Source organism: Ranitomeya imitator, chromosome 5 (assembly GCF_032444005.1).
Source record: "Ranitomeya imitator isolate aRanImi1 chromosome 5, aRanImi1.pri, whole genome shotgun sequence".
In the NCBI taxonomy this organism is placed as follows: Eukaryota; Metazoa; Chordata; class Amphibia; order Anura; family Dendrobatidae; genus Ranitomeya; species Ranitomeya imitator.
Genome location: NC_091286.1, coordinates 617,896,562 through 618,184,919, shown reverse-complemented (window position 1 = coordinate 618,184,919; position 288,358 = coordinate 617,896,562). Strand labels below are relative to the sequence as shown.

Sequence of the window (288,358 nt, the reverse complement as noted above, 5' to 3'; positions counted from 1 at the left end):
AAGCCGTAGAGGAGGGCCTCATAAACAATGTTACCATTAGAAAGGAGCGGGTCTTCTATACTTGTAATGCCCATGCACTAAGTGTATGGGCTGGCAAACATTTACCCCTGGGGGGTATACATGAACATACTGTATAACCATTTTTTTGGTACGGGCATCATAAACACTCTTTAAAAAAATTATGTGGGTGTTGCATCACTGACCACGGTAACCCTGGTGATCTGGTGGTGTACAATGAGGATGAGAAGAAGGAGGAGGACAACAGCAAATAGCCAAAATTAGGAAGCATATACCCATGTGTGGGTGTGAAGAGGTGCATGGGAATAGACCTCTCAAAAAAAGACATTGGATTTCAGTTTATGTTACACTGCTATCATTCGGTGGTGTAGAGAAGTCTGGCCCAATCCAGCCCTTGTTCATTTTTATAAGAGTCAGCCTGTCAGCATTTTCAGTTGACAGGTGGATGCGCTTATGAGTTATAATTCCAACAGCGGCACTAAATACACGCTCTGACAAAACCCTAGTGGCAGGGCAGGCCAGGACCTCCAAGGAGCAGAGAGCCAGTTCATGCCACCTGTCCAGCTTGAATACCCAATAATTATAAGGCACAGAGGAATCACGGAGGATGTTGGTAAGGTCAGCAAGGTACTCCCTCAGCATCTTCCAAAACTTTGTACTTCTTGAGAGAGTGCCCCGGGCCTCAGAGCCAGTGCGATGGGAGGATCTGAGAAAACTCTCCCAGAACTTTGCCAGTGTTCCCCTGTCTCTGTTGGATTGGAGTTGTGTCTCTCTCGCCTGTACTCCTTGGTTGTCCAACGAACTGTGACCTCTGCCGCCAGCGTTTTCAGATGAGAATTTTTTTAATAATTCCACAACAAGGGTTTTCTGGTACTGCCCCATTTTTAGTAGACCTGTCTGCCTCTCGAATAAGAGAGAGAAAGTTTCCTTGTAGCATGGGTCTAGAAGTGTCACCAACCAGTATTCACTGTCACACAAAATTTTGAGAATGCGAGGGTCACGGGAAAGGCTGCATAACATACACTCAGCCATGCGTGCCAGACTGAAAACAGGCAAGACTTCCATGTCCACACCAAGAGGACAACAGACCATGCTCTCCTCCTCCTTCTTCTCATCCTCCTCCCTGTCCTCACCCCATCCATGCTGAACAGATGGTATGACAGTTGTGCTTCTAGTACCATCTTCAGCGCATAAAACTAGCTCCTGTTCTTCCTCCTCTTCCTCTTTCTCATTGTCACTCAATCCACATTGGGATGAGATGAACCTGGGCTCTGTGTTATCACCCTGTATGGTTCCTTGATCCATCTCATCGTGCTCTGCCTGCAATGCATCCTCTTTGATTGTGAGCAGAGAGCATTTCAGAACACAGAAAAGTGGGATGGTGATGCTAATTATTGCATCATCATCGCTCGCCATCTTGGTGGAATCCTCAAAGTTTGGGAGCATCGTACATATGTGTGACATCCATGTCCACTCCTGAAGTCTTATGTGTGGAGTCTGAACTGAATACCGACGGCCTTGTTGATGCTAATAGTCAACAACTGCCCTCTTCTGCTCACAAATCCTTTCCAACATCTGCAGTGTAGAATTCCAATGCGTGGAGACATCACACAACAGTCGGTGAGCTGGAAGCTGCAAACGCTGCTGAAGCACAGCAAGGGCGTCAGAAGCTGTAGATGACTTTCTAAAATGGGCATACAGGTGGCATACTTTGACAAGCAGATCTGGCAGCTAAGGGTAGGTTTTGAGAAACCGCTGAACCATGAGGTTAAGCACATGGGCCAGGCATGGTACATTTGTGAGCTTGCCTCGCCTCAGCGCTGCCACCAGGTTCGGCCATTGTCACACACGACTATGCCTGGCTGTAGGTTCAGCGGTGTCCACAACTCTTCAGAATTGTGTGGTTTGTCATGTATTATTATTATTATTTATTTATATAGCACCATTGATTCCATGGTGCTTTACATGAGAAGGGGTTACATACAAGTTACAGATATCACTTACAGTAAACAAACTAACAATGACAGACTGATACAGAGGGGTGAGGACCCTGCCCTTGCGGGCTTACATTCTACAGGATTATGGGGAAGGAGACAGTAGGTTGAGGGTTGCAGGAGCTCCGGTGTTGGTGAGGCGGTAGCTTCGGTAGTGATGAGACGGCAGCCGGGTCAGTGCAGGCTGTAGGCTTTCCTGAAGAGATGGGTTTTCAGGTACCGTCTGAAGGATCCGAATGTGGTTAATAGTCAGACGTGTTGGGGCAAAGAATTCCAGAGGATGGGGGATAATCAGGAGAAGTCTTGGAGGCGGTTGGATGAGGAGCAAATAAGTGTGGAGGAGAGAAGGATGTCTTGGGAGGACCGGAGATCACGTGAGGGAAGATATTGGGAGATTAGTTCAGAGATATATGGAGGAGACAGGTTATGGATGGCTTTGTAGGTCAGTATTAGTAATTTGAACTGGATACGCTGAGGGAATGGGAGCCAGTGAAGAGATTTGCAGAGGGGGGAAGCAGAGGAGTAGTGAGGAGAGAAATGAATTAGTCGGGCAGCAGAGTTAAGAATGGACTGGAGAGGTGCAAGGGTGTTAGCAGGGAAGCCGCAGAAAAGGATGTTGCAGTAGTCAAGGCGGGAGATGATGAGGGTGTGCACAAGCGTTTTAGTAGATTGACGGTGGAGGAAAGGACGGATTCTGGAGATATTTTTAAGCTGGAGGTGACAGGAGGTGGAAAGAGGTTGGATGTGCGGTTTGAAGGACAGAGTCGAAGGTTACTCCGAGGCAGCGGACTTCCGGTACGGGGGAAAGCATGATATCATTGATTGCAATAGATAGGTCAGGTAAGGAAGATCTATGGGATGGAGGAATGATGATGAGTTCAGATTTGTCCTCATTGAGTTTGAGGAAGCGAGAGGAGAAGAAGGAGGATATGGCTGATATGCACTCTGGGATTCTGGACAGCAGAGCGGTGACGTCTGGGCCAGAGAGGTAGATCTGAGTGTCATCAGCATAGAGGTGGTACTGGAATCCATGGGACTTTATGAGTTGTCCCAAGCCAAGTGTATAGATAGAGAAGAGTAGGGGTCCTAGAACAGAGCCTTGGGGGAATCCAACAGAGAGAGGGTGGGATGAGGAGGTAGTGTGGGAGTGGGAGACGCTGAATGTGCGGTTGGAAAGGTATGAGGAGATACAGGATAGGGCGAGGTCTTTGATGCCAAAGGAGGAGAGGATCTGTAGTAAGAGGCAGTGGTCAACCGTGTCGAAAGCAGAGGACAGGTCTAGAAGGAGGAGTACAGAGTATTGTCCATTAGATTTCACGGTAAGTAGGTCGTTAGTGATTTTGGTCAGGGCTGTCTCAGTTGAGTGATGGGGCAGAAACCAGATTGTAGATTGTCAAAGAGCAAGTTAGATGAGAGGTGGGAGGAAAGTTCAGAGTGGACGTGCTGCTCCAGGAGTTTGGAAGCAAATGGGAGATAGCTGAACATAGCAGTTGGATCGAGGGTTGGCTTTTTAAGAATAGGCGTGATTGTGGCATGTTTGAAAGCAGAAGGGAAGGTGCCAGAAGATAGTGACAGGTTGAAGAGGTGGGTTAGGGATGGGATAAGTGTGGTGGTGAGGTTGGGGAGGAGGTGGGATGGGATAGGGTCAAGGGCACAGGTGGTGAGGTGCGATTTGGAGAGGAGACAATTAAGCACCCCTTCAGTGATGTTGCATAGGGAGGTTATGGGGTTTGGGCATTGGTCTGGTATATAAAGGGGTTGTGGTGGTTGAACAATGAAGACTTGCCTTGTCTGGTCGATCTTATTTTTAAAGTGTGTGGCAAGGTCCTCAGCAGAGATGAGGGAGGTTGGAGGGGCAGTGGGGTGTGGAGGAGGGAGTTAAAGATTTTGAATAACTGTTTGGGGTTGTAGGATAGGGAAGATATGAGGGTTGTGAAGTAGACCTGTTTAGCAGAGGTGAGAGAAGATTTAAAAGAGAGTGTTGCCTGTTTGAATGCAGTGAAATCATCTTGCAGGTGTGTTTTCTTCCAACGCCTCTCTACAACCCTGGACACTTGCTGGAGCTTTTTAGTGGTGTTATTGTGCCAAGGTTGCCTATTGATACGTCGCACTCTGTCATGGACAAGAGGGGCAACTGTGTCAATAGCTGATGAAAGAGTGGCATTGTAGAAAACAGTGGCACTGTCTGTGTCGTGGAGTGAGGATATGGATGCTAGTGTCAGGATAGAGTCAGAGAGTGTGTGGGTTTCTAGGTGTGCAAGGTTTCTGCGGGGGTGCGCATTTTGCTGGACATGGATGACCAGTGGGGAGGACAGGGATAAGAAGGTGAGCAGATGGTGGTCGGATAGAGGGAGAGGGGAGGTGGTGAAGTTAGATAGAGAGTACAGACGGGTGAATACCAGGTCTAATGTATGTCCGTCTATGTGGGTGGCTGCGGAGGACCACTGAGTAAGTCCAAAGGATGAGGTAAGGGACAGAAGTTTGGAGGCTGTTGACTGAAGAGTATCGATGGGGATGTTGAAGTCACCCATGATGATGGTGGGAATGTCAACAGAGAGAAAGTCAAGAAGCCAGGTGGAGAATTGGTCAATAAAGGCACTGGCCAGGCCTGGAGGTCGGTATATGATGGCCACTTGGAGGTTGGAGGGAGAGTAGATGCGGACAGAATGGACTTCAAAAGAGTGGAGGATAAGGGAGGGTAGAGGTGGGATTGGGTTAAAGGTGCAGTTAGGAGAAAGGAGAAGACCCACTCCTCCACCATGTTTGTTACCGGGTTGAGGGGTGTGGGTGAAGTGGAGGCCGCGGTAACACAGCGCAGCAGGGGAGGCGGTGTCGGTGGGTTTAGCCATGTTTCTGTGAGGCCAAGGAAAGCAAGATTGCGAGAGAGAAAAAGGTTGTGAATCACGTGAAGCTTATTGCAGATTGGGCAGGCATTCCAGAGTGCTCCAGAGAGAGGGAGCAGGGAGGTGGGCGTCAGGGGTATGGGTTCTATGTTGGAAAGACTGCCTTAGTTCATCTTAGATAGGGAGAGATAGGAGGGGGTAGTAGTGGGAGGTATGGCTGTGGAGGTCCCAGGTTGGTCGATATGTCTAAAGCAGTGAGGAGAAGCAGAGAAAGGGAGAGCAGATGGGAGAAAGCATATTAGCTTCAGTGTAGCTTGTTGCTGCTTGGCTGAGGCAGTGCTGTAGTGCTTCCAGCTTGTGACTGATGTGGTCATTTCAGAGATGGAGGCTGAAGAGGAGAAGGAGGAGGCGCAGGAGCTGTAGACTGTGGAATCAAACCTGATTGACCTAAGACCCACAATCCTAAGCATCGGGAGGATGTGTTCCATCCCAAGGTCCGACTGGGTCCTGGCTTCCACTATGTTAACCAAGTGTGCCGTCAGTGAGGTGTACCATCCATGCCCACAAGTACTTGTCCACGTGTCTGTGGTTAGGTGGACTTTCCCAGTAATTGCATTGTTGAGGGCAGGGCTAATGTTTTGGGACACGTGCTTGTGTAATGTGGGGACGGCACACTGTGAGAAATAGTGGTGGATGGGGATCGAGTACCGAGGGACGTCCGCAGCCATCAGTTTGCGGAAAGCTTCCATCTCTAGGAGCCTAAAAGGCAACATTTCAAGCGCAAGCAGTCAAGAAATGGGTGAAATTAGTAGTGTGGCCTGTGGGGCGTTGGCTGCATATTTGCGCTTGCATTCCAGGTACTGGGATATGGACAACTAAATGCTACGCTGGGACAAGGACGTGGACGTGCTTGCTGATGGTGCTAGTTAAGTGGGTGCAATGACAGGTGCAGGGCAGGAGGCATCTTTGTATGCCCCATGGACAGAGGATTGGCTTGCACGCACAACAGCAGTAAAAGCAGTGGTGTCACCCACAGACACTGTTCCTGGACCCTGGTGTTCAGCCCACAAAGTCGGGTGCTTTGCTGCCATGTGCCTTGATCATGCTGGTGGTGGTCAGGCTGGTAGTTTTTGCTACACCTGTTGATGCTGGCCTGGCAGGTGATGCAAATAGCCTTTTTGAGGTAATCGGCAGAGTCTTTGAAAAAAACCCAGACTAGGGAAGACCTAACAGTTGGACTGGCAACTTCTGTCGTGTTGGTGTTACAGGGAACAGTTGCCCGCCTTCTGTCTGCGGCCACCACACTGCTTCTTCCTGCCTGTTGGGGTGCTTCGCCTCCCTCATCCTGTGTGCAGCTGTCCTCACTATGCATGTCCTTCCTCCAGCTTGGGTCATTTATTATATCATCCACCCACTCGTCCTCCACTTCCACACCCTCGTCCTCCTCCTGACTTTCTGGCAATAGTGTCTCATCATCGTCCACCTCTTGTGACACTTTCCCACCGTCGCCATTATGTGACCGTGGCTGCTCAAATATTTGGGCATCGCTACATGCCTTCTCCTCTTGCCCCGTTTCAAGTAGGCTTGGCGAGAGGCCCAAATCTCTAAATGGAAAAGTTAACAGCTAGTAATTATTTATTTTGTCAACAAACTGGTGTCATATCTAAGACTCAAAATTTAACAGTAGGCCACAAATGGCAGAATTTTCAATGCACCGACGTGATCCGCGTGACGGCCAAACCCCTGTTTAACATAGCTGGCCTGTAGGTAACTATTTTTTTGTCAGCAAACTGGTGTCTTATTTAAGACACTACAACAAAATTTAACAGTAGGCCACAAATTATAGAATTTTCATTGCATTGACATATGAGCCGTGTGATGGTCAAACCCCTGTTTCAAATAGCTGGCTTGTAGGTAACTATTAGTGATGAGCGAGTATACTCCGTACTCGAGATTTCCCGAGCACGCTCGGGTGTCCTCTGAGTATTATTAAGTACTCGGTGATTTAGTTTTCTGTGATGCAGCTGAATGATTTACATCTGTTAGCCAGCTTGATTACATGTGGGGATTCCCTAGCAACCAGGCAACCCCCACATGTACTTATGCTGGCTAACAGATGTAAATCATTCAGCTGCGGCGCAGAAAACTAAAACTCAGAGTACTTACAAATACTCAGAGGAAACCTGAGCGTGCTTGGGATATCTCAAGTACCGAGTATACTTGCTCATCACTAGTAACTATCTTTTTTTTGTCAGGAAACTGGTGTCTAATGCTGGTTTCACATTTGCGGTTGTTTCCGCAGTGTTTCTGTTGCATACGTTCGCATGGGTCTTGATTTCTTATCTTTAACATTGTGGACGCAGGTGCATGCGTTTGCATGCATTCGCCCACGTTTGCTTACGCATGCATATTTTTGCAGTGTGCAGCTGGGCGCAGCTGATACACCATGTTAGAATTTTTTTGGCGTCAAATTTCCGCAGCCATACACATGCGGACGCTTGGGAAGGAGTGCGTCAAAACAACGCACTACAGTCTATGGGAACGCATAGGAACGCAAGTACATGCATTCGCTTGCGTTTGTACAAGGGTCTATATACAGAAATCCCATGAGCCACACCAATTGTGTCAAGGAAATTCTCCTTGAAAAATGTTTTCATAACAAACGCATGCGCGTAAGCAACGGAACGCATGCAAAAACGCATGCAAACATGAGCAAACATTGCATTTGTCACACGTTTTGCCATGCGTTTGCAGTTGCATACGAAACACTGTGGACTCACCCGCAAATGTGAACCTAGCCTTACCTAAGACACAACAAGAAAATTTAATAGTGGGCCACAAATGGCAGAATTTTCAACGCACTGACATGTGATCCGTGTGGCGGCCAAACCCCTGTTTCAAATAGCTGGCCTGTAGGTAACTATTTTTTTTGTCAGCAAACTGGTGCTCTGGATTGCTTTTAAAGAAAATAATCAGGATTAAGATCCCCAAAAAATTACTCCTGGCCCTGATACCTGGGACTACAGTATGTCTATAAATATGTGTAATAGGCAGCAGCAGACAGTACTGGAATGGACACCCTTGCTATATGCAATGAAATCTGCCACATACACTGCCTCCCTGCCTAACACTGGTATCTATATACCCACATACACTGCCTGCCTGCCCAGCACTGATATCTATATACCCACATAAACTGCCTGCCTGCCTAGCACTGATATCTATATACACCTTGATTTATCCCCAGAAAGACTTTTGATTGAGATGGATTTGTGTATTACAGATGGTATACCCACACTAACTAACAACATTCAAAGTCTCTCCCTATCTCAGCATAGAAATAAGAAAAAGGAACAGCACAATTACTTATCTTTGGGTGCAAGGCCCAAAGGCAACCTGTCCAATGATTGCCCCAAATGCACACATATTAAAAAATGAAGGCAGCACTCCATATCCTTGGTGAAAAACGTGCAGGATTTATTCAACCCACATGTCTCGGTGACATTTCGGCTCTGAGAAAGGCTCATTCAGAGCCGAAATGTTGCCCAGACATGTGGGCTGAATAAATCCTGCACGTTTGGAGTGCTGCCTTCATTTTGGAATTTGTGTCCCTATCTCAGCAGCAACTCTCCCTACACTGACTCAGTGACTGAGTTTGCAGCTGACTGTGATGAGCAGGGTGGCATCCGGTCTAATATAGACCTGATGATGCTGTGCGGCCAGCCAATCACTGTAATGCCACAAACAACATGACTGCGGCAAAAAGTGGGTGTCAGACAATCCCTGCATGTTGATTGGCGCTCCAAAGAGCGTCAAACATGTAGAGCGGGAATCCGAACACCCGCCGAGCAAATCTGGAAATACTCTCCAAGTTCTGAGCAACGCGAGCACTGCAATGCTCAGGCGAGCACCAAGTAGTGGCGAGCATGCTCACTCATCACTACTGGCAACCCATCATTGCCCCACCATCAAGTCACAGGCGCTGATGAGAGTGTTTAATCACTTGCTCCTGTCCGCGCATGTTAAATCCGGCTGTCAGTGATTGAGCACAACTCCACCCACGGCTGTAAAAGGCACATGATAGCTGTTTAAATAAGCCTTCATGTGTGGGGTGGAACAAAGGAAGGAACATGGCATAGGACGTAAATATAATTAATACACTGCGTGCAGAATTATTAAGCAAGTTGTATTTTAGAGGATTATTTTTATTATTGATCAACAACTATGTTCTCAATCAACCCAAAAGACTCATAAATATTAAAGCTTAATATTTTTGGAAGTTGGAGTGGTTTTTTTTTAGATTTGGCTATCTTAGGAGGATATCTGTTTGTGCAGGTAACTATTACTGTGCAGAATTATTAGGCAACGTAATAAAAACCAAATATATTCCAATCTCACTTTCATATTTTCACCAGGTAAACCAACATAACTGCACAAAATTTAGAAATAAACATTTCTGACATCCAAAAACAAAACCCCAAAAAATTAGTGACCAATTTAACAACCTTTCTTTATGATGACACTCAGCAGCCTCCATCCATAGATTGTCAGTTGCTTGATCTGTTTACGATCAACATTGCGTGCGGCAGCCACCACAGCCTCCGAGAGGTGGACTGTTTTCCCACTCTGTAGATCTCACAGGTTCTCTATGGGGTTCAGATCAGGTGAACAAGGGGGCCATGTCATTATTTTTTCTTCTTTGAGACCTTTACTGGCCAACCACGCTGTGGAGTAGTTGGAGGCATGTGATGGAGCATTGTCCTGCATGAAAATTATGTTTTTCTTTAACTATACTGACTTCTTCCTGTACCACTGCTTGAAGAAGTTGTCTTTCAGAAACTGGCAGTAGGTCTGGGAGTTGAGCTTCACTCCATCGTTGCCCCACCATCAAGTCACAGGCGCCGATGAGAGCGTTTAATCACATGCTCCTGTCCGTGCATGTTAAATTCGGCTGTCAGAGATTGAGCACCACTCCATCCACGGCTGTTAAAGGAACACGATGGCTGTTTAAATAAGCCGTCATGTGTGGGGTGGAACAATGGCAGGAACATGACATAGGACGTAAATATAAATAATACAGTATGTCATGAAGGGGTTAATAAATCGGTCCCATAAGGTTCCCCTAATCTGGGACATTTATGTCATAGCAGCCGAAAAGACTAAAATGTCTAAGGCCGGCGTCACACACAGCGTAAAACAATACGGTCCGTATATTACGGCCGTAATACACTGAAAAGTCCCGAAAAAAGTGGTCCGTAGCTCCTCCGTAGGCAGGGTGTGTCAGCGTTTTTTGCGCATGGCATCCTCCGTATGTAATCCGTATGGCATCCGTACTGCGTGGTTTTCTCGCAGGCTAGCAAAACCAACATACCGCTATAGAAGTGATCCATGTGTCCCAAAAAGAAAAGAAAATATATATATACTGTCTATATATATATATATATATATATATATATATGTCAGTAGACACATATATTAGAGAGAAAAGCCGGTAATTCAGTGCGGTGTACAGTAAAATCACACTGACAGCTTACAGTAGAATAGGTAGAATAAATGTGTACACATAGAATAGGTATATATATATATATATGTCAGTGAGACACATATATGTATATATATTAATATTTATTCCAGCGCTATACAGCTTGAAAGCCGGTAATTCAATTACCGGCTTTTTCTTTCTCCTTCCTAAAACCCGACATGATTTGAGACATGGTTTACATACGGTAAACCATGTCTTCTCTCCATTTTTTTTGCAGATTCCACACTACTAATGTCAGTAGTGTGTATCTGCAAAATTTGGCCGTTCTAGCTCTTAAAATAAAGGGTTAAATGGCGGAAAAAATTGGCGTGGGCTCCCGCGCAATTTTCTCCGCCAGAGTAGTAAAGCCAGTGACTGAGGGCAGATATTAATAGCCTGGAGAGGGTCCACGGTTATTGGCCCCCCCCTGGCTAAAAATATCTGCCCCCAGCCACCCCAGAAAAGGCACATCTGGAAGATGCGCCTATTCTGGCACTTGGCCACTCTCTTCCCATTCCCGTGTAGCGGTGGGATATGGGGTAATGAAGGGTTAATGCCACCTTGCTATTGTAAGGGGACATTAAGCCTAATTAATAATGGAGAGCTCCCTGGCTTTCTAGGTAATTTCCCACGATCTATGAACAGCCAGCAGAGGGCGCCTCACCGCAAATAAAGCTAAATATAGATCATTGATCTATTTTTAGCCTCATTCCCTGGGGTTTTGCAGTGAGGAGGAGCAGCCTGCATTAGCACAGCTCCTTGCTGCAAAATGTTTTAACCCCTTCAGAAGGATTTACATCGTTGGACGTTACAGATCTGCGGAGGGTAAGTATATTGTTGGTTTATTATGTTTTTTTACTCACAGAACGAGGGTCTTCAGTGACTGGATTGGGCGTTGAATAAAATACTGCAACACCCATTGTTTTTATTTCATTAAAATAATTTTAAATAATGTGTTTGTGTTTTATTTAACCCTTCACTACAATTGGATTAATAATGGATAGGTGTCATAATTGACGCCTCTCCATTATTAATTAGGCTTAGTGTCCCCTTACAATAGCAAGGTGGCATTAACCCTTCATTACCCCATATCCCACCGCTACACGGGAATGGGAAGAGAGTGGCCAAGTGCCAGAATAGGCGCATCTTCCAGATGTGCCTTTTCTGGGGTGGCTGGGGGCAGATATTTTTAGCCAGGGGGGGGCCAATAACCATGGACCCTCTCCAGGCTATTAATATCTGCCCTCAGTCACTGGCTTTACTACTCTGGCGGAGAAAATTGCGCGGGAGCCCACGCCAATTTTTTCCGCCATTTAACCCTTTATTTTAAGAGCTAGAACGGCCAAATTTTGCAGATACACACTACTGACATTAGTAGTGTGGAATCTGCAAAGAAAATGGAGAGAAGACATGGTTTACTGTATGTAAACCATGTCTCAAATCATGTCGGGTTTTAGGAAGGAGAAGGAAAAAGCCGGTAATTGAATTACCGGCTTTCAAGCTGTATAGCGCTGGAATAAATATTAATATATATACATATATGTGTCTCACTGACATATATATATATATATACCTATTCTATGTGTACACATTTATTCTACCTATTCTACTGTAAGCTGTCAGTGTGATTTTACTGTACACCGCACTGAATTACCGGCTTTTCTCTCTAACAGCGCTGCGTATTTCTCGCAAGTCACACTGCTTGTCCGTGTGTAATCCGTATTTTTCACGCTTCCATAGACTTTCATTGGCGTATTTCTTGCGCATTACGGTGACAAACGCAGCATGCTGCGATTTTGTACGGCCGTAGAAAGCCGTATAATACTGATCAGTAAAATACGGCAAATAGGAGCAGGGGCATAGAGAATAATTGTGCCGTATTTTTTGCGAGTTTTACGGACGTAGATTCTGCGCTCTTACGTCTGTAAAACTCGCATGTGTGACGCCGGCCTAATAAACATGGGGGCTAGCAGTGAGGCCAATAGCTATATCCAAAACAAGACAGCAAGAATGCAGCGTCGGCTTTCTCTCTCTCTCTCTAATCTTTTCTATTGGACCTCCAAAAAAAATGTCGAGTATTTGAACGGTTAAAAATTTGATTATAATTCCTTTTGAAAATTACATTAACAAAATTTGTATCCTTAGCAAGAAATTAGATTAACAGTATAAAATAGTAGAAAAAATTATAATTCCTCCCCCAAACAAAACCTTATCTGTGCGAAAAACCTTTTTCCCCAAAACCAAAATGTCTACCTTTCAAGATATTAAACATAAGAAGTGAGAAACTGGGTCACACAAAGCCAACACATTGTTTTTCATGAAAGTCTTTGATCAGACAATTGACAATGCCCGATGATATCATTGACGCAACAACGCTTCCTCAAGAGTAAACATCTCGCCAATATAATCCCGAGTAATCCTTGCGTATGGGTATTTAAATGCTGAATTATCAGTATGTTTTAAATGTTGCTCTCATTATCAGGAAGAAACATGAGAAGGCAGAGAGAGACCTATAGCAGAGAACAAGGAAGATGGGATGGTACAATAATCCACTAATGTTGGCACCAAGAGACGTTGGCATCAGAACAAGTATCCTATTCATAGCCCCCTGAACACGGAGACAATTAAAGATTGCATTTGTAATAATAAAACATAGTATAAAAAGGGATTGTTTCATGACTTGTCATATCTTCGCTGAACAGACTACTTTCTATGTGTTTTTCAAATTAGCAAAATGAAGCACATTAAAATGATTACATGCTGTATGGATTCAGGATTAACCAAGCTTAAAAAATGGGTTGCATCTGCAAAGCTGGAAAAAAAAGTCAAGAAATAAAACTCATTCATGGAGATGTTATTCTTCTAAATGTTCAAGTCATGTACAGCAATGAATAAGTCATTGTACATTAAGGGACATTTTATACCCAACCTATGAAGGAAGCACCTATGTAGGTTGTTAGGTTATTTTATACGGTTCTCAGGACTTCGCCGGGACAGGTTTATGCAGGACCTAGCATCTTCACTTTCAACATTTTTCTCCTCGTCTTCTATTAGCTATAACTTATTTATTGTTTTGATTGATAGAGTTGTATCACAACTTGTTTTATTTGCTGTAAAACTTTAGTTTTTTTTACTATTAACATTTTGGGATCCATACAATTTATTGAACTTTTTCTATCCTATTATTTTGGGAGGCAAATTGACCAAAAAACAGCACTTCAGCCTTTATTTGATAATTTTTCCCCTCTTTGGAGTTCCCGATATGGAACAAATATCCTGATATTTTATTATTTTGTACAGCAGGGCCACCATCAGGGCATTACTGATAATACTGGTGTATGGGGCCCGGTGAGCAGAAGCAAAGAGGGGGACCCAGACTGGGGGAGACACGCTAAGGGAGCACAACCAAGCCACTGTATAATCGGCCTGTCAGACTGCGTGGCATGCTGGGGCCAGGGCTATATACTTTACTTTGCTTTATTAAGCCCTGGGATCAAAGTCACTCACAGCAACAGCTACTTACATTGTATGGCTGCAGCAGAGTCAGACACTGTAAGCCTGCCCACTTCTCTTAACCTGCTGGTGCACGCTGGACCTGTGGGCCACATTATATGCAGTCGTTGAGGACCCAAAAGTGATGAGCTTTGCACTCCCATCCACCTGCACACCGATCCAATCGCCCGTCCAGCTTTTTCCCCATCCAACCTCGCATTCGCCCCTACTGGGTCACCCACCCGCTACTCTTCTTGTCTTCTTGTGCCCCCTACATGCTTGTGCCATGTGATGTTTGATGGCATCTCTGTCTGTTGTCTGCCTGCAAACTACTAAGTACCAATAATTTCAACCCAAGAGACTGCTGCCTGTCTGCCTTCCTGCAATAAGGTACAGTTGCCCTTTTAATCATAGTTCAAAGTTTTGGAAGAATTTACTTTAAAGTTTATGTCACCCCTTATATCATAAAATTATAAATATACATAAATTGCTTTTCTAATAGTCTGACATGTCCAGGAGAGATCCCTGTTCAGCTCTCACCTCATTATCATAACAAGCATTATTACAATGAGAGATAACAGAATCCACCATTCACAATAGGTAGTGTCTCAGCTCACCTCTTCCCCCTTCCTGTACAATGACATCTGCATGTCACTAAACATGAGAACATGTAGAGAAATTCCTCCCAAGTAAATAGATTCCCCTATAATGTCTTGTGATATACTGCATGTGACTCATTTCCTTAAAGAAAAGTTCCATTGGTATAGACAGTATTCTTAGGCTGCGGATTTTTCGTGTTTTTTTTCGCTATGAAAAACGGTATAAAAAACGCATGCATTATGCATCCCATCATTTAGAATGCATTCCGCAATTTTTGTGCACATGATGCGTTTTTTTCCGCGAAAAAAAACGCACCGTGGTAAAAAAACGCAGCATGTTCATTAATTTTGCTGATTTTTTGCGGATTTCCCACTGTATCATTGCATTGGGAAATCTCCGGAAAATCCACAAAAAAACGTGCAAAAACATGAGAAAAACGTGGAAAAAAACCCATGTGGATTTCTTTCAGAAAATGTCTGGTTTTGCTCAGGAAATATCTGCAAGAAATCCTGAACGTGTGCACATAGCCTTACAGGGATGGTGTATTCTGTGCAGCTCTCTGCCAGGCACTTCTGAAATACTGTAACCATCACTAGGCCCAGTCATTATAACACATCCAGGAACTTGTAGAAAATACTAATGAAATATGACAACATAATTAAAGGTGATGTCCCAATTTAGTAAGTTATCACCTACCCACTGGATAAATTGATAACATGTTGATCACTGGAGTCCTACTGCTGGAATCCCAAGAATGTGACCCTGAAGTGCCATCATATTCCGCAGAGCTTAACAGATATTGTTATCACTGGGGCTCACAATCTACATTCCCTATCAATAGCTCCTTGGAGTGTGAGAGGAGACCCACACAAACATGGGGAGAACATACAAACTCCTTGCTGATGTTGTCTTTGATGGGATTTGAATCCAGGACTCCAGTACCGCAAATCAACAGTCCTAACCACTGAGCCACTGTTTTGCCCACATGACTGCAACCACTTTATTCGTTATCTGTAGGACTTCCGAAAAAAGTAGAACATCATAAGCAATGAATGAATTGGCATACATAAAAGTTGGCTACTTTTAGGTGCCACCTGGCCACTGGTGCCAAGAGGTATGGTGCCCTATTTCATTTTAATTATTATTTATATAGCACCATTAATTCCATGGTGCTGTACATGAGAAAGGGGTTATATACAGAGTCATTGATATCGTTTACAGTAAACAAGTTTACAGTGACAGACTGGTACAGAAGGGAGAGGACCCTGTCCTTGCGGACTTACATTCTATGGGATAATGGGGAAGAGACAGAAGGTCGGGGGTACGGCAGCTCTGGTGGTGGTGAGGCGGCAGAATGGTTGTTGTAGGCTTTCCTGAAGAGATGGGTTTTCAGGTTCCGTCTGAAGGATCCGAGGGTGGTGGATAATCGGATGTGTTGAGGCGTGGCATTCCACAGGACGGGGGATATTCGGGAGAGATCTTGGAGGCGATGATTAAGGTACAGTTTACTCGTGGCTTTATTTTTTTGTCGTTTCTCATCATACCTTAAGAGAAAGCCCACTTTAGGTCAATGGTGATTTCAAAACTTTTGGGGTTTACTCTGTATACTGTCATCAGTCTCTATATCCAACTCCCAAACCCTTCACTTTTGGAATTATAGGGGGTCCACTTTTTACAAAATTAGGACTTAGGAGAGGAAAGTCATGTGTGAATATAGCTCTTCCCATCGTAAATGTAGCTGGCATAAACTACAATGCAGAGAGCCACAACTACAGTATATTTGGTCATCTGTAACTCATACACCTCTTTCTGGGCGTCAAAAAGTGGTCAAAGGACACAATTATTCAAAAATGTTTGGGGACGCAGAGATGACTGTGTGTTGTCCCTCTTTTTATGGAAACATCCGTACTCAGGCAAGCATTTCAGTTAACAGATGGTTGGAGACCACACAGAATTGCCTACTGGACCACGTTTCCCCCAGGCCGCAGGTTGTGCACCCGTGTTGTAAACCCTGTAGCTTTATAATTCATGAACTCCCTTTCCCATTTATAGCAAGCACAGACATTTTCCAACTTCATTCCCTCTCGTAAGTATCTGAATAATTTACCAAATGTCGTCCAAATATAGAAAGATAGAAATTGATTCTGTTTATTTTGTATAAATCAACACCAGTCTTAAAAGTTGTCATTCACACACCATATACATGATAAAACGGTACCCAAAATCTCCGGTTGCATAAATATTACAGTAGGACGGCACTTGTGTCCCCCCTGACAGTTTGTGCTTCATTAGCAGTAGCATTCACAAGCCATCTGACAGTTGGCCAGAATACTGAGCTAAACTAGAAGATAATGAGGTTTAGAACGCATCTAAGAGGAGGAAGAGATCTCTAGAGGATCAGTGGATTTACAAAGCAATTTCGAAAATGCTTTAAGATCTGTCAGCTCGTAATGCCTCAGTAGCGCACAAAGTAACTTTTTTCATCTTGTCTGCAAAAAAATAGAGGGTACAGCAAAATAAACAAGGCAAGGAAAAGAGATGTAATCCCAGCTAATTTCAGCAATGGATATTGCACCTTCTTAATAGATGTGCTATTGAGATTGCAAACAGATAGGTTGTACGTAAGATCAGTATTATATACAAAAATATAGAAAAAGAACAGTAGCATCATTATGCTCGGCAGCACCTCCAAGGTCAGTCCTATTTTTTTGGTAGCCACTAACAATAAGAAGCCATTGTGGAATCAGATGTACCGTATATACTCGAGTATAAGCCGAGATTTTCAGCCCAAATTTTTGGGCTGAAAGTCCCCTCTCGGCTTATACTCGAGTCATGATCGGCGGTGGGGTCGGCAGGTGAGGGGGAGAGAGGACTGTCATGTACTCACCTAGTCCCGGCACTCCTGTCGCTGTCCCTGCCTGTCACATGGTCTCTTGGTGCCGCAGCTTTCCTCTGTTCAGCGGTCACGTGGGACCGCTCATTAAAGTAATAAATAAGGACTCCACTCCCATAGGGGTGGAACCGCATATTCATTCCTGTAATGAGCGGTCCCACGTGACTGCTTACTACAGGAAGAAGCTGCGGGCGCCGGAGACCATCTGTCCGGGAGAAGCTGCCAGGGACCACGCCGGAGCAGGTGAGTATTTCATAGTCACCTGTCCGCGTTCCACCGGCCGGGCGCCGCTCCGTCTTCCCGTCCTCTTGCTGTGACTGTTCAGGTCAGAGGGCGCGATGACGTATTACTGTGCGTGCCGCCCTCTGCCTGAACAGTCAGTGCGGAGAGATGGGATGCTGAGGAGCAGCAGGCAGCAAGCAAGGAGAGGTGAATATGTCTTTTTTTTTATTGCAGCAGAAGCATTACTAGTGGCACCGCTATATATGGATCATCTTATGGGGCAATAATGAAATGTATGGAGCAGTCTATATGGCACAGCTATATATAGATCATCTTATGGGGCAATAATGAAATGTATGGCGCAGTCTATATGGCACAGCTATATATAGATCATCTTATGGGGCAATAATGAAATGTATGGCGCAGTCTATATGGCACAGCTATATATAGATCATCTTATGGGGCAATAATGAAATGTTTGGAGCATTCTATATGGCACAGCTTTATATGGAGCATCTATAGGGCAATAATGAATTGTATGGAGCATTCTATATGGCACAGCTTTATATGGAGCATCTATGGGGCAATAATGAAATGTTTGAAGCATTCTATATGGCACAGCTATATATGGAGCATCTATGGGGCAATAATGAATTGTATGGAGCAATCTATATGGCACAGCTTTATATGGAGCATCTATGGGGCAATAATGAAATGTTTGAAGCATTCTATATGGCACAGCTTTATATGGAGCATCTATGGGGCAATAATGAAATGTTTGGAGCATTCTATATGGCACAGTTTTAAATGGAGCATCTTATGGGGCCATAATGAACTGTATGCAGCATTACATTGGGCATATTTTTCTATGGAGCATCTTATGGGCCCATCATCAACTTTATGGAGCATTGCATGGGCCCATCATCAACTTTATGGAGCATTATATGGGCCCATCATCAACTCTATGGAGCATTATATGGGCCCATCATCAACTTTATGGAGCATTATATGGGCCCATCATGAACTTTATTGAGCATTATATTTTTGAAATTTACCAGTAGCTGCTGCATTTTCTACCCTAGGCTTATACTCGAGTCATTAAGCTTTTCCAGTTTTTTGTGGCTAAATTAGGGGGGTCGGCTTATACTCGGGTCAGCTTATACTCGAGTATATGCGGTATGTTTTTCACTGGAATGCTCTGGTGTTTCAGAGAAGATATCCTTCACAGATACGGGAGACAAATTTAGTAATGTAACTAAGCCTTAGCACTGATTGAAAGTCAGCTCAGCATTGAGCCGACTGTCAGTCAATGGGCCAGGGCGTGGCTACAGCCACCGTTCACTGAGTAATGAGCTGTCGTTGAAGAAGCAGCATTGTGCCTCTTTCAGTGCAGCGGCCTCTTTCAGTGCGCACAGCTTTAAAACTCTATTAACCTGCAGATTAACCCCATATATTACGGTTAATAGCATTTTTTTATACAAGAGGTTCCCTTTAAAAAGGTAAGCCTTCACACCGTTAGGTTGCTATTGAAATGAAGATGTATGGATTTTAACTCCATAAAAATCATGTGCCAGACATTTAAAGCACTTGTTTCTGTGTTTTCACCCTGCACCATCATAAATTACCAATATGGGATTAAATCTCTAGCAGATGAAGGTTTGGTGTCCAGCTGTCACATACTGTACAGACAGGACTCTTGCAAGAAGGCAAAAGCGTTTTTTTACTGTAACACCCCAGGTAACCAGTTGTTACAGTGATGTTACCTTCCTTTCGGGGAGGGTGATATCATGCATGCAGGCAAAGAGGATTTTCTTTACCAGGTAAGCACACACATGCAACACATTCTGAATCCAGGCCAGCATGGGGAGCTTAGGACCAGGATTCAGGGGAGCTTCCCCAGCTTTAAGTATCCTGGTCTGGAGGAGTTAGTTAGTTATTCTAGGGAGACCAAGGAGAGCAGTCTGAGACAGACAATGAGACCGAAGGAAGTCTGTGAGGCGGACAGCAGAGTCATGCAGCCAGGACTGAGCTGCGGCTCCTGGGAAGGAAGAGAACTTGAAGGGCTCAGAGGGGAACTGTGACCAGGCACCCACAGAGCCGAAGTGCAGAAACCGGGCACCAGAAGCCCGAGGCTTTAGTGGGACTCTTCACCCCCCCCCCCCCCCGTGGCTATGATCGCTCTGATTGGCTGTTGAAAGTGAAACTGCCAATCAGAGCGATTTGTAATATTTCACCTAAAAAACTGGTGAAATATTACAATCCAGCCATGGCCGATGCTGCAATATCATCGGCCATGGCTGGAAACACTAATATGCCCCCACCCCACCCAACCGATCGCGCCCCCAACCCTCCGATCTGTGGTCCGCTCCCCTCCGTCCTGTGCTCTGCTCCCCCGTCCTCCTGTCCGCTCCCCCGTGCTCCAATCCCACCCCGCGTGCTCCAATCCCACTCCCCTGCACTCCGATCCACCCCCCGCACTCCAATTCCACCCCCCTGCACTGCGATCCACCCCCCCCGCACTCCGATCCACTCCCCTACACTCCGATCCGTCCCCCCGTGTTACGATCCACCCCCCATGCTCCGATCCACCCCCCGTGCTCCGACGCCCCCCCCATGACCTGATCTCCCCCCCTTATACTTACCTAGCCTCCTGGGGTCCGTCCGTCTTCTTTCCTTGGCGCCGCCATCTTCCAAAATGGCGGGCGCATGCGCAGTGCGCCCGCCGAATCTGCCAGCCGGCAGATTCGTTCCTGAGTGAATTTTGATCACTGTGATAAAACCTCACAGTGATCAAAATAAAAAAAAACAGTAAATAAACCCCCCCCCTTTGTCACCCCCATAGGTAGGGACAATAATAAAATAAAGAATTTTTTTTTTCCCCCACTAAGGTTGGAGTTAGAACTAGGGTTAGGGATAGGGTTAGGGGTAGGGGTAGGGTTAGGGATAGGGTTAGGGGTAGGGGTAGGGTTAGGGGTAGGGTTAGGGTTAGGGTTAAGGTTGGGGTTAGGGTTAGGGTTAGGAATGTGCACACGTATTCTGGTCCTCTGCGGATTTTTCCGCAGCGGATTTCATAAATCCGCAGTGCTAAGCCGCTGTGGATTTATCGCGGATTTACAGCGTTTTTCTGCGCATTTCACTGCGGTTTTACAACTGCGATTTTCTATTGGAGCAGTTGTAAAAACGCTGCGGAATCCGCAGAAAGAAGTGACATGCTGCGGAATGTAAACCCCTGCCTTTCCGTGCAGTTTTTCCGCAGCATGTGCACAGCGATTTTTGTTTCCCATAGGTTTACATTGAACTGTAAACTCACGGGAAACTGCTGCGGATCCGCAGCGTTTTCCGCAGTGTGTGCACATACCTTTAGAATTAGGCTATGTGCACACGATGCGGATTTGGCTGCGGATCCGCAGCGGATTGGCCGCTGCGGATCCGCAGCAGAGTTCCATCAGGTTTACAGTACCATGTAAACATATAGAAAACCAAATCCGCTGTGCCCATGGTGCGGAAAATACCACGCGGAAACGCTGCATTGTATTTTCCGCAGCATGTCAATTCTTTGTGCGGATTCCGCAGCATTTTACACCTGTTCCTCAATAGGAATCTGCAGGTGAAATCCGCACAAAAAACACTGTCAATCCGCGGTAAATCCGCAGGTAAAATGCAGTGCCTTTTACCCGCGGATTTTTCAAAAATGGTGCTGAAAAATCTCACACGAATCCGCAACGTGGGCACATAGCCTTAGGGTTAGGGTTGGGTTGGAATTAGGGTTGTGGTTAGGGTTAGGGGTGTGTTGGGGTTAGGGTTGTGGTTAGGGGTGTGTTGGGGTTAGGGTTGTGATTAGGGTTACGGCTACAGTTGGGATAAGGGTTAGGGGTGTGTTGGGGTGTGTTGGAGTTAGAATTGAGGGGTTTCCACTGTTTAGGCACATCAGGGAGTCTCCAAACGCAACATGGCGCCACCATTGATTCCAGCCAATCTTGTATTCAAAAAGTCAAATCGTGCTCCCTCACTTCCGAGCCCCGACGTGCGCCCAAACAGTGGGTTACCCCCACATATGGGGTACCAGCATACTCAGGACTAACTGCGCAACAATTATTGGGGTCCAATTTCTCCTGTTACCCTTGTGAAAATAAAAAATTGCTTGCTAAAACATCATTTTTGAGGAAAGAAAAATGATTTTTTATTTTCACGGCTCTGCGTTGTAAACGTCTGTGAAGCACTTGGGGGTGCAAAGTGCTCACCACATATCTAGTTAAGTTCCTTGGGGGTCTAGTTTACAAAATGGGGTCACTTGTGGGGTGTTTCTACTGTTTAGGCACACCAGGGGCTCTGCAAACGCAACGTGATGTCCGCAGACCATTTCATCAAAGTCTGCATTTCAAGAGTCACTACTTCACTTCTGAGCCCCGACGTGTGCCTAAACAGTGGTTTACCCCCACACATGGGGTATCAGCGTACTCAGGAGAAACTGGACAAAAACTTTTGGGGTCAAATTTCTCCTGTAACCCTTGGGAAAATTAAATTTCTGGGCTAAAAAATTATTTTTGAGGAAAGAAAACGTATTTATTATTTTCACGGCTCTGCATATAAACTTCTGTGAAGCAATTGGGGGTTGAAAGTGCTCACCACATATCTAGATAAGTTCCTTTCGGGGTCTAGTTTCCAAAATGGGGTCACGTGTGGGGGGTTTCTACTGTTCAGCCACATCAGGGGCTCTGCAAACGCAACGTGACGCCCGCAGAGCATTCCATCAAAGTCTGCATTTCAAAACGTCACTACATCAGTTCCGAGCCCCAGCATGTGCCCAAACAGTGGTTTACCACCACATATGGGGTATCAGCGTACTCAGGAGAAACTGGACAACAACTTTTGGGGTCAAATTTCTCCTGTTACCCTTGGGAAAATAAAAAAATTGCGGGCTAAAAAATCATTTTTGAGAAAAGAAAATTTTTTTTTTATTTTCATGGCTCTGCGTTATAAACTTCTGTGAAGCACTTGAGGGTTCAAATTGCTCACCACACATCTAGATTAGTTCCTTTGGGGGTCTAGTTTCCAAAATGGGGTCATTTGTGGGGGATCTCCAATGTTTAGGCACACAGGGGCTCTCCAAACGCGACATGGTGTCCGCTAATGATTGGAACTAATTTTCCATTTAAAAAGCCAAATGGCATGCCTTCCCTTCTGAGCCCTGCCGTGCACCCAAACAGTGGTTTACCCCCACATATGGGGTATCTGCGTACTCAGGACAAACTGGACAACAAAATTTGTGGTCCAATTTCTCCTATTACCGTTGGCAAAATAGGAAATTCCAGGCTAAAAAATCATTTTTGAGGAACGAAAAATTATTTTTTATTTTCATGGCTCTGCGTTATAAACTTCTGTGAAGCACCTGGGGGATTAAAGTGCTCAGTATGCATCTAGATAAGTTCCTTGTGGGGTCTAGTTTCCAAAATGTGGTCACTTGTGGGGGAGCTCCAATGCATAGGCACACAGGGGCTCTCCAAACGCGACATGGTGTCCGCTAGCAATTGGAGCTAATTTTCCATTCAAAAAGTCAAAAGGCGCGCCTTCCCTTCCGAGCCCTGCCGTGTGCCCAAACAGTGGTTTACCCCCACATATGAGGTATCGGCGTACTCGGGAGAAATTGCCCAACAAATTTTATGATCTATTTAATCCTATTGCCCATGTGAAAATGAAAAAATTGAGGCGAAAATAATTTTTTTGTGAAAAAAAAGTACTTTTTCATTTTTACGGATCAATTTGTGAAGCACCTGAGGGTTTAAAGTGCTCACTAGGCATCTAGATAAGTTCCTTGGGGGGTCCAGTTTCCAAAATGGGGTCACTTGTGGGGGAGCTCCAATGTTTAGGCACACAGGGTCTCTCCAAACACGACATGGTGTCCGCTAACGGTGGAGATAATTTTTCATTCAAAAAGTCAAATGGCGCTCCTTCCCTCCCGAGACTTACCATGTGCCCAAACAGTGGTTTACCCCCACATGTGAGGTATCGGTGTAATCAGGAGAAATTGCCCAACAAATGTTAGGATCCAGTTTATCCTGTTGTCCATGTAAAAATGAAAAAATTGGGGCTAAAAGAATTTTTTTGTGAAAAAAAGTACTTTTTCATTTTTACGGATCAATTTGTGAAGCACCTGGGGGTTTAAAGTGCTCACTAGGCATCTAGATAAGTTCCTTGGGCCATCTAGTTTCCAAAATGGGGTCACTTGTGGGGGAGCTCCAATTTTTAGGCACACGGGGGCTCTCCAAATGTGACATGGTGTCCGCTAAAGAATGCAGCCAATTTTTCATTCAAAAAGTCAAATGGCGCTCCTTCCCTTCCAAGCCCTGCCGTGCGCCCAAACAGTGGTTTACCCCCACATATGAGGTATCAGCGTACTCAGGACAAATTGGACAACAACTTTCGTGGTTCAGTTTCTCCTTTTACCATTGGGAAAATAAAATAATTGTTGCTGAAAGATTATTTTTGTGACTAAAAAGTTAAATGTTCATTTTTTCTTTCAATGTTGCTTCTGCTGCTGTGAAGCACCTAAAGGGTTAATAAACTTCTGGAATGTGGTTTTGTGCACCTTGAGGGGTGCATTTTTTAGAATGGTGTCACTTTTGGGTATTTTCAGCCATATAGACCCCTCAAACTGACTTCAAATGTGAGGTGGTCCCTAAAAAAAATGGTTTTGTAAATTTCGTTGTAAAAATGAGAAATCGCTGGTCAAATTTTAACCCTTATAACTTCCTAGCAAAAAAAAATGTTGTTTCCAAAATTGTGCTGATGTAAAGTAGACGTGTGGGAAATGTTATTTATTAACTATTTTGTGTCACATAACTCTCTGGTTTAACAGAATAAAAATTCAAAATGTGAAAATTGCAAAATTTTCAAAATTTTCGCCAAATTTCCGTTTTTATCACAAATAAACACAGAATTTATTGACCTAAATTTACCACTAACATGAAGCCCAATATGTCACGAGAAAACAATCTCAGAATCGCTAGGATCCGTTGAAGCGTTCCTGAGTTATTACCTCATAAAGGGACACTAGTCAGAATTGCAAAAAATGGGCAGGTCTTTAAGGTCAAAATAGGCTGGGTCATGAAGGGGTTAAAATACATATAAAACTAAATCATATTTTTACATGCATGTAACAAAAACCCAAACACATTATTTTATCCACAAGACCGTACTAATCAAGAGAATTCATTCACCTGGTTATTTGTCCTGATTATGAAGCATCAACGGGAAAAAAAAAAAAAAAAAAAATTGCTTTGCATGACAAAAAAGAATTGTGTAACTAACAAAACTATTTATATCTACCCCAAAACAGTGGTACAAAAATAATACTGTTTGTCCTGCATAGAATATAACCTCATACAAGTACATCAGTGAAAAAATAAAAAAAAGTTATGGTTGCTGAAAAGTGGAGAGGCAAAAACAAATAAAATGTGCCGGTCATTAAAAGGGTTACATATTGAGATAGAATCAAAAATGGCCCCATTTTAAGCTCCAAAGAAGGAGTATCCATGAGAGGTTAAGAGAACATTAAACATTAAAAGAACACCAACAGCAAAATATGATTAACTTTGGTAAGTAGAGGACAGGTGGGCAATAATTAAAAGTTGACAGTGACCCCGCCGGCTTTTCCAGAGCGTTAAATGGGGTGAGGCCACTGGAAATACAGAATGGACCTCTGCATTTCTCAATTTTTACCTTCTTTTCAATCCCAATAATGGGATTGTTTCAACCACCTTTGTTACATAATCACGAGGACTGATTGTCCTTTGTAGATGCACTGATTGCTGATTCTACACAATGTTCAAAAAGATGGCAGATGAAAAAAATTGCAAAATGTAATGAAATTAAGTAATCGAGGTCTATGCAAAGAAAAATCATTCAAATTATCCTTACAGGAGAGTTGGATGCCAACTTATATTATATTTTCTGAGAAAAAAAAATATTCTAAAGAAACTTTATCATGCCTGACAAATGTTAATACAAAACCTATGTTAATACAAAACCTATGGCACCAGCATGACCTGGATTTATGCCAGTCTCTGCACCTGCACAGTACCAACCAAGCTCTTCTAAACACTTCTTTGCTAACAGCTTGCTTTTTTTCCACTGAGCACTTAAGGCATAATTTTTCAAATGTTGTTTTGGAGAGTTTATCGGAGCTAATCGTATACACCCCTAGAGAGGAACAGTAAGGCTGGCCCGAAATGAAGCAGGAATGAGATAGTTCAAGCAAAAGATATGGAAAAGATCTAAAGCCACCTGGCTCGCCTGAAGGGTAACGTAAGATTTTGTTGAAAAGGAGCAGAGTGAACATCTGTTTTCTGCTCAAGCCACTCTGACAGTTCCTGCTGTACGGGTAAAGCTTGAGTTATCAATCATGGAGAGATGAGCCAGATTTTTTCCTTCTCTAACTTTCTCCGTGAGTTTTTCATTTTCCTTCTGATCACAGGTTAATGTAGAACGAGGGATATTATTTACCAAAGTCTAATACTTCTTACCATTGCCATGTGGAAGGCAAGGAAATTATGTCAAATGATTATTCATAAATCAAGGTAATGCACTCATCAATAAATTATAAAGATACTATCAATTTACTGCTTTACACAGGCTTGGACTGGCCCACAGGAGAACAGGAAAATCCTCCGGTGGGCCGCCACCCTCATATTTGTGTAGTATTTAGCAGTATAAACTTGAATCACAATGAACAGACAAAGGCATCATCCTATTCATTTAACAATCTACCCAGATCATTGCTATAAAAATGTGTGATCACTGATTGAATAAAATGTCACATTTGCATGTAGCTGAAAAGTGAGGCCTTGGAGTTGGTTACTGGAGGGCCCTCGACACCCCTGTCTGACACTGGGTCTACGGACTGGACAGTTCAGGATATAAACCTAAATAGAAGGAAATACCAAAAGTAAAAAAATGAATAAATGCCTACGAACAAACCAATTGAAAACCCACAAAAACTTAAATTAACCAAGTGATGCAATATAAGGCATCGGGTACCAATAAATGTAAGTAGAAACAGAACCACTGCATAGATAAGGGCATAAAGAAGTCATAAGAAAAGTGCTGCATGCAAAATATATTGTTCATACTTGATCTGATCGAAAATAAATAATAAATAAAGGATTTGTACATCAAATGGAGTCAATTTGTAATGAAAAACTGATCAGACTATGACTCAGTATATTTCACATAACCACATTACATAATGCCCAAAACAGAATATACATAATTTAATCACATAATGTATGGATGACAGTAAAGTAAAGGTGAGTAAACCACATCTGTAAAGAGCACAGTGGATACTATTAAACATATACATGGAGCCAAACGGAAAACACATACATACCAGCACCGATAGGGCAAACCATGTTCCCCTGCACAAACTCCAATTAACAGTTTGGAATTGACAGTTTAATCATTTTACACACCCGTCCCCCATCTTATTTTGTATATTGTAATTATTAATTACATTTTTACATTTCTTCTATTGTTATAGTGTTATGGTTTATAATGTGTTAATAAAATTGAATATATTTTAATTATTTGGATTGTTTTTGCCTAATTATTTTTAACAGGTTTGAACAGGTCAACAAGCTGCCTAAATATCTACACCATCAGGAGAGCGTCACACACAACGTATAAAAATACGGTCCGTTTTTTACGGACGAAATACGCAGAAATGTTCCCTGAACAGTGATCTGTATGTCATCCGTTGACAAGGTGTGGCTGCGTATTCTGAGCATTTAATCCTCCGTATGGCATTCGTATAGCGTTCTTTTCTCGCAAACCTTGCAAAATAGACATTTAACGGTTTTGAGGCCTGAAAATAATTTAAATCATCATCAGCAACCCTATTTATTGGCTTTACAACAGGTGGCAGTCTCCAATCTGGCCACTTTGTTGCTGTGCTTGTGTTGTTGTATTGGTTGTTTGTTGGCAACATGTCAGACATACTTAGGTTCACCCCAACTGGGCATGTTCTATACAACTGGGTTTTGTCACGCCACTTTGGGCAGCTATACCCAGTGATAGTGGACCTGGGGAGGAGGAGATTAATGTGGGTCCATCAGCTTTTGAGGCAATGCCTTAATAAAGGCTATTTCCACCGTCTATGTGGATCTCTGGGGACACATCCTGACAAGTTTTAACAATATTGTCGCATGAGCTTTGCCACATTTGATCTTTTGCTGGAGACAGTGCACCCTGGAATCACCTTCCAGGACACCAGGATGTACAAATGTATATCTGCTGAGGAGCGTCTTCTCCTTACCTTACGGTATCTATTCCTCCTCCTCAATACTCTATGTTGATGATGTGTCTCTAAATGTCTTGTCTAGTTCTGCTTACCAATTTTGGTTCTGTTATTCTTAATATATCTCAAATCTATACTCTTAGTAATAAGAATATGTTCTTTATGTTAAATTCACATAGCCAGTGTTAATTTTTTAAGGTTGTGATAGCCTGGCTTGTTAGTTCCACACAGTGCTCTATATGAATAGTTTAAAACCTTGAACAAGTAGTAATTTTTTTTTTTCCACATTTGTTTTCTTTTATCTTCCTTACAACTGGTTTATCATATGCAGCACTGCATCATGAATTTTTGATTGAGAAGTCTACAATCTCAGGCATAGTCTGGTCTACCTATTCAGCAATCTGGTCCCGACTTCATAAAGTGGTCATGCCTAAGCCCAAGATGGAAGACTGGTTGCAGATTGCCTGGGGATTTGAGGAGCATTGCCAATTTCCCAATTGTATTGGAGCCCTTGATGGGAAGAACATTTGTGTGCGTAAGCCGCCGAACTCAGGGTCCCAATTCTATAATTATGAACAATATTTTTCTGTAGTGTTGTTGGCTCTGGTTGACAATCACTACAGGTTTATAATTGTACAAATTGGGGCATATGGAAGAACTGAAGACTCTAGAGTCTTCAATTCTTCCATTATGGGTCGGCGGTTCCATATTGACCATGCACTTCTGGGTTGGAATTAAATCGGGGCAGGTCATGAGGTGACAGCTTCTACCTCTCCAAGAACGCAAATACCTCATATAGAGTATTGGGGGTGTGCATGCATCAATGAAGATCTGAATTGATCCTCGGACAAGTGGTCTCACCTCATGGGGTAGGGGATGGAGGTACCAGGCCAGACTGCATGAATATGCCTCCTCACCCTCATCCTGGGCAGCCCTGGACAGGTAATTGAGCACCTCTGTGTCAACATGCTCCTGGAATGAGAGGCAGGGATCTCTCGCCTCTGTTGCCCACGGCGCAATATGACTGCAGGCTGGGGGGAGCCCTCAAGATGAACAGTAGGGTTGCTGCTGTTGCCTGGTTCCTCAAGGCTGCCGGGTGCTGGTGCAGCTGCTGGTACAGGTCCTGGTACACGTATTGTTGCAGGTACTGGTGCTGGTGCAGGTGGAGCTTGTGGGATGCAGCTGGAAGGCTCAGAAGGTGGGCCAGCCACCTCTTCACCTCCCCCGACCAGATCAATAATGGCCTCAGAATCCGACCATGTCTCCCTCTCAGTGAGGTTGGAATGAGTTCTGTTATGAAATTTAATTTAAAAAAAAAAAGGTTGGAGATATGACCCAAAACAGCATATGTGTAATGTGGTGTGATGTATGTACTTACGGTCTGAGATCCATAATGGGGGTCAGAAATGCAAGGCCGTCGATATACTTCCATTTTGTCGGTGCTGCATCCCCACTCCTGGCCCGCTGCTGACATTCCCACTTATATTGGTCGTGGATGCGGCACCAGCATTTATAATAATAATAATAATAATTTTATTTATATAGCGCCAACATATTCCGCAGCGCTTTACAAATTATAGAGGGGACTTGTACAGACAATAAACATTACAGCATAACAGAAATACAGTTCAAAATAGATACCAGGAGGAATGAGGGCCCTGCTCGCAAGCTTACAAACTATGGGGAAAAGGGGAGACACGAGAGGTGGATGGTAACAATTGCTTTAGTTATTCGGACCAGCTATAGTGTAAGGCTCAGGTGTTCATGTAAAGCTGCATGAACCAGTTATCTGCCTAAGTATGTAGCAGTACAGACACAGAGGGCTAATACTGCATAAAGTGTATGAGAACATGATGCGAGGAACCTTTTTTTTTTTTTTTTATTATAATTCATAACATCTTCCACTGCAATGTCACACAATAATAATGTACAAGCATATAAACAAAGAAGCGTATATTGAACAAGTAGAAAAAACTTTATTAATAACAAAACAACATATACATGTACAGATACTAAAAAGTAGCCAATGGTGCTTGAAATTTGAGCCAGCGGTTTATGTGGCGCCACCACAGGGCAGGCAAGACTAAAATACCATCTATATAGCTTTAATTGTATAAATCAGCGCTGGACCACATACCCACAACAAATCCAGATATGTAACACGGGAACACTGATAATGCGTCACATTAAGCCCAAACAGTGAAACCATATGGCGTGCCCGTGATTGTCTAACAAAGATCCAAAAAGTGCTGCACTGATAATACTAAAATGAGTATAAGAATACCTAAAATTGCATGTGAGAGTAACTTGCCAATGCCCAGGTGATGGTGCCACATCGCCTGCGCACCTTTCGGCAGCGTGCCTTCATCAGGGGGAGTGGACTAGAAAATGGGAAAAAAATTCCAAGTGCGATGAAATTGCAAAAAAAGTGCAATCCCACACTGGTTTTTTGTTTGGCTTTTTTGCTAGGTTCATTAAATGCTAAAACTGACCTGACGTTTTGATTCTCCAGGTCATTATGAGTTCATAGACACCAAACATGTCTAGGTTATTTTTGATCAAAGTGGTAAAAAAAATTTCAAAACTTTGCTAAAAAAAATTGCGCAATTTTCCGATACCCGTAGCGTCTCCATTTTTTGTGATCTTGGGTCGGGTGAAGGCTTATTTTTTGCGTGCCGAGCTGACATTTTTCATGATACCACAATTGTGCAGATAGGTTATTTTGATTGCCCGTTATTGCATTTTAATGCAATGTCGCGGCAACCAAAAAAATGTAATTTCGTTTTTTTCGCTACGCCGTTTAGCATTTAGGTTAATCCTTTTTTATTGATAGATCAGCCATTCTGAGCACTTTGATTTACTGTGGAATTCCTACGGGTTTTGTGTGGATTCCACCTGCGGTTTGACACCTGCGGATTCCTATTGCGGAGCAGGTGTAAACCGCTGCGGAATCCACAAAAAGAATTGACATGCTGCGGAACATACAATGCAGCATTTCCGTGCGGTGATTTCTGCAATATAGGCACAGCAGATTTGGTTTTCCATAGGTTTACATGGTACTGTAAACCGCTTGGAAAACAGCTGCGAATACGCAGCGTCCAATCCGCTGCTGTTCCGCAGCAAAATCCGCAACGTGTGCACATCGCCTTAAACATATATATATATATATATATATATATATGCTTTTTACTTTTGCCATGCTTTAATAGTCTCCATGGGAGACTAGAAGCTGGTACAGCCTGATCGGTTCTGCTACATAGGAGCAAAGCTCAGATCGCTTCTATGTAGCAGAATTTCAGGCTTGCTATGAGCATGAACCACAGGGTGGCGCTCATAGCAATCTGGCATCCACAACCATAGAGGTCTCAAGGAGGCCTCTGGTTGTTATGCCGACGCATCGCTGACCCCCGCCACGTGACGGGGTCAGCGATGCGGTCATTTCCGGCCCGATAGCCGGAAGCGCTAGTTAAATGCTGCCATCAGCGTTTGACAGCTGCATTTAACTAGTCAATAGCGGCGGGTGGATTGCGATTCCACCTGCCGCATTTGCGGGCACTTGTCAGCTATACAAAACAACTGACATGTCCCAGCTTTGATGCATCAAAAGAGGGGATCTGACCTCAAACGTACTATTCCATCCGAGGTCAGAAAGGGATTAACAACACACTGCACTAACTGACTTATTCTTCATAAAATGTAAAGAGGGTCCAAAAATTATCCCATTTGGGATGATAATAATAATAACGCAGATGCCTGCCTTGCTGGAGTTTATACATATGCAGTGCAAAGTGGAGTCGTGACTAGTGTTGAACGATACCTTCCGATATCAAGAAGTATCGGATTGGATCGGCCGATATCCAAAAAATATCGGATATCGCCGATACCGATACCCGATACCAATGCAAGTCAATGGGACACAAATATTGGAATGTAAATAAGCACTTTCTGTGCTTCCACATCCTGTTCCGGAGGGGGGAAGAGTGTGGGCGGTGCATGGGCGGACACTGTGCGTGTCTGTGTGTGCGGGCAGGGTCTGTGCGGGCCTGCTGGGATCTGTATGGGCGTCTTGGGGGTCTGTGCAGGCTGCCGGGGGTCTGTGTGTGCCTGCCGGGGCTCTGTGCGGCCTGCTGGGGCTCTGCGCGTGTCTGCCGGGACTCTGTGCGGCATGCCGGGGCTCTGTGCGGGCTGCCTGGGCTCTGTGCGGGCTTGCCGGGGCTCTGTGCGTGCTTGCCTGGGCTCTGTGCGAGCTTGCTGGGGCTCTGTGCGGCATGCCGGGGCTCTGTGCGGGCTGCCAGGGCTCTGTGCGGGCTTGCTGGGGCTCTGTGCGGGCTTGCTAGGGCTCTGTGTGGGCTGCCGGGGCTCTGTGTGGGCTTGCCGGCGCTCTGTGTGGGCTGCCGGGGCTCTGTGCGAGCTTGCCGGGGCTCTGTGAAGGCTGCCGGGGCTCTGTGCGGGCTTGCTGGGGCTCTGTGCGGGCTGCCGGGGCTCTGTGCGGCCTGCTTGGGCTCTGTGCAGCCTGCCGGGGCTCTGTGTGTGCTTGCTGGGACTCTCTGCATGCTGCCGAGGCTCTGTGTGGCCTGCCGGGGCTCTGTGCGGCCCGCCGGGGCTCTGTGCGGGCTTGCCGGGGCTCTGTGCGGCATGTCGGGGCTCTGTGCGGGCTGCCAGGGCTCTGTACGGGCTTGCTGGGGCTCTGTGTGGACTTGTTGGGGCTCTGTGCGAGCTGCCGGGGCTCTGTGCAGGCTGCCGGGGCTCTGTGCAGGCTTGCCGGGGCTCTGTGTGGGCTTGTCGGGGCTGTGTGCAGGCTGCCGGGGCTTTAAGCAGGCTTGCCGGGGCTCTGTGCGGGCTTGCCGGGGCTCTGTGCGGGCTGCCGGGGCTCTGTGCATACATCATCCGATGGGACTACAAGTCCCATCGGACGATGCCTGTGACAGTGATTGACACATTAGCCAATGATGGGACAGTAGTAGTCCCATCATCTGGCTAATGTGTTGAATGTAAAAAAAACATACATACTACATACATTACATTCATAAATTACATACCATACAGACATACAGTACATATAACAGAGTACTTACTCACCATTACTTGTCATTTTGATCCCCGAAGCCAGTGTCACCTGTAAAAAATATTAAAATAACAAACAACCAATATACTCCCTGATCCGCAGAAATTCACGAGTGTCCCACGACGATCTCCCGAGGAAAACGGCATCATCAGCTGATGCGACAGCTCTCCAGGGGTTCCAGGAACACAATGACAGGAGAAAGGTATCCTTCCGCACTGTATTCCTCCGCCGCTGTAAAAAAAAATAGTCCCTAGTCTCACTTTTGGCATTGCTGTGTGAGAAATTTTCCCACGCAGCAATTGCCATAAAGTGAGACTTTGTCCTAAGGTAACCTTTCAGTGAGGCACTGCCGGAGCCATTGTCTCCTGTCAGTGTGTCACTGAGGGTCCTATAGAGCAGTGAGACACTCGTTATTAATTGGACTATGGCGGACAGGTAGTATACAGTTTATTATTTAACGTTTTTTGCAGGTGCTGAAATATGGTAAGTATGGTTAAATGAAGAATATTAAAATACTTTTTTCCTAATGTGTGCGTGTTTTATTAACCCTTTATTACTATTGGATTAATAATGGATAGGCGTCTTATTGACACCTCTCCGCTATTAACCCGGCTTAATGTCACCTTACAATAGCAAGGTGACATTAACCCCTTATTACCCCATATCCCACCGCTACACGGGAGTGGGAAGAGAGGGGCTAAGTGACGGAATTGGCACGTAGGCAACTACATGGCCAAAAATGTGTTTTTTCAAAATCTCGTTAAGCACGGCTTGGAGTTTGATGTTAAATACTCGTGCAACCAAATCTCGTCCAAACTCTGGCCTTTGCCATGGTTCTGTTTTCAGTAATTTCTTTCCACTTTGGGTTACAGGTCATCGTAACAAAAAGATCTGGCTTTCCGAATTTTTGGACAATTGTCATGACGTCTTCGTAATTTTGCTGCATAGCTCTTCGGCTTCCAATGAAAGTGGACGGTAAAATTATTGGGGTCCCAGCTTTTAGTCCTTGGTGTAATGCAGCATTATGGATGTGATCCATAACGCCGGCATAACTGTCGACGCGTAATGCCTTTTGATTTTGTTTTATATATATTCGATCCTCTCTGATTTAATTTTGACGTAACTGTCAACGATAAATTGTTGCGTAAACTTCCCAGCATTTAAAAGGGGATTGAACTCGTCACGAATGGCAAGCCTGTATGCATAGTACTGCAACAGGGTTATTTTTTCTTATCGATCTTGAGCCACTGGTATGGATGGTAGATGAATGTCACCAATTCCTTGAAGTTGCACACTTAGTGCAATTGTGAGTTGTCAAATTTATTGTCCATCCACTGTCCCCATTTGGGGATAGAAGTGGATATGTCATTGCATCACACTATCTGTGAAGAAAGTTTTGAACAGTTTGGTTTTGGTTCTGATTTGAACAGTTTGATTTTCTCTTTTGAGGTGAACTCTGATGTTCCTATTAAATGGGGGTTCACCCATTGCATTTTGATAAATTATAGCTACTTCATTGCGCCTTGGTGCATTGTAGCGCCTCTGGTCATTGTTGTAGTCATTTATAATTGACATTGTTATTTTGAGTGGATTGCGATTTTCTAATTCAACAATCCTCTCATCCTCTATTTCAAATTCCCTCATCATTGTGAAGGCTCCTGCGAGTGGGTTAATTGCTTTAATTTTCTCTCCAAGAGATGATAGCAGTGCTGAGAGGCACTTTTTATTTGCTTGACTTCTTGTACTTAATGCTTCTTCACTGTCCAAGATATAAATCTGGGCAAACTTGGAAGTACTGCCCACAGCGGGATGTAATGGGGCAGTTCTGTAGTAAATTTGACCATGAATTTGAAAACAGTATGTACCATGCCCAGGAGGTGGCGCTACTTGTGCTCCCATTGATGCCAAAGCAAGCAAGCTATTTTATTGCCTTATATTAGCCATAAAGTTATTGGAGTGCTGATGCTCTCCTTTCATCAACTTGACTAATTGATCATCCATACGAATGGGACGTAATTGGATGCGCCCTCTCTTGCAGCAGGAAGGGAATATTTTATCCTGCACCATTTCGTCTTTGAAATTTTTACATTGGCAGAACTGACATCGAAATGTTAGTTTGCCAGCATAGTGCTCTTCAATACGTGTCTCATCAATATGATTGAGAAGTCCTCTAGCGGCAAATGTAACTTGCCGTCATCGAGTGGCTCTTGCATTGTGGACACATATTCTATCTTGTTCTCTTTTTTGTGAAATGTGTGTATCACTTTGTGCATTGCGTGTTGCTCGTTGTTGTGCAGCATTAGATGCTCTATGTCAGAGGTGTCAAACTGCATTCCTCAAGGGCCGCAAACAGGTCATGTTTTCAGGATTTCCTTGTACTGCACAGGTGATAATGTAATCACCTACACACAGAATGATTACAGCACCTTGTGCAATGCTAAGGAAATCCTGAAAACATGACCCTGTTTGCAGCCCTTGAGGAATGCAGTTTGACACCTCTGCTCTATGTGATTCAGTTACTTCATTTGTTTCTCTTGCTCTGGCCGCCCTCTTCGATAATTTTGTTCATCTTTTGTTTCATTAAGATGCAGGTTACGCATCCGCATGCGATTCGCTTCTCTACGTGCAGCAGCGCGCTCAATTTGATCCATCTTTGCAATCTTGCCTCACAGTGTTGCCTCACAGGCTAACATTCAAAAAGGCTTATGCCTTAACTCTCCACCAGAGGGAGCTCCTCTCCTTAGGTATCCATGGTTACGCCCAACTGTGGATGACTCATTGTGCACAGACACACGGACAAGTCCAAATTAGATATATTGATTGTCAGTTTTTAAAGAGGAGGCTACAAAGTGCTAATGCAATTATAGGGAAACTACCCTAATACAGCATGATCATAATCAAATAAAGGAGAGGAAACACCGAAAAAGTGGTCTAAGGAGGAACAGAGACAGAAATTTAGAAAAGTAAAAATGTTTTTACTGGACAAACACGGTAAAATGTAGCACTGCAAGCAAAAAAGTGCCGGAATTGTATACAAACAATATTATAGACAGTAGTATAAATATATCAAAGTAGAAAAAAAGAAAAATATCCGAGGGATCACACACAGGTAGTAGTGGATATGCTATAGGTTAGGTAAGCAGCCATGGATATATCTCAGGTTACATCATTGTACATTATCCATCATTGAACCATAAGGGTACAGGTAAGTGGATTAAGGCAGATACTCAATACGGCATATCGGTGTATTAGGACATTGTATATGGAATATAGTAGATGCTACCTGCGGTATACCAGAGCTCCCCTCCATCAATGAGACACTAATACCTGTGAAAAAGTAAGGAGAATATGGTGCAGGGGGAGAGATGCCATTGCCTGAGACTGAGAATGTACCTGCAACAAAAAGGCAAGAGTAAGGTCACAACATTGGTACTCTGTATCAATGGATATACCATATATGAATCAGTCCATGTTTCAGAATACTGTTGGAATAAAAGATAATGGAATGAGGCTCAAGGTATAGGAATGCATATATATATTAGATACAGTACTCAAGCCAATCGTATAGGAGAAACATGGTGAGGTTATGGAGTTGCCAGCTGAGTAAAGGAGTTACCTGGTTGGTCCCAGATGAAAGTGTACACCCCGATGCGCGTTTCAGAGTGGGTCCTTCATCAGATCTACTCTGGACCCCATCTTTGCTGCTGCCAATACGTAACAACCTTGCGGCTAGCGATCTAAATTGCATTTCTCCAGCCCTGGTCTTGGCACACCTCCCTGTCTCTTCCAACCAACCTAGGCCCTGCTGTCTACTCACCACTTCTTGGATCCTGGCTCTCCCATCCACAGTCTGCAAGAACCCCGGCGGTGAAAGCTGCAGTATGTGTTCAGGCCTTAGTGGTTCAAAGAAAAAGGCCAGTTCTGGTCAACATGCTCATGTTACCTCCGCTCACGTGCCACCTTCCTCTGGCTCAGACCTTCCTCTATTCACTCCCTCGGCAGTCTCACCTGATTCTGCCATTAAGCACGTCACACTGTAATGATGACTAATTGAATCCAGAACATTTTGTAAATGCTTTTTTGGAGTGGGCTATGCCACAGAAATGTACTCCATAGCATATAATACTGTAGGGATGAGTAAATGAATACAGAAACATTTTTCACAATTTTTTTGGAGTGTTGTATGCCACAGAAATATTCCCCAGAGCACAGAATACTCTATGGATGAGTAAGTGAATTCAGGAAAAAAAATCAATGTTTTTTGAAATCTTAGATACCACAGAAATGTACCCCAGAGCATGTAATACTCTATGGATGAGTAAGTGAATCCTCCAAAATTTTTCAATGCTTTTTTGAAGAGTTAGATACCACTGAAATGTGTACCAAAGCACGGAATACTCTATGGATGAGTAAGTGAACCCAGAAAAAAATGTAAATGCTTTTTTGGAGTGTTATATGCCACAGAAATGTAACATGGACCATGTAATAGTATATTTATAAGTAAATGAATACAAAAAAAGTCTACTCTTTTTTGGACTGTTATATAACACCGAAATGTACTTCAAACCGCATAATAATATGTTGATGAGTAATTGAATACAGAAAAATGTTTCAATGCTTTTTAGACTTTTATGTAACACCAAAATGTACCATAGACCACATAATAATATATATATGAGTAATTCAATACATAAAAATGTTTCAAGGCTTTTTTGAAGTGATATATAACACAGAAATGTTCCACAGACCACGTAACAGTATATGGATAAGTAATTGAATACGGAAAAATGTTTAATCGCTTTTCTGGACTGTTATGTAACACTGAAATGTACCACAGACCATGTAATAGTATATACATGAGTAATTGAATGCACAAAAATGTTTAAAGGCTTTTTTGGAGTGTTATATAACACAGAAATGTTCCACAGATCATGTAATCGTATATGGATGAGTAGTTGAATGCAGAAAAATGTTTAAACGCTTTTTTGGACTGTTATGTAACACTGAAATGAACCACGAACAACAGAATAATTGAATGAGTAATTGAATACAGAAAACTGATTCAAGGCATTTTTGGACTGTTATATAACACCAAAATGTACCACAGACCACAGAATAGTATATGGATGAGTAACTGAATGCAGACAAATTCTTCAAGGCTTTATTGGATTGTTATATAACACAGAAATGTACAACAAAGTACCTAATACTCTATGGATGACAATATAGTCAACTTTTTTACCCAAAAAATAAAAATGTGGTCAATTACTGCAGCTATATATTTTGCAATGGTCTGCAGAGCCCTAATCCCTACCTATAGACTGTATTCAACCACTCTCCCTGCCCCTGCGACTCTCTCTCTCCCTATGCTAAATGCAGATTGTATCTGATACAAGCAGCAAAGCAGACGATTAGCCATTAGAAAGGCTGTTAGTATGATGATTCAGCTTTAGCACCAGTATCAACACTACAGATTCTGATTCGTAAAACTGTGCACACACGCCTAGACCAACACACTTTCCCTCCTATAGCAACTGTCACAGAGCTGTGCAATGGCATCAGTGTGCCAAACCTGATGGCGCCTGTCCTTTTATAACCCCTGATGATGTCACACAGCCAGCCAATCACAGTGATGCCACTACGTAGATGGCTACGACATTACAGTGATGTGCAGTCAATCTCTACATACTTTCTGGCTGTGTAACAGGTGCCAAATATGTGGGGTGTGGATTCCCACTTGAAATCAAGCACCAGCTAATGCTCATCGAGTAACAAGCAGCTCCGAGCTCCCAGATACTTGAGTAATATCCGAGTATCACCAACCGTGTTTGCTCATTCCTAATTAAAAGGAAAGAGAATAATAATTAGAGGTCATCCAGGACAATTACATTTTTTAACTACGGGCTTAAAATTTAACAGGTAGTTAGTTTCTAACCACCTTCCTGTTGTGCCCGGCACTGATCTCTGCCATCACATTACGGTCACAAAAACGCTCTTGCTTGCGATTCAGTGGCTTCTGCTGACATGACTTTGATGGAGCAGCAGCTTCTTCTCTGCTCTGCCCTGTTGATGGGGCATGACTGCCAATGTCATGCTGATTGATAGCCAAGCTGCGGGGAGCCAGATGTCAATCAGCATGATGTCATGTCCAGTTGACAGAGCAACCTAGAAGAAAAAGAGCTGCCCTGTTAAAGTGGTGTTGGTGACCACTTTGTGCCAGCACTGGGCACAAGTAGCAGGTAGCTGCCTCTGTTAGCAACTACATGCCTTTAGTTTTTAGATTCACAGTAAAAATAAAATAGTCCTGGATATCCCCTTTAATTGCAGTGATTGGAACTATTTTCTGCTTTGGTTGATTTCTGTTGCATGGTGTTGGATTCAAAGTAGGGTACTATAATTGTGTTGGAGTTTGCTGCGCTGAACGATCCTCTGTTACTCTTTTGAGCAAGTGCCAAAAAACTGCACCATTGTCCAAAACATGTACCGAATATTGTTTCCCAAACTGTTTCCCAATTCTGCTGGGCTTTAATGGGAAAGTACAACCAGTGTAGATTTCACCACAAAGCTACATTCACACATTCAGCGTTTGGGCAGTATCTTACATCAGTATTTGCAAGCCAATATCAGGAGTGAGTGAAAAATACAGAAGTGGTGACATGTTTCTGTTATACCTTTCCTCTGATTGTTCCACTCCTTTTTTTGGCTTACAAATAAGGCTGCCATCGCTTAGCAGTATTTGGTCAGTATTTTACATCAGTATTTGTAAGCCAAAACCAGGAGTGGAACAGTTAGAGGAAAAGTATAATAGAAACACGTCACCACTTTTGCATTTATCACCCACTCCTAGTTTTGGCTTACAAATACTGATGTAAAATACTAACCAAATACTGTAAGTGTGAACTTGGCCTAAAAGTCAACCATAGATCCTGATTCAGATCTTTCACTGCACATAACATAAACAAGGGATAGATAATCATGAAGTGTAAACCTACACAGTGATACTAAGTGATTTGTGCCATTTCTCCATCCAATTCTGCTGGATACCCATTGCATAATATTTTATGGAAAATTTTGCACACTCCTTGGTCAGTTAATGTGCACTTGACTCGTGAATGATCAACTTTACATAGTTACATAGTTACATAGTTATTAAGGTTGAAGGAAGACTATAAGACCATCTAGTTCAACCCATAGCCTAAACTAACATGCCCTAACATGTTGATCCAGAGGAAGGCAAAAAAAAAACATGTGGCAAAGAGTAGGGTTGAGCGACCTTGACCTTTTTAGAGTCGAGCCGTGTTTCGCGAAACCCGACTATCTTAGAAGTCGAGTCGAGTGGAATCGGCCGATTATCGCGAAAAGTCGGGTATCGACCGAAACATGAAACCCATTGCAAGTCAATGGGGGAGCATAGTCGGCAGTGAGTGGAGGCCAGGAAAACACCTACACTGCCCATTTTAATGGCAAAAACATCCATTCTTGTTACAGAAGCTTGTCAATCATAATTTACCTTATAATAATTGGAAGGCATTTGAAATTGGGGGTCATTTGGCTAAAGTTGTGGGGGGTAGGGCTGGTTCAAGTAATTAGTGGGCCCAGGAAATCTGGACCACGTCACGGCAGTGGAGCAGGGAGAGGTAAGTATTTCAACTTTGCAAGTGCTGTGATCCTGAGCAAGCAGGGGGGGCCCACTCGTTGGCATTGGCACTGGCACAGGGCCCCTCAAAGTACAGCGGTGTGTTTGCACGGCGGGGGCGCCTCCCACCGGCAGCAACACTTTTGCGTACTATGAGAGGCCCTGTGCCAGTGACGTCACCAACTAGTATTCCTCCCCCCACCTGATGAAGGAACCTGCACTTTCATCTGCACCTTCCTCTTGTCCCCGTGTAAGGTGGTATGGTATGCGGGAAGAGGAACCTGACTTTCAGCAGGGTCACAATCTTGTTGTGTAGCGTGCACGGGGAATGTTGCGTTATGGGTCAATGTACCATCAGACTCATCTATCACTGGCTGGGCAATGGGCAGGATGAGGAGGAAACACAGATATAGACCCAAAGAATAAAGTTGGCTAAATGCAGTTCAAAATTGGTAACACAGGACTAACCAGGGGGCATTGCAGTGGAGGACAACTGGAATGAGAGGCTGACACAGAGAGTAGGCCCAAATCAGTAAGTAGTCGAAATGCAGTTTAAAATTGGCAACCGTAGTAAACAGGCGGCACAGCTTTGTTCAGTGGAGGAGAACAGCAAGGAGTGGCAGTCACCGATAGTAGGCCCCAACCCAACTAGTAGGCCAAATGCAGTCTAACATTAACAACTACTTAACGAGAGCCTGAAAATGGAATTTCAGGACACGAAACCAGGAGAACAGCAAGGAGCGGCAGACACTGTTAGTAGGCCCCAAACCAACTAGTACGCCAAATGCAGTTGTTCCATTTAACCACTATTTAACAAGAGCCTGAAGATAGAAGCTCAGGAAAGGCAACCTGGAGAACACCTTGGAGTGGAAGACACCGTCTCCAAACCCCATACCCAATTTGTAGGCCTAATGCAGTGTAGTTTCCAACAACTACTAAACGAGAGCATTAAGATTGAAGCAATGGGAGGAAACCTGGGGAACACCTTGGAGTGGAACACACCGTCTCTCTACACCCCATACCCAATTTGTAGGCCTAATGCAGTGTAGTTTCCAACAACTACTAAACGAGAGCATTAAGATTGAAGCAATGGAGAGGAAACCTGGGGAACACCTTGGAGTGGAACACACCGTCTCTACACCCCATACCAAATTTGTAGGCCTAATGCAGTGTAGTTTCCAACAACTACTAAATGAGAGCATTAAGATTGAAGCAATGGAGAGGAAACCTGGGGAACACCTTGGAGTGGAACACACCGTCTCTACACCCCATACCAAATTTGTAGGCATAATGCAGTGTAGTTTCCAACAACTACTAAACGAGAGCATTAAGATTGAAGCAATGGAGAGGAAACCTGGGGAACACCTTGGAGTGGAACACACCGTCTCTACACCCCATACCAAATTTGTAGGCATAATGCAGTGTAGTTTCCAACAACTACTAAACGAGAGCATTAAGATTGAAGCAATGGAGAGGAAAACTGGGGAACACCTTGGAGTTGAACACACCGTCTCTACACCCCATACCCAATTTGTAGGCCTAATGCAGTGTAGTTTCCAACAACTACTAAACGAGAGCATTAAGATTGAAGCAATGGAGAGGAAACCTGGGGAACACCTTGGAGTGGAACACACCGTCTCTACACCCCATACCAAATTTGTAGGCCTAACGCAGTGTAGTTTCCAACAACTACTAAACGAGAGCATTAAGATTGAAGCAATGGAGAGAAAACCTGGGGAACACCTTGGAGTGGAACACACCGTCTCTACACCCCATACCCAATTTGTAGGCCTAATGCAGTGTAGTTTCCAACAACTACTAAACGAGAGCATTAAGATTGAAGCAATGGAGAGGAAACCTGGGGAACACCTTGGAGTGGAACACACCGTCTCTACACCCCATACCAAATTTGTAGGCCTAATGCAGTGTAGTTTCCAACAACTACTAAACGAGAGCATTAAGATTGAAGCAATGGAGAGGAAACCTGGGGAACACCTTGGAGTGTAACACACCGTCTCTCTACACCCCATACCCAATTTGTAGGCCTAATGCAGTGTAGTTTCCAACAACTACTAAACGAGAGCATTAAGATTGAAGCAATGGAGAGGAAACCTGGGGAACACCTTGGAGTGGAACACACCGTCTCTCTACACCCCATACCCAATTTGTAGGCCTAATGCAGTGTAGTTTCCAACAACTACTAAACGAGAGCATTAAGATTGAAGCATGGAGAGGAAACCTGGGGAACACCTTGGAGTGGAACACACCGTCTCTCTACACCCCATACCCAATTTGTAGGCCTAATGCAGTGTAGTTTGCCACAACTACTAACCGAGAGTAGGAAGATCAAAGCAATGTGGACGAAACCTGGGGCACACCTTGGGGCGGCAGACACCGTTAGTAGGCCCTACCTAAGTTGTAGCCCCAATGCAGTTTTAAAATTCCTAGAGGCTGAAAACAAGACTATTGACGCTCAGCTTTTTTCAAAGGAACACAGCTGTATTGAGTGGCGCAGACAGACACAGGTAGTAGGCCTTAAACCAAAAATGTGGCTCACTGCAGCTTAAAAAAGGTTACAGGGGTACACAGGCAGCATTGCTCTGGGCAGTGGAGGACAATTTCAATAGTGGACCGCAGACAGACTTTGTACGCCTACTATTAAAAAAAGGATGCTCTATGCAATTAAAAATAGGTTCCAGGGGTACACGGGCAGCAGTGGTCTGGTCAGTGTAGTAGTAGTAGTAGAAAGAACGGGCCGCAGACAGGCTTCGAAGGCCTAACATAAAAAAATATTGGGCTGTAGGCACTTTTAAATAGGTTCCAGGGGTACACGGGCAGCAGTAGACTGGTCAGTGTAGTAGTAGTAGAAAGAACGGGCCGCAGACAGGCTTCGAAGGCCTAACATAAAAAAATATTGGGCTGTAGGCACTTTAACATTGGTTCCAGGGGTACACGGGCAGCAGTAGACTGGTCAGTGTAGTAGTAGTAGAAAGAATGGGCCGCAGACAGGCTTCGAAGGCCTAACATAAAAAAATATTGGGCTGTAGGCACGTTAACATTGGTTCCAGGGGTACACGGGCAGCAGTGGTCTGGTCAGTGTAGGAGTAGTAGAAAGAACAGGCCGCAGACAGGCTTTGAAGGCCTAACATAAAAAAATATTGGGCTGTAGGCACTTTAACATTGGTTCCAGGGGTACACGGGCAGCAGTAGACTGGTCAGTGTAGTAGTAGTAGAAAGAACGGGCCGCAGACAGGCATCGAAGGCCTAACATAAAAAAATATTGGGCTGTAGGCACTTTTAAATAGGTTCCAGGGGTACACAGGCAGCAGTGGTCTGGTCAGTGTAGTAGTAGTAGAAAGAACGGGCCGCAGACAGGCTTCGAAGGCCTAACATAATAAAATTGGACAGGCTGTAGGCACTTTATAATTGGTTCCAGGGGTACACGGGCAGCAGTAGACAGGTCAGTGGAGGCCTAGTGGAAGGAGGGACCGCAGACAGGCTTCGAAGGCCTAACATAATAAATTGGGCTGGCTGTAGGCAATTTAAAATTGGTTACAGGGGTACACGGGCAGCAGTGGTCTGGTCAGTGGAGGCCTAGTGGAAGGAGGGACCGCAGACAGGCTTCGAAGGCCTAACATAATAAAATTGGGCTGGCTGTAGGCAATTTAAAATTGGTTCCAGGGGTACACGGGCAGCAGTGGTCTGGTCAGCGGAGGCCGATTGTAATGAGTGTCTGCCAGTTAGTAGTCCAAAACAATAAATAAATGTGAATGTCTCGCATTAAAACAAAACGAAAACACTAAAGAGTGCAATCATTAGGTACAGGGGTGGGATCCTCTGCGTAGTTTCAGACCTACTAATTTAGCGCAAAGTATTTACTGTGGTAAATAGAGGACACTGCCCCTGACTATGTTAAGTACCATCATACATGTCAACACAATGGTATTGTCAGTGGCAGGAATGGAAGGATGTCAGCGCATAGACTAAACATTGGTGGAAGTGTGAGAGATAACTGTGGAAGTGGTAGAGCAATGTTTGACCTGGGGGTGGGTGAACTCTCTTGTGGCTGGCGGTACAGGCCCAGGGCTCCTCATGTTACAACAGTGTGTCTGACGTTGGGTGCGCACCACCACCGCCAGAGACACTTTATTGTACTATGAGGGACCCAGTGGCAGTGCTGTCGACCAAAAGCGGGCACACCCACCTCTTCAGACAAACAGCACTCTTGCGCCAAGTCGCGATACCAAGGCCCCGTGTGGGGAGTTTGGCCATTTAGGGAGGTGTAAACATGTCGTATGCTGGACAATCAGCTGCAGGAAATTAGACACTAGAAAACTAATTCACAGTAGTCCACAGGCAAGAGCTTTTCATAGGAAAGCTAGGTGTCGGCCGGGCAAGGTGGGGCAAAAGAATTCGAAATCCAGTTGTGGTTCATTTTAATGAATGTTAGATCATCAACATTTTGGGTAGCCAGAAGAGTCCTTTTTTCGGTTAATATTGAACCTGCAGCACTGAATACTCTTTCTGATAGGACACTAGCTGCCGGGCAAGCAAGCTCCTGCAATGCATATTCTGCCAATTCTGGCCAGGTGTCTAATTTGGATGCCCAGTAATCAAATGGGAATGACGGTTGAGGGAGAACATCGATAAGGGATGAAAAATAGTTTGTAACCATACTGGACAAATGTTGTCTCCTGTCACTTTCAATTGATGCAGCAGTACCCGATCGACATCATATAAGGACATGCCTAAACGCAAACGACATCTGCGCAATACACCCTATAGACGAAATTTTGACTACTCAGATGACAACCGTTTAAAGGTAATTAACCTCAGCACTCATTCCTTAACCCAAGTTGATCTTAATGTATTACACAAAGGTCTTTCATTTTGTCCTGACTCTCAATTTGACCCATTCTCTGCAATTAAGGACTTGCACATTTTTGCAAGATCCCTTATGTTTAAAAAGTATTTCCATGATGATGCTACTTACGAATTATTTCCTACAGACTCGGAACAAACGGCACTACAGGCCCTAAACGAATTGGCACAAGAGAATTCCTTACCAGAAGGAGGTAAGATACCATCATGCATTGCACCACGCTCAAAGAAATTTCCCTCCTTTATTACTTGTTCAAACATTGATTTGTTCGTCAAAATTGTTAGTGAAGAATTCAAAAAGATTCCACGCTATATTGCTAATGGGAACCTAAATTTTGAAGAACGTGATAGTCTTAAAAAACTGAGTAGTTTCCCTGGGGTCGTAACAAAACAAGCAGACAAAGGGGGCAATATTGTCATCTGGCCTTCTACTATGTATGAAGCAGAAGTTTTTAGACAGCTAAGAAACAAAACCTGTTATAAAAAATTGACTTTTAATCCACTATCTACATTCACATCAGAGTTAAATTCCATTCTACATAAGGCCAATAGTGAAGGTACTATATCTATGGAACTTCGGCAAGCTCTTGTTGTTAAAGAACCATGTATACCCACACTGTACCTACTTCCAAAAGTACATAAAGACCCTAAGTTACCTCCCGGTAGACCAATTGTCTCCGGCAATCGCAATTATGTAGAAAATGTGAGCAAATTCATTGATTGCAAACTCCAACCTCTTGTGGAATGCTTACCTTCTTTTACACGTGATACAGGGGACTTTTTGAAAAAAATCGATGGCTTACACATCGAAGATGATACGATTCTAGTCACTTGTGACGTTGAATCTCTCTATACCAGTATAAAACACACAGATGGTATACGTGCAACGAAATGGTTCCTTACTACATCTGATTACCCTGCCACTATGAACGATTTCATTGTTGAAATTTTAGAATTCAGTCTGACACACAATTTTTTTATTTTCAAAGAGTCCCTCTACCTACAGCTCCAGGGCACCGCATCATATGCACCCGCGTATGCAAATTTATTCCTGGGGCTGTGGGAGAGGGACCTGTTCATGTCAGATAGTCATCAATATATGTACCGTGTCCTATTTTGGACACGGTACATTGATGACATTTTTTTCATTTGGCAAGGTAACATCGAATCACTGGATTCATTCATTTCTCACCTCAATGACAATAATCAGAACATCCGGTTGACATATCACTATCATAAATCTCAAATTGAATTCTTGGACGTAATGGTAAAACGGGACGGTGATAACATTCTGCAAACCGATATATTTCGGAAAGAGACCTCTACCAACTCATTATTACATGCTTCATCTGCCCATCCTAAATCTTTAATCAAATCGATCCCGGTGGGTCAATTTCTAAGACTCAGACGTCTATGTTCTACGGACAAGGACTTTGAAATTCGGGCACAAGAATTGAAATCTAGATTCTTGGATCGTGGCTACAGCCATCGTAGCATAAAAAGAGCTTATAATAGAGCCAAACATTCATCTATATATATAATTGTCTAAGGGTTTTTCCGTCTGTCTGTCTGTCTTTCTGTCTGTCTGTCTGTCTGTCCTGGAAATCCCAGCTCTCTGATTGGTCGAGGCCGCCAGGCCTCGACCAATCAGAGACCGGCACAGCATCGACGTAGAAATCCCGCGTCTCTGATTGGTTGAGGCTGCCAGGCCTTGACCAATCAGCGACCGGCACAGCGACGATGATGTCATAAAGGACGTAGACATCCCGCGTCTCTGATTGGTCAAGGCCGCCAGGCCTCGACCAATCAGCAACGGGCACAGCGACGATGATGTCATAATGGTTGCCATGGCGACGATGATGTCATGAAGGTCGCCTCGACCAATCAGCGACAGGCACAGTCAGCCGCGAATTCTGGAATCATCATTGTCCATATACTACGGGGACATGCATATTCTAGAATACCCGATGCGTTAGAATCGGGCCACAGTCTAGTCTAGAAATAATCTCCTTTACTCGGTTCCAAAATCATCTAATACTATGAATGTTCGCTTCATTACTGACTACCACTCAGAGAATCAAAAAATGAGACAAGCATTGGAAAAGGCGTGGCCAATTTTACTCGCAGATGAAACACTTTCCAAATACCTTAATGAGCAACCTAATATTACTTTCCGCCGATCTAGAAATATTAGAGATACATTGGTGAGAAGCCACTACGAGAGTAGTTCGAAAACTTTCCTTTCACAGACTAAACCAAGAAAAGGATCTTTCCAATGTGGCCATTGTAAGGCATGCCCCAATATGGAAAAAACTGATACATTCAGCGACTCTTCAGGGGCGAAACAGTACACCATTAAACATTTTATCAACTGTGAAACGAAGGCGGTGATATACTTTGCCACGTGCCCTTGCCCAAAAATTTATGTTGGCCTCACCACTTGCCAATTTATGGTGAGGGTACGAGAACACATTAATGGCATCGTTGCTGCACAAAACAATGAAATTGACCTAGGGACCCTTAAAACTATCCCAAAACACTTCAGGCAGTTCCACAATTGTGACCCATCCGGCCTAAAATTTAGAGGTATTGACAAAATCAATCCATCTATGCGCGGAGGTAATGTTAGTCAGAAACTGGCGCAGATGGAATCCAGATGGATATGGTCACTTAATACTATACAACCCCATGGTTTAAATGAAAACATCAGCTTTGTTCCATTTTTATAATCAAATGTTTATTTATTTATTTATTTGTTTACAATATCCTGTCCACTATGTCATTCTATGCAGAGTTTTATGTGTAATGTAATATATATTTTTTATAGATATGTCATTATTAATAAACTTTAATTTTATGTGTTTTTAAACTGGTTTTAGGTAGCACTTTTGGGTGTATATATTCTACACACCCATTATGATTTTGATTTTTTATCACTTTTCCACCCTTCCCTCTCCCCCTCCCTTTCCCCTTTCCCATTCCTTTTCCCTTTTCCCTCTTTTTACAGGTATGTTCCTATGGGATTTACTATATATTGCTGTATACTTATGGTATTTCTTTATTGTTTCAGCTACGTTGTAATCACCACTTACCTGTAATTCCATTTGGAAAAGGTCCGACATACAGGGTATTTTTTCGTCATCGAAAATTACGGTTACATTAGTCCATCAGCATACCTTCAGCACTACTGGAGAAGACAGTCGGCGATTTCCTCCTCGTGACGAAAAAGAAAAGGAAGAAGATCATATAGACTATCCAATTCATTTATTATTCCATTCATTATTATTTTTTATTTATTATTTTTTATTTTTATTTTTATTTATTAATTTTTATTTTTTTATTTTTATATTTATATTTATTTTTATTTATTTTTTTTAATGTATTTTCATTTATATGTTTATTTATTTATTATCATTTTTTTATTATTTTTTCACCATTATTATTTTTTCACCATTATTTTCTTTTATATCACTTCCCTCACACATTTATATTATATCATTTTATGCGTATACATTTCATTATTATTATCACATATTGTAATCTTCATTTTTATACCTCACTTCATTTACACCTCCACCTACATCATTATTATATATGTTCATCACACACTTTTTTTGTTTCCTTTTTTTGCCATTTATCTAGTTATGATTATATGATAGCTGTAGTCATGATTTTTTCATTTTTTCACTTATATACATACTGTATAATCACTTAGATCCTTGTCTGTTAGTTTTTAGTTTTTTTCTCTTCCTTTTTTCATTTTCTCCATTTACACGCATTTACATTCCTTTATTATGATTATTTCATTTCTCTCTTTTTTTATTATTATTTACTTTTTTCATTATCAGTTCCCCTGTATATAGATTTATACAGCGCCCGTTTAGGTATAATACCTCCAGGACCTTTTGTTCATTTTCCTCCTTTGCTTTTTAGGACCTGTTGGTCACATGTCCCATTTCATCCAATGGCGTTGGGCGGGGTGGTACGCACACTGTTGTTGGTTCCCTGGCGTCATCGTTTTCCGGCTCCATGTCCCTCGGTGCTGCGTCATGTGTATGCGGCATCGGGGCTCACATGGGCTGGCGGCGGTGGTCGCCATGGTGAGTTCCAACGGCGGTGCGCGTCACTACACACACCCGCGCCCTCCGTTCATTGGTGTGCTCCCCCTATTTATACCTCTCCTCTGCTGGATGATGCCACCCCCTGACGAAGGCTGATGCCGAAACGCGCGTCGGGGAGTGGCACATCCAAGAGACGGCAGCACTATAGGTAACATATGTTCCTGGCATAATATCTTTTTTCAACAGCCATTATCCAATATTATGTGGTAACTTCAGTGGCCCATGCTTATGGTTATAAGTATCTTCACATACTATCAATATCTGTGGCCGCACATGCTTAGCACTAGTTGTACCTTATGCCAGCATAGTATTATATATTTCTTATGGCATGTATTAATCACTAATTGCACTTTAAGTCAGTAATAATTGCACATATATAACTCAGTACTCTAGGCCATGTGATTGCACATTTTTGGCACTAGTTGCACCTTATGCCAGCATACTATTGTATATATATTTTTTATGGCATGTATCAAGCACTAGTTGCACTTTAGGTTAGTATAAATTACACATACACAATTCAGTACTCTGGGCCATTTTTCTCTTTTTCAAGGTGCATGGTCATATATGATAAATTGTAATTTTGGTTTTCTTACTTTTTGTGCAATTTTTTGTATACAATAATTTTCAGTGCTGTAGGGCTTCTTATGAACAGATTGTTATATCATGTACTGATGATTACAATGTGATTATATATATTTATTTTTCTGCCCCCGTCTTCTTGGTATTGTGCCTTCTCTTTGGTTTTCCTTCCCCTCTACCATTTGGTATATTTATATTTATATTTATTTCTAATAAATCTATTTAATTTATTTGGACATTTGTTCGGTTTCTTTGTTCTCTTCCTTTGCACTTTCAATTGATGCAGCAGTACCTGTCCTGTCTGCGGTCATAGCAAAATCACTCCACAATCTGGTCAGAAAACCCCTCTGTCCAACGCCACTTCTGATGTGTGCACCCCTAACACTCCTGGTCTGCTGCCCCCTGGAGCTCGTGTGAGAACGATCACGGGCGCTGTGTGCTGGGAATGCCTGAAGCAAACGGTCAACAAGAGTTGATTGTTTGGTTGCTAATATTAGTTCCAAGTTCTCATGTGGCATAATATTTTGCAATTTGCCTTTATAGCGAGGATCAAGGAGGCAGGCCAACCAGTAATCGTCATCGTTCATCATTTTCGTAATGCGTGTGTCCCTTTTGAGGATATGTAAGGCATAATCCGCCATGTGGGCCAAAGTTCCAGTTGTCAAATCTGCGGTTGTGATTGGTTGAGGGGCAGTTTCAGGCAAATCTACGTCACTTGTGTCCCTCAAAAAACCAGAACCCGGCCTTGCCACACAATCAATTTCCAGTGCCCCTGGGAAAGCTTCCTCATTAAAAATATACTCATCCCCATCATCCTCCTCGTCCTCCACCTCCTCTTCGCCCCTGGGAAAGCTTCCTCATTAAAAATATACTCATCCCCATCATCCTCCTCGTCCTCCACCTCCTCTTCGCCCGCTACCTCGTCCTGTACACTGCCCTGACCAGACAATGGCTGACTGTCATCAAGGCTTTCCTCTTCCTCTGGTGCAGACACCTGATCCTTTATGTGCGTCAAACTTTGCATCAGCAGACACATTAGGGGGATGCTCATGCTTATTATGGCGTTGTCTGCACTAACCAGCCGTGTGCATTCCTCAAAACACTGAAGGACTTGACACATGTCTTGTATCTTCGACCACTGCACACCTGACAACTCCATGTCTGCCATCCTACTGCCTGCCCGTGTATGTGTATCCTCCCACAAAAACATAACAGCCCGCCTCTGTTCGCACAGTCTCTGAAGCATGTGCAGTGTTGAGTTCCACCTTGTTGCAACGTCTATGATTAGGCGATGCTGGGTAAGGTTCAAAGACCGCTGATAGGTCTGCATACGGCTGGAGTGTACAGGCGAACGGCGGATATGTGAGCAAAGTCCACGCACTTTGAGGAGCAGGTCGGATAACCCCGGATAACTTTTCAGGAAGCACTGCACCACCAGGTTTAAGGTGTGAGCCAGGCAAGGAATGTGTTTCAGTGTGGAAAGGGAGATGGCAGCCATGAAATTCCTTCCGTTATCACTCACTACCTTGCCTGCCTCAAGATCTACTGTGCCCAGCCACGACTGCGTTTCTTGCTGCAAGAACTCGGACAGAACTTCCGCGGTGTGTCTGTTGTCGCCCAAACACTTCATAGCCAATACAGCCTGCTGACGCTTTCCAGTAGCTGGCCCATAATGGGACAACTGGTGTGCCACAGTGTCAGCTGCCGATGGAGTGGTTGGGCGACTGCGGTCTGTGGAAGAGCTCTCGCTTCTGCAGGAGGACGAGGAGGAGGAGGAGGGGGTGCGAACACCTACAGCCAACTGTTTCCTAGACCGTGGGCTAGGCACAACTGTCCCGAAATTGATGAGCCCTGTGGACCCTGCATCCACCACATTCACCCAGTGTGCCGTGATGGACACGTAACGTCCCTGGCCATGCCTACTGGTCCATGCATCTGTAGTCAGGTGCACCTTTGTACTCACAGATTGCCTGAGTGCATGGACGATGCGCTGTTTAACATGCTGGTGCAGGGCTGGGATGGCTTTTCTGGAAAAAAAGTGTCGACTGGGTAGCTCGTAGCGTGGTTCAGCGTACTCCATCAGGGCTTTGAAAGCTTCGCTTTCAACTAACCGGTAGGGCATCATCTCTAACGAGATTAGTCTAGCTATGTGGGCATTAAAACCCTGTGTACGCGGATGCGAGGATAAGTACTTCCTTTTTCTAACCAGAGTCTCATGTAGGGTGAGCTGGACTGGAGAGCTGGAGATCGTGGAACTAGCGGGTGTGCCGGTGGACATGGCAGACTGAGAGACGGTTGGAGACGGTATTGTTTCCGCCGGTGCCCTAGATGCAATATTTCCTCCTACAAAACTGGTGATTCCCTGACCCTGACTGCTTTTGGCTGGCAAAGAAACCTGCACAGATACTGCCGGTGGTGCGGAAAATGGTGGCCTTACAGTGACGGAAGGGATGTTGCGTTGCTGACTAGCTTCATTGGCCGAGGGTGCTACAACCTTAAGGGATGTTTGGTAGTTAGTCCAGGCTTGAAAATGCATGGTGGTGGTTAAATGTCTATGCATGCAACTTGTATTGAGACTTTTCAGATTCTGACCTCTGCTTAAGCTAGTTGAACATTTTTGACAGATGACTTTGCGCTGATCAATTGGATGTTGTGTAAAAAAAATGCCAGACTGCACTCTTCCTAGCATCGGATCCCTTTTCAGGGATTGCAGACTGAGCTTTAACCGGATGGCCACGCTGTCCTCCAACAGGTTTTGGCTTTGCCACGCGTTTTGGGCCAGATACGGGCCCGGCAGATGGAACCTGTTGCGATGTTGATGCCTGCTGCGGCCCCTCCTCCACCTCCGCTTCAGAACTACTGCCGCCTGCACCCTGTTCCCCCAATGGCTGCCAATCGGGGTCAACAACTGGGTCATCTATTACCTCCTCTTCTAGCTCATGTGCAACTTCGTCTGTATCACCGTGTCGGTCGGTGGTATAGCGTTCGTGACGGGGCAACATAGTCTCATCAGGGTCTGATTGTGGATCAGTACCCTGAGAGGGCAATGTTGTGGTCTGAGTCAAAGGACCAGCATAGTAGTCTGGCTGTGGCTGTGCATCAGTGCACTCCATGTCAGAATCTACTTGTAATGGGCATGGCCTGTTAACTGTTTCACTTTCTAAGCCAGGGACGGTATGTGTAAAGAGCTCCATGGAGTAACCCGTTGTGTCGCCTGCTGCATCCTTCTCTCTTGTTGTTGCTTTTGCTGAAGAGGACAAGGAAGCGACTTGTCCCTGACCGTGAACATCCACAAACGACGCGCTGCTTTTACATTTACCAGTTTCAGAAGAGGAGGCAAAAGAGCTAGAGGCTGAGTCTGCAAGGTAAGCCAAAACTTGCTGTTGCTGCTCCGGCTTTAAAAGCGGTTTTCCTACTCCCAGAAAAGAGAGCGTTCGAGGCCTTGTGTAGCCAGACGACGAACCTGGCTCCACAGCTCCAGACTTAGGTGGAATATTTTTTTTCCCACGACCACCTGATGCTCCACTACCACTACCATCATTACCAGCTGACAATGAACGCCCACGGCCACGACCTCTTGCACCAGACTTCCTCATTGTTTTAAAAACTTAACCAAAGTAACTTTATTTGTTGCTGTCAAACAACTTACACGGTGAGCTATAACTTCAGTATGATTTCGATATTCCTTTACAGGTTGGTGAGACCGCAAGGAAAATCAGGCACAATGTTACACACTCTGTTTTCTGTGGCACCAAATCACAGAGATGCCACACACGCAGGACTGTCACTCACGCACAAATGTCAATATTAATCTCCCATTTTTTTTTTTCAGGGAGACTTTAGAAACAAAATAAAATAAAATGATTTTTTCAGGAAGAATTTAGAAACAAAATAAAATAAAATGATTTTTTCAGGAAGAATTTAGAAACCAAATAAAATAAAATGATTTTTTTCAGGGAGAATTTAGAAACCAAATAAAAAAAAAAATAGGCTTTCTATGGCCCACTGAGTGAGAGATGGCATACACAGGAGTCAGGAGTGGCACACAAGCCCAGAGGCCAATATTTATCTCCCACTGATTGATTTAGTGATTTTTTCAGGTAGAATTTAGAACCCAAATCAAGCAAAAAAATAAATCGGCTTTCTATGGCCCACTATTTGAGAGAGAGAGAGAGAGATGGCACACCCAGGAGTCAAGACTGGCACACAAGCAGAAAGGGCAATATTAATCTCCCAATTATTTTTTTTTTTTTCAGGGAGACTTTAGAAACAAAATAAAATAAAATGATTTTTTCAGGAAGAATTTAGAAACCAAATAAAATAAAATGATTTTTTTCAGGGAGAATTTAGAAACCAAATAAAAAAAAAATAGGCTTTCTATGGCCCACTGAGTGAGAGATGGCACACACAGGAGTCAGGAGTGGCACACAAGCAGAAAGGGCAATATTAATCTCCCACTGATTTTTTTTTTTTTTTCAGGGAGAATTTAGAAACCCAATAAAAATAAAAAATAGGCTTTCTATGGCCCACTATTTGAGAGAGAGAGATGGCACACCCAGGAGTCAGGAGTGGCACACAAGCAGAAAGGGCAATATTAATCTCCCACTGATTTTTTTTTTTATTTTTTCGGGGAGAATTTAGAAACCCAATAAAAAAAAAATAGGCTTTCTATGGCCCACTATTTGAGAGAGAGAGATGGCACACACAGGAGTCAGGAGTGGCACACAAGCCCAGAGGCCAATATTTATCTCCCACTGATTGATTTAGTGATTTTTTCAGGTAGAATTTAGAACCCAAATCAAGCAAAAAAATAAATAGGCTTTCTATGGCCCACTGAGTGAGAGATGGCACACACAGGAGTCAGGAGTGGCACACAAGCCCAGAGGCCAATATTTATCTCCCACTGATTGATTTAGTGATTTTTTCAGGTAGAATTTAGAACCCAAATCAAGCAAAAAAATAAATAGGCTTTCTATGGCCCACTGAGTGAGAGATGGCACACACAGGGATGGCACTCTGGCAGAAATGCCAATCTTAATCTCCCACAAAAAAAAATAAAAATAACAGGGACTGTCCTACAATTACTATCTCCCTGCAGTAATCTCAGCCAGGTATGGCGGGCAGCAATAAGGAGTGGACTGATGCACAAATTAAATAAAAAGTGTGGACAAACAAACAAGATAGCTGTGCAGAAAGGAAGGAACAACAGGATTTGTGCTTTGAAAAAAGCAGTTGGTTTGCACAGCGGCGTACACACAGCAATGCAGCTATCAGGGAGCCTTCTAGGGCAGCCCAATGAGCTACAGCGCTGAGGAAAAAAAAAAAATGTAGCTTCCACTGTCCCTGCACACCGAAGGTGGTGTTGGACAGTGCAAATCGCTACAGCACAAGCGGTTTGGTGGTTAATGGATCCTGCCTAACGCTATCCCTGCTTCTGACGAAGCGGCAGCAACCTCTCCCTAAGCTCAGATCAGCAGCAGTAAGATGGCGGTCGGCGGGAACGCCCCTTTATAGCCCCTGTGACGCCGCAGACAGCAAGCCAATCACTGCAATGCCCTTCTCTAAGATGGTGGGGACCAGGACCTATGTCATCACGCTGCCCACACTCTGCGTTCTCCTTCATTGGCTGAGAAATGGCGCTTTTCGCGTAATTGAATCGCGACTTTGGCGCGAAAGTCGCGTACCGCATGGCCGACCACGCACAGGGGTCGGATCGGGTTTCATGAAACCCGACTTTGCCAAAAGTCGGCGACTTTTGAAAATGAATGACCCGTTTCGCTCAACCCTAGCAAAGAGTAAGCTCCACATTGGGGAAAAAAATTCCTTCCCGACTCCACATACGGCAGTCAGACTAGTTCCCTGGATCAACGCCCTATCAAGGAATCTAGTGTATATACCCTGTAACATTATACTTTTCCAGAAAGGTATCCAGTCCCCTCTTAAATTTAAGTAATGAATCACTCATTGCAACATCATACGGCAGAGAGTTCCATAGTCTCACTGCTCTTACAGTAAAGAATCCGCGTCTGTTATTATGCTTATACCTTTTTTCTTCCAAACGCAGAGGATGCCCCCTTGTCCCGGTTTCAGGTCTATGATTAAAAAGATCATCAGAAAGGTCTTTGTACTGTCCCCTCATATATTTATACATTAACATAAGATCATCCCTTAAGGTACCGTCACACTAGACGATATCGCTAATGTGGCACCCCTAGGGGTATTTGCCACAAAAATAGTTACTGACAGTAAGTACAAATACTAAAATAGCAAGACTGCACTACCACCTCCGGCCAGAAGGGGGAGCTCCAGATCCATTCTGGTCTGAGAGAAGAAATGGCAGTTGGGCTAAGGAGCTGATAGTGAGAGGTCATACAGCTGAATCTCTAACAGCCCTGTGACTGTTACCAGGCCAAAATCACCGGCCTGAGGAGAAGAGGGATAGAGAAAAAGGACATTGTGAGAACCGGGTAGCATTAATCACTACCCAGAACAGGCGCAAAGACGGATACCGGATCCGTGGCTGTATTCATTATATATAATACAGCAACCGGAAAAACGTGAGGTGATATCAGCTTCACTAGGGTCGGATGCAACAACAGACACAGAGTTCAGCGGTACTCCCAGAGGGGGTAAACCGATAAAAGGACTCGGGTTGCCCGTCGAACCAGGACCCGGAGGGGACAGATTGGGCCGGCAGCCAGTTCACATACAGCAGCAGGGCCACACAGAAATTGCGCACAATAAGAGGCGAAGACCCCGGCAGGGTCAAAGTAACTCAGAGTTCCCATACAGACTCCGGTGACAGGACTGGCTGTAAATCCCTTTATGTTAAAGTAAACTGGTTAAACGTTTCAGTGCCTCAGTCTTTCATTTGGACAATAGCCATCTATCCAGGATCGAGATCGTCACCGCTGGGAGAACCTGCTGCTGATCAAGTAAGTGCCTGTCCCCTCATGATACCCCTTACACTGTGCATTGCCTGAGGCCACAGCACCGGGTCAAGCCACCCATGACATCCCCCTCAAGAGACAGACTCCATTGGTCCGGTGCTGGGTATCCCGGTCTCCTGGGCGTCACAATTGGCGTCACGAACAGGATCTAGCCAGCCCGTATACCGGGTATTGTGTGCCGTGATTGGAGCCCAAAACTGTGAAAACTGGGATGAAAAATCTTGAAAATTGACTTTATTAAAGAAAAATCCATTCCCCATTGAAAACTATTGAAAGTGACTTTTCCCCATTGGTTATAATGGAGTAAAGATGGCCGCCATCCCCTGAGGTAATCACTTCATAACCGTTAGGCACGAGACTGTTAATTGAGCTACGCCATCACCTGAGCCCCAGTCTAACTGAAAAACTTCAGAATCCGCCATTACAGAGCGCGGTGGGTGGGAGCAGCAGGGGGCGTGTCATTGTGGGCGGCACCAAGCTGAGCGCTCTGACATCAGAGCAAGGGGAAAATCGATCCTGCTGCACAGCGGAACGAATCTACACTATCCCGACGGAAGCGGAGGACCGGAAGGGTCCGGATTAACTAAGGGGGCACAGTATGTCGCAGCACGGAGACGCCGCAGCACCCGGCGGCGCTAATGCAGCTGAAAGACAGAGTGTCAATAGAGAGTCCGGCAGCGCAGCGGTGCAAGGAGTGGCGCCCATCATGCCGGTGCTGATGCCATATACCCCGGGTGGCCCATGGCTTCCAATGTATGAAGGTAAGCCTAATACCCTTGACGATTTCAGAGAAAAGATACTGGCCCATTTTGACATGTTCCCTGTGGGTGAAGTTCAGCGTGTTAGTCTCCTGATGATTCAGTTAAGTGGCCATGCTAAGCGAGAAGTCACAGCATGGGCAGCTGATCTAAAAGGCACTGTTGAACGCATATTTGCTGGATTAAAAGCTACATTTGAAACCACGGCCAGCAGCAAAGCTAAAATACGATTCTTTAGTTGCAAACAAAAAGCTAATGAGGGCGTGAGAGACTTTGCCTTAAACCTGCAGGAAGCCCTTAAATCACTTACACTGGCTGAACCCATTTTTAACACCGGAGCGGATAAACTGCTAAGAGATCAATTTATTGAGGGACTCTACACCCCTTCTCACCGGGGGCATGTGAGCATGCTTGTTTTTAAGAACCCTGAATTGACATTTGCCCAATTAAAGGAGAGCGCTATATGTCTCCAGCTGGCAGAGGCACCTCGGGATCAGGATCCTGCGCAACCCATGGCAGAGGCACCTCAACAACAGGGAGTGCCAGTGACATCAGCTATGTCTGGGGCCATTGCTAATCCCCTGGGGCCCAGTACTAATGAGGCTCTTCAACAAAAGCTTGACTCTTTAGCTGATGTTGTTGCTTCAATGGCTAAAACCATGCAGGAGATGAGAGGACACAAGATGGAGTTGGCAAACTGTAGAGAGGATGTTCCATGGATGAGACCCCGGAGATACCCGACATGGAGAGGACGACCCCGCGACCGCTACCAACCGGATGGACAGCCCATTTGCCGCCGTTGCCAGCAGCCGGGCCACTTTGCACGAGATTGTGATTTAAACGGGAATCCCCTGGGAATGCGGGCCGCTTCGCAGGAATGAACTTTCAAGGCCCAACACCCTGGCACGACAGGTACATCGGAGGACGACCCATTATCCCTATCGTGCTGGACGGAATTCCCCTCAACGCTTTGCTGGACACAGGTTCCCAGATTTCATCTATACCGTATATCCTTTATAAGAGGTACTGGGCTGATGCAGATATTGATAAAGGGCCCTCTGATGTTGAACTAGATATATGGGCCAGTAATGGTAAGTTGGTACCGAAACTAGGATTCAGGGAGATGACCATAAAGATTGGTAAAGTAGAACTGAAGAAACAGGGTATAATTGTTGTTGATGTTGACCGGCGGAACTGTGAACCAACTGTATTGATAGGAATGAATGTGTTAGAGAACTGCTTTTCCAAAGTCATTTCTGTCTTACAGCAAATTGCTGAAACTGCCCAATCCTGCCAGCAGAGAGTTCTCCGGAGGGAAATAAAAGTATTGATGTTAAGGCAACAGGTAGAAGTTGCAGGTGGAGAAATCGGCAGTGTGAGGGTAAGTGATCCAACGTCTATTGTAATCCCACCAAAAACAGAAATGCTGGTATGGTGTAGAGCAGCCATTGGTACTAAGGGACGAGATTATCAAGCCTTAATAGAACCAGTGTACACCGACAGCAGGCCCACTATACTCACAGCACGAGGGATAGTCGAGGTACACCAGGGACGAGTACCGGTACGACTTTTGAATTGTGGAGAGGAAGAGGTCACTTTGCCAAGGTATGCTACAATGGCAAAGCTATATACTGTTGACAACAATGCCATCACAACCATTGAGCCCTTAGGACCAACCTGTCAGGTGGAAGGCAATGGCTCAGATGGAGAAATGGAGGATTGGTGCCAACAGCTACACGTGGGCATAAATTCAACACCTACCCATCAAAAACAAGGGGTGTATAGGCTAGTGACGGAATATGAACAAGTCTTCAGTAAACACCCATTGGACTTCGGACGGATAGAAGGGGTAGAACACACAATCCCCACAGGTGACCATCCCCCAATAAAAGAAAGATATAGACCCATACCGCCCGCTCACTATCAATGTGCAAAAGATATGCTGAGAGAAATGAAACAGGCCGGGGTAATAAGAGACAGCTGTAGCCCCTGGGCGGCCCCTCTAGTGATTGTCAAAAAAAAAGGACGGAACCATGAGAATGTGCGTAGACTACCGGAAGATTAATAACATCACCCATAAAGACGCCTACCCCTTGCCTAGGATAGAAGAGTCCTTAACTGCTTTGAAATCTGCTAATTATTTTTCCACCTTAGACTTAACAAGCGGGTATTGGCAAGTCCCTGTGGCTGAGAGAGATAAGGAAAAGACGGCATTCACCACACCAATGGGTCTATGTGAATTTAATCGCATGCCGTTCGGACTCTGCAACGCATCCGGTACCTTCCAGCGGCTGATGGAATGCTGCCTCGGACACAAGAACTTCGAGACCGTCCTCCTGTACCTAGATAATGTGATCGTCTACTCAAAGACTTACGAACAACACTTAATAGACCTGGCAGAAGTGTTCGAAGCCTTATCCAGGTATGGCATGAAAGTCAAGCCATCCAAATGTCACCTTCTCAAGCCAAAGGTACAGTACCTGGGACACATCGTGAGTTCGGAGGGAGTAGCACCAGATCCCGAGAAAATAAGCGCCATAAGGGATTGGCCAAGACCTACCAGCGCAAACGAAGTGAGACAATTCCTGGGATTGGTGGGTTACTATCGCAGATTTATAAAAGGATTTACCAAGTTGGCAGCACCCTTGCAAGACACCTTGGTAGGGCAGACGAAGAAACCTTCAAACCGAAACCCTCCTTTTCAGTGGAACGACGAAAGGGAAGACTCCTTTGAACAACTAAAGAAGGCACTAACCGGAGAAGAGGTTCTGGCATACCCAGATTACCATAAACCTTTCATCCTCTACACCGATGCCAGTAATGTGGGACTAGGAGCGGTGCTGTCACAAAAGCAAGAAGGTCGGGAGAAAGTCATCGCCTTTGCAAGTAGAAAGCTCCGGCCTACTGAAAGAAATTCAGAAAATTACAGCTCCTTCAAATTGGAACTACTGGCAGTAGTTTGGGCTGTGACGGAGCGTTTCAAACACTATCTGGCCGCTGCAGAATTTATTGTCTATACTGACAACAATCCGTTGACCCACCTGGACACAGCCAAATTAGGTGCGTTAGAACAGCGATGGATAGCCCGGTTATCTAATTACAACTTCATAATCAAGTATCGAGCAGGTCGCAAGAATGGAAATGCCGATGCCCTATCCCGGATGCCACACTTGAGAGATGTAGAAGAGGAAACGGGGGAGCTTGAAGAAATTGAACTACCAGCCTTCCATCGTCCCAAGGCAAAACATCATCAGTCAAGTACCTATCAGAAACAACAAGAGGTGAATTTTAATCCGTTAGCACACCATAGATGGGCTGACACCCAAGACAGCAATCCGGCTGTGAAGTTGGTGAAGGAACTGTTGACTGAGCAAAGTGCATATCCCTATGAGGATGCCCCAGAAGAGACGCATCAACTCTGGAAAGAGAGAGGCAAAATGTTCCTGTATCAAGGGAAGCTCTGTAGAAGATACACCAATCCGAAAACACATGAATTGGTTTGGCAGATTATTGTGCCTAAACAAGATGTGAAGATGGTCCTCGAAGCTTACCATAATGGTGCTGGTCACTTCGGTTGGAAAAAGTTAGAAGTACTTCTAAGAGAAAGATTTTATTGGGTCGGGATGAGAAAATCAATCGAACAGTGGTGCAGAAATTGTGGCCCGTGTAACCTCAGAAGAAACGATCAAAAGAACCAAAGAGCACCACTGCAGCCCATAGTCACCAAACAACCACTTGAACTTGTAGCCATGGACCACGTGAAGTTGACACCAAGCCGGTCCGGCTATGTCTATGCCTTGACCATCGTGGACCATTATTCACGTTTCTTGGTAGTAGTACCCGTAAAAGATCTGACAGCAAAAACAGCAGCCAAAGCGTTCCAAACGTACTTTTGTAGACCCCATGGATATCCGGAACAGGTTCTCACCGACCAAGGTACAGCCTTTGAATCAGAGATCTTCAGAGAATTCTGTAATATGTATGGTTGCAAAAAGATCCGGACGACGGCCTATCATCCACAAACAAACGGCTTATGCGAGAAGATGAACCATATTGTAATAGACCTACTAAAGACTTTACCTGAGACAGAAAGGAATCAATGGCCAGAGAAATTGCCTGACTTGGTGGATCTGTATAATCATGTCCCGGTGAGCTCCACCAACTGCACCCCAGCTTACCTTATGCGTGCAAGACCCGGCCAATTACCAATCGATCTAGAAATGGGAATTCTGAAACCAGACGCAGAAGTTCAAGACTCCAATTGGGATATCATACGGCAAAAGCAGTATCGCCAAGTGCAAGAGAGTGTGGAAAGAAGCCTTCAGCAAACTAGAGAAAGACAAGAGCGAACTTTCAACCAGAATGCTCTAGCGACCCCATTAAGACCGGGTGACCAAGTGCTCAAGAGAAATCGTCGAACGAATAAACTGGACAATCAGTGGGAAGCCGTACCCTACACAGTTTTACCAACAAGAGTGGATAATCCTAAAATGTGTCTCATTAGCAAAAACGGAGGCTTAACATCTGTACTAGTGTCAAGAGACAATCTTAAATTATGTCCGGAAGCATTGAAAGAGCCAGACGTTGTCCAGCCAGAACCAGAAGTTATTCAACCCATACAGGTTCAACCAGTAAAGGAAAAAGAAGAGGAAGTGTATCACACCTGTATAGGAGACTTTCCCAAAACCCTACTAACATACCATGGTGCAGTAGTGGTTCCCATGGTGGCCTTTTACCCAACACCGAACCCAATACCAGAAGTCCCAAGACAGGAAGAGGCTGACCCCATACTACAGGAGGTTCCAGGCCAGGAAGAACAGATTCCTGGTCAGAGTAATCCCATTCACGGTGGACTTGCCAACTCCATAGTCGTGGAATTATCTTTAGCAGAGCGGGCAGATACTACATCCGCAGAAGACAGTAGTACACCACATGAAGAGACACCGCTATTACGTAGATCACAGCGTAGTACCCAGGGTCAATTACCGGCCAGGTATGCAGATTACCAACTATAAAGCTCATAATGTGAATTGTATATATGTTATGCCGTATATAGTTAAACAGAAAATGTAGTATAGTCATTGCTATCAGTCTGCAACGTTTAAGCCCAGTGCCTACAGAGACTTGTCTGTATGAACTTATTGCATATTCTTGAACTTTTTATCAGCCCGGAGGCACTAAATCAAAGCTCCGGAAAGACTGCTTTTTGAACTTTTCTTTTTGCTCTTTTTGAACTTTCTTTAGACTTTATATTGATAACTCCGTTGGAAAAATGGAACTAAATTCCTGGACACTAAGTACAGTGCCGTTCCTAATACCTTCAAGGATAGAACTGTATTAATGGACGCTATTTGAAGTGACTTTTTACAGAACTCTATTTTTGTTTCCTTGAGTGGTTTTTGTAACTTTTTATTTTTAAGACTCTGTACATATTAATTGTTATTTCAAAATGTTATTGTCCCACAGTCCCGGAGTACTGTTCTTAACTAAGGGGGAATGTGGCACCCCTAGGGGTATTTGCCACAAAAATAGTTACTGACAGTAAGTACAAATACTAAAATAGCAAGACTGCACTACCACCTCTGGCCAGAAGGGGGAGCTCCAGAGACTCCCCTTGATCCATTCTGGTCTGAGAGAAGAAATGGCAGTTGGGCTAAGGAGCTGAAAGTGAGAGGTCATACAGTTGAATCTCTAACAGCCCTGTGACTGTTACCAGGCCAAAATCACCGGCCTGAGGAGAAGAGGGATAGAGAAAAAGGACATTGTGAGAACCGGTGTATCATTAATCACTACCCAGAACAGGCGCAAAGACGGATACCGGATCCGTGGCTGTATTCATTATATATAATGCAGCAACCGGAAAAATGTGAGGTGATATCAGCTTCACTAGGGTCGGATGCAACAACAGACACAGAGTTCAGCGGTACTCCCAGAGGGGGTAAACCGATAAAAGGACTCGGGTTGCCCGTCGAACCAGGACCCGGAGGGGACAGATTGGGCCGGCAGCCAGTTCACATACAGCAGCAGGGCCACACAGAAATTGCGCACAATAAGAGGCGAAGACCCCGGCAGGGTCAAAGTAACTCAGAGTTCCCATACAGACTCCGGTGACAGGACTGGTTGTAAATCCCTTTATGTTAAAGTAAACTGGTTAAACGTTTCAGTGCCTCAGTCTTTCATTTGGACAATAGCCATCTATCCAGGATCGAGATCGTCACCGCTGGGAGAACCTGCTGCTGATCAAGTAAGTGCCTGTCCCCTCATGATACCCCTTACACTGTGCATTGCCTGAGGCCACAGCACCGGGTCAAGCCACCCGTGACATCCCCCTCAAGAGACAGACTCCATTGGTCCGGTGCTGGGTATCCCGGTCTCCTGGGCGTCACACTAGCGATCCGTGACGTTGCAGCGTCCTCGCTAGCGATATCGTCCAGTGTGATAGGCAGCAGCGATCAGGCCCCTGCTGTGATGTCGCTGGTCGGGGAAGAAAGTCCAGAACTTTGTTTCGTCGCTGGATCTCCCGCTGACATCGCTGAATCGGCGTGTGTGACGCCGATTCAGCGATGTCTTCGCTGGTAACCAGGGTAAACATCGGGTTACTAAGTGCTGGGCCGCGCTTAGTAACCCGATGTTTACCCTGGTTACCATCGTTAAAGTAAAAAAAACAACCACTACATACTTACCTACCGCTGTCTGTCCCCGGCGCTCTGCTTCTCTGCTCTGGCTGTGAGCACAGCGGCCGGAAAGCAGAGCGGTGACGTCACCGCTCTGCTTTCCGGCTGCCCGGCGCTCACAGCCAGAGCAGAGAAGCACAGCGCCGGGGACAGACAGCGGTAGGTAAGTATGTAGTGGTTGTTTTTTTTTACTTTAACGATGGTAACCAGGGTAAACATCGGGTTACTAAGCGCAGCCCTGCGCTTAGTAACCCGATGTTTACCCTGGTTACCGGCATCGTTGGTCGCTGGAGAGCTGTCTGTGTGACAGCTCTCCAGCGACCAAACAGCGACGCTGCAGCGATCCGGATCATTGTCGGTATCGCTGCAGCGTCGCTTAGTGTGACGGTACCTTTAGTCTTCGTTTTTCCAAACTAAATTGACCCAAGTGTAATAACCTATCTTGGTATTGCAGACCCCCCCAGTCCTCTAATAACCTTGGTCGCTCTTCTCTGCACCCGCTCTAGTTCAGCTATGTCTTTCTTATACACCGGAGACCAGAACTGTGCACAGTATTCTAAGTGTGGTCGAACCAGTGACTTGTATAGAGGTAAAATTATGTTCTCCTCATGAGCATCTATGCCTCTTTTAATGCATCCCATTATTTTATTTGCCTTTGTAGCAGCTGCCTGACACTGGCCACTGAATATGAGTTTGTCATCCACCCATACACCCAGGTCTTTTTCATTGACGGTTTTGCCCAGAGTATTATAATTAAGCACATAATTATACATCTTATTACTTCTACCCAAGTGCATGACCTTACATTTATCCCCATTAAAGCTCATTTGCCACTTGTCAGCCCAAGCTTCTAGTTTACATAAATCATCCTGTAATATAAAATTGTCCTCCTCTGTATTGATTACCCTGCAGAGTTTAGTGCCATCTGCAAATATTGAAATTCTGCTCTGTATGCCCCCTACAAGGTCATTAATAAATATGTTAAAAAGAAGAGGGCCCAATACTGACCCCTGTGGTACCCCACTGCTAACCGCTACCCAGTCCGAGTGTGCTCCATTAATAACCACCCTTTGTTTCCTATCCCTGAGCCAGTTCTCAACCCACTTGCACATATTTTCCCCTATCCCCTTTAAATTCCATTTCCATGATTTCTGCATCTTGTCTTGTTTTATGCCTATTTTTATCTGATTTAATTTCACCGATACAAAAGAAGAAAAGAAGAAAAATGCAAAACAGGGAAGATTATTTTCACATGCAAATGTTTTTGTTTACCTTACAACTCCAAGACTTGCAGCAAATATTGTTCTGCACTAACATCTGTTTCCCTTTAATTGTATAATATTTTGCAATAGTATATATAATATTCTGTCTTACTTATTTTTAATGTTAAAATGACAAACATTTTCCAGCGCTATTATTCTTCTGTAGGTTAAGGACTCAGCCATATGGTGTAGTTGGAACATACAGCTTTAGGCCAACTTTTAATCGAAGCGAATGTACTTATCTTTTTCGGATCCTGCGTGACATAAGCAAATGCTGCCACCTATTGTAGACATGCCTCATGTAACTTTCTAATAGACGACTGCTGCGAATCTGCTGATGTTTTGTCTTCTACTTAAATAATTTCAATTAATGTCGGTACGTTTTTTGTAAAAGTAAATACTTATACTTACATAAAATATAATATTTTAAAGTTTTTTTTTTAATGTCTGACAGCAGGAAAACTCAATAAATAAGAAAAGGACCAATACGCAACAATTAAAGGAAACTTGTTACTAGGTTATGCTGCCTGAAGTACGGGCATTATGAATGAGAGCCTGGCAGTGCGATTGCAGCCACGTATTCTGTGCGATTTGAGCCAAGTTAGTTCTTTCCCTATGGTCCACAGCCGACTTTTCAAAATATTTTTTCTCTGAGAATTTCACAAGTAAAACACACTTGCCTGCAATCGTGCTGCCAGCCTATGACAGGTTCCCCACCACTCAAATATCTAGTAGCCCCTACTGTTCACTTTGCTCCAGCAAACGACATGACTTACATCCATATAACCAATCACCAATTACCCGATTTATCCAGGACTATTTCTTTTTTTTTTCTACATTCAGGCCATGTGCACACGTTCAGTATTTTTCGTGTTTTTTTCGCGTTTTTTCGCTATAAAAATGTGATAAAAATGCGAAAAAAAACGCTTACATATGCCTCCTATTATTTAAAGTGTATTCCGCATTTCTTGTGCAAATGTTGCTTTTTTTTCCGCGAAAAAAATCGCATTGCGGAAAAAAAAGCAACATGTTCATTAAATTTGAGGAATTGCGGGGATTCCGCACACCTAGGAATGCATTGATCTACTTACTTTCCGCATGGGGCTGTGCACACCATGCGGGAAGTAAGCAGATTATGTACGGTTGGTACCCAGGGTGGAGGAGAGGAGACTCTCCTCCACGGACTGGGCACCATATAATTGGTAAAAAAAAAAGAATTAAAATAAAAAATAGTGATATACTCACCCTCTGATGGCCCCGGAGTCCTCCCGCCTCTCATCGGTGCATGCTGTCGCTTCCGTTCCAATAGATGGTGTGTGTGAAGGACCTGCGATGACTTCGCAGTCTTGTGATTGGTCGCGTGACCGCTCACGTGACCGCGACGTCATCGAAGGTCCTGCACACACACACCATCTATAGGAACGGACGCCGCTGAGGAGATCGGCTGTCTGCAGGTAAGTATAACCATTTTTTTTAATTTTCTTTATTATTTTTCAACATTCTATCTTTTACTATTGATGCTGCACAGGCAGCATCTATAGTAAAAAGTCGGTCACACTTGTCAAACACTATGTTTGACAAGTGTGACCAACCTGTCAGTCAGTTTTCCAAGCGATGTTACAGATCGCTTGGAAAACTTTAGCATTCTGCAAGCTAATTTCGCTTGCAAAATGCTAAAAAAAAACGCGAAAAAAACGGGGAAAAAAACGCAAAAAAAATGCGGATTTCTTGCAGAAAATTTCCACTTTTCTTCAGGAAATTTCTGCAAGAAATCCTGACGTGTGCACATACCCTCAGAGGCAGGCAGTTGCTACAGTACTTACCTGTTGTACTCGGCGCTGGCACAGAGCGGTCACAAACTGCTCCTGCTGGCAATTCAGCAGTTTCTGCACATGTCATGTTGATAGGGCAGCGGCTTCTCTTCCTGCTCTGTTGACTTGGCTTGACTTCAAACGTCATCCTGATTGACAGCCGGCTCCCTGCTGTCTAAGCACCAATAGTTGTCTGTCAATCAGATTGATGTCGGCAGTCACACCCCATCGACAGAGCAGTCCGGAAGAAGAAAAGCTGCTCTGTTGTCGCTGAGCAGGTAAATCTGTGGCAGGAGCGGTCGGTGACCACTCTGTGCCAGCATCAAGTAGAACAGGCAGGTCATTAGCAACTACCTGCCTGTTCGATTTAAGGCCCATAGTAAAATAAAAGGAGTCCCAGATAAACTCTTTAAGCAATCATTGACCTAAGTAATCTTGCGCCATACATGAGACATTATCCTTAATACCAATGATTGACTGCAGGAAGCGTTCGTGTACATGACATCCGCATAGTAAATAAAGACGAGCAGAGGGACGGTGCTGGATCGGTGAGGAATTTAACAGTAAAACTGTAGTTTTGCATATTGGAGAGAGGGCACACGGATGGTTGACATGGCTGCAAATTTCTTAGTAATAAAAAAGAAAGAGTACTACCTTCTTTTTTTCTTGTGATATTTTGAACTCCTAAGAAATGGTGCCAATTATGCCAAAGATCCAGGGCAGTGCACATGTCCTAGATCTTAGGTCAGTGGCCTTGATCTCCAGTTCAGCACCTCTTTGAACTGTATCGGCATCAACATGATGCAATGCAGCCATAGTCTCCCTGCTCCAGCGCTCTCCATCCTGTATTGTTTTTTTCTCAGTGGACATTCAGTTATACATTTATTATAAATTGAATAGGGTGCATATAATATTTAATGTTAATAATAAAAATGTGCTATTATGTCAGACACAATTTAATTAGGCTTTCCCCCAGTATACTCCTATTGCATGCCAATAAGAAACAGTGGGGAAAAAAGGATTTAGTCAGCCATCAATTGTGCAAGTTCTCCCACTTAAAAAGATGAGAGAGGCCTGTAATTGACATTATAGGTAGACCACAACTATAAGAGTCAATATGAAAAAAACAAATCCAGAAAATCACCTTGTCTGATTTGGCAAGATTTATTTTTCAAATTATGGTGGAAAATAAGTATTTGGTCATTAACAAAAGTTCATCTCAATATTTTGTTATATATCCTTTGTTGGCAATGAGAGTGGTCAACATCTTCTGTAAGTCTTCACAAGGTTGGCACACACTGTTGGTGGTATGTTGGCCCATTCCTCCATGCAGATCTCCTCTAGAGCTGTGATGTTTTGTGCCTGTCACTGGGCAACACGGACTTTCAACTCCCTCCAAAGGTTTTCTATGGGGTTGAGATCTGGAGAATGGCTAAGCCACCCAAGGACCTTCATATGATTCTCACGAAGCCAATTCTTCATTGCCCTGGCGGTGTGCTTGGGATCATTATCATGCTGAAAAACCCATCCACGTTTGATCTTCAATGCCCTTGCTGATGGAAGGAAGTTTGCACTCAAAATCTCATGATATCTGGACCCATTCATTCTTTCATGTACACAGATCAGTCGTCTTGGTCCCTTTGCAGAGAAACAGCCCCAAAGCATAACATTGACACCCCCATGCTTCACAGTAGGTACAGTGTTCTTTGGATGCAACTCAGCATTCTGTCTCCTCCAAAGAGTTTTGTTTCAGTTCTACTTTTTTCATCAGACCATAGGACATTCTCCCAATACTCTTATGGATAATCCAATTACTCTCTAGGAAGCTTCAGACGGGCTGGACATGTTCTGCCTTAAGCAGGGGGACATGTCTGGCCCTGCAGGATCTGAGTCCCTGGTGGTGTAGTGTGTTACTGATGGTAGCCTTTGTTACGGTGGTCCCAGCTCTATGCAGGTCATTCACTAGGTCCCCCCATGTGGTTCTGGAATTTGTGCTCACCATTCTTATGATTATCTTGATTATTTTGAGCCCCAGATCGAGGGAGATACAAGTGGTCTTGTATGTCTTCCATTTTCTAATTATTATTGCTCCCACAGCTGATGTAATCATGCCAAGCTGCTTGCCTATTGCAGATTCAGTCTTCCCAGCCTGGTTCAGGGCTACAATTTTGTTTCAGGTGTCCTTTGACAGCTCTTTGGTCTTCACCATAGTGGAGTTTGGAATGTGACTGTTTGAGGTTGTTGAAAGGTGTCTTTTATACTTATAATAAGTTCAAACAGGTGCCATTACTACAGGTATTGAGTGGAGGACAGAGGAGCCTCTTAAAGAAGAAGTTACAGGTCTGTGAGAGCCAGAAATCTTGCATGTTTTTAGGTGACCGAGTACTTATTTTCCACCATAATTTTCAAAATAAATCTTGCCAAATAAGTCAAGGTGATTTCCGGATTTGTTTTCTCATTTTGACTCCCATAGTTGTGGTCTACGTATGATGTCAATTACAGGCCTCTCTCATCTTTTTTAAAGGGCCTCTGTCACCCCTTTCAGCCGTTATAAACTAAAAGAGCCACCTTGTGCAGCAGTAATGCTGCATTCTAACAAAGTGGCTCTTTTAGTTTTTGGTGCAGTTATTGCCGAAATAAAGCGTTTTATAATTTCGCCAAAATACCTTTCTTTAGCCAGGGAGGCAGGTCTTAACCCCCCTGCTGGAAACGCCACACTGCCGTCACTCAAATCTTCAGGGGTGCCAGGCGCCGCCCCCTCCATGCTGTTTTCCCATGAAAACTGACGCCTGCGCTGTTTAGTACTGGCTGGTGCAGGCGCAGTGAGCTCTGGCCGTCTGACCTCACATGCAGTCTTGCAGACAGTGCCTGCACCAGCCAGTACTAAACAGTGCAGGCGCCGGATTTCATGGGAAAACAGCGCGGAGGGAGCGGCGCCCCTGAAGATTTGAGTGATGGCAGTGTGGCGATTCCAGCAGGGGGGTTAAGACCTGCCTCCCTGTCTAAAGACAGATATTTTGGCGAAATTATAAAACGCTTTATTTTGGCAATAACTGCACCAAAAACTAAAAGAGCCACCTTGTTAGAATGCAGCATTACTGGTGCACAAGGTGGCATTTATAGTTTATAATGGCTGGAGGGGGTGACAGAGGCCCTTTAAGTAGGAGAACTTACATAATTGGTAGCTGACTAAATACTTTTTTTCCCCCCACTGTATGCCATAAATGTCTGATTGCCATTAGTCACCCTACCAGGATCCACACTGATCTGGAGAGCATCTTAGTGCTGTTTAAGTGGAAAGCTGTCATAAAAAAATGACCTATTTTTCAACAGAAACCATCATTCTAATTTTTATTTAAAAAAATCAATAGCACATATGAAACTCAGCAACTTTGTAATTTATCTGATAAGATAAATCTATTTCTTTCTCCTCCTGGACTGATCTTTCACTCTCAATTCATGAGTAAATTCTGCAAAATCTGTATTTAGTGAAGACAGATTTTCCCATTACTGAGAAAGAAAATTACATTTGGTGCTTTTAACAACTGAACGTTCAATGACGGATATATCCCGACATTGGACGCCACCCCCTGTTTGGTGCGGGCTCCGGCGATGAGCCCGCACCTTTTACGGCACATGTGCCCATAACAGACGTGGGTGGAATCGCGATCTACCCACGGCTGTTAACATGTTAAACACCGCTTGTCAGAGTTTGAAAGCGGCATTTAACATGCATGCACAGGAAGCGCGTCATTAACCCTGCCCATCGGCACCCGTGTCACATGACCGCGGGTCAACGATGGGTTGGCATGACAACCCAAGGTCTGCAGGCGACCCATGTGGTTGTCATAGCTGGATAGCTATGAGCGCCACCCAGTGGTTGGCGCTCATAGCAAGTGAGCATTTCTGCTACATAGAGCAGAGCTGCAGCCCTGCTCTATGTAGCACAAGCGATCAGCTGCTTCTAGTATCCCATGGAGACTGTTGAAGCAAATAAAAAGTTTAAAAAAAAGTTTTAAAAAATATAAAAAAATATAAAATATATAAATGTTCAAATCATCCCATTTGCCCTATTCAAAATAAAACAATAAAAAAAATCAAATATACGCATATTCGGTATTGTCGCATTCAGAATCGCCCGATCTGTGAATATATAAAAAGGATTAATCTAATCATAGTTACATAGTTATTAAGGTTGAAGGAAGACTATAAGTCCATCTAGTTCAACCCATAGCCTAACCTAACATGCCCTAACATGTTGATCCAGAGGAAGGCAAAAAAAAACCATGTGGCTGTAAGTGGAGTCAGGAAGGAATTTTTTTCCCCAATGTGGAGCTTACTATTTGTTAGCTCCACATTGGGGAAAAAAATTCCTTCCTGACTCCACATACAGCAATCAGACTAGTTCCTAGGATCAACGCCCTATCAAGGAATCTAGTGTATATACCCTGTAACATTATACTTTTCCAGAAATGTATCCAGTCCCCTCTTAAATTTAAGTAATGAATCACTCATTACAACATCATACGGCAGAGAGTTCCATAGTCTCACTGCTCTTAAGCTACTTTCACACTGGCGTCAGAATCTCCCCGTCGCAATGCGTCGGGCAGAGATTCCGACGCTAGTGTTTGACGCACTGCACAATGGGTGCAGCGGATGCATTTCTCCGGCGCATCCGCTTCCCCATTGTGAGGTGCGGGGAGGTGGGGGCGAAGTTCCGGCCGCGCATGCGCGGTCGGAAAAAGCGGTCCATCAGGAGCAAAAAACGTTACATGTAACGTTTTTTGCTCATGGCGGTCCGCCACAACACGGCGCAACCGTCGCACGACGGTTGCGACGTGTGGCAAAGCGTCGCAATGCGTCGCTAATGCTAATCTATGGGGCAAAAACGCATCCTGCGTTTTTTGCCATAAACGACGCATTGCGACGTCTGGCAAAAAACGCCAGTGTGAAAGTAGCCTTACAGTAAAGAATCCGCGTCTGTTATTATGCTTAAACCTTTTTTCCTCCAAACGCAGAGGATGCCCCCTTTTCCCTGTTTCAGGTCTATGATTAAAAAGATCATCAGAAAGGTCTTTGTACTGTCCCCTCATATATTTATACATTAAAATAAGATCACCCCTTAGTCTTCGTTTTTCCAAACTAAATAGCCCCAAGTGTAATAACCTATCTTGGTATTGCAGACCCCCCAGTCCTCTAATAACCTTGGTCGCTCTTCTCTGCACCGGCTCCAGTTCAGCTATGTCTTTCTTATACACCGGAGACCAGAACTGTGCACAGTATTCTAAGTGTGGTCGAACTAGTGACTTGTATAGAGGTAAAATTATGTTCTCCTCATGAGCATCTATGCCTTTATCAGTAAATGTCATAGCAATAAAAAAAATTGAAACTCCAGAATTAAGTTTTTTTGGTCCCTGCAACATTGCAATAACGGGCAATCATAAGATCATATACACACCAAAATAGTATCAATAAAACTGTCAGATCAATGCACAAAAATAAGCCCTTACCCAACACCAGATCCCAAAAAATGGACGCTGTGGGTCTCGGAAAATGGCGACATTTTTTTTTTCTGTTTATAAACTTTGGATTTTTTTCACCCTTTAAATAATAAAGAACCTAGACATGTTTGATGTCTGTGAACTTATAATGACCTGGAGAAACATAATGGCAGGTCAGTTTTAGCATTTACAGAACATGGTGAAAAAAAACAAAAAAACAATTGTGGAAGTGCACTTTTTTTGCAATTTCACCGCATTTGGAATTTATTTCCCATTTTCCAGTACACAATATGTAAAATCAATGGTGTCATTCAAAAGTACAACTCGTCCCACAAATAACAAGGCCTCAGTAAATAAAAACAAGTGGCCATCATTACTTTAAGAAATGAAGGTCAGTCAGTCCGAAAAATTGGGAAAACTTTGAAAGTGTCCCCAAGTGCAGTTGCAAAAACCATCAAGCGCTACAAAGAAACTGGCTCACATGAGGACCGCCCCAGGAAAGGAAGACCAAGAGTCACCTCTGCTTCTGAGGATCAGGTTATCGGAGTCACCAGCCTCAGAAATCGCAGGTTAACAGCAGCTCAGATTAGAGACCAGGTCAATGCCACACAGAGTTCTAGCAGCAGACACATCTCTACAACAACTGTTAAGAGGAGACTTTGTGCAGCAGGCCTTCATGGTAAAATAGCTGCTAGGAAACCACTGCTAAGGACAGGCAACAAGCAGAAGAGACTTGTTTGGGCTACAGAACACAAGGAATGGACATTAAACCAGTGAAAATCTGTGCTTTGGTCTGATGAGTCCAAATTTGAGATCTTTGGTTCCAACCACCGTGTCTTTGTGCGACGCAGAAAAGGTGAACGGATGGACTCTACATGCCTGGTTCCCACCGTGAAGCATGGAAGAGGAGGTGTGATGGTGTGGGGGTGCTTTGCTGGTGACACTGTTGGGGATTTATTCAAAATTGAAGGCATAATGAACCAGCATGGCTACCACAGCATCTTGCAGTGGCATGCTATTGCATCCGGTTTGGCATGCTATTCCATGCGGTTTGCATTTAGTTGGACCATCATTTATTTTTCAACAGGACAATGACCCCAAACACACCTCCAGGCTGTGTAAGGGCTATTTGACCAAGAAGGAGAGTGATGGGGTGCTACGCCAGATGACCTGGCCTCCACAGTCAACAGACCTGAACCCAATCGAGATGGTTTGGGGTGAGCTGGACTGCAAAGTGAAGGCAAAAGGGCCAACAAGTGCTAAGCATCTCTGGGAACTCCTTCAAGATTGTTGGAAAACCATTTCCGGTGACTATTTCTTGAAGCTCATCAAGAGAATGCAAAGAGTGTGCAAAGCAGTCATCAAAGCAAAAGGTGGCTACTTTGAAGAACCTACTGTAGAATATAAGACATAATTTCACTTTTTTCCCACTTTTTTGTTAAGTATATAATTCCACATGTGTTAATTCATAGTTTTGATGCCTTCAGTGTGAATTTACAATTTTCATAGTCATGAAAATACAGAACAATCTTTAAACGAGAAGGTGTGTCCAAACTTTTGGTCTGTACTGTATATATTGATAGATAGATAGATACAGTATATAGTTACTCTTCAAATCAGGTTTTTCATTTTTCTTACTTTTAGGTAACAATGTTTATTTTTGTTTGCATATTACAATCTTTCTTAAAAATAAAAAAATGTAAAAAAACCTTGAAATTCTCACACTGGCCACTATGACTATTTTGTACCCTAACTTCCTGTTGTTTCAGGAAACAACACATGTACATTAACTTCAATGTTCAGACCCAAAACTCCATCTTTTATATTGAATTGTCTAATGACGGTGTGTAAAGGTAATTTTGAAGGGAGGGGAAAGTGCAACATCACCTATTGTGAATGGTGGATCCTATGTTTTCAGCTGTGTATAAAGGTGCTACCTATCACTGTATTCCTGCCTCTGATGATAATGAAACTGCTGAAAACTCAATGGACAGGAAGTATAAATCTAAAATGCCCCAGTGGCTAGTGTGAAAATTGCAAGATTGACCATTTTCATTTTTTTAAAGATTATAATATGGAAAAAAGCATTACTAAATATATTAAAAGATATATGTAGCATAAAAACCTGATAAAACAATTGGTAATTTTCTGATGATAGCTTCCATATACATGAACTTTTAGGTCCCTTAGAAATGAGGGTTAAACTGAAGCAGTTGGGCAGCTTCCGATCAGACGTAGCAGTCGACCGTCTTGCAAATTGAAAGCTGTGGTAGTAAAAACTGATTTGTCTATCACCAGGAGTTGTGAGTGTGCACATTGTAAATTTAATTAAACAGCAGGTGCAAAATCAGGTCATATGGCTTTGATGTGCCCCATGTGACAATGACAAGTAGACAATGATTCTAATACGAGCTCATTTGCATATATTTGCATTGGATTGCAGAGAACACTGTATCTTTCACCTGCTTTTGTAGGATGTTTCTGCTAAGTTTTCTCCCATTTGAGTGTACCGTTGTGGCTGCATCACGACTGATAAACACAATATATTGTTATAAATTATGGAAACCCGCTCCTGTCTGTGGGAAGCAGATTTAAAATATATTATGCATAATGCAATGTCATAGCAAGTTACTGCCTCATATCCACGTCCATTGTGTTATTACATTTAGCATTATCATTATTTTGCAGGATGGAGAATTTGCACTTTATCTGGGTGTAGAGAAGCTTATGGACAGAAGAGGATTACAGTTTAATAAAAGCAGGTCTAATAGTGGGTGATATTTAAAGGGGCTTTCAGTTTTCATGACTTTAACGTAGATGACCTAGGCAATATCCGATCAGTTGTGGTCAGACTCCTGGCGCCTCTACTGATCAGCTGATTGAAGGGATTGCAGCGTGCTGTAAGCGACACAGCTCCATACATTGTGTAGTGGCTGTGAATGGTACTGCAGCTTTCTTCTACGCAAGAGGTCAATGATTGCATAGTATGTTTTACCCCCCTAGAGCCCATTTTGAACTTAAAATTGCAGTCAGATGGCGGTATAGATCGGACCGAGATCGGACTGGCCGACCCAAGTGTGACAGATGGATAGAAATGCATGAAGCTCAGGTCAAGAGAGCCACCTACCAGTTCGTGCAATGTTTTTCGATCTCATTCCTATTTATGTGGACGTCTGACTGCGCCATAAAGAGAATGTCCACTTTCAGGAAAGTGGGCTCCAACCTATGTAAAATACATAAAATATTAAGCTCAGCAGACACTGGATCCAGCACTGGCTTCCCGCCAATGCTCCAGTCCCAGTGTTAACACTACAGAAGTAACGGCAGCATGTCAATAGCACATGTCACCGCACTAGCCAGTCACTGAGCTCAGTACTCATGTGCTGCTGATATGACTTTACCACTATAGTCAAAGCACCAGGACCAGAGCAGCGGTGGGGAGCCGACATTGGACCAATGGAGATTGAGTACCTGCGGAGCTTTAATATTTTATGCCTTTTACACTGTTAGTTGAGATTCTGGTTTGGCTATTATCCTAAGTTATGTGACAAGGCTCGTTAAAGGGTCAACATTGACTGTTAGGATTGCTACTTCCAATAGATGGCACTAGAGTTCTAGTTCTCATCCTCTCTGAAGAGACAATTTGCATATTTCCCAGAGGAGCATTGCGGCTTTAAGTCTCCTCACCTCGACATGCTTACCATGTCACTCTCCACAAGGAGAAACAATACTTCTTGGACACTGTTAGGGGGAAAGTAGAAAACCCTTTTAATGACCAAGAACCATTTTTCAAATCTGTCATGTGCCACTTTACGAGGCAATATCTCTGGAATGCTTCTTGCTGTACTAACGATTCTGAGATTGTACTTTATATTAGCTGTATAATTCATAGCGGTAAAAGTCAACATATTTAGCATTTTTAAAACCAAAAACACATGGGCCACCTGCATAGCGAACAAGACTGTAGGAACCTGTTCACACCACCAAAGAACTTGAAAACACAAAAGCGCACAGAGAGGTCAAAAAATACTCTGTTGTAAAAAAGTCACAGGACTGCTCTATTATGGGTATACCTTGGCGATTGGTGGAGCAGCTTAACATACTTTTTTTGCAAAAAAACGTATTAACTAAATACCCTGTATTTTTTCATTTTTGACTAGCACTTGCTTATTTACTGTGACTTTTTCTATTCACAGATAGCACTGCCTCCCTGTCTCTTTTTATAATAATAAATGCACAGATAGTGCTGGCTCCCTGCCTCTCTCTATAATAATGTATGCATAGTAGAGAGGGTGTTTATTGATTTGTCCATTGGTCGGGTTAATAATCTCCAGCCTCTGGACAGTAGCTGTGGAAGCTTCCTCTTTACCTGCCGGGATCTGAGGCTCTTCTTTTGATCAGCCAACCTGTTGCAACATCTTAGCGGCATGATGCACATGTGATGTGGCGCCAAGCCGGCTAATAAAAAAAAGCTTCAGATATGATGAAGTTCTCTCTACTCCGGTCCAGTGGCCACAGATCACTGACGTCGCTGATGGACCAAGTTGGACAAATCGATTTTCACCAACTCTAATGCATAGATCGTACTGCCTTCCTGTATCTCCCTGTAATTGTGTATGCATAGATTGTGTAATGTATGCATAGATAGTACTGCCTCACTGTCTCTCCCTGCACTTGTTTATGCATAGATAGTTCTGTCTCACCTTCCATATAGTAGTGTATGCATAGATAGTCCTGCCTCCTGCATGCCTCTCTGTAATAGTGTATGCACAGACAGAACTGCCTATCTATCTCTCCCTATAGTAGTCATAGAATCATAGAATGTTAGAGTTGGAAGGGACCTTGAGAGTCATCATGTCCAACCCCCGCTCAATGCAGGATTAACTAAATCATTTCAGACAGGTGTCTGTCCAGCCTCTGAAGACTTCCATTGAAGTAAAACTCACCAGATTTTACTAGTTTCTTATAGTGTATACATAACTACCACTACCTCCCTGCCTCTCCCCATAATAGTGTATGTATATATAGTACTGCCCCCTTTTCTCTCCCTATAATAGTGTATGGATAGATACTACTGTCTCACTATCTCTCCCTGTAATAATGTATGCACAGATAGTACTGCCTCCCTGTCTCTCCCTGTACGGCCGGGGTCACACTAGATAGTTTTACGGACGTATGAGAGGCGCAAAAACAGCGCATTGCACACCGACCAATGATTCTCTATGGGGCAGCTCCTATCTGCCGTATATTTCGCAGCCGTATTTTACGGGCTGAGAATATCGCAGCATGCTGCTTTTGTCAGCGTATTGCACAAAAAATCCGCCAAATGAAAATCTATGGGGGCGAGAAAAATACGGATTACACACAGACCATCAGTGTGACTTGCGAGAAATACGCAGCTGTGTTCTATAGAAAAGCCGGCAATTCAGTGCGGTGTACAGTAAAATCACACTGACAGGTTAGAATAGAATAGCTAAAATAAATGTCAAAATATAGTATAGGCATATATATATGTCATTGAGACACACACATATATGTATATATAGTATATATATTTATAATTCATACAGTGCTAGATAGCAGAAAAGTCGGTAATTCAATTGCCGGCTTTTGCTATCTCCTTATCAAACCCGACAGGATATGAGACATGGTTTACATACAGTAAACCATTTCATATCCCTTATTTTTTACATATTCCTCACTACTAATGTTAGAAGTGTCTGTGTGCAAAATTTGGTTGCTCTAGGTGATAAAATAAAGGGTTAAATCACGGAAAAAATTGGCGTGGGCTCTTGGCCAGATTGGAAAAGCCAGTGACTGAGGGCAGATATTAATTGCCTAGAGAGGGACCATGGTTATTGTCCCCCACCCTGGCTAAAAAAATCTGCCCCCAGAAAAGGCACATCTGTAAGATGCGCCTATTCTGGCACTTGGCCTCTCTCTTCCAACTCCCGAGTAGCTCTGGGATTTGGGGTAATAAAGGGTTAATGTCACCTTGCTATTGTAGCCTGGTTAATAATGGAGAGTTGTCAATAAGACGTCTATCCATTATTAATCCAATAAAGTAGTAAAGGGTTAATAATACACACACACATTATGAATAAAGTATTTTAATGAAATAAATACACACATGGGGTTTTAAAATCTTTATTGTACGCTTAATCCACCTGAAGACCCTCGTTCTGTAAAAAAAAATAACATAAAAAAGCAACAATTTTCCATACCTTTCCGGCGACCAGTCCCACATTGTAAATCCATCTGAAGGGGTTAAATAAATTTACAACCAGGAGCCTGCTAATGCAGCTGTTGCTCCTGGTTGTAAAAACTGGGAAATGAATGGAATGCAGGGGAACGTAGCATCGTAGACTTGCGGTGATGCGCCCCCTGGTGGCATAAACTCTTATGAATTCTAGCATGGGAAAATAATCAGAAAAATTCCCACGCTAAAGTTCATATGAGTTCATGCCAGCAGGGTGTGCAGCACCGCAAGTCTACAATGCTACGTTCCCCTGCATTCCATTCATTCACAGATAGTGCTGCCTCCCTGCCTTTCCCTATAATAGTATTGGTAGGGCTAGCGGAACGCACCAAATAATAAGATAGGTAGAATAAGGTGTGTTCTCAGCCCGGGGTCCACCGTGCAGAGATGGAACCTGCTGCCAAGTAATGGCAGACTATATGGCGGTACAATGTGAATACACACGGGTTAACTTCACCCTGTGTGAAGGAAGCTAACCCTGTTAAGTCACAGGTCCGCGGTACCGCACACAAGAGCACAAGCAAGGAGTCTCCGAGCTCAGTCCTAAGACTTGGGATCTGAGTCTGTGTAGACTACTTGCGGTCAACACCGCAACTGGGGTGTCAGCGTAACCAAAATAATAACAAAGGAATGCACGAGAGTGCGTGCGGTGCCGCACTGGCGGACGCCACTAACCACCCAGGCTAGGGTCAGGAAAGCGCTGTGAAAGCGCACGGTGCCACACTGGTGGACAAAGCAACTAGACACTATATTAGTGTGTAACGTGCTGTTGGATAAGTCAGGCGCTAGATAGCAATCATACACCTTCCGCAAACAGTCATCCAATAGGGAGGGTTATTTAAAGAGCGACTTTCACTCACAACACACACACGTTTACAAATGTACACTAGCGCATGGCCGTGCGGCCCTGCGAGCCTTAAATAGCTGCAGCACGTATAGGACCTTTCAAAGAAGGATCAATGGAATTGCTGCAGTACCTGAGCATGTGACCCTAGATCTCCACTGAGAGATCTTGCCCTGGGCATGCTCAGTGTGCAAAGCAGAACTTAGTCCTAGTACCTACAGGACCTTCCGTGAGAAGGACCAATGGAAGTTGCTGCAGTACCTGAGCATGTGACCCTAGATCTCCACTGAGAGATCTTGCCCTGGGCATGCTCAGTGTGTGCAAAGTAGGACTTAGTCCCAGAAGTGTCTGCTCGCCGCTGCCCAGCACTGGCTTCAATGGCAAAAGCTGGAAAAGCAGCAGCAACCCTATGCACAGAGTGAGACTGAGCAAGACGCTGGGACCGACGTCTCCGCTGAGCAGACTCCACTGTGGCTGGAGAAGAATGGGAGACCGCAGCAGAGATTGTTCGAGATTCCCCCTGTGCAGAGGCGGGAACTCGACACCTAACAAGTATACACATAGATAATACTGCCTAAACGTCTCTTCATCACACAGCACACAATAAAAAATGGTTGCTGGTTACAACATCAAAAGTAGGCATTGCATATTGGTATGTACTACACCTGTTAACTAGCAAATGTTTTTCATTCGCTTTTAGAATACCATGACCAGACTATGCATAAAATTACTAAATTCGAGGCAAATATAAGATTAATCATTAAGCTTTGCATAACATATATATCATTTGTTTTTGCTCATCTAAAATGAAGAATCACTTGGTCATGTTGCCAATAGACTGGACTGAGGCAGCGCTGCTAATAAACAACAGCTGTGGTGGGCAATCTGGCTCTGGCATGGAATTAAATTTAAGGTGTATCTGGCACAACGTCCGGCAAATGTCTTGACCGTCTCTTTCCCACATGTGTGGGATTATGAGAGATATCTGATGGAATATGCTTAAAAAGCTGCTAAACTCACAGTTGCACCTGGTCCGTCTATTACGAAATGGCTTATCATTTTTCTTACTCATTTGACTCTATTTTGCTGACGTAAATTAAAGTCACTTTTTCAACCTACATGTCAGAAAACCGAAAAAAAAAAAAAAATAAAACATCAAAATAAAAAAATAAGAAAAATTATGGAAAAACAGATGTATTTCACTTTCAAATAAACGAGCAGATGGATATTTTGGCAGGAAAGTGGTTTAAACTGACCCTCAGCCATGGGCTTTACAATGACAGTCTGTCACGCTGACTCCCGAGTAATACCCTGTGTAATTCTACCTCTTTCTAACTTAGGAAAACTTTTTTATAATCACCTGAGCACCTAAAGAGAACTTGTCATCTTTGCTGACATGTTCTAGTATTTCTACTCCCCATTAAATAGCATTTCCTGAGCATCTTTTCTTAGAACTCTCCATTGTGTTGTTCCCCTCTTGCTTTATCCTGGAAACAATGCCCATTGTATTTTCCTGTAGGATCTGATACTGTGCTCACTGTATATGGACATACTCTATTGAGGAAGATAACAACGCCTAAATAACAATTCATTCCTGCATTTCCAGAGGAATAACAGAGGAACTGCACAGAACAGAACTCTGATTTATTACCGTATATACTCATGTATAAGCCAAGATTTTCGGCACTTTTTTGTGCTGAAAATGACCCCCTCGGCTTATACACGAGTCATTGTCCAGAAAGCAGGGGAGGGGGAGTGGTGGAGCCACGGCAGGAACCAGCTCACAGAAGACATTATACTCACCCTCCTGGCACCATTGCTGCATCTCCGTCCCTGCATCTCCGTTCCGTCACCGGCAGCTCTTTCTCTTCTGAGCAGTCACGTGGTACCGCTCGTTAAAGTAATGAATATGCACGCGTCTCCACTGGAGCGCATATTCATTACCTTAATGAGTGGTACAATGTGACTGCTCAGCACAGGAGAGCTGCCGCACTGGGACAACGGAGATGCAGCAACAGCGCCAGGAACGTGAGTAGGACGGGGGGAGTGAGTTATGCATAAAACGATGGAATGGGGGGTGAGCCATGCGGGACTGGGGGCGCCATGCATACAACAGGGGGATCCATGCATACAACAGGGGGAGCCACGCATACAAGGATAGGACAGGGGGAGTCACACATACCAGGACAAAACAGGGGAGCCACATACCAGGACAGGATGGGGGAGCCACACATAGCAGGACAAAACGGGGGAGCCACATATCAGGACAGGATGGGGGGAGCCACACATAGCAGGACAGGGCAGGGGAGCCACACATACAAGGACAGGACAGGGGGAGCCACAGATAGCTGGACAGGATGGGGGGAGCCATACATGCCAGGAAAGGATGGGGGAGCCACACATAGCAGGACAGGCTGAGGGAGCCACACATAGCAGGACAGGATGGGGTAGCCACACATGCCAGGTCAAAACGGGGGAGCCACACATAGCAGGAAAGAGACGGGGGAGCCACGCATAGCAGGACAGAGCAGGGGAGCTACACATACAAGGACAGGACTGGGGGAGCCACATACCAGGACAGGGGGAGCCGCACATAGCAGGACAGGATGGGAGAGCCACACATGCCAGGAAAGGATGGGGGAGCCACACATAGTAGGACAGGCTGAGGGAGCCACACATAGCAGGACAGGATGGGGGAGCCACACATGCCAGGACAAAACGGGGGAGCCACACATAGCAGGAAAGAGACGGGGGAGCCACGCATAGCAGGACAGGGATGAGGGGACAATGCATACCCGGTTTATACTAGAGTCAATAAGCTTACGCAATTTTCTGTGGCAAAATTAGGTGCCTCTGCTTATACTTTGGTCGGCTTATACTCGAGTATATACGGTATACTCATGGGGAATTCTTGTTTTTTTAAACCAGACAGATTAATATAGTGGACAGGACCTTTTTACAGAATTGAGGAGATGAATGGTCACAGTGTAGTCAACATTTGATGTCAATAAAACAAAAATAAAAGGGAGCATTTAAAAAAAAAAGAAAAGTGTGCATTGTGATATGACCAGACATAGCTTTGCACATAAGGAATGTCCTTGTATATAAATCTGCCTAAGGGCTTGTGCAGACGACCATACTTTTGGCCCAAGTCCAATCCAACAAAATATCGGATTGGACTCGGACCAATGTTAGTTAATGGGGCCGTTCCCATGTCTGATCTTTTCCTCTGGCCGACTTGGTCCAAGGAAAAAAATCATAGCATGACCGAGATGGACTGACAGAACGGGGAAGGTGGAGAAATGTTTTTTCCATCTTCTCCACATCCGAGAAAATTGGATCCCACCCTGATAAACCTCTGATCAGGGTATGGTTAGCATAATATTGTCATGTGACCTCAGATCAATTTCACGCTTCCATGACTCTCTCAACAGAGGACTCAACCTTACTAGAGGGTCTTCCAAGCTGATCTAACTGCTTCATGTAGTTTATGAAGAAGTTAGTTCAGGTCAAGGAGACTTGGCATTCAAGCTTATGATGCGAGTATAGTAACATAGTAACATAGTTAGTAAGGCCGAAAAAAGACATTTGTCCATCCAGTTCAGCCTATATTCCATCATAATAAATCCCCAGATCTACATCCTTCTACAGAACCTAATAATTGTATGATACAATATTGTTCTGCTCCAGGAAGAAATCCAGGCCTCTCTTGAACCCCTCGACTGAGTTCGCCATCACCACCTCCTCAGGCAAGCAATTCCAGATTCTCACTGCCCTAACAGTAAAGAATCCTCTTCTATGTTGGTTGAAAAACCTTCTCTACTCCAGACGCAAAGAATGCCCCCTTGTGCCCGTCACCTTCCTTGGTATAAACAGATCCTCAGCGAGATATTTGTATTGTCCCCTTATATACTTATACATGGTTATTAGATCGCCCCTCAGTCGTCTTTTTTCTAGACTAAATAATCCTAATTTCGCTAATCTATCTGGGTATTGTAGATCTCCCATCCCCTTTATTAATTTTGTTGCCCTCCATTGTACTCTCTCTAGTTCTATTATATCCTTCCTGAGCACCGGTGCCCAAAACTGGACACAGTACTCCATGTGCGGTCTAACTAGGGATTTGTACAGAGGCAGTATAATGCTCTCATCATGTGTATCCAGACCTCTTTTAATGCACCCCATGATCCTGTTTGCCTTGGCAGCTGCTGCCTGGCACTGGCTGCTCCAGGTAAGTTTATCATTAAAGGGACACTGTCACCTGAATTTGGAGGGAACAATCTTCAGCCATGGAGGCGGGGTTTTGGGGTTTTTGATTCACCCTTTCCTTACCCGCTGGCTGCATGCTGGCTGCAATATTGGATTGAAGTTCATTCTCTGTCCTCCGTAGTACAAGCCTGCACAAGACAATCTTGCCTTGCGCAGGCGTGTACTATGGAGGACAGAGAATGAACTTCAATCCAATATTGCAGCCAGCATGCAGCCAGCGGGTAAGGAAAGGGTGAATCAAACACCCAAAAACCCCGCCTCCATGGCTGAAGATTGTTCCCTCCAAATCCAGGTGACAGTGTCCCTTTAACTAGGATCCCCAAGTCCTTCTCCCTGTCAGATTTACCCAGTGGTTTCCCGTTCAGTGTGTAATGGTGATATTGATTCCTTCTTCCCATGTGTATAACCTTATATTTATCATTGTTAAACCTCATGTGCCACCTTTCAGCCCAAGTTTCCATGTGGGGATTCAATAGCAACCAGGTAACCCTCGCATGTACTCAAGCTGGCTAGCAGCCGTAAATCATGCAGCTGGGTGGAGCACATCCAAATACTCTGAGACCACCCGAGCGTGCTCGGGAAAACACATGCAAGGAGTATACTCGCTCATCACTAATAAGCATCATTTACATTACCATGCATTAAATGTATGCACATGAACACTAGGGGGAGATGCGCATGACAGCCTGTGTCGCACTATAGCATATGGACTCTACACATGGCAAGTTTTATTTTAGGGAGATATCTAATTTTTGTTTGGGCCAGTTGTTTACTTTCAGAAAATATATCGGTATGGGGGTTTGATATTGGTTCTTTAAATGTGTGAATTAGATATTATTTGTACTGTATATGTCAAAAGTGCGAAAATTGCCATGGCTGCCAGATGCCCAAAATGTAAAAAAAAAAAAAAAAAACATAGGCAATGCTCAAACTATACAGCACTTATTAGATAGTGATAAAATGGCTAGCGATGAGTGGGTGTGAATGGGAAATACAGAGGGGAATATACTGTAAGTATTTGATACACTGCAGATTTTGCAAGGTTTCCCACCTACAAAGAATGGAGAGATCTGTAATTTTTATCGTAGGTACATTTCACCTGTGAAAGACAGAATCTTAAAAAAAAAATCCAGAAAATAACATTGTATAATTTTTACATAATTAATTTGAATTTTTTTGCATGAAGTAATACAATCATACATTGTGATTTTCTGTTTTTTTATTTTTATATTCTGTCTCTCACAGGTGAAGTGTACCTACGATAAATATTACAGACCTCTCCATTCTTTGTAGGTGGGAAAACTTGCAAAATCGGCAGTGTATCAAATACTTATCTTCCCCACTGTATGTATGTTTTCCTGCATGGCCGTGGGGAGGAGGGTGTCCCAAGCTCTTCTTGCATAGATGTCATAAGAAATGTATAGCATTAATGGTGGAGAGACATTTATATTGTGTTTGTTTTCTCCCTGGGAAACAGACATTTCCGTGTGGTGCGCACGACCTGAGGCAAATTTCATTATTTGTATTTCATTTGTACAAGGCTCCGCAGTCAAGGTAGACGAGATCTGGAAATTATCTGTATTGCGGGCAATAAGAAAACAGAAATGACTCATAAATCAAGCGGTCATAAAACTAATGAGTAAAACAATGAAAAGAAAACCCAAATCATTGAGTGCAAATGATAAATGTAGTTAATAATACCGCAGCTTAATATATCGTTATCTGTTTCTATAAAACTACTAAATCCTTCCATATTTCCTTCTGTTATGTATAACATGGTGCCTTTACAGCTATAACAGCTCCCACTATTCTGGGAAGGATTTCTACTATATTTTGGAGGATTTTGTGGGAATTTTTGCCCTTCATCCAGAAGAACATTTGTGAGGTCAGATACTGATGTTGGGTCGAGGCCGGGCTCACAATTTCAGTTCTAGTTAATCCCAAAGGTGTTGGATGGGGTTAAGGTCTGGGCTCTGTGCAGTTGATTATCTTTTTCCACCAAACCTACCCAACCATGCCTTTATGGACCTTGTGCACTGGGCACAGTCAAGAGGAACAGAAAATGCCCTTCCCCAAACTGTTCCCACATAGTTGAAAGTTACAATTGTACAAAATGTCCTGGTAGGGTGAGGCATTAAGACTTGCATTGAATGGAACTAAGGGTTCTGGGCTGAACCCTGAAAAACAAGCCCATGGCAGTATCCTTCCTCCAGGTTTCCCCTCTCCAGAGCAACTGCTTTATGTAGTGTTGGCCCAAGAACCATAGAAAGATTTTGGATGGGAATAGAACAGCATGCCCAATGACCCTTGGTGGCAAAGCCTGAAACTACAGGGGAGGGAAAGAGAACAGGGGACAGAAAGAGAAAAATGTTTGCTCAGTTATCATGCTGTGATGGTCTTACGTAGGGGAGGAGGCCTCCAAATCTCCCTGGAACTGGGACCCTAATTATCCTTTTGTTGGGGATATTCATGATGGTAGAGAGGACCGAGTATCACTTTGCTTCTGTTAATCCCTGGTCTGTCCCTGTCCCCCAGAAAACCTACCTAGGAGGGCCACCATAGCTTCCAGTTCAGCCTGACTGCCCGTCAGACCAACAGTCTGCTGCTGAAAGACCCTAGATTGCAGGTCTGTCTCTTCAAGCGATAGGCCCTGCAATTCTTTGGCAAGGACTACAATTGGATTCATACCAAAATACAAAATGTTCTGGCTAGGGTTGAGCGAAACGGGTCGGCCATTTTCAGAAGTCGCCGACTTTTGGCAAAGTCGGGTTTCATGAAACCCGACCCGACCCCTGTGTGGGGTCGGCCATGAGGTCGGCGATCTTCTGAATCTGGTATCGGAATTCCGATCCCGAGTTCTGATATGTTTGTAATATCGGAAATCGGTATCGGAATCCATATAAAATCCTATAAAAGTAAAAGTCGCTCAACCCTAGTTCTGGCCGGTATAATGTCATGCTTGGATGGCCTTAAGTAGGGGAGGGAGGCCTCCAACTCTCCCTGGAACTGGGACCCTAATTATCCTTGTCTCAGGGGTACTCTTGATAGTAGAGAGAGGCCCGAGTCTCACTTTGCTCCTGTCAATCACTGGTCTGTCTCCTCTCCCACCCCATGGAGAATGGGACAGAAGACTAATATGAACAAGACGCGCAAGACAAAACAGGGATAACAGAAACCCTCTATCATGCAACAGCACCATCCAACAATAGGGAAGAGGATAGGGACAGGAAGGAATAAACTAAATGGGAAACAGGGACCAGGAGATAAACACAAATATACAACAGAGCACCTCTAACAACAAATTCTTTCCAAAACACTTAACTTAATCACACCGCACAGGAAGACAAATCTCCAAAAGCAACAACGAACTCTTATTTAGCACAGTATCTCCAAATAACATTGAAGCAGAGCTTTCACTAGCAAGACAGAGTGGGTCTGGCCAGGTTTTATAGGCAGCGTTAACCACCAGATCAGAAGCATCTGAAATGGAGCTGCATGTTTCTGACCAGAATAGATAAGGTCGTTAACCTCTTCAGCACCAAAGGAAACCAGCTTAATATGGGATCCAAACACATAGGCTAAATCGAAAATATGCAATTCACAATACACAGCAATTTTCTATCCCCAGATCTCCCAGGTTGGCGTGACACACTCATGTCATCAGTAATATGAGAGCAGCATGATGTAGGGACAGAGAGCTTGATTCAGGCGATGTGTCACTTACTGTGCTATTTGCTGCAGTTTTGATAAAATCCCTGTTTTCTATTCTGCAGATCTAGCAGTGCTCTAAATGCTGAGCCCTGTATAACCTCTCCCTCTTCCATGAGGGGCACCAGGACGAATCAACCTACCAGCATTAACCCCAGATGCCGTCACCCACATGCTCTCTTTAGAACCAAATCCTTTCCAATATACCAGGTACTGTACAGAGCAGCAAACCATATGGGAATCTATGATTTTGGCTACCTGAAATTCTAAATTGCCATGAATAATAACTGGTAACGACGGTAAGGGTGACGGTTCCACAGGCGCAACAAATATTTGGAGCAAAGACCTGTAAAAAACATCTTGAAAGTCAGTGGAAAAGCAACAGGGTTGATTATAGCGCCCACTTTATAAGGACAAATAAACCTAGTACTTAATTTCCAAAAAGGAACTTTCAGTTAAATATTTTTGGTGGAGAGCTATACTAAATCATTCACCCCCAGGTCCAGACCTGACAATCGTTTCTTATCAGCCATAGGTTTGTATTTGTCCACCATGATCTTTAAATTATTCTGAACACCTTTCCACACAGATGAGAGAGAAGAAGACAATTGTTCCATTAAAGGAACCCCCAAAGACTCATCTTTACTGAAGGTACAGAATTGTGGACTACCGTATGCACCAAAAAATTGTGACTTACCAATGGACTCACTACAATGATTGTTTAACGCAGCCAGTGGTAGAATAGAAGACCAATCCTGCTGGTTATCTGAAACAAAATATCTGAGGAAAGCCTCCAAACTTTGGTTTAGGTGTTCAGTCTGGCAAGTAGTTTGAGGATGGAAGTCCGAAAAAAGGATAGCTGCATCCCTAAGCGAGCACAAAATGCCCTCTAAAATTTAGAAACAAATTGGGTTCCCCGATCTGACAACACATGGGAGACAACCCCATGAAGTTTCACAATCTCAATGATAAACACCTGAGCCAGTGTCTTGGCATTAGGTAGAGAAGGTAAAGCAATAAAGTGCACCATTTTATTAAACCTATCCACCACAACTAAGATAACAGTTTTATCAGAGGACGAAGGAAGATCCATAATGAAATCCATAAATAAATGAGCCCATGGTCGGTCAGTAATGGTCAATCCATTAGAGCCCCAGACCGACAAGTATGCAGGATCTTGAAACGCGCACAGACACAACTTGAAGACACAAAGTCAACTACATCCTTACGCAACCTTGGCCATCAAAAACGAGGACAAAGGAGGTCCAAGGTTGCCTTACAAAATAGAAAAACTTGGCACACACAGGACGTAGATGCGGTGAAATTTAATGAGGTAACAGTACATTTAGTAGACGTTTCTTTCAATTTTTGACCTTCATCAATGTACTAAATAAATAAAAGTAAAAACTATAAAGTAAAAAGTATAATATAAACAAGGTACATACAAAATATAGGTCATATGACAAACTGTAAACAAGGCTTATTTGGCCGCCGAATCAGTATAACGGTACGTATGGATAAATATACAGAAGCCATCCCTGGTCACAATCATTATAGAGCAATCATAGTGGAAAAGCCAGCAACATGGCAGAATAACTTGCAGTGATAGGGATACCAATGATGGTAAATAAGTATAGACAGGCTTGTGCCCGCTGGCATAGTTCGATATATAAGCGCTGGTCTCAGGAATCAGGAGACCGCGCGGCCGGAAGTAGCTAACCAGAAGTGACTCGGAGGGGGGGCGGAGCGTGATAAGGTGGTTCTTGTAAGCGTTCCACTGAGAGGAAAAGTGGGTGGCACTAAGAATATGTTTGCGTTCCAACCCTGAGCATGCGCACAGAAGCCTGGCAGCAATTAGTACTTGGAACAGAAGTGCACTCCGGTGGATCTATTTTGAGTGACGTAAAGAAGGTGGAAAGAGGGTTGTTGTGATCGTGAAGACAGTCGTGGATACACAATCTTAATATAGACGATTCTGCAAGGGAAATGCAAGAGAATTAGTCTTTTTGGCACCCATAATGCAATATAATATAACATACATACATTGTAAATACAGAGTACAAGACTGGGAATAGTATGGCATAATATTAAGGCAAATCTTTCAAGGCAAAAAGGATTGAATATCGTATTCCCTAATTAGGGTCTGGAGTTCGTGAATCCAGTATGCCTCCCTTTTCTGTAGCACATTGATGCGATCACCCCCCCCCCCCCCCCACCGGGGTGGTGCGACAGAATCAATTACCTGGAATTTTAATTGGGCAATAGTGTGTCCCACAGTGATGAAATGGTAAGGGATAGGTAATAATAGATTCTTGCACCTAATGGTTGATTTGTGTTTAGATATGCGGTATCTTATGGGTTGGGTAGTTTCACCTATGTAGCAGAGACCGCATGGACACTTGACCAAATAGATCACAAAAGATGAGTCACATGTGAAATATTCCTTGATGGTATATTGTTTCCCATTTAGGGGATGGTAGAAGCTCTGTCCTTTCTGGACATTATTGCACTGTGTGCACTGTAGGCAAGGGAAGGTACCGAATCTAGGATTCATGAGGAAACGTTGTTTTATTGCCTGACTAGAAGGGCCTATATCCGCCTTGACTAATTTGTCTCGTATATTCCGTGGTCTCCTGAAGCAGGGGAGAAAGGGAGTGTTGAACTGTTTTACATTGGGATGGGCTGTCCCTAAGATGTGCCAATGTCGCCTTACGGTTTTGTGCATTAGGTAAGCCAGGGGGTGGTAGTTATGTACAAATGGAATAAGGTCCTTAGCGCCAGTTTTGGAGTGAGAGCTATCATCAAGCCCTGAAGTGTCTAGGACATGAGAGGGGATATTCCCTCTCCATGAACTTAGAGCGCATTTCTTCTAAGCGTTGCGGTAGTAGGTCCCGTTTAGAAACTATTCTGTTCACCCTTTTGAATTGGGATTTAGGTATAGAGTCCTTCATCCTTGTTGGATGAAAGCTCTGGTAGTGAAGGAGACTATTACGGTCTGTAGGTTTTGTTAACAAGTCAGTAACCAAATCGCCACCATCAGTTTTAAGAACAAGTGTATCCAAGAAAATGACTTGTTCAAGGCTATACGTCATGGTAAAATCAAGACCCAGCCAAGATGATTTCAAAAAGAGGAAAAATGCTTCTAGGGTGTCAAATGGGCCGTTCCAGATACAAAAAATATCATCAATGTACCTCTTTCATGTGACGGCATGTGTGCGGAAGAGGTCTTCCAGCAGTTCAGACAGGATCTAGATCGAGGCAAACTACATGTTCCCCTCAATCTTACCCCCCTTGACCAACAAGCGTTAAACTCACTCCAGGCTGATAAAGATTTGATAATAAAACCAGCTGATAATGTATGTATGTTATATATTGCCTTATGGGTGCCAAAAAGACTAATTCTCTTGCATTTCCCTTGCAGAATCGTCTATATTAAGATTGTGCATCCACGACTGTCTTCAAGATCACAACCACCCTCTTTCCACCTTCTTTACGTCACTCAAAATAGATCCACCGGAGTGCACTTCTGTTCCAAGTACTAATTGCTGCCAGGCTTCTGTGCGCATGCTCAGGGGTGGAACGCAAACATATCCTTAGTGCCACCCACTTTTCCTCTCAGTGGAAAGCTTACAAGAACCACCTTATCACGCTCCGTCCCCCCTCCGAGTCACTTCTGGTTAGCTACTTCCGGCCGCGCAGTCTCCTGATTCCTGAGACCAGCGCTTATATACCACACTATGCCAGCGGGCACAAGCCTGTCTATACTTATTTATCATCATTGGTATCCCTATCACTGCAAGTTATTCTGCCATGTTGCTGGCTTTTCCACTATGATTGCTCTATAATGATTGTGACCAGGGATGGCTTCTGTATATTTATCCATACGTACCGTTATACTGATTCGGCGGCCAAACAAGCCTTGTTTACAGTTTGTCATATGACCTATATTTTGTATATATCTTGTTTATATTATACTTTTTACTTTATATTTTTTACTTTTATTTATTCAGTACATTGATGAAGGTCAAAAATTGACCGAAACGTCTCCTGTATGTACTGTTACCTCATTAAATTTCACCGCATCTACGTCCTGTGTGTGCCAAGTTTTTCTATTTTAATAGCACGGTTTGGGCACCTACTTGAGTACCACTAGCGAGTTGTGCCCACGTTATCTTCCAAGGTTGCCTTACTACCTGAGTGACTAGTCGTGATGGGCTTCAAAATTTTAAGATGCAGATGAACAAGTACAATTTCTCTGAAGGACCAGCACGGGTGTTCTCCTGATTCTTCAACACCTGACCCTCAAGTTCAGAACACAATGCGGAGACAATCACCCCTTCTTGCAAAATAGGGACAGCATTGTCAGTACTCCCACTCCCAGGGAAACTCCGAGATGAAGCATCCGCTTTGATGTTCTTAATCCCAGGATAGTCATACACATGATGAGGAGGCAGTTCATGACCCCTTTCAGAGAACTCTTCCTCAAAATCACACAGGAAAGATGGAATGATTTTACTGGAGATAGTAGCACCTTGGCAATTATTTTTGCAAAAATCACTCCATTTAATAACCTCTCTGACCTGCCAGTCTGTAAACAGATTATGTTTAGTCAACCAGGAAAGACCCAACACAATAGGAGTCGGGAGGTTTTTCAACATGTGGAAAGGAGAAAGGAGCTCCCTGTGAAGAGCCCCTATGCGCAGGTTCACACCATGCACTAGTTGCATAACATTTCCATGACCGAGAGTTGCAGATTGCAAGTATGGGGACAGGCTACACTAGAGTACTACAGGAAAGATCAAGGTGTCGTGCGAACCGAGCATCCACCATATTGGCTCCCACAGCACTATCCAAGAGGATAGATATTTTCTCAGTTTCCATAAAACCAATCACTTCTGCAGAAAGAAAAACTGAGATACCCATGCGGAGGAGGTACATACAACCAGGTTGTTATCCTCCACACACCCTGTGGTAAGAAGTTGTCTGACAGCTTTTTGTGCTTCAGGTAAAGAAAGACAGACTTCAATGAAATGCCCCTTTTGACCACAGAAAAAACACAATCCCATTTTGCGGCAAATCGTAAGAGACTCACACCGAGGGGAAGCACCTCCTAACTCCATCAGTTCTTCAGAGCACACAGAGAGAACCTCAGTTTTAGGGAGCACCATAGTGGCGGAGTCACAACAGGGCTACCCCTGAGGCGTTTATCAATAAGTATGGCCAGAGCCATGGTGGCCTTCAACAATTCAGGAGTCTCATAAAGCGCTAGTGCATCTTTTAGTCTTTCAGACAGGCCCTGACAAAAATTACTCCTAAGAGCATAATTGTTCCACCAGGTGTTAGTGGCCCATCTACAGAACTCTGAGCAGAATTCCTCTGCTGGCTGACCTCCCTGCTGGAGCTTATGCAGCTTAAACTCAGCAAGGGAGACACAGCCTGGACCGTCATAAATGAGGCCTAGAGCCTCAAAAAACCATCAACAGACCGGAGAGTTAGGGAGTCCACCGGAAGTGAAATGACCCAGGATTGAGGATCTCCTTGAAGGAAAGAATTAGCAATCCCAACACATTGCTCCTCACTCCCAGATGAGCATGGATGAAGCTTAAAATACAGCTTGCAGGCTTCACAGAACACTATAAATGTATCCCGTCCCCCAGAAAACATATCTGGGAAGGCCAACATAGGTTTCAGTTCAGCCTGACTGCCCACCAGACCAAAAGTCTGCTGCTGAAAGGCCCTAGATGGCAGGTCTGCCACTTCAAGAGATAGGCTCTGCAATTCTTTCGCAAGGACTACAATGGGATCCATACAAGATGCAAAATGTTTTGGCCAGTGAAAAATGTCATCCTGGGATGGTCTTAGGTAGGGGACGGGGGCCTCAAACTGTTCCTGGAACTGGGACCCCAACTTATTAGTGATGGGTGAATATACTCGTTACTCGAGATTTCCCGAGCACGCTCGGGTGTCCTCCGAGAATTTTTTAGTGCTCGGAGATTTCGTTTTTTTCTCCGCAGTTGGATGATTTACAGCTACTAGCCAGCTTGATTACATGTGGGGATTCCCTATCAACCAGGCAACCCCCACATGTACTTATGCTGGCTAAAAGCTGTAAATCATTCAGCTAAGTCGATGAAAACTAAATCTCCGAGCACTAAAAATACTCGGAGGACACCCGATCGTGCTCGGGAAATCTCGAGTAACGAGTATATTTGCTCATCACTACTAACTATCCCTTTCCCGGGGGTACACATTATGGTAGAGAGGCCCGAGTCTCTGACCTCACAATGCTCCTGTTAATCCCTGGTCTGTCCTCTCCACCACCCCATGGAGCTTGGGATAGAAATGTAATGTGAACAAGACACACAAGAAAAAACAGGGATAACAGAAACCATCTATCAAACAAAAGCACCAACCAACAATAGGGATGAGGAAAGGGACAGAGAGGAATAAACTAATTTGGAAACAGGGACCAGGAGATAAACTCACACATACAAGAGAACACCTCTAACCACAACTTCTCTCCAAGACGAATCTTCAAAAGCTACAATAAACTCCTATTCAGCACATCGTCTCCTAAGAGCAAGGAAGCAGAGCTTTCACTGGCAAGACAGAGAGGGTCTGGCCAGGTTTTATAGGAAAAGTTGACAACCAGATCAGAAGCAGCTGAAATGGAGCTGCATGTTTCTGACCAGCATAGAGAAGGTCATTAACCTCCTCAGCACCAAAGGAAACCAAATTCATTTAGTGTGAGATCCAAATGCACAGGCTAAAAGGAAGATCTGTGATTCACAATATGCAGTGATCTTCTACCCCCAGATCTCCAAGGTTGAGGTGTCATCAGTAATATGAGAGCAGCATGATGTAGGGACAGAGAACTTGATTCAGGCGATGTGTCACTGTGCTATTTGCTGCAGTTTTGATCAAATCCCTGTTTTCTATTCTGCAGATCTAGCAGTGCTCTAAATGCAGAGCCTTGTATAACCCTTCCCAGATAACTGATTTTATGATTCCTGTGTACAATGTATATTGACCGCAAAGTCAAACAGTGGTGGAGGCAGTTTTACACATATTAGCTGGACTTCCTGACACATAACACCTAGTCCTGTAGTGATAACCCCCTGCTGATAAAGCACTGATTGTATTGAAGCTACAGAAAGAAGCCTGATAAGTGATATATCCTTGGAATCAGGGACTCTGCCCCTACATTATTCTGCTCCTGGATTACATAACAAAAATCTGCTGACAAATAAACAATATTAAGTTGTCAGCCAGCCTTACTGTCCATGTACTCAGAATACCACAGGACTGCTGAGCTGATCCGCATGTGTCTTTCCTAGTATATTTGGGATCAGTGACCATAAGCTAAATCCTCCTGGAGCAGAGACACAAGTTACAGATTACTCAAGAAAGAAACTATGCAACAAAGACCATCCTAAAGTAATGAGTTACATATAAAGCTTCTTCTGTGTCCACTGTAAATTGGCGTCTACATTTTCTGGACTATGAGACACAATACATGAAAGCCCTTGTACAGATGCAACAGAAATACAAAGTAATGAATAATGACCTAGAAAAATACTGATCATATCTTATACTTTAGTGTCATCTGCTGGTCAAAATGCATCACTACAACATTAGGACAGTTCACATTATTATCTAGAAAACGTTGGTTGTTCACTTTTTTAACTTTTGTGATTTAATATTCGTTATGTAATGACGTGTAATTTTTTTAATGGGAAAAAATATCTAGGAAACATGTTTTTCTAAAGATTCTGTATATACTGTAAGACTAACAATATTGCAATCACAGAGCACCAAATTTACCAAAATCCCTGTGTGATGCTATCAGATATTCCTTTCTCATAAGTCTATGTGGGATGCATAGATACATGTTCAGGTATGCAAGCAAACTATTAACCTTCCGCTTCCAGGAGTCTATAGCGCCTCTTCGAATGGTCATGCATGTGCACTGCCACACTATTATTTGTGTATGATACCGGCAGAAATAGCCAAGTGTTGTGCTCAGTTATCTCTGACTGAGATTTAGACCTTTTTGTGAAGAGTAAATGAGCATGTGTGACCACCCCTCCATTCATTCCTATGACTGATAGGGGTCTGAGGAATGGGGCGATCAGCTGCGTAGCAACTATCCAGTGTGTAAGTGATAAGTTGTGATTCAGATACAACCTCTTTTATCCCTTCCTGATATAGGAATAGCATCCAATGTTGCGTGTAGTTGTAGGAGCAGGCTCAGGAGATGAGCCTGCACCATATACATGGTGGGTTCTGGCAGTGTTATACAGCCTACTACTGAACGCCCAAGAGATTGTTAATGGGGGTTCTTCAGTGAAAACTAGTTATCACTAGAGATGGGTGGACCCCTGGATGTTCAGGTCCGGTGGGTTTGACTGAACAGTTTCAAAAAGTTTGGGTTCAGGTACCAGACAGTACCCGAACCCGGACCGCATTCACTTGAATGGGGGGCCCGAACATCCAGTGTTTGCCACGCTGTCATGTGCTGTAAAAAGACAGCGTGAACACTCAGCTGTGATCAGAGGTATAAAGTTTACCTCCGGACACTGGTGTTAGCTGATGGGACTACTGATCTCATCATCCGACACATGATGCTGCTAATAACCATCAGATCAGGAGCGTTGGAGTATTCATCAGCAGCTCCTGCGTTGTAAATAAATAATTAAAAAAAGACGCGGGTTCCTCTGTATTTTTGATAACCAGCCAGACAAAACTCAAAGCTGGGGGCTGCAACCCTCAGTTGTCAGCCTCAACAAGGCTGGTTATCAAGAATAGAGGGGTCCTCATGCTGTTTTTTTTAAATTATTTAAATAATTTTAAAAAAACGGCGTGGGGTCCCCCCATTTTTGATAACCAGCCTTGCTAAAGCAGACAGCTGGGGGCTGGTATTCTCAGGCTGGTAAAGGGCCATGGATATTGGCCCCCCAGCCTAAGAATAGCAGCCTGCAGCCGTCCAGAAAAGAGAGTTTTTCTCACAGTGCTAGTGGGGATTTTACCGAAGTGATGGCAGTTCAGCCCGGCAGGGAATGAACCCTCAGTGACCAGAGGTAAACTCCATGACGTCACCACCAGTCACTGATGCTGCGCTTGCAGCCGCTCACTCACCAGCGTTTCTCAGTCTGGATGGTCGCATCTTGGCACCGTTCAGGTTGAAAACTGTTTATCCCCCGAACATGGATTATGGTGTGGGATAGAAAGACAGACAGGTATGGTATATTGTGGTTTTTTTAATTTTACTTTTATTACAGGAGAACAAGGGCTTCAGTGGAAAAAGCGTTAGTGAGCATAACTGTGTTTGTTATTTTTACATAAAAATGTAAAAGTATGTTTTGTTTTATTTATAATAAAGGACTTTATTCTGGTTGTGTCTTTATTTGCCATACAACTATATGGTTAGTAACAGATAGGTGTCTTATAGACGCCTCTTCATTACTAAGCCGTGGGCTTGATGTCACCTGACAATACAAAAGTGACATCAACCCCACAAATATGAACCCCACTTGCCTCCGCTACAGGTCAAGTGGGAATAACCGGTCAAAGCGCCAGAATTGGTGCATCTAATAGATTTGCCTTTTCTTGGCAGCTGTGGGCTGCTATTTTTAGGCTGGGGGGGGCCAATATCCATGGCCCCTTACCAGCATGAGAATGCCAGCCCCCAGCTGTCTGCTTATCAAGGCTGGTTGTCAAACATGGGGGGGACCCCACGCCATTTTTTAAAATTATTTTTTAAAATAATTTTTAAAAAACAGCGTACGGACCCCTCTAGTCTTGTTAACCAGCGTTGCTGAAGCTGACAGCTGAGGGTTGCAGTCCGCAGCTGTGAGTTTTGCCTGGCTGGTTATCAAAAATACAGGGGAACCTGTTGTGAATTCTGCTCTTGGGCTCCCTCCGGTGGTTATGAGTGGTAGTGCTGCTGTCTTTGGATCGCAGCATTTATCAGGTGTGTCCACTTACTGCAATATGGACTGGGCTATTTAGTCTTGCTTGATCCTTTAGTCAGTGCCAGTTGTCCATTGTTTTTGGAGGATTCACATCCCTACCTGGTCTCTCCTGTTTTGCTGTTCTTTTCTAGAAAGATAAGTTCTGGCTTTGTTTTTGCTGTCCACATTCTCTGGGCCTTATATTTCAGTGCATTTTCATGTTTTGTCTTGTCCAGCTTTGTCTGTGTAAGGATTTTTTGCAGCCAAGCTGTATCTCTGGAGATGCAGATATGCCCTCCATGTCTTTAGTCAGATGTGGAGATTTGTATTTTCTGTGGTGGATATTTTCTAGTGTTTTAATACTGACCGCATAGTACTCTGTCCTATTCTTTCTTTTTAGCTAGAAAGGCCTCCTTTGCTAAATTCTGATTTCAGTCTGCGTATGTCATTTCCCTCTCCTCTCACAGTCAATATTTGTGGGGGGCTGTCTATCCTTTGGGGATTTTCTCTGAGGCAAGATAGTTTTCCCATTTCTATCTTTAGGGGAAGTTAGTCCTTAGGCTGTGTCGAGGTGTCTAGGGAGTGTTAGGTACATCCCACGGCTACTTCTAGTTGCGGTGCTAGGTTCAGGGTCTGCGGTCAGTACAGGTACCACCTTCTCCAGAGTACGTCTCATGCTGCTCCTAGGCCACCAGATCATAACAGTACAACTGGCCAACAATGAGTTAAACGCATCTCATAAGAAGGGAAGAAAAGTGCTGAGCCATTTTTTTTCTGTAGTCTGTTTTGTCTTTTCTTCCCTCTTTCCCTCTGGGTGGCTCAGGAGTTTGGCGCTGGCATGGAGGATCAGGGATTGGTTTCTCATGTGGACCAACTTGCTGCTAGAGTACAGAGTATTTCCGATTATATCGTTCAGACTCCGGTTTCAGAGCCTAGAATTCCAACTCCTGATTTGTTTTTTGGGGACAGGTCCAAATTTTTGAGCTTTAAAAATAACTGTAAACTGTTTTTTGCTCTGAAACCCCGTTCTTCTGGTGATCCCATTCAGCAGGTTAAAATTGTGATTTCCCGGCTGCGTGGTGATCCTCAGGATTGGGCATTTTCCCTGGAATCTGGGAATCCTGCTTTGCTTAACGTAGACACCTTTTTTCAGGCACTAGGGTTATTGTATTATGAACCTAATTCAGTGGATCATGCAGAGAAGACCTTGTTGGCCCTGTGCCAGGGTCAAGAAGCGGCAGAATCGTATTGCCAGAAATTTAGAAAATGGTCTGTATTGACTAAATGGAATGAGGATGCCTTGGCGGCAATTTTCAGAAAGGGTCTTTCTGAATCCGTTAAAGATGTTATGGTGGGGTTCCCCACGCCTGCTGGTCTGAGTGAGTCTATGTCTCTGGCCATTCAGATTGATCAGCGCTTGCGCGAGCGCAGAGTTGTGCGCACTGTGGCGTTGTCCTCCGAGCGGAGCCCTGAGCCTATGCAGTGTGATAAGATTTTGTCTAGAGCTGAACGACAAAGATTCAGGCATCAGAATAGGATGTGTTTTTACTGCGGCGATTCTGCTCATGTTATTTCTGATTGCCCTAAGCGTACTAAGAGAATCGCTAGTTCTGTTACCATCAGTACTGTACAACCTAAATTTCTGTTATCTGTGACCTTGATCTGCTCATTATCGTCATTTTCTGTCATGGCATTTGTGGATTCAGGCGCCGCTCTGAGCTTAATGGACTTAGACTTTGCCAGACGTTGTGGTTTCCCCTTGCAGCCTTTGCAGAACCCTATTCCTTTAAGGGACATTGATGCTACACCGTTGGCTAAAAATAAACCTCAGTTTTGGACACAGCTGACCATGTGCATGGCGCCAGCCCATCAGGAAGATTGTCGTTTTCTGGTGTTGCATAATTTGCATTATGCTATTGTGCTGGGTTTTCCATGGTTACAGGTACATAATCCAGTGTTACATTGGAAATCTATGTCTCTGACTAGTTGGGGTTGTCAGGGGGTTCATGGTCACGTTCCTTTGATGTCAATTTCCTCTTCCACCTCTTCTGAAATTCCTGAGTTTTTGTCAGATTTCCAGGATGTATTCGATGAGCCCAAATCCAGTTCCCTTCCACCGCATAGGGACTGTGATTGTGCTATTGACTTGATTCCAGGCTGTAAGTTCCCTAAGGGCCGACTTTTCAACCTGTCTGTGCCAGAACATGCCGCCATGCGGAGCTATATTAAGGAGTCTTTGGAGAAGGGGCATATTCGGCCATCTTCTTCACCATTGGGAGCAGGTTTTTTTTTTGTTGCCAAGAAAGATGGCTCCTTGAGACCCTGTATTGATTATCGCCTCTTGAATAAGATCACGGTCAAATTTCAATACCCTTTGCCTTTGCTTACTGATTTGTTTGCTAGGATTAAGGGGGCTAGTTGGTTTACTAAGATTGACCTTCGAGGGGCATATAATCTTGTTCGTATTAAGCAGGGTGACGAATGGAAAACTGCATTTAATACGCCCGAAGGCCATTTTGAATACCTTGTGATGCCATTCGGACTCTCTAATGCCCCATCTGTGTTCCAGTCTTTCATGCATGATATCTTTCGGAGTTATCTTGATAAATTCATGATTGTATATTTGGATGATATTTTGATTTTTTCCGATGATTGGGAGTCTCATGTGAAACAGGTCAGGATGGTATTTCAGATCCTCCGTGATAATGCTTTATTTGTGAAGGGGTCTAAGTGCCTCTTTGGAGTACAGAAGGTTTCTTTTTTGGGCTTCATTTTTTCTCCCTCATCTATAGAAATGGATCCGGTTAAGGTTCAGGCCATTCATGATTGGATTCAGCCCACATCTGTGAAGAGCCTTCAGAAATTCTTGGGCTTTGCTAATTTTTACCGTCGTTTCATTGCCAACTTCTCTAGTGTGGTTAAACCTCTGACCGATTTTACGAAGAAAGGCGCTGATGTGACGAATTGGTCCTCTGCGGCTGTCTCTGCCTTTCAGGAGCCTAAACGCCGATTTACTTCTGCCCCTGTGTTGCGTCAGCCAGATGTTTCTCTTCCATTTCAGGTTGAGGTTGATGCGTCTGAGATTGGGGCAGGGGCCGTTTTGTCTCAGAGGAATTCTGATGGTTCCTTAATGAAACCGTGTGCCTTCTTTTCTCGGAAGTTTTCGCCTGCGGAATGCAATTATGATGTCGGCAATCGGGAGTTGTTGGCTATGAAGTGGGCATTTGAGGAGTGGCGACATTGGCTTGAGGGGGCCAAGCACCGTATTGTAGTCCTGACCGATCATAAAAATCCGATTCACCTCGAGTCTGAAAAAAACGACTGAACCCTAGACAGGCTCAATGGTCCCTGTTTTTCTCCCGTTTTGATTTTGTGGTCTCGTATCTTCCGGGTTCTAAGAATGTTAAGGCTGATGCCCTCTCTAGGAGTTTTTTGCCTGATTCTCCTGGGGTCCTTGAGCCGGTCGGCATTCTGAAGGAAAGGGTGATTCTTTCTGCCATCTCCCCTGATTTACGACGGGTTCTTCAGGAATTTCAGGCTGATAAACCTGACCGCTGTCCAGTGGGGAAACTGTTTGTTCCTGATAGATGGACTAGTTAAGTGATTTCTGAGGTTCATTGTTCTGTGTTAAGTAAATAAAGCAGCACACTGCAGCGCTAGAACATACACACTTGAAAAACGAAATTTGAACTGCATTACTGCACTAGAAATATGAAAAATGAGAGCGTTTAGCGCATAAAAATGGCCAATTTTATGTGTACCTGGTAGCCCCTTTATGGCATCTCTCTTATACCAGGTCCTACACTTGCCTTACCTTGCTGAGAATAAACGTCTCCATCTGAATGGGTACATGTGAAACCTCTTCCTAGACTTCTCTGTGGAGGGGTATTGGACCTGCTGTAATTAAAACACCTGTGGCTAAGAGGCGGAGTGCACGATCAGAAGGCTAGAGAATACATTTCAAAAACCTGACCGGCACATCCAAACATAGACTCAGTGTGAACAGGTGCTGAACCTAGAGTCGCCAACTCGTATTTAGTTAATTAAATAAGGCAGCACACTGCAGCGCTAGAACATACAAACTTGAAAAATGAAATTTGAACTGCATTACTGCACTAGAAATATGAAAAATGAGAGCGTTTAGCGCATAAAAATGGCCAATTTTATGTGTACCTGGTAGCCCCTTTACGGCATCTCTCTTATACCAGGTCCTACACTTGCCTTACCTCGCTGAGAATAAACGTCTCCATCTGAATGGGTACTGTTGTGAATTCTGTTGTCGGGCTCCCTCCTGTGGTCATGAATGGTACTTCGGCTGGTTCTGTCCATGGACTTCCTCTGGTGGGTGTTTCTGAGTTTCACAGGTGACTAGGTTAATTCGTTAGCTGCTGCTCTATTTAACTCCACTTAGATCTTTGCTCTATGCCACCTGTCAATGTTCCAGTATTGGTCTGTTCATTCCTGGTTCGTTCTTGTGACCTGTCTTCCCATCAGAAGCTAAGTTCCAGCTTGTATTTCTTTGGTTTGCTATTTTTTCTGTCCAGCTTGGTATTTAATTTGTTGTCTTGCTTGCTGGAAGCTCTGGGACGCAGAGGGAGCACCTCCGCACCGTGAGTCGGTGCGGAGGGTCTTTTTGCGCCCTCTGTGTGGTCTTTTTGTAGGTTTTTCTGCTGACCGCAAAGTAACCTTTCCTATCCTCGGTCTGTTCAGTAAGTCGGGCCTCACTTTGCTAAATCTATTTAATCTCTGTGTTTGTATTTTCATCTTTACTCACAGTCATTATATGTGGGGGGCTGCCTTTTCCTTTGGGGAATTTCTCTGAGGCAAGGTAGGCTTTATTTTTCTATCTTCAGGGCTACCTAGTTTCTTAGGCTGTGCAGAGTTGCATAGGGAGCGTTAGGCGCAATCCACTAGCTATTTCTAGTGTGTTTGATAGGTTTAGGGATTGCGGTCAGCAGAGTTCCCACGTCCCAGAGCTCGTCCTTATTATCAGTAACTATCAGGTCATTCCGTGTGCTCTTAACCACCAGGTCCATTATTGTCCTGACCACCAGGTTATAACAGTACAGGTGGCCCAAAGTACTAATGCATCTCAATAGAGGGATAAGAGAAGTTCTGAGACCATTTTTTTTTCTTTGCAGTGTGTTTTGTCTCTATTTTCCCTTTTACCTCTGGGTGGTTCAGGACACTGGTGTAAACATGGACATTCAAGGTCTGTCCTCTTGGATGGATAATCTCACTACAAGGATACAAAACATTCAAGATTTTGTGGTTCAGAATCCGATGTCAGAGCCTAGGATTCCAATTCCTGATTTGTTTTTTGGTGATAGATCTAAGTTCTTGAATTTCAAAAATAATTGTAAATTGTTTCTTGCCTTGAAACCTCGCTCCTCAGGTGACCCTGTTCAACAAGTAAAGATCATTATTTCTTTGTTACGTGGTGACCCTCAAGACTGGGCATTTTCCCTTGCGCCAGGAGATCCGGCATTGCGTGATGTTGATGCGTTTTTCCTGGCGCTTGGATTGCTTTATGACGAACCTAATTCAGTGGATCAGGCAGAGAAAATCTTGCTGGCTCTGTGTCAGGATGAAGCGGAGATATGAGATATATTGTCAGAAGTTTAGAAAGTGGTCTGTGCTCACTCAGTGGAATGAATGTGCCCTGGCAGCAATCTTCAGAAAGGGTCTCTCTGAAGCCCTTAAGGATGTCATGGTGGGGTTTCCCATGCCTGCTGGTCTGAATGAGTCTATGTCCTTGGCCATTCAGATCGATCGACGCTTGCGTGAGCGTAAAGCTGTGCACCATTTGGCGGTACTATCTGAGCATGGGCCTGAGCCTATGCAATGTGATAGGACTTTGACCAGAGCTGAATGGCAAGAACACAGACGTCGGAATAGGCTATGTTTTTACTGTGGTGATTCCACTCATGCTATCTCCGATTGTCCTAAGCGCACTAAGCGGTTCGCTAGGTCTGCCACCATTGGTACGGTACAGTCTAAATTTCTATTGTCTGTTACTCTGATTTGCTCTTTGTCATCCTATTCTGTTATGGCATTTGTGGATTCAGGCGCTGCCCTGAATTTGATGGACTTGGAGTATGCTAGGCGCTGTGGTTTTTTCTTGGAGCCCTTGCAGTATCCTATTCCATTGAGAGGAATTGATGCTACGCCTTTGGCCAAGAATAAGCCTCAGTATTGGACCCAATTGACCATGTGCATGGCTCCTGCACATCAGGAGGATATCCGCTTTCTGGTGTTGCATAATCTGCATGATGTGGTCGATTTGGGGTTGCCATGGCTACAGGTTCATAATCCAGTATTGGACTGGAAATCTATGTCTGTGCCCAGCTGGGGTTGCCAGGGGGTACATGGTGATGTTCCATTTTTGTCTATTTCGTCTTCCACTCCTTCTGAAGTTCCAGAGTTTTTGTCGGATTATCGGGATATATTTGATGAGCCCAAAGCCAGTGCCCTACCTCCTCATAGGGATTGCGATTGTGCTATTAATTTGATTCCTGGTAGTAAGTTTCCTAAAGGTCGATTGTTCAATTTATCTGTGCCAGAACATGCCGCTATGCAGAGTTATATAAAGGAATCCTTGGAGAAAGGCCATATTCGCCCGTCGTCATCACCGTTAGGAGCAGGGTTCTTTTTTGTGGCCAAGAAGGATGGTTCTTTGAGACCTTGTATTGATTACCGCCTTCTTAATAAAATTACAGTCAAATTTCAGTATCCTTTGCCATTGCTGTCTGATTTGTTTGCTCGTATTAAAGGGGCTAGTTGGTTCACCAAGATAGATCTTCGAGGGGCGTATAATCTTGTGCGTATTAAACAAGGCGATGAATGGAAAACATTTAATACGCCCGAGGGCCATTTTGAGTACCTGGTTATGCCATTCGGGCTTTCCAATGCTCCATCAGTATTTCAGTCCTTTATGCATGACATCTTCCGAGAGTACCTGGATAAATTCCTGATTGTGTATTTGGATGATATTTTGGTCTTTTCGGATGATTGGGAGTCTCATGTGAAGGTCAGAATGGTGTTCCAGGTCCTTCATGCGAATTCCTTGTTTGTGAAGGGGTCAAAGTGTCTCTTTGGAGTTCAGAAGGTTTCATTTTTGGGGTTCATTTCTTCCCCTTCTACTATCGAGATGGACCCTGTTAAAGTCCAGGCCATTTACGATTGGACTCAGCCGACATCTGTGAAGAGCCTGCAAAAGTTCCTGGGCTTTGCTAATTTTTATCGGCGCTTCATCGCTAATTTTTCTACTGTTGCTAAACCGTTGACTGATTTGACCAAGAAGGGTGCTGATGTGGTCACTTGGTCTTCTGCGGCTGTAGAGGCTTTTCAGGAGTTGAAGCGTCGTTTTTCTTCTGCCCCTGTGTTGTGCCAGCCAGATGTTTCGCTTCCGTTTCAGGTTGAGGTTGATGCTTCTGAGATTGGAGCAGGGGCTGTTTTGTCGCAAAGAAGTTCTGAGGGCTCGGTGATGAAGCCATGTGCTTTCTTTTCTAGAAAGTTTTCGCCTGCTGAGCGTAACTATGATGTTGGTAATCGTGAATTGTTGGCCATGAAGTGGGCATTCGAGGAGTGGCGTCATTGGCTAGAAGGAGCCAAGCATCGCGTGGTGGTCTTGACAGATCACAAGAATTTGACTTATCTTGAGTCTGCCAAACGATTGAATCCTAGACAGGCTCGTTGGTCGCTGTTTTTCTCCCGTTTTGACATTGTGGTTTCGTACCTTCCGGGCTCTAAAAATGTGAAGGCTGATGCCCTGTCAAGGAGTTTTGTGCCTGACTCTCCGGGTGTTCCTGAGCCGGCGGGTATTCTCAAAGAGGGGGTAATTTTGTCTGCCATCTCCCCTGATTTGCGGCGGGTGCTGCAAAAATTTCAGGCTGATAGACCTGACCGTTGCCCAGCGGAGAAACTGTTTGTCCCTGATAGATGGACTAGTAGAGTTATCTCTGAGATTCATTGTTCAGTGTTGGCTGGGCATCCTGGAATCTTTGGTACAAGAGATTTGGTGGCTAGATCCTTCTGGTGGCCGTCTTTGTCGCGGGATGTGCGTTCTTTTGTGCAGTCCTGTGGGACTTGTGCTCGGGCTAAGCCCTGCTGTTCTCATGCCAGTGGGTTGCTTTTGCCCTTGCCGCACCCGAAGAGGCCCTGGACGCATATTTCTATGGATTTTATTTCGGATCTCCCCGTCTCTCAAAAGATGTCGGTCATTTGGGTGGTTTGTGATTGCTTTTCTAAGATGGTCCATTTGGTACCCTTGTCTAAATTGCTTTCCTCCTCTGATTTGGTGCCATTATTTTTCCAGCATGTGGTTCGTTTAAAGGTATCCCGGAGAACACCGTTTCTGACAGAGGTTCCCAGTTTGTTTCAAGGTTTTGGCGATCCTTTTGTGCTAGGATGGGCATTGATTTGTCTTTTTCCTCGGCTTTCCATCCTCAGACAAATGGCCAAACCGAACGAACTAATCAAACTTTGGAAACATATCTGAGATGCTTTGTTTCTTCTGATCAGGATGATTGGGTGTCCTTTTTGCCGTTGGCTGAGTTCGCCCTTAATATTCGGGCCAGCTCGGCTACTTTGGTTTTGCCGTTCTTCTGCAATTCTGGTTTCCATCCTCGTTTCTCTTCAGGGCAGGTTGAGTCTTCAGACTGTCCTGGTGTAGATACTGTGGTGGATAGGTTGCAGCAGATTTGGACTCATGTTGTGGACAATTTGACATTGTCCCAGGAGAAGGCTCAACGTTTCGCTAACCGCCGGCGCTGTGTGGGTCCCCGACTTCGTGTTGGGGATTTGGTTTGGTTGTCATCTCGTTATGTTCCTATGAAAGTTTCCTCTCCTAAGTTTAAGCCTCGTTTCATTGGTCCGTATAAGATTTCTGAGGTTATCAATCCTGTGTCATTTCGTTTGGCCCTTCCTGCTTCTTTTGCCATCCATAATGTGTTCTATAGGTCGTTATTGCGGAGATACGTGGTGCCTGTGGTTCCATCCGTTGATCCTCCTGCCCCGGTGTTAGTTGAGGGGGAGTTGGAGTATGTGGTGGAGAAGATTTTGGATTCTCGTGTTTCGAGAAGGAAACTCCAGTACCTGGTCAAGTGGAAGGGATATGGTCAGGAAGATAATTCCTGGGTTTTTGCCTCTGATGTTCATGCTGCCGATCTGGTTCATGCCTTTCATTTGGCTCATCCTGGTCGGCCTGGGGGCTCTGGTGAGGGTTCGGTGACCCCTCCTCAAGGGGGGGTACTGTTGTGAATTCTGTTGTCGGGCTCCCTCCTGTGGTCATGAATGGTACTTCGGCTGGTTCTGTCCATGGACTTCCTCTGGTGGGTGTTTCTGAGTTTCACAGGTGACTAGGTTAATTCGTTAGCTGCTGCTCTATTTAACTCCACTTAGATCTTTGCTCCATGCCACCTGTCAATGTTCCAGTATTGGTCTGTTCACTCCTGGTTCGTTCTTGTGACCTATCTTCCCATCAGAAGCTAAGTTCCAGCTTGTATTTCTTTGGTTTGCTATTTTTTCTGTCCAGCTTGCTATTTATTTTGTTGTCTTGCTTGCTGAAAGCTCTGGGACGCAGAGGGAGCACCTCCGCACCGTGAGTCGGTGCGGAGGGTCTTTTTGCGCCCTCTGTGTGGTCTTTTTGTAGGTTTTTGTGCTGACCGCAAAGTAACCTTTCCTATCCTCGGTCTGTTCAGTAAGTCGGGCCTCACTTTGCTAAATCTATTTCATCTCTGTGTTTGTATTTTCATCTTTACTCACAGTCATTATATGTGGGGGGCTGCCTTTTCCTTTGGGGAATTTCTCTGAGGCAAGGTAGGCTTTATTTTTCTATCTTCAGGGCTAGCTAGTTTCTTAGGCTGTGCCGAGTTGCATAGGGAGCGTTAGGCGCAATCCACGGCTATTTCTAGTGTGTTTGATAGGTTTAGGGATTGCGGTCAGCAGAGTTCCCACGTCCCAGAGCTCGTCCTTATTATCAGTAACTATCAGGTCATTCCGTGTGCTCTTAACCACCAGGTCCATTATTGTCCTGACCACCAGGTCATAACAGGGTACATGTGAAACCTCTTCCTAGACTTCTCTGTTCTGTGTTGGCTGGCCATCCTGGAATTTTTGGTACCAGAGATTTGGTTGGTAGGTCCTTTTGGTGGCCTTCTTTGTCGCGGGATGTTCGTTCTTTTGTGAAGTCCTGTGGGACTTGTGCGCGGGCCAAGCCTTGTTGTTCCTGTGCTATTGGGTTGCTTCTGCCTTTGCCGGTCCCTGAGAGGCCTTAGACGCATATTTCTATGGATTTTATTTCAGATCTTCCGGTTTCCCAGAGGATGTCGGTTAATCTGGGTGGTTTGTGATCGGTTTTCTAAGATGGTTCATTTGGTACCTTTGCCTAAATTGCCTTCCTCTTCTGATTTGGTTCCATTGTTTTTTCAGCATGTGGTTCGTTTGCATGGCATTCCGGAGAATATTGTGTCCGATAGAGGTTCCCAGTTTGTTTCTAGGTTTTGGCGGGCCTTTTGTGCTTGCCTGGGCATTGATTTGTCTTTTTCTTCCGCATTTCATCCTCAGATAAATGGCCAAACCGAGCGAACTAATCAGACTTTGGAAACTTATTTGAGATGCTTTGTGTGTGCTGATCAGGATGATTGGGTTGCTTTCTTGCCATTGGCCGAGTTTGCCCTTAACAAATCGGGCTAGTTCTGCTACCTTGGTTTCGCCTTTTTTTTGTAATTTTGGTTTTCATCCTCGTTTTTCTTCAGGGCAGGTTGAGCCTTCTGATTGTCCTGGTGTGGATTCTATGGTTGACAGGCTGCAGCAAATTTGGGCTCATGTGGTGGACAATTTGGTGTTGTCTCAGGAGGAGGCTCAGCATTTTACTAACCGTCGTCGGTGTGTTGGTTCCCGGCTTCGAGTTGGGTATTTGGTCTGGTTGTCTTCCCGTCATGTTCCTATGAAGGTTTCTTCCCCTAAGTTCAAGCCTCGGTTTATTGGTCCTTATAGGATTTCTGAGATTATCAATCCAGTGTCTTTTCGTTTGGCCCTTCCAGCCTCTTTTTCCATCCATAATGTTTTCCATGGATCTTTGTTGTGGAAGTATGTGGTGCCCGTTGTTCCCTCTGTTGATCCTCCAGCCCCGGTGTTGATTGATGGGGAGTTGGAGTATGTGGTTGAGAAGATTTTGGATTCTCATTTTTCGAGGTGGAAGCTTCAGTATCTTGTCAAATGAAAGGGTTATGGCCAGGAGGATAATTCTTGGGTTGTTGCCTCCGATGTTCATGCTGACGATTTGGTTCGTGCCTTTCATTTGGCTCGTCCTGATCGGCCTGGGGGCTCTGGTGAGGGTTCGGTGACCCCTCCTCAAGGGGGGGTACTGTTGTGAATTCTGCTCCCTCCGGTAGTTATGAGTGGTAGTGCTGCTGTCTTTGGATCGTAGCATTTATCAGGTGTGTCCACTTATTGCAATTTGGACTGGGCTATTTAGTCTTGCTTGATCCTTTAGTCAGTGCCAGTTGTCCATTGTTTTTGGAGGATTCACATCCCTACCTGGTCTCTCCTGTTTTGCTGTTCTTTTCTACAAAGATAAGTTCTGGCTTTGTTTTTGCTGTCCACATTCTCTGGGCCTTATATTTCAGTGCATTTTCATGTTTTGTCTTGTCCAGCTTTGTCTGTGTAAAGATTTTTTGCAGCCAAGCTGTATCTCTGGAGATGCAGATATACCCTCCATGTCTTTAGTCAGATGTGGAGATTTGTATTTTCTGTGGTGGATATTTTCTAGTGTTTTAATACTGACCGCATAGTACTCTGTCCTATTCTTTCTTTTTAGCTAGAAAGGCCTCCTTTGCTAAATTCTGATTTCAGTCTGCATATGTCATTTCCCTCTCCTCTCACAGTCAATATTTGTGGGGGGATGTCTATCCTTTGGGGATTTTCTGAGGCAAGATAGTTTTCCCGTTTCTATCTTTAGGGGAAGTTAGTCCTTAGGCTGTGTCGAGGTGTCTAGGGAGTGTTAGGTACATCCCACGGCTACTTCTAGTTGCGGTGCTAGGTTCAGGGTCTGCGGTCAGTACAGGTACCACCTTCTCCAGAGAACGTCTCATGCTGCTCCTAGGCCACCAGATCATAACAGGAACCCACGCTGGGATTTTTATAAACTATTTACAGTGCAGGAGCGGCTGAATGCTCCCATCTCCAACTCCTGCTCTCACTGTTATTAGCAGCAGCAGGTGTCAGATGATGGGATCAGTTGTCCCATCAGCTGACACCAGTGACCAAAAGTAAACTTTATACCTCCGATCACAGCTGATTTCACCGCCGATCAGAATCGGTGTTTGCCGCACTGTGATTCACATGATAGTGCAACAAACACTCAGTGTTCGGGCAGCCAAACCCGAACAGCAACACGAACTTCCTGGAGAAGTCCGTGTTTGGTGTCCGTGCCAGAACAGTAAGTGTTCGGTACGGACACCGAACTTTACTGTTCGGGTTCGCCCATCTCTAGTTATCACCTATCTGTATGATAGGCAATATGTGTGGTGATCTGACCACTTCTCCATTCATTTTCTATGGGGCTTCTGGAAAGAGCTGAACACAGTGCTCAGAATCTCCATAGGATATAAATGGAGCACCGGCGAGCATGTGCCATGGCGCTCCATTCTAACGGGGACCAAAGTTTCCTGTTCTGCCAATTGATGCGGATCCCAGCGGTCAGACCCCCAGCAATCAAAAAGTTATCACCCATCCAGACAACCTCATTAATTTCAATACATACTGCAATACTGAAGTATGACGCTATTCAGTGCAAGCGATCACAACGATCGCAGGTTCAAGTCATCTCCAATGATTGAAAAAATTGGAAAAGGTTAAAAAATAGTTTTAAAGATATTTAAGAAGAAACATAAGTTGTAATCGCTCACCTTTTCCCAAGACAAAATTTAAGAAATTCTGCAACATAAAAAGGTTGGCATCATGTTCGAAAATGACTGATCTTTCAAAATACAGCTACTTAACCTCGGAAATAAATGTAAAAAATGTAAAAATCACCATTTTCACCATTTACCACCGCATTCGTACTGACAATTAGAATCATTTTTATCGTCCAGTGAACTCTGTTTATAAAAAAGTAGTGGAATTTCATTTCTCTATTATATTTAATATAGCTGGAGAAGTGTCCTACTGCCCAAAGCCACCGGCGCATGTGCAAGGGTCAGCGCATGCCGCACAACTGCATCATTATCTCCAGGAAATTGGTTGGAGCAGCTTCACTGGTGGTGAAGAGAGTGAGAGGGTGAGGAGAGAGGGTGATGTGAGAGGGAGAGGAGACAAAGAGAGAGGGTGAGGAGAGAGAGGGTGATGTGAGATGGAGAGGAGACAAAGAGAGAGGGTGAGGAGAGAGAGGGTGATGAGAGAGAAAGGGAGAGGAGACAGAGAGGGTGAGGAGAGAGAGAGGGTGAGGAGAGAGAGGGTGATGAGAGAGAAAGGGAGAGGAGACAGAGAGGGTGAGGAGAGAGGGTGAGGAGAGAACTAAAAAAATAAATAAATATGCACCAATAAAAATGCTTAGCACCTGGGCGTAGAACGTGTTCAGTAGCTAATATACAGCTCTGGCAAAAATTAAGAGACCACCACATCAAAGCCCTGTAATGGGCAGCCCAATCTCCAGACCTGAACCCCATTGAAGACTTCTGGAATGTAATCAGGAGGATGATGGATAGTGCATGAAAACTGTGATTAAAAATCATGGTTATTCCACAAAATATTGATTTCTGAACTCTTCCTGAGTTAAAACATTAGTATTGTTGTTTCTAAACGATTATAAACTTGTTTTCTTTGCATTATTTGAGGTTAGAAAGCAATGGGGTTTTTAAATTTTGACCATTTTTCTTTGTCAGAAAAAAAATACTAAATGTATTGCTTGGAAATTCGGAGACATTGTTGTCAGTAGTTTATAGAATTAAAGAACAAATTACATTTTACTCAAAAATATACCTGTAAAGAGAAAAATCAGACAAACTGAACATTTTGCAGTGGTCTCTTAATTTTTGCCAGAGCTCTATATGTAGTATATCTCCTTTTTGACCCATTTGATTTTTTTCTGTTTTTCAGAACATTTTATGGTAAAATGAATTGTGTCGTCCTGGAAATAATAAAATACAAGCCCTCATACAGCTGTGTTGACACAGAGATGAAACACAGTTATGGCTCTCAGAAGCAAGAGAGGGAAAAAACAGCAAAAAACAAAGATTCCACCGTTGGGAACGTGTCAACCATTGTGTATATTAGGCAATTACACAAGTTTGTGACATAGGTTTCAATTCTTTTTCGAGATCTCTGCTCGCTATCACAGAACAATCACTTTCTCATTCACGGTTATTTTGAGAATTTGAAAAACAAAATATACCAGAAAGTTTTGGAACTTTTTATTTATACGGCGATTAAGCTTAATATACATAAAACCCGAAAGCCCCTTTAAGTCGCTGTCATATCAGTGACAGGTACACTGTGCAGGGCTGTGACCGGAATGTTCCCCTGCTGCACAGTGTCATTGCGGCCGCTGCAGGAAGCAGATGTGTGTAACAAGGTGATGACATATTCGGAATTTTTGCTCTTTATGAATATTCCATGAAATGGATAAAGATAAATAATTCGGCAGGTGCAGCCCAGCTGTGTACGAGTACGAGCACATCACATTTATCTCCCCTGCAATCATGGGAAGCAGAGAAAGGACAAATTATCCGGTACAACATGCAAATCCAGAAACTGACATGACTGCTTGTTCTGGGTAAGGATCTTTCACATGAAGCGAAAACATCAAATTCTCTCCACCATAGTCACAAAGTGAATTGTCCGTCACATTGTGCTCCTCTGCCACAAAGAACGTCTCAGCACCAGCCATAAAAGGAAAAAGGATCTTTCACTTTGTAAAAAGGGTAAAGGGTTTACATCATTAAAAGTTATCATCTTGACAAAGGATAGAGAAGAACGCAGTTTGTGGAGGTCTGACCTCTACTTCCCCGACCAGTCCCGAGAAAAAGAGCTTCAAAATGTCTTGCTGGAATTGAGCTGAAGTACTCCACTGCATCATTAAACTTCGCTGTTGGCTATCTTTGCCAGTCCCATAGAAAAATAATAGAGCAGGGGCACTGTTATGACTGAGCCCTACGTCTCACATGGGGATGACCAAATCAGGGGACAAGTTAAACCTGCACACCACTGGCCCATATACAGACTAGGCAATCTCTAACCTGACACTAATTTGTTCTTGCCCGACCAGAGGTTAGCACCCTAAAATTATGCAATGGTGCCCCCACTCAACGTTGGCTGACTCTGAGTATCCTTAGGCTGCTTTCACACATCAGGTTTTTTCTTTCAGGCACAATCCGGATCCGTTTTTTTCCTATCCCGGATCAGTTTTTTTTCCCATAGAGTTGTATTAGCGCTGAATTGTGCCTGAAGGACATGCATTTCATCCGTTTTGTGCCGGATCCGTCCCTTCAGGTTTTTTTGCCGGACACAAAAAATGTCTCCTGCAATGTTTTTTGTGTCCGGCGAAAAAGCCTGAAGTGACGTTTCCGGCTATAAACGCATGGAACTGATGTGTGAATGAACGTTTCCGGTGACCAAATCCGTTTTTACACATTGAGCAAGCCCAGAAGCTTTGTTTTTGATTCTGGCAAGAATCAATCAATCTCTCTCTCTCTCTCTCCTCCCACCAGGCAGTCAAAAACCATGCGCAATACAGAGAGCCGGATCCAGCTAAAAAACGGATCCGGTGCATCAGTTTTTCACAATTTACACCGGATCCGTTTTTTTAGCAAATTTGCCGGATTTAGCCTGAAACCAAAAACCTGATGTGTGAAAGCAGCCTTAACGGCAACCTCAACCATACCAGAGCGTAACCCAAAGCCACGAGAACACAATCTAGTGCACACAGACAGAGGGTGAGACAAAGGGCTAAAGACATGTCCAGACAGTCATAAATGAAAGATGGGAGGAAAAGGAACCCAAAAAGACCTTTAATGAAAACTCCCAGATCTTGTACGTAAAAAAAATTGGACAAAGCGCTAAGAAGGGGAACCCACAAACAAACCGAAGGAGAGCAAATAGAGAAAACTTCAGCAATATAATCTTTGACTGGGAAGCTGGGACTCCTAAACCAGGGCCGGCTCCAGTTTTTTGAGGGCCCTGGGCGAAAGAGTCTCAGTGGGCCCCCCCTTTAACAAATACCACGATTCATGATGTACAGAGACAGCAGAGAAATATAGGTAAAGTACAATGCCAGATTTCACTTCATACGTGAGTGATAGCTTTTGTAAATTCTACAATACCATACAGCAGAGGGGCTTTATATAAGTCTACCCCTTATATAATTATATAATTTTTGTGACCTACTCCCTCTTCCTCAGTTACAAGTAGGCATTTTATTGTTAGTAGAACTTACTGCAAAGAAAAAACAGCATACATGACAATTTTTTAACGAAAAACTTTTTAACCCCTTAACCCCCAAGGGAGGTTTGCACATTAATGACCGAGCTCATTTTTACAATTCTGCCCACCGTCCCTCTATGAGGTTATAACTCTGGAACGCTTCAACAGACCTGATGATTCTGACATTGTTTTCTCATGACATATTGTACTTCATGATAGTGGTAAAATTTATTTCATATTACCTGCGTTTAATTGTAAAAAAAACAGAAATTTTGCGAAAATTTTGAAAATTTTGCAATTTTACGACTGAATTTTTATGCCCTTAAATCACAGAGATATGTCACACAAAATACTTAATAAGTAACATTTCCCACATGTCTACTTTACATCAGCACAATTTTGGATCCAAATTTTTTTTTGTTAGGAATTAAAAGGGTTCAATGTTGACCAGCAATTTCTCATTTTTACAACACAATTTTTTTTAGGGACCACATCACATTTGAAGTCACTTTGAGGGGTCTATTGATAGAAAATACCCAAGTGTGACACTATTGTAAAAACTGTACCCTCAAGGTGCTCAAAACCACATTCACGAAGTTTATTAACGCTTCAGGTGTTTCAAAGGAATTTTTGCAATGTTTAAAAAAAATTAACATTTAAATTTTTTTCACAAAAAATTTATTTCAGCTCCAATTTGTTTTAATTTACCAAGGGTAACAGGAGAAATTGGACACCAAAAGTTGTTGTACAATTTGTCCTGAGTACGATGATACCCCATATGTGGGGGTAAACCACTGTTTGGGCGCATGGCAGAGCTCGGAAGGGAAGGAGCGCCATTTGACTTTTCAATGTAAAATTGACTGGAATTGCGATAGGACACCATATCAAATTTGGAGAGCCCCTGATGTGCCTAAACATTGAAATCACCCACAAGTGGCACCATTTTGGAAAGTAAACCCCCCAAGGAACTTATCTAGATGTGTGGTAAGCACTTTGACTCACCAAATGCTTCACAGAAGTTTATAATGTAGAGCCGTCAAAATAAAAAATCATATTTTTTCACAAAAATGATTTTTGCCTCGAATATTTTATTTTCCCAAGGGTAACAGAATAAATTGGAAACCAACTTTGTTGGGTAATTTGTCCTGAGTACGCTGATACCCCATATGTAGGGGTAAACCACTGTTTGGGCACATGGCAGAGCTCGGAAAGGAAAGAGCGCCGTTTGACTTTTCAATACAAAATTGACTGGAATTGAGATAGGACACTATGTCGCGTTTGGAGAGCCCCTGATGTGCCTAAACAGTGGAAATCCCCCACAATTGACACCATTTTGGAAAGTAGACCGCCTAAGGAACTTATCTAGATGTGTTGTGAGAACTTTGAACCCCCAAGTGTTTCACCTCAGTTTATAATGCAGAGCCATGAAAATAAAAAAATATATTTTTTTCCACGAAAATGATATTTTAGCCCCAAAATTTTTATTTTCCCAATGGTAACAGGACAAATTGGACCCCAAAAGTTGTTGTCCAATTTGTCCTGAGTACGCTGATACCCAATATGTGGGGGGAACCACTGTTTGGGAGCATGGCAGAGCTCGAAAGGGAAGGAGCGCCGATTGGAATGCAGACTTATATGAATTGGTCTGCAGGAGTCACATTGCATTTGCAGAGCCCCTGATGTACCTAAACAGTAGAAACCCCTCAGAAGTGACACTATATTGGAAACTAGACCCCCCAAGGAACTTATCTAGATGTGTTGTGAGAACTTTGAACCCCCAAGTGTTTCACTACAGTTTATAACGCAGAGCCGTGAAAATAAAAAATATTTTTTTTCCACGAAAATGATATTTTAGCCCCAAAATTTTTATTTTCCCAAGGGTAATAGGACAATTTGGACCCCAATCATTGTTGTCCAATTTATCCTGAGTACGCTGATACCCAATATGTGGGGGGGAACGACTGTTTGGGCACATGGCAGAGCTCGGAAGGGAAGGAGCGCTGTTTGACTTTTCAATGCAAAATTTGGCCAGGACTTCAACGGAGGGTGAGTATATGTTTATTTTTTATTTTAAGTCTGTATACTACATAGCTCTGTGCTGTATACTCCGTCGTTGTGCCATATACTACATGGCTGGGCAATATACTACGTGGCTGGGCAATATACTACGTGGCTGAGCAATATACTACGTGACTGGGCAATATACTATGTGTCTGTGCAATATACTAAGTCGCAGGGCAATATACTACGTGACTGGGCAATATACTACGTGGCTGGGCAATATACTACGTTGCTGGGCAATATACTACGTGGCTTGGCAATATACTACGTGACTGGGTAATATACTACGTGGCTGGGCAATATACTACGTGTCTGTGCAATATACTACGTGTCTGTGCAATATACTACGTGGCTGGGCAATATACTACGTGACTGGGCAATATACTACGTGTCTGTGCAATATACTACGTGTCTGTGCAATATACTACGTTGCTGGGCAATATACTACGTGGCTTGGCAATATACTACGTGACTGGGTAATATACTACGTGTCTGTGCAATATACTACATGTCTGTGCAATATACTACGTGACTGGGCAATATACTACGTGACTGGGCAATATACTACTTGCCTGGGCTATATACTACGTGGCTGGGCAATATACTACGTGGACATGCATATTCTAGAATACCCGATGCGTTAGAATCGGGCCACCATCTAGTATACTACAATATAACTGTATATACAGCTTGTGCCCTCTATATAATACAATATGACTATATATACAGCTTGTGCCCTCTATATACTACAATATGACTGTATACACAGCCTGTGCCCCCTATATACTACAATATGACTGTATATATACAGCATGTGCCCCTATATACTGCAATATGACTATATATACAGCTTGTGCCATCTATATACTACAATATGACTGTATATACAGCCTGTGCCCCCTATATACTACAATATGACTGTATACACAGCCTGTGCCCCCTGTATACTACAATATGACTGTATATATACAGCCTGTGCCCTCTATATACTACAATATGACTGTATATATACAGCCTGTGCCCCTATATACTGCAATATGACTGTATATACAGCTTGTGCCGTCTATATACTACAATATGACTGTATATATACAGCCTGTGCCCCTATATACTGCAATATGACTATATATACAGCCTGTGCCCCTATATACTGCAATATGACTGTATATACAGCTTGTGCCGTCTATATACTACAATATGACTGTATATACAGCCTGTGCCCTCTATATACTGCAATATGACTGTATATACAGCCTGTGCCTCTATATACTGCAATATGACTGTATATACAGCTTGTGCCATCTATATACTACACTATGACTGTATATACAGCCTGTGCCCCCTATATACTACAATATGACTGTATATATACAGCCTGTGCCCCTATATACTGCAATATGACTGTATATACAGCCTGTGCCTCTATATACTGCAATATGACTGTATATACAGCTTGTGCCGTCTATATACTACAATATGACTGTATATATACAGCCTGTGCCCCTATATACTGCAATATGACTATATATACAGCCTGTGCCCCTATATACTACAGTGACTGTATATACAGCCTGTGCCCCTATATACTACAATATGTCTGTATATACAGCTTGTGCTGTCTATATACTACACTATGACTGTATACACAGCCTGCGCCCTATATACTGCAATATGACTGTATATACAGCTTGTGCCGTCTATATACTGCAATATGACTATATATACAGCCTGTGCCCCTATATACTACAGTGACTGTATATACAGCCTGTGCCCCTATATACAGGTCCTTCTCAAAAAATTAGCATATAGTGTTAAATTTCATTATTTACCATAATGTAATGATTACAATTAAACTTTCATATATTATAGATTCATTATCCACCAACTGAAATTTGTCAGGTCTTTTATTGTTTTAATACTGATGATTTTGGCATACAACTCCTGATAACCCAAAAAACCTGTCTCAATAAATTAGCATATTTCACCCATCCAATCAAATAAAAGTGTTTTTTAATAACAAACAAAAAAACCAACAAATAATAATGTTCAGTTATGCACTCAATACTTGGTCGGGAATCCTTTGGCAGAAATGACTGCTTCAATGCGGCGTGGCATGGAGGCAATCAGCCTGTGACACTGCTGAGATGTTATGGAGGCCCAGGATGCTTCAATAGCGGCCTTAAGCTCATCCAGAGTGTTGGGTCTTGCGTCTCTCAACTTTCTCTTCACAATATCCCACAGATTCTCTATGGGGTTCAGGTCAGGAGAGTTGGCAGGCCAATTGAGCACAGTAATACCATGGTCAGTAAACCATTTACCAGTGGTTTTGGCACTGTGAGCAGGTGCCAGGTCGTGCTGAAAAATGAAATCTTCATCTCCATAAAGCATTTCAGCCGATGGAAGCATGAAGTGCTCCAAAATCTCCTGATAGCTAGCTGCATTGACCCTGCCCTTGATGAAACACAGTGGACCAACACCAGCAGCTGACATGGCACCCCACACCATCACTGACTGTGGGTACTTGACACTGGACTTCAGGCATTTTGGCATTTCCTTCTCCCCAGTCTTCCTCCAGACTCTGGCACCTTGATTTCCTAATGACATGCAAAATTTGCTTTCATCAGAAAAAAGTACTTGGGACCACTTAGCAACAGTCCAGTGCTGCTTCTCTGTAGCCCAGGTCAGGCGCCTCTGCCGCTGTTTATGGTTCAAAAGTGGCTTTACCTGGGGAATGCGGCACCTGTAGCCCATTTCCTGCACACGCCTGTGCACGGTGGCTCTGGATGTTTCCACACCAGACTCAGTCCACTGCTTCCTCAGGTTCCCCAAGGTCTGGAATCGGTCCTTCTCCACAATCTTCCTCAGGGTCCGGTCTCCTCTTCTCGTTGTACAGCGTTTTCTGCCACATTGTTTCCTTCCAACAGACTTACCATTGAGGTGCCTTGATACAGCACTCTGGGAACAGCCTATTTGTTGAGAAATTTCTTTCTGGGTCTTACCCTCTTGCTTGAGGGTGTCAATGATGGCCTTCTTGACATCTGTCAGGTCGCTAGTCTTACCCATGATGGGGGTTTTGAGTAATGAACCAGGCAGGGAGTTTATAAAAGCCTCAGGTATCTTTTGCATGTGTCTAGAGTTAATTAGTTGATTCAGAAGATTAGGGTAATAGGTCGTTTAGAGAACCTTTTCTTGATATGCTAATTTATTGAGACAGGTTTTTTGGGTTATCAGGAGTTGTATGCCAAAATCATCAGTATTAAAACAATAAAAGACCTGACAAATTTCAGTTGGTGGATAATGAATCTATAATATATGAAAGTTTAATTGTAATCATTACATTATGGTAAATAATGAAATTTAACACTATATGCTAATTTTTTGAGAAGGACCTGTACATGGACATGTGAACAGCCCCTTAGAATATAATGGGTACATGTTCTATCTGTGACAATCACGTGAAACATGGACGTCTGATTGAGGCCTATTGGTTTACCCTGATAATGGAGTATTGCTTTACATTCAAAAGTTTATAGAGTATTTATGATCGTATTCAGTTTATTTTGTGACGTCCGGTGCCAGATCCTCTTTACGTTTGGATCATGAGGGAAGGGAGAAACAAAACGTGGTTGGGGGAAGACAACAAGCAATGTTAAAAAATATCATTTTACTGAAAGAGCAGTAGATTTTTGAAGAAACAGTGGTAGAGATGATCAAATCAATCAAATCAATTGGTGAGGAATCAACTTAAGAGCCCCTGCAAATCTCCAAAAGAAAAAAAAATGTCCGAGGCGATTTTACATATTGCATAAGCCAGAGAAGGGGCTCACATGGTGTAAGGCACATCCACATAGGCTTCGCCATAATGCCTTGCGGCTATCACATCACACGGTCTAGTGTAACTAATCAGGGGGGTCGATCAAAAGCACTATAAAAGATGTCGGAAGGGAAAGCAGCAGCCATTTTAGGATTGTACAGCTAAAGAGCACATGGTCAGAGTGCAAAGCTCCTTCCATATAGATATAGAAAAAAAAACTATATGTGATTGTGATGTACTACTACAGAGCTGAAACATATTGAAAATGAGAGTGGTAGTCCTGCATATGCAAATACAATTAAAAACATGAACAAAATGGGCACAGCAGAGGAGCGCATATCAGCCCCCGCCCTGATGGTCACCTCATCACTGCGGACACCACAGCTGTGCCGCAAAGGTGCCAAAATTGGCAAGATAGTAAGCACGTGCAATGCTGAATCCATTTACACTTGTATTCGTCACCAGGATGGTTTTGAGGTAGTCTTTTTTCTCCATTAATGACCAACATGACTCCAGAAGAAATTACCTTCATTCTCCAGCTCCTGGAGTTTGCATTGATGCACAATTTCTTTTTTTTCGGTGAGTCCCACCACCTTCAGCTCCAAAAGACAACCATGAGGGCAGCCTTTGCACTGTCCTATGCAAATCTGTTCCTGGGGCTGAGACCTGTTCCTGTCAGATCGCTACTCATCAATGGACCGCGTCCTCTCTAGGTATTCCTGATCTGGAAGGGAAGTCTGACGGAAATGGTTTGGTGTTTTAGGGAACTCAATTATATTAATCTAAACTTATGCCTTACCGATAAGTCTACTTTTATTAGCATGGAGTTTTTAGCTCGGATTTGTGTGTATACAATTTTCACAGTATCCATGTGATGTCATCTTGGTTTCAAATTTTGTACTGAAGACCCAATATTAGTATAGTGTACTAGTTATCTAGTTTTTGAATATATTATATAATGTCCCTTTAAATCTAGCCCTGTCTAATCTTTTTAACCCTTTATTGTTTGAGACACAGATATATTTGGATTCCATATAGGCATATCCTTCTGTTATCACCATCTGCGTTATGGGAACATGAGACTCTATTAATTGATTCCATTATGAGTGTTCAGTACCGGGGTCCTATCAATGTATACTTACCTCCCTCACCGATCCTGTGCACGTGTGTCGCCGCTCTGGACCCGTGGATCTCAGGACATGTATTCCGGAGTGGCGCTCCGGTCACATCATCGGACTCGCGCCGTGTTTGACATGGGTGTTGACTCCAGGTCGCCTCTCTTGACGCGGTCTTGCTATGTGCCCCTCCTGATTGGCTAGGTGATGTGCGCCATTCTGAATTCAGAGAAGGCTATGACCCAAGCACATCCCATTTGCTGACTCTGCTGGGTGCTGGGGTGTGCATAAATAAGTGGACTGATATTGTCCAGGGTATGAGGTTACTGATAGGTGAGGATTAGGATCCACCATACACATGCATATGACTATTCCACCCACATTTTAAACCACTATATGCAATTCATTAAAGATCTGGTGTGTGTATCAAGGCTGATTGGTCCAAGGAAAGTACAAATGCTTGTGTCAGTGTGATATCACCCCCGGAAGAAGGCCATTTGCTGAAACTTTTGGGTTCACTTCAGGTCTCACAACAGGTAGTAACGAGTCCTCTCTTTTGGTATCATTACTTTCAAGTTTGTGCTATGGACCCAAACCTAATGATCCTTGCATAATGTTTTGTGTTTAACATTATTCACTTGGCTTATTACACACGTAGTCAGTTATATACAAATATTCTGCCTATTGATGGGCTTTACTGACAGATATAGACGTGTTTACCTGTGATATGTGATCTTTTGGACTGTAGTGCCATCTTGTGGTTTTCCACCTTTTAACAATTGTGTTTTTTATTATCTTTGTATTATTAAAATTAATAATTTCTACTTTCTCAGTAGTATTGGATATTTTGGTTCTTGTGTACAATTCCCTTGTAAAATTGCATCTCTATTAATCACTTTATCTCTTACCAAACTCTTCAATGTATCCTAAATGTGCAGCCGTGGCCATATTTTTGTCCTGTAAAATGATGTCTCCAGCCTGGGCGAGTTATTGTGCTGATTATCAAATACCAATCCACTACAGTGTACAATATAAAAGGAAAGTCACTCTTATTCTATGTGCACATGTTGCGGATTTGCCTGCAGCTTTTTCCGCACAGAATCTGCATCTCTTGCAAGAAAATGCAGCTAAAATTCCACGTGTTTTTGATGCGTTTTTTCATGCAGATTTGTATGCGTTTTTGAAAACTAAATAAAGATCTATTATTGAAAAAAAAATTGTGATGTAATTTCTTGTCCAACCTCTTCATTGACATACTCCATTGAAGAACCATTGAAGAATAATGTTTACACACACAGAAAGATAGATCTATAGATAGATAATAGATAAATAGAAAGATAGATAGATCTATAGATAGATAGTTATGGCATAGATAGATCTATAGATTGATAGATAGATAGAGGGAGTGAGATAGATAGAAGGAATGAGATACATAGATAGATAGATAGATAGATAGATAGATAGATACAGTTAAGTCCATATATATTTGGACAGAGACATTTTTCTAATTTTGGTTATAGACATTACCAAAATTAATTTTAAACAAAACAATTCAGATGCAGTTGAAGTTCAGATTTTCAGCTTTCATTTGAGGGTATCCACATTAAAATTGGATGAAGGGTTTAGGAGTTTCAGCTCCTTAACATGTGCCGCCCTGTTTTTAAAGGGACCAAAAGTAATTGGACAGATTAAATCATTTTAAATAAAATGTTCATTTCTAGTACTTGGCTGGAAACCCTTTGTTGGCAATGACTGCCTGAAATCTTGAACTCATGGACATCACCAGACGCTGTGTTTACTCCTTTTTGATGCTCTGCCAGGCCTTCACTGCGGTGGTTTTCAGTTGCTGTTTGTTTGTGGGCCTTTCTGTCTGAAGTTTAGTCTTTAACAAGTGAAATGCATGCTCAATTGGGTTGAGATCAGGTGACTGACTTGGCCATTCAAGAATATTCCACTTCTTTGCTTTAATAAACTCCTGGGTTGCTTTGGCTTTATGTTTTGGGTCATTGTCCATCTGTAGTATGAAATGACGACCAATCAGTTTGCTGCATTTGGCTGGATCTGAGCACACAGTATGTGTTATGACCTGGTGGTCAGGACAATAATGGACCTGGTGGTTAAGAGCACACGGAATGACCTGATAGTTACTGATAATAAAGGACGAGCTCTGGGACGTGGGAACTCTGCTGACCGCAATCCCTAATCCTATCACACACACTAGACATAGCCGTGGATTGCTCCTAACGCTCCCTATGCAACTCGGCACAGCCTAAGGAACTAGCTAGCCCTGAAGATAGAAAAATAAAGCCTACCTTGCCTCAGAGAAATTCCCCAAAGGAAAAGGCAGCCCCCCACATATAATGACTGTGAGTAAAGATGAAAATACAAACAGAGAGATGAAATAGATTTAGCAAAGTGAGGCCCGACTTACTGAACAGACTGAGGATAGGAAAGGTTGCTTTGCGGTCAGCACAAAAACCTACAAAAAGACCACGCAGAGGGCGCAAAAAGACCCTCCGCACCGACTCACAGTGCGGAGGCGCTCCCTCTGCGTCCCAGAGCTTCCAGCAAGCAAGACAACAATAAAAATAGCAAGCTGGACAGAAAAATAGCAAACCAAAGAAAATACAAGCAGGAACTTAGCTTCCGCTGGGAAGACAGGTCACAAGAACGATCCAGGAGTGAACTAGACCAATACTGGAACATTGACAGGTGGCATGGAGCAAAGATCTAAGTGGAGTTAAATAGAGCAGCCAGCTAACGAATTAACCTTGTCACCTGTGGAAGGAAACTCAGAAACACCCACCAGAGGAAGTCAATGGACAGAACCAGCCGAAGTACCATTCATGACCACAGGAGGGAGCCCGACAACAGGATTCACAACAGTACCCCCCCCTTGAGGATGGGTCACTGAACCCTCACCAGAGCCCCCAGGCCGACCAGGATGAGCCAAATGAAAGGCACGAACCAGATCGGCAGCATGAACATCAGAGGCAAAAACCCAGGAATTATCTTCCTGACCATAACCCTTCCACTTGACCAGGTACTGGAGTTTCCGTCTTGAAATACGAGAATCCTAAATCTTCTCCACCACATACTCCAACTCCCCCTCAACCAACACCGGGGCAGGAGGATCAACGGATGGAACCACAGGCACCACGTATCTCTGCAATAACGACCTATGGAACACATTATTGGTGGTCAAAAGAAGCAGGAAGGGCCAAACGAAATGACACAGGATTGATAACCTCAGAAATCTTATACGGACCAATGAAACGAGGCTTAAACTTAGGAGAGGAAACCTTCATAGGAACATAACGAGACGACAACCAAACCAAATCCCCAACACGAAGTCGGGGACCCACACAGCGCCGGCGGTTAGCGAAACGTTGAGCCTTCTCCTGGGACAATGTCAAATTGTCCACCACATGAGTCCAAATCTGCTGCAACCTATCCACCACAGTATCTACACCAGGACAGTCCGAAGACTCAACCTGCCCTGAAGAGAAATGAGGATGGAAACCAGAATTGCAGAAAAACGGCGAAACCAAAGTAGCCGAGCTGGCCCGATTATTAAGGGCGAACTCAGCCAACGGCAAAAAGGACACCCAATCATCCTGATCAGCAGAAACAAAGCATCTCAGATATGTTTCCAAAGTTTGATTAGTTCGTTCGGTTTGGCCATTTGTCTGAGGATGGAAAGCCGAGGAAAAAGACAAATCAATGCCCATCCTAGCACAAAAGGATCGCCAAAACCTCGAAACAAACTGGGAATCTCTGTCAGAAACGATGTTCTCCGGGATACCATGTAAATGAACCACATGCTGGAAAAATAATGGCACCAAATCAGAGGAGGAAGGCAATTTAGACAAAGGTACCAAATGGACCATCTTAGAAAAGCGATCACAAACCACCCAAATGACCGACATCTTTTGAGAGACGGGGAGATCCGAAATAAAATCCATAGAAATATGCGTCCAGGGCCTCTTCGGGACCGGCAAGGGCAAAAGCAACCCACTGGCACGAGAACAGCAGGGCTTAGCCCGAGCACAAGTCCCACAGGACTGCACAAAAGAACGCATATCCCGTGACAAAGACGGCCACCAAAAGGATCTAGCCACCAAATCTCTGGTACCAAAGATTCCAGGATGCCCAGCCAACACTGAACAATGAATCTCAGAGATAACTCTACTAGTCCATCTATCAGGGACAAACAGTTTCTCCGCTGGGCAACGGTCAGGTCTATCAGCCTGAAATTTTTGCAGCACCCGCCGCAAATCAGGGGAGATGGCAGACAAAATTACCCCCTCTTTGATAATACCCGCCGGCTCAGGAACACCCGGAGAGTCAGGCACAAAACTCCTTGACAGGGCATCAGCCTTCACATTCTTAGAGCCCGGAAGGTACGAAACCACAAAATCAAAACGGGAGAAAAATAACGACCATCGAGCCTGTCTCGAATTCAACCATTTGGCAGACTCAAGATAAGTCAAATTCTTGTGATCTGTCAAGACCACCACGCGATGCTTGGCTCCTTCAAGCCAATGACGCCACTCCTCGAATGCCCACTTCATGGCCAACAACTCTCGATTACCAATATCATAATTACGCTCAGCAGGCGAAAACTTTCTAGAAAAGAAAGCATATGGCTTCATCACCGAGCCATCAGAACTTCTTTGCGACAAAACAGCCCCTGCTCCAATCTCAGAAGCATCAACCTCAACCTGAAACGGGAGCGAAACATCTGGCTGGCACAACACAGGGGCAGAAGAAAAACGACGCTTCAACTCCTGAAAAGCCTCTACAGCTGCAGAAGACCAATTGACCACATCAGCACCCTTCTTGGTGAAATCAGTCAACGGTTTAGCAACACTAGAGAAATTAGCGATGAAGCGCCGATAAAAATTAGCAAAGCCCAGGAACTTTTGCAGGCTCTTCACAGATGTCGGCTGAGTCCAATCGTAAATGGCCTGGACTTTAACAGGGTCCATCTCGATAGTAGAAGGCGAAAAAATGAACCCCAAAAATGAAACCTTCTGAGCTCCAAAGAGACACTTTGACCCCTTCACCAACAAGGAATTCGCACGAAGGACCTGGAACACCATTCTGACCTGCTTCACATGAGACTCCCAATCATCCGAAAAGACCAAAATATCATCCAAATACACAATCAGGAATTTATCCAGGTACTCTCGTAAGATGTCATGCATAAAGGACTGAAATACTGATGGAGCATTGGAAAGCCCGAATGGCATAACCAGGTACTCAAAATGGCCCTCGAGCGTATTAAATGCTGTTTTCCATTCATGGCCTTGTTTAATACGCACAAGATTATACGCCCCTCGAAGATCTATCTTGGTGAACCAACTAGCCCCTTTAATACGAGCAAACAAATCAGACAGCAACAGCAAAGGATACTGAAATTTGACTGTAATTTTATTAAGAAGGCGGTAATCAATACAAGGTCTCAAAGAACCATCCTTCTTGGCCACAAAAAAGAACCCTGCTCCTAACGGTGATGACGACGGGCGAATATGGCCTTTCTCCAAGGATTCCTTTATATAACTCCGCATAGCGGCGTGTTCTGGCACAGATAAATTGAACAATCGGCCCTTAGGAAACTTACTACCAGGAATCAAATTAATTGCACAATTGCAATCCCTATGAGTAGGTAGGGCACTGGCTTTGGGCTCATCAAATACATCCCGATAATCCGACAAAAACTCTGGAACTTCAGAAGGAGTGGAAGACGAAATAGACAAAAATGGAACATCACCATGTACCCCCTGGCAACCCCAGCTGGACACAGACATAGATTTCCAGTCCAATACTGGATTATGAACCTGTAGCCATGGCAACCCCAAAACAACCACATCATGCAGATTATGCAACACCAGAAAGCGGATATCCTCCTGATGTGCAGGAGCCATGCACATGGTCAATTGGGTCCAGTACTGAGGCTTATTCTTGGCCAAAGGCGTAGCATCAATTCCTCTCAATGGAATGGGATACTGCAAGGGCTCCAAGAAAAAACCACAGCGCCTAACATACTCCAAGTCCATCAAATTCAGGGCAGCGCCTGAATCCACAAATGCCATAACAGAATAGGATGACAAAGAGCAAATCAGAGTAACGGACAATAGAAATTTAGACTGTACCGTACCAATGGTGGCAGACCTAGCGAACCGCGTAGTGCGCTTAGGACAATCGGAGATAACATGAGTGGAATCACCACAGTAAAAACATAGCCCATTCCGACGTCTGTGTTCTTGCCGTTCAGCTCTGGTCAAAGTCCTATCACATTGCATAGGCTTAGGCCCATGCTCAGATAGTACCGCCAAATGGTGCACAGCTTTACGCTCACGCAAGCGTCGATCGATCTGAATGGCCAAACACATAGACTCATTCAGACCAGCAGGCATGGGAAATCCCACCATGACATCCTTAAGGGCTTCAGAGAGACCCTTTCTGAAGATTGCTGCCAGGGCACATTCATTCCACTGAGTGAGCATAGACCACTTTCTAAACTTCTGACAATATATCTCCGCTTCATCCTGACCCTGACACAGAGCCAGCAAGATTTTCTCTGCCTGATCCACTGAATTAGGTTCGTCATAAAGCAATCCAAGCGCCAGGAAAAACGCATCAATATCACGCAATGCCGGATCTCCTGGCGCAAGGGAAAATGCCCAGTCTTGAGGGTCACCACGTAACAAAGAAATAATGATCTTTACTTGTTGAACAGGGTCACCTGAGGAGCGAAGTTTCAAGGCAAGAAACAATTTACAATTATTTTTGAAATTCAAGAACTTAGATCTATCACCAAAAAACAAATCAGGAATTGGAATCCTAGGCTCTGACATCGGATTCTGAACCACAAAATCTTGAATGTTTTGTACCCTTGTAGTGAGATTATCCATCCAAGAGGACAGACCTTGAGTGTCCATGTTTACACCTGTGTCCTGAACCACCCAGAGGTAAAGGGGAAAAGAGAGACAAAACACACTGCAAAGAAAAAAAAATGGTCTCAGAACTTCTCTTATCCCTCTATTGAGATGCATTAGTACTTTGGGCCACCTGTACTGTTATGACCTGGTGGTCAGGACAATAATGGACCTGGTGGTTAAGAGCACACGGAATGACCTGATAGTTACTGATAATAAAGGACGAGCTCTGGGACGTGGGAACTCTGCTGACCGCAATCCCTAATCCTATCACACACACTAGAAATAGCCGTGGATTGCTCCTAACGCTCCCTATGCAACTCTGCACAGCCTAAGGAACTAGCTAGCCCTGAAGATAGAAAAATAAAGCCTACCTTGCCTCAGAGAAATTCCCCAAAGGAAAAGGCAGCCCCCCACATATAATGACTGTGAGTAAAGATGAAAATACAAACACAGAGATGAAATAGATTTAGCAAAGGGAGGCCCGACTTACTGAACAGACCGAGGATAGGAAAGGTTGCTTTGCGGTCAGCACAAAAACCTACAAAAAGACCACGCAGAGGGCGCAAAAAGACCCTCCGCACCGACTCACGGTGCGGAGGCGCTCCCTCTGCGTCCCAGAGCTTCCAGCAAGCAAGACAACAATAAAAATAGCAAGCTGGACAGAAAAATAGCAAACCAAAGAAAATACAAGCAGGAACTTAGCTTCTGCTGGGAAGACAGGTAACAAGAACGATCCAGGAGTGAACTAGACCAATACTGGAACATTGACAGGTGGCATGGAGCAAAGATCTAAGTGGAGTTAAATAGAGCAGCCAGCTAACGAATTAACCTCGTCACCTGTGGAAGGAAACTCAGAAACACCCACCAGAGGAAGTCCATGGACAGAACCAGCCGAAGTACCATTCATGACCACAGGAGGGAGCCCGACAACAGAATTCACAACAAGTATGTCTCTGAATACCTCAGAATTCATTCGGCTGCTTCTGTCCTGTGTCACATCATCAATAAACACTAGTGACCCAGTGCCACTGGCAGCCACGCATGCGCAAGCCATCACACTGCCTCCGCCGTGTTTTACAGATGATGTGGTATGCTTTGGATCATGAGCTGTGCCACGCCTTCGCCATACTTTTCTCTTTCCATCATTCTTAGTCTTGGTTTCTTGATCTTAGTTTCATCTGTCAAAAGAATGTTCTTCCAGAACTGTGCTGGATTTTTTAGATGTTTTTTTAGCAAAGTCCAGTTTAGCCTTTTTATTCTTGATGCTTATGAGTGGCTTGCACCGTGCAGTGAACCCTCTGTATTTACTTTCATGCAGCCTTCTCTTTATGGTAGATTTGGATATTGATATGCCTACCTCCTCAGGGGCGTAGCTAGAGCTTTTGCCGCCCGGGGCTGCTCCCGAGTTTGGCCCCCCCACCTCCCCCCCCCTCAATACACACAAAGGTTACCAAAAATAGGGCAACACACATGATAGGGTCTGCAAAAAAAAAAAAAACAAGTTCTGCTTACCTGACCGCGCTCCTGCTCTCTCCACGCAGCTGAAGCGTGCACTCGCCGGCGACTGACAATGACGTCAGAAGCCGTCGACGTGTGTGCTGCGGCCGACTTCAGCTGCCAGCCTCCAAATGGCTGGTGGCTGTTGTTAACTATTGACGTACGGGCGCGGGCCCGCACGTCAATAGCGTTAAACAGCTGCAGCGCCGGCCGCGGTTTTAGAGGGCCCCGGGCGAAAGAGTCTCAGTGGGCCCCCCCTTTAACACATAGCATGATTCATGATGCAGATACAGCAGAGAAATATAGCATAGCCACATAGCATATAACACAGCCCACGTAGCATATAGCACAGCCACGTAGTGTATAACACAGCCCACGCAGTATATAGCACAGCCCACATAGCGTATAGCACAGCCACGTAGTATATAACACAGCCACGTAGTATATAACACAGCCATGTAGTATATTGCACAGCCCACGTAGCATATTGCCCAGCCACGTAGTATATAACACAGCCATGTAGTATATTGCACAGCCCACGTAGCATATTGCCCAGCCACGTAGTATATTGCCCAGCCACGTAGTATATTGCCCAGCCACGTAGTATATTGCCCAGCCACGTAGTATATTGCCCAGTCACGTAGTATATTGCCCAGCCACGTAGTATATTGCCCAGTGATGGAGTATACAGCACAGAGCCACGTAGTATACAGACTTAAAATAAAAAATAAACATATACTCACCCTCCGATGAATTCTGGCCCTGTATCGCACGAGGCAGCTTCCAGTCCCAGGGTTGGTATGAGCGCAGGACCTGTGATGACGTTGCGGTCACATGACCGTGACGTCATGGCAGGTCCTTCTCACATACCATCCTTGGCACCGGAAGCTGCCGCTTGCATGGAGCGGGGACTGGAGCGTTGCGAGGAGCGGGAAAGGCGATGGAGGGTGAGTATAGCAGGTTTTTTCATTTTTTTATTATTTTTAACATGACATATTTTTACTATTGATGCTGCATAGGCAGCATCAATAGTAAATAGTTGGGGACACACAGGGTTAATAGCAGCGGTAACGGAGTGCGTTACACCGCGGCCCGTTACCGCTGCTATTAACCCTGTGTGAGTGGTGACTGGAGGGGATTATGGAGCGGGCGCTGATTGTGGGGAGTATAGAGCAGGCGCCGGGCACTGACTGCAGCGGAGGGACTAATTGGACTGTGCCCGTCGCTGATTGGTCGCGGCAGCCATGACAGGCAGCTGCCGAGACCAATCAGCGACGACAGACAGAGGCCGCGACCAATGAATATCCGTGAAAGAAAGAAAGACAGAAGGACAGACAGAAAGACGGAAGTGTGACCCTTAGACAATGATGTAATATATATATATATATATATATTTCTCACCTGTGTCTTGCCTCTCTGTTGTTTTCTGTCTCTGTTCTCACATCTTTTCTGTCTCCCGCTCTGATTTTCATATTTCCTTCTGCCTCTTCTTCCTGCTTGTCCGTGGCTCTGCCCCCGACATTTAGCCCCGCCCCTCCATGGCTCTTCACATTGTGAGAGCTGTGACGCTGCTGGAGGGGCAGGATCGGATCTTCTGCTGCTGACTGCAGGTGCGGGGGTGAGTCACAGCGTGTGTGACTGTGTGCCCCTGCTACACTGCAGCCAGCAACTCTGCACGGCCGCGCGCACTGCCAGCGCTCTGCTCCAGTCCTCATAATGCTGGGAGGAAGGAGCAGAGAATGAGTGCGCGCAGCCGTGCTGATAGCCGCCCCCACATTGTGCCGCCCGGGGCGGCCTGCCCCCCCCGCACCCCCCTTCCTACGCCACTGTACCTCCTGGAGAGTGTTGGTCACTTGGTTGGCTGTTGTGAAGGGGTTTCTCTTCACCATGGAGATTATTCTGCGATCATCCACCACTGTTGTCTTCCGTGGGCGCCCAGGCCTTTTTGCATTGATGAGTTCACCAGTGCTTTCTTTCTTTCTCAGGATGTACCAAACTGTAGATTTTGCCACTCCTAATTTTGTAGCAATTTCTCTGATGGTTTTTTCTGTTTTTGCAGCTTAAGGATGGCATGTTTCACCTGCATGGAGAGCTCCTTTAACCGCATATTTACTTCACAGCAAAACCTTCCAAATGCAAGCACCACACCTCAAATCAACTCCAGGCCTTTTATCTGCTTAATTGAGATTGACATAAGAAGGGATTGCCCACACCTGTCCATGAAATAGCCTTGGAGTCAATTATCCATTTACTTTTGGTTCCATTAAAAACAGGGTGGCACATGTTAAGGAGCTGAAACTCATAAACCCTTCATCCAATTTTAATGTGGAAACCCTCAAAAGAAAGCTGAAAGTCTGAACTTCATCTGCATCTGAATGGTTTTGTTTAAAATTCATTGTGTTAGTGTCTGTAACCAAAATTAGAAAAATGTTGTCTCTGTTCAAATATATATGGACTTAACTGTATATCTATGGATAGATATATAGATAGATCTATAGATAGATAGATAATACCAAGCCCAATGTTTAGTAATAAACATAAAATGGTACATAAAGAGTTAAAGACACACACACACAAAATCTGCGTTGGCCGGGGTCACACTAGTGAGAAACTTGCACGAGTCTCGCACCTCAATACCCGGCACTGGGCCCAGAGTGTTCCGCTACATAGAAATACATGCAACCGCACACAGCGTTCCCGAGTGCCGGCGGCAGTGCTGGGTATTGAGGTGTGGGCTCCCATGCAATTTTCTGCGCCAAAGAGGGAAAGCCATCGACTGGGGGTCGATGTTTATAGCCTGGGAATAAGTTAAAACCCATGGATCTTCCTAGCCTATTAATCTCAGCCCGCAGCTGTATATTTAGCCTTTACTGGCTATTAAAATAACAAAGTGGGGTCCCCCTATAATTAATAGCTAGAAAAGGCTATGCAGAGAGCTGCGGGCTAATATTCATATCCTACTAAGGGACCATGGATATTGGCCCCCCCGGCTACAAACACCAGCACACAGCCTCCCCAGAAATGGCGCATCTCTAAGATGCACCAATTCCAGCACTTAGCCTCTCTTCCCATTGCCCTGTAATGGTGGCACAGGGGGTAATAGTTTGGGGGTTCACGCCACCTTTCAATTGAAAGGTGACATCAAGCCAGTTAAGTAATGGAGAGGCGTCAATAAGATACTGTTAGGGGTCGAGTTTCCGCCTCTGCACAGGGGGAATCTCAGGTCGTCTTCGCTGCGGTCTCCCATTCTTCTCCTGCTGCAGTCGAGTCTGCTCAGCGGAGACGTCGGTCCCAGCGTCTCGCTCAGTCTGACTCTGTGCAAATGGTTACTGCTGCCTTTCCAGCTTCTGCCATTGTAGCCAGTACTGGGCAGCAGCGAGCAGACGTTTTTGGGACTAAGTCCTGCTTTTCCCCTTCTGAGCATGCCCAGGTTAAAGGGACACTGTCACCTGAATTTGGAGGGAACAATCTTCAGCCATGGAGGCGGGGTTTTGGGGTGTTTGATTCACCCTTTCCTTATCCGCTGACTGCATGCTGGCTGCAATATTGGATTGAAGTTCATTCTCTGTCCTCCATAGTACACGCCTGCGCAAGGCAAGATTGCTCGTTGGAGATCAAGGGTCACATGCTAGATACTGCAGCTAATCCCATTGGTCCTCTAGGAAGGTACTTAAGTTGCTCAACTTCTGTGGCAGCCTCCCATTGGTACTTCTGGGAAGTGTTATGATAAGGTAATTCAGTACCACAATGGACATAGAGGTCAGAGCACATACAGTGACCTGACAATAACCCAAAAACATAGAACGAGCTCTGAGACGTGGGAACTCTGCTGACCACAATCCCTAATCCTCTCCAACCACACTAGAGGCAGCCGTGGATTGCGCCTAACGCTCCCTATGCAACTCGGCACAGCCTGAGAAACTAGCTAGCCTGAAGATAGAAAATAAGCCTACCTTGCCTCAGAGAAATACCCCAAAGGAAAAGGCAGCCCCCACATATAATGACTGTGAGTTAAGATGAAAAGACAAACGTAGAGATGAAATAGATTTAGCAAAGTGAGGCCCGACTTTCTGAACAGAGCGAGGATAGGAAAGGTAACTTTGCGGTCAACACAAAACCCTACAAAAAACCACGCAAAGGGGGCAAAAAGACCCTCCGTACCGAACTAACGGCACGGAGGTACACCCTCTGCGTCCCAGAGCTTCCAGCAAGCAGGAAAAAAGAAAAAAACAAGCTGGACAGAAAAAACAGCAAACAAAATAGCAAAGCAGAACTTAGCTATGCAGAGCAGCAGGCCACAGGAACGATCCAGGAGGAAACAGGTCCAATACTAGAACATTGACTGGAGGCCAGGATCAAAGCACTAGGTGGAGTTAAATAGAGCAGCACCTAACGACTTCACCACATCACCTGAGGAAGGAAACTCAGAAGCCGCAGTACCACTTTCCTCCACCAACGGAAGCTCACAGAGAGAATCAGCCAAAGTACCACTTGTGACCACAGGAGGGAGCTCTGCCACAGAATTCACAACAGTACCCCCCCCTTGAGGAGGGGTCACCGAACCCTCACCAGAGCCCCCAGGACGACCAGGATGAGCCATATGAAAGGCACGAACAAGATCGGGAGCATGGACATCAGAGGCAAAGACCCAGGAATTATATTCCTGAGCATAACCCTTCCACTTAACCAGATACTGGAGTTTCCGTCTTGAAACACGAGCATCCAAAATCTTCTCCACAATATACTCCAACTCCCCCTCCACCAAAACCGGGGCAGGAGGATCAACGGATGGAACCATAGGTGCCACGTATCTCCGCAACAATGACCTATGGAATACGTTATGTATGGAAAAAGAATCTGGAAGGGTCAGACGAAAAGACACAGGATTAAGAACCTCAGAAATCCTATACGGACCAATGAAACGAGGTTTAAACTTAGGAGAGGAAACCTTCATAGGAATATGACGAGAAGATAACCAAACCAAATCCCCAACACGAAGTCGGGGACCCACACAGCGTCTGCGATCAGAGAAACGTTGAGCCTTCTCCTGGGACAAGGTCAAATTGTCCACTACATGAGTCCAAATCTGCTGCAACCTGTCCACCACAGTATCCACACCAGGACAGTCCGAAGACTCAACCTGCCCTGAAGAGAAACGAGGATGGAACCCAGAGTTGCAGAAAAACGGCGAAACCAAGGTAGCCGAGCTGGCCCGATTATTAAGGGCGAACTCAGCCAAAGGCAAAAAGGACACCCAGTCATCCTGATCAGCAGAAACAAAGCATCTCAGATATGTTTCCAAGGTCTGATTGGTTCGTTCGGTCTGGCCATTAGTCTGAGGATGGAAAGCCGAGGAAAAAGACAAGTCAATGCCCATCCTACCACAAAAGGCTCGCCAAAACCTCGAAACAAACTGGGAACCTCTGTCAGAAATGATATTCTCTGGAATGCCATGTAAACGAACCACATGCTGGAAGAACAATTGCACCAAATCAGAGGAGGAAGGTAATTTAGACAAGGGTACCAAATGGACCATCTTAGAGAAGCGATCACAGACCACCCAAATGACTGAAATCTTTTGAGAGATGGGAAGATCCGAAATAAAATCCATAGAGATATGTGTCCAAGGCCTCTTCGGGACCGGCAAGGGCAAAAGCAACCCACTGGCACGAGAACAGCAGGGCTTAGCCCGAGCACAAATCCCACAGGACTGCACAAAAGAACGCACATCCCACGACAGAGATGGCCACCAAAAGGATCTAGCCACTAACTCTCTGGTACCAAAGATTCCAGGATGACCAGCCAACACCGAACAATGAACCTCAGAGATAACTTTATTCGTCCACCTATCAGGGACAAACAGTTTCTCCGCTGGGCAACGATCAGGTTTATTAGCCTGAAATTTTTGCAGCACCCGCCGCAAATCAGGGGAGATGGCAGACACAATTACTCCCTCTTTGAGGATACCCGCCGGCTCAGATAAACCCAGAGAGTCGGGCACAAAACTCCTAGACAGAGCATCCGCCTTCACATTTTTAGAGCCCGGAAGGTACGAAATCACAAAGTCAAAACGGGCAAAAAACAGCGACGAACGAGCCTGTCTCGGATTCAACCGCTTGGCAGACTCGAGATAAGTCAAGTTCTTATGATCAGTCAAGACCACCACGCGATGCTCCTTCAAGCCAATGACGCCACTCCTCGAATGCCCACTTCATGGCCAGCAACTCTCGATTGCCCACATCATAATTTCGCTCAGCAGGCGAAAACTTCCTGGAAAAGGCGGCGCATGGTTTCATCACAGAGCAATCAAACTTCTCTGAGACAAAACAGCCCCTGCTCCAATCTCAGAAGCATCAACCTCGACCTGGAATGGAAGCGAAACATCTGGTTGACACAACACAGGGGCAGAAGAAAAACGACGCTTCAACTCTTGAAAAGCTTCCACAGCAGCAGAAGACCAATTGACCACATCAGCACCCTTCTTGGTCAAATCGGTCAATGGTTTAGCAATACTAGAAAAATTGCAGATGAAGCGACGGTAAAAATTAGCAAAGCCCAGGAACTTTTGCAGACTTTTCAGAGATGTCGGCTGAGTCCAATCATGGATGGCTTGGACCTTAACAGGGTCCATCTCGATAGTAGAAGGGGAAAAGATGAACCCCAAAAATGAAACCTTCTGAACACCAAAGATACACTTTGATCCCTTCACAAACAAAGAATTAGCACGCAGGACCTGAAACACCATTCTGACCTGCTTCACATGAGACTCCCAATCATCCGAGAAGATCAAAATGTCATCCAAGTACACAATCAGGAATTTATCCAGGTACTCTCGGAAGATGTCATGCATAAAGGACTGAAACACTGATGGAGCATTGGCAAGTCCGAATGGCATTACTAGATACTCAAAATGGCCCTCGGGTGTATTAAATGCAGTTTTCCATTCATCGCCTCGCTTAATACGCACAAGATTATACGCCCCACGAAGATCTATCTTGGTGAACCAACTAGCCCCCTTAATCCGAGCAAACAAATCAGATAACAACGGCAAGGGGTACTGAAATTTAACCGTGATCTTATTTAGAAGGCGGTAATCTATACAAGGTCTCAGCGAACCATCCTTCTTGGCTACAAAAAAGAACCCTGCTCCTAATGGCGATGATGACAGGCGAATATGCCCCTTCTCCAAGGACTCCTTCACATAACTCTGCATAGCGGCGTGCTCAGGCACAGATAAATTAAACAGTCGACCTTTTGGGAATTTACTACCAGGAATCAAATCGATAGCACAATCACAATCCCTATGCGGAGGTAGGGTATCGGACTTGGGCTCATCAAATACATCCCGGTAATCAGACAAGAACTCTGGAACCTCAGAAGGGGTGGATGACGAAATAGTCAGAAATGGGACATCACCATGTACCCCCTGACAACCCCAGCTGGACACAGACATGGATTTCCAATCTAATACTGGATTATATGCTTGTAGCCATGGCAACCCCAACACGACCACATCATGCAGATTATGCAATACCAGAAAGCGAATAACCTCCTGATGTGCAGGAGCCATGCACATGGTCAGCTGGGTCCAGTACTGAGGCTTATTCTTGGCCAAAGGCGTAGCATCAATTTCTCTCAATGGAATAGGACACTGCAAGGGCTCCAAGAAAAACCCACAACGCCTAGCATACTCCAAGTCCATCAAATTCAGGGCAGCGCCTGAATCCACAAATGCCATGACAGAATACGATGACAATGAGCAGATCAAGGTAACGGACAGAAGAAATTTTGACTGTACCGTACCAATGGTGGCAGACCTAGCGAACCGCTTAGTGCGCTTAGGACAATCAGAGATAGCATGAGTGGAATCACCACAGTAGAAACACAGCCCATTCAGACGTCTGTGTTCTTGCCGTTCAACTCTGGTCAAAGTCCTATCGCACTGCATAGGCTCAGGTTTAAGCTCAGGTAATACCGCCAAATGGTGCACAGATTTACACTCACGCAAGCGTCGACCGATCTGAATGGCCAAAGACAGACTCATTCAGACCAGCAGGCATAGGAAATCCCACCATGACATCCTTAAGGGCTTCAGAGAGACCCTTTCTGAAAATAGCTGCGAGCGCACCTTCATTCCATTGAGTGAGTACGGACCACTTTCTAAATTTCTGACAATATACCCCTATCTCATCCTGACCCTGACACCGAGCCAGCAAATTTTTCTCTGCCTGATCAACTGAATTAGGTTCATCGTACAGCAATCCGAGAGCCAGGAAAAACGCATCGATATTACTTAATGCAGGATCTCCTGATGCAAGAGAAAATGCCCAGTCCTGAGGGTCGCCACGTAAAAAAGAAATAATGATCCTAACTTGTTGAACTGGGTCACCAGAGGAGCAAGGTTTTAAAGCTAGAAATAGTTTACAATTATTTTTGAAACTCAGAAATTTAGTTCTATCTCCAAAAAACAAATCAGGAATAGGAATTCTCGGTTCTAACATAGAATTCTGAACCACAAAGTCTTGAATATTTTGTACTCTTGCCGTGAGCTGATCCACACATGAAGACAGACCTTTAATGTCCATCGCTACACCTGTGTCCTGAACCACCCAAATGTCTAGGGGAAAAAAAAGGCAAAACACAGTGCAGAGAAAAAAAAATGGTCTCAGAACTTCTTTTTTCCCTCTATTGAGAATCATTAGTACTTTGGGCCTCCAGTACTGTTATGATAAGGTAATTCAGTACCACAATGGACATAGAGGTCAGAGCACATACAGTGACCTGACAATAACCCAAAAACATAGAACGAGCTCTGAGACGTGGAAACTCTGCTGACCGCAATCCCTAATCCTCTCCAACCACACTAGAGGCAGCCGTGGATTGCGCCTAACGCTCCCTATGCAACTCGGCACAGCCTGAGAAACAAGCTAGCCTGAAGATAGAAAATAAGCCTACCTTGCCTCAGAGAAATACCCCAAAGGAAAAGGCAGCCCCCACATATAATGACTGTGAGTTAAGATGAAAAGACAAACGTAGAGATGAAATAGATTTAGCAAAGCGAGGCCCGACTTTCTGAACACAGCGAGGATAGGAAAGGTAACTTTGCGGTCAAAACAAAACCCTACAAAAAACCACGCAAAGGGGGCAAAAAGACCCTCCGTACCGAACTAACGGCACGGAGGTACACCCTCTGCGTCCCAGAGCTTCCAGCAAGCAGGAAAAAAGAAATAGACAAGCTGGACAGAAAAAACAGCAAACAAAATAGCAAAGCAGAACTTAGCTATGCAGAGCAGCAGGCCACAGGAACGATCCAGGAGGAAACAGGTCCAATACTAGAACATTGACTGGAGGCCAGGATCAAAGCACTAGATGGAGTTAAATAGAGCAGCACCTAACGACTTCACCACATCACCTGAGGAAGCAAACTCAGAAGCCGCAGTACCACTTTCCTCCACCAACGGAAGCTCACAGAGAGAATCAGCCGAAGTACCACTTGTGACCACAGGAGGGAGCTCTGCCACAGAATTCACAACAGGGAAGGTCCTGTACTTGCTGCAGCTATAAAAGGTTCACATGACCGCACGGCCATGCGCTAGTATCAATCCAAGTTATGTGCTTTGCGCCAGTGTGGTTATGTGTGATTGTATTGAGGGACCTGGCTGAAATAAGCCCCTAGACTACCGGCCGCTCCGGTAAGGATATTGTGTTTTTGTATTCAGGGACCCGGCTGAAATAAGCCCCTAGAATACCGGCACCTCCGGTGAGGAGATTGTGTGCTTGCATGACCACTGACTGCTATCAGTTGGGCAGTTAGCTTGTGCTCCTGTGAGTCTAACATGGCGCAGTGCTTTCCTTTCACGGCTACTCTGTGAAGTAACAGAGCTAGCCTGTACCGCCAAATAGTGCCACCATTCACTAGCAGCAGGTTCCTCCTGCATGGTGGACCCTGGGCTGCGAACGCACCAATAATAATAAACATCTATATTTACTCGGTGCGTTTTGCTAGCCCTAACAGTATACTAGCGCCAGGGTCTGGCTAGTAAATGGCGGACGATCTTCGTCTACAGCGGTACTTCCAGCAGCTGGAGGGTAGGTTGGCGGCTCTAGAAAGCACAACCTCAGCTGTGGATGTTACCGCAGTCGCTGTTCAGGCTGCAGCCAGTTTGTCCTCTGCCACCCCTGCTCCGACTTTATCCCGTCTCCCGCTTCCAGACAAGTTTGCTGGTGACAGTAAGCTATGTAGGGGATTCGTGAGTCAGTGCTCCATATATCTAGAGCTCCTGGCTGCACGTTTTCTTACGGAACAGGCGAAAGTGAGATTTATTTTATCCCTTTTGTCAGGCAGGACGCTGGAGTGGGCAACGCCACTGTGGGAGCGTAATGATCGTGTGGTGCAGAGTGCTCCTCTCTTCCTAGACACTCTGAAACAGGTCTTTTTAGGAACTCGTGTCACCCACGATACCGGGCACCAATTGTTGGCAATTACACAGGGTTCGTCCATGGTCAGCCAGTTCGCCGTCCAATTCCGGACTCTGGTCTGAGCTGGAGTGGCCGGATAAAGTCCTTATTCCAGTGTTCTGGAAAGGACTGGCAGACCATGTGAAGGACATCTTGGCCACCAGGGAGATTCCTGCCACACTGGAGGAGCTCATTTCAAAATCTACCCGCGTCGACCTCTGTTTTAACTAGCGGAGGTTAGAGCAGACCCAGTGTAGGCAGAGCTCCCACTTTCGCCAGACCTCTAGAATCTTCCGTTCAGGCGTCCAACTCCCATGAGGCCATGGAGGTTTCTCGAGCGGGACCAAAGTATCGGATCGCTCAAGTACCCGTGGTTTGTAAAAATTGCCAACAGCTAGGACATGAACAATAAATGTCCACGGCGGTCGGGAAAACGATCGCGTTTAGTAACCATTGGAGGTTCACTAGACACAGCGGCATTTTCCTCCAAGCTGTCCTTTAAAGGGACAATCACGTTAGGCTCATCCACTCTAACAGTCGAGCTTTATGTGCACTCTGGAGCAGAGGGGAATTTCATGTCCTCTGCTTTTGCTCTGCGCCATGCAATAACGCTGGTGATGCTCGCCAAACCGGTGACTGTTAGAGTACTGAATGGGTCGACACTTCCCTCACAAATCACACACCAGACTGTCCCTTTCACGTTATCCATGTCTCCTTCCCACCAGGAGATTATTTCACTTCTTGTCCTTCATGAGGGAATGGACGAGATTCTGCTGGGAATATCCTGGCTCCATTTCCACTCCCCACATATTGAGTGGACCTCTGGGAGGATATTGGGTTGGAGTGAATCATGTAAGGGCAGATGTGTCAGGGAGTGCGTTCAGGTTTCCACTACCGAGATACCCACAGATCTTTCTTCCCTTCCCAAGTGCTATTGGTCCTATGCAGACGTGTTCTCCAAAAAGGCTGCGGAGACCCTTCCGCCTCACCGCCCCTATGACTATTGATCTCATGCCTGGAGCAGAACCTCCTCGGGGATGGGTTTATCCCCTCTCTCTCCCTGAAACGGAGGCTATGTCCCAATACATCCAGGAGAATTTGGCAAGAGGGTTCATTAGGAAGTCAGTGTCACCTGCAGGGGCTGAGTTCTTCGTGCAGAAGAAAAGTGGAGAACTACGTCCATGCAAAAAATACAGGGGTCTTAACGCCATCACCGTTAAGAATAAGTACCCGTTTACCCTGATTTCTGAGCTCTTTGATAGGCTACGGGGAGCAAGGGTATTTACCAAATTAGATCTGCGGGGTGCTTATAACCTGATTCGCATCTGTGAGGGGGACGAATGGAAGACAGCTTTTACTACCAGGGATGGGCACTATGAGTATCTGGTGATGCCCTTCGGGCTCTGTAATGCCCCAGCCGTTTTCCAAGACTTTGTTAACGATATCATCCGGGATATGCTCTCTACCTCAGTCGTAGTCTATCTGGATAATATTCTCATCTTCTCTCCAGATATTGACTCCCACCGGAGAGATGTTTGCAGAGTCTTTGACCTCTTATGGGCAAATTCCCTCTATGCAAAGTGGAAAAGTGTATGTTTGAGCAGGAGTCTTTAGCTTTCTTGGGCTATATCAGCTCCGCCCAGGGATTGGCTATGGATCCTGACAAACTACAGGCTGTGATGGATTGGCAAGAACCCCATTCTCTTAAAGTGGTGCAGCGTTTTATGGGGTTTATTAATTACTATCACCAGTTCATTCCCCACTTCTCAACTTTGGTAGCTCCCTTGGTAGCCCTCACCAAGAAGGGAGCAAATCCCAAATTGTGGTCTGAGGTCTCCAAGGCTTTATCTTCTATTAAGTCTCATTTTGCTAGCGCTCCCATCCTACATCGTCCCAATGTTGATAAGCCGTTTATAATGGAGGTGGATGCCTCATCCGTTCATGCTGGAGCAGTCCTCTTCCAAAAGGATGCTCAAGGTCGGAAGCATCCTTGCTGCTTCTTCTCCAAGACCTTCACACCAGCGGAGAGGAATTATTCCATCGGGGACAGGGAGTTACTAGGAATGAAGTTGGCATTCTCGGAGTGGAGACATCTTTTGGAGGGGGCTCACTTTCCCTTCCAAGTCTTCACGGACCACAAAAATTTGGTTTATTTACAAACAGCCCAGCGGCTAAATTCTCGTCAGGCCAGATGGTCCTTGTTCTTCTCCCGGTTCCACTTCACCATCTATTATCTCGCTGGGGAGAACATTCGTGCTGACGCCCTCTCTTGCTCCGTTGTGTCTTCTGAGGAGGAGGAAGGGGATCCTCAGCTTATTGTCCCTTCTGAGAGCCTGAGAACCGTAGCTCCGATTTCGCTAGTCAGTGCCTCCGGTCAAGACTTTTGTACCTATGAACTTGCGACCGGAGATTCTCTCTTGGGCTCATTCGTCCAAGGTGGGTGGACATTTTGGGACAAAGAGGACATCTGAGCTGCTGGCGAGGACGTAGTGGTGGCCGCATATGGTCCGTGACGTCGGAGATTATATTTGGGCGTGTCTTCTGCGCCAAAATAAGTCTCCTTGACAACAGCCAGCTGGGTTACTTTATCCCTTGCCGGTGGCAGACAGGCCCTGGGAGATGGTTGGGATGGACTTTGTGGTGGGCTTGCCCAAGTCTCGTGGCTGTACCATCATTTAGGTTATCACCGATCATTTTTCTAAAATGGTGCACTTGGTGCCGCTTCCCCTGCTACCTTCTGCACGGGCCTTGGTAGCGTTTTTTATAAAACACATCTTCCGCCTACACGGTATGCCGGACAAAATCGTCAGTGATCGGGGTCCCCAGTTTGCATCTCGGTTCTGGAGAGAGCTTTGTCGTCTTCTCAGCATTGAGTTGAATCTCTCTTCTGCATATCATCGCGAGATGAATGGGTTGGTAGAGAGGGCCAACCAGACCTTGGTCACATATCTGTGACATTTTGTCTCAGCCAGGCAGGATGACTGCGCATCCTTGCTATCGTGGGCAGAGTTTGCACTGAACAACGCCGTAGCCGACTCCACTTGACAGACCCCATTGCTCCTTAACTATGGTCAGCATCCACGGGTACCTGTGCCTATGCCCGTGTCTTCCACTGACTTCAGGGTGGCAGACTGGGCTGTGGAGGCAAGGAACATTTGGGACCGCACTCAGGATGCCATTCGGGCCTCCAAGGAGAGAATGAGGTCCTCCGCCGATGCACATTGGCACCCTGCTCCAACCTTTGCTCCTGGCGACTTAGTGTGGCTCTCCGCCAGTAACATCAGGCTGCGAGTTGAGTCCACTAAGTTGGCACCTTGCTACTTGGGCCCATTTAAGGTCCTCAAACAGGTTAACCCTGTGGTCTACCATTTAGCCCTTCTGCCACGCCTGAGTATCACCGACACCTTTCATGTGTCTCTCTTGAAACCCATATACATGTCCCGGTTTTCCGAGACATCTGCCGGGACATCGGGTTTGTCTACGGACGATTACGAGGTTAAAGCTATTTTGCAGTGCAAGGTGGTAAGTGGCAAAAAATATTATTTGGTGGGTTGGAAGGGCTAACCCCTTTCTGACATGTGGCGTACTATCCCATCGAGGTGGGGTGGGCCCTATGACCACCGACGGGATAGTACGTCATACGCGATCGGCCGCGCTAACGGGGGAGCGCGGCCGATCGCGGCCGGGTGTCAGCTGCCTATCGCAGCTGACATCCAGCACTATGTGCCAGGAGCGGTCACGGACCGCCCCCGGTACATTAACCCCAGGCACACCGCGATCAAACATGATCGCGGTGTGCCGGCGGTATAGGGAAGCATCGCGCAGGGAGGGGGCTCTCTGCGGGCTTCCCTGAGACCCCCGCAGCAACGCGATGTGATCGCGTTGCTCCGAGGGTCTCCTACCTCCTTCCTCGCTGCAGGCCCAGATCCAAAATGGCCACGGCATCCGGGTCTTGCAGGGAGGGAGGTGGCTTACCAAGTGCCTGCTCTGAGCAGGCCCTTGGTAAGCCTGCAGCGCTGTAAGCCAGATCGCTGATCTGACAGAGTGCTGTGCAAACTGTCAGATCAGCGATCTGTGATATCCCCCCCGGGACAAAGTAGAAAAAAAAATTTCCACATGTGTAAAAAAAAATAATAAACAAAAATTCCTAAATAAAGAAAAAAAATATTATTCCCATGAATACATTTCTTTATCTAAATAAAAAAAAACAATAAAAGTACACATATTTAGTATCGCCGCGTCCGTAACGACCCAACCTATAAAACTGCCCCACTAGTTAACCCCTTCAGTAAACACCGTAAGAAAAAAAAAAAAAAAGAAGTAAAAAAACAACGCATTATTATCATACCGCCGAACAAAAAGTGGAATAACGTGATCAAAAAGACAGATATAAATAACCATGGTGCCGCTGAAAATGTCATCTTGTCCCGCAAAAAACGAGCCGCCATACAGAATCATCAGCAAAAAAATTAAAAAGTTATAGTCCTGAGAATAAAGCGATGCCAAAATAATTATTTTTTCTATAAAATAGTTTTTATCGTATAAAAGCGCCAAAACATAAAAAAATGATATAAATGAGGTATCGCTGTAATCGTACTGACCCGAAGAATAAAACTGCTTTATCAATTTTATCAAACGCGGAACGGTATAAACGCCTCCCCCAAAAGAAATTTATGAATAGCTGGTTTATGATCATTCTGCTTCACAAAAATCGGAATAAAAAGCGATCAAAAAATGTCACGTGCCCGAAAATGTTACCAATAAAAACGTCAACTCGTCCCGCCAAAAACAAGACCTCACATGACTCTGTAGACTCAAATATGGAAAAATTATAGCTCTCAAAATGTGGTAACGCAAAAAATATTTTTTGCAATAAAAAGCGTCTTTCAGTGTGTGACAGCATCCAATCATAAAAATCCGCTAAATAACCCGCTATAAAAGTAAATCAAACCCCCCTTCAACACCCCCTTAGTTAGGGAAAAAAAAGAATTTATTTCCATTTTCCCATTAGGGTTAGGGCTAGGGTTGGGGCTAGGGTTAAGGCTACAGTTAGGGTTGGGGCTAAAGTTAGGGTTTGGATTACATTTACGGTTGGGAATAGGGTTGGGATTAGGGGTGTGTCTGGGTTAGAGGTGTGGTTAGGGTTACCGTTGGGATTAGGGTTAGGGGTGTGTTTGGGTTAGGGGTTCAGTTATAATTGGGGGGGTTTCCACTGTTTAGGCACATCAGGGGCCCTCCAAACGCGACATGGCATCCGATCTCAATTCCAGCCAATTCTGCGTTGAAAAAGTAAAACATTGCTCCTTCCCTTCCGAGCTCTCCCGTGTGCCCAAACAGGGGTTTACCCCAACATATGGGGTATCAGCATACTCAGGACAAATTAATTAGACAACAACTTTTGGGGTCCAATTTCTCCTGTTACCCTTGGGAAAATACAAAACTGGGGGCTAAAAAATAATTTTTGTGGGAAAAAAAGATTTTTTATTTTCACAGCTCTGCATTATAAACTGTAGTGAAACACTTGGGGGTTCAAAGTTCTCACAACACATCAGATAAGTTCCTTGGGGGGTTTGGTTTCCAATATAGGGTCACTTGTGGGGGGTTTCTAATGTTTAGGGACATTAGGGGCTCTGCAAACGCAATGTGACGCCTGCAGACCATTCCATCTAAGTCTGCATTCCAAATGGCGCTCCATCACTTCCGTGCCCTCCCATGCACCCAAAGGGTGGTTCCCCCCCCCACTACATATGGGGTGTCAGCGTACTCAGGACAAATTGGACAACTTTTGGGGTCCAATTTCTCCTGTTACCCTTGGGAAAATACAAAACTGCGGGCTAAAAAATAATTTTTTGGGGAAAAAAAATTTTTTTTATTTGCACGGTTCTGCGTTATAAACTGTAGTGAAACACTTGGGGGTTCGAAGCACTCACAACACATCTAGATGAGTTCCTTAGGGGGTCTACTTTCCAAAATGGTGTCACTTGTGGGGGGTTTCTACTGTTTAGGTACATTAGGGGCTTTGTAAACGCAATGTGACGCCTTCAGACCATTCCATCTAAGTCTGCATTCCAAATGGCGCTCCTTCCCTTCCGAGCCCTCCCATGTGCCCAAACGGTGGTGCCCCCCCACATATGGGGTATCGGTGTACTCAGGACAAATTGGACAACAACTTTTGGGGTCCAATTTCTCCTGTTACCCTCGGGAAAATACAAAACTGGGGGCTAAAAAATAATTTTTGTGGGAAAAATTTTTTGTTTTATTTTTACGGCTCTGCATTATAAACTTCTTTGAAGCCCTTGGTGGGTCAAAGTGCTCACCACACCTCTAGATAAGTTCGTTGGGGGGTCTACTTTCCAAAATGGTGTCACTTGTGGGGGGTTTCAATGTTTAGGCACATCAGTAGCTCTCCAAATGCAACATGGCGTCCCATCTCAATTCCTGTCAATTTAGCATTGCAAAGTCAAACGGCGCTCCTTCCCTTCCGAGCTCTCCCATGCGCCCAAACAGTGGTTTACCCCCACATGTTGGGTATCAGCGTACCCAGGACAAATTGTACAACAATTTTTGGGGTCCAATTTCTTCTCTTACCCTTGGGAAAATAAAAAATTGGGGGCGAAAAGATAATTTTTGTGAAAAATATGATTTTTTATTTTTACGGTTCTGCATTATAAACTTCTGCGAAGCACTTGGGTCAAAGTGCTCACCACACCTCTAGATAAGTTCCTTAGGGGGTCTACTTTCCAAAATGGTGTCACTTGTGGGGGGGTTTCAATGTTTAGGCACATCAGTGGCTCTCCAAACGCAACATGGCGTCCCATCTCAATTCCTGTCACTTTTGCATTGAAAAGTCAAATGGCGTTCCTTCGCTTCCGAGCTCTGTCATGCGCCCAAACAGTGGTTTACCCCCACATATGGGGTATCGGCGTACTCAGGACAAATTGTACAACAACTTTTGGGGTCCATTTTCTCCTGTTACCCTTGGTAAAATAAAACAAATTGGAGCTGAAGTAAATTGTTTGTGAAAAAAATGTTAAATGTTCATTTTTATTTAAACATTCCAAAAATTCCTGTGAAACACCTGAAGGGTTAATAAACTTCTTGAATGTGGTTTTGAGCACCTTGAGGGGTGCAGTTTTTAGAATGGTGTCACACTTGGGTATTTTCTATCATATAGACCCCTCAAAATGACTTCAAATGAGATGTGGTCCCTAAAAAAAAAAGGGGTTACGGTCCTGAGGACAGGTCCTGGGAGCCTGCTGAGAACATTCAGGCTTTGCAGCTCATTGCTGCCTTCGAGCATAGCGAGGTCCAGGGGGGAGGGCCCTAGGGGGGGGTAATGTTAGGGGTCGAGTTCCCGCCTCTGCACGGGGGAATCTTGGGCCATCTCCACTGCAGTCTCCCATTCTTCTCCTGCCGCAGTGGAGTCTGCTCAGCGGAGACGCCGGTCCCAGCGTCTCACTCAGTCTGATACTGTGCAAAGGGTTACGGCTGCCTTTCCAGCTTCTGCCATTGTAGCCAGTACTGGGCAGCGGCTAGCAGACGTTTTTGGGACTAAGTCCTGCTTTTCCCCTTCTGAGCATGCCCAGGGTAAGATCTCTTGTTGGAGATCAAGGGTCACATGCTTAGATACTGCAGCTAATCCCATTGGTCCTCTAGGAAGGTCCTCAACTTCTGTGGCAGCCTCCCATTGGTCCTTCTGGGAAGGTCCTGTACTTGCTGCAGCTATAAAAGGTTTGCATGACCGCACGGCCATTCGCTAGTATCAATCCAAGTTATGTGCTTTGCGCCAGTGTGGTTATGTGTGATTGTATTCAAGGACCCGGCTGAAATAAGCCCCTAGAATACCGGCACCTCCGGTGAGGAGATTGTATGCTATCAGTTCGGCAGTTAGCTTGTGCTCCTGTGAGTCTAACAGGGCGCAGTGCTTTCCTTTCACAGCTACTCTGTGAAGTAACAGAACTAGCCTATACCGCCAAATAGTGCCACGATTCACTAGCAGCAGGTTCCTCCTGCATGGTGGACCCCAGGCTGCGAACACACCAATAATAATAAACATCTATATTTACTCGCTGCGTTCCGCTAGCCCTAACAGATACCTATCCATTATTAATCCTATAGTTGTGAAAAAGATAAATAAACACACAGCCAGAAAAAAAATATTTTAATGAAATAAAACACAACACAGTTTTGCCATCTTTATTGTTCTGCCAATCCATGCGACGCCCTCGATCTCCTGCAAAAAAGGAAAAATAAAAAACCTATAATATACCCATACCTGTCCAAAGTTCAGTCAGTCCCACGCCGTAATCCATATCTAGGGGATATACAGTTTACAACCCGGAGCGCTGCTAATACGAACGGCCCGGCTGTAAACTACTGAGGAATGGACTTTAGTCTACCTTCAACCTTAAAAACTCTTATTACTTAAAAAGTCACTTCCTACCAATTTCTTCTTTAAGAATCCAAGTGCATGTTGGGATACTCAAACGGGACATCATCAGCGGGGCAGATACTACGGTCACTGCTGCAGCCTCTATCTCCACCCTGAAATGAAGCATCATCAGTGATGTCAGTTTCAAGGGCTGGGCTAGTCCCTGCTCTACTGAGCATGCATTGGTTGTCAATTCTGATGTATGCTCAGTAGGATCTTGTCAATGTATTGTAAGGAGAGATCGCGCCGGGCAGAGTTTAGCCCCACCCCCAAAGTGGTATCTGTTTCTGGGGTGATGCTGGTTTCTGATCTGCGTGTTCTTTTCTTATAGTGCACACTGACAGTGCACTCTCTTGCCAGCTCATTTCTAATTAGAGCCGACGAAGGAGTACACTGTCACTGTGCATTATACAGAATATTGCACCGTGAGAAGATCCTAATGAGCATACGTTGATGAATAGATACTGTGCGTTATACTTTATATAGAGATATTACCTGCATTGTAATCCTATTGTTTATTGGCTAGTATGAAGCCTAGTGGGCAGCGTGAAAATTGCAAGATTTTTTATTTTGCTTTAAAAAAATATATCATATGTAAAATTCTAGAATATGTTGTTAAAAGTATATTATAAAATTGTTTGAAAATAAAAAATCAAATAAAAAAAAAAATCACAAAAAAATGTAACATTACACCTGATGTAAACATTGCATCATTTTTGATGACACATTCACAGGAAATGGGATGATGCCAGAAGTCTTTCTTCCTACTGAAATAAACATGCACACCTGGCTAAGTAAAACATTTATTGCTCTGGTAGGGAAGCAAAAAAAGTTGTTGGCCACATAAGCGTCTGGTCAACATCTAATGTATGGTCTTCTTAAATTGTTCATTTCTGATCAGTGATTTGATATATTACCACTTGTGTATAGGATGTAGGTCTATATCATAGCAGTAGTAAACTGCTAAGAAGATTTGAAGGAAGAACTTCAAAAGTGTGAAGAACTGTGGCTTATACTCAACTTGTCACATGGCTCCTTCAGCTCTTCAAACCTGTTGGAGGACATAAAGTTGCCTAAAATCTGAAAAAAAGGTCTGCTTTTTTTTTAGCTCCACAGTTTTCCATGGGCTGTGTCTGGTATTGAAGCTCGTTAGAGTTGAACAAAAAGATTAGCAGGACTCATATCCAGTGGGCACATTGGTAGTCCGTGGTTACCAGTCCAGAGTTCTCTAACCCTCTTTCGACTAGTTGGCATACTAGTTGAAAAACAAAGCAAAAAGAAAAAAACACTACTCACCGCTTCCATCCTGCACTGATCCATCTCAGATGCTCAGTTGGTCCACCATTCATGTAACCACGCCAGCCATTCAGTGGCCACAGTTCTTTTTCAAAAGTTTTATTAGAATTTTAACTTTGAACCGGGAAGGGTAGATTAGGGATGGACGGGAGGGAGAGGATGGGATATGGAGGTGGGGAAAATAAACCCCTATAGCAATAGGGGAAAACAGGTATCGTACAATAGATTAGTATAAACATATTAGATATATAGATATCGCGGGCGGAGCCGTGGGCGGGGTCATCTCCCCTCTCCTGCTTCTCGGCCTCGCCAGCTCAGGCGAGGCCGCGGCTTTGGGCCTACCAACGTCGGTAGCTCCGATTCTTGTGGGGATACCTGTAGGTCCCGCAGATTTCGGTGCGGGAGTCGCTGTGGACGGGGGGTTGTGCAGGGGTCCTCCTGTGGCTGAAAATGGTCTGGGACTTTATAGCACCGATGAGTGCAGCCTCTTGTCTTCTCGTGCACGCCATGGCTTGCTAGGGACTGGGAGCAGACCTGTGTCACAGGAGCTCCTGCTAAATCCCTAATTATTAGCGGCAATTTTCAGACATTTTGGGAAGAAACTGAACAAAACTTTATTTAAAGTGTTCAAGGCCAGGACACAATATGAGGAAAATGACTTTGAAGAAGACACAAGCAGCACAGGGACATGTGGACCCCAGCCGTGGCCTTGCTGCCGGCAGTGGCCACAGTTCTCACATGAAGAACTGATGGTATCATTGATATGAGGTGCTACACACATGACCACTGCAGCCACTGATTGGCTGCAGGGGTCACATGCTGGCTGGCCTGAGGAGAACCAACAGAGCATCAACGCTGCCGATTGAAGAGGTATTTTTGGCAGACTTTCTTTTGCATGTGTTATAGCAGGAACACGGCAGGTATCTGTAGTTTTGTCCTAACACACCAAATAAGTCTAAAAAGTATGCTAATTTAATCTGAATCCACAATTCTGGTTAAAGACTATAGAAATGCTCATGCTTCCAAATAGACTTTTTTTATTAGGACTTTTAGATTTGTAATTATTTAATCAGAAAACTGACTATTGTTTAAATCAGGTTTTTATTAAATGTATTTTTACATTTAATGCAAAACCTGATCTAACAAATGGGTCATTTTCTTATAACACATTCACTTTGAGTCATTCGTACAGAAATTCGTAAAGTTCACCAACATTTTTTCACAATTGATTATCCGCATTTTTTTTAATCTCATATTTGGTAGCATTAATGGGGGCAGGATGAAGATTCCTAGAAACAAAAACAGAAATACAGTAATCTCTATGGTTCAACGCCGGATTCATAAATCCCTGTGTTAACATCCGAGTACAGATCACAAAGTTTGGATTAATCGCGGGTCTCTTGACCCCATAGTTGACAGCCCATATATGCCTATGAGACTGCTGAGTTTGGGTAAGGAGGCTCAGGGACCGTGCAGCGTGCAGTTACATATAGGTGTGTTAATGTAGTTTAAAGGGAATTTGTCCGCATGTTTTTGCGATGTCATCTGAGAGCAGCATGATTTACGGGCTGAGACCCTGATTAGAGCGATGTGTTACTTACTGGTCAGTCATTTTGATACAGTCACAGTTTTCTCTGCTAAAGATCTAGCAGTGCTCAGAATGCTGAGCTCTGTTTAACCCCGCCCACATCACTGATTGGCAGATTTCTATGCATTTTGACAGAAAGCTGATAATCAGTGGTGGGGGCGGGGTTACATGGAGAAGTTGACTAGCAGGCATGAGACACCTAGTCCTTTAGTGATAATCTCCTGCAGATAAAGCACTGATTTTATTGTAACAAAAAAAAAAACGCCCAGTAAGTGACACATTGCTGGAATCAAGGTCTCAGACCCTCATCGTGCTGCTCTCAGATTACATAGCAAAAACCTTCTAACAGATTCCCCTTGAGGTAAAACACGATTACAAGCACCTAGATGCCACACATTCTCTGTGATCTGTCAGAAAATACAGAAGTACCTTCTAAAGAAAAACTCAGCACATGTTCTCCTTCCCACCCATGAATCCCATAGCAAACATAGAAATATGTAAAAAAAAAATAAGGCTTATCGGGTAATCCATCATCTGTGATTTGTCGACAATATGTTCCACTTATGCAGGTGAAAAGGTTCAAGGTATCATGAAATCGGCAGCTGCCTGCAAGCTTTTTGTAGATTTTAATCTGGCCGGTCCTGAAAAGTCACATTAGCTGACCAGCAGTGATTTAACAGACTAAGTACACTGTTCATTATTGGGTTCCTCCCATCACACAAATTCATGGCCTATTACTAGGAGCAGCCATTCGTGATGAGTGAGTATACTCGTTGTTCGGGTTTTTCTGAGCACGCTCGGGTGATCTCCGAGTATTTGTTAGTGTTCGGAGATTTAGTTTTCATCACCTCAGCTGCATGATTTACAGCTACTAGCCAGCCTGAGTACATGTGGGGGTTGCCTGGTTGCTAGGGAATCCCCACATGTAATTAAACTGTCTAACAGTCGGAAATTATCCAGCTGCTGAGATGAAAACTAAATCTCCGAGCAGTCATAAATACTCGGAGACCACCCGAGCAATGAGTATACTCGATCATCACTAGAAGCCATCACTTTCTCATCAATGAATGCTTATAATGAATGGTTCTCTACCGAGTAATCAATAAGGTGAGGAGACTATATTGACTCCATTTCCTGAATCATTGGTGGTCCGAGAGGTTGAACTATCACTGTTCAAAATAGAGAGGAGCAACAGGATTTGAACTACCCTGGTTTGGCAACTAGTTTGGTCTTTCATGGCAGCCAGATTGGGACAGTGTTCACTTCTGTGCCAGAAACCATTAAGTACATCTTCATTTCTGGAGAAATAACATCCTCCCCTTCTTCAGCTCATGAAGGATCATGTGCAGCTTTAGAGATTCTCTCATAACTTGAATGTTCTCACCTTTCTTCTTTCCAACTTTCTGTATACAACCAACCTGGTCCCCCTGCTTTGTATAGAGACGAGTGAATCTGCTGAACTTTGATGTTCCTGATCGTCCTCTGAGGCATCTCTAAACCCCAGCCAGAGCAAATTAACACGGATTAAAAAATTGTTTAAAAAAAATTCTATACACCTCTCTGTGACCCCACCTATGCAACCATGTCCACATTCTGCTCCACACACCTCTGTGTGACCCCACCTATGCAACCATGTCCACATTGTGCTCCACACACCTCTCTGTGACCCCACCTATGCAACCATGTCCACATTCTGCTCCACACACCTCTCTGTGACCCCACCTATGCAACCATGTCCACATTCTGCTCCACACACCTCTCTGTGACCCCACCTATGCAACCATGTCCACATTCTGCTCCACACACCTCTGTGACCCCACCTATGCAACCATGTCCACATTCTGCTCCACACACCTCTCTGTGACCCCACCTATGCAACCATGTCCACATTCTGCTCCACACACCTCTCTGTGACCCCACCTATCCAACCATGTCCACATTCTGCTCCACACACCTCTCTGTGACCCCACCTATGCAACCATGTCCTCATTCTGCTCCAGTCTTCACTCATCTTTTCCTGCAGCGTCATGGCACCTTCGGTTCCTTCGAACGGACTATGCTTTGAAACGTCAAGATGTCAGGATGACTCGCATCATGATGTTACAGGGTGGCGTCATGGTATTTGGAGGCAAAGCGTATAATTTTTCAGGGCTATTCGGCATGGAGGGGCCAAAAGTGCAGTGGTAGAATAGAAAGGTGCTGCAAAGCTACACATGGCCAAAATAAGATGGGTAGAATTTTTGTTTATTCTTCCCAGACACTTTAGAATCCAGAAAAATAGTGGCTGGATTTGCACAAAGCAAACTGCATAAAATTTTGATTCACCTGAATGAACAGATTTTAGGAAATTCTAAATTAAGCGGATTTAGTTAGAATCTCTTGCTCTCTATAACAGTGAAAGTATGTGCTCACTGAGTTTTATAGATGCTTCAGGAAAACTCTGGCAGAGCTTTTGGGTCATCATTGGTGTCTTTTAGTTCATTTTCTCAGCGGCCTGGCCGACAGCGTTTTTTCCTTTGTTTGAATTGTGTATATAAACTACTCAGCAGCTTCCAAGCAGAAGAATGGACCAGTCACTTTTTCTAAGCCTGAAGGGGTTAAAAAAGCCCAAAAAGCCTAAATATGCGCACGACGAGTCGTTTTGACATTGCAGTGCATATTGCAAGCCAAATCTTCTTGATGAAAACGTTGTATGGACATTAACTTTGAAGGTGAGTAGAAAACCGAGAGCTGGCAGTGCCAGGAGCAGTGCTCTTACGGATCTGAGTCCGATTTTGTAGACTAGCTAGATGAAGAACATGCAGCATTTCTAATGAAGACTATGCAGAAAGTTGCTTAATTTTGCAAGCAAATGATCACAAAAAATCCAATGCAAATATATCCATAACCTTTAATCTGCTGGAACGTTCCTACTGATAATTCATATTTGCCTTTAAGGGGGTTGTCCCATAAACAAGGTGCATTTAACATTAGTTCCACAACTGAATATGTATACAAAAATATTCCTGTGCTGAGATTATTTTATAAATGTGCCTTTGCTATGTACTGTTTTATATGCTGTGGCTGACCATGAAGAGCTGCTCCAGTTCATAGTCAGCCCAAACCACTGGCTCCTGCACAGGGGTAAAAAGCCTAAGTCACTTATGATAAGTGAGGTTACAGACACACAACAGTGGCTCACTGATGCTGCTCCTGTGATAAAACAGGCAGGGAAATGTGTTACATAACAAATAAAGTGTTCCTGCCATGTCTCCAGCTCCCTGAGTCGATCACAAATTAAGCCAGAGACATATGGGCTCAGCAACCACAAGAGATCCTGTGTCACTGACTTGATTTATGATACGCTCAGAGGGTTCACTCCTGTGATAAAATAGGCAGGGAAATGTGCTTCTCTACACAGAATCAGCTGCTGTGACTTATACTTATCCCTCTAGTTAGGAGCTGTGGTATATGCCGACCATAAACTGGAGCAGCTGTGCATGGTCAGACACGGCCATTACACAGCACATCGTATGGACACATTGATAAGATTATCTCAGCACAGGAACATTTCTTTTAGCACATCCAATTGTGGAACTTATTATTATTTCAAGAGCTATAAATAAAAATGCACTTTGTGCAGTGATAACCCCTTTAAGCCTTTCATACACATTAAAAACATATCTCTCCCGAGACCTCCATAAACATAAGTGCTTGGCTCGGCCAAATGCTCCTATGTTCCCTATGAAAAAGCCTCTGCCAGCCTGATTTGGCAGTGTCTTATCTAATGGAAAATTAAAGGACGCTGAAGGATATACGACATGTTGGATCCTTCTCTTCCCTGATATCATCTAGCAAGGTTTGAGGTTCCTTGCATTTTAGACTGTCAGACGATTCTGCTGGTGTTGGAGGGTTCAGCCTACTTAAGTGTTAATTTGTATAGGGTTTTTTCGATGAAGCAAAGGTTATCATGACTCACAATGATTCATCTTGATAACTCATCACAGATGTTATCTAACTTCAGAGGATTAAGAAGGCACCTTAACATTGCACAAATCATTGACCAATGTCAAGTTAGGTGTCAAATGACCCTCTTTAATGCCAACATAAAATAATAGTGTGGTATTATTTGAGTCAAGGTAACCCGTGCTAAATTTGTAGATCGCATTGCAGGTAGGCATGAGGCTAATAATCTGTAAGGAGGGAAAACAAGCTTGATGAGGACCACGGCTATAGAAGTGCGCTCTCACATGAGACAAGCCACAATGGCATGTATAAAAAAAAACAGCAAAATCTATGTAAATTGGATTTAAATTTTTTACTTTTTTCTCCATTTTTTTCTACCTTTTAAGCTTTTCTCACTTTGGTAAATCCAGACAGCAAGAAACATGAAGCTTGGTGCATTGTATACTCTGCGATATAAAACAAGGAATAATTCTACAGCAATGCATAGCTTCAGAACAATGCACAGCTTCAGAACAATGCACAGCTTCAGAACAATGCACAGCTTCAGAACAATGCACAGCTTCAGAACAATGCACAGCTTCAGAACAATGCACAGCTTCAGAACAATGCACAGCTTCAGAACAATGCACTTTAAGAAATATACAGCATTTCACAAGAAAACGAAAAGATACAAATGAAGGTAAAAATCAGGAATGACATAGAAGACATTAAGCTTAAAAACAGTTTAAAACTGGACCGACGGGACCAGAACGGACGTCGGACCCAACAATTGTTATGTGGTGAATAATATTATCTATACATTGTGCGACTTATCCTCCTCAGTCACTACGATCCTGGAGTGAAGTCAGGAGCGGCGAGGACACGAGATCTCACTATAATGGCACAGTTTACTGTATGTCCCGGGAAGCTGGTTCAGCCAAGGCTAAAACGTGTCCCAAGAGTGATGCAGCCTTCAGCAGTTCTGCCTGGGACGCTGGGGAAATCCACAACACTCTCCTCAGCATTAAGTTGGCAGCGGGTCATCATCTCCTTTACTGCATTTACATTTGCAGCACAAAACAAACGGTGTGGCCAGTAAGAGGAAGGGGGAGGCTACTAAAAGTAGGAGGCCGAATCCTGCAAATATTCCAACCACCTGTGGAGGAAAGATGAAGATTAAAATAATATTAAAGGATAATCTGTGACATATAGATGTGTTCTAATATCTATCTATATCAAATGTATCTTCCCCCTTCATCTATTCATCTTTCTACCATCTATCTCTATAAATCTATGTATTTATAATTAATGTGTCTTATCCATTATCTCTAGATCAAGTCTATCAATTTTATCTATAAATATTACTGTATCCTCTTCATTTCAAATATAGACTGATTAGATAGATAGATAGATAGATAGATAGATAGATAGATAGATAGATAGATAGATAGATAGATAGATAGATAGATAGATATGGGATAGATAGATAAATACAGTGCCTTGCAGAAGTATTCGGCCCCCTGGAACTTTTCAACCTTTTCCCACATATCATGCTTCAAACATAAAGATGCCAAATGTAACTTTTTGGTGAAGAATCAACAACAAGTGGAACACATTTGTGAAGTTGAATGAAATTTATTGGTTATTTTGCACTATTTTGCAATATTATTCGGCCCCTTTAACTTAATACTTTGTTGCGCCACCTTTTCCTGTGATTACAGCTGCAAGTCTCTTGAGGTATGTCTCTATCAGTTTTGTACATCGAGAGACTGATATTCTTGTCCATTCTTCCTCGGCAAACAACTCGAGCTCAGTGAGGTTTGATGGAGATCGTTTGTGAACAGCAGTTTTCAGCTCTTTCCACAGATTCTCGATTGGATTGAGGTCGGGACTCTGACTTGGCCATTCTCTCACCTGGATACGTTTATTTGTGAACCACTCCATTGTAGATTTTGCTTTATGTTTGGGATCATTGTCTTGTTGGAGGACAAATCTCAGTCCCAGTCTCAGGTCTTTTGTAGACTCCAACAGGTTTTCTTCAAGAATGGTCCTGTATAGCAAAGAGCCAGATTTATGGAGATCAAGAAGCAACTCAGGGATAGGAACATTATTTACTCGATGATCTACCCGGCCCGACTCCGAGTTGTTCATAAAGGTTCTTCTGTGTTTTTCACGGATCCAGCGGAAGTGGCTGAATGGCTACGATCTCATGGGGTGTCTTGTGCAAAGGAATCCTGAATACACCTAATTCAGTAAAATTCTTTTGATCTTTTAATACAGAGCTCTCTCTGGAGATGTCCAGATTACCAACCATACCGGACGCTGATTCCAGCGAGGGTATCCCCTTATTTCTTTGATAATGGGAGCACAGGACGTTGCTCCTATATTGTTTGGTTCTTGTTCTATGTTTTCTTTCCTATTGGTTCTATTTGTTATTTACGTAGAAACTGCCGCCGACAACATTCTTATTCTCTGGGTACTTTCCTTAACCTTTGCCTGAATGATAACGCGTATCATATTTGGATGAGTGGACATGGGATCTGAGATAGTGTGTTTGACGTGGAATGTACGAGGTATAAAATCTCCTCGAAAGAAAATTAAGGTTTTTTCGCAGATCAGACGTCATCACCCCCATATAGTAGCCTTGACGGAGACACACCTGACCAGAGATACGGCCCGATGTGTGCAGAAACCATGGGTGCAATGGCATATCCACGCTTTCCATACTAGCTACTTGAGAGGTGTTTCGTTATTAATACACAGAGATGTTAGGGGGAAGCTAGAGAGGCACTGGCAATACGTATAAGATCCTCCCCTGATATTAAGGGCATAGATATAGCAGGTCGGGTGGACACCATCGGCCTATACGCCAACGATATGGTGATGTTTATGGATGAGGCAGAGGAAACTTTACCACGAGTTATTGCCACTATAGATGTTTTTAGTACATACTCCGGCTTGTATATAAATTGGGACAAATCTGCTCTGTTGCCTCTCTCTTGTGTCCCAATGCCAGATCTTGAAACCTTATCCTTGTTACCTGTCGTATCCAATCTTAAATACTTGGGTATTTATATGTCCCGAAGCAGTAATGCTGATCTACAGCTTAATGTCTACCCATTGTTAGAATTAGTCAAATCCAAATTTGCATCTTGGAGCAAGCTCCCATTATCTGTTGCAGGCCGTATTAACCTAATAAGGGTATGTTCACACGTTCCTGATTTCCATCCTTTTTTTTTTCAGGACTGTTTTTTAAAAAACTGCAGCTCTTGGCAGAAAACGCAGGTCCTTTTTTTTGGTCCTTCTTTTTGTCCTTTTTTGATGCGTTTTTTGATTTTTTTTGATCCTTTTTTTTATGCAGTTTTCTATGCAGAGTCTGTGTGTTTTCTAGGAAGTTTTTTTAGGGTTAAAATGGCTGAAAATACCCTAACCCTACCCCTAACCCTAACCCTACCCCTACCCCTATTCTAACCTTAGTGGAAAAAAAAAAAATTCTTAATTTTTTTTATTGTCCCTACCTATGGGGGTGACAAAGGGGGGGGGGTGTCATTTACTATTTTTTTTATTTTGATCACTGAGATAGATTATATCTCAGTGATCAAAATGCACTTTGGAACGAATCTGCCGGCCTGCAGATTCGGCGGGCGCACTGCGCATGCGCCCGCCATTTTGCAAGATGGCGGCGCCCAGGGAGAAGACGGCCGGACGGACACCGGGACGCCGGGTAAGTATAAGGGGGGGAGATTAGGGCACGGGGGGGGGGGGGCATCGGAGCACTGGGGGGGGCATCGAAGCACGGGGCGGTGGGATTGGAGCACGGGGGGGCGGGATCGGAGCACGGGGGGGGCAGCCACACTCCGCCCACGCACTTCCGCCCGCTTCCTCGCACTTCCTGCTGCAGCGGTTCTGCACCATAAACCGCAGTAAAACCCGCAGATATTTTTTTCATCTGCGGGTTTTACTGCGGGTTTGACCTCACAATGGAGGTCAATGGGTGCAGAACCGCTGCGGCTCCGAAAAAAGAAGTGACATGGTACTTCTTTTTTCCCGCAGCTATTCAGCGCGGCTTTTTTTTTTATTTTCCGCATTGTGGGCACAGCAGTTCCTGTTTTCCATAGGGTACAATGTAATGTACCCTGCATGGAAAACAGCTGCGGACCCGCAGCGGGAAAATCGCGGCAATTCCGCATGAAAAAAGGATCGTGTGAACATGGCCTAAAAATGATTTTACTTCCTAAATTTAGTTATCACCGCCAACATAGCGCAGTGCCAGTGCCTAAGTCCCTCTTTGCCAATTTAAATTCCCTAATCACTTCTTTTATATGGGGGAAATCTAGACCCAAACTCAGATTGTCTGTTTTGCAGAGACCTAAACAGGGAGGTGGAGCGGCATTGACGGATTTTTTTCTATATTACCTGGCCGGACAGGCTAAAGCATTGGGTACATGGATGCCTGGTAGTTGCCTCCCCAACTCTGAACACCATCTGCTTCACTCTGCTCGAGTGGAGTGTCCATTGAGTTTTTTAGAATCAGAAAGAACTAACACACCTCACTCACTGCCCATGCTCCGACTGGCACGATTGGTTTGGAGACAAATAAAGAGGGTTGTTGGATTTACGGATATTATAGCGGAAATGCCCCTATGGAAAAATAATTACTTTCCGGCGCTGCTGGATCACCCATCCACTGATTTTTGGGTGCTACATGGTGTTAACTCGGTGGGGGATTTATATGACCAGGGGACCTTTGTGTCCTTTGAACAGTTGCAGACTAGGTATGATATCCCAAGATCCCAATTTTTTCATTTCTTACAATTAAGATCAGCCTTCCAGTCATTTATGAGGGGGGTGGACACAGGTCGCACGATTTCGTCTCTGCCTCTGATAGGAATCCTCAAATCCCAGGGACCCCAGGGCCTTATTTCCTCATTATATACCTATATACTATCAGTGGGGACTGGATCTGCTATAAGTCTCATCAGGGGGAAATGGGAGAGACTCATTTCTGAGGTACAGGAAGAAGAATGGGAGGAAATTTTAGAGTCCCCACTTGGGGTATCCCCCTCAGTTAACAACAGAATGACTCAACTATATATAATATATCAGTCATATTTGACCACCACACGACTTTTTAAAATGTGTCGACTCCACTCATCGGAGTGTCTGCGCTGCCATTCATCAGATGCGGATTTTATCCACATGATGTGGAGTTGCCCTATTATCCTTCAATATTGGAAAGAGGTGACAACATTACTTTCGTCCATGGTAATACCTCCTGTTCCCCTTGAGCCATTAATTTGTTTATTTGGGGTATGGGATGAAGAAACTTGGGGACACCATATTGGGATCTTTTTACGGGAATCACTTTTTATGGCAAGGAAGGTAATAGCAATGCGATGGATGGGGAGTTCATGCCCCTCCCTGAGAGCCTGGGTGGAGTTGGTAAATTCGGTCATTCCATATGAAAGCACGTTATATCAAAATAGAGGATGTCCAAGTAAGTTTGAGAAAATTTGGAGCGGATGTAACTCCTCCCACCTTACTTTATAAATTTAATTCATAGTTAATTACTCTAAGGCAGGGTATTAAATTCCCATAGACGTTATGCAGAGATAAATGCGAGTTTAGTATTAGGCTACTTTCACACTAGCGTTTTCTGCAATCCGTCACAATGCATCGTTTTGCAGGAAAAACGCATCCTGCAAAAGTGCTTGCAGGATGCGTTTTTTTCCCCATAGACTTGTATTGACGATGCATTTGTGACGGATTGCCACACGTCGCATCCGTCGTGCGACGGATGCGTCGTGCTTCTGCGGACCGTCGTGAGCAAAAAACGCTACATGTAACTTTTTTGCTCCTGACGGACCGCTTTTTCCGACCGCGCATGCGCGGCCGGAACTCCGCCCCCACCTCCCCGCACCTTACAATGGGGCAGCGGATGCGCCGGAGAAATGCATCCGCTGCCTCCATTGTGCATTGCGACGGGGAGATTCCGACGCTAGTGTGAAAGTAGCCTTAAGCGGCAGAAAAGCAGTTAATAGGATATAGTTGTAGTTGTGGTTCAATGACTGTAAATTCTCATGACTCCATGTTGTGTTTGTTTGGTTTGAATGGAGTAAATGATATGCTAAGCACAGTTGTAATACTCAGTTATGCATACAATGTACATATTCCATATTGAATGTATCACCAATGAATACAAATATGTATGTTGTATACTTTTACTTTGTGGTTAATAAACGAATTTAAAAAAAAAAAAAGAAAAAAGAATGGTCCTGTATTTGGCTCCATCCATCTTCCCATCAATTTTAACCATCTTCCCTGTCCCTGCTGAAGAAAAGCAGGCCCAAACCATAATGCTGCCACCATGTTTGACAGTGGGGCTGGTGTGCTCAGGGTGAGGAGCTGTGTTGCTTTTACACCAAACATATGGTTTGGCATTGTTGCCAAAAAGTTTGATTTTGGTTTCATCTGACCAGAGCACCTTCTTCCACATGTTTGGTGTGTCTCCCAGGTGGCTTGTTGCAAACGTTAAACAACACTTTTTATGGATATCTTTGAGAAATGGCTTTCTTCTTGCCACTCTTCCATTAAGGCCAGATTTGTGCAATGTACGACTGATTGTTGTCCTATGGACAGACTGTCCCACCTCAGCTGTAGATCTCTGCAGTTCATCCAGAGTGATCATGGGCCTCTTGGCTGCATCTCTGATCAGTCTTCTCATTGTTTGAGATGAAAGTTTAGAGGGACGGCCGGGTCTTGGTAGATTTCCAGTGGTATGATACTCCTTCCATTTCAATATGATCGCTTGCACAGTGCTCCTTGGGGTGTTAAAGCTTCGGAAATGATTTTGTATCCGAATCCGGCTTTAAACTTCTCCACAACAGTATCACGGACCTGCCTGTTGTGTTCCTTGGTCTTCATGATGCTCTCTGTGCTTCAAACAGAATCCTGAGACTATCACAGAGCAGGTGCACTTATACGGAGACTTGATTACACACAGGTGGATTATATTTATCATCATTAGGCATTTAGGACAACAATGGATCATTCAGAGATCCACAATGAACTTCTGGAGTGAGTTTGCTGCACTGAAAGTAAAGGGGCCGAATAATATTGCACGCCCCACTTTTCAGTTTTTGAATTTCCACAAAAATTTAAAATAAACAATAAATTTCGTTCAAGTTCACAAATGTGTTCCACTTGTTGATTCTTCACCAAAAATTTACATTTGGTATCTTTATGTTTGAAGCATGATATGTGGGAATAGGTTGAAAATTTCCAGGGAGCCGAATACTTTCGCAAGGCACTGTAGATAGATAGATAGATAGATAGATAGATGTGAGATAGATAGATAGATAGATAGATAGATAGATAGATAGATAGATAGATAGATAGATAGATAGATAGAAGGTATATGGTATAACCCGAGACCCCTAATTTTGCCACAAAAAAAACTGGGAAAAATTAATGACTAGGATGGAAAATGCAGCAACTACTGGTAAATGTCAAAAATAAAAATAGATACCAATGAAAGTAAAATTCATTGAGACATCAGTAGGTTGTGTTTTTGAATATCCATATTGAATCAGGAGCCCCATATAATGCTCCATACAGTTCATGATGGGCTCCATAAGATGCTCCATACAAAATACGCCCCATATAATGCTCCATAAAATTTATGATGGGCCCCATAAGATGCTCCATATTAAAATATGCCCCATATAATGCTGCACAAATGCTGATCATGGCCCCATAAGATGCTCCATACAGATATTTGCCCCATATGCTGTTGCTGCGATTAAAAAAATAAAATAAAATCACATACTCACCTCTCGTCCCTCAGGCCCCCGGCACTTGCTATAGTCACCTTCTCCGTTCCACTGCTGGGCGCCGCTGTGTCCTCTGCACTGAAGTTCAGGCAGAGGGCGGCGCACTCACTAATCGCGTCATCACGCCCTCTGACCTGAGCGTCACTGCAGAGGAGCGGTGATGGGACGTGGACAGGTGAATATCGAGCAATGCCCCTGTTATACTCAGCTGGTCCCGGCGCAGCCCCTGTACATCGCTGGTTCTCCTTTCTCAAGGCTTGTGAGCTGAAATGTCGCTGTGCTATGTGGGTCTGATTAACGTCCCCTTTTTTCACTTTGGAATCTATGGAGTACTGCCTTCTCTTTATTATTTTTTGTCTAGATTTGGGCAAATGTTGGATGCATTGCTGAGGAGGCCTGACCATTTTTTCACTATCTATCTATCTACAGTGCCTTGCAAAAGTATTCGACTCCCTGGAACTTTTCAACCTTTTCCCACATATCATGCTTCACACATAAAGATACCAAATGTAAATTTTTGGTGAAGAATCAACAACAAGTGGAACACAATTGTGAAGTTGAACGAAATTGAAAGTTAGATAGATATGATAGATAGATAGATAGATAGATAGATAGATAGATAGATAGATAGATAGATAGATAGATAGATAGATAGATAGACAGAAAGATAGATAGATAGATAGATAGATAGATAGATAGATGATAGATACAGGTGGTTCTCACAAAATTAGAATATCATCAAAAGTTAATTTATTTCAGTCCTTCAATACAAAAAGTGAAACTCATATATTATATAGAGTTATTACAGACAGAGTGATGTATTTCAAGTGTTTATTTCTGTTAATGTTGATTATTATGGCTTACAGCCAATGAAAACCCAAAAGTCATTATCTCAGTAATTTAGAGTACTTTATAACAGCAGCTTGAAAAATGATTTTAAAATCTGAAATGTTGGCCTATTGAAATGTATGTTCAGTAAATGCACTCAATAATTGGTCGGAGCTCCTTTTACATCAATTACTGCATTAAAGCGGCGTGGCATGGAGGCGATCAGCCTGTGGCATTGCTGAGGTGTTATGGAAGCCCAGGTTGCTTTGATACCAGCCTTCAGCTCGTCTGCATTGTTGGGTCTGGTGTCTCATCTTCCTCTTGACAATATCCCATAGATCCTCTCTGTGATTAGGGTCAGGCGAGTTTGCTGCCAATCAAGCACATTAATACTGTTGTTTGTAAACCAGATATTGGTACTTTTGGCAGTGTGAACAGGTGCCAAGTCCTGCTAGAGAATTAAATTTCCATCTCCAAAAAGCTTGTCAGCAGAGGGAAGCATGAAGTGCTCTAAAATTTCCAGATAGACGGATGAGCTGACTTTGGTCTTGATAAAACACAGTGGACCTACACCAGCAGATGACATGGCTCCCCAAACCATCACTGATTGTGGAAACTTCACACTAGACCTCCAGCAGCTTGGATTGTGGTCTCTCCACTCTTCCTCCAGACTCTGAGACGTTGGTTTCCAAATTAAATGCAAAATTTGCTTTCATCAGGAAACAACACCTTGGACCACTGAGGAACAGTCCATTTGTTTTTCTTCTTGGTCCAGGTAAGAGGCTTCTGGTGTTGTCTGTTGGTCATGAATGGCCGGACACATGGAATGCGATACTTGTAGTCCATGTTCTGGATATGCCTGTGTGTGGTGGCTCTTGAAGCAATGACTCCAGCAGCAGTCCACTCCTTGTGAATCTCCCCCAAATTTTTGAATGACCTTTTCTTCACAATCCTTTCAAGGCAGCGGTTATCCCAGTTGCTTGTGCACCTTTTTCTACCACACTTTTTCCATCCACTCAACTTTCCATTAATATGATTGGATATAGCACTCTGTGAACAGCCGGCTTCTTTAAAATGACCTTTTGTGGCTTATTCTCCTTGTGGAGTGTGTCAGTGACTGCCTTCTGGACACCTGTCAAGTCAGGAGCCTTCCCCATGATTGTGGAGCTACTGAAGCAGAATAAGGGACCTTTTTAAACGCTTGGGAAGACTTTGCAGGTGTTTTTGTTAATTATTCTTATTCTAATTTACTGAGAGAACGACTTTTGGGTTTTCATTGGCTGTAAGCCATAATCATCAACATTAACAGAAATAAACACTTGAAATATATCATTCTGTTTGTAATGACTCTATATAATATATGGGTTTCACTTTTTGTATTGAAGAATTGAAATAAATTAACTTTTTGATGATATTCTAATTTTGCGAGAAGCACCTGTAGATAGATAGATAGATATGGGGCTTATATAGACAATAAAGACATTACAGAATAACACACAAATCAGATAGTAAAATCATTACAATCTATGAGGAAATAGGAGGTGGATGGTAACAAGTGCTTGTATCCATCCGGCCACCAATGTAATAAATAGGATATTCACATATCGCTGCATGAACCGGTCACCAGCCATGATCTGTACAGTACAGATACAAAGAGCTATTAAGTGCATTGAGGGGTGTAAACAGATGCTATGAGTGATCAGATTTGGATGAAAATTTTGGAAGGGCAGAACTGGAAGAAAATAATTTTTTATTTTTAAAGAAAAAAATATTAAAAAATGCAGCACATGGCTATGCTATGATCAAGAGCACAGTACGCGCTCGAAACGCGTAAGAGTGTCTTCCCTTTGTTGAATTTAACATTTTTTCTTTGAAGTGCATTCCAGTGAATTGGCGCAGCATGTGAGAAGTCTTGGATACGGGAGTGCGAGGTTCACATTATTGAGAACGTTAATCGTGGTCATTAGCAAAACAGAGGGCACGGGTAGGGACGAGGAGTAGGGGGGGTGCTGAACCGTGGAGCGCTTTGTGCGTGAAAGTAATACGTTTATATTAGACTCTGTAGCAGATGGGCAACCAGTGCAAAGACTGGCACAGGGTGGAGGCATCTGTGCAACGTCTGGAAAGGAATATGATCCTGGCTGCTGCATTCAGGATGGATTGGAGAGGAGTTTAGGATGACCGATTAATGGAGAGTTGCAATAGTCCAGATGAGAATGAATAAGAGCGACAGTCCAACAGGAACAGTATATAGGGAGAAGAGGATGGGGCTAGGAAAGAACCCGGAGGAACCCCGACAGTAAGAGGAAGAGCAGAGGAAGATATTAGAGATAGCTATTAGATAGATATAGAACAGATTCCACACATAGATTCTATCTATCGATCTTAATATTTATTTTATGTCTGTATTTTAAAATAAATGTATCTTTAGGGCCTGTTCACATGCTGCAGATTTGTCACTTCTTTTTCCTGCAGAGATTTGCAATAAAACCTGAAGTTTTTCCTGACGCCAGAGAAGTGAACGAGAATCCTGACGTCTCATGCACATATAGCTTATTTTTTTCTTGCAGATTGGATGCAGTAAAACACTCCTATTTTAGGCTGCCTTTTTCCTTCCAAGAGATTCAGTAATGGTGCAGAACTTTCAGCACGAAATACTTAAAGGGGTATTCCCATCTTCAAATTCTTATTCCAATATATAGTAGGTGTAATAATAATAATATAAGCAAATACCTTCAATTAGAAATGTAGGACGGTTCTTCTGATTTGCTTTGTTACTTTACTTCCCCTATGTGCAGGGCATTGCAGTAGCTTAGGAATTCACGGTCACAACCACTAACAGCTAACTAACTGCCAGTATATGAGTGGCCATAAAAATGGAAAGTTAAGCTACTACAATGCCCTGGGGTAAGCAACATAGAAAGCAAATCAGTAGAACTATACTACCTCTCTAATTGGAGGTACTTGCTAAGATATCACTACACTTCCATATTACTTATTGGGATAGGATCTTGGAGATGGGAATACCCCTTTAACGTGGGCACATACCCTAAGTTTTATACTACTTTATTAAAGTAATTCATTCTAATAGTCGGTAAGTGCATTAGGAATAATCAATGCTAGCCTAACATGAAATATTAATCATTTAATATTTATTTTAATTATACATTCATCAATATTTCATGCATCGGTCAACAGTACAATCTTCAATTATCAGCAGTATTATTGACCAGAACTACTGCCTTTTGAACACCAGGGGGCAGAAGTTACCTAGAAAATCACAGACATCCAACCATGATATCTAGAAGTAGAAGGTTAAGGTTTTCATTCTGGTCTGACATTCTAATTTTTGTTTTACCTTTTATATATTTCTAGAACACAAAGCTTTAACCCCTTAATGACCTGAAAAATAAAATAATAGTGTCCAGCGATAGGTGAAAATGCAGTCGGGTTCTAGGTGTATACAATAGACGACACCCTGTTATATGTGTTAGGGTCACCATTGTGGCCATTTATCCCAACAGATGTGGCTGTCAAGAGTGACAGTGGCATCTAGGTGGTTAACAGAGGAAGGGTGCACTTTCCTTTATGGTGCACTAAGACTTCTCCCCTCAGCCTGGATTTTGGCATCCAGGACACCTCATGATTACAGGAAAGTACCCCAGCTGTCTTCCTACTGCTGACACATAAGGATCGTATAGAGACGTCCCTCTTCTAATCCCTAACTGACAGTCTGAAAGTTGGGCACTTCTTGAACCGTGCAGAATGTCCCATGTAGGAGGCTATGTGGGTGCTCATACTGTATATAGAGAGGCTATGTGGGTGCTCATGCTGTATGTAGGAGGCTATGTGCTGTATAGAAGAGGCTATGTGGGGTACATGCTGTAAATATCAGGCTATGTGGGTGCTCATACTGTATATAGAGAGGCTATGTGGGTGCTCATGCTGTATGTAGGAGGCTATGTGCTGTATAGAAGAGGCTATGTGGGGTACATGCTGTAAATAACAGGCTATGTGGGTGCTCATACTGTATATAGAGAGGCTATGTGGGTGCTCATGCTGTATGTAGGAGGCTATGTGCTGTATAGAAGAGGCTATGTGGGGTACATGCTGTAAATAACAGGCTATGTGGGTGCTCATGCTGTATATAGAGAGGCTATGTGGGCGCTCATACTGTATATGGAGAGTCTGTGTGGGGCTCATGCTGTATGTAGGAGGCTATGTGGGGCTCATGCTGTATATAGGAGGCTATGTGGGGGCTCATACTGTATGTAGGATGCTATGTGGGCGCTCATACTGTATGTAGGAGGCTATGTGGGCGCTCATACTGTATGTAGGAGGCTATGAGGGGGATCATACTGTATACAGGGGGTAAAGTGCTGTATATAAGAGGCTATGTGGGGCACATGCTGTATATAGAGAGGCTATGTGGGTGCTCATACTGTATGTAGGAGGCTATGTGGGCGCTCATACTGTATGTAGGAGGCTATGAGGGGCTCATACTGTATGTAGGAGGCTATGTGGGGCTCATGCTGTATGTAGGAGGCTATGTGGGGCTCATGCTGTATGTAGGAGGCTATGAGGGGCTCATACTGTATGTAGGAGGCTATGTGGGGCTCATGCTGTATGTAGGAGGCTATGTGGGGCTCATGCTGTATATAGAGAGGCTATGTGGGGTTCATGCTGTATATGGAGAGTCTGTGTGGGACTCATGCTGTATATAGAGAGGCTATGTGGGGCTCATGCTGTATATAGAGAGGCTATGTGGGTGCTCATACTGTATGTAGGAGGCTATGTGGGGCTCATGCTGTATATAGGAGGCTATGTGGGGCTCATGATGTATATGGAGAGTCTGTGTGGGGCTCATGCTGTATATAGAGAGGCTATGTGGGTGCTCATACTGTATGTAGGAGGCTATGTGGGGCTCATGCTGTATATAGGAGGCTATGTGGGGCTCATGATGTATATGGAGAGTCTGTGTGGGGCTCATGCTGTATATAGAGAGCCTATGTGGGGCTCATGCTGTATATAGAGAGGCTATGTGGGTGCTCATCTATATATATAATTGTCTAAGGGTTTTTGCGTCTGTCTGTCTGTCCTGGAAATCCCGGCTCTCTGATTGGTCGAGGCCGCCAGGCCTCGACCAATCAGAGACCGGCACAGCATCGACGTAGAAATCCCGCGTCTCTGATTGGTCGAGGCCGCCAGGCCTCGACCAATCAGCAACGGGCACAGCGACGATGATGTCATAAAGGACATAGATATCCCGCGTTTGATTGGTCGAGGCCGCCAGGCCTCGACCAATCAGCAACGGGCACAGTATCGACGTAGATGTCATAATGGTTGCCATGGCGACGATGATGTCCTAAAGGTTGCCTCGACCAATCAGCGACGGGCACAGTCTGCCGCGAATTCTGGAATCATCATTGTCCATATACTACGGGGACATGCATATTCTAGAATACCCGATGCGTTAGAATCAGCCACAATCTAGTACTGTATATAGAGGCTATGTGGGTGCTCATACTGTATGTAGGAGGCTATGTGGGGCTCATGCTGTATATAGGAGGCTATTTGGGGCACATGCTGTATATAGAGAGGCTATGTGGGTGCTCATACTGTATGTAGGAGGCTATGTGGGCGCTCATACTGTATGTAGGAGGCTATGAGGGGCTCATACTGTATACAGGGGGTAATGTGCTGTATATAAGAGGCTATGTGGAGACTCATACTGTATATAGGAGGCTATGTGGAGACTCATACTGTATAACGGAGGCTATGTGGAGACTCATACTGTATATAGGAGGCTATGTGGGTGCTCATACTGTATATAGGAGGCTATGTGGGTGCTCATACTGTATATAGGAGGCTATGTGGGTGCTCATACTGTATATAGGAGGCTATGTGGGGCTCATACTGTATATAGGAGGCTATGTGGAGACTCATACTGTATATAGGAGGCTATGTGGAGACTCATACTGTATATAGGAGGCTATGTGGAGACTCATACTGTATATAGGAGGCTATGTGGGGCTCATACTGTATACAGGGGGTAATGTGGATGTAGGGGGTCTGGATATAGGCTCATACAGAATACAGGTAAGTGTCAGCAAACAATTCTGCTCAATATTAAGTGATACAATTAATATTAACATAATTATAATTAATATGTGAATATTATTAGTGAGTGGAATTAATTTTAGCCTATTGGTTCGGCCCTTCACAACATTCATGGTCTTTCATGTGGCCCCTTGGGAAAAATGAATTGCTCACCCCTGCTCTAGCAGCACATAAGGTCCCTGAAACATCATTGTCGATAACCCAGTTTTCTGGACTTATTTGCTCCTTTTTAGTGTCTTTGGTAATTGTTTGGTATGGCACATCTCACTCCAGTACCTGCCCGGTGCAAATGTTTCTGGCGGAGCTTTAAGTCACAAAAAAGACGGTCAAAGAGAATAAATGAAGAACATTTCATTTTGTGCCAATTTCATGAACGGCGACCGTCACGTTGAAGAATTTGGCGCAAAAAATTTCAGAAAATAGAAGACAAAAAAAAAAAAAGAGAAAAGAGACTTAAAAAAAAAAAGCAGAAATGATGAATCTGGGCCAAAGGCTCACAACTGTGTCATATGGAACGACAGGAGACCACATGTGCGCAGTACTGGATCCGGGCACAAGGCCTTGCCATGTGCAGGAGGCTCTATTGCGCTGTCTGCCGTGCACAATGCAGTATATCAATAGCTCCCTGCTGACAAGAGCACGTGTAATATGTTACCAGACGTCACAACAGCCATTTAATAGATCAGCTATAACGTTTCCACCTACCTGTGTCCTGTGCCATATGACTGATGCCCTGGAGTGACCTAACTTGTTTCGACACGGTCCCTTATCATAATGTATAAGTAGGAAATCGTCCTGGTGATATAGAAATGTACGTCAGATAACATTGACAAGACCAATGGAAATTATGGCAATGAATCCATTAAAATCAGGTGGAATATGGAGGATACGGGACCTGACTTTGATTTTGCGCGCAGCCTCAGATGTCAATCAGTGAGCCTCATCTAAAATACTGGAGAGCCTAGAGAGTGCTGGGATTTTTTCCATGCGGACATTAGATCCTTGTATTAAAAAAAATAAAAAACGTGATCTGAACAGTTCCAGAGAATGTCATTGATCTGTGTGCCGTTCATGTTTCGCCAATTTTTTCCACAGAGAGCTCCCAGTTAGTTTAGGCACAGATTTTGTGGTGGTTTGTGGTATCCACATTAGTCACAATGAAAGATAGTAATCCACTAGTGGGCCGATAGTAGTGTAATGCCCCACTCCAGGGTTTTAGTTTTACTTCAGCGCTGAAGTAGTAGCAGTAATCTAAGTATGATATTTATCAGCCTCCGACTTCAGCTCTTCCCAGGGCTGCTCCGGTTCGGTGCCGCCATCTTGTGACCACAACTTCTGACTGAACATAAATCTGAGGTAACGGTCACGAGCGCTCAGTGTAAAGGCACCGTCACACTAAGCGACGCTGCAGCGATACCGACAACGATCCGGATCGCTGCAGCGTCGCTGTTTGGTCGCTGGAGAGCTGTCACACAGACAGCTCTCCAGCGACCAACGATGCCGGTAACCAGGGTAAACATCGGGTTACTAAGCGCAGGGCCGCGCTTAGTAACCCGATGTTTACCCTGGTTACCATCCTAAAAGTAAAAAAAACAAACACTACATACTTACCTTCTGCTGTCTGTCCCCGGCGCTGTGCTTCTCTGTACTGGCTGTGAGCACAGCGGCCGGAAAGCAGAGCGGTGACGTCACCGCTCTGCTTTCCGGCCGCTGTGCTCACAGTGAGTGCAGGAAAGCACAGCGCCGGAGGACAGACAGCGGAAGGTAAGTATGTAGTGTTTGTTTTTTTTACTTTTACGCTGGTAACCAGGGTAAACATCGGGTTACTAAGCGCGGCCCTGCGCTTAGTTACCCGATGTTTACCATGGTTACCAGCATAGACATCGCTGAATCGGCGTCACACACGCCGATTCAGCGATGTCAGCAGGGAGTCCAGCGACGAAATAAAGTGCTGGACTTTCTGCAACGACCAACGACATCACAGCAGGATCCTGATCGCTGCTGCCTGTCAAACTGAACGATATCACTAGCCAGGACGCTGCAACGTCACGGATCGCTAGCGATATCGTTTAGTGTGACGGTACCTTAAGTCTATGGGAGCCTCGTTCTGGCCTTGTACTCGCCCTCATAGGTTTACATTGAGTTGTGACCTCTGGTTCGCCCAGTAAACACTGGAGAGATCCGGCACGTCACAACCTGCAGAAGATCGACCAGAGCGGCGCCGAGAACAGCAGAAGTATTAGTAGTAAGTATGAGAGTAGGGGCAGGGAACTTATGTTAGTGACACCAATCTAGCGCTGCAGGACGTTAAGAAGGACCATTTATGGCACCATTAAATGAAAAGCATGCCCTGCTCCTATACCAGAGTAGCAATATATGCAATTTGCCTCTTCAGAGAGGAAGAGGACTTGAGCGCCACCTGTTGGAAGCAGTAATCCTACAAGTCACTATCGACCCTTTAACGAGCCTTGAAACATGACTCAGGATAAAAGCCAAATCAGAATCTCAATTTGTAGAAACAGTGTTTTGGGGTATTGCTCCTTGTCAGTGCAAACCATGAGATCTGATTTGGCTAGGTAAGAGCCGCTGGACTGAGGTCTAAGGGGTAACGTTTCTCCTTGAGAAGATCGACATACGGGCTCTGGCATGCCACGGTACGGACGCTTATTCGCCTTACATTCTTCTTATGGGAAATTTAATATGCAAATTGCCTCTTCACAGAGGAAGAGGACTTGAACTCTATGGCGCCACCTGTTGGAAGCAGCGATCCTACAAGTCACTATCGACCCTTTAACAGGCCTTGAAATATGACTTAGGATAAAAGCGAAATCGGAATCTCAATTTGCAGACACGGTGTTTCGTGGTATTGCCCCTCATCAGTGCAAAGTATGAGAACCGATTTGGCTAGGTGAGAGGCTCTGGACTGAGGTCTAAGGGGTATTGTTTCTCCTTTCGGAAAGTGGCATACCGGATCTGGCATGCCAAGGTACAGAGGCTTAATCGCTGTGCAATGCTCCTCTGGGAAATTTAATATGCAAATTGCCTCTTCAATATGATATCTGAGTGAGGCAAGATGTTGACCTACATAAGTTTATGTGATCAGAATATGGGAGAAAACGCGGACATACAGCAATTTTGTGAATATGCACTGCCCCAGAGATTAACATTCGTTAATGTTTCGTCGGAACGCACTTGGACCAACAATTCGGAAGTCTGCACAAGCCCCAAAATTAAGCTACGGTATGCATTTAGGAATTATGGAAGAACCTGTTTTGAAAACACAAAAATCTTGAACTCACATCAAGTGACTCTAGGCAGTACCAGCAGAAAGCGTGCTTGCAGTTTTTACACATCATTTGCGCGCAGCCTTCATCTCTTTCTATGTAGACCTTACACTTAGGGCACCGCTTGATCGGAATGTGGTCTTCTACCATTTTTAATGCTGAGCTGAAAAGACAAGAAAAGTCTGAATTGTAATTTCTATTTTGTATACTTTTCTGTATTTCTTTGTGTATAAGAATATCTTGGGATCTCACAAATATAACATCAGACACCTCATAAGAATATGCCCAAAATGATACACCCAATAAACCGGCAATGGAAGGGCAGGTCTACATATGATCTAATATCAACCACAGATCTCCATTAAAATCTCCCGGAAAATGTTATTGCGGATTCTCCACAAATGTTACCCAACTCATTGAAAGGGGCGACATCGGCACTGAAAAATCCATGACGTAGACTTACATGAAAACTGTGCCATGGATCAATTTCCACAGATTTACATTCGGAATCATCACTTCCCTTACCTACTTATCAGCAACACAACATTGGAGGGCGTAGCAAGAAGATGCCCTACAGAGAGAAACTATGTGTTGTCCTCAAAATTAACCACCCAGGGGCCGTCTCGACAGAGGATCTGCTTTGAAGTCTATAATATGTAATAAAAGTATTTGGAGAAATCCAATATGTAGCATTACAGATCTGTGAACCGACACAGAGGAGCGTTCCCTTACAGAGGTAGACACAGATCTCGTAAAGCCAACCCTAATCCCAGAAGGCTCAGGAAGATCAGAGTAGGTATAGGCAAGACAAATAGCTTCATTTATCCTCCGGCTTTCATGCCTTGGTTAGAACAAGAAAAATACGCCAAAAGTTGAGATGAGCGGATCAAGCAAAATTTTAGTTTTCTCAGGAAATTCAATTTGCTAAGAAGTTATTTTCTGCAAATGTAATGTCTCTCCCCAGAGCATAAGCATCACAATATGTAAAATATATAAAAAAATGCTCATACCTTACTGCTCACCTCACCGGCCCTCCACTTCTTACCATCATCTGTCTGATCCTCACTGCATCTTCAGATTCATTCAAAGATCAAAGCGTCAGGACAAGCTCCATAATGTCACACACCTATGGAACCCTCCCAGGTCTAATCCAAGCTAGAAGACCGGGCCCAGCCTGAGACCCCGGGGAATTTAACGCGAGTGGTGGTGATCAAAAGCCACAACAAGGACCATGTAGGTGATGGTGAGGAACGGAAGGGCCAAAGAAGTGTGCAGCAAGGTGAGTATAAGGATTTTTTTTTTACATTTTGATGGCCTTTCACAATTCAGAAAAACAACAGCTGACGGTCGCCACTTTGCTGAATCTGTGTCAAAGCTACCGTATATACATTTATATTTGGACAGAGACAACACTTTTCTAATTTTGGTTATAGACATTACCACAATGAATTTTAAACAAAACAATTCAGATGCAGTTGAATTTCAGACATTCAGCTTTCATTTGAGGGTATCCACATTAAAATTGGATGAAGGGTTTAGGAGTTTCAGCTCCTTAACATGTGCCACCCTGTTTTTAAAGGGACCAAAAGTAATTGGACAATTGACTCCAAGGCTATTTCATGGACAGGTGTTGGCAATCCCTTCTTATGTCATTCTCAATTAAGCAGATAAAACGCCTGGAGTTGATTTGAGGTGTGGAGCTTGCATTTGGAAGGTTTTGCTGTGAAGTAAACATGCGGTCAAAGGAGCTCTCCATGCAGGTGAAGCAAGCCATCCTTAAGCTGCGAAAACAGAAAAAACCCATTCGAGAAATTGCTACAATATTAGGAGTGGCAAATGCTACATCTTGGTAGATCCTGAGAAAGAAAGCACTGGTGAATTCATCAATGCAAAAAGACATGGGCGCCCACGGAAGACAACAGTGGTGGATGATCGCAGAATAATCTCCATGGTGAAGAGAAACCCCTTCACAACAGCCAACCAAGTGATCAACACTCTCCAGGAGGTCGGCGTATCAATATCCAACTCTACCATAAAGAGAAGACTGCATGAAAGTGAATACAGAGGGTTCACTGCACGGTGCAAGCCACTCATAGGCATCAAGAATAACAAGGCTAAAAAACATCTAAAAAAGCCAGCACAGTTCTGGAAGAATATTCTTTGGACCAGAGGCATAGCTAGGGTTTTGGCTCAGGGGGGGCGAAGCTTCTGAGTGGGCCCTTAACCAGGTAACCTTGATTACAACTCGGTGATGTGCCCTAATAGTGGAGGAGAACCTCAGCAGATGACCGCGCTGTTACTGAAGATAATCTCTATATTACCACCAACATGGATATTACCGCCATATGGTCAGTGGTAGATACCAGTCCTACAGAACATAGATCACAGCACAGTTACAGATAATGACTTACCGCTGACGTTGTTTGCGATGGACTCGTCACTTTTCCCGTCTTTTCCATCTGGCTCAGACCGACATGACAACTTCTTCCAGCAACGACTCGGCTGCAGAGAATCCAACAAAGACACATTTCACTTCTCATATTCCAGCCCCATCACCATATATTCCCAACCTGCACAAACTCCTCATCCTGCTGATACCCCAATGCGAGCCGCTGCTGCCGTATGTGTCCCTATTACTGCCCCTGATACCCCAATACTGAGCCGCTGCTGCCGTATGTGTCTCTATTACTGCACCTGATACCCTAATACTGAGCCGCTGCTGCCGTATGTGTCCCTATTACTGCACCTGATACCCTAATACTGAGCCACTGCTGCCGTATGTGTCCCTATTACTGCACCTGATACCCCAATACTGAGCCGCTGCTGCCGTATGTGTCCCTATTACTGCACCTGATACCCCAATACTGAGCCACTGCTGCCGTATGTGTCCTTATTACTGCACCTGATACCCCAATACTGAGCTGCTGCTGCCCTATGTGTCCCTATTACTGCACCTGATACCCCCAATACTGAGCCGCTGCTGACGTATGTGTTCCTATTACTGCACCTGATACCCTAATACTGAGCCACTGCTGCCGTATGTGTCCCTATTACTGCACCTGATACCCCAATACTGAGCCGCTGCTGCCGTATGTGTCCCTATTACTGCACCTGATACCCCAATACTGAGCCACTGCTGCCATATGTGTCCTTATTACTGCACCTGATACCCCAATACTGAGCTGCTGCTGCCCTATGTGTCCCTATTACTGCACCTGATACCCCCAATACTGAGCCGCTGCTGACGTATGTGTTCCTATTACTGCACCTGATACCCCAATACTGAGCCACTGCTGCCGTATGTGTCCCTATTACTGCACCTGATACCCCAATACTGAGCCGCTGCTGCAGTATGTGTCCCTATTACTGCCCCTGATACCCCAATACTGAGCCACTGCTGCCGTATGTGTCCCTATTACTGCCCCTGATACCCCAATACTGAGCCGCTGCTGCCATATGTGTCCCTATTACTGCACCTGATATCCCAATACTGAGCCGCTGCTGCCGTATGTGACCCTATTACTGCACCTGATACCTCAATACTGAGCCGCTGCTGCCGAATGTGTCCCTATTACTGCAACTGATACCTCAATACTGAGCCGCTGCTGCTGTATGTGTCCCTATTACTGCACCTGATACCCCAATACTGAGCCGCTGCTGCCGTATGTGTCCCTATTACTGCACCTGATACCCCAATACTGAGCCGCTGCTGCCGTATGTGTCCCTATTACTGCACCTGATATCCCAATAATGAGCCGCTGCTGCCCTATGTGTCCCTATTACTGCACCTGATACCCCAATACTCAGCCACTGCTGCCGTATGTGTCCCTATTACTGCACCTGATACCCCAATACTGAGTCGCTGCTGCCGTATGTGTCCCTATTACTGCACCTGATATCCCAATAATGAGCCGCTGCTGCCCTATGTGTCCCTATTACTGCACCTGATACCTCAATACTGAGCCTCTGCGCTGTATGTGTCCCTATTACTGCACCTGATATCCCAATAATGAGCCGCTGCTGCCCTATGTGTCCCTATTACTGCACCTGATACCTCAATACTGAGCCTCTGCGCTGTATGTGTCCCTATTAGGCTACGTTCACATTTGCGTTGTTGGGCGCAGTGTCGGCGACGCATACCGACACATGCGTCATGCGCCCCTATCTATAGCATGGGGGACGCATGGACATGCGCCGGTATGCGTTGCACTGCGTTTTACGACACATGCATCATATAGACGCACAAGACAGGGCGCAGAGGACGCTAGGATCTTATGAAAATGCATGCGTCGCAAAACGCTGCGTTGTGTACATGCGTTGTTGGTTGCGTTGCGTTGCCGACGCTGCGCCCAACAACGCAAATGTGAACGTTACCTTACTGCACCCGATATTCCAACACTGAGCCACTGCTGCCGCATGTGTCCCTATTACTGCTCCTGATACCCCAATACTGAGCCGCTGCTGCCGTATGTGTCCCTACTACTGCACCTGATACCCCAATACTGAGCCACTGCTGCCGTATGTGTCCCTATTACTGCCCCTGATACCCCAATACTGAGCCGCTGCTGCCGTATGTGTCCCTACTACTGCCCCTGATACCCCAATACTGAGCCGCTGCTGCCGTATGTGTCCCTACTACTGCCCCTGATACCCCAATACTGAGCCGCTGATGCCGTATGTGTCGCTATTACTGCACCTGCTGTGTGATTCTCTGTGCCCTCTAAATTCTAAGGCACCCCTCTATAATATAGCAAAGCCAGGTGCAAGTGCCCTAGAAAACATTGCGCATATTTTGCCCCCTAGAAAGTAATGTTGTCCTGTGTGCCCCTTTGATAGTAACCTGAGTTCCTCTATAACAATAAGAGCCCACTTTACATTTAATAATATCCCGAGTCTGCCCCCTCTACAGCTCCCCTATACACAGCATGATGCTCTCTTATACACAGTATACTGACCACTTAGTAGCCTCCAAACTGATGGCTCCAACACTGTAATCTCCACAGCCAGATAGCCTCCATATAGTATAATGCACCAGATCGTCCTCAATATAGTATAATGCACTCCTCATAGGCCTACTCTATATTGTATAATGCACCCCCCATAGGCAGACTCTATAGCACAAGGCAGCACCCATAGGCAGACTCTGTAGTATAAGGCAGCACCCCATAGGCAGACCCTGTGGTATAAGGTAGCACCCGCAGGCAGATCCTGTAGTATAAAGCAGCACCCTTATAGGCACACCCTGCAGTATAAGACAGCACCCCTATAGGCAGACCCTCTACTATAGGGCAGCACCCCTATAGGCAGACCCTGTACTATAAGGCAGCACCCCCCTAGGTAGACCCTGTAGTATTAGGCAGACCCCTCCCATAGGCAGACCCTGTAGGATTAGGCAGACCCCCCCCATAGGCAGACCCTGTAGTATTAGGCAGACCCCCCATAGGCAGACCCTGTAGTATTAGGCAGTCCCCCCCATAGGCAGACCCTGAAGTAATAGGCAGACCCTGTAGTAATAGGCAGACCCCCCATAGGCAGACCCTGTAGTATTAGGCAGACCCCCCACAGGCAGACCCTGTAGTATTAGGCAGTCCCCCCCATAGGCAGACCCTGTAGTAATAGGCAGACCCCCCATAGGCAGACCCTGGAGTATTAGGCAGACCCCTCCTCACAGGCAGACCCTGTAGTATTAGGCAGACCCCCCTATAGGCAGACTCTGTAGTATAAGGCAGCACCCCTTAAAAAAATACTTACCTCTCTTCTTCCTGGTTCCTGCGCTGCTCTGAGCTCCCGCTCATCTCGGCGCCGGGCAGTGACTCATCGTGTCCCCTATCAGCGTCGCCGACGTCAGACGCTGACAGAGGGATGATGGGGGATGGAGCGCTGCGCAGCGCTCCTTCCCTCATCATTGCAGTCACCTGTATCCTCTAAATGCCGGTACAGCTGAGCCTGCGATGACAGGTGGGGAACTGACTGCTGGCACCGGGCTCCCCGCCTGCTCAGGGACCCCATAGCGACAGAGCAGGGAGATAGATTCTCCCTGCTCTGCCGCAGAAGGTAACTGTATCGGCGCGCTGCACGTGCGATACAGTTACAGTGGCGTAGCTCCAGGTGGGCCCCCTCTGAGCACCGAGCCCGGGGCGCTCACACCCTCTGCTCCCCCTCTCCGGTAGCTACGCTACTGCTTTGGACAGATGAAACCAAGATCAACCTCTACCAGAATGAAGGAAAGAGAAAAGTATGGCGAAGGCGTGGTACAGCTCATGATCCAAAGCATACCACATCATCAGTAAAACACGGCGGAGGCAGTGTGATGGCTTGGGCATGCATGGCTGCCAGTGGCACTGGGTCACTAGTGTTTATTGATGATGTGACACAGGGCAGAAGCAGCTGAATGAATTCTGAGCTATTCAGAGCCGCCATACTGTGTGCTCAGATCCAGCCAGATGCAGCCAAACTGATTGGTCGTCGTTTCATACTACAGATGGACAATGACCCAAAACATAAACCCAAAGCAACCCAGGAGTTTATTAAAGCAAAGAAGTGGAATATTCTTGAATGGCCAAGTCAGTCACCTGATCTCAACCCAATTGAGCAGCATTTCACTTGATAAAGACTAAACTTCAGACAGAAAGGCCACAAACAAACAGCAACTGAAAACCACCGCAGTGAAGGCCTGGCAGAGCATCAAAAAGGAGGAAACACAGCGTCTGGTGATGTCCATGAGTTCAAGACTTCAGGCAGTCATTGCCAACAAAGGGTTTTTAACCAAGCACTAGAAATGAACATTTTTATTTAAAATTATTTAATCTGTCCAATTACTTTTGGTCCCTTTTTTAAAAACAGGGTGGCACATGTTAAGGAGCTGAAACTCCTAAACCCTTCATCCAATTTTAATGTGGATGCCCTCAAATGAAAGCTGAAAGTCTGAACTTCAACTGCATCTGAATTGTTTTGTTTAAAATTCATTGTGGTAATGTCTATAACCAAAATTAGAAAAATGTTGTCTCTGTCCAAATATATAAGGACTTAACTGTACTTGTGTATAAGCCAACCAGAGTATAAACCGAGGCACCTAATTTTACCTAGAAAAACTGAGAAAGCTTATTGACTCGAGTATAAGCCGGGAATGCATTCTCCCCTAATCCCTATTCTGGTATGCATGGTTCCTCATCCCCATCCTTATCTCAATGGCTACTTATTCCCATCCTTGTATGCATGGCTCCTTATTTGCATCCTTGCAGCCATGCATGGCTCTTTATTCCCATCCTTGTCTGCATGGCTCCTTATTCCCATCCTTGTATGCATGTCTCCTTATTCCCATCCTTGTATGCATGGCTCCTTATTCCCATCCTTGTATGCATGGCTCCCCATCCCCATCCTTGTATGTATGGCCCCCATGAGAAAAGCATAAGAAAAAAAAACCATCTTACTTACCTTACCCGCGCGTCCTCGCAGCATCTCGTTCCAGCAGCTCCTGCAGGTGGGCGATCACGTGTCACTGCTCATAAAGATAATGAATATTCACCTCTACACTCCCAAAGGCTTGGAGTGTAATTGATATGACACATGATCGCACGGCCACAGGATCTGCTGGAAGCCGGAAAGAGATACTGCGAGGGAGTGCAGGAAAGGTAAGTAGGATATTTTTTTTTTTAATATTGGAATCCGGCGGCTGCGAATGTAACTGTGCGTACTGTTGTGAATTCTGTGGCTGAGTTCACTTCTGTGGTCACAAGTGGTATTGCAGTCTCTGGGCTTCCTCCCTCAGGTGTTTTGGTGAGCTCGTTGGCTGCCTTGCTATTTAGCTCCACCTGAGTCTGTCTTCCTTGCTCCTTGTCAATGTTCCAGTGTTGGATCTGAGCTACTGCATCTTTCCTTGGGCCTGCTGCTCTGCTAGATAAGTGCTTCTAGTTTGTTTTCTGTTTTTTCTGTCCAGCTTGCTATTAACTTTTGCTGGAAGCTCTGAGAAGCAAAGGGGTGCACCGCCGTGCTGTTAGTTCGGCACGGTGGGTCTTTTTGCCCCTTTGCGTGGTTTTCGTTTTAGGGTTTTTTGTAGACTGCATAGTTCTCTTTGCTATCCTCGCTCTGTCTAGAATATCGGGCCTCACTTTGCTGAATCTATTTCATTCCTACGTTTGTCTTTTCATCTTGCTAACAGTCATTATATGTGGGGGGCTGCCTATTCCTTTGGGGTATTTCTCTGAGGTAAGTCAGGCTTGTATTTCTATCTGCAGGCTAGTCAGCTCCTCAGGCAGTGTCGAGTTGCATAGGTAGTGATAGGCGCAATCCACTGCTGCTTATAGTTGTGTGAGGATAGATCAGGTACTGCAGTCTACAGAGATTCCACGTCTCAGAGCTCGTCCTATTGTTTTTGGTTATTGCCAGATCTCTGTATGTGCGCTGATTACTGCACGCTGTGTTGCCTGATTGCCAGCCATAACAGCGTACTATAAGAGAAATTAATATTCATTGCCAGCGCAGTGAATATTAATTTCTCTTTAGCAGCGGGCACAGGCTTTAGCCGCAGCCGCCAGCTCCTGCCGCCTGTGACCCGCTGCTCGCCCGCTCCCCCGTCTTCTGGGACAATGAATTGTGTATAAGCCGAGGGGGGGCATTTTCAGCACAAAAAAATGTGCTGTAAAACTCAGCTTACACACAAGTATATACGGTAATTAGAAAAAAATCTGCAATTCGGCAGATGTGGATTTTTTGTAAAATCCCAGTAGAATTAATTTGCACTCGCTTATATTCACTCATCTCTAACCAAAAGGTTTAACTTTTTATGAAAAGGTTGTAGTAAGATATATGCACAGACACAGAGCTAAGACCAGGAGATCACAGGATGGTGATCCAGTCAAGGCTGAAGAACAGGAAGAACAACAGACTCACTAATGTTTGGGAATAAAGCGGCTTCAGGCCTGAAAGATGGTAAATATCTCAAAGTGACTTTATCAGGCACAAAAGCTAAAAAAGGCTTCATGGAACAAAATCTTTGGCAGAGGTGACAGCAAGGAGAAAATCAGTTTTTGAAGAGGAGTAGGAGAGTACTCCTTTAAGGGAATCTGTTACCAAGTTTTTCCTACCCATTTTAAGTGCAGCATAATGTAGGGGCAGAGACCCTGATTCCAGTGATATATCACTTACTGGGCTGCTTGCTGTAGTTTTGATAAAATCTGTTTTCTCTGCTGCAGATTTAACAGTTCCCTATATGCTGACTTCTGTATCACCCCTCCCATACCACTGATTGGCTGCTTTCTGTGTATACTGTGCACAGGCAGAAATCTGCTAATGAGTGGGGAGGACGAGGTTATACAGAGCTCATGAATAGGGAGGACTACAAGGCAGCAGGTTTACTAGTCCTCTAGTGATAATCTCCTTCTGATAAAACAAGGATTTTATCAAAACTACACAAATCAACTCAGTAACTAATACATCACTGGAATCAGGGTCTTTGGATTTACATTATGATGCTCTTAGAATAGGAAGTAAAAACCTGGTGACAGATTCTTCTTAATTAGCTCAGGTGTACTAAGGAAGGGGTGGGGTGGGGTGGGATTTTCACAGATTGTTCCAGCTAACACTTTTAATGCTTGTGCTGACATCACGCATAGGTGGTACCTTGACTCTCCTGGGAGAAAGGTAATGGGCATATTTTCTTGACAGCCTTGTCCTGGGTGCCAATTGGACTTGCAGGAGGAGCAGAACTCTATGTCACACGATGTGCACTGGACCAGCTGAGCATTCTGCGGACCTTTCTCCTGTAGTTTACATACTGCTTGGCAGGAGGAGGATGGACACCAAGTCCTACAAGGATCCAGAAGAACTTCTGAAGAAAAGAAATAAAAAGAAAAAGTATCAGGAAGGTATCCAGGTCATTTAACCCCTTAGTGACCGGGCCAAATTTTACAATTCTGAATAGTGTCACTTTATGTTTTAATAATTCTGGAACGCTTCAACGTATCCCACCGATTCTGAGAATGTTTTTGGTTCACATATTGTACTTCATGATAGTGCCAACATTTCGTTGATATGACTTGCATTTATTTGTGAAAAAAATGTTCGCTGAAGTCTCAAAGCTTTAAACATGGCTTTATAACCTTTTCCAGACAGATAGATCTCAATTACTTTGCTTCTCATTTGTTCCAGAACTTCTTTGGATTGCCGCATGATGTCTAGCTTGTGAGGATATTTTAGCCTACTTTACTTTGTCAGGCAGGTCCTATTTACCGTATATACTCGAGTATAAGCCAAGATTTTCAGCCCATTTTTTGGGGGCTGAAAGTGCCCCTCTCGGCTTATACTCTAGTCGTCCCAGGGGGTCGGCGGTGGGGGGGGGGGGGGAGCGGCAGCTGTCACATACTCACCTGCTCCTTGAGCGGTCCCTGCATCTCCAATGGTCTCTGGGCGCCGGCAGCTCTTCCTGTGTTCAGTGGTCACGTGGTACCGCTCATTAAAGTAATGAATATGGATGCATATTCATTACTTTAATGAGCGGTACGTGACCGCTGAACATAGGAAGATGCTGCCTGCTCCCGGAGACCATCTGACAGTGAGAAGCTGCCAGGGACTGCGCCGGGAGCAGGTGAGTATAACGGGGAGGGTGAGCATTGCACGATATTCACCTGACCCCGTTCCACAGGCGGGCGCCGGTCCGTCTTCCGCGACCTCTGGCTGTGATTGTTCAGGTCAGAGTGCGCGATGACGTAGCGGTGGAACTGGGAAGATGAACATTGCAAATGCCGGTGGCCTGAACGACGAGAGGTGAGTATGTGATTTTTTCATTTTAATCGCAGCAACAGCATATGGGGTATAATCTATGGAGCATTTTATGGGGCATAATCTATGGAGCATTTTATGGGGCATAATCAATGGAGGATTTTATGGGGCATAATCTATTGAGCATCTTATGGGGCATAATCTATGGAGTATCTTGTGGGGCATAATCTATGGAGCATCTTATGGGGCATAATCTATGGAGCATTTTATGGGGCATAATCTATGGAGCATCTTATGGGGCATAATCTATGAAGTATGTTATGGGGCATAATCTATGGAGCATCTTATGGGGCATAATCTATGGAGCATCTTATGGGGCATAATCTATGGAGCATCTTATGGGGCCCATCATGAATAATGGAGCATTATATGGGGCTGATTCAATACGGATATTCAAAAACACAACCTACTGATGTCTCAATTAATTTTACTTTTATTGGCATCTATTTTTATTTTTGAAATTTACCGGTAGCTGCTGCATTTTCCACCCTAGGCTTATACTCGAGTCATTACATTTTCCCAGTTTTTTGTGGCAAAATTAGGGGTCTCAGCTTATACTCGAGTATATATGGTAAGTGACTTATTGATTGAGCATAGTTGTGGCAGTAATCAGCTTCCCAAAGATGTGATAAACCACAGGTAATTTATGTTTCAAGAAAGGGGGAATCACTTTTTCACACGGGACCGTATAGGTTTGGATTTCTTTTTCACTTAATAATAAGGACCTTAATTTAAAAACTGCATTTTGTAGTTACCTGTGTTATCTTTGTCTAATATTTAAATTTATTTGGTGATCTGAAACGTTTAAGTGTCATCAAGATGCAGAAGAATAGGAAATCAGGAAGGGGCAAACACTTTTTCACACAACTGTATATACTGTACATTGCACAGAGCTATTTAATATATTTGTTTGATTTTGAAGGTTCTCCTTTATATGTAGTAGGACCACTTCTTTGTTGGCCAAGACCACTTTTATGCACTACAATTCTGGTTAACATTTGTGTATCTTAAGCTATGCCCTTTCCATTAATAACGCAACCCGTCTGCCAAGTCAAGCTAAAGGGTTTGCCTGTCCTTATACTATTGATAACCTATCCCAAGGCTCTGTCCTTATCATCCGATCAATGCGGGTTGTGGATGTTGGATAGGTCATCAATAAAATTTGTGGCACATTTGAGATAGTAAATCAGACTTGAGGGGGAACACAACATTTTTATTTTTTTTTTGTTGCAAATTTTCATGGACTCGGTCAATAAAAGACCGCAGCATGTGCAGACCCAAGTAGGAACACTACCAATCCATAACATGGGCATCACCATTATCATTCGGAGTAATAAAACCCTCTGTCTACTGCTCATGGACATCACTTAGGCCGGCGTCACACTAGCGAGTTTTACAGACGTAAGAGCGCATAAAATACGTCCGTAAAACACGCCTAACAAACGTCCCAATTATTCTCTATGCCCCTGCTCCTATCTGCCGTATTTTACTGATCAGTATTATACGGCTTTCTACGGCCGTAGAAAATCGCAGCATGCTGCGTTTGTCACCGTATTGCGCAAAAAGAACGCCAATGAAAGTCTATGGAAGCCAGAAAAATACGGATTACACACGGACCAGCAGTGTGACTTGCGAGAAATACGCAGCGGTGTTAGAGAGAAAAGCCGGCAATTCAGTGCGGTGTACAGTAAAATCACACTGACAGCTTACAGAAGAATAGGTAGAATAAATGTGTACACATAGAAAAGGTATATATATATATCTATATATATGTCAGTGAGACACATATATACCACAATAGCTGTAGCTTTGGAATCTGCTGCCCCACTTACACATACCAAAGCTCGCAAAATCAACAGACAGCCCTGGCACACCAGCCTGACCAAAGAACTTAGGCGAGCTTCCAGAGCTGCTGAGCGCAGATGGAAAAGATCCCACTCTAACGAGCACTTCATCGCATTCAAACAGTCCCTCACTACTTTCAAGACCACACTTGCCACAGCTAAACAAACCTACTTCTCATCTCTCATATCCTCCCTCTCTCACAACCCTAAACAGTTATTCAACACCTTCAATTCTCTCCTCCGTCCCCCAGCACCTCCTCCCTCCCCACTTATCTCTGCTGAAGACTTTGCCTCATTTTTCAAGCAGAAGATTGATAGCATTAGAGACAGTTTTGGTCAACAACCCCCAGAGCTCTTCCTCCCGATTTCACAGCCCTCCACCTCCAAAACCAACTTCTCCACCATTACAGAAGATCAACTCTCCACTCTACTCTCAAGATCACATCTCACCACCTGTGCACTTGACCCACTCCCATCCCACCTCATCCCAAACCTCACCACAATCTTCATCCCAACCCTAACCCATCTCTTCAACTTATCTCTAACAACTGGTGTTTTCCCCTCAAGCTTTAAACATGCCTCCATCACACCTATCCTCAAAAAGCCCTCTCTTGACCCATCCTCTGTATCTAGCTATCGCCCTATATCACTTCTCCCCTATGCCTCCAAACTACTGGAACAACACGTTTACCTTGAACTGTCCTCCCATCTCTCTTCCTGCTCCCTCTTTGACCGCCTACAATCTGGCTTCCGGTCACACCATTCCACCGAAACTGCCCTAACTAAAGTCACCAATGACCTCTTAACCGCCAAGAGCAAGCGACACTACTCTGTCCTCCTCCTCCTCGACCTGTTGGCTGCCTTTGACACAGTGGACCATTCCCTATTATTACAAACCCTCTCATCCCTTGGCATCGCAGACTTGGCCCTATCCTGGATCTCATCATACCTAACAGACCGGACATTCAGCGTCTCCCACTCACACACCACCTCCTCACCTCGCCCTCTATCTGTCGGAGTCCCACAAGGTTCAGTCCTTGGGCCCTTGCTCTTCTCCATTTACACCTTTGGCCTGGGACAGCTCATAGAATCTCATGGCTTTCAGTATCACCTCTATGCTGACGACACACAGATCTACATCTCTGGACCAGATATCACCTCCCTTCTAACCAGAATCCCTCAATGTCTGTCCACTATTTCATCCTTCTTCTCCGCTAGATTTTTGAAACTTAACATGGACAAAACAGAATTCATCATCTTTCCCCCATCTCACGCGACCCCCCCAACGAACCTATCAATTACAGTAAATGGCTGCCCACTCTCCCCAGTCCCACAAGCTCGCTGCCTCGGGGTAATCCTTGACGCTGATCTCTCCTTCAAACCACATATCCAAGCCCTTTCCACTTCCTGCCGACTGCAACTCAAAAATATTTCACGAATCCGTTCATTCCTCAACCATGAATCTGCAAAAACCCTAGTCCATGCCCTCATCATCTCTCGCCTTGACTACTGCAACCTCCTGCTCTGTGGCCTCCCCGCTAACACTCTCGCACCCCTCCAATCTATTCTAAACTCTGCTGCCCGACTAATCCACCTGTCCCCCCGCTATTCCCCGGCCTCTCCCCTCTGTCAATCCCTTCACTGGCTCCCCATTGCCCAGAGACTCCACTACAAAACCCTAACCATGACGTACAAAGCCATCCACAACCTGTCTCCTCCATACATCTGTGACCTCGTCTCCCGGTACTTACCTACCCGCAACCTCCGATCCTCACAAGATCTCCTACTCTACTCCCCTCTTATCTCCTCTTCCCACAATCGTATACAAGATTTCTCTCGCGTATCACCCCTACTCTGGAACCCTCTACCACAACACATCAGACTCTCGCCTACCATCGAAACCTTCAAAAAGAACCTGAAGACCCACCTCTTCAGACAAGCCTACAACCTGCAGCTACCACCGATCGACCAAACCGCTGCATGACCATCTCTACCCTCACCTACTGTATTCTCACCCATCCCTTGTAGATTGTGAGCCCTCGCGGGCAGGGTCCTCATTCCTCCTGTACCAGTTATGACTTGTATTGTTTAAGATTATTGTACTTGTTTTCATTATGTATACCCCTCCTCACATGTAAAGCGCCATGGAATAAATGGCGCTATAACAATAAATAATAATAATAATAATAATATATGTATATATATTATTACTTCATACAGCGCTAGATAGCTTTAAAGCCAGTAATTCAATTACCGGCTTTTGCTATCTCCTTCCTAAAACCCGACATGATATGAGACATGGTTTACATACAGTAAACCATCTCATATCCCCTTTTTTTTTGCATATTCCACACTACTAATGTTAGTAGTGTGTATATGCAAAATTTGGCCGTTCTAGCTATTAAATTAAAGGGTTAAATGGCGGAAAAAATGTCTCCGCCAGAGTAGTAAAGCCAGTGACAGGGGGCAGATATTAATAGCCTGGAGAGGGTCCATGGTTATTGGCCCCCCCTGGCTAAAAACATCTGCCCCCAGCCACCCCAGAAAAGGCACATCTGTAAGATGCGCCTATTCTGGCACTTGGCCACTCTCTTCCCATTCCCGTGTAGCGGTGGGATATGGGGTAATGAAGGGTTAATGCCACCTTGCTATTGTAAGGTGACATTAAACCAAATTAATAATGGAGAGGCATCAATTATGACACCTATCCATTATTAATCCAATAGTAGTAAAGGGTTAAAAAAAAAAAACACATTATTACAAAGTATTTTAATGAAATAAAAACAAAGGTTGTTGTAATATTTTATTCTACGCTCAATCCATCTGAAGACCCTCGCTCTGTAACAAAGAAAAAATAATAAACCAACAATATACATACCTTCCGAAGATCTGTAATGTCCCACGATGTAAATCCATCTGAAGGGGTTAAAATATTTTACAGCCAGGAGCTCTGCTAACGCAGCGGTGCTCTTGGCTGCAAAACCCCAGGGAATGAAGGTAAAGTAGGTCAATGACCTATATTTACCTTCATTCGCGGTGAGGCGCCCTCTGCTGGTTGTTCCTCGAGCGTGGGAACTTTCCTAGAAAGCTCCCAGGCTCGAGATCATATGAGGACAACCAGCAGAGGGCGCCTCACCGCGAATGAAGGTAAATATAGGTCATTGACCTACTTCACCTTCATTCCCCGGGGTTTTGCAGCCACGAGCACCGCTGCATTAGCAGAGCTCCTGGCTGTAAAATATTTTAACCCCTTCAGATGGATTTACATCGTGGGACGTTACAGATCTTCGGAAGGTATGTATATTGTTGGTTTATTATTTTTTCTTTGTTACAGAGCGAGGGTCTTCAGATGGATTGAGCGTAGAATAAAATATTACAACAACCTTTGTTTTTATTTCATTAAAATACTTTGTAATAAAGTGTTTGTTTTTTTTAACCCTTTACTACTATTGGATTAATAATGGATAGGTGTCATAATTGACGCCTCTCCATTATTAATCTGGCTTAATATCACCTTACAATAGCAAGGTGGCATTAACCCTTCATTACCCCATATCCCACCGCTACACGGGAATGGGAAGAGAGTGGCCAAGTGCCAGAATAGGCGCATCTTCCAGATGTGCCTTTTCTGGGGTGGCTGGGGGCAGATGTTTTTAGCCAGGGGGGGCCAATAACCGTGGACCCTCTCCAGGCTATTAATATCTGCCCTCAGTCACTGGCTTTACTACTCTGGCGGAGAAAATTGCGCGGGAGCCCACGCCAATTTTTTCCGCCATTTAACCCTTTAATTTAATAGCTAGAACGGCCAAATTTTGCACATACACACTACTAACATTAGTAGTGTGGAATATGCAAAAAAAAAGGGGATATGAGATGGTTTACTGTATGTAAACCATGTCTTATATCATGTCGGGTTTAGGAAGGAGATAGCAAAAGTCGGTAATTGAATTACCGGCTTTAAAGCTATCTCGTGCTGTATGAAATATTAATATATATGCATATATGTGTCTACGTGTGTATATGTGAGAAAATCTCGCAGTACGGATGCCATACGGATTACATACGGAGGATGCCATGTGCAAAATACGCTGACACACCCTGCCTACGGAGGAGCTACGGACCACTATTTTGGGGACTTTTCAGCGTATTACGGCCGTAATATACAGACCGTATTGTCTTACGCCGAGTGTGACGCCGGCCTTATAGTGAGTAGAGGATTTTGCTGAATATTTCTCACGTAAATGAATTAACCTTCGAAATAATATTATTTAGATCAAGATTATATCGTGTGCACTGAAAAGTTTTGCTACTAAAATCAATTACTATTTTTTCAACACGAAGATGAAAGGAGAGGCGAGCGTAATCTAAGACCTGGCTGGTAATTAGGGAGATAGCTTTAGATGCTTTTGATTTCCTAATGTTTGATCTGATTCTGGCTGGAAAGACTATAATAGAAAACCTTCTGCGAGGGAACAAAGCTTCAATTCATGGCCTCCATGATTTAGCAATTATTATGCAATTGTTCTGGTATCAAGGCACAGATTTTCAGATAACGAGGTACCTATTCAAGTCCAGAAATGACCTGCCATTCTCATCATTGTGGTCAAGACAAGAAGGTAACCAAAACTCGCTCCAGTTTTCCTCTATGTTGTGGCCATTAGCAATGAACCCAGTAGCTAAAAGTCTACGGACAACTTTGCAGATATTTTTTTAAATGCTCATTTGCAAAGTTCAGCAAGATTGTCTTCACTAGTCCTCATTAACACAACGTGGCCATTTTCCTTTTTTTTGTTTTCTTATTTTCCTCCCTTTATTCCAACTTTATTCTTGAAATACAAGGGCTTGTTTTTTTTGTGAGAAAAGTTGAAATTTGAATAACATCATTCAGGCTATGTGCACACGTTCAGGTTTTTTCGCGTTTTTTCGTGGTAAAAACGCCATAAAAACTCATTAAAAACGCATACATTATGCATCCTATCATTTAGAATGCATTCTGCATGTTTTGTGCACATGATGCGTTTTTTCCGCGTAAAAAACGCGTCGCGGTAAAAAAAAGCAGAATGTTCATTAATTTTTGCGGATTTTCTGTGTTTTTCCCGCTATTCTATGCATTTGGGAAAAAAACGCAAAAAAAAAAAAAACACCTCAAAAACGCATGAAAAAACGTGAAAAAAACGCATGCGGATTTCTGGCAGATGTCCGGTTTTTGTCAGGAATATTTCTGCAAGAAATCCTGACGTGTGCACATACCCTCATTCTTTCTACCACATCGTGAACTGGAAAACAGAAAAAAAAAATACAAGTGTGTTAACATTGCAAATACGGTAAGTGCAATTTCACAATTGTTTTTAAGGTTTTTTTTATTTACCATGTTCATTATATGGTAAAATTGACTAAGTAATAGGATTCCCCAGGTCAGTATGTGTATGCAGATACCAAACATGTATAGATTTTTTATTATTTAAGTGGTGAAAAAAAAATCTGAAATTTATAAGAAAAAAGATATTGCGTTTGCCGCCATTTTCCAAGATCTGGGCCTGGGTGATGGCTTATTTTTTGTGCCCAGAACTGACATTTTTAAAGATATCATTTTGGGCTAGATATGATGTTTTTATTGACTCTTATTGCATTTTATTGCAATGTTGCGGCGGCCAAAAAAAAACGTAATTCATTTTTATTTTTATTACACCGTTTACCGATCAGATCAATTTATTCTATATTTTTATAGTATGGGAAAGCGATACCAAATATGTGTATTATTTATTTATTGTTTCATTTTTATAGAGCAAAAGGGGGGTGATTTGAACATTTGCATTTTTTTTTACTTTTTTCATATACTTATACTATTTTGTCTTTACTATTGACTGCGTTTAATGGTCCCCTTAGGGGACTTGAAGCTGCGATCGTCTGATGCGTGAGCACTGCTTTGTAAAGAGAAAACCACAATCTCGTATGAACACCAGCCATGGGCCGGCTTTCACAGGAGAATAACAATGACGGTTTTTAGAAGAAGAGCGCCCCTGTTAGTGCATGTTAAATGCTGTAGAGATTGACAGCGGGATTCAACAGATTAACAGCCGCGCGCGGAGCTCCACTCCACCTGCTGCTGTTAGAGGCACATGATGACTGATTAAATCAACCGTCATGTGCAGGCTCGTGTTCCGAGCCAGCATCAATGGCAGGGAGATGATATATAGTGCATGTTCAAAGGGCTTGTCTGGGCTTTCTGTATAATTTGTGTGTGTACTTAGGATGCAGAATTATGACAGTTTTTAATATACGCCCTGACAGTATTCTGCATGGTGTCCTAGATACAGACAGAGTCATGTGAGCAGCTGTCTCATGAATCTAGCGGAGCTGCTCACTCACCTACTAGAGATTTCCGTCTAGCAGAGACTGGTCATAACCGCCTCCAGTCTCTGCCAGATCCTTCTCCGCCTGCTCCGGCCTCCTGTGCAGCTCTATCACCACTGTGGATGTGATGTGGGGACATGTGAAGCTCTATCACCACTGTGGATGTGATGTGAGGACATGTGAAGCTCTATCACCACTGTGGATGTGATGTGGAGACATGTGAAGCTCTATCACCACTGTGGATGTGATGTGGAGACATGTGAAGCTCTATCACTACTGTGAATGTGATGTGAGGACATGTGAAGCTCTATCACTACTGTGGATGTGATGTGGGGACATGTGACGCTCTATCACCACTGTGGATGTGATGTGGGGACATGTGAAGCTCTATCACCACTGTGGATGAGATGTGGAGACATGTGTTGCTCTATCACTACTGTGGATGAGATGTGGAGACATGTGACGCTCTATCACTACTGTGGATGTGATGTGGAGACATGTGAAGCTCTATCACCACTGTGGATGTGATGTGAGAACATGTGAAGCTCTATCACTACTGTGGATGTGATGTGGGGACATGTGAAGCTCTATCACCACTGTGGATGTGATGTGGAGACATGTGAAGCTCTATCACCACTGTGGATGTGATGTGGGGACATGTGAAGCTCTATCACCACTATGGATGTGATGTGGGGACATGTGAAGCTCTATCACCACTGTGGATGTGATGTGGAGACATGTGAAGCTCTATCACTACTGTGGATGTGATGTGGGGACATGTGAAGCTCTATCACCACTGTGGATGTGATGTGGAGACATGTGAAGCTCTATCACCACTGTGGATGTGATGTGAGAACATGTGAAGCTCTATCACTACTGTGGATGTGATGTGGGGACATGTGAAGCTCTATCACCACTGTGGATGTGATGTGGAGACATGTGAAGCTCTATCACCACTGTGGATGTGATGTGGGGACATGTGAAGCTCTATCACCACTGTGGATGTGATGTGGAGACATGTGAAGCTCTATCACCACTGTGGATGTGATGTGGAGACATGTGAAGCTCTATCACTACTGTGGATGTGATGTGGGGACATGTGAAGCTCTATCACCACTGTGGATGTGATGTGGAGACATGTGAAGCTCTATCACCACTGTGGATGTGATGTGGGGGACATGTGACGCTCTATCACCACTGTGGATGTGATGTAGAGACATGTGAGGCTCTATCACCACTGTGGATGTGATGTGGAGACATGTGACGCTCTATCACCACTGTGGATGTGATGTGAGGACATGTGAAGCTCTATCACCACTGTGGATGTGATGTGGAGACATGTGACGCTCTATATCACCACTGTGGATGTGATGTAGGGACGTGTGAAGCTCTATCACCACTGTGGATGTGATGTGGAGACATGTGAAGCTCTATCACCACTGTGGATGTGATGTAGGGACATGTGACGCTCTATCACCACTGTGGATGTGATGTGGAGACATGTGAAGTTCTATCACCACTGTGGATGTGATGTGAGGACATGTGAAGCTCTATCACCACTGTGGATGTGATGTGAGGACATGTGAAGCTCTATCACCACTGTGGATGTGATGTAGGGACATGTGACGCTCTATCACCACTGTGGATGTGATGTGGAGACATGTGAAGTTCTATCACCACTGTGGATGTGATGTGAGGACATGTGAAGTTCTATCACCACTGTGGATGTGATGTGAGGACATGTGAAGCTCTATCACCACTGTGGATGTGATGTGAGGACATGTGAAGCTCTATCACCACTGTGGATGTGATGTAGGGACATGTGACGCTCTATCACCACTGTGGATGTGATGTGGAGACATGTGAAGTTCTATCACCACTGTGGATGTGATGTGAGGACATGTGAGGATCTATCACCACTGTGGATGTGATGTGAGGACATGTGAAGCTCTATCAATACTGTGGATGTGATGTGAGGACATGTGAAGCTCTATCACCACTGGATGTGATGTGAGGACATGTGAAGCTCTATCACCACTGTGGATGTGATGTGGAGACATGTGAAGCTCTATCACCACTGTGGATGTGATGTGGGAACATGTGAAGATCTATCACTACTGTGGATGTGATGTGGGGACATGTGAAGCTCTATCATCACTGTGGATGTGATGTGGGAACATGTGATGCTCTATCACCACTGTGGATGAGATGTGGGGACATGTGAAGCTCTATCACCACTGTGGATGTGATGTGGAGACATGTGAAGCTCTATCACCACTGTGGATGTGATCTGGAGACATGTGACGCTCTATCACCACTGTGGATGTGATGTGGGGACATGTGAAGCTCTATCACCACTGTGGATGTGATGTGGAGACATGTGACGCTCTATCACCACTGTGGATGTGATGTGGGAACATGTGAAGCTCTATCACCACTGTGGATGTGATGTGGAGACATGTGACGCTCTATCACCACTGTGGATGTGATGTAGGGACGTGTGAAGCTCTATCACCACTGTGGATGTGATGTGGAGACATGTGAAGCTCTATCACCACTGTGGATGTGATGTAGGGACATGTGACGCTCTATCACCACTGTGGATGTGATGTGGAGACATGTGAAGCTCTATCACCACTGTGGATGTGATGTGGGGACATGTGACGCTCTATCACCACTGTGGATGTGATGTGGGGACATGTGACGCTCTATCACCACTGTAGATGTGATGTGGAGACATGTGAAGCTCTATCACCACTGTGGATGTGATGTAGGGAAATGTGACGCTCTATCACCACTGTGGATGTGATGTGGGAACATGTGAAGCTCTATCACCACTGTGGATGTGATGTAGGGACATGTGACGCTCTATCACCACTGTAGATGTGATGTAGGGACATGTGACGCTCTATCACCACTGTAGATGTGATGTGGAGACATGTGAAGCTCTATCACCACTGCGGATGTGATGTAGGGACATGTGACGCTCTATCACCACTGCAGATGTGATGTGGAGACATGTGAAGCTCTATCACCACTGTGTATGTGATGTGCGGACATGTGAAGCTCTATAACCACTGTGGATGTGATGTAGGGACATGTGAGGCTCTATCACCGCTGTGGATGTGATGTAGGGACATGTGACGCTCTATCACCACTGTGGATGTGATGTGGAGACATGTGAAGCTCTATCACCACTGTGGATGTGATGTGGGGACATGTGACGCTCTATCACCACTGTGGATGTGATGTAGGGACATGTGACGCTCTATCACCACTGTGGATGTGATGTGGGGACATGTGACGCTCTATCACCACTGTGGATGTGATGTGGGGACATGTGACGCTCTATCACCACTGTAGATGTGATGTGGGAACATGTGAAGCTCTATCACCACTGTGGATGTGATGTGGAGACATGTGAAGCTCTATCACCACTGTGGATGTGATGTGGAGGCATGTGAAGTTCTATCACCACTGTGGATGTGATGTGGGGACATGTGACGCTCTATCACCACTGTAGATGTGATGTAGGGACATGTGACGCTCTATCACCACTGTGGATGTGATGTGGAGACATGTGAAGCTCTATCACCACTGTGGATGTGATGTGGGGACATGTGACGCTCTATCACCACTGTGGATGTGATGTGGAGACATGTGAAGTTCTATCACCACTGTGGATGTGATGTATGGACGTGTGAAGTTCTATCACCACTGTGGATGTGATGTAGGGACATGTGACGCTCTATCACCACTGTAGATGTGATGTGGGGACATGTGAAGCTCTATCACCACTGTGGATGTGATGTGGAGACATGTGAAGCTCTATCACCACTGTGGATGTGATGTGGAGACATGTGAAGCTCTATCACCGCTGTGGATGTGATGTAGGGACATGTGACGCTCTATCACCACTGTGGATGTGATGTGGGGACATGTGACGCTCTATCACCACTGTAGATGTGATGTGGGAACATGTGAAGCTCTATCACCACTGTGGATGTGATGTGGAGACATGTGAAGCTCTATCACCACTGTGGATGTGATGTGGAGGCATGTGAAGTTCTATCACCACTGTGGATGTGATGTGGGGACATGTGACGCTCTATCACCACTGTAGATGTGATGTAGGGACATGTGACGCTCTATCACCACTGTGGATGTGATGTGGAGACATGTGAAGCTCTATCACCACTGTGGATGTGATGTGGGGACATGTGACGCTCTATCACCACTGTGGATGTGATGTGGAGACATGTGAAGTTCTATCACCACTGTGGATGTGATGTATGGACGTGTGAAGTTCTATCACCACTGTGGATGTGATGTAGGGACATGTGACGCTCTATCACCACTGTAGATGTGATGTGGGGACATGTGAAGCTCTATCACCACTGTGGATGTGATGTGGAGACATGTGAAGCTCTATCACCACTGTGGATGTGATGTGGAGACATGTGAAGCTCTATCACCACTGTGGATGTGATGTGAGGACATGTGAAGTTCTATCACCGCTGTGGATGTGATGTAGGGACATGTAACTCTCTATCACCACTGTGGATGTGATGTGAGGACATGTGACGTTCTATCACCACTGTGGATGTGATGTAGGGACATGTGACGCTCTATCACCACTGTGGATGTGATGTGGGAACATGTGAAGCTCTATCACCACTGTGGATGTGATGTGGAGACATGTGAAGCTCTATCACCACTGTGGATGTGATGTGGGGACATGTGACGCTCTATCACCACTGTGGATGTGATGTGAGGACATGTGAAGCTCTATCACCGCTGTGGATGTGATGTAGGGACATGTGACGCTCTATCACCACTGTGGATGTGATGTGGGGACATGTGACGCTCTATCACCACTGTGGATGTGATGTGAGGACATGTGAAGCTCTATCACCACTGTGGATGTGATGTAGGGACATGTGAGGCTCTATCACCACTGTGGATGTGATGTGAGGACATGTGAAGCTCTATCACCACTGTGGATGTGATGTGAGGACATGTGACGCTCTATCACCACTGTGGATGTGATGTGGGGACATGTGACGCTCTATCACCAGTGTGGATGTGATGTGGAGACATGTGAGGCTCTATCACCACTGTGGATGTGATGTAGGGACATGTGACGCTCTATCACCACTGTAGATGTGATGTGGAGACATGTGAAGCTCTATCACCACTGTGGATGTGATGTGGAGACATGTGACGCTCTATCACCACTGTGCATGTGATGTAGGGACATGTGACGCTCTATCACCACTGTGGATGTGATGTGAGGACATGTGAAGCTCTATCACCACTGTGGATGTGATGTGGAGACATGTGACGCTCTATCACCACTGTGGATGTGATGTGGGGACATGTGACGCTCTATCACCACTGTGGATGTGATGTGAGGACATGTGAAGCTCTATCACCACTGTGGATGTGATGTGGGGACATGTGACGCTCTATCACCACTGTGGATGTGATGTGGAGACATGTGACGCTCTATCACCACTGTGGATGTGATCTGGAGACATGTGAAGCTCTATCACCACTGTGGATGTGATGTGGAGACATGTGAAGCTCTATCACCACTGTGGATGTGATGTGGGGACATGTGACTCTCTATCACCACTGTGGATGTGATGTAGGGACATGTGACGCTCTATCACCACTGTGGATGTGATGTGGGGACATGTGACGCTCTATCACCACTGTAGATGTGATGTAGGGACATGTGACGCTCTATCACCACTGTGGATGTGATGTGGAGACATGTGAAGCTCTATCACCACTGTGGATGTGATGTGGGGACATGTGACGCTCTATCACCACTGTGGATGTGATGTAGGGACATGTGACGCTCTATCACCACTGTAGATGTGATGTGGGGACATGTGAAGCTCTATCACCACTGTGGATGTGATGTGGAGACATGTGAAGTTCTATCACCGCTGTGGATGTGATGTAGGGACATGTGACGCTCTATCACCACTGTGGATGTGATGTGGAGACATGTGAAGCTCTATCACCACTGTGGATGTGATGTGAGGACATGTGAAGCTCTATCACCACTGTGGATGTGATGTGAGGACATGTGAAGCTCTATCACCACTGTGGATGTGATGTAGGGACATGTGACTCTCTATCACCACTGTGGATGTGATGTGGAGACGTGTGAAGTTCTATCACCACTGTGGATGTGATGTGGGGACATGTGACGCTCTATCACCACTGTGGATGTGATGTGGAGACATGTGAAGTTCTATCACCGCTGTGGATGTGATGTAGGGACATGTGACGCTCTATCACCACTGTGGATGTGATGTAGGGACATGTGACTCTCTATCACCACTGTGGATGTGATGTGAGGACATGTGAAGTTCTATCACCACTGTGGATGTGATGTGGGGACATGTGACGCTCTATCACCACTGTGGATGTGATGTCGAGACATGTGAAGTTCTATCACCGCTGTGGATGTGATGTAGGGACATGTGAAGCTCTATCACCACTGTGGATGTGATGTAGGGACATGTAACTCTCTATCACCACTGTGGATGTGATGTGAGGACAAGTGACGTTCTATCACCACTGTGGATGTGATGTAGGGACATGTGACGCTCTATCACCACTGTAGATGTGATGTGGAGACATGTGAAGCTCTATCACCACTGTGGATGTGATGTAGGGACATGTGACGCTCTATCACCACTGTGGATGTGATGTGGGAACATGTGAAGCTCTATCACCACTGTGGATGTGATGTGGAGACATGTGAAGCTCTATCACCACTGTGGATGTGATGTGGGGACATGTGACGCTCTATCACCGCTGTGGATGTGATGTGAGGACATGTGAAGCTCTATCACCGCTGTGGATGTGATGTAGGGACATGTGACGCTCTATCACCACTGTGGATGTGATGTGGGGACATGTGACGCTCTATCACCACTGTGGATGTGATGTGAGGACATGTGAAGCTCTATCACCACTGTGGATGTGATGTAGGGACATGTGAGGCTCTATCACCACTGTGGATGTGATGTGAGGACATGTGAAGCTCTATCACCACTGTGGATGTGATGTGAGGACATGTGACGCTCTATCACCACTGTGGATGTGATGTGGGGACATGTGACGCTCTATCACCAGTGTGGATGTGATGTGGAGACATGTGAGGCTCTATCACCACTGTGGATGTGATGTAGGGACATGTGACGCTCTATCACCACTGTAGATGTGATGTGGAGACATGTGAAGCTCTATCACCACTGTGGATGTGATGTGGAGACATGTGACGCTCTATCACCACTGTGCATGTGATGTAGGGACATGTGACGCTCTATCACCACTGTGGATGTGATGTGGGGACATGTGAAGCTCTATCACCACTGTGGATGTGATGTTAGGACATGTGAAGCTCTATCACCACTGTGGATGTGATGTGGAGACATGTGACGCTCTATCACCACTGTGGATGTGATGTGGGGACATGTGACGCTCTATCACCACTGTGGATGTGATGTGAGGACATGTGAAGCTCTATCACCACTGTGGATGTGATGTGGGGACATGTGACGCTCTATCACCACTGTGGATGTGATGTGGAGACATGTGACGCTCTATCACCACTGTGGATGTGATGTGGGGACATGTGACGCTCTATCACCACTGTGGATGTGATCTGGAGACATGTGACGCTCTATCACCACTGTAGATGTGATGTGGGGACATGTGACGCTCTATCACCACTGTGTATGTGATGTGGAGACATGTGAAGCTCTATCACCACTGTGGATGTGATGTGGAGACATGTGAAGCTCTATCACCACTGTGGATGTGATGTGGAGATATGTGACTCTCTATCACCACTGTGGATGTGATGTGGGGACATGTGACGCTCTATCACCACTGTGGATGTGATGTAGGGACATGTGACGCTCTATCACCACTGTAGATGTGATGTGGGGACATGTGACGCTCTATCACCACTGTGGATGTGATGTAGGGACATGTGACGCTCTATCACCACTGTGGATGTGATGTGGAGACATGTGAAGCTCTATCACCACTGTGGATGTGATGTAGGGACATGTGACGCTCTATCACCACTGTGGATGTGATGTGGGAACATGTGAAGCTCTATCACCACTGTGGATGTGATGTGGAGACATGTGAAGCTCTATCACCACTGTGGATGTGATGTGGGGACATGTGACGCTCTATCACCACTGTGGATGTGATGTGAGGACATGTGAAGCTCTATCACCGCTGTGGATGTGATGTAGGGACATGTGACGCTCTATCACCACTGTGGATGTGATGTAGGGACATGTGACGCTCTATCACCACTGTGGATGTGATGTGGAGACATGTGAATCTCTATCACCACTGTGGATGTGATGTGAGGACATGTGAAGCTCTATCACCACTGTGGATGTGATGTGGGGACATGTGACGCTCTATCACCAGTGTGGATGTGATGTGGAGACATGTGAGGCTCTATCACCACTGTGGATGTGATGTAGGGACATGTGACGCTCTATCACCACTGTAGATGTGATGTGGAGACATGTGAAGCTCTATCACCACTGTGCATGTGATGTAGGGACATGTGACGCTCTATCACCACTGTGGATGTGATGTGGGGACATGTGAAGCTCTATCACCACTGTGGATGTGATGTGAGGACATGTGAAGCTCTATCACCACTGTGGATGTGATGTGGGGACATGTGACGCTCTATCACCACTGTGGATGTGATGTGAGGACATGTGAAGCTCTATCACCACTGTGGATGTGATGTGGAGACATGTGAGGCTCTATCACCACTGTGGATGTGATGTGAGGACATGTGAGGCACTATCACCACTGTGGATGTGATGTGGGGACATGTGACGCTCTATCACCACTGTGGATGTGATGTGGGGACATGTGAAGCTCTATCACCACTGTGGATGTGATGTGGAGACATGTGAAGCTCTATCACCGCTGTGGATGTGATGTAGGGACATGTGACGCTCTATCACCACTGTGGATGTGATGTGGGGACATGTGAAGCTCTATCACCACTGTGGATGTGATGTGGGGACATGTGTGCTCTATCACCACTGTGGATGTGATGTGGGGACATGTGACGCTCTATCACCACTGTGGATGTGATGTGGAGACATGTGACGCTCTATCACCCCTGTGGATGTGATGTGGAGACATGTGAAGCTCTATCACCACTGTGGATGTGATGTGGAGACATGTGACGCTCTATCACCCCTGTGGATGTGATGTGGAGACATGTGAAGCTCTATCACCACTGTGGATGTGATGTAGGGACATGTGACGCTCTATCACCACTGTGGATGTGATGTGGGGACATGTGAAGCTCTATCACCACTGTGGATGTGATGTGGAGACATGTGAAGTTCTATCACCGCTGTGGATGTGATGTAGGGACATGTGAAGTTCTATCACCACTGTGGATGTGATGTGGGGACATGTGACGCTCTATCACCACTGTGGATGTGATGTGGAGACATGTGAGGCTCTATCACCACTGTGGATGTGATGTGGAGACATGTGACTCTCTATCACCACTGTGGATGTGATGTGAGGACATGTGAAGTTCTATCACCACTGTGGATGTGATGTGAGGACATGTGACGCTCTATCACCACTGTGGATGTGATGTGGGGACATGTGAAGCTCTATCACCACTGTGGATGTGATGTAGGGACATGTGACGCTCTATCACCACTGTAGATGTGATGTGGAGACATGTGAAGCTCTATCACCACTGTGGATGTGATGTAGGGACATGTGATGCTCTATCACCACTGTGGATGTGGTGTGGGGATATGTGACACTGTCATTACTGTGGATGTGATGTGGGAACATGTGAAGCTCTATCACCACTGTGGATGTGATGTGGGGACATGTGAGGCTCTATCACCACTGTGGATGTGATGTAGGGACATGTGACGCTCTATCACCACTGTGGATGTGATGTGGAGACATGTGAGGCTCTATCACCACTGTGGATGTGATGTAGGGACATGTGACGCTCTATCACCACTGTGGATGTGATGTGGAGACATGTGAGGCTCTATCACCACTGTGGATGTGATGTAGGGACATGTGACGCTCTATCACCACTGTGGATGTGATGTGGAGACATGTGAGGCTCTATCACCACTGTGGATGTGATGTGGAGAGATGTGAAGCTCTATCACCACTGTGGATGTGATGTGGAGACATGTGAAGCTCTATCACCACTGTGGATGTGATGTGGGGACATGTGAAGCTCTATCACCACTGTGGATGTGATGTGGGGACATGTGAAGCTCTATCACCACTGTGGATGTGATGTGGAGACATGTGACGCTCTATCACCACTGTAGATGTGATGTGGAGACATGTGAAGCTCTATCACCACTGTGGATGTGATGTGGAGACATGTGATTATCTATCACCACTGTGGATGTGATGTATGGACATGTGAGGCTCTATCACCACTGTGGATGTGATGTGAGGACATGTGAAGCTCTATCACCACTGTGGATGTGATGTGGGGACATGTGACGCTCTATCACCACTGTGGATGTGATGTGAGGACATGTGAAGCTCTATCACCACTGTGGATGTGATGTGGAGACATGTGAAGTTCTATCACCGCTGTGGATGTGATGTGGAGACATGTGAAGCTCTATCACCACTGTGGATGTGATGTGGAGACATGTGAAGCTCTATCACCACTGTGGATGTGATGTGGGGACATGTGAAGCTCTATCACCACTGTGGATGTGATGTGGGGACATGTGAAGCTCTATCACCACTGTAGATGTGATGTGGAGACATGTGAAGCTCTATCACCACTGTGGATGTGATGTGGAGACATGATTATCTATCACCACTGTGGATGTGATGTATGGACATGTGAGGCTCTATCACCACTGTGGATGTGATGTGAGGACATGTGAAGCTCTATCACCACTGTGGATGTGATGTGGGGACATGTGACGCGCTATCACCACTGTGGATGTGATGTAGGGACATGTGACGCCCTATCACCACTGTGGATGTGATGTAGGGACATGTGACGCCCTATCACCACTGTGGATGTGATGTGGAGAGATGTGAAGCTCTATCACCACTGTGGATGTGATGTGGAGACGTGTGAAGCTCTATCATCACTGTGGATGTGATGTGGAGACATGTGAATCTCTATCACCACTGTGGATGTGATGTGGAGACATGTGACGCTCTATCACCACTGTAGATGTGATGTGGAGACATGTGAAGCTCTATCACCACTGTGGATATGATGTATGGACATGTGAGGCTCTATCACCACTGTGGATGTGATGTGGAGACATGTGAAGCTCTATCACCACTGTGGATGTGATGTAGGGACATGTGACGCCCTATCACCACTGTGGATGTGATGTAGGGACATGTGACGCTCTATCACCACTGTGGATGTGATGTGGGGACATGTGAAGTTCTATCACCACTGTGGATGTGATGTGGGGACGTGTGAAGCTCTATCATCACTGTGGATGTGATGTGGAGACATGTGAATCTCTATCACCACTGTGGATGTGATGTGGAGACATGTGAGGCTCTATCACCACTGTGGATGTGATGTATGGACATGTGAAGCTCTATCACCACTGTGGATGTGATGTGGGGACATGTGAGGCTCTATCACCACTGTGGATGTGATGTAGGGACGTGTGAAGCTCTATCACCACTGTGGATGTGATGTGGAGACATGTGAGGCTCTATCACCACTGTGGATGTGATGTGAGGACATGTGAAGCTCTATCACCACTGTGGATGTGATGTGGGAACATGTGAAGCTCTATCACCACTGTGGATGTGATGTGGAGACATGTGAGGCTCTATCACCACTGTGGATGTGATGTGAGGACATGTGAAGCTCTATCACCACTGTGGATGTGATGTGGGAACATGTGAAGCTCTATCACCACTGTGGATGTGATGTGGAGACATGTGAGGCTCTATCACCACTGTGGATGTGATGTGAGGACATGTGACGCTCTATCACCACTGTGGATGTGATGTGAGGACATGTGACTCTCTATCACCACTGTGGATGTGATGTGGGAACATGTGAAGCTCTATCACCACTATGGATGTGATGTGGAGACATGTGAAGCTCTATCACCACTGTGGATGTGATGTGAGGACATGTGAAGCTCTATCACCACTGTGGATGTGATGTGAGGACATGTGAAGCTCTATCACCACTGTGGATGTGATGTGAGGACATGTGAAGCTCTATCACCACTGTGGATGTGATGTGAGGACATGTGAAGCTCTATCACCACTGTGGATGTGATGTGAGGACATGTGAAGCTCTATCACCACTGTGGATGTGATGTGGGGACATGTGAAGCTCTATCACCACTGTGGATGTGATGTGAGGACATGTGAAGCTCTATCACCACTGTGGATGTGATGTGGGGACATGTGACGCTCTATCATCACTGTGGATGTGATGTGGAGACATGTGAAGCTCTATCACCACTGTGGATGTGATGTAGGGACATGTGAAGTTCTATCACCACTGTGGATGTGATGTGGGGACATGTGACGCTCTATCACCACTGTGGATGTGATGTGGAGACATGTGAGGCTCTATCACCACTGTGGATGTGATGTGGAGACATGTGACTCTCTATCACCACTGTGGATGTGATGTGAGGACATGTGAAGTTCTATCACCACTGTGGATGTGATGTGAGGACATGTGACGCTCTATCACCACTGTGGATGTGATGTGGGGACATGTGAATCTCTATCACCACTGTGGATGTGATGTAGGGACATGTGACGCTCTATCACCACTGTAGATGTGATGTGGAGACATGTGAAGCTCTATCACCACTGTGGATGTGATGTAGGGACATGTGACGCTCTATCACCACTGTAGATGTGATGTGGAGACATGTGAAGCTCTATCACCACTGTGGATGTGATGTAGGGACATGTGATGCTCTATCACCACTGTGGATGTGGTGTGGGGATATGTGACACTGTCATTACTGTGGATGTGATGTGGGAACATGTGAAGCTCTATCACCACTGTGGATGTGATGTGGAGAGATGTGAAGCTCTATCACCACTGTGGATGTGATGTGGAGACATGTGAGGCTCTATCACCACTGTGGATGTGATGTAGGGACATGTGACGCTCTATCACCACTGTGGATGTGATGTGGAGACATGTGAGGCTCTATCACCACTGTGGATGTGATGTGGAGAGATGTGAAGCTCTATCACCACTGTGGATGTGATGTGGAGACATGTGAAGCTCTATCACCACTGTGGATGTGATGTGGGGACATGTGAAGCTCTATCACCACTATGGATGTGATGTGGAGACATGTGACGCTCTATCACCACTGTAGATGTGATGTGGAGACATGTGAAGCTCTATCACCACTGTGGATGTGATGTGGAGACATGTGATTATCTATCACCACTGTGGATGTGATGTAGGGACATGTGAGGCACTATCACCACTGTGGATGTGATGTGAGGACATGTGAGGCTCTATCACCACTGTGGATGTGATGTGAGGACATGTGAAGCTCTATCACCACTGTGGATGTGATGTGGGGACATGTGACGCTCTATCACCACTGTGGATGTGATGTGAGGACATGTGAAGTTCTATCACCGCTGTGGATGTGATGTGGAGACATGAGAAGCTCTATCACCACTGTGGATGTGATGTGGAGACATGTGAAGCTCTATCACCACTGTGGATGTGATGTGGGGACATGTGAAGCTCTATCACCACTGTGGATGTGATGTGGGGACATGTGAAGCTCTATCACCACTGTAGATGTGATGTGGAGACATGTGAAGCTCTATCACCACTGTGGATGTGATGTGGAGACATGATTATCTATCACCACTGTGGATGTGATGTATGGACATGTGAGGCTCTATCACCACTGTGGATGTGATGTGAGGACATGTGAAGCTCTATCACCACTGTGGATGTGATGTGGGGACATGTGACGCGCTATCACCACTGTGGATGTGATGTAGGGACATGTGACGCCCTATCACCACTGTGGATGTGATGTAGGGACATGTGACGCCCTATCACCACTGTGGATGTGATGTGGGGACATGTGAAGCTCTATCACCACTGTGGATGTGATGTGGAGACGTGTGAAGCTCTATCATCACTGTGGATGTGATGTGGAGACATGTGAATCTCTATCACCACTGTGGATGTGATGTATGGACATGTGAGGCTCTATCACCACTGTGGATGTGATGTGGAGACATGTGAAGCTCTATCACCACTGTGGATATGATGTATGGACATGTGAGGCTCTATCACCACTGTGGATGTGATGTGGAGACATGTGAAGCTCTATCACCACTGTGGATGTGATGTGGGGACATGTGAAGTTCTATCACCACTGTGGATGTGATGTGGGGACGTGTGAAGCTCTATCATCACTGTGGATGTGATGTGGAGACATGTGAATCTCTATCACCACTGTGGATGTGATGTGGAGACATGTGAGGCTCTATCACCACTGTGGATGTGATGTATGGACATGTGAAGCTCTATCACCACTGTGGATGTGATGTGGGGACATGTGAGGCTCTATCACCACTGTGGATGTGATGTAGGGACGTGTGAAGCTCTATCACCACTGTGGATGTGATGTGGAGACATGTGAGGCTCTATCACCACTGTGGATGTGATGTGAGGACATGTGAAGCTCTATCACCACTGTGGATGTGATGTGGGAACATGTGAAGCTCTATCACCACTGTGGATGTGATGTGGAGACATGTGAGGCTCTATCACCACTGTGGATGTGATGTGAGGACATGTGAAGCTCTATCACCACTGTGGATGTGATGTGGGAACATGTGAAGCTCTATCACCACTGTGGATGTGATGTGGAGACATGTGAGGCTCTATCACCACTGTGGATGTGATGTGAGGACATGTGACGCTCTATCACCACTGTGGATGTGATGTGAGGACATGTGACTCTATCACCACTGTGGATGTGATGTGGGAACATGTGAAGCTCTATCACCACTATGGATGTGATGTGGAGACATGTGAAGCTCTATCACCACTGTGGATGTGATGTGAGGACATGTGAAGCTCTATCACTACTGTGGATGTGATGTGAGGACATGTGAAGCTCTATCACCACTGTGGATGTGATGTGGAGACATGTGAAGCTCTATCACCACTGTGGATGTGATGTGGGGACATGTGAAGCTCTATCACCACTGTGGATGTGATGTGGAGACATGTGAAGCTCTATCACCACTGTGGATGAGATGTGGGGACATGTGAAGCTCTATCACCACTGTGGATGTGATGTGGGGACATGTGAAGCTCTATCACCACTGTGGATGTGATGTGGGGACATGTGAAGCTCTATCACCACTGTGGATGTGATGTGAGGACATGTGAAGCTCTATCACCACTGTGGATGTGATGTGGGGACATGTGAAGCTCTATCACCACTGTGGATGTGATGTGAGGACATGTGAAGCTCTATCACCACTGTGGATGTGATGTGAGGACATGTGAAGCTCTATCACCACTGTGGATGTGATGTGGGGACATGTGAAGCTCTATCACCACTGTGGATGTGATGTGAGGACATGTGAGGCTCTATCACCACTGTGGATGTGATGTGGAGACATGTGACTCTCTATCACCACTGTGGATGTGATGTGAGGACATGTGAAGTTCTATCACCACTGTGGATGTGATGTGAGGACATGTGACGCTCTATCACCACTGTGGATGTGATGTGGGGACATGTGAAGCTCTATCACCACTGTGGATGTGATGTAGGGACATGTGACGCTCTATCACCACTGTAGATGTGATGTGGAGACATGTGAAGCTCTATCACCACTGTGGATGTGATGTAGGGACATGTGACGCTCTATCACCACTGTAGATGTGATGTGGAGACATGTGAAGCTCTATCACCACTGTGGATGTGATGTAGGGACATGTGATGCTCTATCACCACTGTGGATGTGGTGTGGGGATATGTGACACTGTCATTACTGTGGATGTGATGTGGGAACATGTGAAGCTCTATCACCACTGTGGATGTGATGTGGGGACATGTGAGGCTCTATCACCACTGTGGATGTGATGTAGGGACATGTGACGCTCTATCACCACTGTGGATGTGATGTGGAGACATGTGAGGCTCTATCACCACTGTGGATGTGATGTAGGGACATATGACGCTCTATCACCACTGTGGATGTGATGTGGAGACATGTGAGGCTCTATCACCACTGTGGATGTGATGTAGGGACACGTGACGCTCTATCACCACTGTGGATGTGATGTGGAGACATGTGAAGCTCTATCACCACTGTGGATGTGATGTGGGGACATGTGAAGCTCTATCACCACTGTGGATGTGATGTGGGGACATGTGAAGCTCTATCACCACTGTGGATGTGATGTGGAGACATGTGAAGTTCTATCACCGCTGTGGATGTGATGTGGAGACATGTGACGCTCTATCACCACTGTAGATGTGATGTGGAGACATGTGAAGCTCTATCACCACTGTGGATGTGATGTGGAGACATGTGATTATCTATCACCACTGTGGATGTGATGTATGGACATGTGAGGCTCTATCACCACTGTGGATGTGATGTGAGGACATGTGAAGCTCTATCACCACTGTGGATGTGATGTGAGGACATGTGAGGCTCTATCACCACTGTGGATGTGATGTGGAGACATGTGAAGCTCTATCACCACTGTGGATGTGATGTGGAGACATGTGAAGTTCTATCACCGCTGTGGATGTGATGTGGAGACATGTGAAGCTCTATCACCACTGTGGATGTGATGTGGAGACATGTGAAGCTCTATCACCACTGTGGATGTGATGTGGGGACATGTGAAGCTCTATCACCACTGTGGATGTGATGTGGGGACATGTGAAGCTCTATCACCACTGTAGATGTGATGTGGAGACATGTGAAGCTCTATCACCACTGTGGATGTGATGTGGAGACATGATTATCTATCACCACTGTGGATGTGATGTATGGACATGTGAGGCTCTATCACCACTGTAGATGTGATGTGGAGACATGTGAAGCTCTATCACCACTGTGGATGTGATGTGGAGACATGATTATCTATCACCACTGTGGATGTGATGTATGGACATGTGAGGCTCTATCACCACTGTGGATGTGATGTGAGGACATGTGAAGCTCTATCACCACTGTGGATGTGATGTAGGGACATGTGACGCCCTATCACCACTGTGGATGTGATGTAGGGACATGTGACGCCCTATCACCACTGTGGATGTGATGTGGGGACATGTGAAGCTCTATCACCACTGTGGATGTGATGTGGAGACGTGTGAAGCTCTATCATCACTGTGGATGTGATGTGGAGACATGTGAATCTCTATCACCACTGTGGATGTGATGTGGAGACATGTGACGCTCTATCACCACTGTAGATGTGATGTGGAGACATGTGAAGCTCTATCACCACTGTGGATATGATGTATGGACATGTGAGGCTCTATCACCACTGTGGATGTGATGTGGGGACATGTGAAGTTCTATCACCACTGTGGATGTGATGTGGGGACGTGTGAAGCTCTATCATCACTGTGGATGTGATGTGGAGACATGTGAATCTCTATCACCACTGTGGATGTGATGTGGAGACATGTGAGGCTCTATCACCACTGTGGATGTGATGTATGGACATGTGAAGCTCTATCACCACTGTGGATGTGATGTGGGGACGTGTGAGGCTCTATCACCACTGTGGATGTGATGTAGGGACGTGTGAAGCTCTATCACCACTGTGGATGTGATGTGGAGACATGTGAGGCTCTATCACCACTGTGGATGTGATGTGAGGACATGTGAAGCTCTATCACCACTGTGGATGTGATGTGGGAACATGTGAAGCTCTATCACCACTGTGGATGTGATGTGGAGACATGTGAGGCTCTATCACCACTGTGGATGTGATGTGAGGACATGTGAAGCTCTATCACCACTGTGGATGTGATGTGGGAACATGTGAAGCTCTATCACCACTGTGGATGTGATGTGAGGACATGTGAAGCTCTATCACTACTGTGGATGTGATGTGAGGACATGTGAAGCTCTATCACCACTGTGGATGTGATGTGGAGACATGTGAAGCTCTATCACCACTGTGGATGTGATGTGGGGACATGTGAAGCTCTATCACCACTGTGGATGTGATGTGGAGACATGTGAAGCTCTATCACCACTGTGGATGTGATGTAGGGACATGTGATGCTCTATCACCACTGTGGATGTGGTGTGGGGATATGTGACACTGTCATTACTGTGGATGTGATGTGGGAACATGTGAAGCTCTATCACCACTGTGGATGTGATGTGGGGACATGTGAGGCTCTATCACCACTGTGGATGTGATGTAGGGACATGTGACGCTCTATCACCACTGTGGATGTGATGTGGAGACATGTGAGGCTCTATCACCACTGTGGATGTGATGTAGGGACATGTGACGCTCTATCACCACTGTGGATGTGATGTGGAGACATGTGAGGCTCTATCACCACTGTGGATGTGATGTGGAGACATGTGAATCTCTATCACCACTGTGGATGTGATGTGGAGACATGTGAAGCTCTATCACCACTGTGGATGTGATGTGGGGACATGTGAAGCTCTATCACCACTGTGGATGTGATGTGGGGACATGTGAAGCTCTATCACCACTGTGGATGTGATGTGGAGACATGTGACGCTCTATCACCACTGTAGATGTGATGTGGAGACATGTGAAGCTCTATCACCACTGTGGATGTGATGTGGAGACATGTGATTATCTATCACCACTGTGGATGTGATGTATGGACATGTGAAGCTCTATCACCACTGTGGATGTGATGTGGGGACATGTGAAGCTCTATCACCACTGTGGATGTGATGTGAGGACATGTGAAGCTCTATCACCACTGTGGATGTGATGTGGGGACATGTGACGCGCTATCACCACTGTGGATGTGATGTAGGGACATGTGACGCCCTATCACCACTGTGGATGTGATGTAGGGACATGTGACGCCCTATCACCACTGTGGATGTGATGTGGGGACATGTGAAGCTCTATCACCACTGTGGATGTGATGTGGAGACGTGTGAAGCTCTATCATCACTGTGGATGTGATGTGGAGACATGTGAATCTCTATCACCACTGTGGATGTGATGTGGAGACATGTGACGCTCTATCACCACTGTGGATGTGATGTAGGGACATGTGACGCCCTATCACCACTGTGGATGTGATGTATGGACATGTGAAGCTCTATCACCACTGTGGATGTGATGTATGGACATGTGAGGCTCTATCACCACTGTGGATGTGATGTGGAGACATGTGAAGCTCTATCACCACTGTGGATGTGATGTGGGGACATGTGAAGTTCTATCACCACTGTGGATGTGATGTGGGGACGTGTGAAGCTCTATCATCACTGTGGATGTGATGTGGAGACATGTGAATCTCTATCACCACTGTGGATGTGATGAGGAGACATGTGAGGCTCTATCACCACTGTGGATGTGATGTGGAGACATGTGACGCTCTATCACCACTGTGGATGTGATGTATGGACATGTGAAGCTCTATCACCACTGTGGATGTGATGTGGGGACATGTGAGGCTCTATCACCACTGTGGATGTGATGTAGGGACGTGTGAAGCTCTATCACCACTGTGGATGTGATGTGGAGACATGTGAGGCTCTATCACCACTGTGGATGTGATGTGAGGACATGTGAAGCTCTATCACCACTGTGGATGTGATGTGGGAACATGTGAAGCTCTATCACCACTGTGGATGTGATGTGGAGACATGTGAGGCTCTATCACCACTGTGGATGTGATGTGAGGACATGTGAAGCTCTATCACCACTGTGGATGTGATGTGGGAACATGTGAAGCTCTATCACCACTGTGGATGTGATGTGGAGACATGTGAGGCTCTATCACCACTGTGGATGTGATGTGAGGACATGTGAAGCTCTATCACCACTGTGGATGTGATGTGAGGACGTGTGAAGCTCTATCACCACTGTGGATGTGATGTAGGGACGTGTGAAGCTCTATCACCACTGTGGATGTGATGTGGCGACGTGTGAAGCTCTATCACCACTGTGGATGTGATGTGGAGACATGTGACGCTCTATCACGCCTGTGGATGTGATGTAGGGACATGTGACGCTCTATCACCACTGTGGATGAGATGTGGAGACATGTGAGGCTCTATCACCACTGTGGATGTGATGTGGGGACATGTGACGCTCTATCACCACTGTGGATGTGATGTGGGGAAATGTGAAGCTCTATCACCACTGTGGATGTGATGTGGAGACATGTGAAGTTCTATCACTGCTGTGGATGTGATATAGGGACATGTGACGCTCTATCACCACTGTGGATGTGATGTGAGGACATGTGAAGCTCTATCACCACTGTGGATGTGATGTGAGGACATGTGAAGCTCTATCACCACTGTGGATGTGATGTGGAGACGTGTGAAGCTCTATCACCATAGTGGATGTGATGTGGAGACATGTGAGGCTCTATCACCACTGTGGATGTGATGTGAGGACATGTGAAGCTCTATCACCACTGTGGATGTGATGTAGGGACATGTGACGCCCTATCACCACTGTGGATGTGATGTAGGGACATGTGACGCCCTATCACCACTGTGGATGTGATGTGGGGACATGTGAAGCTCTATCACCACTGTGGATGTGATGTGGAGACGTGTGAAGCTCTATCATCACTGTGGATGTGATGTGGAGACATGTGAATCTCTATCACCACTGTGGATGTGATGTGGAGACATGTGACGCTCTATCACCACTGTAGATGTGATGTGGAGACATGTGAAGCTCTATCACCACTGTGGATATGATGTATGGACATGTGAGGCTCTATCACCACTGTGGATGTGATGTGGAGACATGTGAAGCTCTATCACCACTGTGGATGTGATGTGGGGACATGTGAAGTTCTATCACCACTGTGGATGTGATGTGGGGACGTGTGAAGCTCTATCATCACTGTGGATGTGATGTGGAGACATGTGAATCTCTATCACCACTGTGGATGTGATGTGGAGACATGTGAGGCTCTATCACCACTGTGGATGTGATGTATGGACATGTGAAGCTCTATCACCACTGTGGATGTGATGTGGGGACATGTGAGGCTCTATCACCACTGTGGATGTGATGTAGGGACGTGTGAAGCTCTATCACCACTGTGGATGTGATGTGGAGACATGTGAGGCTCTATCACCACTGTGGATGTGATGTGAGGACATGTGAAGCTCTATCACCACTGTGGATGTGATGTGGGAACATGTGAAGCTCTATCACCACTGTGGATGTGATGTGGAGACATGTGAGGCTCTATCACCACTGTGGATGTGATGTGAGGACATGTGAAGCTCTATCACCACTGTGGATGTGATGTGGGAACATGTGAAGCTCTATCACCACTGTGGATGTGATGTGGAGACATGTGAGGCTCTATCACCACTGTGGATGTGATGTGAGGACATGTGACGCTCTATCACCACTGTGGATGTGATGTGAGGACATGTGACTCTCTATCACCACTGTGGATGTGATGTGGGAACATGTGAAGCTCTATCACCACTATGGATGTGATGTGGAGACATGTGAAGCTCTATCACCACTGTGGATGTGATGTGAGGACATGTGAAGCTCTATCACTACTGTGGATGTGATGTGAGGACATGTGAAGCTCTATCACCACTGTGGATGTGATGTGGAGACATGTGAAGCTCTATCACCACTGTGGATGTGATGTGGGGACATGTGATGCTCTATCACCACTGTGGATGTGATGTGGAGACATGTGAAGCTCTATCACCACTGTGGATGAGATGTGGGGACATGTGAAGCTCTATCACCACTGTGGATGTGATGTGGGGACATGTGAAGCTCTATCACCACTGTGGATGTGATGTGAGGACATGTGAAGCTCTATCACCACTGTGGATGTGATGTGGGGACATGTGAAGCTCTATCACCACTGTGGATGTGATGTGGGGACATGTGAAGCTCTATCACCACTGTGGATGTGATGTGAGGACATGTGAAGCTCTATCACCACTGTGGATGTGATGTGGGGACATGTGAAGCTCTATCACCACTGTGGATGTGATGTGAGGACATGTGAAGCTCTATCACCACTGTGGATGTGATGTGAGGACATGTGAAGCTCTATCACCACTGTGGATGTGTTGTGGGGACATGTGAAGCTCTATCACCACTGTGGATGTGATGTGAGGACATGTGAAGCTCTATCACCACTGTGGATGTGATGTGGGGACATGTGACGCTCTATCATCACTGTGGATGTGATGTGGAGACATGTGAAGCTCTATCACCACTGTGGATGTGATGTAGGGACATGTGAAGTTCTATCACCACTGTGGATGTGATGTGGGGACATGTGACGCTCTATCACCACTGTGGATGTGATGTGGAGACATGTGAGGCTCTATCACCACTGTGGATGTGATGTGAGGACATGTGAAGTTCTATCACCACTGTGGATGTGATGTGAGGACATGTGACGCTCTATCACCACTGTGGATGTGATGTGGGGACATGTGAAGCTCTATCACCACTGTGGATGTGATGTAGGGACATGTGACGCTCTATCACCACTGTAGATGTGATGTGGAGACATGTGAAGCTCTATCACCACTGTGGATGTGATGTAGGGACATGTGATGCTCTATCACCACTGTGGATGTGGTGTGGGGATATGTGACACTGTCATTACTGTGGATGTGATGTGGGAACATGTGAAGCTCTATCACCACTGTGGATGTGATGTGGGGACATGTGAGGCTCTATCACCACTGTGGATGTGATGTAGGGACATGTGACGCTCTATCACCACTGTGGATGTGATGTGGAGACATGTGAGGCTCTATCACCACTGTGGATGTGATGTAGGGACATGTGACGCTCTATCACCACTGTGGATGTGATGTGGAGACATGTGAGGCTCTATCACCACTGTGGATGTGATGTGGAGACATGTGAAGCTCTATCACCACTGTGGATGTGATGTGGGGACATGTGAAGCTCTATCACCACTGTGGATGTGATGTGGGGACATGTGAAGCTCTATCACCACTGTGGATGTGATGTGGAGACATGTGACGCTCTATCACCACTGTAGATGTGATGTGGAGACATGTGAAGCTCTATCACCACTGTGGATGTGATGTGGAGACATGTGATTATCTATCACCACTGTGGATGTGATGTATGGACATGTGACGCTCTATCACCACTGTGGATGTGATGTGAGGACATGTGAAGCTCTATCACCACTGTGGATGTGATGTGGGGACATGTGACGCGCTATCACCACTGTGGATGTGATGTAGGGACATGTGACGCCCTATCACCACTGTGGATGTGATGTAGGGACATGTGACGCCCTATCACCACTGTGGATGTGATGTGGGGACATGTGAAGCTCTATCACCACTGTGGATGTGATGTGGAGACGTGTGAAGCTCTATCACCACTGTGGATGTGATGTGGAGACATGTGAATCTCTATCACCACTGTGGATGTGATGTGGAGACATGTGACGCTCTATCACCACTGTGGATGTGATGTAGGGACATGTGACGCCCTATCACCACTGTGGATGTGATGTATGGACATGTGAAGCTCTATCACCACTGTGGATGTGATGTATGGACATGTGAGGCTCTATCACCACTGTGGATGTGATGTGGAGACATGTGAAGCTCTATCACCACTGTGGATGTGATGTGGGGACATGTGAAGTTCTATCACCACTGTGGATGTGATGTGGGGACGTGTGAAGCTCTATCATCACTGTGGATGTGATGTGGAGACATGTGAATCTCTATCACCACTGTGGATGTGATGAGGAGACATGTGAGGCTCTATCACCACTGTGGATGTGATGTGGAGACATGTGACGCTCTATCACCACTGTGGATGTGATGTATGGACATGTGAAGCTCTATCACCACTGTGGATGTGATGTGGGGACATGTGAGGCTCTATCACCACTGTGGATGTGATGTAGGGACGTGTGAAGCTCTATCACCACTGTGGATGTGATGTGGAGACATGTGAGGCTCTATCACCACTGTGGATGTGATGTGAGGACATGTGAAGCTCTATCACCACTGTGGATGTGATGTGGGAACATGTGAAGCTCTATCACCACTGTGGATGTGATGTGGAGACATGTGAGGCTCTATCACCACTGTGGATGTGATGTGAGGACATGTGAAGCTCTATCACCACTGTGGATGTGATGTGGGAACATGTGAAGCTCTATCACCACTGTGGATGTGATGTGGAGACATGTGAGGCTCTATCACCACTGTGGATGTGATGTGAGGACATGTGAAGCTCTATCACCACTGTGGATGTGATGTGAGGACGTGTGAAGCTCTATCACCACTGTGGATGTGATGTAGGGACGTGTGAAGCTCTATCACCACTGTGGATGTGATGTGGCGACATGTGAAGCTCTATCACCACTGTGGATGTGATGTGAGGATATGTGAAGCTCTAACATCACTGTGGATGTGATGTGGAGACATGTGAAGCTCTATCACCACTGTGGATGTGATGTGAGGACATGTGATGCTCTATCACCACTGTGGATGTGATGTGGGAACATGTGAGGCTCTATCACCACTGTGGATGTGATGTGAGGACATGTGAAGCTCTATCACCACTGTGGATGTGATGTAGGGACGTGTGAAGCTCTATCACCACTGTGGATGTGATGTGAGGACATGTGATGCTCTATCACCACTGTGGATGTGATGTGGGAACATGTGAGGCTCTATCACCACTGTGGATGTGATGTGAGGACATGTGAAGCTCTATCACCACTGTGGATGTGGTGTGGGAACATGTGAAGCTCTATCACCACTGTGGATGTGATGTGGAGACATGTGAGGCTCTATCACCACTGTGGATGTGATGTGGAGACATGTGAGGCTCTATCACCACTGTGGATGTGATGTGGAGACATGTGAAGCTCTATCACCACTGTAGATGTGATGTGGAGACATGTGAAGCTCTATCACCACTGTGGATGTGATGTGAGGACATGTGAAGCTCTATCACCACTGTGGATGTGATGTAGGGACATGTGAGGCTCTATCACCACTGTAGATGTGATGTGGAGACATGTGAAGCTCTATCACCACTGTGGATGTGATGTGGAGACATGATTATCTATCACCACTGTGGATGTGATGTATGGACATGTGAGGCTCTATCACCACTGTGGATGTGATGTGAGGACATGTGAAGCTCTATCACCACTGTGGATGTGATGTAGGGACATGTGACGCCCTATCACCACTGTGGATGTGATGTAGGGACATGTGACGCCCTATCACCACTGTGGATGTGATGTGGGGACATGTGAAGCTCTATCACCACTGTGGATGTGATGTGGAGACGTGTGAAGCTCTATCATCACTGTGGATGTGATGTGGAGACATGTGAATCTCTATCACCACTGTGGATGTGATGTGGAGACATGTGACGCTCTATCACCACTGTAGATGTGATGTGGAGACATGTGAAGCTCTATCACCACTGTGGATATGATGTATGGACATGTGAGGCTCTATCACCACTGTGGATGTGATGTGGAGACATGTGAAGCTCTATCACCACTGTGGATGTGATGTGGGGACATGTGAAGTTCTATCACCACTGTGGATGTGATGTGGGGACGTGTGAAGCTCTATCATCACTGTGGATGTGATGTGGAGACATGTGAATCTCTATCACCACTGTGGATGTGATGTGGAGACATGTGAGGCTCTATCACCACTGTGGATGTGATGTATGGACATGTGAAGCTCTATCACCACTGTGGATGTGATGTGGGGACATGTGAGGCTCTATCACCACTGTGGATGTGATGTAGGGACGTGTGAAGCTCTATCACCACTGTGGATGTGATGTGGAGACATGTGAGGCTCTATCACCACTGTGGATGTGATGTGAGGACATGTGAAGCTCTATCACCACTGTGGATGTGATGTGGGAACATGTGAAGCTCTATCACCACTGTGGATGTGATGTGGAGACATGTGAGGCTCTATCACCACTGTGGATGTGATGTGAGGACATGTGAAGCTCTATCACCACTGTGGATGTGATGTGGGAACATGTGAAGCTCTATCACCACTGTGGATGTGATGTGGAGACATGTGAGGCTCTATCACCACTGTGGATGTGATGTGAGGACATGTGACGCTCTATCACCACTGTGGATGTGATGTGAGGACATGTGACTCTCTATCACCACTGTGGATGTGATGTGGGAACATGTGAAGCTCTATCACCACTATGGATGTGATGTGGAGACATGTGAAGCTCTATCACCACTGTGGATGTGATGTGGGGACATGTGAAGCTCTATCACCACTGTGGATGTGATGTGGGGACATGTGAAGCTCTATCACCACTGTGGATGTGATGTGGAGACATGTGACGCTCTATCACCACTGTAGATGTGATGTGGAGACATGTGAAGCTCTATCACCACTGTGGATGTGATGTGGAGACATGTGATTATCTATCACCACTGTGGATGTGATGTATGGACATGTGAAGCTCTATCACCACTGTGGATGTGATGTGGGGACATGTGAAGCTCTATCACCACTGTGGATGTGATGTGAGGACATGTGAAGCTCTATCACCACTGTGGATGTGATGTGGGGACATGTGACGCGCTATCACCACTGTGGATGTGATGTAGGGACATGTGACGCCCTATCACCACTGTGGATGTGATGTAGGGACATGTGACGCCCTATCACCACTGTGGATGTGATGTGGGGACATGTGAAGCTCTATCACCACTGTGGATGTGATGTGGAGACGTGTGAAGCTCTATCATCACTGTGGATGTGATGTGGAGACATGTGAATCTCTATCACCACTGTGGATGTGATGTGGAGACATGTGACGCTCTATCACCACTGTGGATGTGATGTAGGGACATGTGACGCCCTATCACCACTGTGGATGTGATGTATGGACATGTGAAGCTCTATCACCACTGTGGATGTGATGTATGGACATGTGAAGCTCTATCACCACTGTGGATGTGATGTGGAGACATGTGAAGCTCTATCACCACTGTGGATGTGATGTGGGGACATGTGAAGTTCTATCACCACTGTGGATGTGATGTGGGGACGTGTGAAGCTCTATCATCACTGTGGATGTGATGTGGAGACATGTGAATCTCTATCACCACTGTGGATGTGATGAGGAGACATGTGAGGCTCTATCACCACTGTGGATGTGATGTGGAGACATGTGACGCTCTATCACCACTGTGGATGTGATGTATGGACATGTGAAGCTCTATCACCACTGTGGATGTGATGTGGGGACATGTGAGGCTCTATCACCACTGTGGATGTGATGTAGGGACGTGTGAAGCTCTATCACCACTGTGGATGTGATGTGGAGACATGTGAGGCTCTATCACCACTGTGGATGTGATGTGAGGACATGTGAAGCTCTATAACCACTGTGGATGTGATGTGGGAACATGTGAAGCTCTATCACCACTGTGGATGTGATGTGGAGACATGTGAGGCTCTATCACCACTGTGGATGTGATGTGAGGACATGTGAAGCTCTATCACCACTGTGGATGTGATGTGGGAACATGTGAAGCTCTATCACCACTGTGGATGTGATGTGGAGACATGTGAGGCTCTATCACCACTGTGGATGTGATGTGAGGACATGTGAAGCTCTATCACCACTGTGGATGTGATGTGGGAACATGTGAAGCTCTATCACCACTGTGGATGTGATGTGGAGACATGTGAGGCTCTATCACCACTGTGGATGTGATGTGGAGACATGTGAAGTTCTATCACTGCTGTGGATGTGATATAGGGACATGTGACGCTCTATCACCACTGTGGATGTGATGTGAGGACATGTGAAGCTCTATCACCACTGTGGATGTGATGTGAGGACATGTGAAGCTCTATCACCACTGTGGATGTGATGTGGAGACGTGTGAAGCTCTATCACCATAGTGGATGTGATGTGGAGACATGTGAATCTCTATCACCACTGTGGATGTGATGTGGAGACATGTGAAGCTCTATCACCACTGTGGATGTGATGTATGGACATGTGAAGCTCTATCATCACTGTGGATGTGATGTGGGGACATGTGAAGTTCTATCACCACTGTGGATGTGATGTGAGGACATATGACGTCCTATCACCACTGTGGATGTGATGTGGAGACATGTGAGGCTCTATCACCACTGTGGATGTGATGTGGGGACATGTGAAGCTCTATCATCACTGTGGATGTGATGTGGAGACGTGTGAAGCTCTATCACCACTGTGGATGTGATGTGGAGACATGTGAATCTCTATCACCACTGTGGATGTGATGTGGAGACATGTGAGGCTCTATCACCACTGTGGATGTGATGTGGAGACATGTGAGGCTCTATCACCACTGTGGATATGATGTGAGGACATGTGAAGCTCTATCACCACTGTGGATGTGATGTGGAGACATGTGAATCTCTATCACCACTGTGGATGTGATGTGGAGACATGTGAGGCTCTATCACCACTGTGGATGTGATGTGGAGACATGTGAAGCTCTATCACCACTGTAGATGTGATGTGGAGACATGTGAAGCTCTATCACCACTGTGGACGTGATGTAGGGACATGTGACGCTCTATCACCACTGTGGATGTGATGTGGAGACATGTGAAGCTCTATCACCACTGTGGATGTGATGTGGAGACATGTGAAGCTCTATCACCACTGTGGATGTGATGTGAGGACATGTGACGCTCCATCACCACTGTGGATGTGATGTGGGGACATGTGAAGCTCTATCACCACTGTGGATGTGATGTGGAGACATGTGACGTTCTATCACCACTGTGGATGTGATGTGGAGACATGTGAAGCTCTATCACCACTGTGGATGTGATGTGGAGACATGTGACGCTCTATCATCACTGTGGATGTGATGTGGAGACGTGTGAAGCTCTATCACCACTGTGGATGTGATGTGGAGACATGTGAATCTCTATCACCACTGTGGATGTGATGTGGAGACATGTGAGGCTCTATCACCACTGTGGATGTGATGTGGAGACATGTGAATCTCTATCACCACTGTGGATGTGATGTGGAGACATGTGAGGCTCTATCACCACTGTGGATGTGATGTAGGGACATGTGACGCTCTATCACCACTGTGGATGAGATGTGGAGACATGTGAGGCTCTATCACCACTGTGGATGTGATGTGGGGAAATGTGAAGTTCTATCACCACTGTGGATGTGATGTGGAGACATGTGAGGCTCTATCACCACTGTGGATGTGATGTGGAGACATGTGACGCTCTATCACCGCTGTGGATGTGATGTAGGGACATGTGACGCTCTATCACCACTGTGGATGAGATGTGGAGACATGTGAGGCTCTATCACCACTGTGGATGTGATGTGGGGAAATGTGAAGTTCTATCACCACTGTGGATGTGATGTGGGGACATGTGAGGCTCTATCACCACTGTGGATGTGATGTGGAGACGTGTGAAGCTCTATCACCACTGTGGATGTGATGTGGAGACATGTGAATCTCTATCACCACTGTGGATGTGATGTGGAGACATGTGAGGCTCTATCACCACTGTGGATGTGATGTGAGGACATGTGAAGCTCTATCACCACTGTGGATGTGATGTGGAGACATGTGAGGCTCTATCACCACTGTGGATGTGATGTGAGGACATGTGAAGCTCTATCACCACTGTGGATGTGATGTGGAGACATGTGAGGCTCTATCACCACTGTGGATGTGATGTGGAGACATGTGAATCTCTATCACCACTGTGGATGTGATGTGGAGACATGTGAGGCTCTATCACCACTGTGGATGTGATGTATGGACAGATGAATCTCCATCACCACTGTAGATGTGATGTGGAGACATGTGAGGCTCTATCACCACTGTGGATGTGATGTGAGGACATGTGAAGCTCTACCACCACTGTGGATGTGATGTATGGACATGTGAATCTCTATCACCACTGTAGATGTGATGTGGAGACATGTGAGGCTCTATCACCACTGTAGATGTGATGTGGAGACATGTGAATCTCTATCACCACTGTGGATGTGATGTGGAGACATGTGAGGCTCTATCACCACTGTGGATGTGATGTATGGACAGATGAATCTCCATTACCACTGTGGAAGTGATGTGGAGACATGTGAGGCTCTATCACCACTGTGGATGTGATGTGGAGACATGTGAGGCTCTATCACCACTGTGGATGTGATGTGGAGACATGTGAGGCTCTATCACCACTGTGGATGTGATGTGAGGACATGTGTGCTCTATCACCACTGTGGATGTGATGTGGAGACATGTGAAGCTCTATCACCACTGTGGATGTGATGTGAGGACATGTGAAGCTCTATCACCACTGTGGATGTGATGTGGAGACATGTGAAGCTCTATCACCACTGTGGATGTGATGTGGGGACATGTGACGCGCTATCACCACTGTGGATGTGATGTGAGGACATGTGAAGCTCTATCACCACTGTGGATGTGATGTAGGGACATGTGAGGCTCTATCACCACTGTGGATGTGATGTGAGGACATGTGAAGCTCTATCACCACTGTGGATGTGATTTGGGGACATGTGACGCGCTATCACCACTGTGGATGTGATGTGAGGACATGTGAAGCTCTATCACCACTATGGATGTGATGTGGGGACATGTGAAGCTCTATCACCACTGTGGATGTGATGTGGGGACATGTGACGCTCTATCACCACTGTGGATGTGATGGGGGACATGTAACGCTCTATCACCACTGTGGATGTGATGTAGGGACATGTGAGGCTCTATCACCACTATGGATGTGATGTGGGGACATGTGAAGCTCTATCACCACTATGGATGTGATGTGGGGACATGTGACGCTCTATCACCACTGTGGATGTGATGGGGGACATGTAACGCTCTATCACCACTGTGGATGTGATGTGGGGACATGTGAAGATCTATCACCACTGTGGATGTGATGTGGGGACATGTGAAGCTCTATCACCACTGTGGATGTGATGTGGAGACATGTGACGCTCTATCACCACAGTGGATGTGATGTGAGGACATGTGACGCTCTATCACCATTGTGGATGTGATGTGAGGACATGTGAAGTTCTATCACCACTGTGGATGTGATGTGGAGACATGTGACGCTCTATCACCACAGTGGATGTGATGTGAGGACATGTGACGCTCTATCACCACTGTGGATGTGATGTGGAGACATGTGAGGCTCTATCACCACTGTGGATGTGATGTGGAGACATGTGACGCTCTATCACCACTGTGGATGTGATGTGAGGACATGTGAAGTTCTATCACCACTGTGGATGTGATGTAGGGACATGTGACTCTCTATCACCACTGTGGATGTGATGTGGAGACATGTGAGGCTCTATCACCACTGTGGATGTGATGTGGAGACATGTGACGCTCTATCACCACTGTGGATGTGATGTAGGGACATGTGACTCTCTATCACCACTGTGGATGTGATGTGGAGACATGTGAGGCTCTATCACCACTGTGGATGTGATGTGGAGACATGTGAAGTTCTATCACCACTGTGGATGTGATGTAGGGACATGTGACTCTCTATCACCACTGTGGATGTGATGTGGAGACATGTGAAGCTCTATCACCACTGTGGATGTGATGTGAGGACATGTGAAGTTCTATCACCACTGTGGATGTGATGTGAGGACATGTGAGGCTCTATCACCACTGTGGATGTGATGTGGAGACATGTGAAGCTCTATCACCACTGTGGATGTGATGTGGAGACATGTGAAGCTCTATCACCACTGTGGATGTGATGTGAGGACATGTGAAGCTCTATCACCACAGTGGATGTGATGTGGGGACATGTGAAGCTCTATCACCACTGTGGATGTGATGTGGGGACATGTGAAGCTCTATCACCACTGTGGATGTGATGTAGGGACATGTGACGCTCTATCACCACTGTGGATGTGATGTGGAGACATGTGACGCTCTATCACCACTGTGGATGTGATGTGAGGACATGTGAAGCTCTATCACCACTGTGGATGTGATGTGGAGACATGTGACGCTCTATCACCACTGTGGATGTGATGTGAGGACATGTGAAGTTCTATCACCACTGTGGATGTGATGTAGGGACATGTGACTCTCTATCACCACTGTGGATGTGATGTGGAGACATGTGACGCTCTATCACCACTGTGGATGTGATGTGGGGACATGTGAAGCTCTATCACCACTGTGGATGTGATGTAGGGACATGTGAAGCTCTATCACCACTGTGGATGTGATGTAGGGACATGTGACGCTCTATCACCACTGTGGATGTGATGTGAGGACATGTGAAGCTCTATCACCACTGTGGATGTGATGTGGGGACATGTGAGGCTCTATCACCACTGTGGATGTGATGTGGAGACATGTGAAGCTCTATCACCACTGTGGATGTGATGTAGGGACATGTGAAGCTCTATCACCACTGTGGATGTGATGTAGGGACATGTGACGCTCTATCACCACTGTGGATGTGATGTGAGGACATGTGAAGCTCTATCACCACTGTGGATGTGATGTGGGGACATGTGAAGCTCTATCACCACTGTGGATGTGATGTGGGGACATGTGACGCTCTATCACCACTGTGGATGTGATGTGAGGACATGTGAAGTTCTATCACCACTGTGGATGTGATGTAGGGACATGTGACGCTCTATCACCACTGTGGATGTGATGTGAGGACATGTGAAGCTCTATCACCACTGTGGATGTGATGTGGAGACATGTGAAGCTCTATCACCACTATGGATGTGATGTGGAGACATGTGACGCTCTATCACCACTGTGGATGTGATGTGGAGACATGTGAAGCTCTATCACCACTATGGATGTGATGTGGAGACATGTGTGCTCTATCACCACTGTGGATGTGATGTGGAGACATGTGAAGCTCTATCACCACTGTGGATGTGATGTGAGGAAATGTGAAGCTCTATCACCACTGGATATAATGTGAAGACACGTGAAGCTCTATCACCACTGTGGATGTGATGTGAGGACACGAGAAGCTCTATCACCACTGTGGATGTGATGTGGAGACATGTGAAGCTCTATCACCACTGTGGATGTGATGTGGAGACATGTGAGGCTCTATCACCACTATGGATGTGATGTGGAGACATGTGAAGCTCTATCACCGCTGTGGATGTGATGTGAGGACATGTGAAGCTCTATCACCACTGTGGATGTGATGTGGAGGCATGTGAGGCTCTATCACCACTATGGATGTGATGTGGAGACATGTGAAGCTCTATCACCGCTGTGGATGTGATGTAGGGACATGTGAAGTTCTATCACCACTGTGGATGTGATGTGGGGACATGTGAAGTTCTATCACCACTGTGGATGTGATGTGAGGACATGTGAAGCTCTATCACCACTGTGGATGTGATGTGGAGACATGTGAAGCTCTATCACCACTGTGGATGTAATGTGAAGACACGTGAAGGTCTGTCACCACTGTGGATGTGATGTGGGGACATGTGAAGCTCTATCACCACTGTGGATGTGATGTGGAGGCATGTGAAGCTCTATCACCACTGTGGATGTGATGTGAGGACATGTGAAGCTCTATCACCACTGTGGATGTGATGTGGAGACATGTGAAGCTCTATCACCACTGTGGATGTGATGTGGAGGCATGTGAGGCTCTATCACCACTATGGATGTGATGTGGAGACATGTGAAGCTCTATCACCGCTGTGGATGTGATGTGGAGACATGTGAAGCTCTATCACCACTGTGGATGTGTTGTGGAGGCATGTGAGGCTCTATCACCACTATGGATGTGATGTGGAGACATGTGAAGCTCTATCACCGCTGTGGATGTGATGTAGGGACATGTGAAGTTCTATCACCACTGTGGATGTGATGTGGGGACATGTGAAGTTCTATCACCACTGTGGATGTGATGTGAGGACATGTGAAGCTCTATCACCACTGTGGATGTGATGTGGAGACATGTGAAGCTCTATCACCACTGTGGATGTAATGTGAAGACACGTGAAGGTCTGTCACCACTGTGGATGTGATGTGGGGACATGTGAAGCTCTATCACCACTGTGGATGTGATGTGAGGACATGTGAAGGTCTGTCACCACTGTGGATGTGATGTGGAGACATGTGAAGCTCTATCACCACTGTGGATGTGATGTGGAGACATGTGAAGCTCTATCACCACTATGGATGTGATGTGGAGACATGTGACGCTCTATCACCACTGTGGATGTGATGTGAGGACATGTGAAGCTCTATCACCACTGTGGATGTGATGTAGGGACGTGTGAAGCTCTATCACCACTGTGGATGTGATGTGGAGACATGTGAAGCTCTATCACCACTGTGGATGTGATGTGAGGACACGTGAAGCTCTATCACCACTGGATATAATGTGAAGACACGTGAAGCTCTATCACCACTGTGGATGTGATGTGAGGACACGTGAAGCTCTGTCACCACTGTGGATGTGATGTGAGGACATGTGAAGCTCTATCACCACTGTGGATGTGATGTGGAGACATGTGAAGCTCTATCACCACTGTGGATGTGATGTGGAGACATGTGAAGCTCTATCACCACTGTGGATGTGATGTGGAGACATGTGAGGCTCTATCACCACTGTGGATGTGATGTGAGGACATGTGAAGCTCTATCACCACTGTGGATGTGATGTGGAGACATGTGAAGTTCTATCACCACTGTGGATGTGATGTGGAGACATGTGAAGCTCTATCACCACTGTGGATGTGATGTGGGGACATGTGAGGCTCTATCACCACTGTGGATGTGATGTGAGGACATGTGAAGCTCTATCACCACTGTGGATGTGATGTGGGGACATGTGAGGCTCTATCACCACTGTGGATGTGATGTGGAGACATGTGAGGCTCTATCACCACTGTGGATGTGATGTGGAGACATGTGAGGCTCTATCACCACTGTGGATGTGATGTGAGGACATGTGAAGCTCTATCACCACTGTGGATGTGATGTGGAGACATGTGAAGTTCTATCACCACTGTGGATGTGATGTAGGGACGTGTGAAGCTCTATCTCCGCTGTGGATGTGATGTGAGGACATGTGAAGCTCTATCACCGCTGTGGATGTGATATGGGGACATGTGAAGCTCTATCACCGCTGTGGATGTGATGTAGGGACGTGTGACGCTCTATAACCACTGTGGATGTGATGTGGGAACATGTGAAGCTCTATCACCACTGTCGATGTGATGTGGGGACATGTGAAGCTCTATCACCACTGTGGATGTGATGTGGAGACATGTGAGGCTCTATCACCACTGTGGATGTGATGTGGAGACATGTGAAGCTCTATCACCACTGTGGATGTGATGTGGGGACATGTGACGCTCTGTCACCACTGTGGATGTGATGTGAGGACATGTGACGCTCTATCACCACTGTGGATGTGATGTGGAGGCATGTGAAGCTCTATCACCACTGTGGATGTGATGTAGGGACGTGTGACGCTCTATAACCACTGTGGATGTGATGTGGAGGCATGTGAAGCTCTATCACCACTGTGGATGTGATGTCAGGACATGTGAAGCTCTATCACCACTGTGGATGTAATGTGAGGACATGTGACGCTCTATCACCACTGTGGATGTGATGTGGAGACATGTGAGGCTCTATCACCACTGTGGATGTGATGTATGGACATGTGAAGCTCTATCACCACTGTGGATGTGATGTGGGGACATGTGAGGCTCTATCACCACTGTGGATGTGATGTAGGGACGTGTGAAGCTCTATCACCACTGTGGATGTGATGTGGAGACATGTGAGGCTCTATCACCACTGTGGATGTGATGTGAGGACATGTGAAGCTCTATCACCACTGTGGATGTGATGTGGGAACATGTGAAGCTCTATCACCACTGTGGATGTGATGTGGAGACATGTGAGGCTCTATCACCACTGTGGATGTGATGTGAGGACATGTGAAGCTCTATCACCACTGTGGATGTGATGTGGGAACATGTGAAGCTCTATCACCACTGTGGATGTGATGTGGAGACATGTGAGGCTCTATCACCACTGTGGATGTGATGTGAGGACATGTGACGCTCTATCACCACTGTGGATGTGATGTGGAGACATGTGAAGCTCTATCACCACTGTGGATGTGATGTGGGGACATGTGAAGCTCTATCACCACTGTGGATGTGATGTGGAGACATGTGAAGCTCTATCACCACTGTGGATGTGATGTAGGGACATGTGATGCTCTATCACCACTGTGGATGTGGTGTGGGGATATGTGACACTGTCATTACTGTGGATGTGATGTGGGAACATGTGAAGCTCTATCACCACTGTGGATGTGATGTGGGGACATGTGAGGCTCTATCACCACTGTGGATGTGATGTAGGGACATGTGACGCTCTATCACCACTGTGGATGTGATGTGGAGACATGTGAAGCTCTATCACCACTGTGGATGTGATGTAGGGACATGTGAGGCTCTATCACCACTGTGGATGTGATGTAGGGACATGTGACGCTCTATCACCACTGTGGATGTGATGTGGAGACATGTGAAGCTCTATCACCACTGTAGATGTGATGTAGGGACATGTGAGGCTCTATCACCACTGTGGATGTGATGTAGGGACATGTGACGCTCTATCACCACTGTGGATGTGATGTGGAGACATGTGAGGCTCTATCACCACTGTGGATGTGATGTGGAGACATGTGAATCTCTATCACCACTGTGGATGTGATGTGGAGACATGTGAAGCTCTATCACCACTGTGGATGTGATGTGGGGACATGTGAAGCTCTATCACCACTGTGGATGTGATGTGGGGACATGTGAAGCTCTATCACCACTGTGGATGTGATGTGGAGACATGTGACGCTCTATCACCACTGTAGATGTGATGTGGAGACATGTGAAGCTCTATCACCACTGTGGATGTGATGTGGAGACATGTGATTATCTATCACCACTGTGGATGTGATGTATGGACATGTGAAGCTCTATCACCACTGTGGATGTGATGTGGGGACATGTGAAGCTCTATCACCACTGTGGATGTGATGTGAGGACATGTGAAGCTCTATCACCACTGTGGATGTGATGTGGGGACATGTGACGCGCTATCACCACTGTGGATGTGATGTAGGGACATGTGACGCCCTATCACCACTGTGGATGTGATGTAGGGACATGTGACGCCCTATCACCACTGTGGATGTGATGTGGGGACATGTGAAGCTCTATCACCACTGTGGATGTGATGTGGAGACGTGTGAAGCTCTATCATCACTGTGGATGTGATGTGGAGACATGTGAATCTCTATCACCACTGTGGATGTGATGTGGAGACATGTGACGCTCTATCACCACTGTGGATGTGATGTAGGGACATGTGACGCCCTATCACCACTGTGGATGTGATGTATGGACATGTGAAGCTCTATCACCACTGTGGATGTGATGTATGGACATGTGAAGCTCTATCACCACTGTGGATGTGATGTGGGGACATGTGAAGTTCTATCACCACTGTGGATGTGATGTGGGGACGTGTGAAGCTCTATCATCACTGTGGATGTGATGTGGAGACATGTGAATCTCTATCACCACTGTGGATGTGATGAGGAGACATGTGAGGCTCTATCACCACTGTGGATGTGATGTGGAGACATGTGACGCTCTATCACCACTGTGGATGTGATGTGGGGACATGTGAGGCTCTATCACCACTGTGGATGTGATGTAGGGACGTGTGAAGCTCTATCACCACTGTGGATGTGATGTGGAGACATGTGAGGCTCTATCACCACTGTGGATGTGATGTGAGGACATGTGAAGCTCTATCACCACTGTGGATGTGATGTGGGAACATGTGAAGCTCTATCACCACTGTGGATGTGATGTGGAGACATGTGAGGCTCTATCACCACTGTGGATGTGATGTGAGGACATGTGAAGCTCTATCACCACTGTGGATGTGATGTGGGAACATGTGAAGCTCTATCACCACTGTGGATGTGATGTGGAGACATGTGAGGCTCTATCACCACTGTGGATGTGATGTGAGGACATGTGAAGCTCTATCACCACTGTGGATGTGATGTGGGAACATGTGAAGCTCTATCACCACTGTGGATGTGATGTGGAGACATGTGAGGCTCTATCACCACTGTGGATGTGATGTGGAGACATGTGAAGTTCTATCACTGCTGTGGATGTGATATAGGGACATGTGACGCTCTATCACCACTGTGGATGTGATGTGAGGACATGTGAAGCTCTATCACCACTGTGGATGTGATGTGAGGACATGTGAAGCTCTATCACCACTGTGGATGTGATGTGGAGACGTGTGAAGCTCTATCACCATAGTGGATGTGATGTGGAGACATGTGAGGCTCTATCACCACTGTGGATGTGATGTATGGACATGTGAAGCTCTATCATCACTGTGGATGTGATGTGGGGACATGTGAAGTTCTATCACCACTGTGGATGTGATGTGAGGACATATGACGTCCTATCACCACTGTGGATGTGATGTGGAGACATGTGAGGCTCTATCACCACTGTGGATGTGATGTGGGGACATGTGAAGCTCTATCATCACTGTGGATGTGATGTGGAGACGTGTGAAGCTCTATCACCACTGTGGATGTGATGTGGAGACATGTGAATCTCTATCACCACTGTGGATGTGATGTGGAGACATGTGAGGCTCTATCACCACTGTGGATGTGATGTGGAGACATGTGAAGCTCTATCACCACTGTAGATGTGATGTGGAGACATGTGAAGCTCTATCACCACTGTGGACGTGATGTAGGGACATGTGACGCTCTATCACCACTGTGGATGTGATGTGGAGACATGTGAAGCTCTATCACCACTGTGGATGTGATGTGGAGACATGTGAAGCTCTATCACCACTGTGGATGTGATGTGAGGACATGTGACGCTCCATCACCACTGTGGATGTGATGTGGGGACATGTGAAGCTCTATCACCACTGTGGATGTGATGTGGAGACATGTGACGTTCTATCACCACTGTGGATGTGATGTGGAGACATGTGAAGCTCTATCACCACTGTGGATGTGATGTGGAGACATGTGACGCTCTATCATCACTGTGGATGTGATGTGGAGACGTGTGAAGCTCTATCACCACTGTGGATGTGATGTGGAGACATGTGAATCTCTATCACCACTGTGGATGTGATGTGGAGACATGTGAGGCTCTATCACCACTGTGGATGTGATGTGGAGACATGTGAATCTCTATCACCACTGTGGATGTGATGTGGAGACATGTGAGGCTCTATCACCACTGTGGATGTGATGTGGAGACATGTGAAGCTCTATCACCACTGTGGATGTGATGTAGGGACATGTGACGCTCTATCACCACTGTGGATGTGATGTGGAGACATGTGAAGCTCTATCACCACTGTGGATGTGATGTGGAGACATGTGAAGCTCTATCACCACTGTGGATGTGATGTGAGGACATGTGACGCTCCATCACCACTGTGGATGTGATGTGGGGACATGTGAAGCTCTATCACCACTGTGGATGTGATGTGGAGACATGTGACGCTCTATCACCACTGTGGATGTGATGTGGAGACATGTGACGCTCTATCACCGCTGTGGATGTGATGTAGGGACATGTGACGCTCTATCACCACTGTGGATGAGATGTGGAGACATGTGAGGCTCTATCACCACTGTGGATGTGATGTGGGGAAATGTGAAGTTCTATCACCACTGTGGATGTGATGTGGAGACATGTGACGCTCTATCACCGCTGTGGATGTGATGTAGGGACATGTGACGCTCTATCACCACTGTGGATGAGATGTGGAGACATGTGAGGCTCTATCACCACTGTGGATGTGATGTGGGGAAATGTGAAGTTCTATCACCACTGTGGATGTGATGTGGAGACATGTGAGGCTCTATCACCACTGTGGATGTGATGTGGAGACGTGTGAAGCTCTATCACCACTGTGGATGTGATGTGGAGACATGTGAATCTCTATCACCACTGTGGATGTGATGTGGAGACATGTGAGGCTCTATCACCACTGTGGATGTGATGTGAGGACATGTGAAGCTCTATCACCACTGTGGATGTGATGTGGAGACATGTGAGGCTCTATCACCACTGTGGATGTGATGTGAGGACATGTGAAGCTCTATCACCACTGTGGATGTGATGTGGAGACATGTGAGGCTCTATCACCACTGTGGATGTGATGTGGAGACATGTGAATCTCTATCACCACTGTGGATGTGATGTGGAGACATGTGAGGCTCTATCACCACTGTGGATGTGATGTATGGACAGATGAATCTCCATCACCACTGTAGATGTGATGTGGAGACATGTGAGGCTCTATCACCACTGTGGATGTGATGTGAGGACATGTGAAGCTCTACCACCACTGTGGATGTGATGTATGGACATGTGAATCTCTATCACCACTGTAGATGTGATGTGGAGACATGTGAGGCTCTATCACCACTGTAGATGTGATGTGGAGACATGTGAATCTCTATCACCACTGTGGATGTGATGTGGAGACATGTGAGGCTCTATCACCACTGTGGATGTGATGTATGGACAGATGAATCTCCATTACCACTGTGGAAGTGATGTGGAGACATGTGAGGCTCTATCACCACTGTGGATGTGATGTGGAGACATGTGAGGCTCTATCACCACTGTGGATGTGATGTGGAGACATGTGAGGCTCTATCACCACTGTGGATGTGATGTGAGGACATGTGTGCTCTATCACCACTGTGGATGTGATGTGGAGACATGTGAAGCTCTATCACCACTGTGGATGTGATGTGAGGACATGTGAAGCTCTATCACCACTGTGGATGTGATGTGGAGACATGTGAAGCTCTATCACCACTGTGGATGTGATGTGGGGACATGTGACGCGCTATCACCACTGTGGATGTGATGTGAGGACATGTGAAGCTCTATCACCACTGTGGATGTGATGTAGGGACATGTGAGGCTCTATCACCACTGTGGATGTGATGTGAGGACATGTGAAGCTCTATCACCACTGTGGATGTGATTTGGGGACATGTGACGCGCTATCACCACTGTGGATGTGATGTGAGGACATGTGAAGCTCTATCACCACTATGGATGTGATGTGGGGACATGTGAAGCTCTATCACCACTGTGGATGTGATGTGGGGACATGTGACGCTCTATCACCACTGTGGATGTGATGGGGGACATGTAACGCTCTATCACCACTGTGGATGTGATGTAGGGACATGTGAGGCTCTATCACCACTATGGATGTGATGTGGGGACATGTGAAGCTCTATCACCACTATGGATGTGATGTGGGGACATGTGACGCTCTATCACCACTGTGGATGTGATGGGGGACATGTAACGCTCTATCACCACTGTGGATGTGATGTGGGGACATGTGAAGTTCTATCACCACTGTGGATGTGATGTGGGGACATGTGAAGCTCTATCACCACTGTGGATGTGATGTAGGGACATGTGACGCTCTATCACCATTGTGGATGTGATGTGAGGACATGTGAAGTTCTATCACCACTGTGGATGTGATGTGGAGACATGTGACGCTCTATCACCACAGTGGATGTGATGTGAGGACATGTGACGCTCTATCACCACTGTGGATGTGATGTGGAGACATGTGAGGCTCTATCACCACTGTGGATGTGATGTGGAGACATGTGACGCTCTATCACCACTGTGGATGTGATGTGAGGACATGTGAAGTTCTATCACCACTGTGGATGTGATGTAGGGACATGTGACTCTCTATCACCACTGTGGATGTGATGTGGAGACATGTGAGGCTCCATCACCACTGTGGATGTGATGTGGAGACATGTGACGCTCTATCACCACTGTGGATGTGATGTAGGGACATGTGACTCTCTATCACCACTGTGGATGTGATGTGGAGACATGTGAGACTCTATCACCACTGTGGATGTGATGTGGAGACATGTGAAGCTCTATCACCACTGTGGATGTGATGTGAGGACATGTGAAGTTCTATCACCACTGTGGATGTGATGTGAGGACATGTGAGGCTCTATCACCACTGTGGATGTGATGTGGAGACATGTGAAGTTCTATCACCACTGTGGATGTGATGTGGAGACATGTGACGCTCTATCACCACTGTGGATGTGATGTGAGGACATGTGAAGTTCTATCACCACTGTGGATGTGATGTAGGGACATGTGACTCTCTATCACCACTGTGGATGTGATGTGGAGACATGTGAAGCTCTATCACCACTGTGGATGTGATGTAGGGACATGTGACTCTCTATCACCACTGTGGATGTGATGTGGAGACATGTGAGGCTCTATCACCACTGTGGATGTGATGTGGAGACATGTGACGCTCTATCACCACTGTGGATGTGATGTGGGGACATGTGAAGCTCTATCACCACTGTGGATGTGATGTGGAGACATGTGAAGCTCTATCACCACTGTGGATGTGATGTGAGGACATGTGAAGCTCTATCACCACAGTGGATGTGATGTGGGGACATGTGAAGCTCTATCACCACTGTGGATGTGATGTGGGGACATGTGAAGCTCTATCACCACTGTGGATGTGATGTGGAGACATGTGACGCTCTATCACCACTGTGGATGTGATGTGAGGACATGTGAAGCTCTATCACCACTGTGGATGTGATGTAGGGACATGTGAAGCTCTATCACCACTGTGGATGTGATGTAGGGACATGTGACTCTCTATCACCACTGTGGATGTGATGTGGAGACATGTGACGCTCTATCACCACTGTGGATGTGATGTGGGGACATGTGAAGCTCTATCACCACTGTGGATGTGATGTAGGGACATGTGAAGCTCTATCACCACTGTGGATGTGATGTAGGGACATGTGACGCTCTATCACCACTGTGGATGTGATGTGAGGACATGTGAAGCTCTATCACCACTGTGGATGTGATGTGGGGACATGTGAGGCTCTATCACCACTGTGGATGTGATGTGGAGACATGTGAAGCTCTATCACCACTGTGGATGTGATGTAGGGACATGTGAAGCTCTATCACCACTGTGGATGTGATGTAGGGACATGTGACGCTCTATCACCACTGTGGATGTGATGTGAGGACATGTGAAGCTCTATCACCACTGTGGATGTGATGTGGGGACATGTGAAGCTCTATCACCACTGTGGATGTGATGTGAGGACATGTGAAGTTCTATCACCACTGTGGATGTGATGTAGGGACATGTGACGCTCTATCACCACTGTGGATGTGATGTGAGGACATGTGAAGCTCTATCACCACTGTGGATGTGATGTGGAGACATGTGAAGCTCTATCACCACTATGGATGTGATGTGGAGACATGTGACGCTCTATCACCACTGTGGATGTGATGTGGAGACATGTGAAGCTCTATCACCACTATGGATGTGATGTGGAGACATGTGTGCTCTATCACCACTGTGGATGTGATGTGGAGACATGTGAAGCTCTATCACCACTGTGGATGTGATGTGAGGAAATGTGAAGCTCTATCACCACTGGATATAATGTGAAGACACGTGAAGCTCTATCACCACTGTGGATGTGATGTGAGGACACGAGAAGCTCTATCACCGCTGTGGATGTGATGTGGAGACATGTGAAGTTCTATCACCACTGTGGATGTGATGTGGAGACATGTGAAGCTCTATCACCACTGTGGATGTGATGTGGAGACATGTGAGGCTCTATCCCCACTATGGATGTGATGTGGAGACATGTGAAGCTCTATCACCGCTGTGGATGTGATGTGAGGACATGTGAAGCTCTATCACCACTGTGGATGTGATGTGGAGGCATGTGAAGCTCTATCACCACTGTGGATGTGATGTGAGGACATGTGAAGCTCTATCACCACTGTGGATGTGATGTGGAGACATGTGAAGCTCTATCACCACTGTGGATGTGATGTGGAGGCATGTGAGGCTCTATCACCACTATGGATGTGATGTGGAGACATGTGAAGCTCTATCACCGCTGTGGATGTGATGTGAGGACATGTGAAGCTCTATCACCACTGTGGATGTGATGTGGAGGCATGTGAGGCTCTATCACCACTATGGATGTGATGTGGAGACATGTGAAGCTCTATCACCGCTGTGGATGTGATGTAGGGACATGTGAAGTTCTATCACCACTGTGGATGTGATGTGGGGACATGTGAAGTTCTATCACCACTGTGGATGTGATGTGGAGACATGTGAAGCTCTATCACCACTGTGGATGTAATGTGAAGACACGTGAAGGTCTGTCACCACTGTGGATGTGATGTGGGGACATGTGAAGCTCTATCACCACTGTGGATGTGATGTGAGGACATGTGAAGGTCTGTCACCACTGTGGATGTGATGTGGAGACATGTGAAGCTCTATCACCACTGTGGATGTGATGTGGAGACATGTGAAGCTCTATCACCACTATGGATGTGATGTGGAGACATGTGACGCTCTATCACCACTGTGGATGTGATGTGGAGACATGTGAAGCTCTATCACCACTGTGGATGTGATGTGAGGACACGTGAAGCTCTGTCACCACTGTGGATGTGATGTGAGGACATGTGAAGCTCTATCACCACTGTGGATGTGATGTGGAGACATGTGAAGCTCTATCACCACTGTGGATGTGATGTGGAGACATGTGAAGCTCTATCACCACTGTGGATGTGATGTGGAGACATGTGAGGCTCTATCACCACTGTGGATGTGATGTGAGGACATGTGAAGCTCTATCACCACTGTGGATGTGATGTGGGGACATGTGAAGCTCTATCACCACTGTGGATGTGATGTGGGGACATGTGAGGCTCTATCACCACTGTGGATGTGATGTGAGGACATGTGAAGCTCTATCACCACTGTGGATGTGATGTGGAGACATGTGAAGTTCTATCTCCGCTGTGGATGTGATGTGAGGACATGTGAAGCTCTATCACCACTGTGGATGTGATATGGGGACATGTGAAGCTCTATCACCGCTGTGGATGTGATGTAGGGACGTGTGACGCTCTATAACCACTGTGGATGTGATGTGGGAACATGTGAAGCTCTATCACCACTGTCGATGTGATGTGGGGACATGTGAAGCTCTATCACCACTGTGGATGTGATGTGAGGACATGTGAAGCTCTATCACCACTGTGGATGTGATGTGGAGACATGTGAAGCTCTATCACCACTGTGGATGTGATGTGGAGGCATGTGAGGCTCTATCACCACTATGGATGTGATGTGGAGACATGTGAAGCTCTATCACCGCTGTGGATGTGATGTGAGGACATGTGAAGCTCTATCACCACTGTGGATGTGATGTGGAGGCATGTGAGGCTCTATCACCACTATGGATGTGATGTGGAGACATGTGAAGCTCTATCACCGCTGTGGATGTGATGTAGGGACATGTGAAGTTCTATCACCACTGTGGATGTGATGTGGGGACATGTGAAGTTCTATCACCACTGTGGATGTGATGTGGAGACATGTGAAGCTCTATCACCACTGTGGATGTAATGTGAAGACACGTGAAGGTCTGTCACCACTGTGGATGTGATGTGGGGACATGTGAAGCTCTATCACCACTGTGGATGTGATGTGAGGACATGTGAAGGTCTGTCACCACTGTGGATGTGATGTGGAGACATGTGAAGCTCTATCACCACTGTGGATGTGATGTGGAGACATGTGAAGCTCTATCACCACTATGGATGTGATGTGGAGACATGTGACGCTCTATCACCACTGTGGATGTGATGTGGAGACATGTGAAGCTCTATCACCACTGTGGATGTGATGTGAGGACACGTGAAGCTCTGTCACCACTGTGGATGTGATGTGAGGACATGTGAAGCTCTATCACCACTGTGGATGTGATGTGGAGACATGTGAAGCTCTATCACCACTGTGGATGTGATGTGGAGACATGTGAAGCTCTATCACCACTGTGGATGTGATGTGGAGACATGTGAGGCTCTATCACCACTGTGGATGTGATGTGAGGACATGTGAAGCTCTATCACCACTGTGGATGTGATGTGGGGACATGTGAAGCTCTATCACCACTGTGGATGTGATGTGGGGACATGTGAGGCTCTATCACCACTGTGGATGTGATGTGAGGACATGTGAAGCTCTATCACCACTGTGGATGTGATGTGGAGACATGTGAAGTTCTATCTCCGCTGTGGATGTGATGTGAGGACATGTGAAGCTCTATCACCACTGTGGATGTGATATGGGGACATGTGAAGCTCTATCACCGCTGTGGATGTGATGTAGGGACGTGTGACGCTCTATAACCACTGTGGATGTGATGTGGGAACATGTGAAGCTCTATCACCACTGTCGATGTGATGTGGGGACATGTGAAGCTCTATCACCACTGTGGATGTGATGTGGAGACATGTGACGCTCTATCACCACTGTGGATGTAATGTGAAGACACGTGAAGCTCTATCACCACTGTGGATGTGATGTGGAGACATGTGACGCTCTATCACCACTGTGGATGTGATGTGGGGACATGTGACGCTCTATCACCACTGTGGATGTGATGTGGAGACATGTGACGCTCTATCACCACAGTGGATGTGATGTGGGGACATGTGAAGCTCTATCACCACTGTGGATGTGATGTGGGGACATGTGAAGCTCTATCACCACTGTGGATGTGATGTGGAGACGTGACGCTCTATCACCACTGTGGATGTGATGTGGAGACATGTGACGCTCTATCACCACAGTGGATGTGATGTGGGGACATGTGAAGCTCTATCACCACTGTGGATGTGATGTGGACACGTGAAGCTCTATCACCACTGTGGATGTGATGTGGAGACATGTGACGCTCTATCACCACTGTGGATGTGATGTGGAGACATGTGACGCTCTATCACCACAGTGGATGTGATGTGGGGACATGTGAAGCTCTATCACCACTGTGGATGTGATGTGGACACGTGAAGCTCTATCACCACTGTGGATGTGATGTGGGGACATGTGACGCTCTATCACCACTGTGGATGTGATGTGGAGACATGTGACGCTCTATCACCACAGTGGATGTGATGTGGGGACATGTGAAGCTCTATCACCACTGTGGATGTGATGTGGGGACATGTGAAGCTCTATCACCACTGTGGATGTGATGTGGAGACGTGACGCTCTATCACCACTGTGGATGTGATGTGGAGACATGTGAAGCTCTATCACCACTGTGGATGTGATGTGGGGACATGTGAAGCTCTATCACCACTGTGGATGTGATGTGGACACGTGAAGCTCTATCACCACTGTGGATGTGATGTGGAGACATGTGACGCTCTATCACCACTGTGGATGTGATGTGGGGACATGTGACGCTCTATCACCACTGTGGATGTGATGTGGAGACATGTGACGCTCTATCACCACAGTGGATGTGATGTGGGGACATGTGAAGCTCTATCACCACTGTGGATGTGATGTGGGGACATGTGAAGCTCTATCACCACTGTGGATGTGATGTGGAGACGTGACGCTCTATCACCACTGTGGATGTGATGTGGGGACATGTGAAGCTCTATCACCACTGTGGATGTGATGTGGAGACGTGACGCTCTATCACCACTGTGGATGTGATCTGGAGACATGTGAAGCTCTATCACCACTGTGGATGTGATGTGGAGACATGTGACGCTCTATCACCACTGTGGAAGTAAAATTCAGGAGGAATGAACGGCAGAAACAAAAAAAAATTATAGGAATGTTGTATATCAAAATACAGCACACATCAGCTAAAAAAAAAATGAGATTTTGTGGTCGGACAACCTCTTTAAGTCATACTGGCAGAATTGTCCATCAGTCTAATATAAATAGAGACTTCCAGACTCTCCCTCTAACATTATCTGTGCAAATGAAGAAGATCCTGCTCCTCTGGCTCCCTGCACCCTTCTCAGCTCTCTCAGTGCTAGAGATAGAAGCATGGACGGGCAGGGGTGGTATACAGAGCTCCATAGCCTGAAGAAGGGAGAAAGCATTTCATGGGGGGCAAATCCAACCATCTGCAGTAAAGGAGGGAAGCACAATTTTGAGGAAAATGCAGGACAGAAGTTGTGATGATTTATTAGCAAGTGAGAATCTAAGTGCCCTGGTGACACAGAGCTCACATCCAGCCTGTACTACTGGGAGGGGCAATCCCACAGGAAAACAAACATTCTCAAACTTGGCCCAGGCTGCAAACTGCAAATGTATTGTTCACCATTGCGTATCACTTTAATTATACAGTGGGGCAAAAAAGTATTTAGTCAGTCAGCAGTAGTGCAAGTTCCACCACTTAAAAAGATGAGGCGTCTGTAATTTACATCATAGGTAGACCTCAGCTATGGGAGACAAACTGAGAAAAAAAAATCCAGAAAATCACATTGTCTGTTTTTTTAACATTTTATTTGCATATTATGGTGGAAAATAAGTATTTGGTCAGAAACAAAATTTCATCTCAATACTTTGTAATATATCCTTTGTTGGCAATGACAGAGGTCAAACGTTTTCTGTAAGTCTTCACAAGGTTGCCACACACTGTTGTTGGTATGTTGGCCCATTCCTCCATGCAGATCTCCTCTAGAGCAGTGATGTTTTTGGCTTTTTGCTTGGCAACACGGACTTTCAACTCCCTCCAAAGGTTTTCTATAGGGTTGAGATCTGGAGACTGGCTAGGCCACTCCAGGACCTTGAAATGCTTCTTACGAAGCCACTCCTTCGTTGCCCTGGCGGTGTGCTTTGGACCATTGTCATGTTGAAAGACCCAGCCACGTTTCATCTTCAATTCCCTTGCTGATGGAAGGAGGTTTGCACTCAAAATCTCACGATACATGGCCCCATTCATTCTTTCATGTACCCGGATCAGTCGTCCTGGCCCCTTTGCAGAGAAACAGCCCCAAAGCATGATGTTTCCACCACCATGCTTTACAGTAGGTATGGTGTTTGATGGATGCAACTCAGTATTCTTTTTCCTCCAAACACGACAAGTTGTGTTTCTACCAAACAGTTCCAGTTTGGTTTCATCAGACCATAGGACATTCTCCCAAAACTCCTCTGGATCATCCAAATGCTCTCTAGCAAACTTCAGACGGGCCCGGATATGTACTGGCTTAAGCAGTGGGACACGTCTGGCACTGCAGGATCTGAGTCCATGGTGGTGTAGTGTGTTACTTATGGTAGGCCTTGTTACATTGGTCCCAGCTCTCTGCAGTTCATTCACTAGGTCCCCCCGCGTGGTTCTGGGATTTTTGCTCACCGTTCTTGTGATCATTCTGACCCCACGGGGTGGGATTTTGCGTGGAGCCCCAGATCGAGGGAGATTATCAGTGGTCTTGTATGTCTTCCATTTTCTAATTATTGCTCCCACTGTTGATTTTTTCACTCCAAGCTGGTTGGCTATTGCAGATTCAGTCTTCCCAGCCTGGTGCAGGGCTACAATTTTGTTTCTGGTGTCCTTTGACAGCTCTTTGGTCTTCACCATAGTGGAGTTTGGAGTCAGACTGTTTGAGGGTGTGCACAGGTGTCTTTTTATACTGATAACAAGTTTAAACAGGTGCCATTACTACAGGTAATGAGCGGAGGAAAGAGGAGACTCTTAAAGAAGAAGTTACAGGTCTGTGAGAGCCTGAAATCTTGATTGTTTGTTTCTGACCAAATACTTATTTTCCACCATAATATGCAAATAAATTGTTAAAAAAAAACAGACAATGTGATTTTCTGGATTTTTTTTTCTCAGTTTGTCTCCCATAGTTGAGGTCTACCTATGATGTAAATTACAGACGCCTCTCATCTTTTTAAGTGGTGGAACTTGCACTATTGCTGACTGACTAAATACTTTTTTGCCTCACTGTATATAATAAAAGTTACATTTTAATTTTGCTATATGAAACTGCAAATCAAAGTAGGAGAAAGAATTACAGACCGAAAATTCGTACAATTTGATTAGAGATGGCAGCAGGGACGGGATGGGGGTTGTACACAGAACTCCACAGCGTCTCAAGGAGTGAAAATATAACCGGCTGTAGTAAAGGTGTCAAGCACACGGAGAGGAAATTGCAGGACAAAAACTGTGATGATATATTAGCTAGTGAAAATTCCAGCGCCCTGGAGACACAGGCCAGCCTGTATTACTGGGAGGGGCACTCCCATAACAGAAAAATCTAACACATGGATCAGGCTGCAAACTGCAAATCAGTAAAGAAGTAAAGATTGCAGACTGAGACTCAGCAGCATTTTATTAACTAAAGGTATACAATAACGATATCAAAATGTTTTTTTTTCCTATGTCAAAAGGTGTCTATAGTTTTTAATGCGACGCTACCAATAATTCTTGGAGATGTGGTCAGTAACAGACAATTCATGAATAAAGCAAAGTCTCCAAGTTCCTACAAAACAACAACCCTAAGTTGGGTTTGGGAGTTGTAGTTTTCCAACAGGTAAAGAGCCAAGACTAGAGACCAAAGGAGCAAACCATTGACTGTAGTAAGTGTCTCTCCGAATCATCTGCCCCCGCTGTACCTGAGGTATGGACACTTACTCGCTCAACCAAAACCTATGGATCTATAGAAACAATTGTTCGGACTGGCCAAAAAAAGCCTTTAGAGTTAAAAATCAGGTACCTCTTTCGAACTGTAATTTCTTGTATCTTTGCATTATTTCCACTGCAACCATGCATTCAATCTGTGAAAAAAATAAGATAGATTATATTAAGTAGAGGATGCCATACACCTAAGATTGCCGTCAGCCGGAGAGCTATCCTTCCCGACTCTACCCCATATAAACATGCATGCACGCGCAACGGGGAGACGGGATTGAGTCTTCGATAGACCTCTCTGCTCTGCCAGCAGCTTCATTCCTTTGAGAATAATGGATAGGACATATTGAAATCCAACATGCCCGATCCTTCTTTCTGCTATTGGGGAGAACATACAAACTCCTTGCACATGTTGTCCTTGGTGGGATTTGAACCCAGGACCCCAGTGCTGCAAGGATACAGTGCTAACCACTGCGCCACCGTGCCGCCCATCATTCTTCATATAAGGAGAATAAATTGGATAAAACTCACATCCGAGAATAAACGCCTGCTATTACTGACTGACGGAGATGACAGATCATTTTTAATGCAATTAGGCAAGAACCTGAGTAACTGCATTACTAAATCATCACTTTTGTCTCACTCTCTTATATCAGTAAAATTGCAAAATGCTTCTACAAACAAGTACATTTGCAATATGCCTCTTATTAAAAATGATTTCCGTTCTCGAGAATGAGGGATTTTTCATTGTATTATGCACTGCTCATTGACTAAGGTACCGGCCACCGCTGCAGTCCATCAGAGGCGACTAGTCTCTCAGCAGAGGCTTTTTTTTCCGGGACTGCTCTCTGTAGGCAAGTTATGGATAGATGTATGGAGGGGCCGTGTCATGCTAACATGGTGGTAGACAGTGCACTGAGCTCTGGGCCACGCCGGCAGAGCAACAGACAACCTATAATTTTGATTAAACAGTGCTGTATGGACACTTAAGGCAAGGGTTAATATAGTAAAGGTATGCTTTTTATGGGGTGGCTAATCCACTTACATAACTGTGCACCCAGTTAAAGAGAATCTGTCAGCAGGTTTGCGCTACCTAATCTGAGAGCAGCATAATGTAAAGTCAGAGTCCCTGATTCCAGCAATATGTCACTTACTGGGCTCTGTGCTTTAGTTGCGATAAAATCAGTGTTTAATTAGCAGGAGATCATCACTAGCAAACTAGTAAACCTGCTGTCATGTAGTCCTTTATATTTTCAGTAACCCCGCCTCCACCACTGATTGGCTGCTTTCTGTGTACACTGTGCAAAGGAAAAAGCTGCCAATCACTGATGAGGGCGGGGTTAGACACAGCCCAGCTAGTAGATCTGCAGCAGATAAAACAGGGATTTTATCAAAAGTGCGACTAGCAGCTCAGTAAGTGACACATTGTTGGAATCAGGAGCTCTGCCCCTACATTATGCTGTATTCAAATGTGGCAGCAAAAACCTGGTGACAGATTCCCTTTAAATCTGTGTTTAGGTGGAGACGGATGACCTCTGATGCATGTGACTCCCAGCTGTAGTCGCAATATATATAACAAGCAGGTGAGATGCTCTGTATAGAGTCGTTACAAAGTGCAATGCCGGAGCCTGGATCTCATATCATGGCATCAGAATTATGTCTGGAAATTCTGGCAGGTTTAATGACCGGAACTAGTGGCGTCGTAGGAATCAGAAGATCTGCGGTGGGGCTGGGACTTGCCGCCATAGTGCTAAGCTTGTATTAAGTGCCTACTTAGTGACTTTTATTGCCCATTTCAGTCTACCAGAATTGATTCCATCAACAAATATGAAGTGCGGAAAGTTGTGGCGACCACTTGCCTCGTTCTCTTGTAAATGGCCTCTCTTCGGACAACCGGCATCAGGGCAGCTGATAGCAGTTTCCAAACCTTCCTTGATCAGAAGTTCGACGTATTGTTTCAAACACTGTTATAAGAAAGAAAAGGAAAAATCTTCTTCATCTCATTACGTGCTGTGATATTAGTACATGCAGGAAATATTAATTCTAGGAAACGTCTTAAAGAGACATAACGTATTAATCAGGAGTGACTTGGACGTTGCTGCTTCAACCACCGATACCAGGACTTGAGCAAATATCCAACACCCCGATGTACAAGTTACTCTCAGGTCAGAAGAGGTGACGTGAATGAGAAATATATGACAAACAGTGTTGCAGCGAAAAGTCGTTTTAACCCCTTCTTATTTTTTAATCGCTGTATATACTGTAAAATATATACAAATTATGTTTATGATGCTAAGGCTGCATTCACACCGCCGTATTTTTTGTACATCATGTAAGGCAGTGACTGGTGTTACATGTGAGGGTCACTGTATGTTCCCCCCAGGATGCGCACGGTGGCGTATTGAGACCATGAGAGGGTGTTGCAGTCACAGGCGTAGCTGTGGTTGCAATGCAGACTAAAGTGAGTATAGGTCTTGGACATGCTGGTTGTCCAAGGCAGATTTAGGGAAAACCTGCTCTGGGCTTTGGTGTTTTCAAACAGACTGCAGATGGTATTGGTGCAGTCCGTTTCATTCCTGGCCGGGTTTTCCATGTGGCTGTAGGCCACAGGTTGCTAGTTGGGTATGTCAGGGTCAGAGTCGGTGTCAGTCTGGTGTTTGGAGAAGTACAGAGCAGTCGGCTCTGCAGAGCTCCGCCTGTGTGAGGCAACACAGGCCATTGGAGCCAAACAGCCAGGGGAGCTGAAACGCCTGGCACCCACAGTGTACATAGCAGTGCAGTTGCCCACGGCAACTGGTCTCAGAAGGTGGACTGGCGTGTTTGGTGACTCTAAACTGGAGGATATGGTTCTTGGCTGCGATCCGGAGGATATCGTGTACTGTGTAATGCTGTGAGAAGAACATTAACACGGCGGTGCAGTCGCCCACGGCAAAAGGTCAGAGGTGGACTGGCGTTTTTAGTGACTGTAATCCAGATGATATGTGCCTGGCTGCGATCCGGAGGTGGACTGTCTTGTTCCCGGCTGCGATCCGGAGGATATTGTGTGCTGTGTGTTTTGAATTGAACATTAAAGAGATGTTTTGCTTTGAACTTTGCTGGGTCACTGCCTCATCACTGCATATGGTGCTACCGCTGCACTACAATAGAAAAAAAGGACTTCACTAGGACCAAGTGTCATTCAATCGAGCTGTTCAGATTGCGGTGTATTTTTAACACCGAGAGAATGTAAAAAATTAGGCCAGGAAGGATTCTATAAGAATCTGGACGTTGATGCTTACAGCCACCAAAACTTCTATATGTTGCCAATCAACCCCACAAGACGTCCAGTACAATATCTAAGGCAAAATCTTGAAATAATACAAGTATATAATCCTTAGATAGAATCTATATAGTTACCTACGAATAAATAATACCAAGGGGGTCAAGCTCACCTCGATGCGCATTACACAGCGCATCCCACCTAACTAATCCAATACCAGACTTTGTCCATGAAAGTTTAAGCATTGTCATAATGTATTCATCCAAAACAAAAAAGCATGGACCGCACCTCCAAAAAAATCATACATTGATCTAATGCCGCTGGGCAAAAATATATAAAACTGAACGTGAGTTTCTTAGTTTAACATTCTGATCATGAACCTCATATTCAGTTATATATTTTTGCCCAGCGGCATTAGATCAATGTATGATTTTTGGAGGTGCGGTCCATGCTCTCTTTTTTTAGCGTATTGTCATAATGTATGACTGTAAGAAAGTGCCTTGTGATTACTTTGTACGCCAAGAAAAACTTGGCCGAATAACAGGAGGTTTATCCTGGCACCGAGAAGTGGCAGATTCCTGGAGATTAGTACCACAGCTCATTTATATAGCGCTTGTGCTTCTTGCAAGTCGGAGTCCTGCTTCAAATCTCATGTAGGAGTTTTTATAGCAAAGAAAATACTGAATTACCGGTAAGTAATTTCCATATTATTAACCCAAGACAACACATTTAGACTCTACCCAGTCAGATAAATTACAAATATGCCCCCTTCACACATCCGGATATTACCGATGCTGGAAAAACCTCTACCGCTGCCAACCGTGTCCACGTGTGATATACAGTGGGGAACATAAGTATTTGGTACACTGACGATTTTGCAACTTTTCCCACCTACAATGGATGGAGAGGTCTGTAATTTTTATCACAGATACACTTCAACTGTGAGACAGAATCTAAAAGTAAAAATATTAAAAAAATCACATTGTATGATTTTTAAATAATTAAATAGCATTTTATTGCATGAAATTGCAGGCAGTCCCCATGGGGCCAATATCCACAGCCCCGTTCCAGCCTATTAATATCAGCCCCCAGATTTCTGTTTAGCCTTTCCTGGTTAGTAAATATAGGGGGGACCCCACATCATTTTTTATTGTGGAGGGGTTCCCACCTATAATAACCAGTAAAGGTTAAGCACACAGCCAAGTGCTGAGAAGCAGAGGGCATAAAAGTCACCAACACTCTGCTGACTCCTTAAATGCAGAGTCCAATCTTACTCGGGTATTAACATCAGCAAAAACGCTGCGCCCCCCGCTGGGAGCTTCATAGTCAAGCAGCTGCATGCAGCCTTACATCACCAAACACAATGTCAATGGTCGGATGGAGTGGTGTAAAGCTGATGCCACAAAGCAAGGGTCATAAAGACACAGTTGGGCGAGCTTGATGTGGAAAAACATGACAAGCCGCACCGAGCCCCAATTTCAACCCTATCTAACACTTTTGGATGAAACAGAATGGAGGTTGTCAGCCCGACCTCTCCCCCAACATCATGTCTGCTTCTCAAATACTCCAGCATGAATGGGTAAAAATTCCCACAACCATTCATCCCAAAATCTTGTGTAAATAACGTCTTCCCAGAAGAACGGAAGCTGTTATAGCTCTAAAGGGGCCAACTTTGTTTTAAAGGGACAGACACTTGAAAGAAGGGAGACCTGCTGCTAGTTTTTTTACTTCCCCGGAATATCAGTTACATCTGCAGAAAATGAGAGTGAATCGAAAGCTGATAGCCAATGCCAGTGGAGATGAGTAAAGGCTGTCATCTTATTCATCTTACTCCCTTATATAGCACCATTATTTCCACAGAGTTTAACAGACATCATCATCACTGTCCCCGACTCGGCTCACGATCTATACTCCCTATCAGTATGTCTTTGGAGTGTGGGAGGAAACCGGAGAACCCGGAGGAAACCCACGCAAACACGGGGAGAACATACAAACTCCTTGCAGATGTTGTCCTTGGTGGGATTTGAACCCAGGGCCCCAGTGCTAATTACTGAAGGGGAATTTAGCAAGGGAGAAGGGGATGCCTGAGTAGTGGGAAACCCCTTTAATGTCTATGTATATACAGTGGGAGGTCATAAAAGCTCCTGGAAGAGCAATATGGAGGGATCCTAATACACTATGTGGAACAAAGTATGATTTTCTACAGGAGCTGCAAGACTCCCCCTCACCAGGTCCACCCAAGATTCCTGAAGGAGATCCACACCAGCAACATCTCTGACTCCCCCACCCCCACTAGTAAGAGCTGAGAATGAGACAAGCTTTGTGTATGGGACAATTAGCCCTGGGAATCGGCCTGTTTACCCTGGTTATCAGGCTGGCCGGCATGCCAAGCAGGGTAAGAGATTGGTGCCAGGGAGAAGTGTTGACATGGTGTCCATGGTTGCCAGGGAAGTACAGAGAACTTCTTAATATGCAGTCAGCGAGCGCTGCGGAGTCTGTTCCTTCGCTGATGCAGCTGGAAATTTCGTCTCTGTCCACACAAGCTGCACGTCCTCAGTGAATTACTGTAATTAACTGTAATTAAGAAGTGAATTCTATTCAGTCCGGTTACCACACAGGGGAGATATGTCTCCCGGGGTCCCGCAGATTTCAGCATCATCTGCCCCATGGAATATAGGCTCCCCGTACTTCTATTATAAATGTGTGCAGCTGTCCGGCTCCGAAAAGAAAACAACATCAGGGATTCTCTGTGAGGAAAACAAAAAATAGAAGCAAAAACAACTGGGGCCTATACAAAAAGAGATTATTTCGGGATATAATTGCCACGATAAGTGAGCGGACATCTGCCAGATGATGTCCATTGATTCAGACTCTCTTCACGAAGGAATCCATTTTTTTGCAGTCAGAATTTCACTACCATGTCCGTCATATAATACTACAAATATAGCAGCTGCTCCTGGGCCCTCGAGCCTGAGGGGAGGCCCAAAAGCTTCTGACAGCATCTATGATCTGCATCCACAGCAAACTGGAACATAATGATAATTACAGTCAAAATAACCTGTATAAGTTTCTTCTGCTTCATAAAAAAAACACGGATGCCTTAAATTTTTTTTACGGAAATTACAGAAACGTACTCTATTTTAACGGACTGTCCTGAAATTTCTATACAGTTGGCAACAGGGCTGTGGAGTCGGAGTCAGTGTCCATGTTGGTGGAGTCGGAGTCGGTGGCTTGGTTTACTGACTCCACAGCTCTGGTTGGCAACCCATGACGAAGATCATGTGGCCGACAAACCAAAAGCTATATGTTTACATTTTTTTCCCTGAAAACTTTTAAATGTACCTACTAAGAGAAATGGGTTCTTCAAAGGGTTTGTTCCCTACTTTGCTTCATTTAAAAATGGTCCAATGGTGGTTTTAACATAAAAAAAACCCAACTATTCACCTATTGGACGCTCCTCCGTCCGGCTGACTGTATCCCCTGTTGGTCTCCCCTGCCTCCTTTTTTTTTCTAGCAAGGACATTAGGTTACCGCTGCAGGTAATCAGTGGCTACCAGTTACGTTCCTTCTGAGTTAGAAGAAACATTCTCCTACATCTTTCTTCTTGCTCAAACGAAACGTGTGTGCTGCAGTCAATCACTAGCTGTTGACTGGCCACAGTGGTGACCTGGAGCCCCTGCCAGAAGAAGAGGCCAGGATACCATTAGGAGACATCAATAGCAGTACAGAGGATTGGCGGTGTGTGTGTGTATGAAAGGAATATGTGTTGCTTTATGTTATTATCACCATGCACCCTTTTTTCAAATTAGGCAATATTAGAGGACGAGTCCTTTTCATGAGTTCACACCGTGTCCGCGCCAGACATATACCGTAAATTAAATTAATCCATAGGCTCCTATTGACCAGACTGAACTCAAAGTACGGTAGGTTTTGGTCTAGAAGGATTATGTGGGAGTGCAACATTATACGTTCTAAAAAGCCCATACCTAGAACTCCTGATCTCATAGGTGATGGCCAGGTCTTTGCGTTCCTTTAGCAATAAAGCCCCCCATACTCCTCAGCTCGATGACAGATGAACGATGGTTTGCCCATTATTCGGCTGGCAGCTATCTCACCCCACTCTCGTACAGAGGAGTGCTCGTTCAGCAGATAAGAGAACTGCCACTAGACATTAGTGATGAGCGAGTGTACTCGGCACTCGGGTTTTCCCGAGCATGCTCGGGTGTTCTCCGAGTATTTCGGCATGCTCGGAGATTATGTTTGAGTCGTCGCAGCTGCATGATTTGCAGCTGCTAGACAGCCTGAATACATGTGGGGATTTCCTAACAAACAGGAAACTCTTACATGTGTTCAGGCTGTCTAGCAGCCGTAAATCATGCAGCTGCGGTGACACAAACTAAATTTACGAGCATGCCAAAATACTCGGAGAACACCCGAGCATGCTTGGAAAATCCGAGTACCGAGTACACTTGCTCATCACTAGCGAAGACTTATCTCTCGGGGAACAAAATAATCAGAAGTCCGAAATCAGGCGTGCCGGATCCTTATCTTCCCCAACAATCATCTGTCTGGGCAGCCTACACACATTAGATAGTTGGCCGAAAGCATTGATATTGGCGGGTGTAAGTCAGGTATATACGGACACCCCCAATGGCCGGGATACTGCTATTTGCTTAGAGCTCTACAAGCCCTAATCATTCACAGACTTCTATGACTGCAGGACGTGACTTCATATAACACTGAAGTATTTACAGAAGTGAAGGAAAATTGATGATCTCCGGCAAAGGTGTCTCGGCACTTGACTCTAAGGACCACATCTGTCAATGTAATCTGAGCTATATAACACAGTGGGATTCTCTGCACTCTCATCCTTCATATGTTTCCTGTACAGATCGTGAGCAATTGTGGTTTTTACAAGATCTCAGCGCTAGTTTTCATGAAGACAATATATAGTAGCTATGAAGTTTTATTCCAAGGTTCAGAACGTTGCTTCCTTGTTAACAGACCAGCCATGATTAGTCACAATATGGCCATTATACAATGCACAGATCGGTTTCCTCTCATTATATTTTTGGGAAAGCCCAGCTTTGTACGTTTTATACATTTCCTACAAGTGCACACAAGTAAATTCTGCAATTAATTTAAAGGGAACCTGTCACCAGGTTTGGCCGATACAAGTCAAGGCCATCGCCTTTCAGGGCTGATATACAGTATTATATAATGTATATCTGCCCCCAACCGACCTGGAAGAGAAGAAAAATAACTTTTATTATACTCACCTGTGGGGCGGTCCGGTCCAAGGGGTGTCGCTCTTCTTGGTCTGGCGCCTCGCATCTTCTTGCGATGCCGTCCTCCTTGCTTCATGTGGATGACGCGTCCCTGCATCATCCACACAGGCTGCCCGGCATCGGCGCTCCTGTGTAGGCATACTCATCTGCCCTGTTGAGGGCAGAGCAAAATACTGCAGTGCGCACTCATCTGCCCTGTTGAGGGCAGAGCAAAATACTGCAGTGCGCAGGCACCGGGAAAGGTCAGAGAGGCCCAGCGCCTGCGTACTGCAGTACTTTGCTCTGCCCTCAGCAGGGCATATAAGTACACCTGTACAGGGGCGCAATGTCGGGGAGACTGTGTGGATGATGCAGGGACGCAACCAGGGACAAAACAAGAAGGAGGACGGCACTGCAAAAAGATGGGAGGCAGCGGACCAAGAAGAGTGACACCTCTCGGACCGGACCGCTCCACAGGTGAGTACAATATAAGTTATTTTTCTTCTCTTCCAGGTCAGGTTGGGGGCAGATATACAGCATTAAAGAATGCGGTTTATCAGCCCTGAAAGGCGGTGGCCGTAAGTCGTATCGGCCAAACATGGCGACAGGTTCACTTTATTTATTCACAATTTGTATGGTGAGCTGTAGACACAACAATAAAATATGCTTTAGGCTGTCGGTACCGGACAAGAGTTTGTCTATGCCCCTTACTGATAACATTGCCATTACTTCTCGGCCTTTTGGCTAAGATCAAGTAAGTGTAATATCTTTCAAAAAGTGAACTCCGGTCCAGCAGTCCTGGTACATTGTTACGTTGTGCACACTGGATTTGGTGCGATGTTTATTATGTCGGGTGGCTTGTATAGTCATCAGGTGGAGAGCATGCCCCCCCCAAAGAACTAAGCCACTAGATTCAAGAACAGTATGAAAGCACAAGGTGCGAAGTGCCCAAGGAGTGGTGACCTTGGTTGCCCCAATTGACTGGGATTGGGAACCCCATTTGAATTTTGGAACAGTGCACTTCAAATGTTCTCACTTTTTTGAGCACTAACCCTTTTTAAGGATGGGGAATTTATAAAATTCCTAGTCAAAGGTCCAACCAGTATTACACTGGAAAGCCCTTTATTATTTATTTTGATTGTTTCACTGTGTCTCACCATTTTCACGGTGGGTTTGTGCACTTGGATTTGTTGCAGTTCCCTTATGGGTTCCCTTCTGATAGGTCCGGTAGGTGTGTAGGTTGAGAGTGTGTGAGCATCAGGGTCCACTCCCCCACGAACCCTAGTTCTCCTGTCTCAGGAGGAGAGATGACAGTCATTGGCGCATAGTTTTATCTTGGTTGGGAGCCAAGGCAGATGCTGGGAACGAGATTGGGTCTCCGCTGGCTTCAGCTAGGGAAGGATACTTGTTCCTGACCCTCATTGTGGCCTTCTTTCTTGGAGGAACGCCGATCGGTCTTTGGGGGCCCTTCTTCTGTCGGAGAGGGTTACAACTGACCACATCCCAGTGCACTTTTTTGTGGCACCTTTTAGTCACTTTTTCGTGTACAATGAACTATCTTGGGTTTTCCAAAAAAAAAATTTCTGTACGTTTCTGAGTTGCCTCAGGAATTGCCTCCCAAACACTAAAATACAAACGTAATATTGTAACTGTCATCCTACTAAAAAATACTGGCTAAAATTCCATGCCTGATTTTACCATTCACCGGAAGGGGAGAATTCTGTCCGAAAAACTGACCACAGTAGGGAAATAACAAATTTTTAATGTGGATTATTGGTGAGGGAAAAAAATGGCCACGTGAAAAGCCCCATAGAATATTATGCACCATATAATAATTGCTGTCCAAGTAAAAACAGATAACACAGATGTGTGAATATGGCCTTAACATTGTTGTGCCACCAATCCTTATACAGAATGAAGATTGACGACATTTCACCATTTCATCCAGAGAGACATCACATTACCAGACAGTGATATTAGATCAACGTGTGCACAACCTAGGAAGGTGCACGGGTAGGTTCCCAAACCGTTATGACAAGTAAATACAAACCCCGACACTCAACTTTGTGATGAGAAGAAATGGGTAATTTATTGTATCCCAAGAAAAAACGTTTCGGTCACACAAAAAGGACCTTCGTCGGTAACCTGTATTGGGATAGAAGTTGGGTACTTGTTGTCAGGAAAAAATCTGATGAAAAAAAGCATGTTTTCTTGTTGTTCTTGAGGTTTTGCTGCGGTTTTGGCATGCTACATTTATGTCTTGTGCATGCTGATAAAGTTAAAAGTCCTGTTCTATAGAATCAGATTTTGGCACAAGAAACGCAGCAAAACCTGACACCTGTGTTTTTTCCCCACCCATTCATTTCAATGGGTGAAAAACGCTGAAAAAACTCTGAAACAAGTGACGTGCTCCATTATGCAAAAAAACAGGCAAAGCACAAAATCCTGATGACAAAAAATACACGCTGTGTGCGGGAGATTTCTGAAATCTCATGGACTTTGCTGAAAATTTGTATAAAAAAATGCATTAAAAAAAAAAAAAAGCTGCAAAAACGTCCAGTGTGAACTTAACCTAAGAGGACTTGCAATCATTGTCCTCTTCTGTTCACCATGGTTACCTTCAAGGAAACACATGCTGTCCTCATTGATTTACAGGCAAAGACATTGCTGCATGCAAAACTGCCCTTAAATTAACTATTTATCTGATCAACAAGAACTTCAAAGAGAGAGGATCAATTGCTGTGAAGACGTCTTCAGAGCCCCCTAGAAAGGAAAGTCTGCTAAAGAGGACTGAGCTTCGGGATCAGGTCAACACCAGCTCAGAGCTTGCTCCAGAATAACAGCAGGCGACTGTCAGCACACAAGCACCACTGTCAGCACACCAGCACCACTGTCAGCACACCAGCACGACTGTCAGCACACCAGCACCACTGTCAGCACACCAGCACCACTGTCAGCACACCAGCACCACTGTCAGCACACCAGCACCACTGTCAGCACACCAGCACGACTGTCAGCACACCAGCACGACTGTTAGCACACCAGCACGACTGTCAGCACACTGTGAGGCCTGATTTCTAGAAGTCCAGCAAAGAAGCCACCTGTCTCAAAAAAAAAAACATTGAGGGAACCCGTCAGCAGGATTGTGCACAGTAACCTCCAGACAGGTTGGCGCCGTTATACAGATTACAATGATACTGGTGATGAAATCTGTCTTGTGGTTATTGTTTAACCCCTTTACCCCCAAGGGTGGTTTGCACGTTAATGACCGGGCCAATTTTTACAATTCTGACCACTGTCCCTTTATGAGGTTATAACTCTGGAACGCTTCAACGGATCCTGATGATTCTGATTGTTTTCTCATGACATATTGTACTTCATGATAGCGGTAAAATTTCTTTGATATTACCTGCGTTTATTTGTGAAAAAAACGGAAATTTGGCGAAAATTTCACAATTTTACAACTTTGAATTTTTATGCCCTTAAATCACAGAGATATGTCACACAAAATACTTAATAAGTAACATTTCCCACATGTCTACTTTACATCAGCACAATTTTGGAAACAACATTTTTTTTTTTGTCAGGGAGTTATAAGGGTTAAAATTTGACCAGCAATTTCTCATTTTTACAACACCATTTTTGTTTTTAGGGACCACATCACATTTGAAGTCTTTTTGAGGGGTCTATATGATAGAAAATAACCAAGTGTGACACCATTCTAAAAACTGCACCCCTCAAGGTGCTCAAAACCACATTCAAGAAGTTTATTAACCCTTCAGGTGTTTCATAGGAATTTTTGGAATGTTTAACAAAAAAAATGAACATTTAACTTTTCTTCACAAAAAATTTACTTCAGCTCCAATTTGTTTTATTTTACCAAGGGTAACAGGAGAAAATGGACCCCAAAAGTTGTTGTGCAATTTGTCCTGAGTACGACGATACCCCATATGTGGGGGTAAACCACAGTTTGGGCGCATGGCAGAGCTTGGAAGAGGAGTTCCGTTTGACTTTTTCAATGCAGAATTGGCTGGAATTGAGATCGGACGCCATGTTGCATTTGGAGAGCCCCTGATGTGCCTAAACAGTGGAAACCTCCCAATTCTAACTGAAACCCTAATCCAAACACACCCCTACCCCTAATCCCAACACTAACCACACCCCTAACCTGAACACGCCCCTAACCCTAATCCTAACCACACCCCTAACCCGAACACGCCCCTAACCCTAATCCTAACCATATCCCTAACCCCAACACACCCCTAACTCTAATCCCAACCCTAACCACACCCCTAACTCCAACACACGCTTAACCCTAATCCCAACTATAACCCTAACCACACCCCTAACCCTGACACACCCCTAACCTTAATCCCAACCGTAAATGTAATCCAAACTCTATCCCTAACTTTAGCCCCATCCCTAACTTTAGCCCCAACCCTAACCCTAACTTTAGCCCCAACCCTAACCCTAATGGGAAAATGGAAATAAATACATTTTTTTAATTTTATTATTTTTCCCTAATTAAGGGGGTGACGAAGGGAGGCTTGATTTATTTAGCAGATTTTTTATGATTAGCAGCTGTCACACACTAAAAGACTCTTTTTATTGCACAAAATTGTTTTCGTGCCTCCACATTTTGAGAGTTATAATTTTTCCATATTTTGGTCCACAGAGTTATGTGAGGTCTAATTTTTTGCGGGACGAGTTAACGTTTTTATTGGCCTCATTTTCAAGCACGTGACATTTTTTGATCGCTTTTTATTCCGATTTTTGTGAGGCAGAATTACCAAAAACCAGCAATTCATGAATTTCTTTTGGGGGAGGCGTTTATACCGTTCCGCGTTTGGTAAAATTGATAAAGCAGTTTTATTCTTCGGGTCAGTACGATTACAGCGATACCTCATTTATATAATTTTTTCATGTTTTGAGGCTTTTATACGATAAAAACTATTTTATATAAAAAAATAATTATTTTTGCATCGCTTTATTCTGAGGACTATAACTTTTTTATTTTTTTGCTGATGACGCTTTATTGCGGCTCGTTTTTTGCGGGACAAGATGATGTTTTCGGCAGTACCATTTTTTTTTTATATCCCTCTTTTTGATGGCGTGTTATTTCACATTTTATTAGGAGTTGTTTTTTGCCTCTTTTTTTTATTTATTTTTTACAGTGTTCACTGAAGGGGTTAACTAGTGGGAAAGTTTTATAGGTCGGGTCGTTACGGAGGCGGCGATACTAAATATGTGCACTTTTATTGTTTTTTTTTATTTAAAGAAATGTATTTATTGGAACAATATATACATATTTTTTCTTTATTTAGGATTTTTTTTATTTTTTTTTACACATGTTAATATTTTTTTTACTTGTTTACTTTGTCCGGGGGGGGACATGACTATATAGTGTCAGTGCAGTGCACTGTGTCAGGTCAGCCAGCGATCTTCCAGGTACTGCAGGAGGCTTCCCGGCGCCTGCTCTCAGCAGGTGCTTGCAAGCCGCCTCCCTGCATGCAGGACCCGGAAGGAGCTCTGCGACCATTTTGGATCCGGGGCCTGCAGGGAGGAGGACAGAGGAGGCAATCGCATTGCGTTGCTCCGAGGGTCTCAGGGAAGCACGCAGGGAGCCCCCTCCCTGCACGATGCTTCCCTATGCCGCCGGAACGCTGCGATCATGTTTGATCGCAGTTTTCCGGGGGTTAAAGTGACAGGAGCGGTCCGTGACTGCTCCTGGCACATAGCTGACACCCGGCCCCGATCGGCCGCTCTCTTCCCGTGAGCGCGGCTGATCGGTGATGACGTACTATCCCGTCGGTGGTCATACGGACCCATACCACCTCGACGGGATAGTACGTCATATGTCAGAAAGGGGTTAATCCTTATTTTCAGTGTTGTGTTAATGATATGCCCGTGCTCTGGGGCGGCCTATGGGGGGTCTTCATGTGGTGCTCTGATTAGGTATTCATCTGTATATCTCCTGACAAGTCACCTGGCCCCTAGTTTGCATAATGAATATCTGTACATACGTTTAAAAAAAAAAAAAAACTTCTGCAGCCGTGTCCCTGCTCTGCAGCATAATTGCATGTTTAGTGTGCCAAGAATACATTTTATTCACGTTATTCAGCTAGAAAAAAAAATCAATTTGAAAATGGCGCCCGCCCGCGCCTGCACAGTAGCTATCGGTGTCTGTCTGGGATCTGGTAGCTGCTACTGCGCATGCGCCGGCAGCACCATCTTACTGAAGAAGAAAAAAAAATTCCTCCACCAAGATGGCGCAGCCCAAGCCTGCGCAGTGGCAGCTCTTGGCGATCTATGAGCTGCTACTGCACAGGAGCGAGCGGCGCCATCTTGGAGGAGGAATTTTTTTTCTTCTCCAGTAAGATAGCTGCTACTGCGCACGTGCCGGCGGCGCTATCAGATCACAGCTATAGACACTGATAGCAGCTACTGCGCAGGCGCCATTTTCAAGTTTCAAGGACCATCTCCTAAAGAGGACTCAGCTTCAGGATCAGCTCAATACCAGCGCCGAGCTTCCTCAGGAGTGACAGACGGCACATGTCAGCACATCTGAATGCACAATGAGGTGAAGGCATTTGGAGGCTGGCCTGGTGTCAAGAAGAGCAGCAAAGAAGTCACTTTTCTCAAAGAAAACCGTCAAGGATGGACGAACACACTCCATGAAGATAAGAGACTGACCTGCATAGGAATTGGGTCAAGTTATTTTCTCTGATGAAGCCTCCTTCAGAATGTGAAGGGGGCTTCATCACATAAAAATAACTTGACCCCAATCCTCTACAGTCCAATCCTTGTACTAAGTTATTTTTTGTGATTAAGTCCCGTTCAGGCTGTTTGGGACAATCTGGATGAATGATTGTCCAGAGAAGTAAAGGTGGACTCTACCATGAGTCAACAATAAAGCCTCCTGAGACCAGTCATGTGTGGGGTTGCTTTCAGTAATGGAGTGGGGCTCATTCCAAATTTTGCCTATGTACACGGCCATGAGTAAAGAATTGTATCTATTCATCCTCCAAAAGCAATTTCTCCAGATGATCCAGGAGCAATTTGGCAATGAACAACCCCTATTTCCAGCATGATGGAGACTTTGTCACAAGGCAAAAGTTATAACGAAGGGGATCTGTGAACAAAACAATGACGTTTTGGATATATGGCCAGGAAAATCTACAGATCTCAATCCCACCGAGAACCTGTGGTCAAGCCCCAAAAAAGTGGTTGGACAAACAAAAACATTAAATGTGATAAACTCAGAGCACCGACGATGAGGCAAGAATGTGCAGTCATCAGTCAGGATTTGGCCCAGATGCTGATATCCATCTGCCAAGACGAAGGGCAGAAGTCATGAAAAAAAGTCTCAACACTGCAAATATTGAGCGTTTCTATAAGAAAAGTTTAAGAACTCTTACAAATGATTGTACTTCAGGAACCATAGAAACATCTGAGCAAAAGAACTAAAAACACGGAAACAACAAACTCTGAAAACCAACATTTGTATCAGTCTCAAAACTTTTGGCCTTGACCATATTAGAAATATATATTATTTATTATTTTAGGTGCAGAGTTTAAAGTGCAAAAATCATGGAAAACCACTTTAAGGCCTGGATGTTATTCTATGTGTTGGGCTGTATAGAAATGTAATATTTACATAAGCCATTGTTACTATAAGGGCAGGTACGTTCCCCTTCTCATAGAGAAATAATGCAAGGAAATCTATGCATACCAGCGTGCAGAAAATGCATTGGCATTGTGATATTGTGGTCATTTGTTCCACTGGATACTCTCCAAGGCACAGTTTGCAGGAAACCAGTGGGTCTAAAGCCAAATCCCACGTAGGCCGGTATCTTGCTGTAGTCATGGCAGGTTAATCTAAGAGCGAAAACAATAAAAAAAAACAATGTAAATAGTTAAAGAACATTCATAGAAATAACACACATCTATATGTATGGGCCGCAGTGTGGACACTACTGCTGCAGGCCCGGCATCCCTGGGACATCCCTGAGCCGCCGCTAGACTTTTGTGACTTATCGCTTATCTCCGGGGAGAACAAAATGACAGGTCCTTGGAAATTGGACGTGCCGGACTCTTCACATCCTCGACAGAGTCGACAGGCCCCCAAAAAGAATAGACTGTTGGCTTATCACACCAATATCTGCGGGTTCAGCCAATGCTAGTGCTTTGTATGCAGGGCCTTTACACACAAAATATGTCATGATAAAGAAGGTTTGACTTTTTAAAGGGGATATCCGGGACTTTAAAAAAGGCATGTAGTTGCTACTTTTCTGTTGTACCCGGCATCGGTCATTGAGCGCTCCTGCCTGAGATTCAGCTGCTCCCTGTCAACAGAGCTGCAGTTTCGCTTTCGTTTGACAGGGCAGGACTACTGCTATCATGGTGATAGACCGCCAGCTTCCCCCAATTAGGCAGCAGGGTGATGGCTGTCAATCAGCATGATATGAGTAGACCTGACCTGTCAACAGTAAGAGAAACTGCTGCTCTGGTGACAGGTAGCAGCTGAATCTCTGGCAAGAGCGGTCAATGACCGAAAACTGGTACAACAGACAGGTAGTTGCCTCTGTCAGCAACTACATGCTTTTTTCTTTTTTTAAGTCCTATATATTATCTATATAATATGTATCTATACTGTATAAAAACTGAGTTACTTGGCAAATACATTGCATGAGCAGATCTGAATTCAGAATTCTGCAAGATTAAGAGGACTACAATTTCATAGCATTCCCTTCTGGCTCAGTGTTTGCATAGAGCTCCTCTGCATTTCGAGAAGTGTAGTTTTTACATCATGCATGGTGTATCTTGTAGAATTAGGCTAGAAAAATGGTCTGACTCCCACATAAACATGATCATCCAGTAGAGATGAGCCTATGGATTCGGAGGACCCTTGTCCAGCAACCAGGCCAGTTTACCATGGCCATTGGACGGGAGCCATGCAAACCACTTCCAATCGCTCGACATCAACCTTGTGCGAAGTCATGGTTGTGATGTGATGCATCTGTGACGCAGCGTCAGGCCGGCGCAAGAGAAAAAGAAAAGGAGCCAAAGATGGCAATAGGTAAAAGGAAGTTCACAGGGCTCTCGCCCAGCGGCCACCGAATACTGACCTGTCCACTGGACCAAGGTCTTGCAAATGTATTAGCTTGTCTCTATTGTTCAGGGTTCATCTGATTTTGAAGGACATTCAGTAAGTAATGGGACAAAGTCACTGGTAAAGTGAAGGAGGGGAGATATGTGTCACTATGCTTAATGGCGTCAGTGATGGTAAAACCCAGAGTTTTATCCTCCAGCACACTAAGTGCCGTGAGGGGTTAAGCTAATTTATATAATAGTCTGGCTTTTATGTTGACATCCACACAGCAGGTGGGAGGATGTCCACCTTATCTCCACCCCAAGGTGTGGTCTGGGGCTTAAATAGCTGGGCTCCAGAGGCAGTCTTGGTTCAGCAGGACTGGAGAGAGGATCTCCAGTGGTTTGTGTCCTGAGGAGGAGAGACTGAACCTGTGGTGCTGCGGAGCAGGCAGCTCCCCGCAAATGTATGGACTGTGTAGAGCATTTTTGCTTTCTTTGTTGTTTTCCTGTTTTTGCCCCATATAAAAAAAACAACCGAAGAGTTAAAAAGACAGTGTTCCTGTTTTCTACCGCTGCGAATCGCTAAATGAGTTGAACTGCCACAGTAGGTGACACTTCAATTAAACTAGAAAGGATCGGAGGGGTTGCAATCCAACACATTGTATTCCTCTATTCAGTGTGATTATCTAACAATTAAAGGGGTCTTCCTGGTTTCCAGTTTTGAAAAATACATGTGAATTGGCTGCAGTTTGTTTAAAAAAAAAATGTACTCACCCTCCCCTGGTCCAATGCTGAGTCTTGGACACTGGGAGCAGCGATAGTTATTGTCTTCAGTGCTGGTGTTACATAGACGGCGCTGCAGGCAATAACAGTTCTCAGCAGCTCTGCCCGAATTGATGACACAAGCTGCTGAACGCTCTGATTGGCTACTGACGTGACTTCGGTGCTGCAGACAATAACTCAGTTCTAGACCTGGGAAGGGCGAGTAAAGCTCTGTTCATTCTTTTGAAGCCGAGAATAAGATCTTTCTAAAACTAGAAGACTCTTTCAATTTTGTCATTCAGCCCCGATGATAATCTACAGAACTGACCGATTGTGGCGCGGTTACATATGACGCCGGTTTTGTTAAGAATGTTGGCCTTCGGGATGTTCCAGTTATACAAGAAGGTTTTCCGGGCCATTCAATGGTCACAGATACATCATTGTCTATAGAGGTAGAGTACGGCATCACTGATACGCAGCACAATACTCGATTTTCGGAGTCAATGACGATCGCCGTCCTTTATTGATTGCATTGCTTTCTCGGTTTTGACGCACTTGTCCTTCTTATTTGAGAAGGCTTTTCTTTTATAAGGCCCAGATGTGATATATAAGACAGAGGAGTACAGTTGACTCACATTATCTATCTGCAATGATGAGCAGAAAAACGTGTGCTGAATACTAAGCAGCCGTTGAGTAACATGGAGCATCGTGGAGGGTGGGCAGCTGTTTCCCCCCCAACTGCTTATGCGATTGATTTATAACCAGCTCTTGAGATAGACTATCGATTGGGGGAAGTCTGGGCCCAGAACTTCTGAAAATCATCAGAACAAACTGTTTATAGGGTCTTAGCAACTCACTCGTAAGGGCCGAGATGCCTAGGACTGAAGCACCGCCATGTTCAGCTAAAGGGAATCCATCAGCAGCTTATTGCTATGAAATCTGAGAGCATCATGATGTAGGCAAAGAGACCCTGATTCCAGCGATGTGTCACTTACAAGGCTCCGTGTTGTTGTTCTAATAACATCAGTGTTTTATTAGCAGGAGATCATCACTATAGGACTAGTTGTCTCGTGCCTCCAAGTCAACTGCTCGTGTAACCCCGCCCCCACCACTGATTGGCAGCTTTTTGTACAGAATACACAGAAAGCTGCCAATCGGTGGTGTGGGTGGGGTTATACAGGGCTCATCATTCTGAGCTCTGCTAGAACTGCAGCAGAGAAGACTGTGCTTGTATCAAAATGACAGCATGCAGCCCAGCGAGCGGCTCATCACTGGAATCAGGGTCTCAGCCTCTACAGCACGCTGCTCTCAGATTACATAGTAAAAACCTGATGACAGATTCCCTTTAATATCAGATATCCCCTTTAAGAGCTCACAGTGTGACAGTAATAACAATTTTTTTCTGAATTCACCTATAAATTCATGCACTGGCACACTACTACCAGTAATGTTTGCCTCTGTTATACAGGAGATGTCATCACTGACTCCCTGTGAAATAAATGGAGAGCAGAGAGTACCGGAGAGTCCTGGGAAGGATCCTAAAAATCAAAGTATAAAAAGCATCAGAGCCCAGTAATCTTCCTGATGCTAATGACATTATGCTGGGACGACTCCCCAACAGAGAAGAGAGGAGCATAGCGCTCACCACCGGCACCCGATGTGTCTGCACTGTCAGGGAGAGCACTAGAGAAGAAGCTGCACAGGACAAATACTGATTCTGTAGAGGCAGGTACTAAAATACTCTTGTAGATATTATTTATCACTAACAGGACATTGTAATTCATTAACCCCTTAAGGACCAGAGGTATTTCCGTTTTTTGCGTTTCCATTTTTTGTTCCCCTTCTTTCTGCTCCCCTTCTTCCCAGAGCCGTAACTTTATGTTTCTGTCAATATGGCCATGTGGGGGCTTGTTTTTTTTGCGGGACGAGTTTTATTTTGGAAGGACACCATTGAATTTACCACTCCTGGAAAACAGGAATAAAATTCAAAGTGCAGTGAAACTGCAAAAAAAAAAAGCGCAATTCCACCATTGTGTTTTTTTTACCATGTTCACCAAATGCTATAACTGACCGGCCATTATGATTCTCCGGGTCATTGTTAGTTCATACACCAAACACGTACAGGTTCTTTTTAGGCTATGTGCACACGTTCAAGATTTCTTGCAGAAATTTCCTGAGAAAAATCTGAAATTTTCTGCAAGAAATCTGCAAGAAATCTGCATGCGTTTTTTGCGCGTTTTTACTGCGTTTTCACCGCGTTTTTGGTGCGGTTTTTTTTTTGCGGATTTTTCCGGACATTTCCCAATGCATTATATTGTGGGAAATCCACAAAAAATCTGCAAAATTAATAAACATGCTGCGTTTTTTACCGCGATGCGTTTTTTTCGAGGAAAAAAAACGCATCATGTGCACAAAAATTGCGGAATTCATTCTAAATGATGGGATGCTTAATGTAGGCTGTTTTTTGCGGTTTTATGGGGTTTTTATAGTGAAGAAACGTGAAAAAAACACAAAAAAAAAAATCAGCAACGTGTGCACACAGCCTTAAAGTGGTGTGTTTTAAAAAAAAAAGTAAAGTTTGTAGAAAAAAAAAGTCGCCATTTTCCGAGACCTGTAGCATCTCCATTTTTCGGGCTTTGGGGTTGGGTGAGAGGGGATTTTTTGCGTGCCGAGCTGGCGTTTTTATTGATACCATTTCGGTGCAGATACGAGCTTTTGATCGCCTGTTATTGTATTTTATTGCAATGTTGCAGCGATAAAAAAAAAAACAAAACGTAATTCTTGTGTTATGATTATCGTTACGCCATTTACCAATTTTTATATACTAATCGGGCGATTCTGAACGTGGCGATACCAAATATGTGTATTTTTTATTTTTTTTAATTGTTTTATTTTAAATGTTGCATATGGTGGGTGATGTTAACTTTCATAAACAAAAATGTTATATATATATATTTTTTTTAAGACTTTTTTTTTTACTTGCTTCAATATTCTCCATGGGAGACTGGAAGCTGCGGCTCTGTGTAGCAAAAATGCTCACTTGCTATGAGCGGCGCTCATAGTGATCCGGCAATGGTAACCACAAGCCACAGGGGTCTCCTGCAGACCCCGGGATGTCATGCCAACCCATCGGAGACCCCTAATTTATTCCCATCAGCATGGCAAGAAAAAAAATGTATTTTTGCCCTGCACATGTAGGATATACTAAAACGCTACAATCACCTAATGGTTACGGCATAACATAGAAGCTACGTTCCCTGCTGGTAGATACCTCTCTTTTCTGCCAGAATGTCAGTATTTACTACAATTCTGGAACGTTATTCCTAAGCCACAAAAGTATGTGACCCCCGTGGAATAAGTTAGGGTAAATATTATATGCAAATAGCCAGAGTAGCATTACATGGCCTTTAAGTCTCCTTACTAGTGATGAGCGAATGTGCTCAGACAATGTCTTATCCGAGTATCTGGTAGCGCTTGTATATTATGTTCGAGTTCCTGCGGCTGCATGACTTGCAGCTGCTAGACAGCCTGAACACATGTGGGGATTGAGTAACAAACAGGCAACCCCTGCATGTGTTCAGGCTGTCTTAGGCCAGTCTCACACGTCCAGGTAATTCCGGTAGCGGAGAAAACGGTACCGGAGTTATCCGTGTCTGTGTGCTCACGTAGGCCATCCGTGTGGTATCCGTGTGATGTCCGTGAGTACGTTTTTAGGATCCGTGTGCTGTACGTGTGCTGTACGTGTGTCTGTGTATTGCAACAATTTTTACAATTTTAACCCTATGACAGGAAAAACGCACACGGACAGCACACGGATGGCACACGGACAGCATCCGTGTGCGGTACGTGTTTACACAGAACCATTGACTTTAATGGGTCCGTGAGATCCGTGCGCTCCCACGAACACTGACATGTCTCCGTGTTTTCCAAACGGACACACGGTCCGTGAAAACACGCTGACATGTGCAGAGACACATTTATTTTAATGTGTCTACGTGAGTCAGTGTCTCTGGTACGTGAGGAAACTGTCACCTCACGTACCGGAGCCACTGATGTGTGAAACCGGCCTAACAGCCGGAAATCATGCAGCCGCAAGGACTCGAACATAGCACACGAGCACGCCCAGATACTCGGATAAGACGTTATTCGAGCACATTCGCTCATCACTACTTCCTACACCACAAGAAGAAACCTAACACCTTAAATTTTGTAGAAATCTATTATTAAATATTATAGGAATAACAATGAAAAATATTCTAGGAATGAAAACTAAAACCCGCTGCTCACCAGTAAGTAATACAGCATTTATGGCCACAATCCAGAGAACCGCGACGGAACAGTTCATCAAAAATGCATTTCTCTTATCTCATTTCAGCAGAGTAGAAATTGTCATCTACTTAAACTGTACTACATGAAATATTACTGAGTCTTCCAAGAGAATTAATTACACAGTTTACGACAGACGTCTCCAGACAGCACTGATAGATATAGAAAATACCTAAATACCCGTCTCTGCTGTACAGTTCCCTGACAAGAAATGATCAAACGCTGTGAAGGTAACACACTGTATAATCCCATCATTTATTCATTGAGTTATATCCAGAAAATTAGTGTGTTAAGCAAGTTTTTATTGGTTCTTTCGGGGGTGAGGATAGACCTGATCGGACAAGAAGTTGGAGGCCTTAAAGCCAACTCAACCGGAAGATCCAGACAAGAACGGGCAACTTGATGACGCTCGATATGGTGGTCAAGAACGTTCAACCTGGTTCTCATCCACAATACTGACTCACACGGTAAAATTGTGGTAAAAGCCCCCATAAATTGGCCGACCTCTCCTTATTCCCGACATTCCTCACATACACAGGAACGCGGTTGTGTTCTCTGTGAAAGAACCGCTGTCAGACTTCTCTGGCAATGGCGGATCTCCTGGGAGAACAAAAGGATCGGTCCTCATTTGCTCTCCGATAACTTCCTGATCCTTATTTTTCAGAACTTTTCTGCCAGCGGATAGTAGGGAGGCCCCAAAACACATTAGTCAGCTGATTGCACCTCTGCTCTGTTGCCAGTAGGATAACACATTGCTATGTCTCGCCCCCTTGGGTAATGTGTGGGACATCAGACAGCCACAAGCGATGAGGGAACAGATCAGCAGAAGATGGAATCTGTCAGTACAGAATGACCATCCAAACCAAGTACAGGCAATAGGGGCACCTTTGGTGTGGCCAAACCGTTCAGTGCACCTTCCCACTTATTTATTTTCCATCTATCTCTGGGAGGGAAGGTGCACTGAACGTTTTGGCCACACCAAGGGTGCTCAAGGTGCCTGTGCTTACTTTGAACAGCCATTTTGTGCTGACTGACTCCATTTAACCTTCAGGTTCGTTGCAAGACATCTACAAGACCTACTGTAAGAACGCAGACTGGTTGTCAGCGCTTTTGACCCGAGTGTAACAGCTGCATAGAAGCACATGATATCACGATTGGGTCAGCATAGCCGACGGCCAGTCCGAGCACTGCGATGCGATCCTCGGCCGAGTTATAAGGCCGTCCGACTGCGCCCTTATTCTGCAGCATTTTCTAAACGATCCTAAAACAAACAGCGATGAAAACCACATTTCTACCAATATTTCATTTATTTTTTCAGCCTAGGGCCTGATTTATCATTTCATTTCCACCAGTTTTTCATGTAAATACTTCTCAATTAGCGACTTTTTGATTTGTCACAAATTCATCACAAGATTGGAGCCCATTTTCAAGTTCTCCTTTGTGCTGTAATTAGTTTTCTGATTTTTATGTCAACGTGGTTTTTCCAGATGTTTTAGAAATATTTATGAAATGCGACTTTTTAAGTAATTTTATGTACACATATTATTTTGGTATCTTTTATGTTTTTCTACATTTTGCGAACGTGTGCTTTTCCCATTAAGCCTGTTTGCCTATGATGCACTTTTGGTAAATTGGTGAATTTTTGACACTACGCCTTTTTCGCTGCGTCGAACATACAGCGTCTTAGGGTATGTGCACACGTTGCGTTTTTTTTGCATTTTTTTCGCGTTTTTTCGCTATAAAAACGCATAAACGCATACATATGCATCCTATCATTTAGAATGCATTCTGCAATATTTGTGCATATGATGCGTTTTTTTTCGCGAAAAAAACGCATCGCGGTAAAAAAAAGCAGCATGTTCATTATTTTTGCAGATTTTTCACGTTTTTACCACTATTTAATGCATTGGGGAAAAAATACACGAAAAAAAACGTGCAAAACACGCAGAAAAAACGCATGAGGATTTCTGGCAGAAATGTCCGTTTTTTTGTCAGGAAATTTCTGCAAGAAGTCTTGACATGTGCACATAGCCTTACGGTTACAGCAAAGTGGATGAGATTGATAGAAAGCTCCTGCCCACCATAATCCGTACATGAATGTATCAATAAAGTTTTGTCACCGCCAAACACCAGGAAGTATCAAAAACAAAGCAGCTTTATACAAAACATGACACACAAAGAGACAAAAAAACGCAGTGTCAAAAACACGATAAAAACGCAAGTAACCTAATATACCTAATAGCAGCAGAAAAAGTACAATATCAAAAACTCACCGCCAAATACTCATTATGAGAACGTAGCCTAAAAGATTGCAAAACCAGGCAAAGACAAAAAGGAAAAAAAAAAAGATAATTTTCGTCTTTGTGGAAATATCTTGAATCGCGTACGCCCTTTTGATGAATTTGGTGCAAAAAAAAGAGTTGCATAAAACAAAGGTCAAAAAAGAAAAGTGACTTAAAAAAAAACCCTGAAATGATGAATCGGGATCTTAGTTTTTCTTTAATCATCATGACCCCACCATGTGCATCCTGAAGGTCCATATAAGATAGTATGGCAGAGATAAGTCTAGTTGGAAGGCGAATTTACTATTCCTTTGAATGCCGCTATATGAAATATGAAATTCAGCGAACCATAAATTGTCCTGTGTCATCAAGAAAATGACTAATTGTCCATGCAGCCTGTATCTCCCCGGCTTCTGTCATTATCTCCTGTGTGGAGGTGATTATCTGCTGCCATAGTCTATGGACCTTATCGTTAAGGATCTCCAGGTCTCAGCTCATCCTTTCCCTTCCACATTCAGACTACAAAGAATGTAGGTTTGCAATCTACTCATAGATCCTGTATAACACCAGTGAATATCTCTATTCTCTTCCAATACCATCCTTATGTGGTCAATAACTATCTACATTCATATTCAACAAGTGTTCAATCTACCTCCACGAGTCTGATCGATACGGTATATACAATTCCCGACAGGAGAATGTCACCGCTAGCTCATTATCAGAATTACTTATTATGATGGCGTATCATTGTGTACCAGGTAGACGATCAGAGGCAGCGACACAAGGCTGCTCCATCTAATTGGTGGCTGCCAACGAGCACCGCTACTAATATGAAAATGATCAGTTTCAAGAGATTTACCACTAAAGGCAACCATACACGCAAAGCTAACGTCGGCCAAACCAGCCAATATTGGCGGGATGGGCTGGCAGTACTGTGTATGGGGGCTTCCTGACTCGTCCACAGCAGATGTCGGAGTAGATATGGGTTTAGTGTGTTCGATGGGAGATAAGTGATAAGCCAATGACATAGAGAAGACAGGAGAGCTCGACTGAGTCAAGATCTCCAGTGTATGATGGAACAATTATTTGGCCAAAAGCCATCTATTCTGTATGGTATGCCTAAAGATCCCCATACACATTAGATTAAAGTCTGCCAAACATGCCAATGTTGGTGACATCGGCTGACAATCTAATGCATATGGAAGCTTCCCGACTCTGTCCAACAGAGTTTAGTCGCCTATACCTTTTGTTTATCAGCAGATAGGCCGATGCCAGACATCTGCCTTTCTCTGTTCTGTAAACTGACAACACATGAACAATTGGATGAACTGAACAAAACGTTCATGTGTAAGGAGAAGTCAGGAGAGAAAGCTGTAGGCCAAAAAAAAGTTCGTCTGACAGCCATTGTATGTGTATGACCAGTTTAAAATTGTGAGAGCTCATTCTCTTATTTCATAAAAGAGTTGACCCCACTCGAGCGGTGCCAGCGTTGAGGGTGAGTATAAGGCCGGGGTCACACTTGCGAGTTCAAGGCGGGAAACTCACGTGAGTCTCTCGCATCAAGTCCCGGCAGTGCTGCCGCCCCTCGGGACCGGATTGTGCGGCTGCATGTATTGCTATGCAGCCGCACGCTCTGGTCCGAGTGCCAGCGACAGTGCCAGAACTTGATGCGCGAGTTTCTCACATTGAACTGTCTGCGTTATACTCACCCTCGATGCTGGCACCGTTCGAGTGGGGTCAACACTTGCATTCCAGGGGTTCATGTGAGATTGGGCACAGTGCTCACGTGACCAAACAATCAGCGCTGGAGTCACTATCCCCGCCATTGGACGTATTGCACATCCATAGGAAGCCAGGGCTGCGGCTGCTCTCTCACTTCCTATTGATGTTGAAGATCTCCTTCTTTACTCCCCTCTTATCTTCTCTTCCCACAATCGCATACAAGATTTCTCTCGCGCATCATCCCTCCTCTGGAACTCTCTACCACAACACATCAGACTCGCCTACCATCGAAACCTTCAAAAAGAACTTGAAGACCCACCTCTTCCGGCAAGCCTACAACCTGCAGTAACCACCGATCAACCAAACCGCTGCATGACCAGCTCTACCCTCGCCTACAGTATCCTCATCCATACCTTGTAGACTGTGAGCCTTCACGGGCAGGGTCCTCTCTCCTCCTGTACCAGTTATGACTTGTATTGTTCAAGATTATTGTACTTGTTTTTATTATGTATACCCCTCCTCACATGTAAAGCGCCATGGAATAAATGGCGCTATAATAATAAAAATAATAATAATGTTCGATTTGTCGGAAAGAGGAGACAGTGACGCCAGCGCTGATTGAACAGGGGGCTCGAATCGTGTAACAACTTCATGTGAGCCCCGGGAATGCGAGTGCCAACACTACCGGAATGACAACGGCACAGAAGTGAGAAGAGGTGTTTTTATTTTAACAGGGTCAAATATGAGGGGTGAAAAGGGGGTTGTCCAAGTAATGGACAACTCCTTTAAAGAGGACCTTCACCAATTAGTGGTGCTCCAGTGAGTTTGGAACAGTTTTGGTTTTTTTTTAGTTTCAAAGTTGCCCCCCTTTCTCAATAATAAAAAAAGAAAAAAAAATCCCTTCCACCAACTGGGCATTTGTCTTTTCCCCTCTTATGCTAGCCAATCAAAACACACCTGACCCACAGAGAAGTTCTGTCGCACAGAGCCATTTGGTCGGAGGGGTTACTTGTTTCTCTATTACCACGGGGCATAACTTTGAAATGGAGGGGCACAGACCAAAAAAAAACAAGGGCCAGTGAAAGGTCCTCTATAGTCTGGCCATAAACATCTGATTATTGAGTATGTGGGCTTCCGGAGTCTCATCTACAGAAGATGCCCAGAAGAGAGGATTAGACATGCTTGATTTCAACCCCTGACCCTTTCGTTACCAGAGAAAATTAGATGTGTCTGCAGCAGTTCACCACCCTCTCTCCATTCTGAACAAATTAAATTTTCGGTTGATCTAAGAGTTAAAAGGAAACTATCAGAAAATTACCTATTGTTTAAATCAGGTTTTTGTGTAACATGTATTTTTTTGTTTGTGCTTCCTTATCGCAATCTGTATTAAAAAAAAATATATATATAGAAATCTTGCAATTTTCAAAATTGGTCACCAGATCTTTCTTAGAGTCTAACTTCCTGTTGTTTCAGAATATAACACATACACGTTTGTGAACAGACCCCGACCCTCTATTGTGTATTGACCATTTTATTGACCAATTCTGCACCTGGCTTCTACACTTCCTCTGCTGATATTCCTACCATCATCATGGATGACTTCAATATCCCAAATGACACGTGCCAGTCTGCAGCCTCCAAACTGCTGTTGCTTGCCTCATCTTTTGGTCTTACTTAGCGGTCCTCCGAAACCACCGACAGGGATGGACATAAATCTAGTGTATCTTCACCCACCTCTGCTCCTTATCTAACTTCCCCCCTCCCCCTTTCTGGTATCTTCCCCTTACTTTCAAACATACCATGATAACACCTATCCTGAATAAACCATACCTCGACCTGAAATCCGCATGCCGCTACCGCCCCATGTCATTGCTTCTGTTCGACTCCAAACTCCTGGAACAGTATTTCCATGCTGAACCTTCTGTTCTGGGACCCCCTACTCTTCTCAATCTATACCTTTGGCCTGGGACAATTCATAAAGTCCTATGACTTCCTTTACCACCTATACGCTAATGACACTCAGATCTACCTCTCTGGCCCAGATGTCACCTCTCTGCTGTCCAGAATCTCAGTATCTATCGATCACATCCTCCTTCTTCTGATCATGCTTCCTAAAGCTCAATGTGGACAAAACTGAACTCATCATCTTTCCTCCATCTCATGTAACCTCCCCACCTGATCTATCTATCAAAATAAATAATATCACACTTTCACCTGTACCGAATGTCCTCGGAGTAACCCTCAACACTGCCCTGTTCTTCAAACCACACATCCAAGCTATCGCCACCTCCTGACGTTCCCAACTCAAAAATATTTCCAGAATCCATCCTTTCCTCAAACCTGAATTTACTCAAATGTTGGTGCATGCCCTCATCATCTGCAGCTTCAACTGGCACTGCAATATCCTTATCTGTGGTCTCCAAGCTAACACTCTCGTACCTCTCCATCCTTGACTCTGCTATCTGACCAATCCACCTTTCTTCTCAATACTCTATTGCCTATCCCCTCTGCAAACTCTTTCATTGGCTCCTAATTCCCCAATGTACCCTGTTCAATCTACTAACATTGACCTATAAAGCCGTCCATAATCTTTCAGAAGGAACTTGAAAACACATCTCTTCAAGAACGTTTGCAGCCTGCACTGACCCTGCTGCCTCCTCACCGCCACCGGGACAGCTACAAACCCCCAACCTACCTCACCACCACCAGGACAGCTACAAACCCCCAACCTACCTCACCACCACCGGGACAGCTACAAACCCCCAACCTACCTCGCCACCACCAGGACAGCTACAAACCCCCAACCTACCTCACCACCACCAGGACAGCTACAAACCCCCAACCTACCTCACCACCACCGGGACAGCTACAAACCCCCAACCTACCTCACCACCACCAGGACAGCTACAAACCCCCAACTTACCTCACCACCACCAGGACAGCTACAAACCCCCAACCTACCTCACCACCACCGGGACAGCTACAAACCCCCAACCTACCACACCACCACCAGGACAGCTACAAACCCCCAACCTACCACACCACCACCGGGACAGCTACAAACTCCCAACCTACCTGCAAGACCTGTTTTGGTTTCACAGGAAAACATTAGAATCAAGTGACAAAAAAAATCATTCTAATATCGTCTCCTAATGGTCCTCACCGAAAAGTACAGGCTAATTAACATATAGTGTACCCTACTCAACTTTTAAATGGCAACAAGAAAAAACAGTTTTGGGAAATCACAGGATGGATAGCTATATTACGGAGGCAAAGATAGAAAAAAAATAACAAAATCTTCAAAACATCTCAATTTATTAAGACTCGAGTACAAGCACCATTAATCAATATCTGGACGTGTGAGACTGCCCTAATATTGACCTCAGTGTGAATAAGGGCAGACGAAAGGTTGGGCCCAGTCCTTTCGTCTGCCCTTATTCAAACTGAGGTCAACATTGACACATGGTGAGGTTTTAATATTAGACAGTGTAGGACTGTCCCGATCAGAGTTACCTTGACGCGGTGGGTGGCTTTTTTGCTATTTTTGGATCAAAAAACAGTATTACTAAAAACTCTGTGTTATTTAAATGCACTTTTGCTTTTTTACTTAGTTACATTAGGGTTTTCGTTTACTGTTTTCTCATATTGGGGGAACATGTCTGCTCTCCTATTAGCCAAAAGGAATAAATATGGTGTCCATTGGTTAACAGTAGGACTCTGTCGGCCTCTCTCCGTGCTGATTCACTGGCTTTTGTGACATGTTGGCATGACACGCGACTCACGGTAATCTTGTAAAAAACTTGCCATGGTTTGGATCCTACTTGGGCACCTTTCACTGGAGTGCCGTAACTACCATTTTTGACACGGCTCATGGTAGCGCTCACCCTTACTTCTCCGGACAATCATTCTTCCAGATGTCCCGAAACGTCTGAAGTGGGCTCAATCCCAGAAAATTACTTTGACCCGGGTAAAGTTATTTTCACAGATGAAGTTCTAAGGGGGCTTTTGGGGACATCTGGAAGACTGATTGTCCGGAGAAGTAAGGGTGGAGGCTACCATGAGTAAGGAGTCATGTCACCAGAAAAGCATCCTGAGACCGATCATGTGTGTCGGTTCTTCATCCATGGAAGAGGCTCATTTAACCCCTTTCTGACCTCGGACGGGATAGTACGTCCGAGGTCAGATCCCCTGCTTTGATGCGGGCTCTGGCGGTGAGCCCACATCAAAGCCAGGACATGTCTGCTCCTATGTAGCAGAGCCGATCGAGTTGTGGCAGCTTCTATTGAAGCATGGCAAAAGTTAAAAAATATATATTTTAAAAAATATGAAGAAAAAAAAAAAAAAAGTTTAAATCACCCCCCTTTCACCCCATTCAAAATAAAACAATAAAAAAAAAAATCAAATACACACATATTTGGTATCTCCAAGTTCAGAATCGGCCGATCTAGCAATAAAAAAAAGGATTAACCTAATCGCTAAATGGCGTAGTGAGAAAAAAATTCGAAACGCCAGAATTACGTTTTTTTGGTCGCCGCAACATTGCAGTTAAATGCTATAATGGGCGATTAAAAGAACGTATCTGCACCAAAATGGTATAATTAAAAACGTCAGCTCGGCCGCAAAAAATAAGCCCTCACCCGACCCCAGATCACAAAAAATGGAGATGCTACTTATATTGGTTACTTATATGGTTACTGTACTTCAGTAACCATAGAAACAATTGACTTAAAGATCTCCAAGATTCTATCCCAAAATGTAGTAGGTGTAATAATAATAAAATTAGCAAATACCTCCGATTAGAAATGCAGTGTAGTTTTTCTGATTCACTATGTCTCTTTCCTCATGTGCAGGCATTGCAGGACCTTATGTATCCATGGTTACGACCATTAGCAACTAGCTAACTAACTGTCACTGTATCAGTGGTCGTAACCATGGATACCTAAGGTCCTGCAATGCCTGCACATGAGGAAAGAGACATAGTGAATCAGAAAAACTACACTGCATTTCTAATCGGAGGTATTTGCTAATGTTATCATTATACCTACTACATATTGGGATCTTGCACATGGGAATACCCCTTTAACCCTTTCACGACATGCGCCGTACAATTACAGCGCATGTTGTGTCTCCCCCTTTTATGTTGGCTCCGGCAGTGAGCCCACATCAAAGTCGCGACATGTCAGCTGTTTTGTACAGCTGACATGTGTGCGCAATAGCGGCGGGTGAAATCGCGATTCACCCGCCGCTATTAACCTGTTAAATGCCGCTGTCAAACGCAGACAGCGGCATTTAATTGGCGCTTCCGGCCGGGCGGCCGGAAATGATGTCATCGCCGACCCCCGTCACATGATCCGGGGTCGGCGATGCATCAGGAAGGTAACCATAGAGGTCCTTGAGACCTCTATGGTTACTAATGCAGGCCTGCTGTGAGCGCCACCCTGTGGTCGGCGCTCACAGCACACCTGCATTTCTGCTACATAGCAGCGAACATCAGATCGCTGCTATGTAGCAGAGCCGATCGAGTGGTGCCAGCTTCTAGCCTCCTATGGAGGCTATTGAAGCATAGCAAAAGTAAAAAAAAAAAAGTTTTTAAAAATATGAAAAAAATAAAAAAAATATGAAAGTTTAAATCACCCCCCTTTCGCCCCATCCAAAATAAAACAATAAAAAAAAAATATCAGATCTACACATATTTGGTATCGCCGCGTTCAGAATCGCCCGATCTATCAATAAAAAAAAGCATTAACCCGATCGCTAAACAGCGCAGCGAGAAAAAAAGTCAAAACGCCAGAATTACGTTTTTTGGTTGCTGCGACATTGCATTAAAATGCAATAATGGGTGATCAAAAGAACGTATCTGCACAAATATGGTATTATTAAAAACGTCAGGTCGGCACGCAAAAAATAAGCCCTCACCCGACCCCAGATCACAAAAAAAGGAGACGCTACGGGTATCAGAAAATGGCACTTTTTTTTTTTTTTTTTTAGCAAAGTTTTGAATTTTTTTTCACCACTTAGATAAAAAATAACCTAGACATGTTTGGTGTCTATGAACTCGTAATGACCTGGAGAATCACAATATCAGGTCAATTTTAGCATTTAGTGAACCTAGCAAAAAAGCCAAACAAAAAACAAGTGTGGGATTGCACTTTTTTTTGCAATTTCATCACACTTGGACTTTTTTCCCATTTTCTAGTACAAGACATGGTAAAACCAATGATGTTGTTCAAAAGTACCACTCGTCCCACAAAAAACAAGCCCTCACATGGCCATATTGACGGAAAAATAAAAAAGTTATGGCTCTGGGAAGGAGGGGAGCAAAAAACGAAAACACAAAAACGAAAAAGGGCCGCGGCATGAAGGGGTTAAAGATCTAAAAACACTGAAGAAGCAAACTCTGTGAAAATCAAAATTTGTGTCCGTCTCAATGCCTTTGGTCATGACTGGAGATTTTTTGGGGGTTCTACAATGGGACCCTCTGGGTGATGTATTCCTTCTATCGGAGGTATATGTCAAATCATGAAGTAAACAAACATGTTTAATCTGGCTCTAACCATGTGTGAATGGTGACATCCAGTAACAAAAGCCCAAAGGCACACACATGGTGATTATACAGGTATAGAAATAAAGGAAAGGCTTTGGATTGAACATCACTGGTCAGTTTCGTACAACTGATGTAATTATTGAAGGGGGCTCTGCATGTAGACATTAATGACATGGTAGCTAAACTTGCAATCTGATATTTCATAACTAGTAGGCACTTGAATTGCCTGCAGTTTGGTAAGGGACCGGGTCCTGAGACAACTCCTCTCTGAGCACAGATTCAATGGCCAGCATAGGCTTCATAGCCTTGTACACTCAGACAGGAGCTGTGCTCTCCTGTCTGCTGAGCTGCAGACTTCTCGGGGGTCTATCATGCCATCAAGCAACTGGGTGACCCACAAGGACCTGGTCTGGTCCACAAGGACTTGGTCTGGTCCACAGGGACCTGGTCTGGTCCACAGGGACCTGGTCTGGTCCACAGGGACCTGGTCTGGTCCACAAGAACCTGGTCTGGTCCACAGGGACCTGGTCTGGTCCACAGGGACCTGGTCTGGTCCACAGGGACCAGGTCAGATCCACAATTTTTGAATGTGACTGGTCTGAATATTACAATTGAACCCATCCTAAAGCAAATGTTCACCAGAAAGTAAAGAACATTGAAAAGTAATAAAAAAAAAATGAAAGTTTGCAGCTACAAAACTTCCAGATTCCGAAAGCCTATAATTCCCAGCATTGATAGTCGGGCAGGGTGGGAGATGTAGTTGTAGGATATATGAAGAATCACAGGTTGCACAATTCTGATTTACAACATGTCCATTTAGTCATAAAGCCCAATAATATCAATGTAATCATGAAAGCCGGTCACGCTAAGTCAATTACATCAGGTCACTGCTTTGCTTTACAGTAGAAAACCCTACAAATGACATGGCCCTGTATTTGTCAAATGACCCCACAGCCTTCAATTAGCCGGAGGGTGGCGGCCCAGGAATGTGTTAATGCACACAGCCACTGCTGGAACAATGTACACTGGCGGCTCTGTGTAAGGTCTGGCATGTCAACCCCTCTCCCTCCATAAGACAAAACCACTAATTGTGTGCAGACAATAACGCTGGAGCCATGACAAGATAGTAAATGCATCCAGGCTGTCACATCTACATGCTAATGGGAGAAACGGCCCATGGGCTGACGAGGGCAAGGTCTGCCGGGGTTTGTAGGCCCTGCCTGCATCTGCATGAGGTTCATCCAGGTCTTCAGCCTACAAGTCCTACAAGGTCCAGCAGATCGGCGGTTGTCCTGCTGCTCGGAGCCCACAAGTTGCTATTTGTGGAGCAACTACACTGAAAATGATCATTTTCCATGCAGCGAGCCGGTAAAGGATTTTTTCTGTTGAGGATTTTTGTGTCCGAAACTGGTTGGTCCCAGTTTCTGGCAGAAAAGTTACATTTCCCATAAAGTCAATGAGGAATATAGAACCAGCTGGTGGCCACGTGTTCTATAGATCCTCTAGATCTAAAACCTACACTGGGTGATTTTTTCAGAATGAGGGTCCTGAGCTGGAGACCCCACTAATAGTAACAATAAAAAGTTGTACAAAGGAGCAGGGCGGTGGAGTCAGAGTCCATTTTGGTGGAGTCAGAGTCATGGAAATCAAGGAGTCGGCGTCAGAGGGTTGGCTTACCAATTCCACAGCCCTAGCCTAGCCTAGTACTCCGCATAGAACTCTAGAACAGGACGGCACTAGAACGATACTATTTTCAGAAGCCAGGACAAAAAATAGGATCCAGAGCGCTAGGCGTCACGCTTGCTAAGGGGTATTGGTGCTCAGCATATTAAATGAAAGCCAATAGTTTGTGTATGCACATAAGAAAGAAAATATGCGGCACTCACCCCAATTCAGCAGTGGAAAGCGTGAATTTTAATGGAAAACATAGACAGATAAAAATCCGTTACAACATCAGGTAAGCAGGAGGGTGCGGTGTTGGAGCTTGGATGACGGCCGTTTCGCACAGCAGGTGCCTGGACCCGTCGAAGCACCTGCTGTGCGAAACGGCCGTCGTCCAAGCTCCAACACCGCACCCTCCTGCTTACCTGATGTTGTAATGGATTTTTATCTATGTTTTCCATTAAAATTCACGCTTTCCACTGCTGAATTGGGGTGAGTGCCGCATATTTTCTTTCTTATGTGCATACACTAGCCTAGCCTAGCCCTATGCCTAGCCAAATCAGTTCTCATGCTTCGCACTGACGAGGGCCAACAGCCGAAACATCATGTCTGCGAATTGAGATACTGATTTGGCTCTTATCCCAAGTCATACTGCACGACTCGTTAAAGGGTTGATTGTGACTCGTAGGATCGCTACTTCCAACAGGTGGCGCTATAGAGATCAAGTCCTCTTTTTCTCAGAAGAGGCAATTTGCATAATTGATGAAGGACATAAATCCATGTGACACATTCAGTCTTGTTCTGATTGTATCACAGGTCGTCAGGAGTTTGTATACAGACTCTTTTGTTGCTATTCCTTATGATATTTGTAGTTCACCATTAGAAGGACCAAGGACTCTCAGTTTGGATTATTTATAGGTCCTTGTGATCTACTTATTCTTCCATTTATCTCAATTTATCTAATATGTGATTATCTATCTGATACCAGGAAACAGAGCAGCGGCAATAAGATGGGTGGAAATCCCAGAATCTCCAACTAGATCTTCCAGACAATACAAGCAATTGCCAGCGCTCCCAAGAGATCGAGCACGGTGATATTCTCCCATAGGAATCATGCAATGGCTCAGCTTTACGTGGAACTTTACTGACAAAGGTTTCATACAGAACTGAATCAGTGCATGAGTTCTATGGGAGATTAATCACCTGGAGCGCTGGCAATTCTTATTATGATCGCTATCTATAATAATAATCTTTATTTTCATATAGGGCTAACATATTCCGCAGCGCTTTACAGTTTGCACACATTATCAATAATCTAACTCTACAAAAGCCTAAACCCCTTGCTTAACAGTTTTGAAATAATAATAATACACAATATCCATCCATTACTGCCACATTTAGAACTTTACAGCTCAGTCCAGTATTCTTTAGTTGCAGATGAATGATAAAAAAGGACAGGAATAGTAACAATGCTGCCTGGTTGCCCACCGCAGCCCCCCAGCAGTGCGTCCAGGCTGCCCCTCAGGGAGATCTCTCCCATCACATTATCAGCATCACAAGAGGGTTTTTTCCTTTAAATTAGGAACATAAACAGGATTGGTAACATAGATGTACTGATTATTGGTGCACAGAAGAGCAGCGTCCACAAAGCATCGTCCTATCATTACCTAGCTATCCCTTCCTTACACATTTCTCCAGCTGTTTCCTGGGTGCAGCCCTTTTGCCCCTTAGCTACATCAGCCTTGTGCACCCTTCTCCCCTCCCCTGCCAGCAGAGCCCCTTCTCCCCTCCCCTGCCAGCAGAGCCCCTTCTCCCCTCCCCTGCCAGCAGAGCCCCTTCTCCCCTCCCCTGCCAGCAGAGCCCCTTCTCCCATCCCCTGCCAGCAGAGCCCCTTCTCCCATCCCCTGCCAGCAGAGCCCCTTCTCCCATCCCCTGCCAGCACTGTGCCCCTTCTCCCCAGCACTGTGCCCCTTCTCCCCAGCACTGTGCCCCTTCTCCCCAGCACTGTGCCCCTTCTCCCCAGCATTGTGCCCCTTCTCCCCAGCACTGAGCCTTCTCTCCAGGACTGTGCCCCTTCCCTCCCAGCACTCTGCCCCTTTTCCCCAGCACTGTGCCCCTTCTCCCCAGCACTGTGCCCCTTCTCACCAGCACTGTGCCCCTTCTCCCCAGCACTGTGCATCTTCCCTCCCAGCACTGTGCATCTTCCCTCCCAGCACTCTGCCCCTTCTCCCCAGCACTCTGCCCCTTCCCTCCCAGCACTCTGCCCCTTCTCACCAGCACTCTGCCCCTTCTCACCAGCACTCTGCCCCTTCTCACCAGCACTCTGCCCCTTCTCACCAGCACTCTGCCCCTTCTCACCAGCACTCTGCCCCTTCTCACCAGCACTCTGCCCCTTCTCACCAGCACTTTGCCCCTTCTCACCAGCACTGAGCCTTCTCTCCAGCACTCTGCCCCTTCCCTCCCAGCACTCTGCCCCTTCTCCCCAGCACTCTGCCCCTTCTCCCCAGCACTCTGCCCCTTCTCCCCAGCACTCTGCCCCTTCCCCCCCAGCACTCTGCCCCATCTCCCCAGCACTCTGCCCCTTCTCCCCAGCACTCTGCCCCTTCTCCCCAGCACTCTGCCCCTTCCCTCCCAGCACTCTGCCCCTTCTCACCAGCACTCTGCCCCTTCTCACCAGCACTCTGCCCCTTCTCACCAGCACTCTGCCCCTTCTCACCAGCACTCTGCCCCTTCTCACCAGCACTCTGCCCCTTCTCACCAGCACTTTGCCCCTTCTCACCAGCACTGAGCCTTCTCTCCAGCACTCTGCCCCTTCCCTCCCAGCACTCTGCCCCTTCTCCCCAGCACTCTGCCCCTTCTCCCCAGCACTCTGCCCCTTCCCCCCCAGCACTCTGCCCCATCTCCCCAGCACTCTGCCCCTTCTCCCCAGCACTCTGCCCCTTCTCCCCAGCACTCTGCCCCCTCTCTCCAGCACTCTGCCCCTTCTCTCCAGCACTCTGCCCCTTCTCTCCAGCACTCTGGCCCTTCTCTCCAGCACTCTGCCCCCTCTCTCCAGCACTCTGCCCCCTCTCTCCAGCACTCTGCCCCCTCTCTCCAGCACTCTGCCCCTTCTCCCCAGCACTCTGCCCCTTCTCCCCAGCACTCTGCCCCTTCTCCCCAGCACTCTGCCCCTTCTCCCCAGCACTCTGCCCCTTCTCCCCAGCACTCTGCCCCTTCTCCCCAGCACTCTGCCCCTTCTCCCCAGCACTCTGCCCCTTCTCCCCAGCACTCTGCCTCCTCTCTCCAGCACTCTGCCCCTTCTCTCCAGCACTCTGCCCCCTCTCTCCAGCACTCTGCCCCCTCTCTCCAGCACTCTGCCCCCTCTCTCCAGCACTCTGCCCCTTCTCCCCAGCACTCTGCCCCTTCTCCCCAGCACTCGGCAGCACAGCTCTTACCCCACAGCCGGCTCCTATGGTGAGGGCTCCGCACAGCTCTGAGCTCTCTCCTCCCTCTTCCTCCTTATCTGTGACCAGCCTCAGGAGGAGGGGAGAGGACAGTGCTGGCAGCCTCCACACCAGGGAGGGGAGAGGACAGTGCTGGCAGCCTCCACACCAGGGAAGGGAGAGGACAGTGCTGGCAGCCTCCACACCAGGGAGGGGGCAGATCTGTCTGTGACCAGTGCACGCAGCATCCCCGCTACTGACCGTGTGTCACACCGATGATGCAATGCTTTGTAGTGACCGCAGTATGAGGCCGGGAGATTACTGCAAGACAAGGAACGAGGCGGCCATGTATGCAACCTACACAATGCCTGCAGACGCCCTTCCCTCTGATCACAGGGGTGTACTTACTTTTAAGCACAGAGCTACAGCCTCTTGACAGAAAGCCTGGGAGCCTGATGCGGTCTACCAGCTGCGCATGCGTAGTCAGTGTAGGATGCTGGGATAATGTGACTGCCTGATGGTGAGCTGAGCAGCTAGAAGCCTGGAGGAGGCTGACACCGGAGAGGCTGACGGGGAGGTCACCGAGTGTGCGCAGGAGCCGTGTGTGTGTGTAGTAGTTGTGTGCAGGAGCCGTGTGTGTGTGTGTAGCAGCTGTGTGCAGGAACCGTGTGTGTAGTAGCTGTGTGCAGGAGCCGTGTGTGTGTGTGTAGTAGTTGTGTGCAGGAAGTGTGTGTAGCAGCTGTGTGCAGGAACCGTGTGTGTGTCTAGTACCTGTGTGCAGGAGTCGTGTGTGTGTGTGTAGCAGCTGTGTGCAGGAACCGTGTGTGTAGTAGCTGTGTGCAGGAGCCGTGTGTGTGTGTGTAGTAGTTGTGTGCAGGAAGTGTGTGTAGCAGCTGTGTGCAGGAACCGTGTGTGTAGTAGCTGTGTGCAGGAGCCGTGTGTGTGTGTAGTAGTTGTGTGCAGGAAGTGTGTGTGTGTGTAGCAGCTGTGTGCAGGAACCGTGTGTGTGTGTGTAGTAGTTGTGTGCAGGAAGTGTGTGTGTGTGTAGCAGCTGTGTGCAGGAACCGTGTGTGTCTAATACCTGTGTGCAGGAGCCGTGTGTGTGTAGCAGCTGTGTGCAGGAGCCGTGTGTGTGTAGCAGCTGTGTGCAGGAGACGTGTGTGTGTAGTAGCTGTGTGCAGGAGCCGTGTGTGTGTAATACCTGTGTGCAGGAGCCGTGTTTGTGTCTATTACCTGTGTGCAGGAGTCGTGTGTGTGTGTGTGTGTGTAGCAGCTGTGTGCAGGAGCCATGTGTGTCTAGTACCTGTTTGCAGGAGCCGTGTGTGTGTGTAGTAGCTGTGTGCAGGAGCCGTGTGTGTAGCAGAGCTGTGTGCAGGAGCCGTGTGTGTAGTAGCTGTGTGCAGGAGCCGTGTGTGTGTGTGTAGTAGTTGTGTGCAGGAAGTGTGTGTAGCAGCTGTGTGCAGGAACCGTGTGTGTAGTAGCTGTGTGCAGGAGCCGTGTGTGTGTGTAGTAGTTGTGTGCAGGAAGTGTGTGTGTGTGTAGCAGCTGTGTGCAGGAACCGTGTGTGTCTAATACCTGTGTGCAGGAGCCGTGTGTGTGTAGCAGCTGTGTGCAGGAGCCGTGTGTGTGTAGCAGCTGTGTGCAGGAGACGTGTGTGTGTAGCAGCTGTGTGCAGGAACCGTGTGTGTCTAATACCTGTGTGCAGGAGCCGTGTTTGTGTCTATTACCTGTGTGCAGGAGTCGTGTGTGTGTGTGTGTGTAGCAGCTGTGTGCAGGAGACGTGTGTGTGTAGCAGCTGTGTGCAGGAGACGTGTGTGTGTAGCAGCTGTGTGCAGGAACCGTGTGTGTGTAGCAGCTGTGTGCAGGAACCGTGTGTGTGTAGCAGCTGTGTGCAGGAACTGTGTGTGTCTAATACCTGTGTGCAGGAGCCGTGTTTGTGTCTATTACCTGTGTGCAGGAGTCGTGTGTGTGTGTGTGTAGCAGCTGTGTGCAGGAGCCATGTGTGTCTAGTACCTGTTTGCAGGAGCCGTGTGTGTGTGTAGTAGCTGTGTGCAGGAGCCGTGTGTGTAGCAGAGCTGTGTGCAGGAGCCGTGTGTGTAGTAGCTGTGTGCAGGAGCCGTGTGTGTGTGTGTAGTAGTTGTGTGCAGGAAGTGTGTGTAGCAGCTGTGTGCAGGAACCGTGTGTGTAGTAGCTGTGTGCAGGAGCCGTGTGTGTGTGTAGTAGTTGTGTGCAGGAAGTGTGTGTGTGTGTAGCAGCTGTGTGCAGGAACCGTGTGTGTCTAATACCTGTGTGCAGGAGCCGTGTGTGTGTAGCAGCTGTGTGCAGGAGCCGTGTGTGTGTAGCAGCTGTGTGCAGGAGACGTGTGTGTGTAGCAGCTGTGTGCAGGAACCGTGTGTGTGTAGCAGCTGTGTGCAGGAACCGTGTGTGTCTAATACCTGTGTGCAGGAGCCGTGTTTGTGTCTATTACCTGTGTGCAGGAGTCGTGTGTGTGTGTGTGTGTGTGTGTAGCAGCTGTGTGCAGGAGCCATGTGTGTCTAGTACCTGTTTGCAGGAGCCGTGTGTGTGTGTAGTAGCTGTGTGCAGGAGCCGTGTGTGTAGCAGAGCTGTGTGCAGGAGCCGTGTGTGTAGTAGCTGTGTGCAGGAGCCGTGTGTGTGTGTGTAGTAGTTGTGTGCAGGAAGTGTGTGTAGCAGCTGTGTGCAGGAACCGTGTGTGTAGTAGCTGTGTGCAGGAGCCGTGTGTGTGTGTAGTAGTTGTGTGCAGGAAGTGTGTGTGTGTGTAGCAGCTGTGTGCAGGAACCGTGTGTGTCTAATACCTGTGTGCAGGAGCCGTGTGTGTGTAGCAGCTGTGTGCAGGAGCCGTGTGTGTGTAGCAGCTGTGTGCAGGAGACGTGTGTGTGTAGCAGCTGTGTGCAGGAACCGTGTGTGTGTAGCAGCTGTGTGCAGGAACCGTGTGTGTGTAGCAGCTGTGTGCAGGAACCGTGTGTGTGTAGCAGCTGTGTGCAGGAACCGTGTGTGTGTAGCAGCTGTGTGCAGGAACCGTGTGTGTGTAGCAGCTGTGTGCAGGAACCGTGTGTGTGTAGTAGCTGTGTGCAGGAACCGTGTGTGTGTAGTAGCTGTGTGCAGGAACCGTGTGTGTGTGTGTGTGTAGCAGCTGTGTGCAGGAACAGTGTGTGTGTGTGTAGTAGCTGTGTGTGTAGCGGAGCTGTGTGTGTAGCAGAGCTGTGTGCAGGAGCCGTGTGTGTAGTAGCTGTGTGCAGGAGTCGTGTGTGTCTAGTACCTGTTTGCAAGAGCCGTGTGTGTGTAGTAACTGTGTGCAGGAGCCGTGTGTGTGTCTAGTACATGTTTGCAGGAGCCATGTGTGTGTGCAGGAGCCGTGTGTGTAGTAGCTGTGTGCAGGAGCCGTGTGTGTCTAGTACCTGTTTGCAAGAGCCGTGTGTGTGTAGTAACTGTGTGCAGGAGCCGTGTGTGTAGCAGAGCTGTGTGCAGGAGTCGTGTGTGTGTGTGTGTGTAGCAGCTGTGTGCAGGAGCCGTGTGTGTCTAGTACCTGTTTGCAGGAGCCGTGTGTGTGTCTAGTACCTGTTTGCAGGAGCCATGTGTGTCTAGTACCTGTGTGCAGAAGCCGTGTGTGTCTAGTACCTGTTTGCCGGAGCCGTGTGTGTGTCTAGTACCTGTTTGCAGGAGCCATGTGTGTGTGTAGTAGCTGTGTGCAGGAGCCGTGTGTCTAGTACCTGTGTGCAAGAGCCGTGTGTGTGTCTAGTACCTGTTTGCAGGAGCCGTGTGTGTGTGTAGCAGCTGTGTGCAGGAGTCGTGTGTGTAGTAGCTGTGTGCAGGAGCCGTGTGTGTCTAGTACCTGTTTGCAGGAGCCATGTGTGTGTGTAGTAGCTGTGTGCAGGAGCCGTGTGTCTAGTACCTGTGTGCAAGAGCCGTGTGTGTGTCTAGTACCTGTTTGCAGGAGCCGTGTGTGTGTGTAGCAGCTGTGTGCAGGAACCGTGTGTGTAGCAGAGCTGTGTGCAGGAGCCGTGTGTAGAGTAGCTGTGTGCAGGAGTCGTGTGTGTGTGTGTAGCAGCTGTGTGCAGGAACTGTGTGTGTCTAATACCTGTGTGCAGGAGCCGTGTTTGTGTCTATTACCTGTGTGCAGGAGTCGTGTGTGTGTGTGTGTAGCAGCTGTGTGCAGGAGCCATGTGTGTAGCAGAGCTGTGTGCAGGAGCCGTGTGTGTAGTAGCTGTGTGCAGGAGCCGTGTGTGTGTGTGTAGTAGTTGTGTGCAGGAAGTGTGTGTAGCAGCTGTGTGCAGGAACCGTGTGTGTAGTAGCTGTGTGCAGGAGCCGTGTGTGTGTGTAGTAGTTGTGTGCAGGAAGTGTGTGTGTGTGTAGCAGCTGTGTGCAGGAACCGTGTGTGTCTAATAACTGTGTGCAGGAGCCGTGTGTGTGTAGCAGCTGTGTGCAGGAGCCGTGTGTGTGTAGCAGCTGTGTGCAGGAGACGTGTGTGTGTAGCAGCTGTGTGCAGGAACCGTGTGTGTGTAGCAGCTGTGTGCAGGAACCGTGTGTGTGTAGCAGCTGTGTGCAGGAACTGTGTGTGTCTAATACCTGTGTGCAGGAGCCGTGTTTGTGTCTATTACCTGTGTGCAGGAGTCGTGTGTGTGTGTGTGTGTGTAGCAGCTGTGTGCAGGAGCCATGTGTGTCTAGTACCTGTTTGCAGGAGCCGTGTGTGTGTGTAGTAGCTGTGTGCAGGAGCCGTGTGTGTAGCAGAGCTGTGTGCAGGAGCCGTGTGTGTAGTAGCTGTGTGCAGGAGCCGTGTGTGTGTGTGTAGTAGTTGTGTGCAGGAAGTGTGTGTAGCAGCTGTGTGCAGGAACCGTGTGTGTAGTAGCTGTGTGCAGGAGCCGTGTGTGTGTGTAGTAGTTGTGTGCAGGAAGTGTGTGTGTGTGTAGCAGCTGTGTGCAGGAACCGTGTGTGTCTAATACCTGTGTGCAGGAGCCGTGTGTGTGTAGCAGCTGTGTGCAGGAGCCGTGTGTGTGTAGCAGCTGTGTGCAGGAGACGTGTGTGTGTGTAGCAGCTGTGTGCAGGAACCGTGTGTGTGTAGCAGCTGTGTGCAGGAACCGTGTGTATGTAGCAGCTGTGTGCAGGAACCGTGTGTGTGTAGCAGCTGTGTGCAGGAACCGTGTGTGTGTGTAGCAGCTGTGTGCAGGAACCGTGTGTGTGTAGTAGCTGTGTGCAGGAACCGTGTGTGTGTAGTAGCTGTGTGCAGGAACCGTGTGTGTGTGTGTAGCAGCTGTGTGCAGGAACAGTGTGTGTGTGTGTAGTAGCTGTGTGCAGGAGCTGTGTGTGTAGCGGAGCTGTGTGTGTAGCAGAGCTGTGTGCAGGAGCCGTGTGTGTAGTAGCTGTGTGCAGGAGTCGTGTGTGTCTAGTACCTGTTTGCAAGAGCCGTGTGTGTGTAGTAACTGTGTGCAGGAGCCGTGTGTGTGTCTAGTACATGTTTGCAGGAGCCATGTGTGTGTGCAGGAGCCGTGTGTGTAGTAGCTGTGTGCAGGAGCCGTGTGTGTCTAGTACCTGTTTGCAAGAGCCGTGTGTGTGTAGTAACTGTGTGCAGGAGCCGTGTGTGTAGCAGAGCTGTGTGCAGGAGTCGTGTGTGTGTGTGTGTGTGTGTAGCAGCTGTGTGCAGGAGCCGTGTGTGTCTAGTACCTGTTTGCAGGAGCCGTGTGTGTGTCTAGTACCTGTTTGCAGGAGCCATGTGTGTCTAGTACCTGTGTGCAGAAGCCGTGTGTGTCTAGTACCTGTTTGCCGGAGCCGTGTGTGTGTGTAGTAGCTGTGTGCAGGAGCCGTGTGTCTAGTACCTGTGTGCAAGAGCCGTGTGTGTGTCTAGTACCTGTTTGCAGGAGCCGTGTGTGTGTGTAGCAGCTGTGTGCAGGAGTCGTGTGTGTAGTAGCTGTGTGCAGGAGCCGTGTGTGTCTAGTACCTGTTTGCAGGAGCCATGTGTGTGTGTAGTAGCTGTGTGCAGAAGCCGTGTGTCTAGTACCTGTGTGCAGGAGCCGTGTGTGTGTCTAGTACCTGTTTGCAGGAGCCGTGTGTGTGTCTAGTACCTGTTTGCAGGAGCCATGTGTGTGTGTAGTAGCTGTGTGCAGGAGCCGTGTGTGTAGTAGCTGTGTGCAGGAGTCGTGTGTGTGTGTGTGAGTTGGAAAGCCAGTGACTGAGGGCAGATATTAATAGCCTAGAGAGGGACCATGGTTATTGCCCCCCC

General features: G+C 45.2%; 1 protein-coding gene across 6 annotated transcripts; it reads right to left on the bottom strand.

Moving 5' to 3' along the window:
• Nucleotides 1–156,059: 156,059 nt before the first annotated feature.
• Nucleotides 156,060–282,661, bottom strand: RNF144A (ring finger protein 144A). 6 transcript variants are annotated; one of them, XM_069728056.1, is made up of 8 exons: nt 282,535–282,661; nt 260,046–260,191; nt 245,647–245,751; nt 243,873–243,933; nt 183,384–183,591; nt 173,781–173,928; nt 171,187–171,276; nt 156,060–156,857 (listed from the first exon to the last, which is right to left on the bottom strand). In XM_069728056.1, the coding sequence occupies exons 2-8, from the start codon at nt 260,178–260,180 to the stop codon at nt 156,726–156,728; spliced, it is 879 nt and encodes a 292-aa protein (XP_069584157.1). In that variant the 5' UTR covers nt 260,181–260,191; nt 282,535–282,661; the 3' UTR covers nt 156,060–156,725. The 6 variants fall into 6 exon arrangements, with proteins under 6 accessions (XP_069584157.1, XP_069584158.1, XP_069584155.1 ...); XM_069728057.1 differs by lacking the exon at nt 282,535–282,661 and adding an exon at nt 282,388–282,511; XM_069728054.1 differs by lacking the exon at nt 282,535–282,661 and adding an exon at nt 282,139–282,211.
• Nucleotides 282,662–288,358: the final 5,697 nt, after the last annotated feature.

Coding starts and splice junctions, on each gene's coding strand:
- RNF144A (XM_069728056.1), bottom strand. CDS start 260,180: ATGACTACAGCAAGATACCGGCCTACGTGGGATTTGGCTTTAGACCCA. Junction 245,752..260,045: donor AATGCATTTTCTGCACGCTG/GTATGCATAGAT, acceptor TTCTTATAACAG/TGTTTGAAACAATACGTCGA. Junction 173,929..183,383: donor TTTCTCCCAGGAGAGTCAAG/GTACCACCTATG, acceptor TTGTCTTTTCAG/CTCAGCATTAAAAATGGTAG.